The sequence below is a fragment of the Carassius carassius genome, chromosome 44, assembly GCF_963082965.1.
Source record: "Carassius carassius chromosome 44, fCarCar2.1, whole genome shotgun sequence".
Taxonomy (NCBI): Eukaryota; Metazoa; Chordata; class Actinopteri; order Cypriniformes; family Cyprinidae; genus Carassius; species Carassius carassius.
In genome coordinates, this window is record NC_081798.1 from 10,953,177 (window position 1) to 11,196,969 (window position 243,793).

A 243,793-nucleotide genomic window follows, 5' to 3' on the forward strand; every position below is an offset into this window, starting at 1 on the left:
AGGAAGATGATCAGTGCTCTCATTTTTCAGCCTCAGATGGACAGTCTCAAAACAGTGTGTGTCAGAATTCAGATGTACATCAGGTCAAGCTATATAAAGTGTGATTATTATGTTAATATGTTACTAAGTAAGCTATTAAGACCTGGTGGTCGAATACAGCCTGTCGTTTACATCTTGACCTCCTCTTTCATAAAACAAAAGTGGATGTACGTGTTTTCTCTATATGAACCATATACAAGCCTGTCAGTAAGTCACAAACTTTACCAGTTATTCTCATAAATCCATCTGTTATGAGCACATACAGGGCATGGATGTCAGCTGGCTGGCTTGCAAACTGGGATTTAGGAACAAGGCCATCTTAATACTAACTATTGTAACAAATAGCCAAATTTGGTGTTATTGAATTTTTATTTGCAATCAGAGCAGTGTTTATCAGGCACAAAAACAATGATCTTATTTAGGGTAATGACTAAAAAACATATGAACAGATCAATTTACAGTAAATCCCACTAAAACCTAAAAAAAAAATTGTATACTTTTTACTATTTGTATAACAGTGATTAACAGCATAATTGACAATATTATAGAGCTTTTGATTAATATTAGAATTCTTAATAAATATTCATGTTAAAGTTACTGTAATAATAATATATAGAAAATAAGAACCTGTGTATAAAATGCAGAAGAGTAGAAAGGAAAAGGGAATAATGTCTGAATTCAGAACCACATGATACAGCATTATAAAATGGCAGTGCTCAGGTAAAAAACAAAACAAAAAACAGAACACATTTTTGCTTTGAAAACCATGATATGAGGTCAGTGTAATGGGGGGAAAATGCAAGGCCCTGAGATGCATTTTTCATTTTTTTTAACTTAAAACGTTAAACTTACTTTACCTTCACGCTGTGTTTTTATAATGCACAAGACACTACAAAGTTGTGAGCTCAACTTGGCAAACATGTCCATCTAGCACATTTATGTGCTGTGTACTCAACCGCGTAGTGTATTCATTTTACAAGGTTATTTTGTGACTCATTATCAGAATAATTAAAGTTGCAACAGTTGAGTGAATGACGTGTCCAACATTTGTGTTTTGTTTTTTGCATCCAGGCATTTAAAGTGCACTTTTTCTTTTAGTAAATTCCCAGTGTGAACACACTACTCTCACTATTTATACAAAACGGCATAAAATAGTACATAAGACTTTCAAAACATTGAAAAATTAGAGTTTTGTGTGAACAGCCTCCATTGCTGCATTCTTTGGTAAGTCATTACCTAATATTAATATCCAAAGGAACACTGTAGCCTTTATAAGTCTTCTGCACATCTTCTGAGTATCTAGTTTACTGAACATATAACCGAACTGTCAGTCAGTTGCATGCTTTGCATATATTTAAACATGACAATAAAGACTTGTTTTTGAAACAAAATGTATTTATTTTAATCATAATATGTTTGTAGACATATGCAGAAATTTTTGTTTGAGAAGTGAGCTTGTGTGATCTAATAATGCATGGTGATAAATTACAATGGATAAGAGTAGTCCTGATAAACTTGGCCTGTGACACAACAGGATACTGTAGTTGCGTCAATCCACTGAGCTATTGCAGCTGTGCAATAAAACACTGAACACAAAGAGACTGGGAAAAATTGCATCAATTCATATTGCTAAATTTTAACTTCGTAGACAGTATGTCATTTGATGTGTGACAGCTGTTGCTCCAGACACAATACAACCATTTTTACATCTAGTAGCCCATTTAATATTTAAATGAGCAGTAAAGTAGTTTCCTGAAGACATATATCAGTAAATACAGCCGTCACACTTAATGCTACTGTCACTCAACATCAATAAACCTTTTATGAGCAAAACCCCATCAAACCTCATCAAGAACTCATGGCAAATGTTGTATTCAAACTGACTGAATATAAACATAAGTAGTGTGCTTCACTTCAGTCGGTCAACAAGTATGGCATTAAATAGTTTGCACTCGGACATCCCAAGTTCTGCATCCATAAAAAATTAACTATAAGACCAAATCACTTTTCACATTCTTTCTCCAATAAAAATGATACACGATGCGCAGAGAACAGATTTTCAATGCACTTTAATGAGGCATTTTCACACACAAAGCAGTATAAAACCCAGCAAAACTGAGAAATAGAAAAATAAAAAAGACACTTCTTTCTTAAATAAATGAAATATGTGCTGTAACAAAACAAAACGTGGGAAAGCAAAGAGGGGAAGGAAGTTTATAAGTAACAGTTCATACACAGTATGCTGCCATTTTGAGTTTTGCCATTCAGACAACATTCGCAATGTGAGAACTTATGGCAGTAAATGAAAATATGCTGATTTTATTAAGTGGAGGATGTGAGGATGATCAAGCAAGGGGATGATGGGAGGAGTTAGCAACCGGTACAAGCTGCAAAAGCACATATTTCACAGATGTCCACAGGCACAGATGCTGAAAAAGACAAAACGGTTTCTCAGGTTAGGTTGGGATTTATCAAGCAATACAATATAATCTATTGACACCACACTGTGTACAATAATTGCACACGACTATTACCTAGCCTAGCGAAGGACATTGTTGCTCCTCTCTGCATGCACAGAGGCGTAAACTCCTGTGGGAGAGTTGGATTGGAGCACACAGAAAAGTAGCTCGTCTTGGCCAACCGAGGGTTTTGTGTTCGTGGTTGGTCGATTAATTGTTGGAGAACTTTCACCGAGTCCAACGAAAAGGAAAAATCACCTTCCTACAGGATAAAAAATTGTAGAAATAAATGGATAAGTTCATTTCTCAAGGCCAAGACCGAACAATGCGTCAGCACTGACCTCTAGAGTTAAACTTAATAGCATTTGGATGAATGATTCTTTATAAATAACTCAAATGACTCATGCCTTTATTGAATACACCTTCATGCCATATACACAACAATATACACGTTTCAGAATCAGGTCAGATGCAAAACTGATGCAGTTCTTAGGAGATTACATCCATAAATCATGGAATAGAGTATTCATTATTTTCATTTAAAGTAGTAAGATGTTTTTAATTACAAAGAAGTAATGACAGCAATTAAAGCTTGAGCTTACCTGGACTTGCACAGCCTCACAGACCAGGCAAAGAGCTACAACGAGGAAAGCGACAGACAAAACGGTCTTCATGCTTGCTGATTCTTCTCAAGAACGGATTAGCTGTAGTATGTTTTTCAGTTGTGGTCACTGCAATCTCTGCCTTTCTCCTCTTTCTGTCTCCTCTTATATAGGAACTGATCCTCCAGACGAGCAACCTATCAGAACCTCTCATCGTTTCTTTGCTGTTAATGAATAAAGAGGATAAATTTTACGATGTCGTAAATCCTACGTGACCTCATCTGTAGTTGTGACATACACTTTTATGGATCTTTAGTTGGGTTTGTCTAGAGTCCTTTTCTTTATATTTTCTAGTTAGGGTTAATTAATAACCACACAATGAGCACACAATAGTGTCTTTGTGTTGGGAGCAGGCTAAAACTTTACTTTAAGTTATTAAAGTCTTATTTTTCTTATCACAGGCTATGACTAAATGTTTAGTCATTGTTTGTAGTACACTTTTTGCAAATATTAAACTAATGATCATGAGCAACAGTTTCTATGTGAAATAAATGCTATACTTTTAAAGTGTCTATTTATCAAAGAAACCTGAAAAATGTATCAATTTCCACAAAAATATAACCTGTTTTTAACATTAATACAAGAAAGTGATCACATTAGAATATTTTCTGAAGGATCATGTGACACTAAAATTCAGCTGCTGAAAATTCAGATTTGCAATAAAAGAAATTAATTCAATTAAATTAAAATACATTTTAACTGTAATAATAATTCACAATACTGCTATTTTTGCTGTATGTTTGCTGTAACTTCATCGTGCTATATAAAGGAACACCAAAACCATTATCAATAATTCTTATAATGAATTTACTTATTTTATTTAGATATATACAGGTGTAAAGATACTTTGTTCAGTTAACCATGCTGATAAAATGAACATTAAGTCTGATGTCTGTCTGGTGCTGATAAGCCCTTTAATAATTAATCAACAGTGTTGGGGAGTAACTAGTTACATGTAACGGCGTTACGTAATTTAATTACAAAATTATTGTAACTGTAATTAGTTACAGTTACTAAGAAAAAATGAGTAATTAAATTACAGTTACTTATGAAATTTTTGACGATTACAAAGGGGATTACATTTGAATATTTACACATATCCACATACAGATTTAACTGATTTCTTTCCCAAATTGCACTGACTATTCTGAGACATACCGCCCTAATAATTTCCGGGATGCGGAAATACAGTCTGGTTCGTAGAATCCAGTCATAAAAACGGAATGCCTAACACGGACGGAATATGCCACATTTTGGATGACTATATCAAAAGTAGGTCAGTACACTTGAATCAAAACATGACATGACTAGTGTCTGTGAATATAAAGCCCCAAAGATGCAATATATGACTTGCACATTCTGCGTGTCTGTGGAAATCAGGCGCGGACTGGACACCGGGAGAACCGGGACAATTCCCGGTGGCCTGGCAGCCGATTTTGCCCCACTATTTAATATCATTATTGTATAATTGCCTGCCGAATGTACTAAAGCGATCATTTGCGAATCCGCCATTTGATAATTAAATCTCTAATAAGTCATGAATTGTTAGTCATGACTCGCGCGCTCTCCGCGCCTCCGCCAAACGATTTGGATCAGACTCAGAGTAATCAATGCGAGAGAGAGAGAGAGAGAGAGAGAGGGAGAGCGAGAGAGGGGGAGAGAGAGAGAGGGGGGGGGGGGGGGGGGGCTGCTGGAGCAGAGGAAGCAGAACTCCTGTTCAGGGTTTCAGGTCAGTTTCATCTGTAAAGATGCTTTTTTGTCTTTGTTTTTTTATTTATTTAATCAAGCAGCAGCACGTTGCTCATCAGTCATCACTCAAAATACTATATAAAGGACATCATTATTATCTGTTGTAATGTTACAGTAGTAATTTAGCTGAAAAAAAAAATTCAGATTATTTTTTTATAGGTTTAGGGGGAGCTACGACAGACAACAACACAACCCTTACGAAAATTAACATTTTAATATTTAACTATAAATCTAGAGAAAATGGTTACTATTGTTTAACTGTGATAACCAAAAATGTAAAATTATTTTACAAATGTATTTATTTAAAAATAAATACAAATCCATTTGCAAAAAAACAAGGTTATTTTACTTTTATATAGACTAATAAAAGCAAGGTTAATTTTTGTAAGGGAAAAACATGACTCGTGTACAGTATTAGGATTTTTCTATAAAGATATTGTAGTATTGTAGAGTATTGTATTGTAAAGTATAGTTTTGTTAAATCTTGAGTATTAAAGTCATGAGAGAGATGGATAACAGGGCAAAATAAAGAGACTGAAGTGAAAAATGGAAGCGAAGGTGCAGTTCAGGAGAGAACTTTTAATTATTTTGCATGTCCCCAAATTAAAGGTTTAAACCTTTGTTTAAGTCAGGTCCATACAAAAAATAGTTTTGTCCATGAATTTGTTTGTATAAGTTAGAATTTTCCAGTCTGAATTTTTTTCCCAGTCCGCTCCTCCTGTAAATTAATGGCAAAGACATGGTTTCATTTACTACACATAGGCCTACTGAAGCTCGCAGTGTTTTCAACCTCTGCCGTCTCAATATAGGAGTACACGAGCACATAAACATAATTTCTAGAACTGCTCTGTGTCACTTCATGTGCATTTTACTTATTTTGAGAAAACTATCATCATATACAGAGACAGCAGTTTCAAAAAAACACCAATGTTTCAGGAGTTTACTACACAGAATACGTCACATGCTTATTAGATAACAGTATTTAAGTTGATGTATATGCTTTTATTTATTATTCTTTAATTTTCACAAATTTAGAAAAGTAATCAAAAAGTACTCAAAAGTAATTAGTTACATTACTTTAATAAAGTAATTGAAAAAGTTACACTACTATTACATTTTAAACAGGGTAACTTGTAATCTGTAACCTATTACATTTCCAAAGTAACCTTCCCAACACTGTTAATCAAGAACATTTTTTTTTCAGTTTCATTTCGCATAATGATCTGTTCATTCCTGGTATCCCTTATAAACAAGAACCTTCACTTAAACTAGACAATGTTCAGACAAACATTATGGCTATCAATACCTGCAAAATCTTTTTCAATACAATAGGTGTATCATTTTAAAAATCACCAAATCTGATACTGTGATGGTGCCCACACCTGATGATATAATTTATCGGCCAAGCCTCTTCCTTCCATGGTCAATATAAGTGATTATTTACACTGCGGCTCTAACACAACACATGTATCTCACGCTTATCAGGCACATGGACATCAGGTATGAAGAGGCTCTACCCAGTGCTCATTTTTGTACATAGAAGACTTCCCATGCTTCAATTTGCTTATCAGGGCACAAAGACAGTGATTACTATGTATTGTGTTTACTTAATATTGTCAATATTCTCCTCCCTGTGAAGGCACCTTTATGATTTAATGGCCCTAATTACATTGTAACTGCTTTGAACTTTGCATCAGATGCTCTGAGAAAGAAATCAGGACAGTGGAAAATGTAAATGTTGTCTAAAATACATACGTGTCTTTGCACAAACATAAAAAAGACTGATTAATACAGAAACAGTTCATTGTATTTTATAAAGCCTGTGCTCCTGCTCCTAACCCTAACCCTAAGCATCATCCATTGCAATTTCTCGAACGTTTTGACGCAGACTAATGTTAAAAAAGCTGCCGATGGTTCATATTTATATGAGATGATGCATGAAAGGAAACAGCATGTCAGATGAGAGGATATTCACAAGATTTTCCAGAGAAGTTAATGTTTGATCTTATTTTATAAAACAAATGTAATGCCACTCGGGGGACGGAAGTCCAAATAAGGATCAAAAAACCTGTTCCCTATAAATCCATATGGCTTAACCTGCCTTACCTTTCTTTATGATGACAGGCCAGTCATATCGAGCAGATACTTCGCCAAATGTGCTGAAAGGCCTTTGTGTGTGGGACGTGAATGAAAGCTCACTTGAACATCAAGTAAATGAACAGCTTGGGAACAAATTCCACCCCTGAAAACAACAACACAAACACAGAACTGGATAGAATATCTTTATTAGTTGATGAGGATGAATTTTTATGATTTGTTAGTTTACCACATATAATTTTATAGTAAAATTTTGATAATTATAAGACATTGATAAAAATGAAATATGTAAAAAAATGCAAATCATTCAAATAGCTACTGTTGAAGTACTTGTAGTAAGTAGAAGTTATAATAAATGTCAGCTACTTTGTCACACACACACACACCCACTCACACACACACCCACAAAAGAAAAGAAATGACATTGTATCTATTGAGTCACAGATATAAATGTAACCTACACTGAAAAAATAGCTTTCCAGATATGAATTGATTTTGATATACTTTTTTTGGGGATTTGCTGAGAGAACTCAAAAAATTAAAATGAATAATTGTGCCTTTTTACCTTTTATCATCAATTTCTTTCTTTTCTTGACCGATAATCAGGGGTGCGTTTCTCAAAACCATGGTTTCTAACTAAGTTAGCAACTTTGTTGGTTGCAATGCAATATCCCATTGCCAACCAACTAAGTTGCTAACAGGTTAGCAACTATGGTTTTGGGAAACGCACCCCAGATCAACATAGTTACAGAGCTTATGAAATCTTTTAACTTTCAGTGACATGGACCATGGATGGTGACTCACATCATGGTCTATTAACTGAGATCTTGCCTTCTTGATCTTTGTACCTGAAAAAGAAAAACAGAAATTAAATTATTACATGGGTCTGATTGATAAGGAAGTCAGTGTTGCCTGGAAAACAAAGTGGAACATGTAAGAAAACAAAGGAAGATGTATAGTTTTATATTTACATTTCACTTTAGCTTTCTATTTGTTTTAACACTTGCACTGGGATTCATTTAATATAAATAAGTAGAAACATACCAAACTCTCATGCTACCATAGTAATTTTAAATGTGAGAATATATACATGGTTTATCTTCAACATTATACAGTATTAATGTGTAACACTGTTCTGGCACCTAAACTTGTTGACTTGTTTTTCAACATTCACCTTTTTTCCTGGTTTAAATAGCTGCTGTGTTATCAGCAATAATCAAAATAAGCAATTTTGTACCATTTTATGGCTGAGGCAAAAATGTATTAACATAGTAATTTGAAACGTGAGAGATAATATATCAGTTAAATCAATGTCAGCTGACTATGCAATTGCACTGATTTATTTTAGATTGAGAAGGAAACACCAATGTTATATCCTAATTATGCAGCTGTATTCATATATTAAGGCATTTTTCATGATTTTCATTCTGAAGCAGATTTTCTGGACTAACATTGCAGCCACATCTCTGCCCATGTTGGCTGTGATTGCAAAGCTAATTCATTTTGTAGAGATAAGGTCTACCATAAACCTGTCCAAAATAGGTGTTTTTATTTTTTTTATTGGATAAATGTCAAGATTTAAGATACTTGATGCATCTATAAAGTAATTTAAGCAAAAAGACTGATACTACTGTATAACAAAGGATGTCAATCATAACTGACTGGTGTGAAATGTTTTTCTCTCATGGCATGTCTGTGGAAAAACAGTTTTACAAGCATAGATGTACGTCATGAGATGTAAAAGTAATCTAAATGATGTTAGATACTAGTATGTTGCAGGATCTTTGAAAACTGTCAAGTTGATGAATTGCTAATTCTATAAATAATAATGAGTAAGGAAACACTCACCTGTGGGATACAGTACTGTAGATCACACATGAATCATATACATATTCCAAATTATTATTAATAATGGGAACCCCGACACAGATTAGTATCTGTAAACCTCTTGCAACAAACACTGAAGTGTTTGTGTTTTATTCTATGACCTATTTATTGGAAATGTACCCTATATTTTCAATTTTCTCAAATCTCAGGAGTCTACACACAAACTGCTTGGGTTTATATGGCCTTCCCTTTGGTCTTTTATAAACCTGCATAATCTTTATCTGTGAGGCATGAACTCCTTTGGGCCAGAGGTTTATAATAGTTTACCATTTCTGTGACAATACTTTCATTATCTCTCACTATTTTGAGTGCCTCATGAAGCGGAGTCATTTATTTTGCAATGTAAATGGTTTGATTTGTCTTTGTCTAACAGAAAATCTCCCCTATATACAGGAGTCCATGAGTCTAAGACCATTAGTGAAAATGCTATTATGTATTTATGTATCTATTAATATGAATTGTTTTAATTTTTATTTCATTATAAATTATATACTTTTCATAGTTATGGTGAAAGGTTGACTTGAAAAAATGAAGAATTTCTCACTTTATCGCCCTTTTTACTTTGAAGGCATAGTTTACCAAAAAATGTAAATCTGCTGAAAATGTACTCACCCTCAGATCATCCAAGATGTAGATGACTTTGTTTCTTCATTGGATCAGATTTCGAGAAATGTAGCACAACATCGCTTGCTTACCAATGAATCCACTACAGTGAATGGGTGCCGGCTCTTAGTTAAAAACATCTGTATAGATGTTTCTTACAAAAACACACTTTTCACTTTACAAGACATTGTTTGATGGACTGGAGGTGTGTGGATGATTTATGGATTATTGTCATTGTGGATTATTTTATCAGCTGTATGGACTCTAATTCCGACGTCACCCATTCACTGCAGAGTATCTATTGGTGAATAAATTATGTAATACAAAATGTTTCCAAATCTGTTCTGATGAACAAACTCATCTACATCTTGAATAGCCTGAGGGTGAGTAAACGCTTAGTCTTTTTTGGGTGAACAATAATCACCTAATGTTCATGATACCTACGTTTCATTAGCGACCATATAACAATTTTTTAATTTCAATTGTGTAAACTTATTGTCTTTTTCCCAGGTTTAAATCTTTCACTGTGGTCTCAGACTTTTGGACCCCTGCCTTGCACCATCATTAAATCCTTCTGTAGTCCCACTGATAGATTCATTAGAAACTTAATGAACAAGGGATTCATTTTAACTGGCTCATTGAACAATGTGCCTCGAAACAGAAAACCGGACTGAGTCATAAATGATTTAACATGTTTGCAAACGTTTTACAAACATGTTACAAACACTGACTCAAGGTTTTGGATTTGGGACTGATCTCTGCTATGGCAACAGTGTGAGAGTCAAAATAAAAGAACACAGATTTTATTCATGGATAACTTTGTTCCAATGACTGAAGCGTTTAACGACAGGCCATGGTAGACTTGTTCTCACAAAGGCCAAATGTGACCAGGCAATTTTCAATTTTTCATTCTCAGTAAAGGAGTGCTGTTGTTGTACTATATAACTTTTGATCCTAGCAGTTAAAAATAAAACTGCACGCGTCTTGTGGAAGAACATTGTTTTGGTTGTGCTTGGTTTTCTCTTCTGCATGGATGAATGTGGTTTGAGCACCATAGTTCCACATGGAAATCTAAAAACATGTCATTTTAGCTGGTGCCATATCTTATGCTGTCGTTTTAACTTATTTGGAAATACCAAGCTTTATAAGTAAATGACCTAACAAGATTGCATTAGTTTACATTAGATGTTAACATTAGACATAATAATTACTAGTCTGACAAAGTTATATAATGCTACGGTGAACTTATACTATTGTTATCCATACCATATCTTACCTGTTAAGTTATTAAAATCCATTTCTGGGATCTCGGTTTTATATCTGGGAGATAAGAAGCAGGAAAATAAAGAAAGAAAAACAAACAAACACCATTGGGCCAGGGGTAATTTACAATAAATTTGAAAAAGAAAAAGGAAAATCAATGAGTTCACTCTCAGTTTTTTTCCCATCTTTCCCTATTTGCCATTTTCCCTTTAATATACAACACTCAATCAAGTATACATTATAAAGAAGCATGTATAAGATTTTATGGCCTTGGCATTACTGGAGATATAGTACCCAAGTAACATTTTTTAGTCTTTACAACAAATAATAAATAGGGGTTTCACAGGCAAAAACTTGCAAACCAAATAAAACATCCTTAAACACAAAATAAAAACTGAGAGAAGTACATACATACAAACAAACAAACAAACAAACAAACAAACAGAATTTTAATGTACAGTCGTGGCCAAAAGTTTTGAGAATTACATAAATATTGGAAATTGGAAAAGTTGCTGCTTAAGTTTTTATAATAGCAATTTGCATATACTCCAGAATGTTATGAAGAGTGATCAGATGAATTGCATAGTCCTTCTTTGCCATGAAAATTAACTTAATCCCAAAAAAACCTTTCCACTGCATTTCATTGCTGTCATTAAAGGACCTGCTGAGATCATTTCAGTAATCGTCTTGTTAACTCAGGTGAGAATGTTGACGAGCACAAGGCTGGAGATCATTATGTCAGGCTGATTGGGTTAGAATGGCAGACTTGACATGTTAAAAGGAGGGTGATGCTTGAAATCATTGTTCTTCCATTGTTAACCATGGTGACCTGCAAAGAATCACGTGCAGCCATCATTGCGTTGCATAAAAATGGCTTCACAGGCAAGGATATTGTGGCTACTAAGATTGCACCTAAATCAACAATTTATAGCATCATCAAGAACTTCAAGGAAAGAGGTTCAATTCTTGTAAAGAAGGCTTCAGGGCGTCCAAGAAAGTCCAGCAAGCGCCAGGATCGTCTCCTAAAGAGGATTCAGCTGCGGGATCGGAGTGCCACCAGTGCAAAGCTTGCTCAGGAATGGCAGCAGGCAGGTGTGAGCGCATCTGCACGCACAGTGAGGCCAAGACTTTTGGAAGATGGCCTGGTGTCAAGAAGGGCAGCAAAGAAGCCACTTCTCTCAAAAAAAAAACATCAGGGACAGATTGATCTTCTGCAGAAAGTATAGTGAATGGACTGCTGAGGACTGGGGCAAAGTCATATTCTCTGATGAAGCCCCTTTCCGATTGTTTGGGGCATCTGGAAAAAGGCTTGTCCGGAGAAGAAAAGGTGAGCGCTACCATCAGTCCTGTGTCATGCCAACAGTAAAGCATCCTGACACCATTCATGTGTGGGGTTGCTTCTCATCCAAGGGAGTGGGCTCACTCACAATTCTGCCCAAAAACACAGCCATGAATAAAGAATGGTACCAAAACACCCTCCAACAGCAACTTCTTCCAACAATCCAACAACAGTTTGGTAAAGAACAATGCATTTTCCAGCACGATGGAGCACTGTGCCATAAGGCAAAAGTGATAACTAAGTGGCTCGGGGGCCAGAATGTTGAAATTTTGTGTCCATGGCCTGGAAACTCCCCAGATCTTAATCCCATTGACAACTTGTGGTCAATCCTCAAGAGACGGGTGGACAAACAAAAACCCACTAATTCTGACAAACTCTAAGAAGTGATTATGAAAGAATGGGTTGCTATCAGTCAGGATTTGGCCCAGAAGTTGATTGAGAGCATGCCCAATCGAATTGCAGAGGTCCTGAAAAAGAAGGGCCAACACTGCAAATACTGACTCTTTGCATAAATGTCATGTAATTGTCGATAAAAGCCTTTGAAACGTATGAAGTGCTTGTAATTATATTTCAGTACATCACAGAAACAACTGAAACACAGATCTAAAAGCAGTTTAGCAGCAAACTTTTTGAAAACTAATATTTATGTAATTCTCAAAACTTTTGGCCACGACTGTACATGGGCACAATCTCAACAAACAAACAAACAAACAAAACAACAACAACGAAAAAACAGACTCATTATACACTCCACAAATTCTCAGGAAAAAATTTTAATAAAAAAATTGACAGGGTAAAATCGATGTAGATACCTGCTTACCTTTCACAATTTTATGGGCAGTTTAGTGATATTATAATTGCATACCAACTGAAAAGGGAGACCACAAAACCAATCTTAAGTCACTGGGGTATATTTTTAGCAATAGCCAAAAAACATATGGGTCAAAATCTTAGATTTTTCTTTTTTGCCAAAAATCATTAGGATATTGAGTAAAAATCATGTTCCATGAAGAAATTTTGAAATTTCCTACCATAAATATATAAAAACGTATTATTATTTTTTTATTAGTTGTATGCATTGCTAAGAATTCATTCGGACAACTTTAATTAAAGGCGATTTTCTTAGCATTTCGATTTTTTGGCAACCTCAGATTCCAGATTTTCAAATAGTTGTATCTCGGCCAAATATTGTAAAAAATTGAAACCAGACTGGTTTTGTGGTCCATCATCACAGTTGGGAATTGTGTTCCATATGCATAAAAAAAAATGGCCTCAAACAATTTATGTTGAACATATTGTTTAAAGAGGAAAAATCAAGAAAATTCACAGTTGCAACAAAACCACTGCAGTACAATTATATGGACCCTCTTGCTCAATAATTAATAATACAAAAATTCAACTTTACACTTTGGTAAGTTACAACATAGTCATTTTTAAAGGGATGTGGCCAATTATACACAAAAGCCTATTAATCCTAAACAAAAACTCAAAACTTCATGAAACTTGATGAGCATATGCGATAGATCATTCTAAACAAACATGGACATTTTTTGGGGGGAAATTCCACCTTAGGTGGCGCTATACCATTCATTACTCTTAAAGGAACACTCCGACTTTTTGGGACTTTAGCTTATTCACAGTATCCCCCAGAGTTAGATAAGTCCATACATACCTTTTTTATTTCTGTGCGTTCTGTAAGTGTTATTTGACGCACCCACCGCTAGCCTAGCTTAGCACAAAGACTGGATGTAAATGGATACTGGTAGCATAGTAATCCCAATAAGTGACAAAATAATGCAAACATTTTCCTATTTACATGTTGTGATCTGTATAGTCACAGCGTGTACAAATAACAAGGCTATATGAGACAGAGACCATTTTTAATCGTATAAATATGGGGAACTATATTCTCACTAGGCGTAAGAGCACAGCTAACGTTACTTGGGTGGAGTGGCTACTTGGGCGGAGTGATTAGCGCAGCACCCGAGACGCGCCGTGGTGAGGAGAAGAGAGTTCGCTCAGAGTTGGAGTAATAGAGTCAGCAATTACTAGATAGTAGATTTATAGTGTACAATCATGGGTGTTCGCTGTATTGTAAAGAACTGCGACAATAAACAGGGGAGACCAGGTAATACTATGATGTTTCATAGAATTCCAACCACAAACGCTGACCTGATGAATCGATGGCTACTTGCTCTGGAAATAGATCCAAACACACCTGTAAACACCATCACGAAGTATTTCGTTTGCTCTGAACATTTTACTGTAGACGACTATTTTGAAAAACTGCAAGTTGCCACACGGACCATGAAACGTGTGCTAAAGGAAACAGCCATCCCATCGATAATAAAGACAGGACAAATTGGATCACCTGTTGCTGTGGTAAGTGTTCCGTTATGTTTTGAGATGACTAACATTAGCCATACTGTAACAGTGCCATGCTAATGTAATATAACCTTAGTAGTGACACTATTACGTGAATAGGGGGTCCGTGTATCCGTGTATCCCCTTTATTGTTATTATTGTGACACACTGTATGCAATGGCTATACTACAATTTCATTGAACTATGAATGATCATTATAACAAAATCACTTACTTGGTGGACAGCTGACCATTAGGTTCATTCGGCATGGGGCGTTTCTTCCAGTTGATCTTGTCAATGGGGAAAAAAAGACAACTGCCGGGTGTATTAGGGCAGAGAAATCTTCCGTGGTAGTTACGCAAATATTTTGATTGTCATCAAGCCTTGACATTGATGGCAATACCTGGTCCCATTCATTACAACAAAGGCACTCGGTTTCTGTCGGCATAGGTTGGCATGTTCCACATTTCCAAAGTTTGTAACTCCTCGTCTGTGTATTCTTGCTCAAAACTATATGGTTCTGGATCTTGGTTTGATACACAGTAAAATTAAAAGTCTGACAATTCCTCAAAGTCAGCCATGATCACGAGTCACGTCTAGCTAGTAAGTCACGTTTGTTTTGTTTACGGTCTCGGGTGCTGCGCTAATCACTCCGCCCAAGTAGCCACTCCGCCCAAGTAACTTTAGCTGTGCTCCTACGCCTAGTGAGAATATAGTTCCCAGTATTTATACGATTAAAAATGCTATCTGTCTCATATAGCCTTGTTATTTGTACACGCTGTGACTATACAGATCACAACATGTAAATAGGAAAATGTTTGCATTATTTTGTCACTTATTGGGATTACTATGCTACCAGTATCCATTTACATTCAGTCTTTGTGCTGAGCTAGGCTAGCGGTGGGTGCGTCAAATAACACTTACAGAATGCACAGAAATGAAAAAGGTATGTATGGACTTATCTAACTCTGGGGGATACTGTGAATAAGCTAAAGTCCCAAAAAGTCGGAGTGTTCCTTTAAAGGTCCCATTTTTTGCACTTTTTTGAAGCTTTGATTGTGTTTACAGTGTGCAAAATAACATGTGTTCATGTTTCGTGTATAAAAAACACAATTTTTCACACAATTCACCTATCTGTATACCGCTGTTTTCACTGTCATAAAAACGGTCTGATGACTTCCCTGTTCTATAAAGTCCCTCCTTCAGAAATACGTAACAAGTTCTGATTGTTGTGATTCAACACCAGTTGAGCGCAGGCTGCCCTCCTGGAAACGCGATTGGACTAGTTTTGAGAAGCAAGTGGGGAGGAGCATGTGCTGGAGATGTACTTATAATCACAGGAACGTTTTTACTGACGAGCTGCAAATTAACATCTAGTTAACAAAGTTAAACAGCGTTGCCCTTTGTGTAGTAAGTTACAGAAACTGTTAAACACACCACCTTAAATAATAAAATACACTTATGCGGTTGTGATCCATAAACAACGCCTTCTCCAGACAAAGAGGGAACTGCTCCATCTTTCAGGAATAATCTTTGGGCGAATCCGGCATTAAACTGATTGAGATTGAGCAAGTTGTCCTCAGCAAGCTGTCCTCAGCAAAATGTGCTGCACATAGTTTTACATGTGGATTATAATTTTCAGAAACCGAGTTAAACACAAATTGTTACCATTAATCTCCAAGTACAGCATCCCTGGGAAGGCCAAACAAAGATGATTGGTCTCCGAGATGAAAATAACAGCATTTGACGACATGGCGACAAACACAAACGCAGCTCTTCCTCTTCTCTGTCGGAGCGCAACAAAGCCACGCCCCCTTTTTGTGTATTCATGTGGGCGGAGGTTAGTCAAAAAACTGTTTTAGTGACGTCATTACTGCAGGAACTAGAGGGATATAGTCCAAACAGGTCGTTTTTTGTAGGCAAATTCTGTTAAATAAAATATCTTGCTTGGCATTGAACTTTGAGCTTTAGAATTTTTCAGGTATTATTTAAACTCTAACAACAACATTACACACTAACTAAAGTTTAAAACATGGAATCACGAAGAACGGGGCCTTTAAAAGCATCATATTTCTTTGGTAAATTACCTGCATCTGCCAAAAATGCTATTTTAAATAATTGATTTAGATGGTTACATCCATGTTAACACAATGTCTTTTTCATTATGTGCTTAAATGCCTTGAGTGCTTGAACCCCATTGCTTCATGCAGCTATATATTTTTTTATTGTTTGTTGTTTTAAAGTGTGGTGTCATCAGCTAATTGGCATATGATATAAGAATACATTTGTCAGCTGTATTAATTATATATAATAACTATATTAAATTTTAATTAATTCCTTGTAACTGATGTATGCTATTTCCAGCTAAATCTATTCTGAAGGTGACTTTTTTTGTACTCTATCTCATTAATAACATTTTGACATCAAAACAGTTACATAGAATAGCTTGACGAAAGTGCAATAAAAACAACAAACCATTCATACCTGATTATGATTGGGTCACTTTCAGTGTTGGCACTTTGGTTTTAATTAATATATTAATGTAATATTTTTCCAGTGTAATTGTTTTGCATGTTGTAATTGACTTTTGCTAGACATGATACTAGCAAATTTGACAAAATAATCAGTTTATCACAGCACTGTCAGACCACTCATCCATGCAGTATAGATTCTGCAAAGTCATACAGCTTTCTGAATGGTTCTCATTTATGATTTTGTTGTGTACTGTGTGTTACTTAGGTTGTCCTAGAAATGTTCACAATAGAGAATTCTGCCCCTTATAACCAGGTATTGCTATTGTGACATAAAATTCAATAACCCTTTTGGACAAGACTATCTGGCAGACAATAACTCTGTCTTTAAGATGCTGGTCAAAGAAGATTGCGTGCCTTTCAAGTGAGTGTTATTAAATGTATTGGTGGGCACTGAAATGGCTGTAAATCTGTATCAATGTACCATGCTTATAAAGTGTTATCTTATCTAATCTTATCTTCTGTAACCTTATGTTCTGTAAAGGTTTAAGCTTTAAGTCTTTTCTGAAGCTGTGAATAGAAAATTAAAATTAAAATAAAATAAAAAAACTCACTTTTTTTGGTATTCACTTTTCATTATAAAATTTGAATTTAGCAGTGATGATCCAATATTGGCGCTCAGGTTGCTCCATTAATCTATCGAATAAATTCAACTTGACAGATGGATGTTGTGTGCATAGAAAAGCATTGATAAAGACGTTAACATGCCTATGGACAATCTCCTCTCAGCACTCATTGCATTTCATTCTTTGCTTAGGCATATATTTTGTCCTCTTTTGGTAGATTCTATACCTACTCAAAACTGATATTTGAATTACTGTGTCTTAATGGTATTTAACAGACCTCAAGAATTTTTAGTGTTGGTCATATTGCTGCATATTATTGTTGAAGTTCCATGTATATTTTAGTGTCTTGAACTATTAACGCATTCCCTCTTTGAATATATCCAATCTCCATGGTTTTCTTCTTTGTCAGTATAAAAATAAAGAATTTTCAATTTAAAGTACTCAAAAAGAACATGTCTGCATGAAAGCAGCTGAAGTGAATTCAAGCAAAGAAGGTTCTGAATAAGTCTGAACCAAAGGTGTAAATATAGATGACTGCATGCATACATACAGCATAGCCCATGTATGGAGCCTGGAAGCAAATCAAAGAGAAAAGGGTGGCCTGTATAGCTGTTAGATTTTGAATAGGGATGCACCAATATTTCATTCAGTAATCGACTGATAAATACATTTTATCGGCCATTGGCCAATTGTTTAAATACAGCCGATGATCAGGGCAGATTAATGTGGATAAAAAGCCTGTCAAAAAGCAACTTGTGTGAAAAAAGGTCTCTCTTGTATTGAATATAGGTTATTTAAGTTTGCAAAATAGTGCGTTAACTTGGGTTCTATTTGACCCTATGAACCATTCGTAGTTTAAGCCAGGGTTGCCAGGTCTGCAGATTCCACTTCACAAAACATTATTTGTAATGCGCCTCCAATCCAATGATCACAAAGAGCACTTACACATTTAAAAACAAAATTCAAACACTAAATGCCATTTTAACCCTTTCACGCATAGTGGTCACTACAGTGGACAGCTATTAAAAAAGCATTTTCTTGAATTTGCACGGGTTTTTGTGGCAAAGTTGCACATCAATCTCTTCATTGGACCCTGGTGCATCATCCTATAAATTGCAACCAAGTGGCAAGCCTTTGTGTTTCGATTTTTTCCCCCTCCAAACCGAGATGGCCAAGGGTCAGTCAGACATGCCAAGTTGCTCCAGAATATCCACCCATTCCTTCTATCCTAGGAGAATCTTGTAGGTAAAAAAATATTGCAGCATAAAGCAATATCTAATGAGTCATATCACAGTAAAATTTTCCAAGTTTTGATTTTAGATTGAGAGAAAACTCTGATTAATCACATGTCCACTGTAGTGGACGTCATGCATGCAATGGCTATATTTCAGCTACAATTCATAATTATAATGTGAATATTGTTTTTGAAATTTAAAACTTAAAAACTTAATATGCATTGACTTTTTCTACTGTAAATAAATGTATTTGTATTATTAGAATGTAATTTTCATTGACATCGAAAAAAGTCATGTGATTACATAATGTATGACACTTGTAATGGATTACTTTACTTGTTAGATCAAAAAGTAATCTGATTTTATAATGCATGTTATTGTAATGCGTTTTTTTACTAATAACATCAAAAAGTAATCTGATTACGTAATGCATGTTACTTGTAATGCGTTTCCTTTCTCATAGCATCAAAAAGTAATCTGATTATGTAATGTGCATTATTGTAATGCGTTTTTTTACTCATAACATCAAAAAGTAATCTGATTACGTAATGCATGTTACTTGTAATGCGTTTCTTTACTCGTTACATCAAAAAGTAATCTGATTAGGTAATGCACATTACTTGTAGTTAATTACTTGTTAGATCAAAAAGTAATCTGATTAGGTAATGCATGTTACTTGTAACACATTACTTTACTTGTAACATCAAAAAAGTAATCTGAATGGGTTATGCATGTTACTTGTAATGCGTTACCCCCAACACTGATCATTTCAGATGAGATTGAAAAAACGTATCGCTAGGTTTTTCATATTTTGCATTTATATTTTTTGCATATATTTTATAGTTCATAATACATTATTTGATATAATTGCATTGATTAGTTTGTTAAATTCACATACTTTATCTGTTTGACTATTGTCTTATATTTAATACAGTATATCTTCAGTTTAAACCAACCGCATGCTGTCCACTCAAGTGGACATCTGAAGATCTCTTTGAAAAATTTGTAAAAAAATAAAATAAAAATAAATTCTTGTTTTTCATGCGCTAAGAGCAATAAAAACACATAGGAAAAAAATCCTGACTGAGGTTATCATAATTCATGCATGAAAGGGTTAATGCTCTTAAATGACAGACCGCTGTAACAGCTTCAGTTGAAGTGGCAGCGTGGAGCGCAAGTCTCTTCCAGTTTAGTAAAAGTAAACTACGATAAACAACTTATACTATGGGCTGTTGAATGCCTGAATCTGATTGGCTGACGAATGTTCTTAAGTGGGTGTGCAATTATTATTAGGGAAACGGAAAGCAAAAGTAGTTCCAGGGAGGTCTTGACATATATAAATCACTTCGCTAAACTATTTCTATTTTTTTCAAAAGGTCCTTATAGTTTACAACAGCAAAAGATCCAAAACTTACAACAACACTGACCAAGCAAAGAAATATAGTGAACAATATGATAATAAAATAAATAACAATAACTTTGACTTCGGGGGACTTAAATATGCCACAGAGTGATATATAACATTTCTAAAATAGATATGTAAAAATACAGATCACAATGCAAATGGGAGAAGTGAGTGTTTTAGGTTTGTATGTTAACATGGACTCACTAACTTTAATGTTAGCTAGCTTTAGCCAGAGATACAAGATGACATTAACATTCTGCTTCAGCAGATGAAAATTATAACTAAATGAGAGTATGATAACCAGAAAATGAATGTTTTCATCTTCATTGGGATTGGGTTTGAATAGTAAGGGACATTTTGCTCTGTTTTGATTGGGTTTAAGAAATGAAATAAAATAAATTCCATTGCCCATCTTCTAAGGATACCTGGAATCAGTGTTTTAAGTACCCCTGGCACAGCTTTTTCCATTTTAGTAGCATAAACACCATCAAACCGTTGAAAGCTCTGGATCTTCCGAAGTTTCTCTATGATGCTGAAACCTAAAGATGTCCAAGTTCTGGTCCCCATGCAACCGATACTCAACTGCCACTGACTCATCTGCGTTCAAGGCGAGGGGCTTACTGATAGTCACAGTTTGTGAATTATCTAAACAGGAAGGAGCATATTTACTTTTATAAAACTTGGTCATGAAGACCTTATGCAGATTGCGTTAGACATGTTTTTAATTCAGTGTAATCTGAAAATAAATACAGGGGAATTTTTACATTATGGGAGGCCCTAAGCAAATCTCTGGGAGGAGGCCCTGTGATCACATTTCAGGGATGTGTGGGATGGGGTAAATCAGATATCATTCTGTATAATCGATGCAATTCTATTTATGAAAAATACTTTTGAGCAAAAGAGAACGCTTAAAACATCATGGCAAATCATTTATTTTATTTATTTATTTATTTATTTTACAGCCTAAAATTTGGAGTGGATTTTCCATTAGAAAAAATTTGAACATGTCCTGAAGGTAACAGCAGAATAATAAAGTAGACTGGAGAGTGTTATACACACACACACACACACACACACACACACACTACATGTGTATTTGGAATGTAGGAATACGTATGGAATATTTTTGAAAGAAATCTCTTATGCTCACCAAGGCTACATTTAGTTGATCAAAACAGTAAAACAGTAATAGTTTCTAAATCTATAAGTAATCTAAAATTACGTTTTCTATATTACTATATTTTCAGTAATTTATTCCTGTGATGGCAAAGCTGATTTTTCAGCAGTTATTATTCCAGTCTTACAGGGGTCATATGATGCTGCTAAAAATAAAATTATTTGGTGTAATGAAATTTGTTTAAGGTACACATTATTAAAAACACAGGCCTAGAGTGCGGCAACCTCATGTGATGACCCCGGGCTGGATCCTGCTTTGTCCATGGTGAAAGCTGATCCGGCAATCAACAGTGCAAAGTTGATATATTTCCTCAGCGACCAGCACAGATCAGCTCCAGGCATAACAAAGCGGATATCGTCCTCTTTTGGAAGGCCAAACAAAGTTGTTTCGCTTTCACAGTGAAACACACAGCGTCTATACAACATGGTGGCAGCGGCAACAACAATACTACAACGAGAATAACAGGTACACCTTCTTTTTTTGCATGAACATCTGGGCGGCGTTATGCAAATCTTCCCACATAGTGACTTACAGATGTGGGGTGTGTTAGAACGAGCTTTGCAACTTTACAGATCTTCTTTATGCACCAAGAGCTTGTAACAATGAAATCGCATCATATGATCCCTTTAAGAGTCACATTTGTCTTTAGAAATCATTCTACTATTCTGTCATGCTGAAATATCATTATTATAGTTGGTGCTCATTTATTTCATATGTCTTTTATCATAACATGTTATCACTTATATAGCATTATTACATTAGTATTTGTACTTGACATTAATTAATTAATTAAATATAACTTGAGAACGATTTTAATTTGAAGAATACGAATATATCAACATTACATAAGAAAACAATAGAGACGTTTACAACACTCTCCTACTGAAGTCAGTCAGCGTTCGAAATATTGACTTGACTGGAGACGCACAGGGGCGCACGCACACCTATCCATCATCAATTACCTCCTAACATCCCGGTCCATTGAATCCACTTTAAAATGAGAGATGCATAAACAAAGGCAAAATCTGTTTGATTTTCAGATGAAATCCTGAGAAACGAACACTGAGAAAGATGAAAGCCAGGCAGCCTGTCATCTCATTGGATATTTAGGTGCGTCCCCAACACAAAGATCCCTCATCCGAGCACCTTAGCCAAGGCACAGGCATTGTAATGTCTGTGAATGACACCTGATATGGCTGCTCGGGCTTACAGCTTTTCAAACAGTGATTGCTTACCGCGAATGTTTTAAAATCAAGTCTGGACGCGGTGCGCGTGCACTGAAGACGCCGCAAAGGTGCGTTTCTTTCTGCTTTTCTTAACTTTACAACAGGCTTAAATTATGTATTTGTTGAAGTAACATTTTTATGAAGAACATTTTTACTCTCAAATTCACACAGCTGTGTAGTACCGATGAAACACGCATTCATAAATAAAATAAACATATAGTATTTTCTTTTTCTTTTTTTTACAAATCTTCTTTAATTTCATGTAAACTGCTCAGTAATGTAGCCTAATTCTAATTATTAATGACATCTGAGACATACCTCAAATAAACGAACAAAGGGGTAAAACAATGTATGCACTGCTCCATGGGTATCCATATACTAATATGCGTTTCCATGGATTTACATTTAGAGTGAGTTCAGAAAAAATTGGACATCAGGTAACAGCTTTCATGATTATTGCCGTTTGAATACAAGCAGGTTAGATAAAGAGGGACAGTGGCGTTGAGTTAATGTGGGGTAATTTTTTAAAACTGTTCTTTTCTGACTGTTCTTTGATTATTATATTACTGCAGGTTCATCTGAGCAATGCCATACAAGGATAGAGTTATGGCAGGCTATGTGTTATGCTCCTGATGGGAGATGGTGTTAAATTGTTTTTCTAGCTGGACCAAGCTGGTTATTTATGATCAGTAGCTAGTCCAAGGTGTTCCAGCAGATCTAGAAGATGCGTATGACTATGTGTATGATCTGTCTTGAATTGGTGGACTGGTAATGAAATAGCTGTCATCACATTTCACAAACCAGTTCAATCAAGCTGAGATGAGATGGCACTGATTTTTTAGTTGGGGGTGGGGGGGGGGTTCTCTATATAAAATGCTGATGCATACTGATTCATGCATAGGCTAATATATATATATATATATATATATATATATATATATATATATATATATATATATATATATATATATATATATATATATATATATATATATATTATAAATATGTCATAACCTTTTAGCTGCTTCTATGCAGTAGGCAGGCTGTTTAATTGTTAAACATACTGCTTGCTAAACTACATCAGCCTTTATTTTGTCTAGACTGCACTTAGATTGTGCAAATCTTTTTGACACAGGTCTCTATCATGCTGAAGGTGCATTCTGAGAGGTAGCAGTTCAAACGCTTACTTCAAGACAGGCTCATTTAATAATTTCATCCTTCAATTCCCATGATGGCTCTGACCTGCCTTTGTGAGTCTTTGAATGGATCAGATCAGGATTATGAGCTCTGCAACAGCACTACATTCAACTTTACCGGCAATGAGAGTGGACGCTGTCACCTTCAGACCATGGATGAAGTTCTGTTTAGGCTTCTGGGCCCTAGGCGATCTTCTTTCTTCTTCCCTGTAACCATTACGTACACCCTCATCTTCACCACAGGAGTCTTGGGAAACCTCCTCACTTGCACTGTGATCACTAAAGACAGGAAGATGCAGACACCCACCAACCTATATCTATTTAGCCTGGCTATCTCAGACCTGCTGGTGCTGATCTTCGGGATGCCACTGGAAATCTACGAGCTCTGGCAGAACTATCCCTTCCCCTTTGGCGAAAGCATTTGCTGCTTCAAGATCTTCCTATTTGAGACAGTTTGCTTTGCTTCTGTGCTTAACGTTACAGTTCTGAGCGTAGAACGCTACATCGCTGTGATTCACCCACTCAAAACCCGCTACGCAATTACCAACAAGCACGCTCAAAGGGTCATCGCTAGTGTTTGGGTTCTGTCCCTGATCTGCGCCATCCCAAACACTTCACTTCATGGCCTGCAGTACCAGAACCTGCCAGAGAGGGTTCTGGAATCAGCTACCTGCAACCTGCTCAAGCCCAAATGGATGTATAACTTGGTGATCCAGGTCACAACTCTTCTCTTTTACTTCGTCCCCATGATGATGATCAGTGTGCTCTATCTGATGATTGGTCTGACACTGGGCAGGGGACAGAAGCAGAGGGATGAAAATCTGGACAAGAACCAAGACAGCTGGAAAATCCACCTGGACAGCAGACGGAAGAGGCAGGTCACCAAGATGCATTGTGAGTGATGGCCATATCCCTTATATACACCACTTTTGTTTATATGATCAATGATTTTTTGCATATATTTTTACTGTTACTACTGTTAATTTATTTATCCATACACTTAAAAAATAAGGAAGGTCAAAAAATGCTCCAGGCAGTGCTTCTCGTGCATTTCACTCTATTTATTTCCAGTAAAATGAACACCAAATTAACAGGTTGAAATCTATGAGTAATATACTGTATAGTAAAACTAAGGCAGTGAGTTATGCAAGATATGGTTCAGAGAAGAAACAAAAGCCTTTTTATTTTCAACAGGTTTTTACTTTTATAAAATGTTTTAAAACAAAACAATTCCTTCTTATTTCCTTTTGTTTAATCTTGGACATTATTATGGCAAATCAAATGGCATAGCAAATACAAATCTCACTGTAAAAGCTTGCTGAGGATCACTTAGATGTCTGAAAACATCCATCTGGGTGCCTTTCCCTAATGGCGATGATGCTATTCCTAGAGCATCTTTCAATTTTAGCAGGTGTTATGATCATATCATGGCTCTCTGCTCTGGTAAGACTCACAAAGTAAAGTGAACCAACATGGCGAATGGAACCTAGAAGCAAGACACTTTCATCTGCTTTTAGTCCATGTGTCTATACAGTTACAAACTGTCTGGGCACAAATTATTGATTATTAAAGCTATTCAAATATAGACTCATCTATAAGCTCATCATGTTGATATTTTAGGGTATGTTTATATAGCCAGTGTTTGAGAGAAGATTTAGCAGTTATTTTTATGCTGAAAAGTAAAGTGCCTCATTTTTCAGAAATTGCATTTTGATTTGACTTAAAAATAATTTTATAAAATGAAAAACCTTTTTTAATAATAAAATTAAAAAATGTCATTCTCTGTATCATGCCTCGCAAGACTCACCACTTCAGTTTTACTGTATACCTAAAAATTCATTCTGTTTCAATGTCAGTGAAAATAAATAATAAACATTTTATGGTTGGATAGGTTACAGTCTTTTTTATAATTAATTGATTTAGTTAATGATTTATATTTTAATTGAATCATTTGATTTAAATTTTTCTTCTTCACCCTAGCAAAACACCAGAAAAATTCATTCAGAAAAATTTAAACCACTCCTAAACAACATAATTGTCACTGGGGTGTAAGCAGATCGTACAAAAATGAACATTTGAGAGATCATACAAATTTATATAAATTAGCCTCCAATTCACCAAGACATAAAATATTTACGAATTGCCATGAGACTGTGTTGGATTTTCAATAAAGTCGATAACTACACAATGGTGACATTATGGTTTGTATAAACCAAGAGAAAGTGATACAACATGTGTGAAAGTAATGTCAGTTTCAGTCAGATTGGTTGCCATGGTTGCTAGTGAATATTAAACCAGAAATATATTTAACGCAATTATGTAAACTTTTGTACTGCATGCATGTACTTGCATTTGGTATTGTATTGCATGTCTTCATATTCTGCAATACAAGAGAATCTTGCATCACTAGCTAATATTGCATACTAGCACTTGCATAATGTATGTGACCTAAATACAGCTGACCAATCAGAATCAGGTATTCCAGTGAGGGACTGAGATGCCAGGGGAGCTCTGGGAATGATGCCTGAAGTGAAGTCGGTAGCACTTTATTTTACAGTCCTCTTCCTCATGTACATACTATGTACTTATTATAGTAATTACAATAACTATGTAATAACTAGGTACTAACCCTGAACCTACCCCTAAACCTAACTCTACCCCATGTAGTTACCTTGTATTACCAGAACTTTCTTAGATAAATACACTATAAGTACATGTTAGTACACGTACTGTAAAATAAAGTGCAACCGTGAAGTCTGTGGATCTGAAGGCTTGCTTTCAGGGTTGATTGTGAAATTGATTTACTTGATTTCTTCTCTCTCTCTTCCTATAGTTGTGGTGGTATTGGTGTTTGCCATCTGCTGGGCTCCATTCCACATCGACCGACTCTTGTGGAGCTTCATCACGAGTTGGACTGACCACATGCATAGCGTATTTGAATATGTGCACATAATCTCAGGAGTGCTCTTTTACCTCAGCACCGCCGTTAATCCCATCATCTACAACCTTCTCTCCAGTCGTTTCCGGGAGCGATTTCAAGCTCTGGTGTGCAGTTGTCTGCCATCGAGCTCTTCTCGTAATGACTCAACGCCTTTACATCATCCCCAAAGACCCCCCACCGATCTCCAACGTCCAGGCTAAGAGCAGAAACGTGGGCGGCTCACTTCCTTTTGTCATTAGCAGCAGCAGGTGGGAACCAGAGAATGAATGCTTTCATGTGAGACAACATGATCTGTGATCTCACATCTGAAGCCTAGGTTACATCTCACTAAGCACAGAAAAAGAATAAGATGTGTCAAATACAATACTGTGTAAATAATAGGCTGTTCCTTAAAACTACATGTGAACAGACACATATTGGGTTTGGATTCATACGGTCTGTCTGGCTTTTTGAAGTTACCTTAAGCTAATAATAACCAGTGTAGTTATATTGGCCAAATATATATATATTTTATTTTTGAATTTTTGAATGAAAATAAAACACTACACAGTTCTGCAGAAAGGCCATGGCATTCATGGTCAGTATTACAGTTCCTGTGGATATTAGTAAAATAACAGGAGACAACAAGGTCATTGATTAATAAATAACAAAATTGCTGCTATGTGTCTGTTTAAAAATGAAACTGGACAACTGTATAATAAATTGCTGCTATGTGTCTGTTTAAAAATGAAACTGGACAACTGTACAATACATATGAAGTCTGTATCAACTGTTGAGTATAATTCAGGGTTACACTTAATTTACTTTAGACATTCTACTAACTATAAATAACTATGAAACTACATGACAACTAGCTCTCATTAATTTTCAACAACATGTTAAAGGGATAGTTCACCCAAAAATCAAAATTACCCCATAATTTATTTACCCTGAAGCCATCCTAGGTGTGTATGACTTTCTTTTTTAAAACAAATCCAATTGGAGTTATATTTAAAAGCGTTGTGGCTTTTGCAAGCTTTATAATGGAAGTTAATGGGTGTTTTTTTTTTAAAAGTCCAAAAGAAGTTCGATAAAGCTCATCCATCCATAATAAAAGTGCCTCACACAGCTATGGGGGGTGAATAAAGGCCTCCTGTAGCGATTCGATGCGTTATTGTGAGAAAAATGTCCATATTTAACATTTTATAAACAGTAATCTCTCGCTTTCATTAACTGTCATACATGCGTTCACAATAGAACGCTGTTTTGTTGGATAACGTAGGGCGCCGGCATAGCGTAAGTTAGGAAGCAAACTTTCCTTACTTTAGCAAAGAAAAACCAGTGTCCTCTTGGCTTACAACATATAAATCCTCCGACATTTTTCTTTATAAAATTCCAAAGTTTTGTACTTATAATTCATGATCAGTGTTTTGTTTTGCTCTCTCCTCTGCACTTCCATGTTCTTTTTCATTGGAGCATACTCTACGCTGACGTCCTGCGTCATCCTTCTGCAATGGCATTCTTTTGTGAACGTGCAGCCCACTATCTGCCACTTATCCTAATGAGCAAAACCCAACACATTGGTAGGTCTACAATATTAGCCTAATATCAATTCACACTCAGACCTATCGCCCTGTTAGTTGTAGTGGGTGACTTACCAACAAGCTACGGTATTAAACAAGCTAAGCTAGGTAAACTTATAGTTGCTCATAGAAAAATACATTGGATATCATAATATTTTGTCATGACAAATTTATTAATGTTGCAGCATCATCTGTATTAAAGAGAAAAAAAATCACTTAATTTGATGTTTAAAGTGAATAAATTAGCATTGACAGCCTACTTACACATAACTTCTGAAAAACTTTGTTCTGTTCACTGGACTTGTGTGCAGGGTTGCCAGGTTTTCACAACAAACCCACCCAATTGCTACTCAAAATTAGTCCAACATTCTGGTAAAATACTAGTATCTATTACTCATATAGTCAGTAGAATGTCTGTTGGGGGAACATCAAAATAAAGTGTTAGCAGGTATTAAGTAGACAGTCTATTAATACTGACTAATACTGACTGCTAGTTGACATGTAGTTGCAGTTACTTATAGTTAGTAGATTGTCTAAAGTGGACTCAAAATTAAGTGTTACCTAATTCAGCTTGTCATATTGTATGTCATGTGTAGGCATAACGGTAGAACTTTATTTTACAGTCCTGTTCCTTGTGTACATACTATGTTCTTATTATAGTAATTACAATAACTATGTAATAACTAGGTACTAACCCTGAACCTGCCCCTAAACCTAACTCTACCCCATGTAGTTACATTGTATTACCAGAACTTTCTTAGATAAATACACTGTAAGTACACTATAAGTACATGTACGTACACGTACTGTAAAATAAAGTGCGGCCATAGAAACTATACTTGTTTCTTTACTCAAAAGTTTGTCATTCAAATTAGGATGTATGTATTTAATTATCTATCTATCTATCTATCTATCTATCTATCTATCTATCTATCTATCTATCTATCTATCTATCTGCATGTGGATGAATGTCCTGCACATCTAAATCAAAACTATAATATGGACAATATTAATTTCAAACGAGCGCCGTCAGGCTTGTTGGGAATGAGTTGTACTTTTTGTCATTTGTAACATGAAAAGAAGGAAAAAAGCATATCGTTCCCTGGATCTATTTTCCTCCAGCACTAGAGAGGAGAGGAAGTAATACTTGTGCCAGATGGGAGTCATTGGAAAAATTCATCATGAAAATAGAACAATAAGAACTGCATGGCTCATTAATCTTTAAAGTTTCAATTAACTACAGGGGCTTGTCAGGTAAGAATGATGTCTGCAGAGTTAAATGTTGCAATTATGAAGTTTTATTGTTGATTTAAAAATGTTTGTGCCAAAAGTGCTTCACTAGAATTCATTATCATGAGAATTAGAATATTTCTTGTAACTGTGGATTGTAACTACTAAATACATTGGAGAACTGTGGCTTTACTTTTCAAATAGTGCTCATTATATGTTTCTTTCCCATGTTAGTGACCTTGTTTGTTGACAGTTTAATCTAGCAGCTGTGACAAAAATGTGAGACGAATGGGTCGCTGTCTCAGGGGGAGATTTTGATATCTGGAATTTATAGATCATGAGAGTGAGAAGAAAAACACTGAGTTTAACACCAAGTTCATATAAAATACAAAAATCACTTGCAAGTATAGATACATGCATAAACCAATTAAGTATGTAAAGGGTTTTGAATACGTTTTCAGTTTTAGCAGGTAAGTCTTTCCAAATCCCTTGTTTTTGCCCATAGAAATAGGTTCCCATTGTAGATACCTACATGTAGGGTTTATTTTGGTATGTTTGGTATAATTTTATAAATAAATTGTATTAATACTACCATACAAACTAGACCGAAGCAAATAATTGAGAGACAAATCTAATTTGCATGATCATAAATAATTTCATTGTTATTCTTCTAAATAAATAAATAATTACATTGTTATTCTTATAAATAAATAAATAATAAACCCACAGGAGATTGAAAACGCAAGTACAAATCTCTAAAAGCTAGAGAATGCGTAATGACCTTATTTATGCATGTTGAAAATTTACAATCAAAATTACTGTCATTCTCAAATCTTTTTCAGAAAAGTCCAAAACACAGTTTCATTGAACTTTTAAATAATCAAAATTAAATTTAAATTAAATTAAATTAAATTAAATTAAATTAAATTAAATTTAATTTAGTTTAATTTAATTTAAAAAATCATCACATTAAGATTCCTACAGGACTTGAAACATGACTTATTTCGCATTAAATACTTTGAAAGCACTGGAAACTGGATTTATTTCTGCATATTCAGTTGCAGTATCATTTTAGATTTATTATGATTTAGTGAGACTAATAAACTCAGTGAGATAAACTCTATAAGAGCTCATTATTCAAATAATTTTATTTTGTTTGGGAAAACAAAAACAAAAACACATGGATCTTTCATAATAAGGAAATAGCTTTAATAATTTATGTATGATGCTAACTGTACAAATAGGTATTTATAAACAATAGCAAATGTATATATATATATATATATAAGTAAGGATATGAAAATATAAGGACATATATACACACACACACACACACACACACAGACAAACAAGGATTTGAAACGCACGTGCAAAAATAGGTTATGCTGAAATTTCACAGGGTAAACAAGCTATTACAGGAAAAACAATGACAGTGGTAACCATCCACTGTTATGATTTGATTCAGTCGCTTGTGTATAAACCCCCAGTGTCTCAGAGCACAGCCTTCAGTAACCATTTCATCCTCAGTTAGAGAATGTGGGTCTGCGGGATATTCTAATCACATTATATGTGTTGAGCCCTGGAGCATCGAATCCAGGAGATACGCCTTTCTTGTCAAAGATATAAAAGTTAAACAGCTGCCCATCTTGAGCTTCGAGGGACACGGATGCAGTGTTGACACGCAGCACACAAGGATACTCTTTCTCAAACACAACTCTAAAGACTCGGTCCACTAGGTAATTCAATTTTATGGTCCGGTACCGCTCAGGGATGAGATCTTCAATTTGAGGTCCAAACTGCTGCATGATCAAGACACCGTCTGGCCCTGCTTTAATCTCATAAAACGTGATGTTGCCGTAAGTGTAAAATCCGACATAGGGTGCAGGACTCGGGGGAGGAATAAGAAACCGCCTGGCCTCCCTGAAGGCCTTCTCCATGGCGGGAATGATATATGAGTAGGCCTTTGAAACCATATCCTGGTTCTGTGGCCGTGTGCCTGCCATTAGCACCACCAATCCTAGCTTAAGCCGAGGCACCAGAGAGAATGTAGCGGAGTAGCCATCTAGATCACCATCTTTGCGAAGCACTTCATATCCCATCTGTTCGTTCACTTCCCATGGTGTTCCGGTGCGGTTGGCGAAGTAGTCTTTGTCGCAGCGGAACAGAGGGGTTAGCATAATTTTTAAAGTGTCAGGCTCCAATAGCTTGCGGTGATAGGCTCCCAGTAACATCATTGATAATTTAGCCATGTCAGCAGCTGTTGAATACATCTGGCCCGAGGGGCGGTACCAACCCAAATCATAGAGAGGTGCTGTTTGGCCACTGGCGTACACACCTACAGCCATTTGACTTTGGATACCAGGGTTGATGTCAAACCCTGTGTCCTCCATTCCCAGCCTGCCCAGAATGTTATCCGTGATCCATCGCTGATAATTGATGCCCACAACTCTCTCAGATAGGACATGGGCGAGCAAAGAGAACGCCAAATTGCTGTAGTGACATCTAACAGGGAAAATTGAAGAGAACAATATGTTAAATCTTCAACCTCAAAGGCGTGTTATTAGGAGACTACAGAAAAGTTATTATCATTATCGTCATGGTCCTTAACCTTTCCAAAGAGAAACAGCAATTCAGATGACACAAAATGAGTTCATTTAAAGTAGCTGATAGGAACAAATATAGTTACATTAATCAGCTAAATTAAGGCGGCGGAGACTTACTTGGTCCCTGGATCAGCAACGAGCACATCATCTTGCAGGAGGTTGATTGCAGCCTTTGTCTTCCCTTTCCACAGTAAGTTAGTTCCACGGAGTCTTCTGGGTAGACCTTAAAAAAATACAATACAAATACAATATGGTGAATAATGCATAATTGTGACTCTTTCAAAAGCAATTTGCTTCAAGCGGCTTAGGAAAAATAATGTTCTCTTAAAGGGGTCCAAAATCTATATACTATGAACAAAATGTTCAGAACACCAAACTTTCTTCAAGGAAAAGCTTGTATTAAAACTAAGGACAAAATAGTTTGTCCTGTCCATTCACAACAATAATCTGATTAAGTAATAATTTAAAATTCAGAATAAATCATTTAACTTTCTACATTTCGAACATGGCCTGCCAAGTTACAGTAAGAAAATGTGGATGAAGTAGGATAAATATAGTGCGGGCTCTGCAAAGAGGTTATTATTGAAGGATTTTAGAGTTACAACCTACAAAAAAATGACAGCAGTTTGTGAGTAACTGGACATTTACACTCGTGTTTTAAGACAGAGTAACAAAAACTCTTCTTAGTTCTAAAGCTATGTGTACGCTAAGGTATGCATACAGTGTGTGACCAAAATTTCATCATCAGCATAGTAAAGCATGTACTGCATGTGCACAACCAGATTTTTCGAACCAAACATACTTTGTATGATCAGTTTGGATGTAAGCTTTACATTTTTCTGCATAAATTAAGTTTGTCCATTGCTTTGCATTTTGAAAAAAAAAAAGAATTGATGAGATGAGATGGAACAACAGCAAACTACTGAAGAAAGCAACAGCAATACACTTTAACGCTGATGAGAGCTTTGACTGTTTAGTTTCTGCACCGAAAGTGTTACTGCACCGAATTAAAATTTCTATTAACTTTTCATTTGAACTAGCTGGTATAGCAGCCAATATCAGTAATCACACACCTCAGTTAAAGGCGTATTACACCGGTCACTACAGGTACATTACTTTCATTACTGTGAAATTGCAATAGATGTGTTTTTTGTTTTTAATTCTGAGCTCTCAAGTTTGTTCCACTAAACTGTCCATGTTCGCTTCAAGCAATTGGGGTCATACAGCTGGCACACCGCTGAGTTCAAAGAAACATTCATTTTGACGTACTGCTATGGTTATTACATGCTGTGTTGTTATTCCAACATTCGTTGATTGTGCAATCATGGAATTGCTTCTTGACACAAGACTGGAAGCTGGAAACTTACCAGAAAGCTGGCTGGCCATTCTTCTTAATGTTACAGAGGACGATCGGATCTGAACCTCACCGCTGTCAAGGAAGATCAGGCCATCAGTGACGTATTTCAGCTCAGAGTCTCTGCTTTTGCCCAAGGGGTTTTTAATGGTGAAGTTGTCCACATACTTCTCCAGTGGGTCATCCAGAGAGCCTACTTTGCCATCTTCCCACAGCCGATACAGCATCAGGGTGGGAAAGATCTTGGATACACTGGCAATTCTACATAAGGGCAACCATACAGAATATATGTATATATATTCTAATGTGCTCAAAACAAGATTTTTATTATTTATGAAAATAATCTGGCTATGATAAAATGAAAACAGCTTTCACACTGGTGCTGTGAGATCTGCAATGAAAATGAATTATTAATCATTAAAATGCAATCGTATTGCTAGACATCAGTTCAAGTATAATGCTACTTTAAGTATGGAAGGAAAAAATCTCTGAACAGTTTTTCCAGCCAACACACAAGTAAAGGAATGGTTAACCTGTTGCATCACTGGAGTTTTTATTTTTTGTGTATTTCAATAAAACTGTCATATTTCAAAATTATTTCACTGTTCACGTTCATGAAGAGGCTTTTAACAATTCCTTACTTGTTCAGTTGTTTGCATTGTGTGACATTGATTGACTAGCCAACCCATGCGTCAGAATTTGACACTGAGACTGGCCTTGAGTGGTTTATGAGTTCAATCTTAGCCTTTTTAACTATGACGATATCTCTTAACAGTGTACCCTCATAAATCCTATAGACTTCTCAACCATGTGAGTCAAAACACCTCACTACTCAAAGATGGATTATATTTGTGAACACCTTTGACTCTGAAAATGTCATAAAACCATTCCACAATGCGTTACAATGGTTTGAGCCATGCATAGCTGGGTTGTGTACAAGTTGATCTTTACAGCTATAGAACTAGAGAAAAGCAGCTCAGTAGCATTAACAGGATTTAGAAAAGATTACTTCTCAGAAGGCAGAGAAAGTGTCTATATATTCTCAAGATCTGATAAAAAACCACCAGCTTCATCATATGTATTCAAGACCTCATAAGCTGCCATCCCTCAGGACCTTCAGAAATAATCTTTGGCCTTTAAACAGAGCACAGCAATACAATCCATTGAGAGGTTTTATAAACTAATAGGGAAATGTGTGTGTGATGTAAATGCAAATTATTCAATATTTGTACAAACCCTTTCCCTTTGTAAATATAAAATCTATAAATTCTTTTGAATATATAAAGCACAAAACAACATGTTATTAATTGATTGATGTTATTGATAGTCATGTCAATTCTTCTTCTTCTTCTTCTTCTTCCACCCATTTTTTTTTCTCCAAAAAACAAAAGACAAAACAAAAAAACAATAACAACATTGAGTCCATGGCTTTAAATAGAGAGAACAGTCTTGCTTTTGTCCACTTTGAAAATGCAACTATGTTAAGCTGTGCTGTTTGAAATGGCTCCGCTCTATAATGTAAAATGAGCAAATTAGGAGTGGATTTGGACTGATTAAATCAGTCTTGACAGATAATTGCGCTCTAACTGTGGAGCTGTGTGCTTCTTTACTCAAAAGAGCAGCATAGCACTTAGGTGATGATGCTTAAATGATTACAGCTATGGGTCCAAATCAAGGACCACTGAGAAGATGGGGGAAGGGGGGAAAAGGCACACAGACACCTAATTGCCAGTTATGATAACGTTCAATCTCATTGCCAGACTTTATTATATGAGGGTGATTTGTGTGCTATAGAGAGGCAAGTTTATAATTTCTCCAATCATGAGCAAAGTATTTTGAATGTAACTTTCAATTCAAACAAGGAGGTTTGCAACACCAACATGAGTAAATTTTTCAGCACATTGTTTTCTGCACTGCACGTGTTGGTTTAGTTTTCAATTCACTTGCACCTGAAACAACTTGAAGATTCATTTAAAATACATACATAGATTTTTATTAACATAACACATAACTGTACATGTCTTACCTGTAAATGGTGTATTCATTTGGTGGTGCAGAGTTAGGATCAGTTCCATTTTTCTTGCCGAAGTTCCCTGTCCACAGTACTGTGTCATTGTAAGTAACAATAGCTGACAATGAGGGCAGACTGACGGGGTTGATGTTATTGCGCAGAAGTGCATCAACCTAGATAAATGACAAGACAATATTACATTAGTTAATATGGCAACAACATTTACATAGAATGTATTTATAGTCAAATGTGATTTGCATTTGAACGTCTATACAGTACTTCCAGTACAAAGAAGTGTAAGTAAACAAGACATGAAATATTACAGTGGCAATAAAAAGAATTGCTCTGTTTAGCATGCCGACCAGCAGAATCAGCTCAATCTGTTTTTGCATTGGAACATTCTGTTGGATCAACTAATGACTGATGGGCAGAGTGTTTGAAAAGTATGTATTTTTGCAATTCCATTTGATGATGATAGTGGCACACAAATAACACATTTTAGTGTAATAATAAAGTCCTTCAATACTGAGAGTGTTTTATATTTAAAGTACTTAGTCTATGAGCAAACACTCTTGTGTTGCCAAATGAATTATATTTTCTAATCATGTTTTTGTCTAAATATTGCCTAAAACTACTCAAGGATAATTGTGTGGCTCTCTTGTATTTATAATAATAATTATCACATCTAACATTGTAATTTTATTTCATGCAACACATTTTTAAAGTGCTGTCAGGAATGCCTCCATCAGCAGTAAATTATTTTTACCGCTGCTTTCAAGAGCAATGAAGGCGTTTTATGCTATTAATGGTCACAGGTAAAAAAGGAGGAAAAGTATTTATAAGCTGGTACACTTGCAGCCAAGGGTTTTGCTCTAATGGCATCGAAAGTGCAAGAGAACATTTTGAAATCATAATATAGACTTGAGTTTCGAAAAAAGGAGGAAGCAAATTATTAGATTCAACAAAATCATTGCACAAAAAGCACATAAATACTGATTAAATCTGATTTTTGGATAGTGAAGAGATTCGTTTTCAATCTTTACATGCTTACCTTCTCAAGTGCCTCCTTCAAAGAGGGAATGGGGTGTTCAAGAGGTGAGGGCTCTGGGAAGCGAGGGCACATTCTCACAGATTTGGATCTTTCCCCAGTACTTTCTTCTTAAGAATGGGCACACAGCCATATGCATATATATATATCAAAGAGAGTGAACGACCAAAGATTAAACAGTGGAGTGTTTAGACATTTCTGCATTAACATTGACATTTACTGAAAATGGCTGGTACTGATAACCAGAAATGTTTAATATTGTCCAGACTGATAATCGGTCAACCTCCAACATATACATGTACAAATAATAAGCCCCACTTTAATTTTCATAACAAAATGAACATCAATAGAGGCAAATGTTAGCTTGAATACATTTTGTTATTATTCTGGTTAAATACATACATTTTAATGGTTTAAAAGTTTTTATTTTGTTTTTGTTTTTTAAAAGAAGACTGTATCATGCATGATTTAAATAAATGCAACTGACCATTTTAAAGAAGTTAAAAATTGGAAACAGCATTTGAGAATAACATAAGCCAACATGTGGGTTGAAAAAAAATCTTTATAATCTTTATAAAGGGAGTGAACTGATTAGAGTTGAATTCACTTTGAATGAACTGCACAGGCACCAAATGAGCAAAGAAATTATGCAAATTAGGCAATGGACAAAACTGATGCTTAATATAAATAGCATGCTGCAATTATCCATCTTGCAGGCCAGTTCTGTCGAGGATGTGGCACACTTGAATGAGAACTGCCTTACTATAGATTGTGTTTGCACTTGAACAGAATGACAATGACCAGTGTTACTTTATTATTTATACACTCTTATAGTTTTCATGAATATTTTGATTTTCAGTTTATTTTAATTTTAGTTTAATTTTGTTTGGAAATTTTGTTTATTATTATTATTTAAATATTATTTAGGTTTAATTTATTTTTATTTCAGTTTTAGCTTTAACTTACAAATTAGTAATTTAAACTTTCATATTTAAGAATCGAATTTCCATTTAGCTTACTTTTTTTTTTTACAAAAATGTTTTAATAGTTTTAGGAATGACAATAACAATACACGCTGGACTAGTGATTAACTGCATTTACATAATGCCTGGTTAAACTTGATTGTGGTTTAGTGAATTCTCTTCATTACATAATGGCCTGCGGTCTATAGATTAAGCAGCACAAAACTGTTTTGTATTAAGTAGCTCCACTGCATGTTCACCTAGAAAAGAAGTCAGTCTTCCATCTTTAGCATTCTAAGTCAATCCCCACCCCAGATAATAGGATCTACTCATCACACATCGTGTAACCTCTCAGACGTCTGACACCAAAATGTTTGTTACAGTTATAAATATTTAGTAGGAAGTAATGTGAAATTTCTATAAAATATCTTCTTTAAAAGTTTAAAAGTGTGACTTAAGGCTTTGACAAGGAATGAGTCATGGAGCTTTTAAAGGTGCATTAACACATGACCTGTGGACAACTCACTCACCTAGCACTAATTTGGGCAGCTGGTACTGCCAAATGAAGCAAGAAGTCATGATGATGGACAGCAGTAAGAAAAACACCAGGCCCAGTTGGGTCCATTTCACCTTCATCTTGCTGGTTTTGGTTAACCCGTCTATGGCAAGTGCTGGCGTCGGCTATCAAAAAGCATAACAACAAAAATAGATTCATGGTAGGAAAACTTTTTTGGGAGGGTATTTTAGTTCACTATATATACACACTACCATTCAAAAGTTTGGGGTTGGTAAGATTGTTTAAATGTTTTTGAAAGATATCTCTTGCACTCACCAAGGCTGAATTTATTTAATAAAAAATAATGTAAAAACAATAACATTGTGAAATATTATTGCTATTTTAATATTATTATTTCTATTTTAATATATATATATATATATGTAGATATATACGGTGTACATACAGTACAGACCAAAAGTTTGGACACACCTTCTCATTCAAAGAGTTTTCTTTATTTTCATGACTATGAAAATTGTAGATTCGCACTGAAGGCATCAAAACTATGAATTAACACATGTGGAATTATATATGGAATTATATACATAACAAAAAAGTGTGAAACAACTGAAAATATGTCATATTCTAGGTTCTTCAAAGTAGCCACCTTTTGCTTTGATTACTGCTTTGCACACTCTTGGCATTCTCTTGATGAGCTTCAAGAGGTAGTCACCTGAAATGGTCTTCCAACAGTCTTGAAGGAGTTCCCCGAGATACTTAGCACTTGTTGGCCCTTTTGCTTTCTGTCTGCGGTCCAGCTCACCCCTAAACCATCTCGATTGGGTTCAGGTCCGGTGACTGTGGAGGCCAGGTCATCTGGCGCAGCACCCCATCACTCTCCTTCTTGGTCAAATAGCCCTTGATGCCTTCAGTGTGACTCTACAATTTTCATAGTCATGAAAATAAAGAAAACTCTTTGAATGAGAAGGTGTGTCCAAACTTTTGGTCTGTACTGTATATATATATATATATGCAATATAATCCTATGATGCAAAGCTGAATTTTCAGCAGCCATTATTCCAGTGTTCAGTATCTCATGATCCTTGAGATTATTTTAAGTATTCTTTGATGAATAGAAAGTTCAAAAGAGCAGCATATAATCAAACCATACATAAAAACAAAAATAAATGAGAAAATGAAGCATATTGTTTTTCTGGGACTACTCCATTCTTCATGATGTGAGTCACTCAAAATATAATTAATGACTGCAAGAAAAAAGCCAAACAAAACTGTTAAAGTTAGTCTAGGAGAACAGATTATGATGTAAAACCTGCGTGTAGTCTCTGACCGAATCTCTTTACAACAAGAATACATTATATATAAGGACACTCACCAGATCATTTGTAAGATTGTGCATACATATGGCTTACATATGGTGTTTCAACTAGCTGTCCCAATCCAAAGTGTGCAGATTCCTTGGAATTCCTCCTCTTATAAAGTGGAAAATCCAATTCCATGGTAGTCACACCCTAGGAACCACTGGGTAGACACAGAACTGACTCTTGCCATCGCCACAATGACTGTGGCATAATCCTGGCTGCTAGATTCCCTTCGACAATTCAATTTCCTCTCCCACCACAGCGCCTGACCTGACATCATAATCCCAAGATTTACCCCTCTAAAGCCCATCAGACCAGGGCAGTTCTTTAGCTTAATCTCTGCAAATCGATTCACTTGGCTGCTGTTTCCCGCTCTTAGCGCATGTGCATAATTCCCTGCTTCAAACTACCAGACTTCAAACATAGAGAGAATCAAACTTAAAATTTCATGAGAATTTTTGTGTGTCTCAAGACATGGCGGACTACATCTTGCAAGAGCATTTCAAATGAATGTCAACAAGGGGGCATAACTGAGGGAACTACAGGAAAGTGCTGCACTCCACTCATCAAAGAGACCCTGACATGTGACTCTTATAACAGGCTGTGATTGGACCAACTGACCTGGAGGCAGTAACGTGCGGTGAAATCTTGTCATGGGTAGGCTGTGACCTATCAATGTGTGGAATATATGTTCATATATTCATTCAGTTAATTTAGCAACCCAAGTTCATTTTAGGCATCATCAGATCGCTGCCTGCATTCAGCAAAGTCAGTCATGTGAGGCTAATGCACAATCAAATATAATAATCAAATTAATGGACACATCTATCTCATGACTTATACAACAAACAAATGTTTTGTGCGGGACACAGAGAAGGAGGCGGCGCGGCAGCCTAGTCACTCCATCAAAATGCGCAAACACGCACAGACAGCCACGGCACACACACACACACACACACACACACACACACACACACACACACACACACTTTTGGTCTGGTGACGGCGCACCAGGCTACAATCAGAAAACATTGCGTCAGCAGTACAGCTTTAAAGTACAAAAACAGCTTATTCGCTCCTACAAACTGCTAGGCGCACACTCCGACACGCAAGTATACTAGATGCTAGTATTCGGGAAGCGCGCGGATTGAGTGAGAGCGAGTAGATCACGTGACATGAAGCAAGCTCGGTCTCTGCCTCAATGTTGATAATTCAAGACAGCATGAGAACTGACTGCGCATGCGCAAATCTACATAAACTACGTTCTATGGACCAAAGAGGCACCGCTCACCTCTGCCTCAATGGCCATGGCTTTTGAATTTCCTGCATGAAACAACGGTTTTTAGGAGCAAACAATGGCAAAATGAGTATATTATGTGTATTCCTGAAAATTTTTGTTACAAAAAATAATATTTGGAATAAAATTAATGCAATTAATCATGTGGTGAATTAATAAAGCTCTTGGAATTTATAAATGTAATGTCAACATTTCCTTTGGTGAGGCACTGCCTACCCTGCCTACCCTGACCGCACGTCCCTGCCTGGAGGCAAATTGGGATTAACAGAAGCAGCAGGGTTTGGCAGCAGGATGAAAGAAACCACCATCACTTATAAATACTCAACTGCGAGATTACTGGAGTGTGAATTTAGCAATGACATCCTCTTTAATATTCCTATAATAAATATCTCTTAAACTAAAAATTCTGCAATTAATTACTCAAACTAATGTCGTTCCAAATCTGTAAGACCTTTATTCATCTTCGAAACACAAATTAAGATATTTTGGACAAAATCTGAGACCTTTCTGACACTGCATAGACAGCAATGCAACTGAAATATTCCCAGGCCCAGAAAGATAGTAAGGAAATCGTAAAAATAGTCCATGTGACATCAGTGGTTAAATCGTAATTTTATGAAGCTAAGAGAATACTTTTTTGTATACAGAGGAAGCAAAAATAACACTACGAGCACTACACACATGCGTTGATTACATGCAGAGGTACTCTATAGATAATGGCTGAAAGTGTGATTTAGAATTGTTGAATAAAGTCACACAAAAAGTATTCTCAAAGCTTTGGAAGATATTTTCCACATGTCTAAGGCACGAAGACATCGTCGCGTGACCTTGATAATTCGAAGTGGATTCCCCCTCGGGGAAAAACCCTTGGACTTGAGCCACCACTGCAGGGGTCTCATGTACAGCAGGCCAAAAGGTATCACGTTGGACGCAGCTGCCATCAGACCTAACAATCTCTGAAATTGTTTGACAGTGAGTGACTGGCCTTCTTTGACTCTCTCAACTGATGTGAGGATCGACTCGATCCGAGCAGGAGACAGACGTGCCTGCATCGTGGTCAAATTCCACACTACGCCTAGATAGGTGGTTCTCTGAACTGGAGAAAGTACACTCTTCTTGGCGTTTAGTCTCAAACCCAGCTCCCCCATATGTGCGAGAACGTCCTCTCGATGTCGAACCGCCATCTGCTCTGATTGAGCTAAAATCAACCAATCGTCAATATAATTTAGAATGCGGATGCCCTGCATACGGAGGGGTCCCAGAGCCGCATCTACACATTTCCTGATCTCTGGTGTAAGAGGCCCCCGAAAGGGCGGCGAGCATCCCAGCTCCGCTACGCTCGCAGGCGGAAATAACTGGGACCTGAGGCGGGCACCGTATAATGAGGTGGACCGCGCTACCCTCTAAATCCCTACTCCACTGGCGTCAGGATTTCTTTGTCGAGGACTTCCAGGCCTCGATAACTGTTCTTAAATCAGGCTTAGACTTGGAAGTCCCCGACTCAGAGCGTTGCTGAGGCCCTCGGTCCCGACGTAGGGGAACACGAGCGGCGACACTCTGCTTTTGTGCTTCCCGATATGAGGAGCCGGCATGTGGCGTGGGCATCTCCCGCCCAGATGCACCACGAGAGCGACGAGGGAGGAAATTCTGGAACGCCGCTGCCTGCTTTCGTGCCTCCTGGAACCTGTTGACGACAGTATTGACTGTGTCGCCAAACAGGCCAGAAGGCTGAAGCGGGGCGTCCAGGAGGCAGACCCTGTCTCTCTCATTAATTTCTGACAGGGTCAGCCATAAATGCCTCTCCGCGGCCACTAAGGCTGCAATAGACCGCCCAATAGTGCGAGCGGTCTCTTTAGTGGTGCGGAGGGAGAGATCAGCGGTCCTTCTAAGCTCTTCAATATCATCAGACTTGATCCCCTCCCCCTCATCAATATTTCCCAGCAGGTCGGCCTGATATGCTTGCAGGACTGCCATGGTGTGAAGGCAAGCCCCAGCCTGACCTGCTGCCACATAAACTTTGCCCACCATCGAAGATGTAACTCTAAGACTTGCGATTTTTAATTTATCAACCAAGCGAGTAACCACCTCCAAAAGCTCCTCATATTGGGGCGACAGGGGTGGCGAATCCCCAGTAACAGTCTCCACATCGACCTCCTCGGAGGAAGAGAGGTGAAGAGCTGATCCCTCACCCTGGGGGGAAGAAACCGACGAGCGTGCTTCCGAACCCAGGGTTTGGGCGCCGGATCTGGCAGATGAGGAAGGAGATAAGAACGGGCCCATCTCCATTCCCTCTGACAGATTCACCTGCGAACCCCACGAGTGCAGCAGCCGTTCTGCCTCGGCAGAAGCGGGGCCAGCACAGAGGGGAACGCTGGTGAAGACTCCCTCCTCGAAGAGAGCCCTCCCGGATCGAAGCGTCCGCATTGGCAATCGTTCACAATGCGGACAGTTGGCCCCCTCGAGAGGCGACTCAGCGTGCTTCAATCCCAGGCAAGCCACACAAAGACTGTGTGTATCCCCACCCGTGATGTAGCGAGGGCAGGGAGGAACACACAATCTATAACGTGGCTTGGAATCGCCCCTTACATGTTTGGTCTTTGCTTTCACTTTTGGCATATTGAGCTGTTCTCAATTTTTTATGCTTTTAGAGACAGACAACAATAAATAGGACGTATCTTATTAATGTAAATAAATAAAAATGTATACAAAAATGTGATGATGTCCGACTCGTTTTATGAAGAAGAAAGCCGTACAAAGCATTAGACATATGATATATGACCCACTAATCTGCTTCATATCATCATATAAGTACCATGTTGAAAATATGACATGGCCATGAAGTGGTTTAATGTACCTAAACAATGATTACCAAATTTCTCTTTCATGTTGCTTTGTTATAACCACTGAAAACGGGGAAAAAAATCTAACCCAAAATCGGGCCTCGCTCTACATTATCCCGCTTATTACATGGCTACCCACCAAATAAATCAATAATTTGACACAAAATATTGATTTAAAAAAGAGTTTATTGATTTAAACACGATTGTATTGCTTCCGCTAAAGAAAATAGTTCCGTCTCTACGATTAGAATCCTGCCGCGTCCATAGCAACGTTCTGTTTTTCATGGCAACGGTGTTATTATCAAGAAATAACAGACTTCATTCTACAGTGGAATTCAACCAAGCCATGTAATAATTTGATTTAATTCCCAGTACAATTTACCATATCTACACACAACACAACTTAAGCACTACAAATTTTATCAAGATTGAAAAAGCAAAAATACGTGTAGCACATGAACACTATTGACTATCACACCATGATCTGACTGCTCTCAATTCACAACAACATGCATCCATCCAATCTACATCAGGCATTTTGACTAAAACTTGATCCATTCCTCATCATCATCATCATCATCATCACAACTATTTCAGAATTCAGCAATAGATTCAAGCAATAATTAAACAAGATACTGACTACTCAACAATCATCTCCCCCAACACTTGCTGTATGAACGCAAACCGTAACTAGCTAATTAAGTTGGTGGCTAAGGAAGTCTAACGTAACATTAATTGCAAGAGAAGAATTAAAACAGCCGATCCCTTGTGTGCAAATGCACAAGACCTAGCCATAATACCAACAAATCTTAATAAACATAAGTTATCGCGTCTTACCTTTGTGTCAATGGTCTGCAAACCCATGCTGTGTGTACAACAACATCCATTTGTTCTACAAGTTATCACTTTGATATGTTATAGTCCATGGCACTAGGATGCAACCTTGTGATATTGTATGAAGGCTAAATGACTTGCTCGTCTATGATACATTCGCCAGAAATTCTGGCCAATCCCAGCAAAGACTAGGTAGCCTCGTTCCCGCTAGTTCACTGTCCATTCCAAACTGTCAACTCATTTGAAAAACATTCTTTAAAAAAAAGAAGCGCGATAGTCATATAGACGGTTTCATCGGGCGCACGCGCCTGGACCTAAGTTAACTTCCGGTCTGTGTTGTGTATATCGGTCTGGCTGCAGTGCCTTCTACAAACGCGGTTAAAGTCAAGGCGATGAGTAGACTGAGGGCTCAGGTGGTTGTGCTGCTTGATGTGTTTCCCATACATTTATTTATTTTTGGAAACTCACCACAATTTTAAAACTGATCGATTTTCAAAAAGGCTTCGCTGAATAAACATGAGTAACGTTATGTACTGCACGTTTAATAATAATAATCCCTTACATATATATGTTTAAATATCAAAACGAGGCACAGGTGTTTTTTATATCGCTGTATTTCTGAAGGAAGACTTGCATGTTATATGCCTGATAAAGCAGCGTGTGTGAGCGTACTTTGTTTACAGCTGTTACTGGGGAAACCTCCATTTCTCGCGCTTTATGTCTATGCTTTAAAACATCTCCTATTGGCAAAGAATGGATTTGCATTCTCATTAAGTCCGCCTGATCCATGCAGCAAACATATTTTGTTTGTTATCAAAAAATATCTACTCTAGAGGGACTTGGATGTTGTTATTGATTCTATTTGGAAGTCTACCGGAAGTTAAGTTAGGTCCGCAAAAGCGCGCATGCGCAGTAACGTTTGTTTATGTTGTTGCCGTTGAAACCGTCTATAGAGAAAATAATAACAGTGACACGATGACTCCCCCTCCCCCAACCTAGAACGTATCCCAATGTTACAGTTGTTGCAGTTTTAATGAACAGAAAAGCGTGTAGCCAGCGCAGCAGCAGAACTCGAGGTTTAAAAAAAAAAAAAAGTGGTGGGTACAAAATGACTCATGACGAAATCTGGGGGGGACGCGCCCCCCCCGTCCCCCCCGAAATCGACGCCTATGCACCCCGCCTGTGACGTCACGCCCTTCGGTTGGACAGATTGCACACGATATTCAGAGTCGGTCTCGTCAGGGACGTTCCCCAAAGCGCTCGACGCAGCTCGAGTTCCTGAAAAGGAACTACATTTGTTGTATGAAAAATGTCTCTTAGAAATAAATACATTCTTTCATCCAAAGGTATATCCAATAAAATACTAAATTTCTCCTATGAGAAATTTATTTTCAAAAAAATAAAATAAAAGAAAAAATTAAGTCAGAAAACAGGAAAACAAAAAATAAATAAATAAATAAACAGCACCTTTAAATGTGATAAAGTAAACAGATGTTGGTCCCATGGGGTTTACCTTGCAAATCACTTAGTGTAAATCACTCGATAATTCAGTTAAAGCTAAAAAAAAAAAAAAAAAAAAGAAAGAAGCTCACTGTCATGGAATAATGTAAAGCATGAAAATACATTTTCTAAGAAATAATGTGAGAGATTGTGCAACTTAATCCTACTTGTGTAACCTGAACAGAATCACAGCTATTGGGTTTGAGTAAATCAAAAGGGATTGCTAATGGGATAGCAGTGAAACAGTGAAACTGTGAGCCTCACATGCATACTCACTTGAAAATATAAGCACAGATGGTCATGAACTAAACAACGGTGCATCAAAGGATTAGTACACTTCTTTTGACTCAACAAGAGAAGCCATAATCTATTTGTTTAGACTTCACTGTTTACTTGTAATAGAAGGATTTGTGTTTGATTTGGCCATGCACAGTTTCTCTGCAGAGTAAAGTTTGTTTGGGCTATGAAGCTGAAGTGTGCATGGAAATTACCTGGGGCTGGACTCCATCAACAGATGTCTCCCTCAAGACCACCTTGCTCCCCGTCTCTCCCATGTTTTCTCTGCCAAAGTGGAAAATACAAGACAATTCACTAGTTATGTTAAATAACATGGAAACAGAGGCAAGATCCCTTTTGTTTAAGAATAGGCAAATGAGTTTACAATAATTTGTGTCCTACCCATTAATTTATATATAAAAAAATAAAAAATAAATAAATAGATAAATAATAAAACAAAAATAACAGTTAAACCAATGTCTTCCATACAATGACTTGAACTAACTTTTAAAGTGTTTTGTTAATTTCTGAATTAAAATTCAGATTTTGGGGTCAAAATCTGTTCATTCCAAGATTATATTTGGAAAAATTTTTTTTTCCAACCAATATGCAAAAAATATGCAGGCATAAAATAAAATTCAAGAAAAAAAAAATTGCCACTCGCAAAACAAAAAAACATTGGAAACACTTTACATGAAGCCTGTATGTACAGTGCATTATAAAGGGTTTTTAAAGGGTATAATGAATTAAAATGATTCAAAATATGTGTTGTAATAGATTATATGTCATCATTAAGAATTCAAACTGAATTTAAAATGCATAGTGTAACACAGTGTAAGTGAACCTCCCACCCTCCCTGCAAATCACCGTCCAAAGACTCTCCTCTTGAACGCATGAATGCAATCAAATCAGACGACCAGAGACAACATTACTACATACATCATATGTAATTTACTGGTGAGAAACTTTATAGTACAGTAAATAATAGTACTACAATAGAGTGGTGGAACTATGATGTCACTTTGTAGGCAAAACCCGGAAGCGAGTTAGCATTTTAACACTTCCGGTTCCATCGTCCCAGAGCCAATGGGTTTTTTGAACGAGAGTTTGGTTAAATCCCCTAAAATAAGGTCCGTGGTTCACACAAGCTCATGATACTTTCATGTTTTATTATACGACATAAAACACACCACTTACACCCCACTCGTGATTTTATGTTTTACATCAAATGAGACTACAGGTCCTTTTGGAGACATTAAATGCCATTACGCCGAACAGTTTGTCAATTTACAGTATATTCCTATTGTAGTATAATTTATCCCACTGCGCAATGTGCCATCTGAGTGACGTCTTTTTCATGTAATTTTTGGAAGTCCAAATTCGGTCCAAATGACGTCCAAAAAATTACCCAGTTCAAATATCAAATGTCAAGATGACGTCCAAGTTGGGTCAAGGTTGAACTTCCAAATAGTGGACCTAGTTTGGACATCAAATAGATGTTTAGAAATGTTCATGGACTGACGGACCTAATAGACATGATCTGCACGTCTATCCGACGTCCAGTGTTTAGTGGAATAGTACAACTAATTTTAGAATAACCAATTAATAGTGTCCCACATTTCATATTGTTGTTTGACAATGTTTTTTTTTTTTGCTTTGCCCCCAAATGCAACACAAGTCTTCATTTGGGAGATATTCATTTTATTGCTTACTGATACTGAGGCTCTGGTTTCGTACCATAAGGTAAACTCATATTACGCTTATTCCATGTAAACATTTACCGGCTTAGTCAAAGTGAAAGTAAAATTTATTCTCAGAGTAAATCCTTTTCACTGAACATGTTAAAAATAAGTTTTCGAAAATTGTTGGGAACAGTTTGTGGTGGTGACGTTGAAGGCGATGACAGCACCCAAAATACTATCAAACACTCCAACGCAGCTCCATTCTTCGCAAAAGAAGGATAAAAAGGCATTGGAAACAAAAACCTCGAAAAATTATCTACGACATGCCAATTCCAGGCCATATCACAGAGATGTCGATTCAAATGGGACTAATATTATCACAGGACCTCGGTGTTCAACGAAATGTGGTAGGTCTTTTGCGGGGGAATTTTTACTTTACAAATTACAGACATGGCCGATTCGCATGGAATTAAAATCACAGACAAAAAATTACTGGAGGTCACCAAGTAATACAATACTGATCCCGTTCGAATAGGGCTTAAGTTTAGCTTTTAAGTTCTAGCGCTTTTATTTAGGCTTCAAAATTCATAAAAGTTATATTATTTTGTGAAGATTATCTTGATGGACAAAACGTGTAAGTTTCATGAACTATGGTTTAACACAGATCTTATTTTTTTGCAATAATCCAAAAGCCTATGGAAAAATCCAATTGACTCTTTATCGAGGGAACCAGTGTGATGCTAACAGCCGGTCTGCCTACAAAGTGATATCATAGTTCCCCCACTCTATACTAGGAAGGAAGATCAGGTTGTTGATGTTTGCCTGCCATTCTCGCTCTGTCTGCACAGCGTACGTGAATGCGCTAACCGGAGGTATGCAAATACATATGTTGACAGGCAGGTAGAAAAGTCAATAAAAACAGATGGAACAAGTGTTTTGATTCGAAGTACATTTCTTGTTCCTACGACTTCCATAAAATATATAAATACAAAAGATCACTTAACTTAATGATTGCTATCGGGATGTGAAGAGACTTTCACCCAGCATAACAAAAAATGTTTCTGAAGACAATCACCTATTGCACCTTTAGCTGTGGTTAGAATTATTAATGAGATTGTACAATGTGTTATAAGGTGCATTACAAGGTATAACTAATGCATTATACATAATAGCTTTAAGTAAAGTGTTACCAATTTTTTTAAAATAACAATTAAATTGTTAACTCTGTTAATCTGTTAACAGTTTAGAGAACCCACATTTACTTTCAGCACTTTACTATCCTGTAAATAAAACAATTGCTCCTCACACCAGACTATGTTTTATTCAACCGAAGGCTTGTCATTTTTCACCATTCTTTCAATTATCTGCAGCTACCACCCATGAATAAATTCTTCTCTTTTGGGTCTTTTACTGCATTCACCTCTGTTATCTCAGCATAAGAAAGAATTTCAGTACATCTTGTATGTGATTTAAAACGTTTTAAACCCAGGCAGTCAAACAGTACTATAAGCCCTCTTCTGCAATGGCACATTACTATTGAGCCCCATTCACACCAAGTAGATAACTATAAAGAAAACTATAAAGATAATGATATTAGCATCCACACCAGCGAAAGATGTCATCTGTAAACACATGCTCCTCTTCTGTTTTAAATTCTTGAGCTCATTATAGCAGGATGGATTCTGATTGGCTGTAAATGTTTTTTATCAGCTGGAAAATATCCGTTTGAAAGTGATTCCAACAATATAATTCCCCTTAGCCTTTATAGTTATAGTTGTATGTGGACTCTGCTATTCTTTAATATTGAAAATGTTTTTTAGAACTATATCTTTATCGTTTTCTTTATAGTTATCATCCTTGGTGTGAACAGGGCATTTACAGGTTCTGACCGTCTACTTAATCTATTGAGCTCAGGGAACATTAGTACATATCTGATGAGCCTTCACATCCTGTGAGTTATATGTGAATGTGAGCTAAAACTCAGAAAATGTGTCACACGCCAAGTCCTGAGGGCTCAACATGCCCACCAAAGACCCGATCTTTTCTCACATTCATTTAAATGCAGAGTAAAATCTGAACAAAATATGTTGTGCTGATGAATCATTTTCCTGTGAGGGTAGCATTTGGTCTAGCAAATAAGAAAGTAGCTGATATTTTTCAGTGAAGCACTGCTGTTCACAAGCTGAATCATGCAACTAAACATGCACTGAAGTATTACTCTACATTTAATGGTAAAGTTTCTGTTTTTCAAAAGAACACAGGATGAACTTAATCAGTATATTTTCAGTTGAAATTCACCCTTTCCCAATTGAAACTCAATGCTGGTGGCATGAGAATTACACAATTTCATGAATGAATACTGCATATTAAATTAACTCCCTTGTTGTCCCTATAAGAGTCCTAATTATTTTGCTGTAAATCTCACAAAATGCTTTGCCACTGATGGATGGAAATTTGTATTCAATGATAACGATGAATTCAATATGACACGAAGCTCAACAAAGGACTTTAATACTATAATATGGTCACAACAGGAGAGGGCATTAAGACTGCACTGGGTAATGGGAATGCATTATACCATTTTAGCTAAACTACTGTAAATAAAAATTAGAAATGTTAAAGCTGAAATTAAATAGGTTTTATTTATATTTCCAGTTAACATTTATTTAAAAACGTTTTTTTATAGTTTAAGTTTTAGTTAACTATGATAACCCTGGGGTCAACAAAGTAGCATACTACTATGATTTAAAACATTAAGGATGGAATAGTGCCTTTTGTTCCACTTATTAATTATAAAATATGATATATTACTACTATTTGTCACAGTGTCTGGGTTGTATTCCCTGGGTTTCCACTAGGTGTCCTCAGTTCCCACGGTGTTTATCATATTATCACTTCCTGTCTCCTTATTTGGTCACCTTCCTCCTTGTTTAGTTAATTGATTGTTCCCCACCTGTCTCCTGTTTCCCCATTATCCTTTTGTGTATTTATACCTGGTCTGTCTGAGTCTTTGTCACGGAGTCCTTGTCTTATGTGAGATACAGTTCATAGTCTGCTCTTTCTGTGTGTTCTTGTTTTGTGTTAATGTTATTGGATTTCCTGGTTTTGACCCTGCCTGGACTGTTTACACCTTCGGATTTGCCCTTCAATAAAAACTCATACTTGCACTTGGATCTCTCCTCGTTCCTTGTATCAACATACGTGACAGAAGGACTCCGTCACCTTGAGCTCCAGCGGTATGTCGATTAACGCTTCTTCCCCAGCCACCGAGCGGGAGAGGAGCAATCGGTTTGAGGGAACCCGCCTGGTCGTGTTTCGCGGGACCAGGGGAGGTCGCTGAGGAGAAGGTGGGCAAGAGGAAGCTCAGCATCGCTCTCCACCATGGCCCCCCTTCGACTCTGGGCTCACGTGGGAGGGACCAGAGCCGCCGTTTCTCCAGGCCAGAAGAAAAAAGCCAGCGACACTGCCCATGATGGCCGCAGGTCCAGCACTACAGCACAAGATGGCCGCCAACCCAGCGCCGCTGCGGTGCATGGCCACCAACCCCGCACCAAAAGGCAAGATGGAAGCCAGCCTCACCCCACAGTGCAAGATGGCTGCAAGCTCAGCACCAAAGCCCAGGATGGCCGCTGACACCCTTCTCGATTACTTCGAGATGCTATCAAGGATCCTAGATGTTCCCAAGCGGTTCACGTCATGGCTGCTCAGCTAGAGCCACAGCACAAGATGGCCGCCAGCCCAGTTCCACAGCACAAAATGGCCGCCAGCCCAGCGCCACAGCACAAGATGGCTGCCAGCTTAGAGCCACAGCACAAGATGGCCGACTCAACGCCTGAGTCTCCAGACAAGGTGCCACCGACTCGCCATCATAGAGGACGGAGGAGGAGGAGGAGGAGACAGGCGCCTACCGTTCCTCAAAGCCCGGAGGACGTTCCCGAGCGGACCTTTGCCGTCCAGATGGAGGTTCCCGAGCGGGCCGCTGCCGTCCAGGTGGAGGTTCCCGAGCGGGCCGCTGCCATCCAGGAGGACGTTCCCGAGCGGGCCGCTGCCGTCCAGGAGGAAGTTCCCGAGCAGGCCATCGCCCTCCCCGAGGCGGTGACCGATGCCGTTCCGGAGGCCGAGGCGGTGCTCGATGCCGAGGCAGTGTCCGTTGCCGTTCCGGAGGCCGAGGCGGAGCTCGATGCCGAGGCAGTGTCCGTTGCCGTTCTGGAGGCCGAGGCGGTGCCTGAGGCCGTTCCTGATGCGACGCCCGAGGCCGCTCCCGATGCGACGCCCGAGACCGCTCCCGAGGTCATTACCGAGGCAGTGCCCGAGGCCGAGGCATCTCACGTCTCCACAGGCAGTCCAAAGTCGAGTCAGGTGTTCATGGACCCTCCTGAGTCAGGGTTAGTTACCGTTGACACTCTAGAGTTAGGGCTAGCTCCTGTTGATCATCCAGAGTCGAGTCATGTTCCAGTCGTTCCTCTTGAATCAAGTCATGTTCCTGTTGACCCTCCAGAGTCGAGTCAAGTTCCTTTTGACCTTCCAGAGTCGAGTCAAGTTCCTTTTGACCTTCCAAAGTCGAGTCAGGTTCCAATGGACCCTCCAGAGTTGAGTCAGGTTCCAATGGACCCTCCAGAGTCGAGTCAGGTGTTTGTGGGCCCTCCAGAGTCAGGGCCAGTCACCAATGACCCTCCAGAGTCAGGGCCGGTCACCGATGGCCTTCCAGAGTCAGGGTGGGTCACCGGGGACCTTCCAGAGACAGGGCGGGTCACCATTGAACTTTCAGAGTCAAGTCAAGTCACTGGGTGGTCTGCTGCTCCACCCTGTTGGACTCCGGCATCGAGTCAGGGTTAGTCACCGTTGACCCTCCAGAGTCGAGTCAGGTTCCAATGGACCCTCCAGAGTCGAGTCAGGTTCCAATGGACCCTCCAGAGTCGAGTCAGGTTCCAATGGACCCTCCAGAGTCGAGTCAGGTTCCAATGGACCCTCCAGAGTCGAGTCAGGTGTTTGTGGGCCCTCCAGAGTCAGGGCAAGTCACCAATGACCCTCCAGAGTCAGGGCGGGTCACCGATGGCCTTCCAGAGTCAGGGCGGGTCACCGGGGACCTTCCAGAGACAGGGCGGGTCACCATTGAACTTTCAGAGTCCAGTCAAGTCACTGGGTGGTCTGCTGCTCCACCCTGTTGGACTCTGGCGTCGACCACGAGGACGTGGTGGTCTTCTGCTCTGCCCTGGGGGGCTTCCGCTCTGACCACACGGACGTGGTGGTCTTCTGCTCCGCCCTGGGGGGCTTCCGCTCTGACCACATGGACATGGTGGTCTTCTGCTCCGCCCTGGGGGGCGCTCGCCCTGACTACACGGTTGTGGTGGTCTTCCGCTCCGCCCTGGAGGACTCTGGCGTTGACCACAAGGGTGTGGTGGTCTACTGCTCCGCACTGGGGAGCTTCTTGTTGTTTTTTTCCTTTTGTTTTTGTGTTCATTTCTGTCCCTGTTCCTTTCTGTTAGTCTGGCCCTCCGTCCCTCCCCCTGTACCTCCTCCGGTCCTCCTCCCTCCTGGTCTCTTTTTTGTGTCTGTCTTGGAGCGTCTGGGAGCCGCTCCGTAGAGGGGGGGTGGGGGGGGTGGGGGGTAGAGGGGGGTACTGTCACAGTGTCTGGGTTGTGTTCCCTGGGTTTCCACTAGGTGTCCTCAGTTCCGGTGTTTATTGTATATTATCACTTCCTGTCTCCTTATTTGGTCACCTTCCTCCTTGTTTAGTTAATTGATTGTTACCCACCTGTCTCCTGTTTCCCCATTATCCTTTTGTGTATTTATACCTGGTCTGTCTGAGTCTTTGTCACTGAGTCCTTGTCTTATGTGAGATACAGTTCATAGTCTGCTCTTTCTGTGTGTTCTTGTTTTGTGTTCTTGTTATTGGATTTCCTGGTTTTGACCCTGCCTGGACTGTTTACCCCTTCGGATTTGCCCTTCAATAAAAACTCATACCTGCACTTGGATCTCTCCTCGTTCCTTGTATCAACATACGTGACACTATTACCTTCCTTGCTATAGTCCAAGTCAAATTATGCATTTGTATGCAAGTCTCTTTGCAGAGTTGAGTTTTGGTGATGATGTGATTTGCATTTACTGTTGTTTCTTTCCAGATAGATGAAGCAGATGATCAAAAAACCTCAGTTTGACTGATCATTTGACCACAAGGAAAAGTCTGTGCACGTGATATATGATTACACACTTGCCTTTTCACATCATGTTTTTATGAACACCCATCATTTTAATGCTGGCCCTGCAGGCTGACTCACAATATTGTATGAACTCATTCACAGAGCAACCAGATTAATATATACAGCAGTGGCTCATATAAGAGGCCATCTGCAAGCTTCTCAGTCCAGACAAACTCCCTAATGGCCCACAAACAGAATTTGACAATTCTGGGATTCACATACATAAAACATATAATATTTTTATAAGCCAAAAAAAAAAAAAAAAAAAAAAAAAAACTTGACCCACCTTTACAGAAAAGATGAAGTTATGCAAAATATTAAATGCAAAAACGCAGTTTTTTTTAATGACAAGTACAATTTTAATGCAAAATTCAACCAGTTAGCAAGCAGTCCTGAACCCTGAGTATTAGTGAGATTATGTGATTTGCTGTTTAATACAGGCTTCAATAATGTCGGTCCTATTTTCTATCAGTATCATGTTTTGTCCTGTTACATAAAAATTTGAAACTGAGAAACAGTTAAAATGTTTGCAAAAATAGCTTAGAACAGTTAGAACAAATAAAAACTACATATACACATTAAAATAAACATGATATGCCCTTATTTTATAAAGAAAAGCATTTCAGTCACACTCAACATCAACATAAATTTCCGTCATGTTTTCTACTTTGGAAAGGAACTGCTATTGACAATGGCAGTTATGTACACAGCATTAGCATAATCATTTAATGCACGACTGACATCTGCACATTTTCTTCTTTTGTAACCGCTTAAACCAAATTGCAATAAACACATCTATTTTCATATGAACTTACCTTTACTTGAGGTTCAGGAACACTTTTCTTCTTTGATGATGAAGGAGTATTCACACTCAGCACTCTCTCGTGTTCAGCTAGCTTACTGTGAAGTCACGACAGATGTTGGTATCATGGCCATGGATAAATCCAGCTTGCATCAGACCCAAGATTCTGGATTATCTGCCATCTGCAACATCTGCCAACAGTGGAGAATGGGCAGCGCAATGATTGAGCTGTAGTGTTAGACAGCAGACAATATTACTATATGGCCTGGCATGCAATGCTGCTTTTATTTGGTCACTTAGGCCCCAATTAAAAGTGTAGCCTTTAAATGCATTGCATCAGAGGATAAACTAGCAAACCAAAATGTGAGGTACAATGACACTATAATACAATATTAAAGTTTTTTTTTATCAGGTATAGTTCATTCACTTGACTTTGCTTTTCATTAAATAGATTTCAGTTGAAATATAAGTGGATTTAATAATTGTTAGACAGAGTTGTTGGATAACTGGGTGGATTTAAAAAGAAATACAATTTACATGTAATACTGTACACTAAAAAACAATTCTATCATGATTTACTCACCATTAACCATCGTACACCTTTGCAGAACAAAAAAAAAGAAAACGAAAAAAAGATTATATATATTTGTGCAGTATGTGATAAAGGCAAGCAAAATACTAAAATGTGGGAAAAATACTTATTTGCTAAAATATACTTATTTTACAACTATTATATATTCCTCCTGTGAATCTAACTCAGGACCAGAGAAAATTAAAAGGAACTGACAACTATTCAGCAGTGATTGTTTCAGAACCCTATGGGTGGCAATTACTGAGACAAAACAAGATCTAGTGTATGTGCAGAAGTCCAGCTGAAGTTTCGATTAATTTACCTGTTTGCGGTCCAAGTGAGTCATGCTGATTACAGCCCACAACGGCTATATACTGACATCTGGAGATGAACTAATATTACTCAGACCCAAGAGTGCAATACGACTGGTTAAGAATGAAGCTGAAAGCAAGTGACTGCACAAAACTCCAATTCATTCTGAAATCACTTTTCCGTTTTACTGCCTTTGGTAGGAGTGCAGTTATAAATCTTTAACAATTTAAAATAAGCTTTCTGTTTCTAGAAATATGAAACCCTGTAATTATACAAAAGCAAACAACTTAAAAGTAAAGCAAATGGAAAAATAAGACCAAAATGTGTGAGTATTGTGAGGGTTATATATGCAAAATATATTTATTTAGACCAATTATGTTGTGTTCCACTGACTGAATGTCCAATGTTGTTCTTCTCAGTTTTTGTTGCTGTGCATGACATGAATGCTTTAGTAAGAACATAGTAAAGACACAAGACATAATTACTTCCGAGAAACTGTGTAGGTACATTCAAGCCTGCTAAGATTGTTTTTTTTATATATATTTCACCTCTTTCGTTCAAAACATTTCCAGAGCCAAGAAGCCAATCTCTTCAACAAGCTGTTATAGACAGAAAGATCATCTACAATTTCCACATTGTGGTATTACAAATTGTGAAAATTGATGTGTAATTATTAACTATGTGCTGTATCCACGGGGTGTCACATAGTTCTCCCTTATCCCACTTGTCATGACTGTTCAATTCAATCATGATTTTTATCCCCAAGTCACATGGATGGTTTTACGCATTCCCATGATTGTCCTCATTGACTTAATCATCTAGCCAGGAATGCACTGCTAAAAAAAAACAAAAGAGAGTCCTGGTGATTGATTTGATTGCCTGCTGTTTGCTCTGGGGTTTATTTTCCACTCCTGGCTCATTTTTACAGGTGGATGAAGATGAAAACCGAACATATAATGATTTCTGCATGTTTGTGTAGTGTGATAATGGCCATCAATCATTACAACAATGGTCGGCTGGGCTCTTCATTCTAAATGGTTGATAAAAATAGAATCTATGGTGTGTAAAAATATAATTCGAAGCTAACTATTAACAAAGATAAAAGATGGACACATCCATGTGTGGTTGTTGTGGCATAAGTTAGTATTTTTGCATGCCTATTCATGACAGAAGTAAGTTTCAAAGCAAATAATGAAGTTTCCACTTTTGCATATAATTGGGAGATGTAATTAAAATGCAGACACGAGTTCATAGGCTTCTAAATTTGTGAAAAGTCAAAAGATTGGTGAAAAGCCTTTATACTGCAGCATAAAGTAAAGAACATACACTGTAAACCCTAATGTTGTCTTGACTTAAAAAATCAAGTAATGTTGACTAAACATTACTTAAAATTTTTTGTTTTGGCCCTGTCACTTAAAAATATGAGTTAATTTAACTAATTTACCTTCAAAATGCATAAACTTAAGATTTCAAGTGTTGTGAGCTCAAAATCATGAGTAATCCTTTGGAAAAACTCAACGTCACTCTGTTCTTCCTTTAATGTGATTGGTCATGGGAGGAATTCTGCCTAGCAACAAGAGAACAAAAGCACTGATTGGTGGATTACACAATTCGTCCTTTTGGTCTGTTTGGTTGCTGAACTACATTTCGAAGTTTTTCTTTGTGTATTATGTTCGCTGAGTAAAATTATGTAGATATAAAGTTGTTTTGCATGATTTCTACTAGTGAAATATGTTATCCTTGTGGTATGTGATTTTGATATGGTATGATTATTGAAACGACAACTTATAGTATTTGATGAAGTGGCCCAATGTTTTCCTTTGAGAGAAAGAACATGGCAGCTTACGTTACTGCTTTACTCGTTAGACCCATACACTGAAAACCCTAATAAGTTGAATGAACTAAATTGATTGAGTAAACTCGTTGCCTCAGTTTAATTGAGTAATGGAGTTTCCCAAAACTTACATATTTAAGTTTATTTAACTTGACGGTTTTGTAGATTGTACTTAAATCACTCAGTTCACCAAACTTGGTGCTTATTTAATGTACTTAAATGATTATGTTCACTTAACTTGGTATTAATTTAAAGTGTACTTATATATTTAAGTTAACTCAACATGTAAATTTAACAAAAAAATTATGTTCTTATTTTTGACCGTACACTTTTTGCACACTGAAGTAAAACAAATAACAGCATATTTAAACTTTGACCTTTTGACAAAATGTCACAATATTTATGAAAATACAGTAAACCCTATACTGCACTGTAAAAAAAAAAAAAGTTGTGTCAACTTAAAAAAATAAGGCAACTTATCGCAAGCGCTTTTTTGAGTAAACTTAACAAAAAATTACTATGTTTGCGTATTTTAACATCAACCTAATCCATTGGGCAAAGTTACGTACAGTTGACATCTTTTTATGTCTTTGCAGACGTTGAAAAGACGTCCACTGAGGAGACAGAATGTTTTTATGACGTCTTTTTTAAAATGTTTTTTATGTCTTCTGTACGTCCGATATAGACGTTCACAGATCCTCCTTACAAGGTTCTGTGACTTTATTTCTGTCAGACATCTAGAGAAGCTCTTATTGAGAATTAACAGAGGTTTAAATGTTGATACTTGATTCACTTGAAGTCACCATTGTGGTGGAAAGTGTTTGGTTTAGTTGGGATCTTGGTCCAGTTACTTCTTGTGTTAACTTGTCTTTTGCTGTTATAACAGTGTATTTTAAAACACTGTTTTTGTGGTGAAAAAAAGACAAACTTAAAAGAGTTCAGGTGTTATCAGCTCTTTGCTGGTGTTAGATTGTCTCTTGTTGCTGTAACTTGTGTGTTGTAAAACACTGTTATTGTGGCAATGAGAGGTGAGATCAAACATGCGCATCTTGCTTGTAATGGTGACAAGTTAAAATAAAATGTATTGCTGCAACTGTGGATTCACTTTCATGGATAGAAACCTAGTAGATAAAATAATGTACTTTTTGAAAACAGATCACGTCGTCACAAACAGACATCAAGGTTTTGGATATGCATCACATCAATGGTGACAATCAGAACAAAAAAGGCTGTAAAATAAGGATGAGTTTGTGCTATAGAGCTCTTTTGTTTGTCACCGTTGTTGTGATGCATATGCTAAATCTAGAAGTCTGTGTGTGTCAGTACTTGGTTCTTTTACTCAAATTATTTCAAATGCATTCATTTTGTCCATATTCAAAATAAGTATTTTGCTCTTGGTGCCTGTTATAAATATCAAACAAAACTTATTTTATGATCTCAAATACGTATTATGTGATGACTTTCTCATCAACAAAAAACATCTGATAACACCTGAGCTCATTTAAATCTGTCTTTTTCACCACAAAAACAGCATTTTAAAATTCACCAACCCAGCAGCAACTGGACCAAGATCCCAACTAAACCAAACACTTTCCACCAAAATGGTGACTTCAAATGAATCAAGTATCAACATTTAAACCTCTGAGTGATTTAGGTAGAGTCTACAAAACCGTCAAGTTAAATAAACTTAAATATGTATGTTTTGGGAGACTCCATTACTCAATTAAATTGAGGCAACAAGTTTACTCAATCAATTTAGTTCAGTCAACTTATTAGAGTTTTCAGTGTAATTGTTACCGACTGAAATTAAAGAGGAAACTGGGGGGCTTAGAGCTGCAATGAATGAAAAAGAAAAGGAAACAAATAAAAGCTCCTTCATTCTGTAAATGAGAACAACAATGCAATTGAGTTGACAGATTGTTTCTGAAACAGGCATCAAAAATCTTTGCCAGGAGGTATTTACTTACTTATTCATTTGTTGATTTGATTTGTCATAAATGTCAGACAACTCTGCATATTGCAGATGAAATAAACTTTATTTTAACTTTTGTCCAGTTGAGCAGGTGCAGTGTTTCAAGATGGCAACCCTTGAAGTACCTGGATCATGGCCTACTTACGACAATGTGCATTATATGATACTCAAGAGCTTTGTTTCAGGTACGTACTAGGTGAAAATATGTATTTATTTAATTTAAATGTTTTGACGGAGACAAATTGTAGTTACAAAGTATGTATTCAGGCCGGTTCTGGGTTTGCGTGACTGGGTAGCATTTCGAAAACTTGGTGGGGTAGCATTATCCCTTACGAAAGGAAAATATATTTACCAATATATTTCTTAAAATATATTGTGATATATTGTAATATATTATTTTCCCTTTTTATTTTCTTGAATAAATTTAATAATATATCAATGATACATATACTATATAATATATTGCAAAATATACAAATGATTGCCACTTTCAATATATTGCAATATATTGGAAAAAATAAATATATATAAGAATATATGCCTAATATATTACATGATATTTTCCAATATACTGCAATATATTTTTGTTTCATAAGGGATTTTACAGTGGTTGGTCAGAATTGACTTACTTCATGAATCACAGGTGTTTGGCTGAATTCAAATGCATTAGTTTTGGCATATTCATAATGATTCACTTCGACTGTACATTAAATTTGATTAAAATAATTAAATATAATTAAATATAAATTTAAATAATATTTTAATGCTTTCTCAATAATGTGCCTGCCAAGAAAATTATTAGAGATTGTGTATTGCACGAAAATAAATTTCAAGGGAACATTAAATGTATGTACAGTTGAAGTCACCATTGCAGGATCTGCAAAATGTTAATGATAAAAATAAAAAAAATCTTTATTTAATGCATATATTTTAAAATAAACAATTTCACATGAGTATGTTTACAGACAGATCACAAGGAAAAATAAAACAATCATAAAAATACATACCTTTGTGCACTTTTTGTGCAACACTGTTTTTACCTAACTTACTGCACGTTTCGCAGCAGTTTCAAAGAAAAATGTCCACTGAGTGGCGCTAAAACACTGGTTCAATTTGTGAACGCTGGCATGTTTTTTTTTAAATATCCGGCGACTGTTGCTAAAAGTTCTAATAAAGTGCTCTATTATGTTGGAAATATGCCCTACACCAAACCCAACCCTAAACCTACCTGATAGTGTTAACAAATGCAAAACTGATATAAAATGCATTTGTTGATGCAACCGTGTCATTTGAACTTCCTTTTATGCAGATTTGAACTGCTTTGATGAACCGTGGTCACACGAGATTCTAACAGGAGCTCCTCACCTCTCAAGTACTTCTCCGTACTCTGTGTGCTACTGAACAAACCTACCGATCTTAGACTTACGTCACCTGATCCGCTCAGTCATGCCACTGAAGTTCAAAATGCTCACTGTCAAGCAGGTTGTAGCTCAAATCAGATCCGAGGACTGGTTTGTCACTATAGATCTCAAAGACGCATACTTCCACATATCCATCCTTCCACAACACAGGAAGTTTCTGAGGTTCGCTTTCGGGGGCAAAGCTTAGGGGGCAGACCTAATTGTTAGGTCTGATGGCAGCTGCGTCCAACGTGATACCTTTTGGCCTGCTGTACATGAGACCCCTGCAGTGGTGGCTCAAGTCCAAGGGCTTTTCCCCGAGAGGGAATCCACTTCGAGTTATCAAGGTCATGCGGAGATGCCTTTGTGCCTTAGACATGTGGAGGAAACCTTGGTTCTTGAATCAGGGCCCGGTGCTGGGAGCTCTTTGTCGCCGTGTAACACTAGCGACAAATGCGTCCCTCACCGGTTGAGTGGCCACCCTGCCCGCGGTCTGTGGAGTGGTCGCCATCTGACATGGCACATCAATTGCCTAGAGATGCTAGCAGTCTATCGAACATTGAAACATTTCCTCCCAGACCTGAGAGGTCACCATGTGTTGGTGCGCACCGACAAGACATCAGTGGTCTCTTATATCAATCACCAGGGGGGTCTGGGTTCACGCCCCTTGTACAAACTGGCACACCAGATCCTTCTGTGGTCCCAGGGCAAACTCCTCTCGCTCAGAGCAGTGTATATTCCTGGGAGATTGAATGCGGGAGCAGACATACTGTCGAGGCAGGGGCCGAGGCCTGGGGAATGGAATTTTCACCCCGAGGTGGTGAAGCAGATATGGAGAGTGTTTGGCATAGCCCAGGTGGACCTCTTTGCGACTCAGGAGAAAATGTCCCACGCAATGTCCCCTCTGGTTCTCTCTAGTTCATCCAGCTCCTCTGGGACTGGACGCCATGGTACAGACCTGGCCGAGGCTTCGTCTGTACGCTTTTCCCCCTATCGCTCTGCTCCCGGGAGTTCTGGCGAGAGTACGCCGGGATGGGGTCCATCTGTTATTAGTAGCCCCGTTCTGGCCGGGCCGAGTATGGTGCGCAGATCTAGTCTCGCTCCTCGACGGCTCTCTGTTGGAGATACCGATCAGGACAGACCTACTCTCACAGGCGCAGGGCACGATAATTCACCCTTGCCCGGAGCTGTGGAAACTGTGGGTGTGGCCCCTGAGGGGGCACAGCTCATAGAATCCGGTCTCTCAACTGAGACCCTCCTCCAGTCCAAAGCTCCCTCTACGGGGAAACTGTACGCCCTGAGGTGGAAACTCTTCACCTCATGGTGCAGAGACCACCAGCTTGACCCTGTTAACTGCCCAGTTGGTACAGTTCTGGAGTTTCTACAAGCTAGGCTCTCTGCAGGGTTAACCCACTCCTCCTTAAAGGTGTACGTGGCGGCCATAGCTGCTTACCATGTCCCTTTCAATGATCAGTCAGTGGGTAGACACCCCCTAGTCACACGTTTCCTCCGCGGTGCGCTGAGGCTGAGACCTCCAGTATGATCCCGTGTTCCCCCCTGGGATTTGGTTGTGGTTTTAGAGGCTCTTTGTAAAGCTCCATTCAAGCCAATAAAAGACATCTCAGATAGATATCTGACGCTTAATACTGCCTGTTACTGGCAATCACCTCGCTAAAGAGAGTTGGAGATCTTCAGGCCCTTTCGTTGGCCCCTACTTACCTAGACTTTGCCCCTGGTATGGCCAAAGCATTTTTATACCCTCGAGCGGGTTATGTTCCGAAGGTTCCCTCTGTTACACCACAACCTATCGTACTGCAGGCCTTCTGCCCTCCTCCCTTTCGGGAGCCAAACCAGGAAAAGCTAAATTGTATGTGTCCAGTGCGAGCACTGGACGCATACGTCTACAGAGCTGCCCTGTGGAGAAAATCCGACCAATTGCTTGTTTGCCACGGTCCTCCTGAAAAGGGGTCTCCTGCCTCCAAGTAGACCCTAAGTCGTTGAATGGTCGAGGCTATCAACATCTACTATGAGTCCTCTGAATTTCCCCTTCCTTTGGGAGCCAAGGCTCACTCCACTTGGGGTATGGCGGCCTCTAAGGCCTTCTCAGCAGGCGTGTCCCTCTTGTACATCTGCAACGCTGTGGGGTGGTCCACGCCCTCTACATTTATCAGATTTTATGACCTTGACATGCGAGCCACTCCGGGCTCTTCTGTTCTCTCGCCTTAGCTGTGCTCTTCGGATACACACTAGGCAGGGATTTGGAAGTCTGGCAGCGTGGGCACATCGTTCCCCAAAGCGCTCGACGCAGCTCGAGTTCCTGAAAAGGAACGTCTCAAGGTTACAAATGTAACCCTGGTTACTTGAAGGAACGAGACGCTGCGTCGCAAAGTCATACTCCCGGCACCCCTGTCGGCGCTTGCTTCCCTACTCGAAGGTGAAGCCAGCTGCACGGCACGTGCTTTTATAGCTTCCTGGTTGCTATGTCACCCCGCCCGTGACGTCACGCCCATATATATATATATATATATATATATATATATATATATATATATATATATTACAAATGTATATAATGATAGATGTTTTAAAAGAGCATCTTAATGCCACACTGTTTTACATACAGGATACAGTATTTTTTTAGTGCCAAAATTGACCAGAAATTTATTTTCCTTTTCTAGCCTAAAATATGTAGCCTAGTGTATGTACAATGCTTATTTATTTTGAAGGTGACGAAGGAAGCAACAGTAGCACTAGTGCTGCTAGTGCTCCTGCTGTTGAACAAGAGGGGTGGACAGTTCAGCTTTTGAGTCAGAGCAGGAACCTTCAGGTAAAGTTTAAGCTATTAGCAAAGCTAAACATGCTGGCTATACTCTTAGAACAATATGTGCTTTTATGATTTATAAGGTCATCAGTAGTAGGACTGTGATCATTGGAACATACAATTGATGGCTGCATAATTAATATAGATTATTGAAAGTGCTTATTTGCATAGAAACTCAAGGTGCAGAGTGAGAGAGAGGGGGATTAAGGAAAGATTATAGAGACAGTGTATGCCTTGATACTTTGATTTATTTTTTAATAAAGTCCTTAGCCATCTTCAGGAATCTTTATTTGACCTTCTAACTCTTGCACTCTCTATTCTAATTCTATTCTTAAAAAAATAAAAAATAAATTGCACTCTATTTATTTACTAACAGCTCAAAAAAAGAAGAAAAAAGAAGCTTTCACTAACTTCTCTAATCTTTTTGTATTCTGTTTTCTTTTTTATTTATTATACAATTAACAAAAGCAAAAATGGCCTCTAACATTAGCGTAGTCTATGATTTTCCTATTCCATCTTTTTATTTACATTTATTTTATTTATTATATGATTTTAAAAAAATCTACAGCTACAGTATGTGTACTGCATTAAGCTGACTGAAACTTGATATGCACTTGTATATCATTGCTCTTTTGTTGATATTGATTGATTCCATTGTCCTCATCTGTAAGTCGCTTTGGATAAAAAGCATCTGCGAAATGACCAAATGTAAATGTAATATAAATATGTGGAGCCGGAGAGTATGTCATGAATGAAGTGAAAATAAAATGAAAAGTGTCTATTGTGGCATTAAATTTAGATCTGTACATGGTGCATCATATTTCTTTTCAGAAGTTTTTACAGCGTTTCACATTATAACCAGTCACACACGATTCTGTTGACTTTATGAACGCAACGCACAATCCTGATTTTGCGGAGTTAGACGTGTTCCTGGGTCAACATATTTTGTTGACCCTGGAACAACATTTTAGTCCAAAAATTTAGTCTTGCTCTACATCTAACCTTAAACTAACCATACCCATGAGTAATCCCTAAAATCAGAGGAAATGAAGATGAATGACACTTATGTTCAAGCACAAAACAATGATTGTAAGACTAAAGTTCACACAAACTATAAACTGGTTCTTCAAATCTGATTGGTTAATCACAATATTGTCCCAGGGTCAAGCATTAGGCTGCTGAGTAACTGTCAATCATATTAAACCCACCCAGCAGAATACTCAAGTGGAGTACAGGGCATAAACAAGACTGACCATTTAACTGAGATCAGCACAAAAAAAAAAAAAAAGTTCCAGGACTGAAAAACACTGGTTTAGGTCATGAAAACGAACAAGTAGCAGTATGAGGCTCTTTGCAAAAAAAGTTGATAAAATGTATCACCAGCAGATGGCGTACGGAACAAAGATATTGTAATAAAAAAGTGGGCTCTGAATGGAAACCCTGATTATGTGCTGCTCTCTAGAGGGAGCATTCTGCATCATCCCAAATTAGGACACCTCTCATTTAAACCCTTCTCTTTCAGTTTTCACAAAATTGCTTTACTTTATTGGACAGTGTGCAATTGAAGTTTTACAAGAAAAAAATACACCTGTGTTTGGGAGTATCCTTATTAATGTGTGCAATTCTAAAAGAAATATAATAATATAAAGAATAATATAAGAAAACCAATGCTGTTGAAAGAAAAGTCAAAGCTCTTGAAAAATATGGGTCAGGGCAAAGGTAATTAGACAGCTCAAAGTGAATGTGAGAATATGAAACGAGTGCTAAAATGGGCTTTTCTCCAAAACAGGGTTAAGGAAACATACAAAGCCAACACAAGCCAATGGGAACACTAAAGCAACTGCAGTCCACAGAGGTGGGAAGAAATGGACAGGATATGATGGAATTTTGCATGTTTCATGAATCTATTTTTTTAAGGTGTCAGCAAAGCAGAGAGGATTGTCTCGTGATTTCAGATGCAAAGTCATATTGTTTTCTTAATTGAATTGCTTTTTTTTCTATCCATATACAACTGTTATCCACAGGCACCAAAAAACTTGGTAGTGTCTGGATTGTAATTCAATTCTCACCTTCTTTTGCACATTTCTATTGCATATACACTACCGTTCAAATGTTTTGTGCTCAATAATTTCTATTTTCTTTTAAGAAGAATTTAATTCAGTACTTTAATTCAGCAAATATGCATTCAATTGATCAAAAGTAACAGTAAGTACATATTCTGAAATATTGAAATGCTTTTCTTTTGAACTTTCTATTCATCTAAATAATTATGTATCATGGTTTCCGTAAAAATATTAAGCTGTTTTCAATAATAATAGTTAAATAATAATAATAAAATAAATAAAATCGTAAGCACAAAAATCTGTATATGCGACAATGAAAACAGTTGTATGTTGAATCTGTGTGGTGGACAAGAATGAAGCACGTTTCTCTGTTTCTGAAACTATTTCTAGATATTGAAAATTGCGCTTTAATCCACAGTATAAAGCAGATGTCATGAGATCTTTATTAGAATACATAATTAACGAATAGTACTCTTGTAAGCAGTCAGACAAAGCCAAGGGTCAGAGTCTGAAAAGGACAGTTCATGCCCTGAAGTGCAGTGGCGGTTCTACACGGAGGCCTAGGGAGGCCCGTGCCTCTGTAGACATGTCCCTGGCCACCCCTGTGGCCACCCCCGTGCTGAAAAAAAAAAAAGTAATATAATTTTACACGCGAGCGCCAATAGCGGAACTAATGTGACGCAACGTTCTACACTTGTAAATTAGTGCAGCGCACCCAAACACTTAGGAACTTAATCATAGTCAGGGATGCAAACATCGCGCTTTTCGGCGCCTCCCGTTTTTTTCACATCAGTTTGTGTGACTTGGGTCTGATTGTAATTTCTCAAAGTCATCTGAAGCAATTCCATAGCTTAATGTTATGGACAGAAGACTATTTACATCATTAAATTAAAGTTTAAGGAAACCTTGTTTTCCCTCCTCTGCGGCTGTCAATCATTCTCCATTCATTATTCAAATAGCGCGCACCTCGTCCATTTACAGCAGGATGCATGGTAAAACTCTCTCCAATATTATATACTCATATTATAATGCTTGATCTGTAGATAAAAAGGCTGTGGATTTGCATAAAATTACTTTATTTTGTGTATTTGTATTTTATGTTTGTTGCTGTTTTTAAAAGACTCGCTTGTGCCTGTTAGATCACACACATGTTTTAAAAGCCGTAAACTTTTAAAATCACTTTGTGAGCTCAATTTTGAAGCGTTTCATATTATCATGGTTTTGCGCACTGAAAGATTATCAAAAGCTTATTATATTTTTAGCCTGCACAATTCATTTAAAATAAGCATAATTTAATTGTATATTATTTATGTGTAGTGTAGTGTAAGCATTATAAATATATACACTTCTGAATTCTTGACATTCATATATAAATATTAAATTGTGAAATGTATGATTGCCTGATTGAATTTTATAAGACTACTAATAGTAATTTGTTTTTATTAAAATGTTTAGATTGTGTAAAATTACTGTGTAGATTTTTTCAAGAATTACTTTTTGTATTTATTTGCATTACATTTAAATACAATATGTTACCATTTTTAAATTGCCCCTCTGGTTAAACACTGGCCCCTCCTTGGCCCCCCTAGTAAAATTTGTCTAGAGCCGCCACTGCTGAAGTGACCAGGCATGTCTAGACGGTAATCCAGCATAGCATGTTTGATTTAAGAAATCGCCCAAAACCGTTTTGTTGCAGTAAATACAAAATAATCCATGACTCACTGATGCCATATTATTATTACAAAAGCTATGAATTTTTTTTCAAGATATCATATGAATATAGGATTTAACAGAATATATAGTACAGTAGCAGTATATGTATGAAATTAACACAATTTTTTCATGCATTGTATGCAGGGCACCTAATCTCAATGAGTTAGATACAAATAAATGTATTTTATTGTTTTAAATAATAAACATTCAAACTCACATCTGATACAGATTTACAGTTATTCAGGTTTTCACAGAATGTCTCAAAGTATTTATTTTTGAGCATTTTTTGGAGAGTGGTCTGGGTTGATGTGTCGTCTGAACATCCCTGAGGGTGACCTATCCAGCAGAAAATGCATGCACAGTCAGCCTCTTCTCAAATGAGCGCTGTGTGGTTTTCACCAATGTCACTGCTCCAGTCAACAAAATGCATGCCTGACATTTTCCCCTTTGGTCCAGAAGTACTTGGCGTTCAGATGAAAACAGAGCTGGCTGCTTTGCAGTGCCTTACAGCCATGTTCCAAATCTTTTATTTGGTATTTATGTGCCAAGACGTGGCCACAGTTGTCATCTGCTTGTCATGCAGACAAATTTCTCCATCACTGATCAAATATTCACAACCAAGATGAATCCTTAGGACGAGGATGAACAAACTAAATATTGACATTATGTGATACTCTTATTAAAACCATCATTAATATAATCTATTTATTATATATATTTTTTTAAATGTAGTTATTGTTATTGCATTTCTTGAACTAGCTATTCCATCACATCAGAATTCTTTAAAGGAATATTTGCTGAAAATCTCATTCAAGGTATAGATGAGTTTGCTTGTGCATCGGGACCAGTTTTAAGAAATTTGGCATTACTTCATTTGTTCACCAATGACTCCATTGCAGTGAATGGGTGCCGTCAAAATGAGAGTCCCAAAGTTGATAAAAACATCAGAATAGTCCACAAGTAATCCACACAACTCCAATCCACCGATGTCTTGTGAAACAAAAAGCTGTGTGTTTATAAGAAACAAATCCATTGTTAAGGCATTTTAACGTCAAACCATAACTTCTGTCCAAAATATTAGTTCATATTAACACTTCCACTTGTGAAAAAGTTGCCCTCTATTATCAAAAACCAGAGACATGTTTTTAGAACTGTTTGCATTTTTCTGTCCTAATTCAGACAAGATTACTTAAATTGGAGAAAGCAATATTATGTATAGAGGACTAATAATCCATGCAGATTATTGTGATGTTTTTTTTTAGTTGTTTGGACTCTCATTCTGGCGGCACCCATTCACTGCAAATGATCCATTAGTGAGCAAGTGATGTAATGCTGCATTCCTCTAAATCTGTTCCAGTGAAGTAACAAACTCATCTACATCTTGGATGGCCTGAAAGTGAGTGAAGTTTCAGCAAGTTTTCATTTTTGGGTGAATTGTTCCTTTAATCATTCGCACCTGTTGTAGATTTTTGTGAGTGTTTGTGCGAGAATGCCTAAATATTCAGTGTAATCCTTTTTAGAACTACTGAAGCAGAAGAAAATACTCAAAACACCATTGCCACTTGTCTCTCAATAGTACAGAATGTTATCGCCCATGTTGGCCCCCCGCCTCATGCCTCAGTAGGTTGCTGTGAATGCCGGGTTTGTCACCCGCAGTGTCTGCTGTCTGCTGCCACAGACTCTGAAATAATGAGAGGGCCTCTGCCTCTCGCTTCTCCTTTTTGGGGCAAACAGAACAGACCCCCTTTGCTTTTGAGTGCTCCTCATGCTGATTGCCTGCACCTCCTGTTTTCATCCGGTCACCTTGACCTTCAACCTGTTTTCAGCCCTCTGTCAGGAGTGTGGCATTTTGACACAACGTGCCCCGTAGGAACCCACAAAGCAGCATGACGCGATATGTCTAGGTCAGATGACGGCCACCAAGTCTGCCCTGAATATGTGTGTGAGTGTGTGTGTGTGTGTGTGTGTGTGTGTGTGTGTGTTTGTGAGCGAGAGAGAAGCAGCAGAGAACAGGGCCTGTGCGTGTGTTTTTGTGTAACTTCCATCCTACGATTTGTATGCCATACAATGGAGTGGAAATTCCATCTGTTGTGAGTGCCTCTTCAGGCTTCATGCCTATTTCACTGCTAACGGTTGTGCAGATCCATTTACTGATTTTATCCAGAGTGTCCTCTAGCCCTTTCATACAAAATGTGTAGCACACTGAAGCAAAGCAGTAAAACTGCAGAAAACTTACCTACTGTATACTGACATTTAACACTTTGAGAATTTCATGCACATTGTTGTCATTTACAATAATGTGAGAATGAATATGATGGTGGTTAGGTAGAGATATTTTTCTGTTATTAATATTTCTTTTATTATTATTGTAAAATTTAAGAAAGTAAAAAAAAAAGACTACTGGCATTTACATTGTCATTAATTAATATTTATTTTTAATTACATTTTTTTTATTAGCTAATGCCTGAGACATGTTAATGGTGGTAATTTAACAACAGCAAATTATTATTATTATTGTTACAGAAATATATACACATACAAATTTATAATATATCTAGTACATACTGAGTCAGACGATGTCTTGCCCCTTTTGAACGTTATCACTCAGGACTAAGATCTTTAGCGTTCCATTAACCTGCTGCACAGCAGTTACAGACAAATCCCGGCTGGGAGGACCTCATACTAATTACGGAGAACTCCCACAACAAAAAGAGTGCAACAGTTTATGGGTGGCAAAGATGACATGATTCATTACACCATTTTTCTATAATTGGTTCTTATGTGGAATTTAGCTAACTTCCCCTGTGACTGGCAAAAACAAGTGTTTTTTTTATTTATTTATTTATTTTTTTTTTTACTTCAGCTCATTACCCAAGTCATGGGTTTTTATAACTATTTTTATATTCAGACAGATGTCTAGCCGTCTTGTCCATATGCATCCATTAGAATATATTTCACATTCTTATTATCAGACAAATGTGTGCAATTTTAGGATATTAGTTTGAAACACCCTGGTTAGAGAAATTAAAGAGACACCTAAATATTTTTTTATAATTTTTTTTTGTTTTTATAAGTTAATGCTTATCTTCAGAGGTCTTGGCAAAAATACTTTAGTAGTAAAATCAATTAGAATTGTTTGTAATGTTTTATTGTATACATTTAGACATATTTAGAATTACTGTATTGTAGGAATATCTTGAATACATAAAACCTCCTGACTTTAAAAAAAAAAAAAAAAAACACACATACCAACCTGAGGAATTAATAGTACTTTTGACAAATGTGTTTAAAATGACACTTACATGAAATGAAAAGTCAGTGGCACGGAAAAGCTGTTTTATTCTACGTAATGCAGGCTGCTCCAACAGAATGGCAGCCCTCTTCACTTGATCTTTTCAGACAGTGTAACCGGGCAGAGAAGCTAGAGGCAGTAAGAGAATCGACAGGGGCAACTAATATCCCATAGTTCAAAAGGTCAGCTCTCACCAGTCAGTGACCCCTGAATCGCACCCGTTATCCAGTCCAGGCATTGGACCAGCGGGAGGGCATCTTCAAAACGGCCTCCTCTTTTGCAGAGAACAATGCCTACAGCAAATATTACAGTTACATACGTGCACTCACATACAGGCATGCAAGCATTCACATTGTAGTGGAAGCTATTCTCTAATGCATACGTGCACTCTTGCACTCACGTTTTTTTCTGAGAACATTTGCATTAATATACACGGTCATGTAAGCATGTACATATTTATATGCACACACTTTGATTACACACATATGTCTCAGCCTTTTTTCATTAAGGGTCAGCATGTCTAATCGCAGCGGATGGAATATTATACACATTAAGAATTTCAATACAGATTCAAAGGGAATTAAAGCAGACTCTGCTGAGAGCTTTTCAAAGCTAAGCGAATGTGAATCAAAACATGGTCGGGTGAAGTGGTTCATCTCTGTTTCAAATTTATAAAACTCTTTGAAATGCCAGCTCTCACTATCATAGGGATTCTCAAACTTTTTTTGAACGAAGGACCCCTGCCATAACCCCCATAAAGCATTTTTGAATATTTTGTAATGTGCTGGAGCTTTATTTTTGTAATCAATAGTTTCATGATGTTTCATTGTCCATTAGATTAAGACATACCTTGGGTTAAATATTAAATTAGAACATGCACTCGTAATTTTTGTTGTGGAGTGTGTATGTATACAGTATGTGTGTGTGTGTGTGTGTGTGTGTGTGTATATATATATATATATATATATATATATATATATATATATATATATTAGGGCTGTCAGTCAATTAAACTATGTTATCTAATTAATTACATGATGTGTTGATTATTTAATCTAACTGTGAAAATACCCACAAAAGATTATTTAAAGCTATTTTGTGTTAAATGAGAAAGTATCAAGTAGACATTACAAACTGTAGCTTTAGAAAAAAATATTTTATTTGATTCAACATAAAATTAATTAAACATAAACATTTAAAGGCTACAACATCTTAGCATAAACTTTGAAACATAAAATAAGATAATTTGAGAAACATTTCAGTATTTTTTGTTCATACAATGAAAGTCACTTATTTTATGTTACACAATAGAAAGGTTTGAAACGATGTGAAGGTGAGTAAATGATGACAGAATTTTAAGTGTTTTGGGTGAACTATCCTTTTTAATGTTTTGTTAATTTTTTTAATAATTAATTTTATATTTGTTGCAATTATTTTATTTTATGAAATGATACTCTGAATAAGAAACTAAATCTGCCAGCAGGTGGCGGTAAATGTCTTAATGAGTCTTTCAATCCATTCGTTCAAACAGCTGATTCATTCAGGAATTCAGTAAACGGCTCTCTTTATGAATGGGACTTTGAATGATTTGATTCACACGATTCGTTTAAAGCCCTGCTGTGTTGCTGCTAGGAGATTAACAACAATTCTGCAATGGCAACATGATTTCTGCAAAATTGAGACACAAAAGCAAATAATATTGCGTTTAAAATATAACACAATATCAACTTCTGATTTACTGAACTGTTGTACAAAATCAGATTTAAACAGAAAACAAATAATTAAATGTAAAATAGCACTGGATAGTCTTCACTGTAAAAATTAAATTAACAGTCAAACCAAAATGTATTCAGACACCTTCAACTTTTATTACATTATCACAGTTTATTTGCTTTAGTTTATAAAATGGTAATAAAATATGACAAGAATTCAGTTAAACTGTCAGAACAAATTCATCTTGATAATGTCAGATAACTTTGATAGAAAGATATGTAATGGATTACAATCAACCAAAACTTCAGACAACTGTTAGTATGACAATATTTACACAACTATCAATACTTTGTTGAAAAATTACCAAGCAATGCTTAATTTTGTTCAGTCTGTGGTTTGAAAAGGTTGCATTAGCAATTCAGGCAAAAAAAAAACACGTACTGTAGGCTAAGCAAAACATGGTGAGATCAAAGTGTCTGAATAATTTTTGGTTCCATTTTTTTCTATCAATTTCACTAGTTGTCCAATGTATGAAGATTTTTTGGGTATAATATGTCACAGCTCGCTTTATTTGGCTATACTCTCTTCTTACCTAAATTAATTATAGTGTCCTGCACCTACTATTAACACTTAAAAAAAAAATGTCTTTCTTTCATTTTCTTGGATTAACATTACAGCAGCTAGTAGCTAAATTAGGCGCGGTCACTTTAAGAGACGATGATACATCCAATATAATACTCATCCGATATTTTTCTCAACTGTTTACTTTCACTTAAGACATAACCGACAGTTTTTTCAAACATACTTTCCAAGATGGGTATTTTGACATATTTTGTATGTTTTTGTCGGTACAAGAGCAAAAAGAGGCAAATTATGTGTTAAAAAAGTGTTTTGAGACGTCTCTCTCTGCGTGAGCCCTGAACACCAGAACACTGTGGTGCTGAAATGGGCTTTTTCACATCCTTTTCTGTTTGTTTACACTGCGATTTGTGTTTGTTCATTCAAGTGCAGAAGGAAGTTCGAGGAGAGCTTCGCAAAGGAGAGCTGGGTTCAGTGTCGCTGTCTGTCAGACGCGGCTCTGAGACTGTGAGATGCGTGCGCATTTAAATTGAATGATTTAAACTCTTTTGAATGTTTAAATTGGAACGTGGTCAGGCTTAAAAACACATGAAAATGATAAGCTTTCGTGACGACACGCAGCAGTGGCCTCTCAACTGTCCTGATCGTCTTGAGACGGTTGAGATCGCCGGAGGCCCCTCCTCGGCCGTGGGCCCCTATAATCGTCACCACCTTTCACCCCTCTTGCACGGCAAGTAACTGAACACAATACAGCTGTCCTGGAAATCGTTAATGCAAGCTCAGCAAATGTCTAATACATTAATATAATGTGTTTATTTTTATTTTTTACAAACTGTTTTATGTGTTTGGATTTTTGCTAGATTTATTGAAAAATGCTGTCAAAATACATAAAGTTAGGTTTTTTAAATAGTTTTTTTTTTTTGGACAAGAGTATTTTTCATATATTTCAGGTTGAGGCAGGTTGTCATGTGTTTTATGTATCGTGTGAAGTTTTTAATTTAATTATATATTTGTGTGTGTGTGTGTGTGTGTGTGTGTGTGTGTGTGTGTGATTCCGATTTATAGGAACCATTATAAGAATGTTCATATGTATATTTAAATTTATTGACTTCCATTAATATATTTTCATAACACCCAAAAGAGGCTCAAACATTAAGATCTGTTACATGCAAAAAACATAACTTACACCTATATACTACTAATTTTCTTGCTGTGCTGCTTTGTGCCTTATAGTAGTAAATTTTGCTTAATACATGCTCTGTGTTATAACAAGCATTAACATCATTTCACTCACTGTGCTGCTGGCAGTGGGATTTCTTAAACATTAACGAGCTTCCGACAGATTCTGCATGTCAGAGTTGCCATTACATGAGCTAGCTTTACCTAGATGGATTAAAAAAAATGAAAAAAGAGAGGAAAAAAGGTTTGTGTGAATGAATAATTCACTTATTTAACACCATCACAAGGGATATTTGCCTGTTAGAGAACTCTTGGCTCCAATTAGGGTCATTAGACAGGGATAACGATAAATAATGCCATCGTCAAAGTCATGTATTTACTGGTTGCACTGAGAATAATTACAGATAATGTAGTGATGTGTAGCCATGCTTTGAATTTCGATCACTTCTGCGGTTGACCTTCAGCAACTGTTATTAATTTGCATGTTGTCCTTGGCTTCCTCCTAATGATATACTGGTGCATTACTCTTGGGGAAACTGTTCTTGTGTCACATAATGTTCCCTGGTTCGTGATGATGTGGATCAGTGTATCTTGAACATGAATTTGGACATTAGAAATGGCCTTGAGACATTACTGTACAATGTAAAAAGTGGTTCTTACTCAAATATTACTGTAGAAAGTAATTTCTACCTGATTTAATGTCTATTATTTAGTTTTGTTTGTTATGAGATACTTTTAAGCTCAAGATACATACACTATCGTTAAAAAATTTGTGGTCGGTAAGTTGTTGTTGTTGTTTAATAAGTCTCTTATGCTCACCAAGGCTGCATTTATTTGATCATCTTTTAAAATGTAATCTACTGTATCTGTTGTGATGGCAAAGCTGAATTTTCAGCATCATCAGTCTTCATTGTCATTTGATCCTTCAGAAATCTGATTTGAAAATAAGATTTTTTCTTGAGCATCAATGACAAAAACCATTGTACTGCTTAGAACACACACACACACACACACACACACACACGCGTCAAGTCTTAAATGAAATAAGATTCTTAAATAAAGAACCATGTTTATTCAAGATATCATTTTTGGGGTACAATTTACACAACTTTTTTTAAAGTTAGGCGTCAGTAATTTTTTATTTTTTTTAAGAAATTAATATATTCAGCAAGTATGCTCTAAATGGATAAAAAGGGATAGTGGAGACTTATATTGTTAGAAAAGATTTATATTTTGAATAAATTCTGTTCTTTTTAACTTTCTATTCATCAAAGGAAAAAAGTATCACAGGTTCCATTATACAAATATTAAGCAGCACAACAGTTTCAACACTGATAATAAATCAGCATATTTGAATGATTTCTGAAGGATCACGTGTCATTGAAGACTGCAGTAATGGCTGATGAAAATCCAGTGCATTGCCTCAGAAATGAATGATATTTTAAAGTATATTAAAACAGGATACCAATATTACAAATTACAATAATATTTCACAATATAACAGGTTTTTCTTTTTTTCTGTAGTTTTGATAAAATAAATACAGCCTTGTAGAGACTCCATTAACAAACATTAAAATTCTTACTGATCCCAAACGACTTACTGATCCCAAATGTGTGTGTTTTATAGAAACATAATATATAAATGTTTATATATATATAAAACAAACAGAAAAAGTTCAAAAGTTCGATGAACAACATTAAAAGTGGTCAAAAGTATAATTTTCTTTTAAAATCATATGAATGAACTGAAAATAAATTTTGTTCCTTTGTTTGTTTTAATTATATTTTGTCAATGCCATTATTTTATTTACTTCTTTTTTTAACAAATACAAATTACAGCATTGTTTCCCTTTAATCCATTTTAGGGATGCATAAAGAGCTAATTAGAAAGAAAGTCCCTATTAAAGACTAAAAACAAGGCTCCATTTTCATACATTTATACTTGCATTTTTCTAACATGAACATTGTTGGTGCACAAATGATTTCATCTATGGGACAGTCCTGCAATATGGTCTCGCTAGGGAGTGCATTTACTACTGAACTAGGGAGCCGATTAAAACACACCCTGTTGCAGTTGTGGAGCTGCTTGTTGTTGCAGTGACCCAACTTAAACAAAAATACCCTTAGAAAATGTCTTGCTGTCTCTCGTTTACCCATGGACGACAGCGTGCAACGTTTACCCTGCAATTCCTTCAATTCAGCCGTACAATCAAGGTAGAGCAGACACGACTCCACAAATACAAAAAACAAAACACTAGAGCCACAGTTTTATTTTAATGGCTGCTCATTACAAATCATCGGTCACTGAGGTTACTGAGGGAGGACCCCGCCGGATGACAAGGCAAACTCCCGCTGATAGGTTGCGTGCGTCTGCCGTTGGCCCCACCGTACGCAGGCATGCCGTTCAAGATGCATTAGGCCAAGACAGATTGAGTCCAAGCAATGACCCAGAGCATAGTATAGCGGGTGTTCTCAGCCCTTAACTGGCCCTTAGAAACATACACACACAGTTCTTGCCCCCTCCTCCCTATGCCAGTCTCCATCGTCTTCCTCCCCTGCCTGACTCTCTCTCCCAGATCGCTGGCTGTCTGTGTCCTCTCGCAACCCATGATATGAGGGAAGCGTTCATGTTCCAGATATTAAATTACTCATGAAATATTTGCTTGTGCTCCAAGCTTCACTGCTGCCTGTTCAGAAGACTCCACTTAGCCTCGTTCCGACTTCTCGGAGTGCTGGCGTGTGGCACCTCTCTTAGGAAAGTCAATTTTTTCCATTTGGAGCAGCGGAATTAGAGGAGCGTTTCGGCTCACATTAGCATCAAACTTAAAAAACTTGCCACCTCGTCCTCAATAGCCAGATTTTTTATTTTTTTATTTCTTCCTGCTCTCAACTTCTAATCACCGCCACTTTCACACTTCGGGTAAGATGCTTCTCTAAAAACAAAACACTGGGGAGGTGACCTCCGCGTGATTCTGAAATGAAATCCTTCATGCTCCCGTGCACATGACAGCACCAGAGAGCTGCAGCTCTGCTCGGTGAACCTGAACAATTCTTTAAAGACCCAGCGCTTGAGAGCTGTGAGGGGGAACACATTCGGTTTCTAGCGCCTTAATTTCATTAGTGCCCTCAAACCCAAACTCTTGCATTTGTCACATCATGTTTACCTGGGTGGTGAATGAAGAGCCGAGTGGTGCAATAAGCAGTCAGACATTTTGCTGAGCAATTTGTGGGATGGCAAATGAATTGAAACTTTTATGATTTACATGAATGTTTTTTTGGCTGTGATATTTCATACCGTCATGATACAGAATGACACTTCTTTTGGAAGTTTGTTTAATTCCCAAGGAGGTTTTATCATGTTGAAATGAACACTGTCAAAAACATTTAGTCAGATATGTGCTTCATAAGTGATTTTATTAAAGTAACAACATAACTGAATCAACCTCTTAGGTTACACCGACACATTTTTTAATTTATTGATTGGCTAAACATACTACCATGTGTCACAGCTCGGAGATAATGAATAATGCAAATAGTCTTTAATATTCCACAAAAGGGCGATCAAAGGTCGGACAGGCAGGATCACACATAGAGACATTGTAGACCGGATGAAAAAAAGAGAACAGACCACAACTAATATAGTGGAGCAAATGAGGATAATTAACCAGATACACAACTAAATGACACAATCAAACATGAGGGAAAACTGGGTCACAGAACATATGAGGAAAAAAAAAAAAAAAAAAGTCCAAAGGGTTTTTTTTCCAATGAAAGTTATTAAAAATATACAGTCAAAACAAACAGACAATAATATTGTCAAATGTTTCAGTTTAAAATAACTCTTTTTATATTTTATGAGATGCAATTTTTTTGTTGTGATGCAAAGCTGATTTTTTTTTCAGTTTTCAGCATCACATGATCCTTCAGAGATCATTCTCATATGCTGATGTGATGCTCAAGAAACATTTCCTATTATCAGTGTTGAAATCATAAAATGCTGCTTAATATACATATTCTTTTGGATATTATAATAAATAAATAAAAAAATTCAATTTTTTTAATATAAAGTTCTGAAGAACTGTTGTAAATATGTAAATGCCTTTACTAAGAAAGTGTTAATTTCTTAAAAAATGGCATATTAACCCTAAACTTTTGAACTGTAATATATTATCAGCTGATGTGGTGATATTGTGCAGTCTCGTTTTTCTTTTAGATTACCTTTGCCTTGCTGCCATTTATCAGTTATTAATCTTTAAAAGTGCTAATAATTTAGATACAAATAATTTTGAGGAAATTTCAAAACGGGTAATCAAATTCTATACTGTACATTGGTGTTGTGATGCCTAATTTAACTTGTAGCATTTATTATGACTGATTTTAGTTTCATATTTAATATTTTTCATCAGCTATAAATGTAATAAGTAACATTACATACTAGATGTGAAGTTTTAATGCATAAGCAATCAAAGCGAATCTTGCATAACATTAATGTGTTTTGCCTTTCATTTTAGTTGTTATTAGTACTGAAAACATGTCTGGACTCTTTCAGTAATGAAAGTGCTTCTGTATTTTGACTTGACATGATGCTTATGACACCAGGGTTCTGGGTTCATTTCCCAAGGAAAACATCCTTATTAAAATATACTTTGAATGCAGCATGAGTTACTTTGGCAGACATTTTTCCAGATGCATAAATGACATGTAATTAGATCCTAACACAGTCAGATGTGAAGAAAACTGTGTCATAGTGTTACTTGTGGAATGAATACAGGATGTAAACCAAAAAATTATACTCTATTGCTCTAACAAAAATTACAAAATTGTAGGAAAATACACTGTAACAATGACCTTGGCCAGAACATTTAAAATGGCCCCTAAGTGTAGTATAAACAGCTGTTTAACAGATTTCAAGACATACTTAGAGGGAAAAAAACCTAATTTGTTCAGATGGAATGTCAAATGTTAAATATTTCTGAATGACATTTCTCTAAATCTAGCCAAACAACACGACTTGATCGATGGTCTCCAGAGGCGGCTACTTTGATCCTGTGTGAAAAATCAAATTACTGCTAATGACAAAATCATATTAGTTTAGCTCTGCAGCTGCAGGCTTTTACTTCCCATCTGAAAAATATGAGTTATCCCACGTCTGGTTTTGGAATATTGTTTCTGATTGCTTCCTCCCTGTCAGCACAGCAGAGAGGCTAAATGAGGTCTCGGTGTTCAGCGTTCTCCGCAGACTTCGTCCGCTCGTGCTTGCCAACCGCCGAGTCTCGTCGAGAAGTTCACATCTGTCCATTAAAAAACGCTGTGTGGCTGCCCTCGCTCTCTGTTTCTATATTTCCGTTTGGCAATCGTTCACTGGAAAAGGTGACAGTCCATTCACCCGTGATTATTACCAGTTCATTCATGAAATCTCCATCAAGACGGCAGAGATAAGAGGCACAGGTGAACTTTTCTTTGAGCTGGCATTTTAAACTCAGTCTGCGCTCTTCATTTGAACTTCGAGTGCAAGGCGAGTGGACTTAACAGATGTATGTTTTATTGCTCTGAAATGGAACGCTCCTAATCGTTGACCTTTGCAGCTTATATGTGTGGCATTTTAATTTGCTTTGAATTTTTAACATCTGCTCATTTCTAAGAGCTTTATTTGTTCTCTGCCTTTTTTTTTTTTTTTTTTTTTTTTGTAGTGATTGCTTTTGGATTAGTTCATGCGTCTTTACATAACCATTTAAGTAGATGTGTTTAGTGTGTATGTGCATTGTGTGGTGACAACTAAATGTTTCCACAAGTGTGTTTGACCCACTTTTACACACACACACACACACACACACACATATATACAAATCACAGACATTCTCAGATGCAGACAGTAGGCCATAAACCAATAGCTAATGTTTCAGCCTTTATAAAAAACCGAGTACATTAAACTTTGTCTTAAATTTCTCTACCATCTCCAAATAAAAGCAGACCCTCTGTTGGTTGTATCTTCTCTGTTTTCCTGTTCCAAAGATATGACAAATAAATCATACTTATCTGTTTCCCTGCTGATCGCCCTCTGTGACTTGCAGTCGACCAGTAACCAGAAAAACTAAGAAGCCTTTAATAAAAACAAATTATGGTATAGGAAAACTATACAGGGTCTGGATAAAGGCACATTATAAGGACTCAAGTATGCAGAGTATCTATAATCCACATGAACTCTGGACATTTACTTAGTAAAAATAAAAAAAACCTGAGTGAGGTTTTAAAATTTTTGGAGGGGTAAAATTTTTTTTTTACATTTAAGTATTGCACAAATGCTACTCGAGTACATTTATCTAGATGTATAATTTTCTTTTAGTATTTATTTTGTTTGTTAATGGAATGCAGAACTATTTTTTTAACATAATATTACTATTACTTACTAATATTACTAATATTACTGCAGTTTAAATTAACTATTTTAATATATTTTGAAATGTAGTTTATTCCTGTGATGGCAAAGCTGAATTCTGAGCAGCGATTATTCCAGATCCTTCAGAAAACATTCTAATATGCTGATTTGCTGCTTAAGAAACATTTATTATCAGTGTTGAAAACAGTTATGCTGCTTTATATCTTTGTCTAAACCATGATACACTTTTTTTTTCAAGAATAGAAAGTAAAAAATAACAGCATTTATTAAAAATGTGAATCTTTTGTAGATTTATAAATGTCTTTACTGTAAATTGTATCCATCTTTTATGAAAAACAGCAGACGTCCCACCCAAAAAAAACAAAACAAAACAAACAAACAAACAGCCACAACAACAACAAAAGATTTTACTGACCTCAAGCAGTTGAACTGTGTGATGGTGTATGATGAGGCAAACAAAGGTTTTATTCTCTATTATAAAAAATGAGAGCCTGGCAAATGCTATGAAGCACAGAATATGGCTGCCCATCTGTTAGCAATCTTGCTTTGTGCCAGTTTCTTGCACTCTGAATATCTTATTTTACTCTAGACATGAAGCTCTTGTTCAGCAGTTCATAATCACTGCTGCAGAATATTATAAATAATGCACAAGACTACAAGCATGTCAGAACCAGAGGGCTTCAGATGGGCCAAACGGACAAATTAGAGTCTAAAAGATTCCTTTTACGTCTGCATGTGCTTAAAGTACCAGTCACTGACAGAGCCTTGGGTTAACAAATTTATACACACACACAAAAGAAAGATTAACATCCCTCTTTGTGGTTCCACAGTTGGGATGCAGGCAAAATTTGATTGAATGATTGATTGATTGAGCCTTATGTTCAGATTTTTTTTGGTGACCACAGCATTTAGCTTTGGTCATTCATCTGATGTTAGTGGAAAAAATTATGTAATTGATTTATTGTTTTTGAATATGTGTCTTTTATCCTTGGAAAATCTTTTTGTGGTTCTGTACTGTTCTCTTCCAAAGAACATTTTCATCAGAAATAGGCAAACAGAAAAGCATCATGCTAACAATTGTTTACTCCAACACTAGATTCTTTTGTGCATATTGTTTTCATAAACTCACATTAAGGTGGCCCTGACCTGTCCACGAGATAAGCCTGGGCAGAAGCCAGCTTTGCAGTGTAATTTATGACCCTGAGTCAAGCCAGATTAGTCTTGATTGGATCGTCTGTGCCATATGTGACCTACAATCTGTACTCTGCTTGTATTGGCAGGCTGAAGGGGTCAGCAAACTCCCTGGGCAAAGGTTGTCATGGGAACAACCCCTGGATCCTTCAGTCTGCTATTTCGCTGCCCCCGCTCATTTTGAGGCAGAATGATCCAGATTCTTGTATGTCACTCTTATATTCTTCTGCTCTATTTCCCAACTCTGCTGCTCCGCACAAAGTAATATACACAAAGTGCTTATATACACACACTTACACAAACCATATTTGTAATGTTTATGTCCTGTAGGCTATATACAGCATTCAAGAAAAAATATAATAATAATTGTTATAGTTAACTGGCTAATAATTAAGTTCTGTTTCTGTGAAGCTCTTATAGCTTGACAAACATAGCTAATTTTTCAATCTGTAAAGGATGCTGATCCAATATTTGTATTAGGGTAAAAATGTTTATTTGATTTTTTTCATTTTTTTTTTTAATAGTACAGAGCAAAAAATGCGGTACAGGCACAGTGTTTGTTTTTAATATAATTTAAATTTAAAAGTACTCTATAGCCACAATTTACAATACTGGCAAAGCATCAGCACATCAAATGACTGGTAAAAAATATATAATCTATATCTAATTTTATGCATTAAAAAAGGGTTACACTTTACTTAAAGCCTTTATTTATAGTGCATTAAAATTTGTCATAATGTGCATTGTAATACATTATATCTTGCTTTAAATAATTATAACAACATTTAAAATACAGTACATAGTGTAACAATTAATTAATATGTATTATAATGTATTAACTATGGTTACAATAATTCATGAGATTGAACAATGCAATGATTTAACTTTTTAGTTCATTACAAGGCATAATTAATGCATTAAAACTACTTTTATAATGCATTATATGTAAAGTGTTGCCTAAAATTATTATTATTTTATAACTGCAATTTTATTTCAGTACAAAAAACGAGTATTGCAGTGAGTATTCTTTTTGGAAATGACATTTTTTTATTCCTAAAGTTACACATTTACACAAATATATTGTAAAAAATATTAAATCATGTTATTAATTTAAAAAAATTTAAAACAATGATAATATAAGTTATAGTTATTTCTGTTCATTAGTAATTGCTTCTTCATACAAAAGGATCATTATTGTCGATTATAATAATAATAGCACAAATTAAAGTCACTCGTCTACACTCATTTACCCCCCCAAATAATCATGAAATCATGAAAGAAAATCATGTTATGAATTCAATCAGTGATAATATATGTTAAGTTAAATTTCTGTTCATTTAAAATAGTTTCTTTACCCAGAAGAATCACATATGTTTTCCATTATTTAAATACAAATTACATGTTAAGAGCTTTGAAAGAAATCATTCAATTTTTTTTTTTCTAAAAAGTTCTCAAAACTATTATAAATAAGCATCCCGAACAGTAGAAAATCTGGAGAGTAATTCATGTTTAGGCACCGTCTAAACACCTTAAAATTATTCTGAAAAAGCTATTGCTGAGGTTTTAAAGGATCAGATCTCTGCCTTGGCCATAACACTGCCATCCCCATCCATTAATAAAACATCCCTAGCACAACGCTGTATTTCTTTACAGTCAATGTGGTACTGAGGAGCCCAGTAAGAAATGGGTGCTCCCAGCCGCCCTTAGACCACGAAACAGTGATTAAAAGTGAGTGTTCCACAGGCCTGGTGGTAAAGCGGGAAAATATCTTCCAGATGTACACGGTAATAATCTCCTGAAGAAAAACAACACAGAATGAATAGTTACAGAATTAGCAGAAAATACCTTAAAGTAGGAATTAGTTTGAAAGAGGTGAGCTCTTGCATTAGCGAATTACACTAACAAGACTTCCAGAGTACTGATCAGCCAAAATGTGAGTCTGCTAAATGTAATCGTTAAGGATTAAACACGTTTTCATGAAACACTTTCTATAGGCAGATGTTAAGGGTTCCACATCTTGGGCCGTTAGTGTCGGTCATGGTATGTTTATGGAAATGTACTGGAAGTGAATGGTTTGACTGACACATGGAGAGTTTAATCTGCTGTGCTTGCCGTGAACAGTGTCTTATGTGAGGAATGGTAAATGCTGTTTCGTGCATTTGTCATCTTGATAGAGACCCACAACTAAGTAAAAACATTGCAGTTGTTTAATAACATTACAAAAATAGTAATAATAATACAAAATAAAAATACTTTTTTCTTTATCTTGCTTTTTTAAACTTTATTTAGCTATCCAACTTGATAAAGACCCAGAAGTAAAAACAGTGCAACTGTTTAATAACCATATTAGTAATAATAGTCCTTTCTTTCTTTCTTTCTTTCTTTCTTTCTTTCTTTCTTTCTTTCTTTCTTTCTTTCTTTTTCACTTTATTTAGCTAACTAGTTACATAATGATTGTTATGGTAATAGTAATAATAAACCAATCCTTTATTTATTTATCGTTTTACTTTTTTATTTATATATATATATATATATATATATATATATATATATATATATATATATATATATATATATATATATTTTTTTTTTTTTTTAAAGAGAATATAAATCAAAATTTTCTGCAATTTGTCCTTCATCTGTATCCAAATTTGATTAGATGTGCCCACTTTTTCCAAAACATCTCAGACAGAAAAACATTCTTGTATTTTCAACAAGGATATTAAAACTGCAAATTAACCGATTTTAAATTCTGTAACATTTTGATGCTTTTAAAGACCAATATTATCACTTAATCTTTTTGTCAGATCGTGAGTGAATGAAGGTTAATGGGAATTATCTATGCAATTTTTCCAATCTCTTTCTGGTTTTAACAAAACAATCTGTTTTGAAAATGAAAATATAGGGAGCTTGAAGCATCTTTCACAAAAATCAACATATGCTTTGGCTTTTCAGAAACAAACGCACATGTTTTGTCTAGAGTTACATCTGGCACTTGACATGCACACACAGGTGCACATGAGAAAATCCCCTTCTTGGGATTATATATTTCAGCTACAAGAAATCTGTCAGGATGCACAGGAGCTTTGCAAGAGAACTCTGGCAAATCTGCATTTGGAAAGTGAACAAAGCTATTGACAGGGAGCTTGTGTTTCATGTCGCTAATGAAAGCCACTCTTCTTTAAGGCTGCATGCGTCCACCTGAGGAACATTACAGTAGGTCTGGCTCTAAAGTAAGTCACCCTAACCACTACCCCTCTAAAGTACTTCAGTGTGGCTGCTGGAGCAATCATCACTTTATATGAAGAGAGCTGTATCAATTAAAATAAGGTCTATGATTGATGACAAACGTTGAAACATGCCTTTTTTCCTTTCTATGACCGTCATTTGAGTCATTTTTGCAGAGACTATGTTTTTCTGTAATAGACGTAGATTTATTTTGCTGATAAAACCCATGTCCTGAATTACAGTCTCTGATTTGCGAGGTTTTTGTCTCCAGCATTCTTTAACACAGGCCTTTCTCCCTCATAAATGGATAAAGATGCAATGCTACACAGTGACACACACTGACTGAGCGCTTCAACAAAGCATTCTTGTAACGAAACCATCCAAAAGTGAGGTAATGCGGTATGAGAAATGGCTAAAACTACTTTATACGAATGACTTTCCTCCAATTTAGCTCTGATCTACGAATACGAATAGCTTTACTGCATTTTTTCCTTCGTCTGTTATAGGAACTCAGATCACATAAGTTGCACTTCGCATGGTAATAATCCTCCATAAGTTAATTAAAAAGGCACAGGACTTTTGGCCTCATGATTAAATCTGCACAGCCTAATTGAGGCTAAATTCACGTTTTGGCAGCGAGTCACTGAAACACTAATAGAATGACTTAGCAGTAACTAAACCTGACCACAGGGGAAGTACAGAGAGCTGTGTTGTATATCAATGGGTTTGATTATTGCACTCACTCTAAAGAATAGAATTCATTAACTTCCAAATTCGCTCATTATATTCAGCCCTTATCGCCGGAAGGCTCATTTATCACCTTAAATAGGCAAAAAGAAGATGTAACAGCAAAAGAAACCCCAAGTGAAATACACTTCAAGTCAAGCCCAAGTTTAATTTTAAGGCTTGAATGTGAAGTGCCGGTATAAAAGCCTTATCTTTTCTCTCTGACCTGTGAGGCAGTGTCCCTCGAGGGTTAATCCACATCTGAAGAGTCTTCTCAGATTATAGAGCAGCCAGGATCTGACACAAAGGTCAAAGATCAAGCACACATAATTAACAGATAGCAGAGCACTTTAAAGCCTACCTTCATTAAGTTCTGCACGCAGCCATGCCAGTAACTAAATACAGATAAGGGTGGCTTAAACGTCTAAAAGGTTTTTTAATGGCTCTGCTTTGAAACGGATACAAGGTGAACATTGATTTTCATCTTAAAATATGGGAGTTTGTGTATGTGCTGTATGTAACGAATGAAAATAATTGATTTACAGGTGATTTGTGAGGCATTAATACTTGAGATAAAGTGTTGGCATTTTAGATTTTAAATCCATATTAAATAAGTACTAATGTTATGTACTATTACCCAAAGTTGAATTATTTGTTAAAGATATATATATTTTTAGGAAAACAACTAAACTAGAAACTCAATAGTGAGAATAAGACAAAGGTGTATCTCCTTTCCACTAGGTGGCACTGTTGAAGCAATTTGCTCCTATATTTTTCAAGTGGCTTCAAAGTTACACACATCACATTGGATCAGATAACCTTTATCTGTGTGATGTGTTGAATTTTTGGGCACAAACTTTTGCATATCTTTTGATCTGTATTAGTCAAAATACACACCAAAAAACTCACATTGTGCAAAACTCTGATTGAATTTGGATGGAAAATCTCAGGAAGCTTTGCGTGGATTTTAATTAAACCTATATATTGTTGTTTACATTAAGCTTCTGTATTATATTTGTTTTAAAGAAAATGCATAAGATATACTTATTGATCAAGTTTCTAATTTTGCAAACCAAAACAAAACTTATATTTGAATACTGCTGACATGCTGAAGTTTTGGTATTATTATTCTTTTTTATTATGTATTTATTATTTTTTAATATATGGTCTTGCATAAAAATATGCAGAACCCACACAAAACCCTGTTTGGTGCTATTAACATGCAGTTAAACAAGTTTATGCATGAGACAGTCCAAAACAACTTAAACTATATACATAAATTAGACCATTTATTTTTCTTAATGTGAAATGTAATCCTTGGTTTGGATTTTAATGTTATAATGCGATTTTAATGTTATAATGTGAAGGTTTATGTTTAAAAAAATGAGCTGGCTAAATGACTCCTCCAGAAACGGTTCACACACACAGTAGTTTTCTCTTTGATGTACTGTGATATTAGAGAATGGTATCAATTCACAATACATTATTTTCCATACGGGAAATGATTAAAATAATTTAAAACATTTCTTACTTGATATTCCAGCAGACATAAGTCAAAGTATTATAGTCCAGTCTCCCATGGTTAGTCTAGTTTTATATCCTTTGATATTTCTCCTCAGACTGACTGGTATTTTCAAGTAAAATACTGCCAGTTCTTTATATTACAATAACAGCTTTGTTCCATGAGAGCATAGACTAACAAAACGCAGATTCCAAATTCAATAACAGGGAATAGAATAACTTAATCCCGCCATTGCCCGCAAGTCTCAGGTTATTTAGAAAGACACCTTATAGGTCTATATCTGCGTTCTGATATACTGTGATCCTCTAAAACAGCCGTGATTTACTTGGTCAAATTCTGTGACCTCGCAAGGAATGGTAAAAGTGGTCTCAGCTGCCATTAATCTGAGATCCGTGCCCCATACCCTGCTACTGTCGCTTATAACAACTCATTTCATACCATCTGTGTAGAAAATCAGCTTGTGGGCTTCTCCAAAATGTACCTTCTGCCTGTGTCCACCTTCGCCGTGGGCTAGTGCCTCAGTTTTTGATTATTATGCTTAACATTATTTGGATTACACTACCAGCTGTTGAGACAGGAAATCAGTTGTACTGTATATTGCTTAAAGGAATATTTCAAAATTTAATTTGAGGATTGGCACACAATGGCATATAAATTTAACTGTCGCTTCTTACAAACTACAACTGACAGGTCAAAAGCTTATCTATTAATAATCTGTTTCAGGGATTTTTTTAGCCCAATTTTTAGCAATTATCATTTCTTAACTTACCATTTGCTTTAAAGTGAGTGGAGGTGATTAATCAAAGTTTGTTTTCAGACCACATTCTCACTTTAAGGTAAATCCACTCATGAAATTGATTTAACAACAAAGCAAAAATGCGATTTGTGCACAGTTTTTTTGTTGTTGTTGAAAATATCCATTTACTGAAACACCGGCAAGCAACGGATTTTACTGTTGTTCTTCTAACCCACAGAGATACAACATTTAAATTATTCATCTGAAAACTAATAATTGTGGAAAATAGAACATATTGTTAAGAAAATGAAAAAAGTAATAATGTAATGCAGTTCTAGTACATCACTATACACTTCATAAATTAAATAATAATTTTTTTCATCATTTTTCATTTAACCAAAATCACCGGTGCTTGTCAATAGTTTAAAATCAATACAACCTGCATTGTATAGTGACTACCCTTTTTACATTTTCTTTCTTTCTTTTTATTTTTTTTATTTTCTATATATATATATATACACATATGTACACACACACACACACACACACACACACACACACACACACACACACACACACACACACACTAACAAACACAAAGACTTTTAGATTTTACACTTGGAGATGTGTAACAGCACACAGCTGTGTAGTACAACCAGCTGAGATCAGGTAACTCTATGTCCAGACTTCTGAGAGATTTTCAAGAGTCAACTGAGCTGTAGGGAAGAATAAAAAAGCCCTACATACCAGAGAGCACAGGATTTTTTCTTTTTCTTTCTTTTTCTTTCTTTCTTTCTTTCTTTCTACACAAAGCCTGCTACTTTATTTTATTTTATTACATTTCTAATGAGTTTATTTTTTATAAGTGAGGTAGCGAGCAGAAAAGTATGAACAGGTGTCTAACTTATACACCATTATTATTCACATAACAAATATAACCTCCATCACTTGCCGAGACACTGTTTTCAGTGGAATAAGTGGAATAACATGATACATCCATTACAAGGTTTCAAGGTTCATAATCTATTTATTTATTTTTAATCACGCGGGTGCTGAAAGGAAACAGAGTGAAGTGTGGTGACAATTTAAATTCAACCTCAAGATGTCTTGTTTGAACAAAGACACAAAGCTGCTACAATGCTTGAAAATCTGTTTATTTTCATCTAAGGGACAAATTAATTTGCTTTATTATATTGTACTTACATAACTTACAAAATATTAATAAAAAATGTATATAGCTAGTATTTGAAAATTTCGCTTTCCTGTTGTACTTTTATCAGCTTCTTTTGACTGATCTTTTTACACTGCACTTTAGTTGTTCTAGGGACATACACAAACGCATTGAAATATTGTTGGACACACACATTGTTAAAACTGCAAATGAGGCCTAGTGAGTTGGTCACAGCTGCCACACACATTGTATCTCATTCTGCTCTCATTGATTTAGCTTCAGTGTGTACATATAAAACATCTGTCTCTTTTTAACTAAGTTTCGAATGCCCATAATGCCAGACATTTTGTATATTGTTTGTACATTGAACGATGCTTTTTTACTTGTTCGATTTTTTTTAAGCACAATATTAACGTAAATACTTTAGAAACAATTATAGGCTACAATAATCATATGTTTCCTTTACACGGTTTCCGGTATTTTTTATACCAATCGTTTCACAGTAATTTTAAAAGCCATCTTACCTTTTTACTTTTTTTTAATGAAGAGTGTGGTAAACAGAAAAAAACGAAGGCGACAGAGTATTCCGATATCATTACAACAATTACAACGAACATAATTTTCGACTCATCTTTATAAATCATCTAAGAGTCTGTCTATATTCACACCACTCTGTATTCCCAATTGCCACAATTTTTCTACCGCATCCGCTGATAAGGCTGAATAGTTACGCTCTTGCATTGATTGACAGGTGGAACTGAATAAAATTGGGCTTTCGGGTTAGCTGGCTTGACGCTTTTATAGTCTGCCCGACCGAAATCGATTCGGGTTGATTCTTATCGTTGAAATAATATGTAAAATACCCTTTACTTATTTATAAAGCGACGTTTCCTTTCCACATTTATCCTCCAGCCGATCACACGCGGAGCTACCAAGCACCTTCCCCCCTCGTCTGACTCATTTGGTCTCGTCCATACTCGCTTAGGATTTTAGTTGTGTGTTTATGGCATCGTATTCATTCAACGGAAGGTGAAAGTCTGCCGGTCTGCGCTAGCGTCTGATATCAATGGCTTTCAGGGCTCATTTTATTTGAATGTCTGGACTTTATATAATTTCTCCCCTAAGAAACCAATGATGGATATCCTATGGATTTTATGGACATTACCCTCAGTCCTGGCTATTGAAGGTAAGACGTTTCTCCCCGTGTTTTGCGAGTCCAGCATCTTGCCGACAAACAGAGTTTACGGTCACGGCACGTTAGTTTTGAATGCCATCCAAGAAATAAGATACGAAACCGTTTTTCGCTAATTAACAACTGTGGAATGAGAGTCGGAAAAAATGAATTTTTTAAGGGTTACATTCTCCCTGACAGGAACGAAGCTATTCCTTTGATAGGGCTTGTTCTGTCAGGCAAACTATATCCTAGTAAAATCATCAAGGGTGGCTCATAAACACATTTATTTGGCAAGCATCAGATAAATGACTTTGAGTTGGAAAAATAACATATTTATCATATTTTAATATGCAGTAGGAGCATTAAAACGGCTATTTCACGTGTAGGATACGTGTGTGTGCGCGAGCCATGCACGAGATTCGCGTCCCTTATTTGTTATCATTTCTAAGGTGAAATATAAACTCAACCACTTCTATAGGCATGCTAATCTTATTTTTCTCTGTTAATATTTCTTTAACACATTCACGTGTTGTTTTGAGCTTCCGTGCAGCGGGTATTCAGAGCTGAAATGGTGATGCTGGACTCAGCAAGTTGGACAATGAAACAGGTTTCAGTGAGCATACAATTACAAAACAACCAGATACAGTCCTTTATTCACACTTACTGACCACACTTTCAGTCCCCGGCAGTTTGAAGTGTCTGTGTCCACTGAATTATGCTCAATGAATTTTAAGTAGGCATTGCTGGTATTACAGGAACCTCTTGTGGCTGTAGTTCTCAAGTTTAATGATACTTGAGTTTATTGTCATGTAATGGATGAATATATGCATACACAAATCTGGACATTTAGGCTGGACATTTTAAAACTAAGTCATTTTATTTATGTTTTTTTAAGTTATGTTATTTATGCTCAACACACAGTATGACCAACAACAGTGTAGATAATAACAATAATAAACATATCATAATACAATTAACAAATTTGGATACTCAGGCACAACTGTTTTAATTAAATAAGAGCTCAGTCACCAGCACTGCAGGACTGCTTTTTCTGTTGCTAATAAATCTTTCTTAAAAAAAAAAAATGGAGCAGTATAAACCATAACTACTTAAACATTATTATAAGTTTTTACATTTATGTTGTACTTGACTTTTCAATTTCAGATAGTTTTGAATATTAATTTTACTAATCATGTCACTTGAATAAAAAGGTTAAAATGTTGAAATATTTTCAGTGCTAAACTTAATTTGAATTGAAATGTGGCAGGCTTTTAATAATGAGTAATATGAACAGTAATTCTAATATTAATAATAAAAAAATAGAAGCCTGGGCCTTTAATGAAGGAATTAAAATAATAATAATAATACTAAAAACATTTTTTTTTCTGATTGAGCACTTATGGTCCTAAAAGGATTTTTGACCTTTTCTTTTTTGTAATGTAAATTTTGCGTTTGTCACTGTCTTCATTCTACGTAAAAGAATAAATGATGATTTTGTTCATTGTTTTCTACAGGTTCAATATTTTGTAATGAGTAGATTTTGACAACTATATACAGTATATTTCACACTCACCAGAATTAACGATGGAGTGTGTATGTACAGTATGTGTGTGTTTGTGTGTGTATATATATATATATATATATATATATATATGTGTGTGTGTGTGTGTGTGTGTGTGTGTGTGTAAATTTATGTAATATTAGTCATTATGTCTTAATGCTTTTTTCCCCCTCTAATCAAGATTTTGTTATTTTTCCTTATGGGTCGCTTAATCACAAACCCAGGAGTGATTGATCGATACACATTCTTCCTCTGACTGTCACCCTAGTTTTTCAGCCAATGGTGTTAAAGCGTTGCACTTACACATGAAAAATTAGAGAGCTGAAAAAGAGGTCAACGCTGCCTCGACCTTAAAAACAAATTGATGGCAGGCAGTAGTGGAGATGGGTCTGTGAGATTTGACGTCATCTTAAAGCCTTATACAACAGTGTTTATTCTCCTTGCTAAGTGTGTAAATTCTGTTGTGATTTTAGATGTTTTATTTCAGTTGTGATGTGGTAACTCAAATACGTTTTGCTGCCCGTTCTCTTGTGTTTAATTTATATGTACTCGTCTGTGTGAAATATATAAAGCATATCGTAGTGAAACTCAAGATATAAGATTCTGTTTCTCTGAGTCTGAGACTTCTTTAATATTAGAATAAAGTGCATCAAGTGCTTTATTTCAAGCCCAAGCGGTAATTACATTAGTGAATTTAGACAGATTTTTTTATAATAGGTGACCATAAAATATTGATCCGCTCTTCATTGTGTTCAGATGATGCTGCCAGTCTTAGGGACTTTGAAGTTTCCCTCATTTTTTTATTTACATTTTTTTAATGTCAGCTTGCATTATGCAGATGTTTGAAGTTACAGTGTAATTTAGTATTAGTTCTTGTGCCTGTGGCACAAGAAATGTATTTTGTGTCGTTTCTCTATTTCAAAGTTGTCTGATTTTGCTTTCCACCCCTTTTTTTCTGTTCTGCTTTGCTTCTCAGTTGCTTCAGTGTAATTACACAATGCTATGTGTAGGATTTTAAACAAATACATTTAAAAAAATATTTTTTACTGTATCCGCTGGATTTGCATTATGTGATTTACATATCACAATTAAATGCTTGATGGTTTTAAAATGCTATTAAGCAGGTTATCTATAGAGCCGTGGTCAAGCTGCATTTTGTTTACGACATCACAGTTGGCGTCTATTGTAAGTAGGACACCAGTCGTACAAAAGATTCCTCGCTATTTCAATATTCCCAGCATGCATTCCATTTTGCTGTCATAATGTCATGATACAACGTGACTTCTCTCTCATCTTGAGACATCCCATATGCAGCTGCGTCTGTTCCCATACTGTATACAAATATCTGAATGCTGATTATATATTAACGTGCTCTCCAACATGACGAAAATGTTTAGACATTTGTCTTTAGTAAGTTTGCGCATAATATCTACAACCTTGTTTTGTTCAAGAGTAAAAATAGCTTCTACAGCTGGGTTTAATTAGGGCCTTGATGATAATGTAGTATCACAATACTATTTTTATGACTTGTGTATATGAATATTTTCTTTTTAGTTTCTGTTTTTTGTAGTTTATCGGTCAGTTCGTCATTGTAAAGCTATCAAAATATTTCATTTGAATTTCATTTGATTCTGAAGTTACACCAATAATGCTGTTTCTCAGATTTATTTATTTTTTTTTGCTCAGCATTTTGTGCTAGTGCAAAGTTTGTTTCATCTAAGCTTTTCACAATCTATTTCAATAACACTAAACAACAGAGAGAGGGATAATTAAAGCTATTGTTTGTTAACATAGCCATTTTAGCCCTCATATCAACACTTCCACTTTGAAATGCCTGCCAAGTTTGAATAATCTACTTTCAAATGTAAATGCGTCCCGTCCGTTTCTAGCTAAACGCCGATTGTGGGCCACTGCAGCATAAGCCGACACGTAGCATTACAGTTTTTCATGCTAGTAACAAAAGGCAGAGCGTGGGGTGGAGAGGTGGTGATGGAGGTTCAGAAACAGGATTAGATAGAAGGTAAAGCGAGCGGCTGCTCTCAATCCTGTGTTTTCTCAGTCTGCTCAATGAGCAGATGCAGGGAGCTCGTCTGTACGCCAGCCTTCACAGTGGCGTTCACAAAGAATATGCCTCCATTCAGTGTCTAATCCATGCTGCCCAGGGCCCAGCTATTGTCACTTTGCATGCAAAATTTCAATTAGTGCTGGTACCAGTTGTTTCTCAAGTGAGATGGGTGTCATGTTTCGAGGGAACGGCCGAGGGCTACCTTGACCAAGCAGAAAGTCTGGAATAGCAGAAAGGCTCATGGGAAATGGGCTTTTTTTTTTTTTTTTGCAGAAATCCAGCAGCTTTTGACACAGCATGCTATCTTTGACAGTGTTGGACTTGGAGGTTTTTGTTTCACGATTGTGTCACTTCTGCACTTGCTGTGTATCTTAAGCAGGTTCTTGTGTTTGGCAACTGCCTATGCACTCAGCAATTTAAGAAATATACTATCTGTTGACAGTCACAAAAGCCGAGTCAGTCTATTTAATAAAACATGTTGGGTGGGGTTAAACTTGTCTGTCTATGTAATTATGACTGGCAATTTAGCAGAAATTTAAATCTCATTTTAGTAATGACTGCCGAACTGCACTGAATCTCACACTATCTGTAATTATTTGCATGTAATATACAGTAGGGTTACTTTGGTCTGTCCAGGCACTTTTCTGCAAGTGTGTTGAGAGTGACTCTGATGCTTACTGGAAACTCCCTTTATACTCCCTCCCTATAGAGGTGGATCAGAGGTGCTCTTTAACACATTCCTCCCTTCTGGATGAGTCCGAAAAGTTATGTCACTCCATCCAAAGAAAGGGTCACACACTCCCAGTGGAGTAGAAATCTATATCCCTTCAAACCTCAGACTAGGTTTTGAATCATAGTCTGCATTTAAAATGAAATGTTAATTATCCCAAATTTTGATATACAACCAAATTTTCTCCCAATCATTTTAATGTTCCACTTCCACCAATTATACACTAGGCTGATTCGTAGTTATTGAATATTGCTAAATACCTTTTTGGTAAGACTTTACAATAAGGTTCCATTTGTTAACTATAGTTAATGAATGAACTAACTTTGACAATGAGCAATACTTTTGTTATAGTCTTTATTAATCTTTGTGAAAGTTACAGCTGTTCATTGATAGTCCATGTTACCTCCATAATGTTAGGTCTAATAACTAACATAAATGGATACAACTTTTCATTTTAAATGTTGCAATCAATGCTTAGCAGGGTTTTTCCTGGCTCAAAATGAGGCGGAGGTGGTATCATCACCTGATCCTGATCATGTAGACATTCTTTATTGTTAAGAAAACACTCCATATCTCATTAAAATAACAAACCATATACTATTGTATTGTATATTGTTCTCAAATTCCATTCAATTTTTTTCTAGAATCTATTGTAATGGTTAAATTAGATTTTATTAGTCAAAAGGCATGTCTAATTAATTTAAATCACGGAACTTATACAATGTCACATCAGTTTATTAAAAGAAAAAAATACATGTTTAGGGCCCTATGAAATCTTTTATTTTCTGTGTTGTAGCATGTCTAATTTTATTTGAATGCATAAAAACAACTTGATTTATTCACAATTATTCTAAAAATAGCCTTATGAAATGTTTTCTTTTCCTCAGAAATTCTGTGTTGTGTATTTGTTTATCAGATGAGGGCATAAAACATTAATTTAATTTATCTTTCAATTATTGAAAATGAAACTTTATTTTTTGCAAACAAAGGGGATTTACTATTAAAGGGGTCATATGATACAGTTTGAAGTTTTCCTTTCTCTTTGGAGTATTACAAGCTGTTTGTGAATAGATACGATCCCTAAAGTCGCAAAGACTAAAGTCTAATACCCAAAGAGATATTCTTTATAAAAGTTAAGATTCATCCACGCCCTCCTAAAACAGGCCCCCACATGTCTACGTCACTCGGCCAATCACAACGCACTGGATCAGCGCACACCTCACTTTTCAGAACGATGAGATTTGTAAATATCAACACGTTCAGAGGGCGGGGCATAGAGGAGAAACAATAATGTTCAGTATGTGGAAAATAATGTGTTTTTGAACTGCAAAAACACATTTCATTACACCAAATAATGTTATTTTTTAGCAATGTTATTAACATATTATATATGTTATTTTTCCAAATATGAACTAAAAGCTCTAGTGACCCTTGCACGTGACTGCCTGCCTGAGTTTTGTCGACAACCAGAGGCGGCACAAAATTTGGCAGCCACCTCATAATTCTCTATGCAGGAAAATCCTACTTAGTATTTTTGTTATTGTTAGTTTATGCTGTTAACTGTTATTAATTAATGTAAACAAATGTAAACAAATGGTACTTTTTTTTTGTAGTGTTACCTCCATTTGTCCTATTTTTACTGAAAATTACATTATTTTTCCTAGCATTCTAGTTTGTTCTTTGACATTAAATTGATAACTTCATCTTGGTTCCTCTGACTACCCACCCTGATTGACAAAAAGTAATTACAATTTATTCTCTTACTATATATGATTATTGAAATGTAAGGTAATGGCCAGGTATCATATATTTTGCACTTTGCACTTTGCACATTTGAAAGTTGCCCAAATTAGTTTTTTCCCCCCACACATGTACAATAACCTATCGGTTGCAGATATCAAAGGGAGAAAAATGAATCGATTGAAATTGCATTTCTTCTTTTAATGCTCATTTAAAAATGTCTAGCTTGTCTGCTAATCTGAACAATGTCTGAAACTTTGTATTTCAAACACTTCCTGTGTTTATTTTTCCTCTTCATGATAAATTGCTTGTTGTCTCAATGTTGCTTTGGATAAAAAATATACTTAGCTATTTCTATGCTTGTTTACACATTATCTGAAAGCTGGAGAACCGTATCCTTTACTCATAACAATAACATGGCAGTTTTACCATTACCTGAGCTTGGCTGACTTTAATGTTTGTGTAGAGAGAGGACAAATGAGGGTCTGCTACAAAATACGAAGGTCATGTGGGATTTTCTAAGACAGCTAAATGATAGCTGTGTTTTTCTACCTTGAGGTGATAATTGTTTCAATCTGCAGTACAAGACGAGGCTCAGGCAGTGGTTCAGTACAGAGCTAGAGAGACTTTACATATGCATATTTTAATCACGGCATACTTAGATCATTTAATCTATGTTCGTGCATAGATTAATGCATCCTAATCAATCTGTTTATATACATCTAAGTGCTTACTGGTGGATAAGAATGGCTCTTTCTCATTCCCATTGGCCTAGTTTGCGAGAACGTTTATCTTTACTGTAACCAAATGCAGAGCAAACTGTCTCCTGCAATTTACTAAGCATTCTGCAAAACACATTCAAAATGAAATATGCAGGCAGTCCTTTACTCCTTTGAGCTGTGAGCAATGCAATTACTCATGCATATGAGAGCTTCCATTGTTCGTTCTATGTTTGTGTAGCTATAATAATACGCCCAGTTAAAAGGTGGTCTTGGGGGATGAACATCCGTCACACACGTCATACTGCAAGTGATCCTAGACCTCAAGCATGTTGTAACATCACAAGGAGTATGTTGGATGTCACATTTATGATGTTGGAGTATTTTTTTTTTTTTTTTTATATAGATTTTTGTTCAGTTCATATAGACCCCTGAATGTGATTTTTACTGTACATTAGGCTTGTGGCACTGGGAGTAATTTAGCTAATTAAGTTTCAGTTGGCTGGTTGTCTTAAGGGTCTAATTAAAGGAGCATAATTGCATAAAACCAGACCTCGTCTTGTGCAAGCAAGACCACTTTAACCACTGTTACATGACCATTGGTATTTTTGGGAATCGAAAAAAGTTTAACAAATTAGTATACACATCAATCACTTTTTAATAGCATTTTTGATAGCTGCAATCCTATGCACTTGATACTGGAATATTGGATCATTGTCACATTCACTCAAGTAGCCAATTATAAAATAAGGGCAAAGGAACAAACAAACAAGCAGATGAATCATCCTGCCTGCACCTGTGATGTAATGCAAATGATTCTTAGATGATGTCGTTAACACTAACTTTTCTATTGATGTTATAATTATAATATATATATATATATATATATATATATATATATATATATATATATATATATATATATATATATATATAATATAGGCATAATTTACTATTAAATATTAAAGTTCAACATTTACCCACCCTCATGTCATGTCGTTAAACCTGTATGATTTTCTTTCCAAACAGTAAACGTCAATAGTGTTTAGTTTTATTTTTACTGAATTCTGTTTTCCATTAATTTTCTGGATTCCATTTTAATTGTTTAATTAAATATTAATAATCCCACGCATCTCTAATTAATTAATTTTATAAAAAAATTAAGAATTTTTATTTTAATTGTCATTTCTTGCCCAGAAATACTTTTGTGTTGTGTATTTTTATTTTTCTGCTAAATAAAATCAGCTAAATTATTATTATTATTATTTGTAAATATTCCTAATTATAATTTTTTTGCGATGGGTTGTTGTGAAGACCTTTAGGTTTGTAGATGATAGTTTTTCTCAAAAGTAACTAAAAGTAAAATGCTGAAAACAACGGGAGCAAGGTATGTGTATAGTAAACGAAACCGTGCATCTGCACCATTTATTCATGCAGAACATGCAGGATTCATATTTAAATGGTATTTTTACGACTTAGTATTAACTGACACCAGTCCATTTCACGTTTTGATTTAAGTGTACTGACCTACTTTTGATGTATTCATCCAAAGTTTAGCAGATTCTGTGATATTCAATGTTATACAGTAAATTAATTCTTTTATGATTGGACTCCGTGATTCTGCATCGCAGAAATCATAGGGCCCTAGAAAAAGGTTTGGAATGAGACGAGGGTGTGTAAAATGACTCTTTTCATTTTTGGGTGAATTGTTCATTTAAGAACAATCTTCATGAGCTAAATTAGTGAAAATTGTGTGTTCTTGCAGTAGGTCAGACCTTGTTCGCACACACTATTAAACATCTGCCTTCCATCAAGGCGTTCAACAAACACAATTCCTCTGAACTGGTGCAGCGCTGCTCTGTGTCTCCCAGAGTACAGTCTGTCTTCAGAGATAAAGACAGGCTGATTGCATCCTCATCTGCATCACAAAGAGAAGCTGCATTCACCTGAACTGCTGCACACACTTGACGTCTCCTGGCATTTCCGCAGCCGCAACGTGTCTGCCAGGTTTTGACTGCACACATCCTCTCTCTCAGTCTGGGGGGCTGACGGCTTGACTTTTACAGGCTCCTTGGGGATGTGACCCATGGTCCTGTTATAACTCAGCCTGATGTTATTGCTTTCATCCTTGTCAATGGCAAACACAGCAACGGTCTCTGACCACTGTGACGCTGACTCTTCCATTGCACAGGGCTGGGTCACAACATGCACTCACAAGCGGAAAGCTTCCTCATCCTAGAAGTGAGTGCAAGGGTCTCTGTTAGCCACAGGATGCCTTTCTGTTTTTTCACTGCGTCCAGACTCCTGAATGCTTTGATGGATGCCTTGCAGTCTTTGTCCCTCAGAGGACTGTACTTGTTGAGAGGCGAATTCCTGCTATTTTCATAATTAAACAAACTGTGAATTCTCTGCATTCCGGTCAATCGAACTGTAAGCAGGGGAATAAGCAGCCAAGTTAGGTTAATTTGCTTAAGTATAAACATTCATTGATTGCTACCGCAGTATTTTGCCTTGATGCCTATTCCTTCCACACTAGTGCTGAATTACACTCCTCACTTGGTTGTTTTCCGCAAGAATCAGACTAGTTTGGCAGTGCAATGTGAGCTGGAACAAACGCAGTTTTGGGCTATGTGTCAGCCTCCTCCTTACAGGATTAACACCCGTACTCCATTCCCAAGCCACCTGTGATTTTTTCATGGCTAATCTAAGTTTGCATGCTACGGCCCCTGTGGTGACAGAATTATGTTGAAATAATATGTAGGGGGTCCAATTGCCACTTTCCTGTTTCGCTTAATAAAGTACAATTTGAAATTAAATACAGCCATTTGACTTCCCTTTGCTTGAGTTTAGAAATTCTGCATTAGTGGATGCCCAGGCTGTTTTTGACAGGCCGAGCTAATCAAAATTACCTGTAGCTGAAAAGCTAAGTGCACCACAGAGAAAAAAGTGTTACCATGGAGCTATTTGTTTGCATATAATTGCATTAGCTTGGCACCGAGGGAATTAGCAGAGATAATAGAGCGATTTGGCCCATAGCTGTGACTTGACTGCACTCGGAAAGGGCGGGCGGGTAAACCTCTGTTGTATTCCTATTAATTCATAAGTAATATGAACCCATCAGAAAGTCTGTGATCCTTTGTTGTTCTGACTTGAAGTCGAGATCACAGCATCATAATAGATGGCATGATTAAATGTTTATGAATTGCTGAATGTTTAATAATTGTATGTTTCCTTACAGCATCTACATTGGTAAGCCTCACATCGGCCACTAGAAAAGAATAGAATACAATAATTCCAAGCTGGAATTGAAGGTGAGGGGATCAAGAAGTTTTAAGCCAAGGCCAGGGGTCACAGTAACAGAAGAGTAATGTTATGTTGTATTATGTGTCGAGCAGCTGCAGTCCAAATTAGTTGAGACTGACCCATGGTGGACTGCTTTAACTATTCTTTGAATTATCTCTGTTAAGCACTGTGGTTGGGTTAAGCTTAGCAAGGGGCAGCAGGTGGGTGTGATGGTCAATACAATTAGTGAGCTTCTTTTTTTTTCTTAATAAATGTGTCTAGACATTGAACCTCTCTTTTGGAACCCTCCCAAATATTGTCCTATGTACAGTCATAAGGATACCTGCAGTCAGGGTCCAAATCTAACATTTACCAAGCGCCAAATGCAAATAAAAATGGTAAACCTGCCAGTTGGCTACTGACAATATTAAAAACTTCATACTTTTTATAATATGAAATAATATGCCTAATGTTCATTGCTTTAAACCAAGCTATAAAATGAAAACAATCACATGCCTTCATGTTTTTGTGTGACAAATGCAGTTTTATGTATGACAGAGAGTGGCTGATCTTGTTTATAGTTCTGTAAGTGATGTCTCGCTCTGTGTTTTTGCCAAATGATGGTAAATACAGTTTCATGGCCTACTTAAAAAAATATTTATGGCCATGCATTTTCTCAGTTTTACCCATTTACTGGCTGGGGTGGCAAAAAGTTAATTTTGGATCCTCATCAGCATTCATTTATTCAAAGACATTCATTTGACGTTCCAAGAAAATATGGATAAAAGATGTCTTTCGAACGACAAACAACTCATTATCTGAGCTTCAACACATCAATTAGAGTGCAGCAGCAACAATCAGTGGAAAATATAAGGCCTCAACAATGAAAGGTCATTTTGTTTCTATTTTCAAATGCAGACACATTTAATCGTAAAATAGCTTTTGGAATCAACTCTTCAGAACTAAAATGAAAAGGACAAAGAAAACACATTGCCAATTTTTTTATATTATTATTATTTGGAGTGTGTCCGATATAGATTTTTCTTTTTAGTCAAGTTACTGAGATATGTGTCCACTGGGATTGGTTAAACAATGTCTGGAAAAGTTGTATCCATGAAGTAACACTGCTTGCAGAAACAGGAGCGCAATATGTGGTATAGCAAAGAGTGATTACTATTTTCCATACCTTCAACCAGCTCTACCTTTCAGATAATAATCATCATGGATCATCCAGGCAGGCAGCTGGAAAATCTATACAGCCTCCCAAGGGAATAAATGTGAAGAGGAGGATGTGACTGAGGCGGTTTTATGAAAATGAATAAGTCATGTGATGGCGTTAATGTGCAGAATGTTATTTTTCACACTGCATATGTTGAATGCCGTTTTTATCTGACACTAACACAAGATGTCATGTGCATGGATTTAGCTAGGCTGTCAGTTCTAATCATTACCCACAATCCATCAGCATCAAGCTCAGCAACAGTGACTGTGCAAATACACTGCAGGGCAATGACTTTTACGCTCAGGTCATATAGAATAATCTATAAATGAGATCGATTCAGTGTGGATTTTATCAGTGTTTTCATTGTAGACATCTCTGCCACCTGCGCTGTTCATCACGAGTCAAGTGTGCCTAATCAGTCTAGGAAAATAAACAATACCACCCAGCCAATTTCCCCTGTTTATGATACCCCATCCCCATAGGAGTGGCCCAGCATATCAATTACAACATTGAGCGACCTGATTTCTCCTTTGTTAAAAACCCTTCAGAGTCAAAATTGAGAAAACACAGCTCTGTGTTTGATGAATGAGACTTACGCTGGCTTGACTGTCATACGTTTAGATCTTTTAAGACTTGGCTCTGTTAAGATTGTATTAAGGTTATTATCACCCTTTAAAACTCCTTCCTTTGATTTCTCGCCATGTGCCGTTTTACTAGTCCAAGTAAGTAATTTATATGAAACAGAGCTTTTCTTTGTGCTCCCTTTTGGCAAGGTGGCTATGCATTATATTAATCAGTCTAGGGGTATTTTTTTAATTATTAGCTAATTTAAACAGTAGCCGTTGATTAAGCGAGAACATAAATCTGCATCTGATGTTTCTGGTGGGCTTAGAGTGAATTATCAAGAGCCGCCCCCAAAACTCAACATACATTGTAGAGTTGATGACATGAAGGCGTCTTCCCACTGCAGGCCTGCCTCTTGATACATCTGCACTCTCTCTGCGGCCTGTGGTGATGTGTGGCAGACACGTTGCATGTATGCAGTAACCGTACGAGTCCGTCGATGGCCTTTTTTCTCATCAGAGGGGCCCGCCTCATAGAGTGATTGGAAAAACGTGTTCTTGATTACACAGTTTGAGTACAGAACATGTCAGGGTTTTTACCTAAATGTCCCTCTCCTCTATGTGCTGCTAGGGTTTTGAGTGATAGGGCTGGAAGGGCCACTTATTCCAAAAACCCCTTTTGTCGGGGATGAAGAATGGGCCCATGCTTTTTCTGAAACATACCGCTCTTTGTGGGGACCATATGGCTCGGGCTGTTGCGTGGTGATATATGGCTGCCGGAGCACCTGCAGGATCACACTGGGAGTTGGATTAGGGCATGAGGTGTGAACACCAGGTCAGGGGCACAGCTAGCCTTTGAACTACATGGCCACACCTCAACTGTATCTGACATATAGTCAGGTGACTCAAATTATCATACCGATTATTGCTCATTATGGTTCCCTGTATAAGTCAAGTTAAATGACTGATGTGCTTTCTCTTTAATTGCTAAAAAATTGTTGGATAGCTAACACCGAACATTTATTGACATTCACATAATATTGACATTTACATTTTGATATTGTTTGACACCTTTAAACTTTTTTGGATTTGTATCCTCAGCCCTTTGCCAAGATGGCTGGCACACTGATGGCCTCCATACTTTTCAAAAGCTTTTAAAATGGTAGCAAACAGATTGTGCATCTGTCGTTTTCTACCGTGGTCTGCCAATTTGTTACTGCCTCATACAGACTGCTCATTTCATACAGTGGTATAAACCTATTGCTTTACAAATCAATCTGAAAGCCTCAGCTCAGAAATTGTTCAATGAAGTAAAAAGCCTGTAATTGAAAGGGAAATAACAAAAAAAGGAGGCTTTCTTTTAGGTTGCAGATATGGTTTATTTTTAGTGTGTAGCCGCAGATTTATCTTGCAGTATTAACTTCATACTTAGGAATAAACAAACCATTAATGATGTCTAAAGCATAACTTCTGTCTTTTAGAGCCTGCAGATAAGTTAATACTACCCCAACAAATGCCACTTAAATAAAAAACCTTTATCACATTTGTCTCCATTGGACCATGTGTCATTGTTCACTTTAAAGAAGATGACTGAAGTTTATGTAGTTTGATAGACCTAGGAAAATTGAATTTTTTGACAATATAAGTGTGAATTTTCTTACTTTTCAATTATAGTCAGTTGTCCAAAGTGCTGATTCAGCATAAAATAAAGATTTGAATATAAAGCTCATACTGTTGGAACTTGTTCAGTCAGTGAAAACAAATGGCAAAAAATGTAAACACTGAAAATATTTATTGTGCAGTTCAAAATGGCTTTAAAATTGCATCTTCAGACTTTTCCCTTGAGAAAACTCTGCTTTTTTAGGCCACAATTGCTTATTTATTGGTCATTGTTGAAGCAATGCTGAAAATGAAAAAGCCATGCAACACATACTAAAGTATAGGTCTGCAAAAAAAAAAAAAAAAAAAATTATAATAGTGGTGTTCATCTACATCTAAGCTTTTGTTGGCCACAGACAGCCATTATGATACCCCCATTAGCTGAATCTATAAATTTACTGACAATGATGTGCTGACATGCATGCAACAGTTGGCATATGGTAGCTGTCCATCATTTTTAATTAAGCAGTTAAATATAACTCTTCATGTAGTATTTGCAGCCCTCTAGACACATGTCCCATTAGTCAGATATATTGGTCAGATACTATTTTTCATGTGTTTAACATATGTAGTGTACAGCATCAGACACTGCTGCCTAAAGTCATTAGAAGCCAATGAGCCTTTCTCATACGCATTTTAAAAGCAAACATGTGCTTCACTGCACAAATGTACTCTGTTTGTGTATTCAAGACTGTTTCCACGATGCAGTGCTCTATGAAAAAAACCTTTTTAGAAGGAAAGTCACTTATTGGGTCATTTTTGATTTTTATCAGCCACTTGTTACTTGCCAACAGTAAATTGCATTCAGGTTCTTCCATCCAAGTCATCAGTCAAGACTATTAAATAAAGACCTTTTCAGACCAGACAAACATTTGTTCACAATACTCTCTGTAGAGTTCAAAACGATTGATTTCACATTGTTGATTGGTTCAGTTTTACAAACTTGTATCATTTCTATAAAGTTCCAGTATTTGCTATTTAACGGTTCTATTAGAAAATTAGCCACACATTCCAGAATAATCTGATCATTATAGAAACATAAGGGGCTGAAGTAGAAAGTCAAATAGAGTTACCCTAGCCTAAAATTTTGCATTTTAAGAAATAAACAATGTTATTTAGCCTTTTTATAAACTGTTTTTCCTTTAAGGACATTAGATGGACATAAGTTTGTTTTTCCAATACAGTTCCTGGAGGCATTTGTCAGGAATATTGTTTTTAAAGCATAGCTAGTTCAGAAATGCTGGCATGTACATGCATACACAAAATACAAATTGATTTTCTTTAAACTCATGCAGCATCAAGTGGTTCAGATCACTCTTAATGAGCTTGATGATAAGCACATGTCGTTGGCATAGATCTGCTGCACATCATAAATAATGCCTGCTTTTAGAAGGCCATGTTTTTTGAATAATGGATGGAGACCTTGGTTGGCAGCACTCCTGCTTCTCCTAATGGATCCATGTTTAACCTTTTTATCCTTTGGCAAGTTCAAAACACTCTAACAGAACATTCCGATGGGAAGCTGGCAGCCCAGGGAAGCTAGGGTAAGGTTGGTCTTTTCTAAATTCAGGGAGCCTATTGTTTAATGGTCTGGTTTACACTCCACTCGAGAGGTGAAAACTGCTTCAGGTGTGAACACAAAGAATCTACTCATTCGATTTTTTTTCTTGCACTGTTTTGGTTTGCTGCTGGCACCCTCTAGATGGCATCTTCAAATCCTTAAAACCAAGAAGAGAGAAGAGTCTTAAGCTGCCTCACTTGAGTTGTGTAGCTGGAGGGCAATGCTCAGTGACCTCTTAGAAAACACAATCCACTACACTCCAAGATGGGCACTCAGCTGCCACCTCAATCTCCATTGTTGGGTCTCTATCCACTCTCTGTTCTTTGGAAATCGAGCTCTTTTCCGCCCTCTCTTTCTTTCACATTCAGTCTTCTAGGGAGGAGAAACAGGAGACGCGATCTAAGTGAAACTGCTTCATTGCTTCTGTTTTTTTGTTCTCATTCTGCTTATGTAAAGAGTGAAATATTAACAGGACTAGGCCGATGTGGCTGGATCAATGCGAAGGAAACATTACTTGTCATTCTGCTTTGTATTAAGACCTCATCAGTGCCAAAAGATTTAAGAGCTTTGGCTCAAGATGTCGGTTTAGGAACGATTTCGCCCAGGGCCATCGAGGAACATGTGTTCGCTTTGAGGGACTGGAGCCAGATGTGGGAGTCTTTAGTGCTTCAGGTTTCCTCTCACCTTCCATGTGTTAAAGCTGCCAGACAGGCAAATGAACCAGAAAGGCAATTGCACAAAACAAAGGAGAGAAAGCAAGAAGGGAAAAAGAGGAGGAGACCAAAGAAAGAAAGAAAGGAAAAAGGCAGGCTCTGTCCGTCCTATGGGGTTGACACATTCCCAGTCGTGGCTGTAGAGAATTGTGTTTGCGCATGTGTCGGGAAGGATTACAGGTGGAGAATGACAATCATCCAGGCTCCACGGCAAACCTGCCTGCTCTTTCTTGTGTGTGTGTGTGTGTGTGTCAGGCAAAACAGCGGAGGGCCTTCCTCCCGAGAAAGGTTTAGACACAGGGTTGAAATCCTCCTCTAGGGAAGGGTGGTAAGAACACGCACTGTTCGATCAAAGCACCCTGTGAATTAATTAACTCACCATGCATTATTCAACACATTTTCAACCGCTATAGTCATAATAGTGTTTCTCCACTCCTCTGGGGAACAAAAGAACCCACATTATGTCAGATAATGCAGAGGCATCCGTGGTCTCCAGAGGAAACTGCCCAAAGATTTTTTCTGCCTGTAATGTGCAGTCCTCCTGTTTATGAAGAGTTGGGGGGTTCTAGCACTTTATCACCGAATTACATATTTTCATTTTATTATTATATATATATTTTTTTTGTTCAGATGTTTTCATTAAGTTATGCTATGGGAAAGATGAAAATTCACAATTAGCTCAAAAAACAAAGTGATTAGTCTGGGCAGGCAGGGCTATTTGTCTTTCTGTGTGTTATATCTGTTTGAATTAAAATTCTGATTTTGAATTGTTTTCAGTGATTTTTACATGCATAGTTATTAATCATTCTTCTTCTTCAGCTTATTTATATTAGTAGTCCAACCCCAAAGAATAGTGTATGATATTCTCACATTTTACACACACACACACACACACACACACACACACACACACACACACACACACACACACACACACACACACACACACACACACACACACACACACACACACACACACAATGATTAAATATCCTATGATAGGTCTACATTTTTATAAATGGAATATATTTACCTTTCACAGCCATGCTGATTTTATCATGGTAGATTCACAGAATGCAGTCTAGTTTTTGTCAGTCTTTCTTTGATGGGCAAACAGGTAGCGTCTGGTTTCTGTTTCAGGTTCGCTGCCTTTGACACGAAGAAGGAAGAGAACATAAAACAAAATCAACAGGTTCCTCTCTCATCCTGGAATCTCTTTTGCCCTGTCTTCCATTGAAAATGAGACTCAGACATCACCCTGTCCATGTCCAGATAGCAATAGATTTATCAGCCAAGGAAATATTTTGTAGAGGATATGAATTCTGGATGAGAGCTCTTGACTTATTCATACAGCTCAGCAAAGAAAGGATATTGGCATCTCGATTCATTTCTGAGAACATAATGCTCACAGCTTTTTGGTTCTTGTCCAGAAAAAACACCTCCCTTTGTAAAGAGTAATTGAGAGTCTTCTTCATGTGTGGTAGTGGTTTTCATTTGCTAGGCCTATGCTAAAAGCTTTTCAGTATTTTTCAGTGAGAAAATAAGCATTTTAAAACTCACAACTAATGAGTTTTGGCAACAGAATAAAGTTTGCCCAATTGTTTCACCCTTTGAGGGGTTAAACCTCTTCCTTGTTACTCATCATCCACTTCATTTTGAAGCCTCTGAAAATATTTACAAATTAATTCCTCTCATGTTTAATTTAAGACCTTGACGACAGCATTTTATTAATGTCACAAGTTTCAGTATGCTGTGTATGTTGCAAAAAAGTTGCGTTTGCTCAGGCAGCTTTAGTAATTGTTCAGGTGTGTGTGCTAATATGGTGTGGTATGTCCTCATGTTTCTCATAATTATAAGACAAAACTATGTGTTTTGCACTCTTTTTTGCGCATTGCACAATTTTGACACTTGCACAAAATGAACCCTAATGCCAGGCGTGTGCCAGGTTATAATCAGTAGGTTACATTCGTCCTCAACTGTTTTTAACTGCACCTGTGGGTTCTTTACAATGTACAATGAGTATAAGCCAAGATTTGTTTAAATTTTTTTTTTTACTTAATCTTTCTTACAGCATAACCTCATGTGTATTATTTAGTGATGAATTGGCTTAGACGAGTTGATACGTACCTCTCCCGTCTCAGTGTGTGCACATTGGAGTTTTCCTTTAATCAGAATAATAAATTCTTAAAGTGATTACACTAATCTCCTTCAATAGCTATGACTTTACAATGAAATACAGGCTCAAGCTACCTTATGCATTTTAAATAAAATATATAGAGCAAAGTAGTAAGGCTTGTGTCAGAGTTGATCAATGTAATATTGACAGGTCTTTTTTTCACACTGTTGTGCTGTGCAGAAAAACAGAACTCCTCAAACGTATTATACAAGAGACTTTTCAGGCTCTCAGTCTCTCAGTCCATGACGAGTTCACCTCGACCTCTGCCTTTCTCATTTTGTGGGCTCAGAGACGGCTGTTCGAATCGAGATAGATTGTATATGCAGGGCTCAGGTCTGGGAAATCGGGGACTCTCTGCAAACAATAATCAAATATTTTTGTTGGAAAGCAATGAGTTCTACACAAGCATACAAAACTGCTTTCTCTGTCAGCAGTGCATTTAATATGCTCATTACTCAGGTCCGTCTTGGCATACCAGAGCAGGGCAATGCATTACACTTATCAAATGTGTTCAGAGCATTAGCTGTGTGCAGAGAAATCATTTCTAGTTTTCTAATTAAGACTGGAGTTGGAATGCATCTTATACTCTCTGAACCTCTCCCCACGGTGCCTGATGATGGATGGCAAAAGAAGTGATGGACTCTTCATAGATGTGGCCAACCTTATATTACCTCTGCATTAGGTAAGCTAAGACAACTGGAACCAGATGTGTTGTCCTTTTAATTTACAAAAGGACCATCCTATGAGTTAATAAGTTCTCACTCGAAGATGCAGGGCGCTTGTGCACACTTTCCAATCATTCACCTTCATCTTATCCTGTCCTAGATGAGTTTTAATCTTTAAAATTGGTAGAAATGAATATGATGGCTATTGTTTTTTTCTTTTACCTTTGGCAACTCCAGCTGGCACTCAACACCTCAGCTGGCACAAAAATTGCTATAGAGAAAAAGTGGAATGGATACCAAAAAGTAAGTTCAGTCAGGACTGAAAGTTGTACTTACTTGACTCTTCGCCTAGGGCGCTGGTAATGTTTCTGCTGGATCTAATCCAGCACTAGCGCTCTATGGCATACTAGCCTACAAGGATTATTTGTGTCAGCCTTGTTGTTGCAATGATCTGTTTTCCCATTGATTGAGAGGAGAGAGCGCTAGAGCTTAGGGTGCTATTCATAGTAAGTGTTTGAAGTATCGGCAGAAACAGATGTAAAACCCAAGGCAGGGATTCTTCTTTTGTGTGTCCTGCCAGGTTATTTGCTTAGAGTGCTTTTTGAAGTCACGATTAAGGTGAACAATGGCCTTATTTTCGAGAATGGTGAGGCTCACACGTCAACGTCCTAAACTGATTGGCTGGGGAGCTGCTGGATCATTTCAGCCCCATTTTGCATACAAACATGAATTCATGCGGTAAGACACTCTGGAAAGAAATTGAGATTTTTAATCTGCTCTTTTCAAGTCATTATAGACGTTTTGGACACTGACGGCTTCATGCGCTAAATAGATTAGATGTTGTTGGGCAGTGTAAGTCAGGCTACAGCTGGATTTCTGCCTGCTTTGGAGATTGGACTCTCTGCTTGACTAGCTCCCTCTCTGATGTCTTGCCGTGGCTCATCTGCACCCTGACAGTGTGGTCCATCTGCCCTGGACTGGCCTCAGAGGCTGTCAGTGCTGTCAGGCTGCTTGGAGCTGTAGATGATTGTCTGGAACATGCAACTCACTCTCACCATCCCCAGATTGTCCTCAGTATGGTATATGATGCACGGCAGTGATTAATGAAGACGCAACATCATGTCTGAGCCTTGGCATGAGCGGTTAACACACATGCTCCAGACACGTCGAAGTGCTCAGTTGGATGAGACGGGTTCAAATTTATCATGTTCAAAATAAATATAGAAATATAAATAATTATAGGATAAAATGTCCTGTAGACTATATAGAGGCAATTTAGGTACCATGATTGTTTGATCTTTTTAAAATTATATCTCCAATTTTTTTTTCACTCTTAGATGTCAGGTTGATTCTAGCTATTTCCTTGGAAGTATATTTGATTATTTTTTTTCACTTCAAAGAAACAGAGCTGTGAGGTACAAGAAGTCCAAAGCCACTTTTAAATTCAGCACACCTCAAATAATCTTGATTTACCCTGTCCCCATCATTCGCTCCCAGTGATTGTACCTTCATTCGCAAAATCACACCAGGAATGGCCTGTGTTTTCACAGAAAGCTAGACTTGAATTTTGTCAAGGACTTTTGGTGATAAGTGAAACCTTATGTTCACATCAAACAAATGCCTAATCATCAGTGATTTGGAGACAGATACATAATACTCGCACTCAGTCAAACCCAATTACATATTCTGTCCCAACAGAATTACATTCAAAGCTGTGACATAAACACCCACCGATGAGGAATGGGAGGGGAAGTGACACCTTGACCTCACTTTAGTGCTGATTGGCACAGCTCGCCTAAAGAATGCCTCCTGCTTTAAGTTTTGATAGAAAAGCAACAAGTTTTCCAGTGTAGCTGGAAAGATTTCAGACTTTGCCGCATTAGTTTCCTATATAAAGATATTGCTTGGTCTTTTTTCATGCTGATTATAAGCAGATCTTGCATGTCTTGGGCAGATTGTGCAAATTAATTAATAAAAAGCGGGTTGTTATGGTAAGAAATGAATAGGCAGAATGTAGTCTTTTTTGTGCTATTGGATCATCATTTGGGGAGTAGCTAAAAATGGTGATGCTATTAACTTAACTGTGTTTTTCAATGAGACTTATTGTTTTTGAAAAGATAAATACTGTTCTCATTAACAACAAAAATAAAAACAATAATAATAATGACAATCATAATAATAAATTTTAATACATTATTAGTAATTAAATCATTTCGTATTAATTAATAATTAAATCATTTTAGAACCCCCCCCCCCCCCATTAGCTTCTTTTTGTTTGTGACTTTCTGATTCCTGATTACTGTAAGTCATGCAGACTGCTGGAAAAATGTTGACCAATAGCCAAATAGCTATTCAGATACTGTTTTAGCAAAATCATTAGCAACATTGTGCCGTCTAACACTCACTTTTCCTGCTTCAATTAATTCTAGATGAATACAATTTTAAGTCTACATTTTTCTCACTGAATGTCCGGTTTCCCCAAGAAATATCAAATTATGTAAATATAATGGGTTGCAAACTGTCATTTATATAGACTTTAACAATGCTTTTTATAACTTAGCAAGGATGGATGTCTGTTTTATGAGACAAAACCCTGGTCACAATAGAACATAATCTATATGTGATTCACTCAAATGAAGTGAACAGCAGCTGCAGGAGGATTATTCTGTAATCACTGGCACTGGGCTGCATTCTAAAGCGAGGCAAGCCAACACTCATCGATTTTTGGTCAGTACCAATGCTAAATGTGTTATCTAAGAGAAGTGACCTACAGTAATTTGTGTGCCACAGAAAGACACAGCTGGACTTATTGACAGAGAGTGACTTTATTCAGTCTGAGGAGAAAATATCCTCCAATAAGCTGAACCATTCTCCTTTCTGATCTTTACGTCTTTCAAAGTGATCTGAGAAGGCTTTAAAAGGTATCAAAGATATCTTGATCTCTACATATGGCTAAAATAAGTCTATGGAAACATTTTGACCATTTTATTATTCACCAGGTGAAAATCATATGTGTTAGATGACTTAGAAAATTGGAAGCACACTTCTCTTGAACAAGCCACATGATTTATCATTTATGACGAGTTAAATGTTGAAACCTTATATTTAGGTTTGGGCTGCTCTAAAATCTCTGACTCTAAGAAAGTGCGATAACATAAGTGATTCTTGCCTTAAAAACAGCGTTAATTAACTGCAAAGGTCAGTCATAATATTTCATAGGTTATCGTGGTGGTGGTACTAATGCCAACACGAGTGAAATGTGTCATTCTTTGGGACTCATTTCTCTGGCAGTAATTGTACTGTCAGGGGGATTCACTAGGTCGAGCCCTATGTTGGCTCTAAAGCCATCTTTCACACCACTAGAGAAGTGGCAGGGCTGCCATACAATAACTGTAGTCTAAAAATAGGCATTATGGTCAAAGCAAGAGAGGGCTTTGTGCTAGGTGCCAATGGAAGCACAGCAGGATTGCAGTATGCTCTTCTTTTGCAGCAATACAGTGTCACTACTTGTTACAGGTGTTTATTTTGAAAAGATGCAAAAAAGATGTAAAGTGTAAGTGCAATTTCATTTAAATTTTTGCATTTAGCAGATGCTTTTTTCCAAGGTGACTTACAGTGCATTATATATATCAGTATAATTTGAAACAATTCTGCCATTTTATATCTCTTCTCTTATCTATCTCCTAAAGCTGTTCTTTAAAGATCAGCAGACTCAAAGACACAAAATGGATCTTCTTCATGAAATAAGAGCTAATATTGTACATAAAATTATTCTTAGATAAATGGTCGCATTTAATGAGAGAATATAAAGATATATTATTAAAAAAAATAATAATAAAAAAAACCTGGGAAAACATAAATAAATAAATAATATATATAAATATATATATATTATTTTTTTTCATGTCATTACATTTTTATCATAAAAACACACACATATACATACATAAATAAATAAATATATATATATATATATATATATATATATATATATATATATATATATATATTTTTTTTTTTTAAACCACCAATATATTTGTCACAGTATGGTGAGCTAGAGATAAGGCAGGATGATGAAGACAAAGAATACAATACTTTAATAAATCCACAAAAGGTAAAGCCCAAATAGGATAGGAACACATGCACAGGGAAACATTCACAATAACCAACAAACTAGAACACAAGAGACAGGAACTAATATAAGGCAGATAATGAAGGGCAGACAGGTGAGCACAATGAAGGTGATTAGCTAATAATGAGAACAGGAACATAACCAAATATGGACACAGCCGGAGGAACCACAATCAACAGTCCCCAGGGGTGTGACAGTTTTTAGTTTTCAGGATTTATTTTTACCAAACTTTGTATAAAGATAATTCTATCTATGTTATAACAGAATGATCGATATACCATTTTCTTTATGCAAAATGTGTGTAAATGGCCATAAACAGGTTTTCTTAATATATATAATGTATCTATAAACTAAATCTAATTTGCTTTTTAATGTGTTTTTGGGGCAACATGTATTGAAAAAAGAAGTGTATTAATGCCAGTAATAATTGACAAGATTTTCATAATAATATAGAAAGATGAAGAAAGTCATGACATTGGCCAAGTATGGTAACCCATACTTAGAATTGGTGCTCTGCATTTAACCCATCCAAGTGCACACACACAGCAGTGAGAAGTGAACACCCCCCCAGAGCAGTGAGCAGCTATATATCCAGCGCTGTTCATTCACTCCCTCCCACCTACAACTTCTGCCAGCACCGAGACTCAAACCGGCGACCTTCTGGTAACTAGTCCAGCTCGCTAACCATTAGGCCACAGCTGCCCCCAATATTCCGATTGAATATATAATATTCAATATAATACAATATAATATTCATTCGGAATATTGAAAATAATTTATTCCTCTATTCATAATAAACAGTTTAAAAGTCAGATTTAAATGACAATTACAAAATATTATCATATTTCCATGAGACTGTCACTGTAAAGCCTTGTGCTCTGTACAGGATATCCAGACTTAAAACTGTGGCATGTATTGTATTGTTAGAAATTCACTAAAATAGAATGTCCTCATGTGAGGATGCAGGGTCTCAAGAGAAGAGAGTTTTGCTTTGTTACCGAAATTGGTACAGAGAACCGTGGATTTTCACTGGTATTGGTACCGAATGCTGAAATGTTGGTACTGTGACAACACTACTCAGGAGGATAACTTTAAAACGGATTCAGGAAAATCATTTTGCTCTCATTATATTAATAAGGCCCAATAACTCAAGGCAGAGAGGAGTTAAAAAATACTAAAAATAAATAAATAAAAATATGCATCAGTGTTTGACCACAACCATTAAGAAACACAACTATTTTCAGTATTTATAAGAATTTCTAATTTTCATCGTAAAATATTAAAATACAATAGAAAAAATGTAATTGTTTATATTTTAAAATATTATTGTTTTTTAATGGCTTAAATGTTGCATTTTTAATCATAAGAGACATAAAAAATTACAATCCCAAAATGTTTGACCAGTAATGTCTTATTAATGATTTAATAATAATAATAATAATAATAATAATAAAAACCCAGAACGGGTTTTAAAAAGTCAGAACTGTGGACTATCATTTAGCATAAGTTTTAACTGTGCTCATAAGGGTATCGGCCAGTCTTTTTTCTGGGCAATGTGAAATGTAGTGGCCCTCAGTGACGTCCACAAACCTGTGCGATGACTAAACTGTGTGCCATAGTGTTTTCCACTCCATTGCATGTCATCTAGGCTTGATACATCGCCCCTGAGGCAATTATGTACTGGACAAAATACTGACACAGTATATTATATCCCCCTTTTTTTGCAAGTTCACAGCATAATGTGCCACGTCCACAACCAGACACACAAAATAGAAGAATTTCATGTGCCAACAGTTGAATTTATTCATGCTAGAGGACGCAAAGGTGTCTTTGCTCTCTGTCTCCTTGTTTTATGTGAGTGGTGCGTTGGCACCATTCCAACCTGGATTCAGGCGAAAATGGTGTTCAGCTGAGTGTGATTAATAGGGTTCACCCTGTCGGTTACACTGCTTCAGCTCACACCGCTTTCCTCACCCTCCCTTCCTCCTAGCACTGATTTCTGCCAGATTAAGTCCAACTTCTATGTTCACCTGGAAAAGCGTGCTTTTCAGTCTTACACAATGTAATCTGACATGCAGTCTATGCACAGCAGGCCAGACAAGTCCCGGCTGATTTACTCCTCAGTTTGCATAAATGCATCTATCACCTCAGCGGGGAACATATCACCACACTCTCTCATCTCTCATTCACATATTTCTCTCTCTCCTGCTCTTTTCCTCTCTCCTTCCCTCTTAATGCACATCCTTCACGCTAAAGAGCAGCATTGCCTCTCAACCATCAGGTCCGGCATTTGTGGAAGTTTGCTGAGAGCTTTCAACTGATTAATCCACGTACAACTGAACACTGAAGAGAAGGACGTCTCGTCATGCTGTGCCTATTGTCACCTTCTCAATGGTTGTGCATGTGTTTTAAGAGGATACCAGACTATTGAGAGTAGCAGAGAAGAGGGTGAGATTTGCGTTCTTCACGCCAAATATGGCAGCTTGTGTCTGAGAGGCACTGAGATACTTGACATTTTACTCTGGGTAAAATATAATGTTTCTGAAATCCAGTCTCTCATCACAATGATCTTAGATGTCATAGGCGTCACTACTGTTGACTGTCAGTATTATTGCAAAACTGAATTTATTATTATTCATCTCTAGGTGTCTATGGCCCTTTTGATGGATTAGAACCAGGATCCTTTGGTGATTTGGACATCTCCATCACTTCTGTAGAATTTAGGTGTGAAGGATTGATTTATTTTTTTGATGAACCAATTTTTAAATTCAAGTAAGCCTCTAAGAGTGCTACTTTACAACTGCATAAACCTCTTATGCAAACAGAAATGTATATGATGTGGTGAACTACTTTAGAAATGTGCTGTTCCATCATTATAAGGAATATTGGCATCGTTTCATTCTTTTATTCACCATTAGAAAATAAGTATGTCATTACTGTAAAAATATTGTAGCTATCTTGTTGTGTTCTAACTGGTCGTGTGACTTAATTTCCAGTTAATTTCTCAGAAGAAAGACTTCAAAGAGTTCAAATCATATGGGGCAGTCTTATAACCCTTTTTATGGTGCTTTGTGTCCTTTCGGGACCTGGTCACTACTTTTATTTTATGGAAAAGAGTGCCATGAACACCTGTCAAAATCTCTCCATTTGTGTTCTGCAGGTTTAAAAACACATGAATTTTTTCAGTCAACTATCCCTTTTTACTGAATGTTCTTTTGTATAATCAGTGATCACTGTCACACACCAAGGGCAAGTGACGTTATCTGAACCCACTATGCCATAAGCATATTGTGTTCATTACAGTGAAAGGCTCCAGCTCTTCTGTGCTCGCTTGTCAAGGTTTTCCTGCCTCATCCCTCTACTGCTCACTGCAGCCCTGATCGCAGCCTGAGGCACCGTGACACAGACATGCACACACGCTGCTGCTTACTGACCTATGACCTTGTCAGCTGAGAACCAATCTAGAAATAAGAAAAAGAGAGAGAAAGAGTGGAGAGAGGAGACAAAAAGTGATACTTGCTAGTTGGACAGGATTTGAAGAGGCTTTTTTTTTTTTTTTTAGATGTCATTCTTGTGATATCTTTCTGATCTGAAGCACAGTAACACCAGTTTTGTTTATGTTGCAATATATGTTGTGAATCAAAGCATATCACTAAGTGTTTTCTCTCTGCCTTTCTCGCAGAAATGTACTGTATCTAAGTGTACTGTATCTATATATATATATATATACAGTACAGACCAAAAGTTTGGAAACATTACTATTTTTAATGTTTTTGATTTTGAATGTATCATTTATTTCTGTGATGCAAAGCTGAATTTTTAGGATCATTATCACATGATCCTTTAGAAATTATTCTAATAAGATGATTCATTATCAAAGTTGGAAACAGTTCTGCTGCTTAATATTTTTTCAGAACATGTGATTCTTTTTTAGGATACTTTGATGAATAAAAAGTAAAAAAAAAAAAAAAAAAAAGAAGCTATGTTTTTAAAATATAAATATTTTGTAATAACAATATACACTACTGGTCAGTAATTTGGGGTCAGTAATTTTTTCTTTCTTTCTTTTTTTTAAAATAAAATCAAAACTTTTATTCAGCAAGGATGTGTTAAATTGATAAAAAGTGATAGTAAAGAAAATATATTATTAGAATATATATTATTATAAAAAAAAATTATTTTGAATAAATGCAGTTCTTTTTAACCTTTTATTCATCAAATATATTAGACAGCAGAATTGTTTCCAACACTCATAATAAATCAGAATATTAGAATAATTTCTAAATGATCATGTGATAGACTGGATGTTACATGTGACACTGAAGGCTGGAGTAATGATGCTGAAAATTCAGCTTTGCATCACAGGAATAATTTTTTTTTTTTTTTTAAGTATATTCAAATAGAAAACTATTATTTTAAGTTGTAATAATATTTCACAATATTACTGTTTTTTCTGTATTTTTGATCAAATAAATGCAGGCTTGATGAACAGAAGAAACTTCTTTCAAAAACATTAAAAATAGTAATGTTTCCAAACTTTTGGTCTGTACTGTATCTATATATATATATATATATATATATATATATATATATATATACATAAATAATAATAAAAAAAATTGAAATGTTGATGATGACATCCTGTACTATGCAAGTTTTTGTCCAGTCAAATGCTCTCTAGAATGTGAATGTCCCCCCCCTCAGACAAAAAAATAATAATACCGTATTTTCCGGACTATAAGTCGCACTTTTTTTCATAGTTTGGCTGGTCCTGCGACTTATAATCAGGTGCGACTTATTTATCAAAATTTATTTGACATGAACCGAGAGAAATCCATATATATATATGGAAATATATAAACACTGGAAAGAAAGTAGCACACATCCAGTGATTTCCATTTGCACTTTTATTTAGGTGGAAAGCTATAAATTCGGGATTTTCTAAATTTGTGTGTGATTAAGAGTGTGTTGTAGAGTGCTAGGTTGTTTTCATTATTCATTATTGCTGCCACAGCCACTATTCTCGTAAGCTATAATGGTCTCTGCGTCAGGCGGAAAGAGAACCTTGGATTTTGTGACTCGGGTGGACAAACAGGAGAGTAGTTATTATTCACTCTTTCCCATTTTATGTTGTTTAGACTTTTTGAAAAGAGTTAGCAATTTGAGGGGAGTCTATAGAGTGTGTTGAGCAGCTCATTTGCCTAATCTTGGGAACTAGAGTGGAAGCTGGCAGTATAATGAGGAGCAAGGCTCGTCTAGGGGTGGGGGCCTGAAGCTCAGGCTAAAGTGGGCAATGGGGGAAGGGGACATTCTGAAAGACATGAAGGTATTAATCAGACAAAAGGGGCAAGTCTGAACAGAAGGAGAACGCTAGTGGAATGGTCAAGCATTTCGCATTTTCGTAGCTTTTGTCCAGATGGATAGAGAGCGAGTTTGATGGAGAAGGCGAGTGAGTGAGAGAGTGAGTTGCTGAAGAAAGAGGTGTCATTCTCTGCAGGCTTAGCGGCTCGTCACACAGCAAACATTTGTCCACTTTTTGGAGTGCCGGGGACAGGGCTGGAATGTGCGCCATGCGCCACATTTCATTTGGAGTGAATTGCCCAGAGCGTGGTTCTGCATCGTTGAGCGTTAAAGGGCAAACAATTGAACCTCCAATAATGGAACACCAACCCAGGGTTTTAGATGCTCTTAAAGTTCATCAGGGACCCTACACTCCACGAAAAAAGTGAACCACCGCATTTGTGCGCATAAACTGCGAGATGGCTTACTCGCAGGTAGATCAGTGCTTTTGAAACCAGATAGGCTTTTTGGCCAGCCGCAAATTATGTGGACTGCATCAGAACAAATGAGACAGGAAAACAGGCTGAAGTACGTCTGCTCTTTGGTGGCACATGCCAGGCTATGGATTAAGGAGCTGTTATTGTATTTGATTGGATTTTCATGTTCCGTTTCACAGTAGACCACCTGCCCATGTATTAACATCTGATTGTTTAATTAACCCCCATTTCCCCTTCACTCACAGTCCCTAGGGCCAAAACAAGCCATTCACACGCACGCACACATACACACCTCCTCACCGAACCCATGAAAACACTAAACACCAAGGCATCTGCATCTCAAACCTCAAATGGCAGTAATGTCGTAATGACATGGGCATTATCTGGCATAATCTAGCAGCAAATTCATCATAATTAATTAGGAAAAACAATTCTACATTTCCTTCATCCTTCTCCCTCAAGAGCTGAGCATGGCGTTGTTGGCTGCTTACTCTAGTCTACAGCACTGAGCCCAGAGCTTTGGCAGGACCGCAGACATAGATACCCTCTCTTCCATTCATTTTGCATGTAAATGAGTTTCTGTAAATGTCATGCAGTTCTTTTCACAATCTTTAAAGACACGTTAGTGGTGCTTGCAAATGCAAAAGTCATCAACATGATTCCAAGGTGGTTACCAGTGTGTTTCCTTGCAGTTGCTAAGCTGTTCGGAGTGATTTGCTAGGGAGTTCCGAGTAGTAAAGGGAGTAGTTCTAATGCACTTTATGTGGTTTTTGTTTGTTCTGGGTGGCACTAATATGGGGGTTACTAACATGTTATGAGTGTTTTTTTAGTACATTTTATGCAACTGCAAGGTAGTTCAGGTGTTCTGTGTGGTTACCCAGAACATTGCTATGTGGTTGCTAAAGGGGTCTGAATAGTTTTAGTTAAATTCTTTGTGGTAAAAATAGAGGAGGACAGCCTAATATCGAATAAATTATGTTCATCTTCATTTGCCAGTATTTTAGTTTCAAACCAGGTGTAAATTGTGAACCAGAAGATCCAACAGAGGCTATCTGCAGGCTTTGCAAGAAAAAAAATAAAGGTGAAAGATGCACAGATCTCTAATCTTTGCAGCCAAATCCAAATACATCTTCCAGCAGTAGCAGCCACCTTTGAGCCCCACTCCTCAGCTGCATCAAAAAGCGTGGAAAAATGTAAACAAACACTGATTACTGCTGCATTTACTGTTGCAAAGAAGTAGGAAAAATCTAGCTTAAAATGGACACAGTGCACTCTTTCAGTGAAGCGTTTTGTGGTTAAAGAGATGATGCCTCTTAGTCTCATGGACAAGGGAGAATTCCCGGCCATTCTGCAAACCTTTGACTGTCAATATGAGGTGCCCAATCAAACAGCTATTCCAGAGAACTTTGTGTGTCACCACAGACAACACCGCTAAAATCGTTGCAGCCACAGGGCTTGCAAAATTTCAAAATCCCTGGTAGCCCTTTGGGCAGGCATTCTTCAGGTTTTGATAGCCCAAAATGAATTTGACTAGCCCGAATAAAAAAAGACATCGGCTGAACTTTACTGTGGACAAATCAGCATGATCAGCAAAAACTAGTAGCATTTAGGGATGTGATGATTCACTAAAGTTAGGATGCGATAAAATTCACGATACATATTACAATTTTCTCACAATTTATTTATATATAATTTATTTTTACAAAATGAGATTTAAGAAAAATTATAAATAAATAAATGTCCTTTTAGTATTTTTCAGACAAAATGATGCATTTTGTTTATTGAAATGTTAAATAATAAAACTAACTTGAAATTTTAAAACAAATTGCAAATCAAATAAAAAGTATACAACTAAAAGACATTTCTTTCTTATATAAACAAAGGCTTTGCTGGAGTGGCCGGCGCAGCGGACGGTGATGGCTGCTTAATATTGACGCTCTACCTCAGTTGTCTTTTTTCTGTATTATCTATCCCTACTAAGTTTTTGGCCGAATTTTAAGTAAATTCCTTGTTTTAGTGGCACTATAGATGGCATCTAAACGAGATTTAATCCACTCCATAAAACTAAGCATGTCGACGATCGTTCGCAAAGAAATCTTGATGATTACAGCACGATTGGACTCGCTGGAAAAGGATGTTAAATTGTTCGGCAATAGATGTGACGACATCCAGGCTACGGTGCGGGATGTTAAAAGGGACTCGATTGCTAACAAGTCTTGCCTAGAGGAGCTTCAGGAGAAACTATTTCTTTATGAAGATAAATCCAGACAAAATAACCTAAGGTTGGTGGGCCTACGGTAAGGAGCTGAAGGAGGGATGGCAATTCAGTTCTTGCATACCCATATTCCCAAGTGGATTCCTGCTCTGCAAGGGAAGACGATCGAGATTGAATGGGTGCACCGTCTCTACGCGAACGAGGATTCCTCCAGGAATAGAGCGCGCACTCTGATTTTCAAACTTTTCAAATTCGTTACAATGATCGACAGGCGATTTTACAAAGAGTCAGAAGTATCACCTCTGAGTTATGAAGGGGGTAATTTACGGTTCTTTCCTGACTTCAGCCAGGGAACGTCCAAAAAAAGGAAAGCTATGGCCGAAGGGAGGAAACGTCTCCAACTACAGTACTAGGCATCGAGTCATTCCTGCTTTACCCTGCATCGGTCAAAGTACGTAATGGTCAGGAGCATTTGCTTTTCAAAACCCCCCGGAGACCTGGAGCGATTCATCGCGTCTCTGAACGTCACTACGGAAATGGACTGCACTGCGCCCACAGGGAAGTCTGATGAGTAAATTCGGCCTTCGGCTTCGTATTATAGCACTTTGAGTAGGGATATAGGTTTAATCTCAGCTGTGATGGACACTCAGGTGAGAGATGCTGATGTTTGAGTAACTGCTGCCACTTATAGTCTGAGTGCATGGCCTCGAATATATTTTCTTTCCAGGCAGATAAGAGAGTGTGTTCCTCCTCTCTGCAAGCTGCCGATAGTATTTAGTTTTTTGGATTTTTTATTGTTTTTAACCATTACAATGTTAGAACTACCAGGGTTTGCTGTTTTTGTTGTATTATTTATGTTTCATGGGGTGAAATACTTATTGATGTGTGCGGTTGCTATGGCTACCTTTGTCTCATGTATAATTATATTGTGACAGAATGAGGGACTTTAATGTGATATCGTGGAATGTTAACGTTCTAAATTCTCCCATAAAAAGATCCAAATGCCTAGATTATCTGCATCGCAAACGAGCTGACATTGCCCTAATACAAGAATCCCATCTCAAGGCTTCTGATGTTACCCGCTTTCAGAATAGACATTTTAAAGTGATAGCTTTCTCGTCGTATAATAGTGCCTCAAGAGGAGTTATTATTCTTCAGAACAGAAAATTCCCGTTTCTCCCGACAGCGGGAGGGGATGAAAACGGGCGATTTACATATGCATCAGGTTCATGGAATAACTTGAAAATGGTTCTCTTCTCAGTATATTCCCCTAATAATTATGATGTAGATTTTTTTCCATCTCTTACCAAATCCCTCCTTAATTTTGTCAACTACAACTTGGTCGTAGGAATAGATGCTAATGCAGTTTGTAACCCCTTAATCGATAGATCCCTTGTCTCTGTTAATGGCGATCAGGCTTCGCAGTCGTTAAACGAACTCATTGCTGATAACGACTTATGTGATATCTGGAGAGTGAAGAATATGAGAGCTGCAGAGATTATACTTTTTATTCAGCACGCCACAAATCATTTTCGAGGCTAGATTACATTCTGATTTCCAAATCTCTTATTCAAGGTGTAAACCATATTGATATTTTACCCATACTGATTTGAGATCACTCTGCTGTGATTTGTAATCTGTCTCCTCCGATTACTCCTCTAAGCTCCAAAAGGTGGCGTATGAATACAACTCTTTTGCAAAATGAAGATTTTGTAAAACAGTTACGTTCTAAACTATCTCTGTTTCTCAAAGAAAATTCGAGCTCAGCTACTAATCCACAAATCCTATGGGAAACAACCAAGTGTTTTTTGAGAGGAAACTGTATTTCTTTTGCCTCTTATGTAAATAAATCCAGAGTAAAACAATTAACCTATTTGGAGGCTCAGATTAAATGTGTAGAGAAGGATCTTAAAAAAACTTTTACGGAGCAGAAAAGCAGAATCCTGGGGAATTTAAAAACTGACTACAAAGCGATCTTACTAAAAATGGTAGAATTTTTGATGCACTGTACCAAACAAAACTACTATTTTAATGGAGAGCGGCCAAGCAAACTAATGGCGTTAAGGTTGAAACGCAACAAGGCCTTTAAATCAATAACTGCCATTAAGGACAATGCAGATGTTCTTCACACAGCTTCGGGTGATGTAAATAGGATATTTAAGGAATTTTATGAGCATCTATACAGATCTGAGGTGGAAGTGAATGAACAACCTGTCACTGACTTTTTGTTAAATTTATATCTACCTCAATTAAGTGAGCAGCAATGTGCTTTTCTTGATTCTCAAATAGAATTAAAAGAATTGAAGGAGGCTTTAGAGGTTATGAATAAGGGTAGGGCCCCTGGTCTAGATGGTTTACCCCCGGAGCTGTATCTGGCGATATGGGATTTGATTGGACCACTTCTCCTTGACTCCATAAATTTTGCTATTGATTCGGGTTGCTTCCATAGAGATCAGAACACCACTCTTATTTCTCTGCTACTGAAAAAAGGGAAAGAACCCTTATGCTGCTCTAGCTACAGGCCGATTTCACTAATTGGTACGGATGTCAAGTTATATGCTAAGGTTCTAGCCCATCGTCTGGGATCAGTCGCCAGCTTCCTAATTGCCTACGACCAGACAGGATTTCTTAAGGAACGTTTTGCTTCGGATAACGTGCGACGCCTTTTAAACATCATCGACTCACCCGACCCGGTTATCGAACAACGTGCTATTCTCTCGCTAGATGCTGAGAAAGCCTTTGACCGGGTCGAGTGGACATATTTATGGTCTGCTTTAACCCGTTTTGGTTTTGCCCCTTGTTTTATTCATATGATTCAGGCCCTCTATGCTAACTCTTCTGCACGGGTTTCAACGGGGTTGTGTTGTTCGGATGCAATCCCATTGAATAGAGGCACTAGACAGGGTTGCTCTTTATCGCCCTTGTTATTTGCAATTTCATTAGAGCCCCTAGCGCAGGCAATTCGGCAGGACCATATTATTTCCCCGATTACTGTTGGTGACTCCAAGCATTCTATCTCTCTTTTCGCGGATGATATCCTTCTCTACATGTCCATTGTTGAGACTGCTCAAGCTCAGCTGTGGAAAGCTCCCCATCACCACGATATGGGAAAAGGAACTGGCTCCTTGCAAACTAAATTGGGACTGGATATGGGACACTATTCCAACAATGTCAAAAAATCTTGCCCATCAGTTAATACACTACAAACTGCTTCATAGGGCTTACGCCACTCCAAATATCTTGCACAAAATGAAGCGCTTGCCTACCCCCTTCTGTTCACTCTGTAATTCAAATATTGTGGGTACTTATATGCACGTTTTATGAATGCCAATTTATTGGTAACTTTTGGGATGAGGTATTTCAAGTTGTGATATAACTATGTGATAAGGTAATCCTTAAGCACCCCAGTCTTTGTTTGTTGAATGATGATGCGGATCTTGATCTGACTGTTCGCCAGCGTAGGATTCTTCACACTGCTCTAACTGCAGCCAAAAAGATAATCTTTAAGATTTGGCATGAGCCTACAATTCCAGCAGGTAAATTGTGTTTTTTTTTTTTTTTTTTTTTTTTTTTTTTTTTTTTGTACAAGCAAACCCTGGTCTTGTACATAGTTATTTGTGGTCGCAATTGTGGACCATGTTCAACCTTGGAAAATAAATAAATAATCATAAAAAAACTAAAACAAAGGCTTTGCTTGTGCTCTATTTAAAATCAGAGGCAACCACTGCATTTGAATTACTGTGAAAAAAAAGAAGATCCTAAATACATGTTCTTTGGATTGTATAATTAAAAAATTTGAAGCAAAAACAGAATGTTCTGATTTTAGCTTTGTGAATGAGACGCAAATGTCACTCTCTGACAACAGGTGGCATTAACGGAACAGCTGGAATTTATAGGCTGCTGCCCCTTTAAGACCGAATGCATGGAAACAATATGATGATGCACAGGAGATTTATTTCTCCACTGTATTGTATGTTCACTAGACATAACCGACTGTTTACAAGAACACTTGCAGAGACAATTATTTTGAGATAATTTTCTGTGTATGTGAAGCCAGAAGCAAGGATACGCGAAAGAGGAATCAGTTCTACTGTATGTACACACGTTATCTGAAATCTCTCTGTGCGCGCTTTGAATGAGTGCTTGCAGAAACCAGCGTGCTAACTCTGAATGCGAATGTTTTAAAAAGCTTGAATGTTTAATTTGGCAAGAAACAAGTGCAAACTATCAGCTACGATCCATTTCACCCCTACAAGCATGTTAACAACATATTTCAAGTTAGGAACTTTATATCACTATTCAAGATAGCCCATGTTAGCCCGACTCGAAATCACGATAGCCTTGGGACGTCAGGCTAGGAATTTTGCGAGCCCTGAACCATATGCATTTAAAATGGCAATGGCTTAACTGCTTTGGACATAATTTGAATGTTGTTATTACCAATTCCCTACAAAAGGAAAAGGCCAACACAGACCAAGCATTTGGCGTTTGCCGGGCAATTAACAGGGCTTTTTCGAAGAGCTGGCACAGAAATAAACTCATGAGCGCGCAAGAGGAGCTTAACATTCCTCATAATTCTCTTGTAACGGTAAGCTATATCCAATTTTAAATATTTTTAAAGTTTGTTCCAACACCCATAAATCTTTAATATACAGGCCTGAGGTAACATTTTTACATACATTTACAACCACACTAACAATAGCTACAGATCAGAATGACAGTTGTAAGGCCTATCTTAATAGAAATGATAAATATAAAACATAAAACAATTATAAAACATTTCGGATGACAAAAGCCAGTGTCCACTACCAAACTTAACCTGCCAAGATATTTCAGTCCTGGAGGCTGTGAGCAGCAGATTAAAGCCTGTAGCAGACTTGACCGACATTTTGTCAGGAGAGTCTTGCATTACTGTTTCGTCTGTCACCCCAGTGCTAGAACACAGACGCTGCACTTTAACGGAAACTGATTATGACACACAAATAAGCTGAAAAATGTAGACTGGCATTTTAGAGGAATTAGACCCCAATTATGACAATGCCGCAACCCAAAAACCTCTCAGACTCAGCAGTATACTTGATCCTAGTGGTTAGAGTTTGACTCGTAGCCCTTAGGTTGTGGGTTCGAGTCTCAGGCCGGCAATACCATGACTGAGGTGCCCTTGAGCAAGGCACCAAACCCCCAACTGCTCCCCAGGTGCCGCAACATAAACGGCTGCCCACTGCTCCTGGTGTGTGTGTGCAATTTGGATGGGTTAAATGCAGAGCACAAATTCTGAGTATGGGTCACCATACTTGGCTGTATGTCACGTTAACTTTTTTGAATATATATATATATATATATATATATATATATATATATATATATAATTTAGGGCTGCACGATATTGGGAAAAAATTACATTGCGATATTTTATTTTTCTGCGATATATATTGCGATATTTTCTTCTTACAAACAAAAATGGGGTGAGCACACTTACATTCTCATTTTAAATGATTTAAACATTGACACCATCGTGTCAATTGATTAATATGCGCGAAGGAGAGAGAGCAAGACAGCGCTCTGTTGTTTGAAAACGGCTCGCTCTCTCTCGGTCTCTCTCTCTCTCTCTCTCTCTCTCTCTCAATTCAATTCATATTGCTTTATTGGCATGACATACAAAGGTACATATTGCCAAAGCATTGTACTTAGCAGAATAGAAACAAACAAAACAAAAATACATATATATTCATAAGAAAAAAAAATTACATGCAAAATAAATCCATATACATTTCTATAAACATTGATGGTACTTCTAATGTACTCTCTGTCTGTCTCTCTCGCGCGCGCTCTCTCTCTCTCTCTCTCTCTCACGCGCGCGCTCTCTCTCTCTGTCTCTCACACGTGCGCTCTCTCTCTGTCTGTCTCTCTCGCGCGCGCTCTCTTTCTGTCTCTCTCGCGCGCGCTCTCTCTGTCTCTCTCGCGCTCTTTCTTTCTCTCTCTGTCTCTCTCGCGCGCTCTCTCTGTCTCTCTTGCGCTCCCTCTCTCTCTGCCCTGTTAAACTTGCATGTGGTTTTCAGTCCTGTCAATTATAAACTTTCACTCTATGATGGTTAAGCTGTGCAATTAATCAATTCAATGCCCAGGGAACAGATACCGGTATAAAAAAAAAAATTATGCACTGTAAGTCTCTTTGGATAAAAAATTTAAATGTACATGCACAATGAAAATAGATACAGTCAGCGTAATATCTTTAATGTTTTGCTTTAAGGTGTATGCATGCATTAAAATCACATAAAAGGTAAGTGTATGTTATGTTTTTTGTGGGGCGACTTCCTATTTTTAGCCTAACATTTGTCATTTTCTGATATTGTCTATTATTGTATGGTACTGACAGTTGAGATCAACATTGTGATTCTTAGGAGACATCTTCGATATATGATAATATCACCCGGGCCTAATGCCCACAATGGATGTCTGTCTATAAACTTCTGAAAAATGTATTTAACAAGTCTATGAAACCTCCTCCTATAAAACTGTACAACATTTTAAAAATAAAGCGCAGTGGATAAAACACATGCCTCTGGTATGAGAGACCCGGATTCGAATCCACTGTGAAACACCAATGTGTCCCTGAGCAAGACACTTAACCCCTAGTTGCTCCAGAGGCATGTGACCTCCGACATATATAAGCAATTGTAAGTCGCTTTGGATAAACGTGTCAGATAAATGTAAATGCATTTAGCCTCCATAAAACAAGACATGTGAAATCACTGTCAAATAAACATAAGACTCATTCATCTTTAACATTTAACTATAACATAGTAGAGCTCAGTTTGAAACACATTTCACGATTCGATTCAATTACTGATTTGATTTGATTCAGTATTGATTATTTTGGATATATATCAGGTACAGTACATGCCAAATTTTCTCAAGGAAAAATATCTCTCAACTAATGCTGTAAAATATACAAGAGAGTCACTTGGTACAACATTACTATAATATTGAAGGTAAAATTTGACTGATTTCTTAAAATGACACTTAGTTACAATTACATAATAATATTTATATTTCAGTTCGTTTATATATATATATATATATACTGTATGTATATATATAAACAAAATGTTGTATGTCATAAATTAACACTGAAGAAAATTTATAATGAATATGTTATATGCCACATATATTTAGCAAAATGCCCCTCTCTACAGTTTTTTTTATTTTTTATTATCTGACTAATAAATTTATGGTCACTGAATATGTTTTTCTGAGGTCAATGTGATGTTATGGGACATTGTTTACAAGACATTATATTGACTTCCATCCATTAACTGAAGAAAGGCTAGACTAATTGAATCGAAAAAGTGCTCAGATTTGCTGCAAAAAACAAAAAAAAAGCTTGAGCAACAAGAAAAACACATGTTGCAATAGGGCAAATTCGTTCTCTGCCAGCAGGAGGTGTTTTTGGAGCAGCATTGTATGTTGAAATATTGGAAACGTTTAAAAATCATATCACAGCTTTTTGAAAAATATATATTGTATATTGTGATGCATATTGATATTGAATTATTGTCCAGCCCTAATTATAGGTAACATTTATTCACCAGAACAAGGGCAAGTTTTAATATTTAGTGTTAGGGGTTTGGTCTCTCATCACTAAACCTTTGGATGTGTAAGAGTAATAACAATGGTTGCTTTAGAAAGCACCAGTAAATATTTTGTAACATGAATTCTTATTTGACTATGAGAAAGCCTCTGCCAGCTGTAAGCAAAACATTTCAATGTTTCAAACTGTAGAAAGCTCAGGTGAACAAGTCTCACCCAAACAGCAGGGATCATATTTCGCTGTACGTCTTGGCACAACATTTGATTAGAGTAAACTTTCAGTCACACTCGTCACAAGTGAATGATTAATTTGAAATTGATGACATGCAACTATAGTCTTGTTAAACAAACCCGCCCCACTCTGAATAGCTAATCTGGTTAACAGGTGTTAATGATAAATGCCGCCTGAAGCTCTCACATCAAGTTACAAAGATTTTAAGTTAATCTAGTGTGAGAACGAGCCACTCATGTTACTCGTCTTTTTTAAACGGAAGAGAAACTTTCGCATGTCTGGCCAAAATTCCCTCTGTATCTTCGACTAGTCCTTTCCCTCGTCCACAGCCTCTTCGATTATCAAAGTGAGAGAAATGAGGTCAGCGTCACAATGAGGGAAATCTGAGCAGATTCCTGTTTGTTTTCGCTGGTCTCCATTTCTCTAGCAAAGACCTCCTGCATTAAATGCCGCCAAGATTTTCTCCCTGTACCAAAGAAGAAAAATACTATAAAAGTATACACCAATTAATGAATAAATAAATGAGATTGGGAGTGAATGCACACAGATTTGGACACAAGGTTATAATGAGCGTGCTGGCAAATTTGCACATCTTATGCAGGCACACATCTCTCTGAAGTGAACACACTGGAAAATTGATGCACACACACTCCCAGCGATAAGCCCAGTGAATTTGTTGCCAAGGGAATACGGCCATCGTATCATAAAAGAATACAGACGCAGGCGAGTCGGTCTCAGGACAGAATTTTTTTCCATTTTGTCACCTCGACTTTTAAATTAAAGCCAGCTGCAGAACGCATAACTTATTCAGCCATGAGACACATTTGTCTTTCCTCTCTTTATATTCATTGAGGAAAGATAATGATCGGAGAGTATGGGTTCGGAAGACACATAGTTGAATTTCCACAGGTACTTTAGCTTTGAAAACTTAAACAGGTGCCTTTGGAAAAAAAAATATATGCATTTTATTTGTAGAATATTTCTCTGTCTAGCCTTTGTTTTGCTATTTCTGAAAAGACACAGAAGCTGCTAAGAGAAATGCTGACAAGACGTGGACAGGAGAAGACTAACGTGAAACATGAAACATGAAACATTTGCTCTGGAAATCGCATTGTTAGGCGCGAAGGCCTTTTTGATGAGTCTTCTGTAATCTGTGTGCCTTTGATGATTTTCACTGAAGTAAAGTTTGAGCTGCCAGAGAAAGTTCCAGTGGAAAGTTTCAATGGCTGCTGTCTCAGTCAGGTTTTGGTGAGGTTGCTGCTGGCCTTCCAGCAGAAAAGATACAGCCGTCACTACCTCTTAAACTTTCTACATTTTTCTGTCTTATACTTTTTGCATTTACTCTCACAGATCTGAGAAATATTTCCATGCTTCCTCCTGTCTACCACCTCACAGATTGTACATAAAATCTTTTGTAATTATGCCATTCTCTGTTTTTTCTTTTAAGACTTGCTTGTTTTTTTGTTTCGTTTTTTACTGTAGCTGTAGTTGGCACATCATGTGAAGCACGCACATCCAGAAATTATAGTGCAGGTGTGTGACTAAAAATACTGAGTGAATAATAAAACAGAACAAAGTCAGTGGACTCACATTCAATGCAGATTATTTATTGGTGAGCAAGTGATGTAATGCTCTTTTTTTTTTTTTTTTGGATAAACTGTTCGTTAAAGTAACTGAAATATGTATAGAAATGCACGTCTCTCTTTCCTCAGGAGATGCTCTGAGCGTAGCTTGTTTATATCTAAGGAATATGTCATACGTAATTGCATTTATTTGTGTGACCGTTGATCTTCCAGCAAATTTCTGGGTTATGAGGTGTATTGTACAAGATCTCCAGAACATTGTACATAGCTAAAGCATATGTGCATATTTTTGAAGAGCTTGTAAAGCTCTTTATAAGTAATTAAATGTGCATTTTAGCATTCTTCAATATAATCACATGGAACAGGAACACCATAAAAAGTCTCTCCTTTTAAATGACATTAACAGTATAAGAATATGTTTTGGTGAAGCCATATTTGCAGCTTCTTCCCAGAACTGCAGTTAATTACTGCGCATTGGCTGATTTGTAAAAATGAGTCTGACAGTAACCTTTCTACATTAATCACAGTAAATTACACAGAGGAAGGCACAGCACAGAGACTCAATTAACCTCTCAGCCTTCATCTCAATCCTGGGCTTGTCAGTGGTTATTCAGTGCAGACACCTTCTCTGGTCACTAGGGAGAAGGGCCCAGCACATGGTGTGATGGCAAATGCTTCATGAAACCAAACCAAGCATCCCTCTCACATGATCTGGACCTAACTAACCCCATGCTGATTTTCTAGTTCACTGGGCTTTTATGATGGGGCGTTACTTGATTGTCAAGAACCCAAAATGCTGTAGTGAAGTTAATTTTTGAAGGAGGAAGACGTGCAAGAATGCAGATTTTCTGGTTGTTTGTGTGTCGGTTTGAAACAGGGATTTTCCTGATGTTTTTTTCTTTTGTATGCAGCAGGATCAAGATTTACCATATAGAGTTTGTTCCACTGTATCATCATAACAAGAACACACACAGTGAAAATAAACAGGACAGCAGTTTTCCGTCTGAATGGTGACAGCGTCTAGCCACATATGTCATACAGGAGCCGTGGCTTGTTTCATCATAGTCTTCATTTGTTTATTTGTTTCCATACGCACACACATGTACAATATTAATCAACCAAGTAATAAACACAAGCCAAAGCCCTATTTGAACTGGACTAGCTTCCCTGACAAGGAGGGCTGTATCATATATTCACATTTATATATAGAATATTTATTTATAATTTAGATTACGTTGGCCGATTTGTTGTAATACTAGGATTTTATTGACATGATTTATTCAAATTGTTATGACTTTTATAAAAATAGTTTGTTGTATTTTTGTGCTTAAAGGGTTAGTTCACCCAGATAGCAAAATTATGTAATTAATAACTTACCCTCATGTTGTTCCAAACCCATAAGACCTCCGTTTATCTTTGGAACACAGTTTAAGATATTTTAGATTTAGTCCGAGAGCTCTCATTCCCTCCATTGAAGCTGTGTGTACGGTCTACTGTCCATGTCCAGAAAGGTAAGAAAAACATCATCAAAGTAGTCCATGTGACATCAGAGGGTCAGTTAGAATTTTTTGAAGCATCGAAAATACATTTTGGTCCAAAAATAGGTGTTCGTCTTCAGTTCTCTCTTCACAGCAGTTCAGTCAGTGTATTGTTTGAGTGCATGCATTACTCCGGGATATTGGTTTGTTTGAACTCAGAGGGAGTGTCAGCCACATTAAAAAAGTAAACAGCTTAAGTCATTTGTGGATTAATGCGTATTAGAGATGCGAACCGTTTAAAACGATTCAGTTCGATTTGGTGAACTGAATGATTCGTTCGCGAACCAGATATCCAGACTGCTTTGTTTTGAACTCTCTCACACAACATGCACAGAAGAGAAGACAATGCTGAATAAAGTCGTCGTTTTTGCTATTTTTGGACCAAAATGTATTTTTGATGCTTCAAAAAATTCTAACTAACCCTCTGATGTCACATGGACTACTTTGATGATGTTTTTCTTACCTTTCTGGACATGGACAGTATACCCTTCACACAGCTTCAATGGAGGGACTGAGAGCTCTCGGACTAAATCTAAAATATCTTAAACTGTGTTCCAAAGATAAACGGAGGTCTTACGGTTTTGAAACAACATGAGGGTAAGTTATTAATTACATAATTTTGCTATCTGGGTGAACTAACCCTTTAAATTTGTAAGGTGTCCTTGAGTGTTTTGAAAGGCACCAATAAAAAGAATAATTTATATATATATCCTTACGGTTCAGATTCTCAACTTGTTAAGTATCTTGTCCTGAAGTTGGCACCAAAATCCTCATCTTGTATTCCAGCCAGTGTGCACCCTGTCACGAAAGGAATGTTAGGGACTGGGCGACGGACCAAGGATGCTTGTTATAGGGGATATCAAATTAGTGCGTCTAAGCCTGGGAGTCCTATTTCAGATTTTATGTAGCAGTTTTGTATTGTTATTTTGGATTTACAGCATACTTTATGGACTGTGGTCTAGTTAGCAGCACAGTAGAGACTGTAAATCGTCAAGCGTTTGATTGTAAACGTAGTAAAACAACACAGAAGACCTTGATGGAGATTTTCTAAAATTGAATAAACATTTTCCTTTTCATTGTGCCTTTAATGTGGACGTGAACCTCAGATGGCCACGTTTTCTGGCTGGCCGCACAAGGATGTTGTATAGTACTTCATTATAGTCATTCTCTCACTTTTCCACATTCACCCATGGGAAAAAGGCAAGTAAATAGCAGTGCTGTAAAAAAAACAAAAAAAAACAAAGAAGAGTTTCCTGTGTGTAAGCTTTCAACCCAAAGATGGTCGCACATTCGTCTATGAGAAACAAATCACATTACCAGCAATATCACTGCTTTCTTTCAGGCTACTGAACTGAAAAATAAAAAAGTTACAAAAGATTTCAATTTCAAATAAATGCTGTTCTTTTGAACTTTGTTCATCAAAGAATCCTGAAGAAAATGTATCAACAAATGTTTTCAACATTAATAATATTAAGAAATGTTGAACATCAAATCAGTGAATTGGAATGATTTTAGATGGATCATGTGACAGTGAAGACTGGAGTACTGGAGTTTGCTGTCACAGGAATAAAATGCATTGTAAAATATATTAAAGCAATTTTTAAATCATTTTTAATAAATGACTGTTTTTACCAAATAAATGCATCCATGGTGTACTTCAAAAATGTAAAATAATAATAATAATAATCTTAATGACCACAAACTTTTGAATGATAGTACTTGCAGTTACATATGAATATTCACATCCACTCAAGCAGGATGCAACTTCCTGTGGGCCAGCCATACCCCCCCCCCCCATCTCTAGCCGGGAACATTCGCAGTCGCCCCTACCCCAGCGGTCCCAGCACACAGGCATTCCTCTCGGATCACTGCTTTTGCCCTCTTTATTCCCATTCTGTAGCTTCTCCGACACCTGTTCCACCGCTCTCCCCCAGCTCCTCATTAACAGCGTGTGATATTAATGGGAGGTGAATGCTGGTTCTTCTAAAAGTCCCGCTTAGCTCCGCGCGTCCACATGCAGGCCTGATTTGCATGCCAATCCACACATTTTTTTCCCCATAGCTTTCCCCAGGCCACTGCCTAGCCATGCCAGTGAATTAAACCCTCTGTCCCTATCTCTCCATGCTTTATCTCTTTCTTTCCTTCTTTCTCTGTCTGTCCAGCTGACCGTGTGCACCTGGGCGTGATAAGTGTGCGCTGAATCGCTCATACTGGCCGCTTTCTGCTCTGCGCCTGTTTGCTTTTTTCTTTTTCCTCTTTTGAGCTTCATTGTAGGCAGTGGAGGGGCATAAATCACTCGTCAGATTTGTTTAGAGTCATACACAGAGCTGGTACTCTGGCATATTCTTTGCATGCACGCACACACATATGTTTATACAGGCAAATAAAAACAGCCTCATGATAGTAATATTATTTGGAGATGACTAGAAACGAAGGAGAAACACAAAAGGAGATTGCCAATTTTAAATGAGAGTGATCTTTACACTCCAATGCTCTCTCTCACACACACATTAAAGTTCTTTTTTACTTGCTTGCTTCCTGTCTCTGTCTCTTTCAATGAATGTTGGCATTGAAGACTTTCTTAAGCAATGACTATGTCTTTAAAAGGCTGCAGTGCCATACCCCTGTGTTCTTTAGAAACATAGAGAATGCTCCTCCACTTGTGTGGTATTGTCTGATGCTATGTGGATATAGGAATGTGCCACAATATAGAACAATAGTCTTTTATACTAGATTTGCCTCTCAGGTGGAGCTTGACGCATCGAGTGTTCAAAAGCCTGAAGAAAAATGGCCCTTTTTTCCATTTGTTTAGCGTATACTTAAGAATTTAATATATATACAGTACAGACCACAATTTTGGACACACCTTCTCATTCAAAGAGTTTTCTTTATTTTCATGACTATGAAAATTGTAGATTCACACTGAAGGCATCAAAACTATGAATTAACACATGTGGAATTATATATGGAATTATATACATAACAAAAAAGTGTGAAACAACTGAAAATATGTCATATTCTAGGTTCTTCAAAGTAGCCACCTTTTGCTTTGATTACTGCTTTGCACACTCTTGGCATTCTCTTGATGAGCTTCAAGAGGTACAGTAGTCACCTGAAATGGTCTTCCAACAGTCTTGAAGTTCCCCGAGAGATGCTTAGCACTTGTTGGCCCTTTTGCTTTCTGTCTGCGGTCCAGCTCTATGGAAGGCATTTTCTGCCAAATTTAAATAAATAAATGAAATGATTAAAATTAAAATTAAAACCAGATTAACGATTTCATTACAGAAAACTGTACGCAAAATATGTGACAAAATTGAGAATGAAATTAAATGATTTCATTTTCACGGTGACATACCTGTAAAATTGAAAAATAAAATGCAATTGGTGATTTCACATTTCATTTTCAATACAGTCTCAAGGCAAGACTGCCAATATTAAAATGAAAAGCCAAACATGAAAAAGAAACTACACATACAGTTTTTACAAAGCTCTTTATTAACGCTCACACAATAATAGTGACACAATTCAAATTGAAATGTAAATTTTACTTGTCATTTTAATTCCTCTTTTATTTCACTGTTTTCATTTTCGTTTTCATTTTCAAAGACAACCTGCATGCAAATTATATGTTAATGAGTGGGTGTGGCTCAATTACGTTGTTACGTGGAGGAGCTATAATGGCGGTTATGGCCAGTTTAGCAGCAGAATTAAACCAGCTAGCAAACATTTCGGATGATAATGACTTCATTTTGCTACGAGTTGAATCTATCTCGGATACACTTGGACATTTTGCAGCCGTCACAAACTCAGTTGACAGCAGATTTTCCGGGGAGTCTCGTGGAGGCTCAGGCCAAGGAACTGCAGTGGGTCGAGGGTTTGACGCATGCTGGTCAGGCTGGTTGTGTCTTCCACGTTCTAATGCTGCAGCAGCTTCCCGCAAAAGCTCACTAACAGATTCGCCATGTCTCGATTACAATATATTCACATTTTAATGTCGTTTCACACATTGTTTCAACCACCATTCAACTCATGCACACGAGACTTCGACGACTGTCTATAGCGCCGTTACTAGAATAAGCAACACCCACTCATTAACATATAATTTGCATGCAGGTTGTCTTTGAAAATGAAAACGAAAATGAAAACAGTGAAATAAAAGAGGAATTAAAATGACAAGTAAAATTTACATTTCAATTTGAATTGTGTCACTATTATTGCGTGAGCGTTAATAAAGAGCTTTGTAAAAACTGTATGTGTAGTTTCTTTTTCACGTTTGGCTTTTCATTTTAATATTGGCAGTCTTAACTTGAGACTGTATTGAAAATGAAATGTGAAATCACCAATTGCATTTTATTTTTCAATTTGACAGGTATGTCACCGTGAAAATGAAATCATTTAATTTCATTCTCAATTTTGTCACATATTTTGCGTACAGTTTTCTGCAATGAAATCGTTAATCTGGTTTTAATTTTAATTTTAATCATTTCATTTATTTATTTAAATTTGGCAGAAAATGCCTTCCATACAGCTCACCCCTAAACCATCTCGACTGGGTTCAGGTCCGGTGACTGTGGAGGCCAGGTCATCTGGTGCAGCACCCCATCACTCTCCTTCTTGGTCAAATAGCCCTTGATGCCTTCAGTGTGACTCTACAATTTTCATAGTCATGAAAATAAAGAAAACTTGAATGAGAAGGTGTGTCCAAACTTTTGGTTTGTACTGTATATGTGACCCTGGACCACAAAACCTTAGGTTGCTGGGGTATATTTTTAGCAATATAGCCAAAAAAAGAAAAACAAAAAAAACAACAACAACATAGTATGGGTCAAAATTACAGATTTTTATTTTATGCCAAAAATCATTAGGATATTAAGTAAAGATCATGTTCCATGAAGATATTTTTTACATTTCCTACTGTAAATATAACAAAACTTAATTTTTGATTAGTAATATGCATTGCTAAGAATTCATCTGGACAACTTCAAAGGCGATTTTCTCAGTATTTAGATTTTTTTGCACCCTCAGATTCCAGATTTTCAATTAGTTGTATCTCAGCCAAATATTATCCGATCCTAATAATTCAATTTAAACCTTAAATTTAGAAAAATTTACACATAAGACTGGTTTTGTGGTCCAGAGTCACACACACACACACACACGCATATATATATATATAATAAAAATAAAAAAAAACTGACTGCCCTGTGTTATACTCCACATATAGCACGTTCAGAACCATAAACACGTTTTGTCACAAAAGCCGATATTGTCCACGGTCAAGGCATTGCGAGCTTTCAGCAGAAACTGACAAGCATCCTTGTTGTTTGTGAACAGAACCAGATAAGTCCTTTTTAGTAAATCAGTGCGGAGTATTCAGGTCAGCTGAAAAAGTTGTTAATCACTTTGAAAAAATGCGCTAACTGAGAGGAGTCTCATCAAAGCTGACTAATATTATTGAGGATAGTTAATTTTGCCAGACTTGAAGAACCCATGATTATAAAGATTAAACAAATGTTTTTATTTAACCATTAAACCTGAAGTGTGGAGTTATCTGCTTTTTTGCAAAAACTACTGTTGGAGATATCTGCTTTTGGCAAAAAACAATTTTTTAATGTATATAAAAAAATTACTTTCAATGATATAGATAGATAGATAGACATATAGATAGATAGATAGATAGATAGATAGATAGATAGTGATAGATGTGTGTGTGTGTGTGTGTGTTTACTTGTTTATGCTAAATTTTGGGAACCAAATGTCCTCACAAGGATAGTAAAACCTGAAATTGTACAGTATATGTGTGTGTGTACACTCTCTCTCTCTCTCTCTCTCTCTCTCTCTCTCTCTCTCTCTGTCTCTCTCACACACACAAACAATTTATTATGCACTTTCTCAGATTCTCAGTGAGATATCACAATTATTTTTTTCAATTTAATTTCAATTAAATTGAAACGCTCTTTACTCTATTCATATGTTGGCAGAAATAGCCAATTGTCATAAACAATAACTGTAAAGTAGTTTTGGCAATGAAGCGGTTACCCATATATCTACTGTACGATCACCTTGGCTTTAAAGCCGAACTTTATTCAGTATATGCCAAATTGTTTTGTGGAATGTAGTTAAACAGGTTTGAAAACGGTATCTCTTTCTTCAACTTGGCAATTGTAGCAGACTGTGTACCCAGATAGCCTCTGCTTTGTCTCTGATAAAGCACCTTATTTGATGGTGCTGCTTAGCTTTGCCAAAACAATGCTGGATGACTCTGCTAGCCATTTTTTATTGCCAGACTTTACTAACACCTTTATTATAGCCCCTCTTTCATTAGCAGAAGAGGGTGTAAAAAGAAATACACTGCCCAATAAATATGCACACTGTTTCATTGCTTAATCAATGTTTTCTGGCATGTTTTTATTATTTCCATGATAGTCTTTAAAGTTAGCACAAGATTTAATAGTTAGACATTAGAATACTTGTTGGTTTAAACACTAAATGTTAACCGTTGTAATTATGTAGCTTAAGGTCTCTTTACCAGTCAAAACACAAATCTCGTTATGCTTTTTGCTAGATAAGCAAACCAAACCTCTAAATCAACTTAAGTGACTGTAATCGACCGAGAACAAACATTGAGGAATGTGAATGAGGGGCCATTGGACATGCAAGCGTCAGAACAAAAAGAACATAGACTCCAGACTTTAAACAAGCCATCTGTCTGCGCATTACATAGATCTTAAGCAAACATTGATGTGTGTTTTAAAGTTGAAGACTTAGTCTGTCCTGTGCTAACTCTTTTATTGGATAATTTCAGGTGACAGAGTGGCTTGACGGACAAGCTTGTGCCTGTTTCTGCTCAGGGGAAACTTCTTACCCTTGCCCTTCCTGGCGATCAATTACCTCAGTATTTTGAGCCCCTGTTTTGTTTGCATGGATCTCTGTCAGCTTGCAATATTATACCTCTTTCAAGGGTGCCTAGGCTCACGTCTGCCCTCTGAATGAGCCGTTGAGCCGTACTCCTCCAGGAGAAGAGAGAGTGAGCTCCGTCCTGAAAGCCTCCGTCAACTCGATAGCTAAGAAGCACTGAAATCCAAGTGCACTTGACTGACCCCTTCATCACAGGAGCTCCAGCCCACACGGATCCTAAATTATGTCTCTGTGCAAGATCTGTTTGAGGGCTTAACTCTTGATTCATACCATTAGATAAGAAATGAGGCCCATCAGTTGTACGACTGATTAGATTCACCGATGTCTGATGGTCTTTTAACTGTCTAGGATTTGAAGATCAAGAGGCGTTCTCTTCATCTGGAAGATTTTTTCTTCATTCCCAGATTCATTACGTTGCGAGTTCAAAGTAATTAAAGAAATACAAGCATGGTTTTTGTTGGATGATGCTTCTGTGATATTGCAACATTTGTGTGAAGTTCAAATTTCACATGGCTTTCGTGCATCTCAGCTGTAAGTAATTCCATCTGAGGGAGTTTACGGACCGAGACTCATCAGTTAAGGGCTTGCAAGGAAAGTTCCTGATAAATTTGCTGCCCCGTATTGTGCTTCCCTCTCCGCAGCTGCGCTGAGGTCCATCCCAAATCTTGAACACTCGTGGGCCTCTTTCCTCACTTCTGTTCCGCAAGCATTGAATTAGGCCTAGACATATACTGTATAGGTGTCCTCAACGGGTTTAAACTATGTCATTTGGCTCAAGTATCTAAGTAAAACTAAAGCTAGTTTCTGTCCAGAGTGGCGTAACAGGTCAATCTAATGACCTGAATCACTTTTTGTCTGTCATTTTCCCGAATTGTGTTTGGGTTTGGCTTGTGATATCTGGGTGGTGCAACGGGCTAGGAGACGCATAATGGCCCAGTGCATGTGGCCTGCAGTATCCGCCCCAGAGGTTCTTGTTTATAGTTCCCAGAGGACCACAGGGAGCCATAACTCATCCTGGGATGACGAGCAAACTCATGGGCCTGGAATCTGCAACGAGACTGCAATTTTTCTTTCCATTCGTTTTCTTTTTTTTCCTTTAACGTGCAACCCCTTGGTGGGGGGATCCTGGTTAAGTGGTCACGGGTGTGAAGAGTAACACTGCTTTTTCTCCTCAGGTCAGGAAACATAATGGAGCAGCAACTGATATGGTTCACCCATAAAAAGTCCCAAAAAGATAAAAACATCAGTCTGTGGTCTGGATAACAGCTTAAAGGCACTGCATCTGTCAGATCTCAAGAATAATCGTTCCAGGCTATTGTTCTTATATGTAACACCGTTTCTATTCTCTTACAGCCCCTTTTTACAACCATTTTTCTGCCACCTCATCACGCTTGTAATGCCCATATTTTCTTTATTAATGTCCATTTATGGTTTAATAGAGACTACCACAGATAGTAAGGATAAGCTTTGTATTGATTATACATTGAAACCCCGGCCTACATGCTGACAAATATCAATGAAGTGTGTTTTCGGCAGACAGTTCTCCATCGACTGGCAGGAGATCTTCCTATCACGTCAGACCCTTTAAAACGCACTTTCAATGCCACTGTGTGTGTCCCTTCTCAAAGTACCCTTGTGTCTTTCATGGGTCTCACTCTAGGTCGAAAGAAACCAGTTCCTATTATCAACCCCGAGAATCGACATTAACTAGGAAAAGTTCATAATCGCAGTGGCAGGTATTAAAGAGAAGCTTTTTTAATGAGGCCATGGCATTATGAACATATTGAGTGTCATCAGCACACTCCGTACTGTAGCAGATTGAATAATTTGCACTCAGGAGATGGTTATGGATTACTCAGGGGGGTAATTTGAGGGTGTGATCTAGCCCAGCAGGTCACTACTTTTAATTTTTCTTTATCGGGTGTAAAATCTGTTGCTCTAAATGGCTTCTCATCACACCTTCGCTGAGCTGCAACGCTGATTAGCATGCTAGGTGTTAATGTTAACTGCGGTGTCTCCCTAAACTGAACATATGTTCACAGGAAGTTTTTCTTGATTCATATTTTTAGACTCAAGGGACCCACTTTATACTTTACACCTTAACCCACCCTTAAACTTACCCATACCTCCAACCCTCTCCCTAACCTTACCCCTATCCCACCTCAATAGCAGCAAAAGTGTTTTACAATACAATATGAACACAATAAGTACATTGTACTTATTTTTTTATGTAAGTACATAGTAGTTAAGGCCACCTAATATAAAGTGGGACCGACTCAAGCCTTATTGTTTGTTTGATGTTTGGTTTTGGTTCTTTTTACTCCAAGGTTAGTGATGATGACCCTTTTTAAATGAAAACAGACGCCACCGACTCTATCCAAGCACACACTGGATGTTCAAAATAATCAGTGCATGACTTCTTAATCAACTCTACTTTGTAGTACATTGTGTTATTTTATTTATTTTTTGGCCATGCCAATTCATTGATCTTGGTTAAACTTAATTAATATTTTAGGTTGCTTTCTATATTCTGTTTGATAGTGTAGTTTGTGGCCTTGAAAAGTTTGGTAGTATTTTGCATCCTTAATTAGCAGTGTGATTTTGTATTGTTTAAAAGTATCTTTTCAGTCAACCATCAGTGATTTTCTGCATTTAATGCAAAACACAAGTGTGTTCCATAAGTAAGTAATGCAAAATAAAATCTGACTCACATTAGTTCCATTTTGTATGTTCTTTTGGAACTATTATATTTCAAAACTCTTCGGAGCGTCATGTTCATGTTTAAAAACATTGTGTTCAATTCGCTGGTTTTATCTGAAAAGAAAGCCCGCCAGATATTGACTTAACTCCGAAATTGATTAAGCTAAGTATTTCATATAAGGTCAAATAACTTGCAATAGAGAGTGGTCTAGAATGCTCAGTGTACAACCAAGCTGATTACATTATTTGACTGTCACTAAAGGCATTAAGGTACGTGAGCCTATGTTACTTATTTGGCAATTTTTAAACATTCACAGCTCAATATTTCTCACCTTATCAGAACAGAGCTGAGACAATGTTCTTACATCCTTTAAAAGTTCTAATTGTCCTCAAATTTAAATCCTGTTCCAAATTTCCATTTTTTTATTTATTAACACTACATGTTCTTTCATTAAGGTATGAAATGTCTATTTAATATATTTTTTATGAAAAATGCAAAATGTATTTTCTATTTGATTTTTTTTTGTATAGAAACCATGGTTTAATGTGAAAGGTCTTTGCATATTTAACAGTTTTTATTTATGAAGTGCTAGTTAGCATGTGTCAGATTGTCTGTATGTACACCATCTGTATTCAGCCTCAGGGTGCTGTGACATCATTAACACTCAAACTGCAGCACCAAACCAATAATTTTTAATCTGGTACAGCATGGTGATAGCAGATCAGGCATTCTGTTCACTGGTAAAATGTATCGAATGTGCTGAGAGCCACTTTGGATAAAAGCATCTGCCAAATGCATTAATGCGTAGCAGTGTAACTCCTGTCCAGAGCTAGCAGAAAGAGATCAAACCTGTTTGATGTTAACCCTGTGAGTCTAGAAAAGCGTATGGTCCCTTATGACTAGATTTAAATATTCACAAGGATATCCAAGAGAGGAAACCTGTAGCTACACGTCTGCTTCACTCTTATGAATATTTATCTGTTTGCAGTTGGTGCTAGAACATAACAGGGTGTTGTAGAGCAGCGTCTGTTTCTGACACTTCATGAGCTGCCCATCTGTGGCTTCCACTTCAAGAAAGCTTTTTTTTGGTTTACATGGAGGACTCACAGAGGTTCCTGGGAATCCCATACCAGTGAGAAGATCCCAGCAGAGAGTTACACTGAATGTTAGCAAATTTTACTGATTGTTTTAAAGGCTCTTAAAGCTCATAAAATGGGTAGTAAATCATTGTTTTGGCAGGTTAATGACCAAGCTGAATTGACTGGTTAATGTAATCACACGTGCAAAGAGTGGGTTTATTTGGGAATTGTCTTTTGCACAACAATAAATGGGGTCATGTTTGGTTTCATTGCAGGACACTCTGAGGAATGAAGCTCTTGGATGCATTATCTTTATCTGCTCTCTGTTGGGATTTATTCAAAGTGCATCCAACTCCCAATACAAGATAAAACTGTAGAGGTAGAGATCCAACTGGAATACATTACTCTGCTGATAGGTCAACCTGAAGAAAGGTCCCCATGTGCAACTCTTTCTCCAAATGCATACAGTAGTACAGTATCTCTATTCTGCTGTCATAATGTAGATTAAGTCAGAAAACAATGCATCTCTGGTCATTAGTCACCGAGACAAGAGCATACATCCCTTTTTCAGAGCGCCTATGCTGTATAAACAGCCCAGGAGAGGCATATCCCTACCGCGCTCAGCCAGAAGAAAGGCATCAGCAAAACCTCCAAACCACACAGCTGTGACAAATTGGTGTACACATTTTTAATTGTCATTGCTTTGGTCTATGGCCTGTGGGCAAGGAGTAGTATGCATACAATTATCGGTTTCATCAACTGATGATGTTTCTAGACCTGTCAGTTTTTATACAGAGATTTTTTTTATGGTTTTTTACCATGATATTTCCCTCACAGGTATTTTTGCTTTGATGCAACACCTTCAGAAATTATTGATCTTGCAAATGAGGATGCTGTCTATTCCTGGCAATTGCAGTGCTCTGTTAGTAATAGGGCTGCAAGATTTGGAACAGAAGTGATTTGAATTTCGTTGTATCTTGTATTGCTGCTGATTAGATATTATATATATATATATATATATATATATATTGTTTAGTTGGAAAAAAGTTTTAATACACTTATCTGTCCCCAAAAATGCAAAAAAAATGTGACTGTGGAAATAAAGTAAACCACATTAAGATTTTTTTCACTCTTAATGTAAAAATCATAGCCTTTTGCGGTTTAATAGTCACAATTTCAATTTTATTTAAATTCCTTGTGCAGTCTTTTCAAATCAAAATCTTCCTGCTCACATTAGTATATTTATTTAACCAAACTGTAGAATGATTCATTCATGACACTTGATTTAAATTGCAGAGGCTGTAATGGTTTTTAAAAATGGTGTTCTTTGAAAACCAAAACACACACATTAGCCCTTAGCATCTCACAAGTTGGCGGCACACCATCTAGCCTCCTTAACGGCAAAAACATATTTTGATACATGGAAAGACCACAGCACTTAAACGGTTGGCAGGAAGAAAAGGATTTTGTAATCCAACATGATGTAAGGTCCAGCATTTGTGCTTTGGAATAGTGATCAGTTGGAAAGGTAGTTTGTCTGTCAGCTCTCTCCATCGTGTTGTCAGACACAGCCAATCATCTGAAGCTGGATCCTTACAGGCAAAAAGGGCTTGAAGAAGGGAAAGAGTGAGTGCGAGTGCAGCTTGCAATTACCATTTCTTGGTCCCCTTGTGAGGCACATTCAAAGTAAATAATTAAGCTTTTCACAGAAGAAAGATCAACCCATTTAAACAAGCTGCTAAAGAGGCGCTTGGATTGATTTGAGGGACTGGCCTTGAGACAAACACGAATTAGAGAGTAGCCAAGGACATCTCACTTGTTTAGAGTGTGTGTGTGTGTGTGTGTGTGTGTGTGTGTGTGTGTGTGTGTGTGTGTGTGTGTGTGTGTGTGTGGAGCTGTCTGTCAATGTGGGTGAGTGGGAAATAAAAAGTGTGCAGTGTTTTCCCGACTTTCTATATTGCTATAACTCTTTTTCAACCTTTAGTGTCTTGAATGATGTGCTAGTCGGCTATGTAAGGACGGAGAATTACAGTACCCCATCCAGTGTTGAACCCTGGGAATTCAGAACTACATCATTGTGTCAAGCAGTCAGGATTGCTCCGCAGACTGTGTGGTAGCATATTTCACAAGGAACCGCGTGCCGGCAAAATCAGCCACCCGCTTCCTCTTCCTCTGAAACACACTGATACTCTCTGTTGGCTGAGTCCACTTTTTATTTCTGTCTGCCCTGCCACATCACTCCACACTTTCTTACATAATCTTCATCATCATCATCTAACCCCTAAATTCAGCATTTAGTAGCCCGACGGCAATCCCAGAGCATACATAAATCTTGTTCATTAATCTATCTAAAGCGCAAAAGATTCTGGTTTCTTCCCAATCCCCTGAAGTAATGCTGGTGGGGTTTGGGTATCTGCCATCTTCCTGGATTAAAGCCTTGCTCTCATGCACGTTATGGGTGCCGTATGCTCTGGCATACGGACTCAATTACCATACAAAGCTATTCTGTAATGCGCCAGTTATATGCGCTCCACCTAATTGACCCTTGTTGTGCTGAAAGATTTCTGGATGGCTAGGGGTACCTCAGAGCTGCAGAGCGAAGCTCACTCATCATTCCAACCGCTGGGGCCTCTGCCCTTCAACGTGACATATGAACGTCATTATCACGTACACATGCCACTCGGATAAAATGGTTTCTCCGGACCACTTTGCTAAATTGCAGCTGGATTCTAGTGTTGCATCGATTCTGCTTTAATTACCTCTTCTGTGGTTTCTTGTCATGTAAAAGTATTAGCTTGGGCTGAATAGTGGCAAACAAAAATGTGGTTATCGGTCACATGACCTAACAACTTGTTTCAAATCTGATGTGTTCCTGACCCAAGGTGTGTCTTGGTGAGAACAGCGTGAGGTTACATGCCCGTGAAGAACAAATGGTTGCGTAGTGAGATGACTTCTCTAATCTTTGCTGGAACATGTACCTAGAGTTACAGGCCTGTTTCTGTGCCAGTACTGCTGTTGCTAATGAGAAACATTTTGATATCAAAGGATGTGCAAATCTTACACCATACTCCTCTTTATCAAGACAAACTTGAGAATAGAGCAGTTACTCTTAGATTTCTTAATTTAATATTGGGGTGGGAAAAATCATAATCATTAGTCTTTATTTTATCAAAATAATAAGGCATGTTGGTAATCAGTATGGTATTAGTGTCCAAAGTGCTTTGTAACACTTTACAGTAGAGTTCATTAGTTAAGACTATGGCTTAAATAAACATACAGTAAGTAGTACTAATTAATTTCTACTAGTACTAATAAAGTATTAATTATTCATTACTAATTATTAATTACTTGATTCTTTTGAATGGTGGTATGTATAATTTAACATTAACCAAGATTGGTAAATTTATTTGATCTTCTACAATGAACAAATTTAAAATTATTTGCTAGCAGCAGTGCTACCAGTGTTTCTAGGTGCTGGTTGTGAGTCACCGATGTGAATTTGACCTATTTGGAAGCCATTGCTTGTTTGAAGCATTGTCATGTGCTATCCAAGGGCGAGGGGAGGTTTGTTTGGCATTCGCTGCCAAAATATTTCAGTCAGTCTCTGCATATCCACCTCTGCAAGTTTTAGAATAACAATACCTTAGTCTTCTGTCATAACTAACCCACCCACGTAATTGAGTTAGAGTCAGCCCAGCCAGTTTCTCCGGAAGCATTCTCCGGAGAGTATATAAAATCAGACACAGATATACACATGTATTACAGATATTAGAGATTTTTAGGAAATAGAATTATCATCCAAAGGTTTGCTATTTATCATTCCATGTCGACATTTCTTGATGTAAATTTGGAAACAGGCCCAGATTCAAGGTCACTGAATGTATATCTATGACTGTGTGAAGTGGGTACAGAGTCCAGTGCCTGTGCAACAACCGTGTGTGTGTGTGTGTGTGTGGCATTTTGCGGTCTACAGCTCAAACCTTAATCACCTCCCCAAATAAACAGACCCTCCTGTTAATGATCCATGTAGCCATTTTACACGGCAGTGTTCCCCAAATAACTTTCTGTGGCCTTTTTAAAAGCAGGGATTTTAACAGGTGCCACTTTTTCTGTCTCAGGAGCATCGCTGCTGACCAATCAATTTACCCGGTGGTAATCCCTGGTCTAAAAGGATCCTGTTTCCTATCAATTAATTTAGACTAGTGTTCAGAGACTGCTTTTGTTTACAGCCTTGCGGCGAACAAATGGCCGATCTAACCTTCAAATGAATGCCATGGTGCCCTAAAACCCAGGGTTTGGGTTATCAATACATAATGCATGATTTGACTGGATTCTGATTCAGAAACTCTTTGTTTGATTTAGGGTTGGGTATGTATATTCCAAAATCCAAAAAAATAAAAAAAATAAAAAAATAAAAAATTAATCTTCTTGACTGAACATATTTAATACTTTTAATTAATTAATCTATTTTTTATATATGAAAAGAAATCTATGCAGTTTTTAAACCTTTAATTACAGTAATTACTGTAACTGGAATTTGGTTCAGTTGTATTTATGTATTTATGCTATTGTTAATTGATTTGATTGTTTTATTACAAACTGTTTACTTGTCTTTAACACTTTAATATTTAAAATTTAGATTAGTTTAGTTGTTTTTTTGTGGTGTTTTTGTTAAAACCATAGATAAAAGTTCCTCTTGTAGGCCTAAGTATTCTTTAGGCTGCTAATTTTTGCTCATGTTATTCAGCTGCAACAGAATGCTTTGTAAAAAAGACACAGAATAAATGTTTGACAATGAAGTGTTTGTCTTCATTTGTATATATATATATATATATATTTTTTTTTTTTTTTTTGGTATCAAAACTAGGAATCGATTAGAATCGGAATCGATATGCAGAATCTAAATCGGAATTGATAAAATGCAAACGATACCCAACCCTAGGATTTGTATATGATTCATTTGGATTTAATTTAGATATATCTTTTTTTACAGATATAATAAAAAATGTGAAACAATATGCCCCTTATGTGCCTTTTAAAATAAATAAACAGTGTGCCTTTTAAAATAAGCAGCTATACTAGTTGCACTGTATGTGTTTATTTCACTTACAAGGTTCATGAAAGTCATTTGTTTTTCAGTTCCATTGCAGTACACGTCGTTGTTGTTTTTTTATTAATGCATAAAATTTGGACCACAAACTGGTAAAACATCACTAAAATGAGCAAAAAGTATGAGCAAAAGGTATTGAACTCCATCATAATATGAGAAGATCTCTCACTACTCTGTCAGAAAGCTCCTCCCACCATCACTTATTCACATTGGGGAAATGCACAGTTCCAAAAAAATCACTCCTGTTGAAAAGCTTAAACTCACGTGTCCTCCTGGGTCTTACAATGGCTGAGATATCACTGTACAATGACTCAAGCTTATTGATAGGCCCGGGTTGGAATGTGTTGTCACCTCCAGACATGGTGTGAGTGTAAACACATTCAGTCCTCATGGTGCCACATCCACTACTCTCTTCAAAATGTCCACAAGAGAATCCCAGGGAGCCGACTGACACCTCTGGTTTGCCTCGTCACAGAAGATGAAGAGCTGGAAGCAAGACGTAACAGTGAAGTACGGCCGTAACTGCAGGGAGTCATAAATCTCCAGTTTGGCTCTGCATAAGCAGAGGCCTCTGGTTGAGAGGGTTATCCATCGCACGGTAAAGGACAGACAGTGCATCACTCTTCCAGACTGCAAAAAGCAGGAGCTTATAAAGCAAAGGAGCTTATGAAAGGGAAAAACGTTTACCTCACTGCTTATCAATGCACTTACGATGCTTTATAAAGAACCACATGCCCACAAGTACGGCACAAGGTTAGGAAATTCACTTAGCCACTTTTTTTCAATTCTTTTGTTTAAGACCTATGAATGCATTTTTATTTCTTCTATGTACCTCTGTGTACCAACTGACCACATTTTTGGTTGTTATGAATGGACATGCAGACTAAGTTTAATGAGACTGTGTGTAAATTCTAGGTTTAGTGGTAATCAAATGTAATTTAGCTTCGAGATGGAATATGTCCTTTTAAAATAAATTGGACCCACCTGTAGTTATTTCATTAAATGCTTTGGTTTTTCCTGGAATATGATTCAGACTCACAGGGAATCTGAAGTATAGAGACATGCCCAAAAAGCTGCATTCCTCCGCACAGCCTCAAACGGTACGCTTACTGTTTTCCTTCGAAATTGCTGTCGTTTTCAAGGCCTTGTCTTAATTGCAACCAGCATTCAAAAACACATTTAAAACGGTCAAATAGCCTAATGCAAGATTAATGAAAATTCTGTAAATGAATAAGTATTTCCAATAGCTAAGACTAGTAATTATGTTGGCTTCAAGCTGAGCCTCTGAAAGACGTTTTGTTTTGTACGCTGATGCTTGTAAAAGGAAGTCGGAACAGCTGCGTTAGACTGTGATAAAACCCAAACTTCCTCCGTTTCTATCAAGCTCCTTTATCTAATTCCCTCCAAAAGTTCAACAACTTAGTCTTACTCTAATTACTAGAGGAAATTAATTAAGCCATCAATGTGATAACATGAATTATTCACATGGGATGACTGACGGCCAATCTGAACTGAGAGCTATCATCCCTGTGCCTCTAAGGACCCCAGACAGCAAAATGTGTTCTCTTTGACCCCAATTACTTGATGTTCTTTAACACCAACTAATCAGCAGAAGTAGAGTAACTGGCCTCCAGTAACTATATTTTATCCCCAACCTAGAAGTCTTAGCACAGAAATAGTGGGTGAAAGCCTAGCTAATCTTGTTGGTTGAAGGTCTGACCTGACAATGAGCAGCTCGAGTAACTGAAGGAATCATTATTGGGCTGATTTCTGTTGAAGCAAATGGTCATCTTTCATCTGATTATAATCATTCCCTTTTCAGTGCCTCTTAAATCTGCTCTTCATAAAATGCATGTCCCTATATTTCTACAAACTGTAGAATATTAATGTTTTATCTAGGTGAGAAGAGTGTATGAATTTTTTATGTGCATAGAGGGCTATTTAAGGAGCTCTGTGAGTGAGAACTGATTTAAAAGCCATTATATCCATGCTGAATATTGATAAGAGGCAGCGCTGCGCCTGTTTGGCGAGTTCATAACTGCTTTTTTCACATTATTCGATTTATGCATAAAAATGTGTGGATTTAGCAGCAGCGACAAGCACACTATATAAAATTTTTCCCCATCTAAAAAATATTGGGCGGCATCAGAGTTATACTTTAGTCACAATAATCGAAACCCAACTACAATATGTTTTAAACCAGCTTTCGAATTTGGATGCAATACGAGCACACCAAATTCCCTTCGGCATGAAAATACTGACTTTTTAAAGGGCTTTCAAATTCTGTACGCCCATAAATGGTGTCTCAAATTGTGTACTGTGATAAGAGAAGTCAGTCTGAACACAAATGTCGCTTCTCTCATGGCTGGAACGATGCAATATGCATATTTTTGGATATCCATGCACATTCCCCTGCAGTAGCATACGAAAGTCTGTGAAAGATTAGTTATTTCCAGTATCAATATGCAGCCATATCATTATTGAAAGTGTCTCTAGTGGTTTTCTCATTGCTGTCCAACTGCTAACCTACATTCTGTACCCCCATATAACCTCTGCAGCGGTGAAGCCAGATAGTGGGCTGTTGTCTCTAAAATATCTTGGCTGAATCACACAGCAGGGAAGCAGAACCCACTATTTCCTGCTCCCTTTTTGATTTTTTACAGCATTTTTCATCCTTACTACTGGAGACGGCTATAATATTGAAACCGATTTAAGGCTGATTTGTGTCCAATGTGTTGATAGTATTTTATGGAGCAGTTGGTTAAGTGGTATCACAAGCCTCTATAAATGTCTGGATAAAGAATGATGTTAATGCATAAAAATGTATGAAATATTCATAGCTTATTATACTTCCCCAGCATTTCCTTAGGCAAAGACTGAGGATAAAAGCCGATCTGAGTTTATTTGTAATTTAGGAACCTTTTGGAAATGCTGGAGACACCTGTAGCAAGTTCCCCAGCTCCGTTTATTGAAGATAAATGATAGATTGCTAGAGTTTTTTGGCTGAAATCTGTGCATGAACTCAAATACGACCCGGACATATCCTGTTTAACCTTTATATGTTTCCTCCTGTTTCCACAGAAATGTTGATGGACTCCACCACAGCGACCGCAGAGCTTGGCTGGACAGTATATCCAGTGTCCTCAACAGGTGACAGCAGTGTAAGCGTAAGTTTTCTTTATATTAAAAGATTTCTGAGTTTGCATGAAACGATCCATTAATGCTTCTTCTCTAGCAATTGTGACAGAAACTGGATGTGAATCCTTACCATATAGTACCATAAAGACAACGTTTCATTCATCTAGGCTCACGCCTGCTCAGCACCCACTAGTCAGGGAGTAATTAATCGCCTTCTCCCCCACACCAGGATCTATGTTCTTTCGAATGGATCAGTGGAAGATAAATATGTTCCTGAGTAATTTGATGGTGTATTTCTGAAAAACCACCCCCTGTTTTATTCAATTATTTATGCTTCTGTGTCTGTTTTGGGGGGATGGCTTAAATTATACCATTCCATGTGTCTGGAAGCAGTAAAATAAAAATGGAAGACTGCGAGAGAGAGACTAAAAACGTGGAGCAAGAAAAGAGGAAAGAAGGCTGACAGTGTGGTTGAGCAACTTCAAAGTTCTTCAGATATAATTTTGCTCACCATCTTCTCTTCGAACCTTAGGGCATGCAGCCTTTTTTTTCTGTGCTGATTGGAGCAATCAATATAAAAGAACAAAGAGGTCCGGTGTCTCAGGGTCTGAGGCTCTGGATTCAATAAGATTCACCACTCCTTTTCCCCTATAACAAAAGAATTCACCATATCTTTTTCATCTTTACAACTGCAAAGGTTTAACAAAACAACTTCAAAAACCAAATTGTTTCAATGCCACAGCTAATAGCTAGATGGAATGACTCAATGTAAAGTGTGAAATGAGATATGGTTCAGATGCAAAACATATTGCCTGTTTTGACACATTCAGAAACGTACGGTAGATGTCTAAAATGGCCTCAGCATCTCAGAGGAAATGGATTCTTCAGTGAGGAATGCTGCTGAGCTGTCCAACTTTCCCTCGGATTCATTTTTTTTTTCAGTTATTCTGCTGTCTGACACCACACATTTACAAAGAGCATATACATTTTATATGATAGGTAAAAATTGATAGCCTGAATGCACTGTAAGTCGCTTTGGATAAAAGCGTCTGCTAAATGCATAAATTTAATTTTAAATTAAATTTTAAATTTACATTTTCTTAAATGAAATGAGATATAGAGAACAGTCATAGGAAGACACAGCACACTTTAACTAGTCGGTGAATGGCAGTACCTCACAGAAAGCACTAAACAGGTGGGATTCTGTAAACCTTATAAAGAGAAAGGCCTTAAGTTATTGTCTTACACCCCTGCAGAGACTTGTGGGCTTAACTAAAGTATCAGTGTCAGTCAAAATATAGAGCGCTCCATCAACAGTTGACTTTCATGCCACCAAATAGCTTTGCAAAACAAACCCCTGTTGCTGAACTGTCTAGGAGAAAAAATCCAGATGTTGTTCGTTCACTCATTCATCCTTTCATCCACACACATTTGTGACCTGAATTTATACTAAACCCTATGATGTTTAACGCAGGTGGAACATAGAGCAGTGTAATTATGGTAGTTAACAACTACATTAAAGAAATATTTATTGCAACCCTTTATCACAGCCAGGTGTGAGGAGTGCTTACTTCATGTGCTTTCTGCTGTTATTATGTTTGACTGTACTTAGTACTCCACTACATAGAGGCTTGTTTGGACCTGCACATCATTTCAGCTTTTCAAAATCTGTTATTTCAGATATTGTTTTATAATCTGAAGACCCATTTAAATCAGATTTGGAATTTAACCACTTTTAATTTGGCCAGATTTTTGGCCATTTGCACAACTTGTAAAGAGTCATTCAGCAATTGATTTAAGCAGCCTAATAGAATCAGACACATTCTTCATGTTTACTTTAAAAACAACAAGAAAGTAAGTGGTAGAGAAAAGGTTAAGTTTGAGAGCAATTCAATCGGCGTTATGTGAACCTCTTTATTCATTCTTTTAACCTCACAGTTTAAATCAACAACAAGCTTAAAGTATTTTCATTTTCCTCAAGGGCACTTCATAAATGGTTATTTCATCACGTTAAAAGATATATAAACACAATTTTCAGTTGTTTTACAGCACTGGGAGCATTTTATGTAAAGACTGGTAGGACATAAACATTTTATTTGAGATGACATATTGTTGATTTGTAACTGCTATGGTGTGTGCACATCCTCACGAGGCTGAAAATTAAGTAATTACCGGCTTAGTCAGAGAACAGCATTGCAGGAAAAAATTACAAATGTGTTTAAATGTCACCATGTTCCAACTATGTTTTGGTCATGGATCTAGACTTGCTGCTTACTGATGCAGAGCATGAAAATAAGCCAGTACATTTGTGTAACGAATCACTGTGATAGTGTGGCCTTCACTAGACTGCCTCCAGGTCCAGATCAGAACTCTCTCATTAATCATCTGTGACTGTATTTGCATGCTTATAATCTGCTACTGTCTACTGGGGGGGGGGGGTGGGGGGGTGGGGGGGGGGTTGCATGCTTACAAATGCCCTCTGTTAAAGGGTTAGTTCACCCAAAACTATAAATGGTTGTCATTTACTCATCCTTGTGCCTGTTCAATCCTGTATTATTGTCTTGGAAAATTCTGAAGAGTGCCTCTTTTAAACGCCCTCTACCCCCTTCCCCCCACCCCCACAGTAAATGTCAATGGGCTCCAAAACTACATTTTTCAAAATATCCCAGGGTGGATAGTTCATTAGGGTGGGTAAACAAACCATATAACTTGCCATAAAAAAATGTTGCGCTCTTATATAAAATCATGTAGTTTGAATATTTTTGATTGGCATTACATTAGATGTTTCAACTGATGCAAACCGCAAATCAGAAAAGCCTTAGAAAATCATTTGGTTCAAAAAATGTCCTGAAATCAGTTCAAACCACTGTGGATTGATCTATAAACCAACATTTTATCATTCTTTTTCAGGCTTCCCTCATCAGGGTATTAAATCTTTGTGTGGTCACATGCCAAAATTGCATAAGCAGTCCTTTGGCAGCATGACACTTTTGTCATGTCCTTGATTTCTATGAGATATGTAAACATGATCCACATGCATATAGATAGACGCAAGGGTTAAAGGAGCAATAGGAAGCTTGTTTGTCTTTCTTCACATGTTGTGCATTAACAGTGAATAGAGGTAATTGAAGCTGACTGCCAAAGATGGCTCAGTTTGTAGGTCGCCTCTCTTTTTTTGTCTCTCTCAATCACTTTCTCTCCCTCTGTCAGTCTTTCTAATAGTGGGGAGCTCAGTATCTCGCTTAGGGTTGTAATCCCACTGCACTTTAGCTGAAATATCCGGATGTCATTTGTCCCGCACGTCCCCTCAGGACAAATGTCTCAATGCGACTCTGTCAGATTTCCCACAACTGCAAATTGGGAAACTTTCCCTCAGGAGCTGTCATACATGCTCCCTTTCGCCCCTCTGTGTGAATTATTTATTTATTCAGATTTACTATATTTCTTTGAGTCCAAGGAGTGCTTTGCCACGAGATGTGGAGTCAGCATATTTCACTGAAGGACTCATCAGCACCGCTCGACTAGTTATAAATGCTCGAATACAAATGACAGCCCTGGGAGAGCTTTAATTGCTGGCTTCATGTAAACTTCATAAGGTCCTGACAGTTTATTTGTAAAAGATGCTGAAGTCCAAATAAAAGTTCAGAGTCTTGTCATAGTGGCAGAATTAATATAACACAAAAGCTTGATCGTGGCCAACTTCTGCTTCCCCTGGAGCGATCCTTTTTCATAATTCAGCACAAGCTCGTGCCTTCGTTCTATACGGGAAAGCCTCTGTCTAGGAGACTTATAGATCACAGTTCGGTTGTGAACTTTCTTTCGTCTTGGGTGGCGGGGGAGTTATCATTTCTAAACTTCTGTCTGCAAGAACACTGTGTCATTTATCACATGGCTCTTTTTCCCAGTGCAAGTTACAAGTTTAATTCACTTCACTTGCTTTTGGACTTTTTTTTATCATGATTTATTGAAATGAGTAACTTCGCCATGTTGAAGACACTGTTTACATGAGATTATTCATGTAGCTAAAACATTCTGTTTGCCAAAAGTGTTATCATCATCATTGAGGATTCCTTAAAGGACGTTCAGAGAGGACACAGCCTTACATTCAGAAACAGCAAGATGGAGGGGCAGAACGTTTGCAGGAACTGTTTTTATCTTGATAAATACCTATGTTGTAGATTCTTACCAGGATGTTTCGTTCTGATTTTGTCCCCTAGGTAGACCACACATAGTTTGAGAGGATTTATGTGCCACACTTTATTGTTTAGCAGGGTTGTGCACCATTCAGTATTGAATTCACATTTCAGTGTAATGAAGTGGCATTAAAATGAATGAAATTCATACAAAATTTTAAGGTTGTATGACATGCTTTTTTGAACCAGGGATTGTTCAGACTTAAACTATGAACTATAATAATAGTCAAGAATATCTAGTTGCCTGCAACATCTAGTTGAACTATCACAGGACAGTAGAGTAATAGAAGAACACCGACTCCAATTAGTCTGTCTTGTCATTACTGAAAAACTGCAGATCAGGACCATGTGGGGCACACAGGTGTGTTCTCATCCAGTGGACTGAGGTTTAGGTTTCTGCACTAGCAGTCTCAGTGGGTTCTCCTTATTTGCTTGTGACCCTCAAAGCATAGCTTGAGCCTTTAGACTTAATGGCACCATCATTTTGTTGGTGATTTTTGTATCTGAGTTCCAATTAATAGTGACACGAGTGGTGCACCACTGCGGAAGGCTCTGACCTCATAACATAGGCTTTTCCTTTTCTTTTGGGTCTTAACATGCTTTTGGATAAATGGCTTTACACATTTGTTAGAGCAGTACACATTATCTACAGTTTCAGAATGAAGTGTACCAATGGTGTTTCATTAAGCGCCTCTCTAAATCCATAAGCATTTTAAATTGTCTCATTTATATTTTGCCTGTCAAAATACTAAAGTCTGTTCCCATTTAATAAATAAAATGATTGATTTTAATTACTGAATAACTGTGCTGAAAAAAAAAAAAAAGATCACTACTTTTATATTTTTATTGTTTTAAAAATATATTCAAAAATATTCATTTTGTACCACCATTTATTTATTTAACTAATTGGAGATGAGTAAGAAACTTTTTTTCCCCTTTATTTTTTTTTATGTTTAGATGAAATGTAATCCAGAGTTTAAAAAAAGACAATGAAGTGCTGACCTTCCATATAACAAAATATTGTCTGAGCTGAATCCCTCATTTACATCTTAAAACACATGGTCACCCTTGAGACACACACCCACTGAAAGTTCAGGTGAAAACCTTTGGAAATGGAGATGTTTCTTTTAATTTCACACTCAGTGCTTGATTGCTTGGCTCTTATTATGTCTCATTTGGTTCTCCTCTTTGCCTCTGATGAAAGAATGGCAGAGAAGCAGAGACAGCACAAAGGGAGGCCTTCCATTTAAAGGCTGTTTGTTTGTAGCGTCTTTAACCAAATCCTTTCCATTCCACACTCGCTTACTCAGTTTCTCATTAGGGACATTGCTTATTTATTAATTATTTTTAATTGGATTAGTCAAAGTGACAGACCACAAACAAGAAGATGCTGCTCTTCGTCTTCTCTTGTTCAGCTACACTTCATTCTCACTCCACTTTCTGGTTCGTGGAAGAATGTGTCATCCTTAAGAAAGGTGGCAGGTTCATTGGCTGCCAGTGACCCAAGAAACATCTGGCTGCTTGAAAGGACTGAACCGAAGTGATGGAAAAAGTTCATTTTATACACAAAACACAGTGCAAGTGTTAATGACCACAATCCTATCCAGAATCATTTCAGTTCATCTCATCCAAATAATAGGGGCATGGGAATAAAGAACAAAAGCTGCGAGGAAAGAAAGCTGCTTTAATTAGTCCAAGATCATTTGATAAAATGGAGGTCCTGGACGGGCCTGACTTTCTCCCCCAGCCTGTCAAAACTCTGTTAAAATCCTTGTTAAGCAGCAACTAATTTGGGAAATTATGTCAGCTGTTAAGTGAAGAGTAAGACACTCGAGGGGAGGGTGATTTGGGGAGGGTTGGGGTGATCATACACTTGCTGGGCTTCGAGGCCGTGTTGTGGAAAATTATTTTAAGGTGAAGAAAAGGGCTTTCCCTGTTGGACAAGGTCAAGACTTCTGCGACTGCTGTTTGAGTTGTTTAGCGCTGAAAGCCTGTGGCCTGAAATTCTTTTCTCTTTTCTTTGCGTGTACAATGGAATTCAATGGTTGCTAAAGCTGTTTGGTTATCCAAAATTCTTCTGGTTTAAAATTAATGATAGTGAGAATTTTTGGATGAACTACCCCTTTAATGCATTTCTTCTTTTATTATTATTATTATTTGCCCTTTTTCTAGTTAACTGTTGAATCAGCAAGTTTGTTTAACTATGCTCTGTCTTTTTCTTGTTGCAAAGGAATAATTTAATTATGCTAATACTGGATTAATTTTTAAGATGCCTGAAGACAAAAAAGAGGCAGCACAGTAAAAAAATAAATGACTGTGTAAATATCAAATATGTAATCTTTATCTCTGTGTAAGCTATATTAATAGTACATAGTTTTTATACAACGCAAGAACGTGACTAAGAGAGATAAAAATAAATACAAACCAGAATCACTCGGCACTGTCACATGGGGGTCTATTGAAAACCCAAGCCAAAGACAGCCCTCTGTATGACAGTGCCAGGGCCTGTTGGCAGACTAGCAGGAGAATTTTGCTCTCTTTCCCACCTCATTCCTCCTGTGCTCAGTAATTTGGACTGTGCATATGGGGAAAGCGGCTGAAAATGGCTCAGGTGCTCGTAAAGCCCTCCAGAGATCTAATGCAGAGATACAAACGTGTCTATAACATGATATTTTCTGCTGTCAGGTTATTTTACAATCTAGCTAAATGTAAGAAGGGATTGACTATTTGTAAACCAAAAGCACGTCTATATATATTTAAGAATTTATACAAATAGATTAGTTAGGCTAAAGATTAACCATGATAAAAAATAAAGCATTTTCCCCATAATGGAAGCTGCATATTAATTTGTGTTTTTTTAATATGAAATGAAAATAGTTTTAACCATAATTAAATTTATTTTGGTCTAATGGCCAAAATAAGTAAAACGTTGCATGTAAAATCCCTCTTTAAACCTTTGCTTTCTTTTTTTCTCTCTTTATAGTGGGAAGAAGTGAGTGGCTATGATGAGAACATGAACACCATTCGTACCTATCAGGTGTGTAATGTCTTCCACGCCAACCAAAATAACTGGGTGCGCACCAAGTATATCCGAAGAAGAGGGGCTCAGCGTATTCACGTGGAGATGAAGTTCTCAGTGCGAGACTGCAGCAGCATCCCAGGAGTCCCTGGTTCCTGCAAGGAAACTTTCAACCTCTACTACTATGAATCAGACTATGACACGGCCACTAAAGTCCATCCTCCATGGATGGAAAACCCTTGGATCAAGGTGGATACCATCGCAGCAGATGAGAGTTTCTCGCAAGTAGACCTGGGCGGACGTGTGATGAAGATTAACACAGAGGTTCGCAGTTTTGGTCCCGTCTCCCGTAACGGTTTCTATCTAGCCTTCCAGGACTACGGTGGGTGCATGTCATTAATCGCTGTGCGGGTGTTCTACCGGAAGTGTCCTCGCACTATTCGGAACGGAGCAGCATTTCAGGAGACGCATTCGGGAGCAGAGAGCACCTCACTGGTGTCGGCGAGGGGAGAGTGCATCCCTAATGCAGAGGAGGTCGACGTTCCCATTAAACTGTACTGTAATGGAGATGGAGAGTGGATGGTCCCTATTGGCCGCTGTATGTGTAAAGCGGGTCACGAGGCAGTGGAGAATGGAACTGTTTGCAGAGGTAAGCACACTCTTCTGCTAATGTGTAGTGGTCTTGTCATGTTGCACGAAGCTCTTTTCATTTTAAGGTCAAAGCTGCTCCTGACCCTGAGTACTGAGGAGCGGAAAAGTCTTTGTTTGCTTTTTGATATCGGTCTTATTTTCAGTGCTCATATTACCATGTTCTCATATTTTTAGTAAGTATTTTAGTAAAAACATGCTAGTGCTGTCAAAATTAGCGCATTAATGCAGTTTTATTTTCAATTTAATGGCTTTTAATTATTTAACACAATTAACGCAGGGGCGGAGCTAGGGTTGGGCACTCCATTCACAACTGCTGCTTCGGTCTCTTTTTTCTTGACAAGAATTGTATTTATATATACGCAGAATGTCTTTTCTACCACATCAAACTAGAGACTTTTTAGACATCCATGTCCATGTCCATCCATTTTTAGATCCATGTCACATTCAGCAGCGGCAGTTCTTAAAGTAATAGCAATCAATAACTTTTGTAGCCTCTGGCTTGCTTATGTAACCGGCCTAAATCTGCCCACTGTTATGATCTGCGTTGTGTTGGTTTATTCAGAGAAGACACCGGACACTGGAACTGCTGCTCATGGAGAATTTATTTTCATCGAGGAAGTAGATGGTACTCTCCTCAGCATGCTCAAAGGAGTCTGGATGGATTAAACAAAATACAGCAACAATGTGTTCACTCTGTGATTCAATCACCTCTCCTCAGCGCGCTCAAAGCAGACTGAGCACACATCACAATGATAATGACATCAAAAATACTGTGTGTGAAACATGTTACATACAATGGCAAAATTAATTGTCACAAGCATTTACACCAAACATACATTACATTCTCCTGCAGCTATTTTTTAAGTCGATCACAAACTAGTAAAGAAACAAACTAAACAAAATACAGCAACAATGTGTTCACTCTGTGATTCAATCACCTGCACAAATCAAATACCAGTAAATGAATCAGTAAAATTCACCGCGTTCTATTGACGCACACACATACTCAAATTGCTGTTCTCAGTAATAAAACTATCAAATCCTATCCATCCATTCATAAAACACTTCCTACAACACTTATAACAGTCTTAACAATAATATTACAGCATATTATAAACTTAATCACATTTAGGATAACTTTTATACTTTTATATAAGAAGAGCACCTCTAATTGCTTACCTCTCCTCAGCGTGCTCAAAGCAGACTGAGGACGCAGCACGAGGTGAGCGGCAATGACGTCACGACGTCAACAAAAAAAGATCGCAAAACTCTTTAACCAAACGAATACTAATGATGTCAAAACCCAAATTATAGCCTTTTCTTGGACACAGTAATATAAAGTAAATAAACTAAAATTGACAGGAAGGATTATTGGTGAAATACATGTATTCTCAGTGGATATTCACTCATGAATATTAACATCCGTCACACTTAGTTGGGGTCACTTCATGTACAGCGATATCGTTGACTTGATTGCAAATAAATACACAGACACTATTTAACTGAACAGAGATGACATAACTGAATTCAATGATGAACTGCCTTTAACTATCATTTTGCATTATTGACACACTGTTTTCCTAATGAATGTTGTTCAGTTGCTTTGACGCAATGTATTTTGTTTAAAGCGCTATATAAATTAAGGTGACTTGACTTAAAACATTCATAGTGATTGATAACTTTATTAAATTTCCTACTTGCTGAAGGGCACAGGTGATATGCCATTTATTATAATGGGTTATGTAAAGATTGTTTTAAGTTTACTTAGTTTACTTAAATTTGCTTAAATTTACTTAAATTAACAAAGCGGCTTGGTTGTTTCTGCATTAATTTGAAGATTGAGTCTGAAATTATTGCAATATAAAAGTATATTGTAAAAAATAAAAGAGGATATTTCCTATCAAGTTGGGGTGATGAAGCCTGCTGTTGATGTTGTGGTTTCACTGTGATATCCCATGCAACTCAAACATGTTGATGTGGATAGTAGGGTTGTAACCCCCGCCCCCCATCCCCCTTACAGTATCCCTGTGCAGCATCAATGTAATCTGGCCCTTTCACAGTGTGTGAGCGTATTGATCGTTTCTTATCCAAACCCCAGTGCTCCTCTCCTTCAGCCTACCTCACCTGTAATTCAACTCGCTCTACAGCAGGAGCTCTCTATTCGCCCGACGGCGGGTCCCGTTCCCACGGCAACGACAGCCTGCAGACAGGCTCCACGCTGACACAGACGACACAATAAAACGCCCACCTGTGTTTCAGACTCCCCCCGCCTCTACACCAACTCACACAGACAGACGCGCACACACTCGTTCAGCCTCTTCGTAAGCCTGGTTGTAATTACCACACCGGCTCCCCGTCTAGGCTGGGATGAGCTGTGATAATAGCCGCTCATTGCGAGCACTAGCAGGGCGGCGCACTGCCGATATGCATTCAATGCCAGTTAATGAGTACGGTCACAATCCTTCCTCTGGAGCACCTGCCGATAAATCATTGAGCGGTCTACTCTAAATTAAAGAACCTATATAATTATACACATTTGGTTGTTTTTGACGTATGAGTAATTTACTGAATGCTATGGGTGTTAATATCCCAATGGTCTGCTCGGACTTGAGGTATCTCTGTAAACACCTTGGTTTATGAATGTAATTGTGAGCGACTAACGGAGAGGCTTCTAGTCAAATCAAACAAGCTGTAAAAAGCCTTGCACGTCACACTGTCACTGTTTTGCTAAAAGACTGTTAGTCCTAGCAGAGAGAATAATGATCCTAATCACTGAGCATTTAGCTCATATTCATAAAGCCTTAGTGAATATTAATGTATTGAGGAATTTTTCATAATATTTTATGACAGCACGACCTGATAGCGAATCTGGGTGATAGAGTACAGCTATAATATCTTTTCTCCATCTTGTATCGCAATTTATGGTCCCATGAGCCAAATAATGTTAAAGAGGCACCAGTGCTAACAAAGTCCTTTTAGGCAAGTCGTGCCACTCGGCAGCCATCTTGGTAATGCCTCTAGGCAGCTATTTCAGACTAACAAGACCAGGCTCCTATCTAAATGAATGGGCAAAGAGTCAGAACTGCACTTTCACTGGTCACCGGGACATAAAAACTGCATGTATAGAAACAGCAGTAAAATATGATAATGGCAGACGATTGGCTTTCCAGCGGGAGGGGCGGGACATGTGCATACAACCGCCATCTTTGCCGTTACGGGTTTTCCTTATATAGTTGTATGGAGGATTGAGGAAGTGGCATGTCTCTTAGAAATTGTTTTATAAACCTTGGATCAACACTCTTAGGACTAGAGAAAACTATGACAAAGCGTTTGATTAGCTCTGCCTTGATGTGTTTTGAGGATGTGGAAATGCTGGATATGTTTGAAAATAAGCAGAAATACACTATATTATTTCCTGAAAGCTCAAACGCCTTAACTTCAGGTTGCTTGGATGGATGGATGGATGGACGGATGTATAGATAGATAGATGTCATGAATCAACAAATGAACAACATTTTATAGCGTTTGTTAGGGGAATTTTAATTTGTAAATATACAGTACAAATGATTAATATATACAGTACTATGCAAAAGTCTTAGACCACCAGTATTTTCACTAGTTAAAAATGGTTTAAAATCAGTTATTTCTATCCCTTGCTGTAGTGTGTCAGTAGAAAATATCAGTTTACATTTCCAAACAATGATTTTACCATTAATTGTAATAATGCAGTGAGATTTTTGTTTGCACAAGGAGTCTGACAGAAGCAAGTGGTCCACACATCGGAAAAACCTGGTCACAAGTGCACCTACTGTAGGACAAAAGCTGCTTTAAAAATGCAAAGGATGGTCACGCCAAATGTTGATTTAATTTAGTTAATAGATGTTAATTGATAAAGAAAATCTATTTATGACAAGTGCCTAGCTCTGTAGCTTTGTAGGTAGGTCTTTTGAAGCATCTTGGAGGCATTGCCACAGTTCTTCTGGATTTAGTCTGTCTCAATTTGTTTCTTTATGTCATTCCAGACAGACTGGCTGTTGTCAGACTCTTTGTGCAAACAAAAATCTCACTGGATTATCACGATAGATTGTTTGCAATCACGCGATTCTCTCAACGTGCGAAATTCAGATGGAGGGCAGGAAGTAAAAAGAAGAATGGATGAGATATTTTAAAGAGGAGTGATTTTTCATTTTTTTTAATACATGAAAATACTAGTGGCCTAAGATTTTTGCACATTATATAAAACAGATAAATAAAATATACTTCTAAATGTATTTGTTATAATTATTTATTTTATTTATATTAAATGTATATATTTATGCATATCCTAAATTTTATACATTAATGTATAATGCATTATGCCTCTTGAAATGTTAAGCCGTATTAGTGCATATAAAATGTATCATTAACCAGGATAAATAAATTCTGCAAAAGTATTGCAAGCAAAGTTCAACAAAGTTGTAAAATGTTGTTAAACTACATAAATATAGATATACATAGATGGACATATATATGTGGCCATTTCACAATTCCAATTCACACTCATTAATTGCAAGGAAGCCAATTCTTCACTTCTGAATTTTGCTCTACCCTAGTTAGGATGCAGTCCATAATACTTAATCACTTTATAAAGACTTCAAGGGTTACTAGACTCCAAACTATATTTAGAAAAAAAAAGTTAGAAGAAAACAATATAAAATAATTTAAGATGAAAAAAGGTTACTGTTGGTGGTTTGACTTTATTATACATAAGCGGTTTTGATCGAGGTCTGCCTTCAATTCATCCAGCCATTTATCTCTCAGGCAGGGGAAAGCTGATACCGCTGCGTGAGACAATGTCAGGTCTGTGGTCAGTGGTCGGGGGATGGGTTGATGCAAGAAAGAGGGGCTTTTTAAACTGCTGAGAGTCAGGAGTAATGAATTGATTTGTGAAAGATGTTTTCGCCGGGATCCTGCAGTATCCGTTTACATTCTGGGTTGCAGGAGGTCATAAGATCTGCAGATGAAAGATCTGTCTCACAGCTACTTTCACAACTCCATTAACACTTTTTGCAGACACCTCGCTACGAACGAGCGCGTAATTACGCGTGTTTCAATTAAGTCTTCTGCAGCACTTTCAACAGATAACAATTTTTCAATGTAACGTCTGTCAAAATATTGACAACATACCCATTTATTTATGCTTGTGATGGCATTGGCTTCTTGTTAGAGAATTGAGATAGTTTTACTAACAATATTAAATGTCTTCCCAGGGAGGCGCTGTAAGTAAACGAAGCAAGCCAGGTTCTTTTAACAGAAATGCCCTTTATAAAGGCAGATCTGATTTCGTTTAGAGCTGCATGAGACGGGGACCCTCTGGAGACACACAGGGTCTTGTTCGCAGAACTTGTTCATTTGAAATGGTAGCAGAATACTCAGTAAGACATAATAGGAGGCATGTTCATGGCTAGGGGCTCCAACTCTTCAAACAATACTCGTTTTTCCCATATTGTAATCTGACCACACAATCTATAGAATACAGTTAGAAGTGTGAACTATATGAATACATCTGTAACTATAGCCGACATATTGAATATACACACCAAAAACATGACTTGTTTTCTTTTCAAATAATCTACAAATGACTTAAAAACATAATAAATTCATTTGAGAAGCAGCACTGCATCTTAATACTGATATTAAAAGTTGTTTTCAGGGAATATGTTTTTAATATTTTGAACATGTTTTTGTCTTTCTCCGCTGACAGATTTCTTTTCTTCCAGTAGCTTAAAAATGTACCTGGAAAGAAAGACAAATATATGACGCATACCCATAAGCAGAAACATCAAATGAACACAAACAATTGCAACGGCACTGGGGACTTTTCTTGGTGAAAGTATTTTAAGCTACATAGCATTGTCGATGAAAGATTAAGTGCAGACCCTCCACCTGTTGAGACGTTCTCATGAACTTGAGTCTGATGAAAGAGAGCGAGCAGGTTTTACAGTGGTAAACATTACTCATACGCTCCTCAGGAATGTGGCTGTGCGATCCAGATCCACAACAGTTTATTTATGGCTCTGCAACGATACAGCACAGTTTCCCTTCAAGTGAAATATGTGTCTTTCTGCATGAGCATATCATGGTATCCAAATTTTAGACATTATAAACGGAAAACCCTCAAAGCTGTTGATTCTAAAATGCTACAGCAGATGACACTTGAGGAGGACAAAACGTAAATAATAATGCTATGAATAATTTGCAGCCTGACTTTTGCTTCCAACCACAGCTTTGGGTTTGAATTATTTGGATACAGTGAAGTGATGGCACATTCATAGGCAGAAGACTTAGCCTGGGGTTTGATGTAATCTCAATACAAAATTCTGACTACAAAAAAGACAGCCATGTTCGGATGATATAAAGGTTGAGGAAAGGAGTAAAGGACAGTGGATTCTCTTTTGAATTCCAGGTCCTGACTACATTACACATAGACAAGGCTTCAGCAAAGAAATCATCACAATGCACAGACACCACTGTGGCTTTTATTATTTCCCATGGCACATCTGCTTTTAATGATAGCTCTAATTGGCTAACAGCAAACGTGGGGTACTGTTATGCTTACGGTCAGCTTGAAATAAAGCAAAACAAACTGTTGTCCCATCATAGTCTTTCAGCCCTCTGTGTTTAAATGAAGGGCTTTGCAGATACCCTTTTCAAACAACTAAACATGTATAGAAATGTTTAACAAGATTTTTTCGCCATGATAATTTTGTTGTTAACTATATATCAATGTTGGTAACATGATAATTAAATATAATGAGAGGTCATATACCTACATTTTTAAAGCATTTATTATGTTTTTTTAAAGGGGTCATCAGTGGCCCATTTTCCACAAGTTGATATGATTCTTTAGGGTCTTACTGAAAAGTCTGTAACATAGTTTGGTAATTGTAAAACAACACCATTTTTACCCTGTCAAAAACAGCTCTGTCTTCAGCATGCTGTTTTATTGCATTCCGCTTTAAATGCAAATGAGCTCTGCTCACCCCACCCCTCTCTTCTGAGCCACTCTCTGAGAGACCAGAAAGCCACATTCATCATAAAGCCACATTCATCATAAAACTCACTAATTAGCACATTATTGGGAAAGGCGATTTGCAAAGATTCATTAAAAAAGCTTACTCTCACATTTCTGGAGGTGAAGCTGCATAACAAATGATTCACGTGAACATGGACACATTCAGGTAGATAGAGGTGTACATTCCCTCAGAAACAAAGGTAGTCCACTGCGTCTTCAGCGGTTCACATGTCGGGAGTAAATGAAGACTACTGTGTTCATTATTACAACAGAACACCTCGATTGCTTAGGAGTCATTCTACAGCTGCTCTGGTGGGAAAACAATGGTGGATTGATGACAGCTCACTCAGGGTGGGTTTAAGGTAAAATGCCAGTCCAGTCTGTGCTGAAATGCTACTGTCAATCAAACAATCGAGGGAGGGCCTGTTTATGTGATGTCACACAGACAGGCATCTGAGATCGGCTCAATTTGAGATGGGGGAATGATTTAATGAGATAAGTACAAATGTCTCAGGTGTAAAGGACTTTGAATATTTGCATTTATATATATATATATATATATATCAACGTTAATATCGATGTTATGATGCAATTGTTTTTTTTTGAGCCAATGGGTTTTTGAAATAACTTTTCTAGCTCTTTTTGAAATTATACTTGAAATCTAAACCAAATTACAGTTAATGTGCTGAAGGTTTGTACAATAGATGAAAAACAATGAGTGTGTTTACATGCACCCTCTTAATGTGATTATAATGAGATTTTGGCAATATTGTGATTAAACTTATAAATGCAATACTTCAATTTAAATAATGCGATTAACTCAATGCGATTAACTCAGTATTGCCGCTTTGACCAAAGTTCAAATGTGCTTGTGACAAACATGAATGATGTGACGCGCACCTGTAATGATAAGCAGATTAGAAACGATAGCGAGGAAGAAAGCATCGCATTTCTGGGGAAAACACAACTAGCTACCAGTCTGTTCCTTACCTTCATCCAGAAATGGCAAGTGGAACGTGATAGCAGTGCACGCAAACATATAGCCATCACATTTCTATGGCACCAAAAAAGCATATATGGAATACAACCATAAAAATGTGTTTTGCTTTGGATGTAAATAAATTAAAACAGAGGCCAGTAACACACTTGCTCTTTCTGAGTCCATCATTTGTGCTGTGCAGGGGGGTATGCGAATAATGGTAGTAAAAAAAATAACCACAATTCTTAGCGAATAATAAGAATAATGGAAATTTCATGTAAAGAGCTTTGCTCCTGACATGTAAATATCATGATGCAATTAAGTCCTTACTCTAATTATTGGAAATAATCAAATTTATCGTGCACATGTAAACATAATGTAAGACCCAGCTCTAGTGCTCAATCTGTCCCAATAAAGTTTTCAGTCACGAGCATTCATGTAATCTCATGTCCATGGACTGTAGTGCTGTTCCACTGAAGTGGCCTCTTACAGTACGACAGCTCCCCTTCAACACTTGTTCAAGCAATTTTCTGCATTATCTCATGCTGACGGACACATACACACATTTCAGAATAGCATGGCTGCAATGTAATACAAACCTCTCGACTTTCTTTTTGCGCACAATATGGCCTTTTTAGCAGTCATTTTCAGACAGCTTCAATCCACATGTGACCCATGGCACACTTTTATGGCTGAGATCCTAACTACTCTGCTCTTGCCAACCCGCCAGTCTGGGCTCTAATTGGGAAAGTAAAGAACATTAAGCAGTGAAATTAAACCCTCTTCTACTGAATTGTTCACTCTAGAGCCCGACACCGGGAGTGGGAGTGTGACAAAGAGCTCAAAGTGCTCTTGGTGACAGCAGACACACGGTAAAGCCAACAAGTCGAGTCCTCAGACTTGATGCTCACAGCCCTGTGGCCAGAAAATAAAGATTCCTCTGCGCTAGCCAAGGATTAGGATCACAAGTACCATAGGAGCTGTCTACCCACCTACTGAGACCCAGGGGAGTAGTGATACACTTTTATTTCATGTTGCCTAGCCGTAATGGAGATTTCAGCTTGTCCAGGTGTTTTTTTCCCAGCTCTTTTTTTTTTTTTGCATCGCTTCTTGAAGCAGAATAGATGTCATTTCTGAAGACTAAAGATATCCTCCCACTCACTCACCCACACTTGCTCTATTGAGAAGCACTCGTCATTTTTCTCTCAGCACATTCATCACTCCCTTGAAAGTGATAACGCCAGACTGAAACGACTGGGAACGGCCCAGAACTCAGCGAGCATTATGTGTTAACTTGTTCCACATGCATCTCCGAGCAGCCTGTCATTAGCTCACATCTCCACTGGGATTCTCATTGTTGGAGTCCCATGATCCTCAGAGGCTGTAATCACTATTCTGTGGCATCACTGATCATTTGAGGGATTTCTTTCATGGACACCTTACAAGTTTTTTAGAGTCGAAAATCAAAGGGTTAAGAGGTGTGGCTGATGGAACGGTTTCTTCAAGCACAACTAGGCTGAGGTGGAAAAGAGGTTAGGGGCTCGGTCTCCTGTAGAAGCCAGAATGCTGATGTTTTTTGTTTTTTTCTCTCGCAAACACACCAAAGATCTCTTTCATCTGTTTTGATTCATGCTCTGACCACTGAAAGTCCTAGACAGGATGCAGTATCAGTTCGTCACGGGTCGAAAGAAAAGAAACAGGGCATGTGTCTTCTGAAGATCTACAAGTCTGCGCTAACCGCTGGCAAATAACGAACAAGGGGTTACAGAAAGCGGGGCATGTTTTGTCACAAATACCATTTGATTCTGGGGAAGAAATCAGGATCAAATAGCAGTACAGCTGTTGCGCTGCTACGACAGCAACTGGTGATGGATGAATTAAATTGACATGCAAGCCAATATAAATTGCAATTTTTTAACCTTGAGTGACATTTGAGGTTAGTGCTGGGTTAGGAATTTGTTACACTTCAAGCCTTTTTGGTAGATTTTGATAAATGGCTCTCATGCCAATGCGAGGTTAGGTCTGCTATCTGTGTCAGGCTATCTGTGTCTTTGCTGCAGGATTCCTGTTGTTCGCACTTTGTTGACCCCCAGCTATCCAATGAAGGGTATAGTCTACAAAGTGTGTCATTTGCCAATCCGTCATGTGACCTCACAAAGATCACTTAGACGATCTTGTTACACTGTATGTTAAGGTTTTACTTCAGAGTGATGGACTCCACATGTGGCTCAAGAATACTTCTGAAAGGGGGAAAATAGCTGGGTGTAATATCTTGTATAAGACATTTAGTTACTAATGATAACTTTGAAAGTGACGTTTGACTTTTGACATTGTTTTTCTCAGGTGAAATATGACTGATTTATCTGTGAGATTTATTATTGGGTGACAATAGTGCGTATGAAGCCTGCTTTCTTGGAATGTATCTAACCTTCATGGGGATAGATTTGCAGAGTAGTAATGGATTCTAAAATAAGAAACCGTTGCTGACAAAAGATCTCCATACATGTTGTATCCAGTCCCCTCTCATGGTGATTAAAGATTAAACAAGAAAGTGGATGAAGGGTAGAAGATAAGAGCATGTGTTCACCCCTTGACTGGATCATCGGTAATGGACGCTTCACAGTTGGGGTGACGTACTTTGCTAATATCAGCTGTCAGCTCGTCAGACAATGCAGGTCTTTCCTCTTGTAGAGTGCTCTCCAAAGAGCTATTTTCCTGAACGTACAATATTTTGTTGCTTAAAGTGCAGTGTAAAAGCTTTGGGAGCAAGGGACCAAAAGATAAAAGGCCAAAAATTGAAAAATAAACACAAGCTATGAACAGTTAGTTGACTTTTCAGAGTTGAATAGAGCTCAACTGTTTTACTCAGTTACTGCTGCCAAACAACATGAATGATACTAGAGAAACAAATGTTTGCCATTAGTAGGATTTATTGGTGGGATTGTTTGTTTGATGGGCCAACACATCTACAGAGCTTTGTTTGATAACACTACATAATTCATCCAAGCAATCAAAACGTTGACAGTCTAGTATTTGGGATTTGTCTGTGACAAATTTCTGGGTTTATTACAACTTTTCAGTTTTAAAATTGAGCAGATTCATCTAAAATCCTTCTCAGAAAAGTTTAATGTCATACATATAATCAAACCTGTTGGGATTACTGTCAGATTATTCCCTGATCAGTAGCATGTATGTTACAATATCACTCTCCTCTGAAATGAACCACAGGTAGAGTGGACTCTTTTTTTTTAGACTTAAATCTTCCCATCAAACATGTGAAGATTTAAGTATCAAGTATCAAATATCAAGACTCTTACTACAATCAGAAATGTTTTATAGCCTAAATTTATATAAAATGATTTATCTAAAACATTCTTTTTCAACATCAGTTATGAAAATTTTATTTAGATAAGCCACTTTTACCACTTTTGATATCTATGGTATCTTAGGTGCCGCAAGCACAATAGTCAGTTAAGAATCGGAGACTGAAATAGATTACAAATAATTAAACCGTCAATGGCTGGTCAAATTCCAGCCAAATTCTTCAGTTACGTAAGCTTAAGAATGTAAAATGTTCGTTGCCCCAAGCACTGCAATGCAAATTACACAATCTAATAAGCTATTCTTAGACTCGGTGCACATCTAGAGCCCCGTGCTGTGAGATGGATATCTTCTCACCACCTCTGTGCTAAACTTTAGTTTAGGAAAAGGAGTTCATCTAGAGGATACCATCACATTCTCACCTGCTGTTTGCTTGAAGATGTATAAATATAAATATGAAGCGAGTCTCCTTTAGACTCCATTTTAGAAGGGCTAAAGTAAATATACAGCAACTAATACAGGCCATGGTCTGAGCAAATTCATGCCAAGTCCAACATTCTGCGGATACTAAATTCATCCCGTCCTGAGCAATGATTTGTTTCTCACTTGTCTGTGGTTTTATTTGGCACACTCCAACAGTGTCCTCTCAAAGAGCATTTGTTTATTCACAGAAACTGTCCGTTGCCTTCGTAGACGTCGAGCTTTGCCTCATGCTGTGTTGTTTCTGCTGTTTTGCAATTATGAAGGCCTTGTGGTGTACTGTAGTTTAAAAAATTGTTTAGTCATATACTTTCAGACGGATTTGCTTAAAACTATAATAGGCTAATGTATGAGCCAAAAAGACTAAGAAATAATGAGTACATATGTGGGCAAAATGAAATACAGTGCTGTGTGGTCCATGCAGCACGTCTCTGGAGTGCATTCTTCTGCAGCAGCACACATAATGAATAGCCTTGTGTACCTAGTAAACTAGCATTAAATAGGTAATCCCTCTTTCAGTTGTCTTACAGAGTAATGCTCAACAAACACTCTGTGCATAAATAAATGCAGCAAATCATTTTTTTCTCTCTCTCTCTCTTTCTTTATGTTTGGATTTTCAATCTCAATGGGCACATACAGAATTGAATTGAATTTCTTGGCTTTCTTGCAGACTCACTGCAGTTGGCAATACAAAGCATACGTGCCGGATATTATGGAGAATACAGATGACTCAATGATTCGCTGGCTTTCTTCAGCATTAAAATCGTTAATATTTCGACCAGACTAAAGCCAGTCAGTCCAAGCCCTGTTTGAATACACGATATCTCTCCTTGCATGTGGGACAGAGGATGGTTAACTCTGTTCTCATGAAAAGGAACATTCCAAGACTAATACGATAATACCCGGTTTCTAATGATGGAATAGAATGTGGGGTGGTAAGTGAGGCCTGGATGATCTCCAATTATGAATAGTGGCCTTGTGGATTGTGAGGTGCTTAGAGAGCTGCAGAATATGGAACGGGAATCCCGTAAGGAGGCCACATGGTGGAGATGCTAGCTTGAAAACGTTCAACAGGTACCACTGCGAAAGAAAGTAATTGTGTTGATGCAAAATAACACATATTGTAAACAAATTTGGATTTATTCAAGAGAAAATGCATTCATGTCCCTCAGTCAATTTATTTACCATCTCATTCATGGATTTTTTTTTTTTTTATTATTCATTCTTTAATAAAACCACCAGAACTCACTCACTCCAAAAAAAAAAAAAAAAGATACGGTCATTTCCGACGGTCACTACAGGCAGTGATCTATTAAGCAATGATGCTACTATATATCCATGCATGTGTGAGACTGTATATGTATGCATATTCTTTTTTAGTCCAGTGTTGTCGACTCAAGGCTACTGGCACTGTAGTGGTATGTGGGGAGGTTTGGGCAGGGCGAGGAGGCGCCTGTACGTGCTAGTTGTCAAGGCGGCTTACTTTTCTCAAGCTAGTGCCAGCAGACTGTGTGGTGGCACCACAGTGGCTCACCAAACTGGCAGCCTGCTTCAGACAAGCAGGACGGCTTTAGAATGGGAGGAGCGGCAGGAATGGATTAGAGCCTGTTATTAATGACTCTCTTTGTCCCTCTGGCATTTTGCAGGCTAAGTATGAAAATAATGCTGCTGTAAAGGCTTTTTGGTGAAACCAAAGGGAAAGCATAAAAAAGGAAACTCATAGCTTTGGCCGAGACGAACCCAACAATGATAAATATGCCTCTAAGACCACATTGCTTTTTTTACAGTTCTGAGTAGTAGGCCTTGCTGCACGCTAACACTTTCTCAGACTGCCATTGACAGCATTTCTTCCTTGATTTCCTGTATCTATCTGTCCATCTGTTGGGGTGGCCAAGACGTGGAAAGAAGTCTCATATGCTCACCAAGGCTGCGTTTATTTAATCATAAATGGAGTAAAGCGGTAATGTTGTGAAGTAATATTATAATTTGAAATAACTTTCTATTTTAATACTTTTTTAAATGTTATGCATTTCTGTGATGGCAAAGCTGAATTATCAGCAGCTATTATTCCAGTCTACAGTGTCACATGATCCTTCAGAAATTATTCCAATATGCTGATTCGTGCCCAAGAAACATTTCTTATTATTGATGTTAAAACAGTGCTGATTAAAGAGATAGTTCACCCAAAAATGAAAATTCTGTCAAAAATTACTCACCAATTTTTTTTTTCAGGATTGGATTCTTTGATGAATAAAAATGCATTTATTTGAAAAATAAATCTTTTGTAATCTTTGATTAAGTGAGTGTGAATATGTTTTAATTTTATTTTTAGATTTAATGTCCTTTGTTTATTTTTACATTTTCTATTTCTATGCTTTACTGGAAGAGCCCTATAGCTGGGGTGAAATGTGCTTTGTATTGCTGTCCAGTCTAATAGGGCCATTTGATGAATGGCTTCACTGGGTCCAGAACAACACATTAGCATTATTGACCAGCTCCTGGTGATCAAAGAGCCATGCTGTGTGCCCTCCATTCAGGTCGTGTTTTAACTGGCTTGTGCGTAGTAGTCTTTTTTAATATTTTGATTAAGCTTGCGGTGAGGAAGTGTATATAATACTTTTCAGATTTTTTCTCTCTCAATCCACCAAGACTATCAATAGCGAAGAATTAGATGTGATTAGTAAATGACAGTGAGCATAATAAATCATGGGCTTGAAAGGCAAGGGACATGGTTGACTTTGACACTCTGAGTGGAATTTGGCACGATCAAAAGCGACAGGAGATTTTCGCTCTCAGTGGAAAGAAGTCTTGAGACTTTTGGAAGTCATATGCAACTAAAATAAGTGCCAACTGACTCTGAAACTCGTAAGGCCCTGATGATGTCACTCGCTCCCAATGCAGCTATGGCAGCTCCTCCTTGTGACCCTTTTACCATAAATAGAACGTCATGTATTGATTTGGGGACAGGGTTCCTTCATGACATGTTTTCACACATTGACCTATTTTACAGACAGATCGCGTTGGCTCAGTCACAAAGCCCACCAAAAAGTGATGTTCTCCAGCGTGGCAGTTGATTTATGGCTGTACCTTTTGCATGTATTAATGGTTGATTATGCACAACTGATCCCACAAATGAGTACGTTACGTGTCGTTTGACAACACCATTCCCAGGTCCTGCCACTCCATTTTGTTGTGAAAGTTCAACTTTTGGATGGTCTCCACTCACAGCAGCATATCAGATGACATACAAGCAGCTAAAGAGAATCATTTGCTTGAATGTGTGCTCTAGATGTGTGTAAAGAATGCTTATTATATGTTCAGATACATTTGGAGAGATCTATATATCTATTGAATTAGGTATAAATACACTTCCTCAAACAATGACTGCAAACAGGCAGTGTTAAAAGAATTGGTGACAAAGAAATGAAATTCTGTCTGCATTTACTGACGCTCTTATAGTAGTAAATCTGTATGGCTTTTTTTCTGCGAAACACAAAAGAAGATGTTTTGAAGAATGTTAAGGTTTTTATTGATTTATTTTATTATTATTATTATTATTATTATTATTATATTTTTTTCCTATTCGGTGGAGGTCACTGAGCTCCAAGTTTCATTTTATGGGCAAAAACAGTTGAAACATTCATGATACATTTAAATTCCTGTATAAAATCTGTGAATATTTAGTCTTATTGTGCACTTTTCTTCTTCTGAAATTTCATTTTTGTAGAATAGAATTAAATGTTCAAATTAACATAATTCAAATTAAGGTTAGAATTGACTAAATAAATGCATATGACACGATTAAGTATTGACTAAATTTAAAGATATTTTTTCTTCAAAAAGAGGTTGTTTAGTTTAATTTTGTATTATGCAGTTTTATTTTCAACAAAAAAATTTTTTCCCTGTATGTCAGAATACATATATTGGATATTATAACTGAAATATAACCAAATTAATCAGAATAGAATCAATTGAAATTAAAATCAAATTAAGTGAGTCACATGAGTTTGTTCCATACTCCAGGAGGAAAAATCCTCCATTTATGTTCACATACAGGCTGAGCTATGTTTTGGTCTCTCAGATCATCTGCACTACATTCTCTTCACTCAGTGGAATGGTTCATTTGCCAGAAACAGCAAAGATTGCTGATGCTTCACTGTGTGAGTCATTTGCATAAGGTAAACATTGGACCCACTGACTAGTTCAAATGAGTAGTCATGCAAGCATGTCTGAGGCCTTTCAACAAGACCTCAAACATACTTGCCGACATTATGTTTTGTTTTAGTCAGAGAAATGAAGGGAAATGAAACAAGTCATCTAAAATGCATCAAACCACAAGACTAGACGCTTCAGTTTGGACTGTAAACTTTTTTTTTTTGATACAGCAAACAGAAATGCTGGCACATGAATGTCCTAGTTATGAGGCAGTATGATAGCCAAAGACTACAGAAATACAAAGACAGTTCACTCCAGTGCTTATGAATGGGAGAAATGGCAATGCACAATATGGTGCAATAGTCTGGCCTTCTAAATGAAAGAGCCATTCGCTGATTGGTTAAGTCATTGCGTTACTGCTGCGTCCATTAGAAGCTCCGGTTCCCATAGAAAACCCTGAGACTAGACCAGCCAATGCAGATGTGCAGTCATAAGCGCGTTATATTTGTGCATATGCATTGGCTGGTCTAGACTGAAAAATAAGCTTTTTAACACTATTGGAGCATACGAAACAGTATTAATGGGGCAGTTCATTTCAGATTTTATTGCTGATTTGAAATATGTAAGTTCATAGGGCAGTTTTTGAGATTTCGGGACATTTCTTGCCATTATTTCACATTACACATAACCTTCTATCTTATGTTCAGTTAAGGATTGAAATTAATGAAATTATTATTATTATTATTATTATTATTACTCATTATAATCCAATATTGTGTTGGTTGCATAGTTTGACATGTGATGCATGTGTTTGAAGATGGTACAATATCAGCAACCAGTGTGTAATGTTCAGGAAACTCAAACTACTATCCATCTTTCATCCAATATCCCACTTTAGCCTTTCAGCACAGGCCACAATCAGGCTATTGTAGGGTTCTGCTTGTCAGTTGATGCCCTGGTTCTGTTGATATGAAGCGTGTGTGCTGAAAGCAGCGGCCGCCCCTTACAAAGCTGAAGTGCTGGTTAATTGAGCTTGTCTGAGCATGACCTGTAAGTTGTGCTGATAAGCAGGTATTTGACCCTTTGGGAGGCCCAGGTTGCTTCAAGCTCTTTGGAAATAGACTCAATTAGCATGTTCAGCTCCAAACACCATGTGCCTCCAGCAGCAGGCGCCTTCTTAATTGTTGCGGTTCAGCTCGGTGTCACTGGACCTTAAATGGCAGGTCCAGTCCATAAAGAGCGTAGATGTCGTCACAGATTAGGCCTCTGTGTTTATACATAGCATATGCTAAAAGCCGAAGTTGGCTGGAGTCACACTTGGACATGGATCATTCATCCAAACCCCATAGCTGGGATATAACGATCCACCCCAAATTTAAATTCCATCACATTCACAAAGATTTGCTGATGCAATCTACTGAAAGCCATTAAGTGTTGTTTGAAAGTCATTATTCTAGCTTTTTCACCTGTCTTTGTTTTGCTTGTTTTGAGAGCGATTCATCCTGGCTAGCCGCATGTGCCCTCGTATCTAGCAGCATCCAACTGTCATGTCTTTCTCACACCAGGGAGAAAGATCTTTTGTTGTGAAGTGTGTCCATCCAGCCGGTCCTGTCAGACCCTGTGGGTTAATCCTGCTAGCTCCAGAAACCTTAGACTAATCCTGCTAGTTTCTCACTCACAGTTGGTCTCCAGGTTGAACCTCCGGGGGTCCCATTACACTTCGTTTAGATTAAGTGACCTTTTGCGGTCACTATATGGGATTTTAAACTCATATCGATGCTAGCAAGTGTGCATTTGCGTCCATGTGAACATATATGTTTTACTTGGCATTTACCCAGTATTTGCTCAACTGCTCTTCCCTATGCTGAAATTCTTCAGCAAACCAATGAAGTGCAAAGAAATATATGTATTTAGTCCATATATAAACACTCTTTTCTCACACAGAGAGTATATAAGTGACCTGGCAAACAAACCACCCTGAGCTCACATTACAGTAATGAGCTGTCACGGGCCCGGTGTTGAGTTCTGCACCGGTCTGTGTGAATATGACAGCTACGTGTTTTCAAAATATTTGATTTGTGGCTCTGTGAGTTCATCATTTGTTTGATTAATTTGCAGTTTATGATGATCAACAGTTGGACCTGTCATAACGGGCCCATCCAACCTCAGTTGAATTCTTAGATTCCTTAGCCTCCATTACCATGATCATGCAAAAAATCCTAATGTTTTTGAAAGTTACTGTTTTAGGGAAGGATTTTGTTGATTTTTGGTGTCTGGCGCATTGCGTAGCTAGAAAGTTATGGTGACAATTATGTTACGTGATATGTGCACCTGTAAAGCAGCAGTGATGTACAAATGAATTTATCTGGAAACAGTTCATGTTGTGGTCTCATAGATGATGATTATTGTTTTCAGGTGGGATTTTAGGAACACAATGCAGTGTGTGTGAAATTGCTACAGCAGTCTTGTCATGAGATATGGTCTCCTGACAACAGTAAACCAAACACACATTATCTTTGTGGGAAAAAAGTCCCGTATTTCATTCCAGCGTGAACTGATTTTCAGAGGTCAGATCATGCTCTCAGTGTGTGTGGCCCCCCCAAAAAATAAAAACACACATAATTGTTCTTTTGGGAGCCATTGATTTAGCCTAGAAAAGAACTTAATCATGGTTAGATTGTTTTTTTGTTTTATTACCTGGAATGACTCATTACACTGACTCACACAATGATGGGGTTTTTAAACTGGGGTCTGCAAGGAGATGCATGGGGGTTTGTGGATATTTTTTATTATTTTTTTTATTATATTGCAAGTAGTGTTGTAGCACTTCTAAAGTTAATTTGGATATTAAACTATTTTAATAGATTATATACTATTGTTTCATTCAGCTTTTCTAAATAAATATTTAATATTAAGTATAAGACTAATTCTGATTATTAAATTGCTAATTAAGATGTAAAGCCAAAATCTGTATTTTCTTTATTTTTATATATCATCTAGCAATATGTTTAATATATATATATATATATATATATATATATATATATACTGTCTAATTAAAAGAAAAAATCTGTCATTTGCTTACCCCGATGTCAATTAACACCCTAATATATTTAGAAAAATGGCAAAATAATTTCTTTTTTTTGTTGTTGTTGTCAATATGGATTTATTTAAGTAAGAGGGTCCCTCAAGGGGTTAAACATATTTGGGGGGCCTGTGCATCAAAAAGTTAGAAAAATTGTGCCTTATGCTTGACAAAGCAATCTTTTTTAAATATATAAATCCAAACTTTAACATACTTCTACCCAGCATTTATATAATCGCTTTTCCAATGCCATGGGGATGCCATTGTTCTCAAAGGGCCAGTCAGCCAATACGAAGGAGACTACAAATAGTAGTTTGGCACCCCGTCGCTATAGCAACAGAGGAGCATTGCCCCCCCCCCCGCCCCCCCCCGCACACCTCGTGCTGGTCTGGCCCCTTCTCCACACAAGCAGAGCCGCTTAATTTCCCTGACCCCCAGGGTCTGCTTTTAACAGGCTCCATTGATTGGTACAAATGCGAGAGTACAGAACCGGCCCCAGAGTCTCTGTAACAGGGTTAAGCAGACAACGGTGAGGGGGAAGACATTTTGGGAGAGCGTACAACACCGGCAAGTTTTTTTTTTCTGTCTCACTAAAGCACATAATTTATTAGGTAAATAATTGATGCATTTATACAGTATAGGCATAAAAAGCATATGCACTTAAGGAGCGCAACCTCTCATCGCTTTGATGATTGACACTTATAATGTATTCCGCCCCTAAATGGCCACCATTAAACCCTTCAAATGAAGCTGATGAACAATACCCATCCAGAAAAATGCAGGTGTAGATGCCTTAGGGAGGCAGACAATAAATGCTGAATATTGACACGCTTTGATGTGGGTTTCTGCTTCAAGCCAAGCAACGTCTTGTTTTCGTTCTTTTGTGCTAGAATGTTTGCTTAGACCATTTATTGTTCTTTCCGGCATTTTTTATGTCATTCATTCTACTGACCGTTTTACCAACTTCTATCATTATGTGAATACAATACAAAAAATAATTTATATGCATTTGTTTAGTTAATTGTATGAATATATTTTAATAACATTTTATTCATCATCTTCAGTATAAATTTAATGGTACAATTGTTTTCTGTTGGTACCCTCTCTGCTATTTTTCTATGCAAACCTACCCACAACCATAACAAACTAAAGGAACTAAACTAATGGACTTTGACTCTAGTTGATATTGCTGTAGATGATATTGATATATAAAAACAATCGTACAGTACATATGTTATGTGTAGGGTTCTGTGTGTCTTGAGGCACTGTACAGCTGTTGTTTTTGCAGATTGAAAAGATAATAGGTCAGACTCCCCAAAGGCTCATTAAACTTTTGGTCAGAACTGATTTAATCTTACATAAATACCCTCCTGGGATTTGCAAAAGAAACAAGACGGGAATTGAATGAACACTTCTAGACTCGGTCCGTTTTCATTTGCGTGCGTGGGTATGTCTGCGCGCATCTGCGTTTATGTCTTTAGGAACGGATCGCAACACGATTGGACACCAGCTGCTCTCCCTAGATCCTCTGTCCCACAGCCGTCTCCTCCTTTTCCTCTCCTGCCGTCCGCTCTGACAGGGAACACACAGCTCCTTTATGCCTCGTGCCCATCATTTCGCACCCCACCTTGAGGCCGCCACTGTCACTGGACGCCACACAGACAGTCTCTGTCAATTAGACACTGCATCTGCCGGCCAACAATAGAGCCCTCTCGTTTCCTGTCTGTCTCAGTGCCTGCCCATCTCTCTTTGACTCTCTCAATTTCCTCAACTCTCTCTCTCTCTCGCTCATTTCTGATTCTCATCGAGTGCCGACTCCCCACTTTGCAGCTATTATTTACCCAAGGAAAAAACTACCGTCTTTTTAGCAGAAGAATTATTTGTGTTTATATTGATTTTTGTATATGTGGCTGAGTTTAAAGCATTAAGGTGAAAAGAATTGCGATGGCATAATTTCACAAACGTCTTTAATTTTTCCAGTCTTGCCATGCAGCAACGCAAACTAGGTCTATTTCCATTTGCCTGACGGATTCTCTTTGTCTGCCTTCACACCGCTTCCTTTTTTTCAGAATTAACCCTCTTCCTCCTCCAAACTCATTTTGATTCTGTTGTGAAGACACCTTGGTTTCCAGCGAGGGGAGCCCTCCCCCTTCTCCTTCCACCCCTCCTGAAAGAGGCATCTCACGCCTTTGACCAGAACATGGGATGCATGCACAACCAGGGAGGGCCCTGCATGGCAACGACCATGGTTGCCCTGGCAACTTCCCCGTCCTTGAAGAAAGGGCACGTTTGGAGTTTTGGGGCCAAGGTTCTGACAGGCGCAGTCAAAACTCATAAAGCTTCCTGACGCGTCGATCCAGCTATTATGAACATTCAGACCCAAAATAGCGTGATTCATCTGCTTGTTTATCATCCTAATAAGGGTCTTGGCCTTTGTGCCTACGGCTACAATGGGCTACTTCATCATTATGTTGAATTACTAGTTGTATTTTTAGTAGTTAGAAACAAATAAACTGTGTCTTCTTGCAGCAATGGGCGTGGCTTACCGTAACCTGTTACCAAGGTCCCACAAAGGTGAACAAAGATCTTGAAAAATTAGACCGGTTTAGTCATCATGTCTTTCAGTTTCCCTCCTGAGAGGAAAGGCAAAGACAGGCGACGACAGAACCCACTCCAGATACAAATTGTTGTAACATTGCAGACACAATAGCAGCATCCGTTGTCCAGATCAGTGTGTCAGGTGAAGCCATGTCATATCAGTAGACGATGAAAGGTTCCTTATGCATTGATTGTTTAGTTTGACCTCCTTTAAGATGGTCACAGTTTTGGGCTGTTGTATATGTGATATCCAAGTTTTTTCTTGTTAAAAGGAGTGTACTAGGGCTGTCAAAATGGCTGAAAATCTTAATTTGAATTTTGTACTTAATATCAATATTCAAATTATATTTCAATTTAAAAGGCATAATTTCAATAAGTGGAAAAAAATCTTTCGGCTTATCTCCTGAGGCCACAAGAGGGAGTATCAAGGAAAATATTACTAATGCATATTTATTTAAAGCAATAATATAACATGACTACCGGTGAAAGTGCATAAGTGTTTAAAATAATGTTTATAAACCATATATAACTAAGTTGCTAAAAAAATTAGAAACAAAACAGCAACATGTACGTATGTATAGTTTTATATAAAGGACTGAAATTTAAAAACATGAGATGCAGTGGGATGGGGGGAAAATGCCATACAGTCTCGAGACATGTTTTTTTAAAAGATGAATTTACATTAATTTTACATGGCTTTCTAAACATGCATCTCTATTGTACGAGACGCAAGTGCAATGGTGATAGATGTCCCTCTAGAAAATGCGATAAATATGTATTCTGTATAAACGGCTTGGTTTCAGTTTTGATGTAAACAACATCATCTCCGCATTGATGTTCTTATTTTTCGCAAGATTTAGAATGAACAGCGTAGCAGCGCCACATCTAGTGGGTTCAGCTAGATAGGCTAACAAAAACATAAAAATGCAGTGACACCTAAATCATTGTCTCATCTTGTGTGCCACTGATAAGTCTGCCTCCTTAACGCACACCTAAAATTCGAATGCAACTTTTTTGCAATCGAATGTGGATTTTTATTTTTAATTTTTTGAATATTGACAGCCCTAGAGTGTATTACATTTGCAGGAACTGAGAACATAATTAAATTAGCCAAGGGTCTGGTTGAAGTTGAGAACGAGTTCACCATTTTCCAGTGCTCTGCATTTGTGTGTGTGTGTGTGTGTGTGTGTTTATGTGTCTGTTGGGCTTCCTTTTATGACCCCCAACCCCTCCAAATCTGACTGCTCTGTGACTCACCAAAGATTTTCTACAGGACATCTTTACTGATCTCTATCTCACTGGACAGCTTGCTGTGATTGACAATCTGTCTTTAATGGAGATAAATGTGACTGCTGAGCTCTTCCCCTCCCCAGTCTTCTGCAACAGACTCCAGAGAAGGAGAGATACAAAACGTGTGTGGGAGTGTGGGTATTTTTTGTCTACCTTAAGTGAGACCTTTCCTGTGACCTCTGTCAGTCAATCCGCCTGCACAAAATGATCCTTGTCTGTCTGTTTCTTAGCAGCCTTTTCAGATTCCTGTAATTCAGACTGCTGAAGATGGGGAGGAAATTGTGCTACAGATATAGCTTTAGAAATCCATTTCAATGGGTTTTCCTTTTTCCAACATATGGATGTTTGTGATCTGATGATTGCCAGAATCCATCTTCCTCTCTAAAATACTAATTTGCCCATTGCCATTTTTTTAAATTATGGACAACAAACAAAGGAGCTAAGAGAGCTGGCCATTATCAGATGGCCTGTTTCTCTCTGTCATTACGGTAAAGGCCTGTAATGCAGCTGAGGCAGCATTTCTGCTGTGTCCTAATGCCCTATTTGTCCTTTTACCAAACAGACCTTTCTTTGGCCAACCTTTTACATCTTAAAAATCCAACCTTAAACATCTATATTTATAACGTCATTCTGTAAACTGGTGTCTTTTACAGTTTGAGAAAGTGATTATTAAAATACGTTTTTATATACTGTTTGTTAATAAATTGCACCATTTCGAGCTAAATTAATGAATAAAAAATATTGAGTAATTGTCAAGTAATTGAGTTTTTAAATTTTATTATTTTTTTACATTTACTTATATTATGCCTTATACATTTATGTGCATACTGTACTACAGTTTACTGTATAAATAACTATATAATTATTCTCCAACACAGAAATAGTTTGTTTGGGCATCCGTTCTGTAGAATGACTGAAAAATGTACAGTACAGTGGGTTGTCAGTTCTGATCTATTCTAATTACAACACATTTTCTCACTTCAGCCATCTTAAGATCTTGGGGGATGAATTCCTTTTGAGCTGGAATAGGTTTTTGCATTTTCTTCCCTTCCCTCTCTGGACGTATTTATTGACTGCAACATGTGGGGACCATGCATCAATCTAAAATGTGAGGCATGCATGTTTGACGAATGAATACATAGGCCCGCACACACATACATGCACTCATATGCACATTCCAGCTGTTGCAGGCGCGCCACAGAACTCTCTTCCAAGGTGCCACACACATTTCCCTGTAATCTCTCCCCACACACACTCCACCGGTGCTCTTAATTTGTGTCGGCGGCGCCTGTTGGGTGGATTTGAGCTACAGATCCTGTCTAACAACTGCAGAGGGGCTGTAATGGACACACACACTGGGATGTATCCCCTAATTTCTGATGAGAAGTTTGCACGTGTATGTCAGAATTTCACGCAAATTACAGCATTTAAACTTCTGAAAGTTTTACAAAGTTATGAGCTCCAGTTTATGAGTCCCAGGTATATATTTATATATCCAGATACATGAAGGTTTTTTTTCTCATGTAGTCTCATGAGATAGCAAAGTATCCATTAGTTGCACACTTCAGAGAACTTCATTGCAGCAATCTTTCAGTCAGAATAGATCAGCAAGGCGATTGTGTGTAAAAGAAAACCTGGTTGTGATGGATAGAAGTAGCAGTCTTTTCAACATAAGCCTTAGGTCATATCTAATATTCCACAACCCATATTTATTCATAATATTCCACATTTTGTTTTTATTCCTTGATAAATTGAAGAGACTTACTGAATGGGCTGTAACCGATTTTGTTCTTGTCAAATTAAATATTGCGTCTACTTTGTCCTTGCTGTGGTAAGACAACCTAGCATATGGCACTGCTTAACCTATGTCTAAGTCAGCCTTTTTGTGTTATGACTGATGGAGCTGACAGATTCAGAGTTGACATTGAGAGACTTTGAGAAGATCATTGATGCTCTCCTTTATTCCCAGGACCATGGTCTGGTCCCTCACTAACAGGCTGGGCAAACATGTTCATGATATGTTAATTGCATCAGACAAGAAGACCTAGAGAGGAAAATAAATTTGTAATTCATGCCCGTGTGGTGGGGTGAGCCGAATTCCAGTTGTCTAATTGCTTTCTCACAGTCTTGATTGAATTAGCTGGTCAGGCTTGAGCATTAATTGAATTCTGAGACCCACTGATGCTTTTCCAAACTGAACTCGTTCTCTAACTCTATCTCTCACTCGAGGAGATGGTGAATGCTCAACTTTTTATTACATTTTAGTGTGTAGTTCATTACTAGGCCTGTGCGGCTACATAATTACTTAAATATTAAAAGCAGAATTCAAAAGACCACTCTTGGATGTTTATATTACACATCATTTGTGGATGTTCAAATATTAAATATTTAGACCATGTTCTAAGCTACTAGTAAAATAACTGTTTGGTAATTTCTTCTAGCATCCAACTATATTAGGAGGCAAATTACTGTCTGCACTTACATTTTTTACAATAATATTTTATTGCATGATTTGTACATTTGCATTTTGTTGAATATCCACAATATCTTTAAAGAGCAATGACTAATGTTGCTGGGGATGCACGGTATAAAAAATGTGGCTTGTACGATAAGCTGAAAATTGTTTTCATGTAATGACAATAAATCAACAATACTAAAATTTTACACATTTTTGTTTTTAATTTAAGTCAATTGTTTTAACCATAGTGGAAATTTATTTCATACTAAGTAAAGTTCAAACATTTTAAAATATTTACTGACATATCACTCAAGACATACTCACTGCGTTTACATGCAGCCAATAACCCGTTCAAAACCGGGGTATTAGCAATAACCCGGTCGCGCACGGCCATGTTTTTAAAAACCGGGATATTATACCTGGGGTACCCCTTTTCTAACCCGAATATTTGGTCTTGTAAACGCGTTTCGGCATATCCCCATCAAAATGTGTGTTCTGCGCATGTTCCATTCGCAAGGAATCTTGGTCTTTTGAGTAGAGACGGCGCATAAAAAAACCCCGCGTGCAGTATAGAGGCACAGTAGTGTCAAGTGCTGCTGGTGGATCAGTACCAGCGCCAAAGCGCAAACAAAGACTATCGCTATCTGCCCCAAACTATTCATTTTATTATTCATATTATGTTGTTGTTGTTGTCTTTGGATACAGGAAGAAGAATCGGAAATGACGCATATTGCGTCTTGTTGTCCGTACGTCCAGACGCTAACCGTGCGTCGCCGTTTACATCGGGATTGGCGACTGATTACACATTCCATGCATACAGGAGTAACTCTCTCTGCTCACGCATGTAAACGGGTTATCCCGAATGTTTCAGAAACCCAAATAGTGACCTTAACCTGACCATAACCCCGAATTTTAACAGCATGTAAACGTAGTCAACGATATAAACGTTAGAATTAAACTTTATTTGGAGTATTTGTGCACATTTCTTAATATTAAGCCTAAAATGCATTTTAATATCACTATTGATGTGTAATCTTTGAATAACATCTTAACATTTAAGATATTTAAATTGTATTTTAATTGTATTTGCAATAACTCCACTATATCACAATCAAATATACTTCAGTTGGACTTCAGCACTACTTCCGCGGAATTAAAGTGCATTAGGTACTAAATTAGTTGTTCCAATATAGCAGACTTTAAGTTTACCAGTTTGGTATCATAACATTACAACTGCAGGGTATTTTTAATAAATACATAAATATGTAAATGTATTTATAGTATACTTAGAATGAAATAAATGTATTTCATACATTTTAGTGTTTTTTTTTTCATTAGGAAAATGCAAGTAGAAATATACAGTATGAAAGTTAAAACATCATAATAAACAGTATGAACATTAGATGACAGAAAAGCTAATCTAACTTATAAAAAAAAGGGAACTGAGCATTCACACTTAAATATTTGCATCATTGATACTGGATAAATTGAAAAATGTATACACTATCAAATACATATTCCTCTTAATGGCGCATTACTTTTTTTTTGGAAAATACATTGAGAGGAGAAGGTTTCTAAGCACTACTAGTTCGAAATGCATTTCAAGGTTTTATTATATATAAAGCTGTTCTAAAGCACAGTTAGATGATGTGTAACAAAAACATAACCCATCTGTTTCTCACACTGCTCCCCCTGGTCACAATAGGACATCCCCCATCCATACAGAAAACCCCTCAGACTCTGCCCCATTTCCCTGCTTTCAGCACATTTTTTGCTGTGCAAACAAAACCGAGCATCCCTTGGTTCTTCACTTTTCTGTTTTTCTTTTCCATGCATCTCTCTTCACATACACACACAGGCCCTCACACATATTCACACAAACACACACACACACACACACACACACACACACACACACACACACACACACACACACACACACACACACCCTTGTGTCCCAGGTCTCTCTCTTTAGTTTAGCTTTCATTAAATGTATTACTTTGAGCCAGCTATTGAGTGGCTGAATAGACAGGCAGCATAAAAAGGGAGGGGACTTTGTCACTCCTACAGTCACCCCAGACAAAGAGGCCTTTTTGTTCTGGTGGGGAGCGAAGGACATGTGACTCTGTGTATAGGTACACAAATGTTCATTACAAATGCACATGAGTGACCAGGTTTTGTGTTTTTTTTTATGTCTGTGACTCTCTGGATTAGACAGTGTGTTCAGGCAGCAGTTTCTAAAGAGAATCCTGCGCAACGCCCAGTCGGCCATGATGGAAACGTCCTCCCTGAGAGGCTTTGGCGTTGTTTGCACTGCTGGCTGCTGAAGTGGATGCAGCTGGAGGAGCCAGCTCCACCGGTACATGTACACACACATTCCTGCTGCTACCAAACGGCCCAGCACACATGCAGCCATCTACATGTACGCCTCTTTCTTTAGCACCTACGTAAATCAGGCTGGATGAAAACGCTCTGGCAATCTTTGAAATCACCAGCGAATTACCTGTAATAAAACATGACTAGCGTTCTGGCACCCGAGCATACATTCACGACGGGATTTCACTCACTCAGCCCACTAAGCCTGCCATTATGCCACTGCTACCTTTTCCTCGGTCTGCACGTGTTATTAGAGGCAATAAACACAAGCAAGGCGATGTTTGAAAGAGCTCCAGGTGGTTTGCGTTCCCTGCTTCTCACCGAAATGCGACAACTAAATTCTCAACGTCAGGACTTGAACCTCTTTGATGTGATCTGGATTAGATTGACAGTTTATGGCTGTTTCTTTAACTATTGGCACTTTTGAGCCTTGTGACTTGTATAAAATAAGCTTACAATGTCTAACAGAGGATATACATGCATCACAGGAGAATTGCCTTTTTTTCTGAAATTAATAAATAAATTACATTTTTAAATGAATTAAAATAGAAAAAAGTTTTATACATATTGTTTATTAATACTTCTACTATATTTTGGATTAAATAATTGCTACCCTGGTGAGCATAAGAGAATCAATTTAAAAACAGCAACACCAAAAAAATCTTATCAGTCCCATCAATCCCATCATTTTGAACATTAATTAGTGTTATTCCCTCTAGCATCTTTTTCCACCATATGTGATGTAAATAATGATGTTGATAATTAGATTAGCATATTTGGAGTAAAATAGGCAACTTATTTGTCTTGCTAAAGCTAAATTTATAGTTGTAAAAAAGCTATAAAAAATTTGGGGCAAAATTGGTTGAAGTTGTGGTAATTACATAAAAGCGCCCAATTTTGAAGAAACACCTGTATCTGGTCACTGGCATAAGTTACTACAGTGCTTGTGTCACTGTAGCTCAAGACTGTTTTAAGTCCTGTTCAAACCAAGGACTTTAACTATAAAGATAACAATAAAGATGTAGTTCAAAAAAATCATTCTTGATATTAAAGAACAGCAGAATCCACACTACAGCTATAACGACAAAGGCACAGAGAACCATTGTCGTTGGAATCATTTTCAGAACGATTTTTTTTTCCAGCTGATGAACAATAAAAACATTGACACCCAATTGGAAGCCATCCTGCTATAACGAGCTTGAGAATTTAAAGCAGCAGACGAGCTTGCACTGAGAATTAACAGATGATATCTTTCTCTGGTGTAGATGCTAATATCGTTGTCTTTATATTTATCATTTTTGGTGTGGACGGGGCTTTAGTCATCCTGCTTAAAAAAACATACTGGTCAGATAGACCAGCATGAACTGGCTGTTGTAAATTAATGCTTTAAATGAGCTGATTTTTTCAGCAAGAGATGTTTTTCGAAATGACTTCAGCTCTCGCTCATTATAGAATCAGATTAATTACTCCCGTCAAAAAGAGACCAAAGTGTCCAGCGTGTCTCGAAAGTGTCCTTATTTGTTATTTTCTATACAAACAGATTTCAATTTTGCAAAACAAAAAAAAAACAAAAAAAAAAACAAAGCAGCTGCATTTATTTCCCCATGCCGAGCTTGCAGGAGAAACATTGTGATCAAACAATGCGACAGTTTCTAATCTGGATGTGAGCTGTATCAAAGCACTGATGCTCTTTAATCAGGCTTTCTATCGTCCCTGGGGCTACAGCTGACACTGTTTTTCTCTTCATCCTCAAATTGCATTCCTCCGCACAGGCCTCTGCCAGCTGAGTTGTATGCTTCAACAGCCATGTTCAACACAGTCCCCACGTCTTCAGCACGGCTGACATTATTTCCATTGGTTGGATGGAACCATCTGGAAGCAAGTATGGAGACATGCAAGGTCATGCCCAGACGGCAAGTGGTGGAGTCATGCACAGATACCCCGTTTCTTCATCAGTGTGGCAGAAGCTAACATTCTCTAGGATACTGGCAGAGTTTGAGCAGGGAGGCTCAGGCCCTCTTAGTATTTGTTTTTGTAGGGAAGGTGCACAATTTTCCTTTCAACACTACTGAAGGTACATCAATCTACAAGATCAGGTGTTAAGGCAGTTGTTAAGGTCGATGATGATAAAAATCTTGTTTATAAGGAATGTGATAATTTCTTAAAAATGTATTCTTTGTTTACAAAAAAAGGTCTTTATCACCCGCCCCTGTTTCTGTATTTTAACAAATATTATAAATTATTAGATTTAGTCACACCACATGATATTGTGCAACCTGAACTAACCATTTTATTAAAAGGTCATATTATCTGACATTTTGAGATACTTATTGACCTTTGCACATAGTTATGACTCATAACTCTGTTGGTTGATCCACAGGATTTTTTTATTTAGCTAACTAGTGTTTTTTTTTCTTTCTAAATATTAATATGCTTTCACACAGTTTTGTTAAAAACTAGTTTTGTTTTTTGTTTTTTTAAATATGATTATGCATTTAAACTTTTTCATTTGATGGTTTAAATATTTTAATATCAGTATCATCCTGACATTTTTTACCTTATGCACCCCCAGTAATATATTAAAATAAATTAATTCAGAAAACATTAAAAACATGCTAATTATAAAAGAGATTTATTCAAGTCATTGTTATGTATGAATTGCAGTTTTATTGTATTTTGAATACATTAATAGGACAAAAGCTGGTTTATTTTAAGCACTCTTTTGCTACAGTTTTCCCTCTCTTCCTGTTTTCTCTCTCTTTGATCTCAGTCCATTTGGGTCCAGTCTGTTTTCCATTGCTGTTTTTGATTACCTTTCTCTCTGAGTTTCATCCTAAATCCTGAAGCTTTGCAGTTGTGCTTGTCTCTGTGACTCCAGTGACACTTTCTCCGAAAACACGAGCCTCATATTTCACTTTACACATGGCTAGTTTTGCCATAAATCATTTGAAAAGAAAAACATGTCAAATCTAATATTAAACCCGAGGTGCTCTTTCGTTTTCACATTGTGCATTTTTTTCCACCAGTCCATTTCTAAACGTTTATTATGCTCTTGTTCGCTTGGGATTCTGGGATATTTAGCCATGATTATACTTTATGTGTGTGTGTTGGGGAACTGGGCTGTCGGTTTCCTGCTAGAGGCTTATAGAAACCTGTCAGCTGGATTTGAGAAAGACTAAGTTTGCTTAAACTCTTAAGAGGGAGAAAAGGAGGTGGGTGTTTTTGGAATAAGAAAAAGAGTGTGGATGTGTTGAGTGCAAAGAGGGAATGTAAAAACGTGTATTTGTGTGTCCATGTATGGCAGTCTAAAGTGTTCCTGGATGCTGAGCTGGTCCTGTGGTTTGCCAGGGTGTTGAAATGGGATCAAGGGAGATGGTCCGGGGTGAACAGGTGAGAGGAAATGGGGAATAGCAGCCTTTCTGTCTGAAACATTACACTGAAATAACACACCCCAATTTAATGACCACTGGGCACTAGTTAACCTCTGCCCCCTGTAATTGAGCTGTAAGAATGGGATCTCATCGCCTCAGCGGATATACAGTCCAGCTTATTTGTACGTGTTTAAGAGCACGGCTGAACCCTGACTGAAGTTGCTTTCTCCAAATAAACCCGTCGACAGACATTTTCCTTGGCCGGTCCGCTGTGCAAATCCTTGCCGTGATTGCCAGCTTAGACTATGGAGGCCGAAGCGTCTGCGCTTTATTGCTTTTTAGCTCCCCTAAATGGTTCAGATATTGAAGGTGTGTTGAAATCGTTTGCTGTGGAAGCAAGGTCGCCCATTAGGAATGGGGTGACGGGGTTTTTCGAACTTGGCGATCTGAGACAGACTCCCCTTCCAGATGTGTGTGGATGTGGGACATCGCTGGCTGAGGACTTTTTCACTTTGCACTCAGGTTTGGGTTAGTGTAGAGGGAAATACTCCACAGAAATGTGCTGTTTATCCCGGCCAACTGCTTGTCAGTTTTCCCACTCGTTGGGAAGTGCTCTGTTTGTTTGGTATGGAGAAGTACAACATGAAAACTCGCCAGGTCTGAAAGGTCTCCAGGGAATTCTGGCATGTGCACATGAAAATAATCTCCTGCTCTATGGAGCAACTGCGATTAAAACAAAAACATAAAAATAGTCAACATGAAATCAAAAATGACCGTTTATCTTCTTAATACACATTCCTGGTCTTAAAGGGATAGTTCACCTGAAAACAAAACAAAACCCATATGACTGACTTCTGTTGAACAATTTTATGAAAATCCACTTGGGTGAATTCAATACAAAGACATAGCGAGTCACTTTAGCGCTTGGTTAACGTAATAAAGGTTAACATCAATGGCACGAAATAAGATAGATTTGAAAAGAAATGTTGCCATTACATTGAGATGCTCTCAAGGGTGAACTTGACCTCCTCAGCCCAAAAGCTTTTTCAAAGCAATCTACCTCAAACTTGCAGTCAGTTTTGGCTTAATTTTTACTTTGGAGACTGCTTTTTACAATCTAATCAATTCCCTGTGGATAAAATCAAGTTCTGCCCTACATTTTCTCTTTCACTCAAAATGCATAGTTATAAATACCATTACATTTTGATTATAAGACAGTTACCCTAACAGTTCTGGGAGAAATAGAAACACATAGTGTCTGTTAGCTGGAGGGAGCTCTCTCACACAGCTATTCTGGCCAGAACAGATTAAAAAACAGCACTCTGCAGGTGCATTGAATTCTGGGAGGGATTCCAACACCAACAGTAATGGAGGGTGTCACAGGTGAAAAGTATAAGGTTCAGTAAAAGGAAAGAAGAAAGAATGAGTCATGGTCAATAAGACACGAATCATACACTCATCTGTGTATTTGTATTTGCGTAGAATGTTTCTGGCCTAATTCTCCTCCCCTCCTCCCATCTTGTTACTGCATCCTTTACTTAGTTATGTACCTATTATTTATAAAAGCGAGAACATCCATGAGCAGATAACAGGAAGTGGAATGCTCTAAGCGTGTCACGCAAGAGCACAGAGTTTGAATTATTCAGTCATACTGAACATGCTATGTTTACCTGACTATACTGCTTCTCATTACATGTGTGAAATGCTCTTAAAATGTGTTTCAGATTGATTCCAGTGGTCCATCATTTCCTTGGAAATCATGTAATATTGGAAAGTTCACTGTCTTCTCTGTCTTTTCTCATCACTTTCTCTATCTTTGTTTCAGCATGCCCTTCAGGTTTCTTCAAGACAGCACAAGGTGACGAGAAATGCCTGCAGTGTCCAATCAACAGCCGCACAACCAACAACGGAGCCACCAACTGCGTATGCCGAAATGGATATTACCGCACAGACTCGGACCCCTTGGAGATGCCCTGTACAAGTGTGTGACTAATACATGGAAAACCTACTGTCAGACTATACTTTCCAAACTCTCAGTGTGACTCATACCTGTAATGTAATCAATAATAATCATTTAGTAATAAAAATAATAATAATTAATAATAATTTGTATGTGTTAGAAAAACAAATTTAAAAAGTAAAAACAAACAAAAAAATGTATCTTTCACACATTTTAGATAAAATTGGTGATAAAAAAGGTGATAAGTTTTTCTAGCACAATTTTTTTTAAATGAATCCCAAGTTGAATATATTCAACAATAACAATTATTCATTAATAATAAAAACACATTTTATTGTCATAAAAAGTACAATGTAATAGAAAATGATTTAAAAAGTTTTTTTATCACATTTTGCACAGATTTTTGATAAAATGTTTTATAAAAGGTGATCTTTATCTAGCACAAACAATTTTAAATGAATCACAAGTTGAATAGATTTAAATAATGTAATTATAAATACATTTACACTCAATATAAAAAAAAGAAGACAAAACTTAATTTCTATAAGTTGTAAACATGATGCATTTAATTAAATATTTACCCAAGAAAAAAATATATCTTGAATAGTATGTGCACATGAATTAACTGAAAAATCTATACAACGTGATTCCCTTAAATAGACAAAACACACCAATGCAATGAGTCAAAGTTAGGAAAATGTGATTATTGCCTGACCTCTCTGGCTCAATTTCATTGTCATTATCCCTTCAACATAGTCAACAACACACTCCTTTTTTTTCCATCGCTTGCAAACAGCAGCTTTTTCTGTTTATTCTCACTAACTTCAGATCATGCAGGGAAAAACAGACCTGTGGCACAATTATTGAAACAGATAAGACCATGAAGACGAAGAGAGTGAGGAAGGCAGCTCCTTACACTGTCACGAATGGCATGTTTTTATCTCCCCCTGAAAGCGGCAAGGTGGGGGCAGAGAAGAAGCGGAGAAAGAAAAGGAAGATTGAGACATTTTTTTTTTTTTTTTTACAAAATCCATTTGCAAAAGCTTGGCCCTGGGAGGAGAGCAGCTGTTGTGCATAAGAGGCAGCATCATGTCGCAGAGTTGAAGCTCACTGGGCCTTGGCTTGATTAAAGAGAGGAAACGGCAGCCTTTACCACCCACTAACCTGGGAATGGGATGTTTAGAAACAGTTGCGTGGGACAGAGCTGTAGTTTCAAGACAGAGGTTCGTCTTAATGGCTAACAACTATAAAAAGTAATCAATTGGAGCCTTCCATTTTTTTGGCTTTTTTAAAAAGGGCAAAAGGCAGTGAGTTGTTTCTTGATTACCTCATATTCCCCTAGAGGAGCACCCAGAGTAATTGGGAGCACATGCCGGCTGAAGATAAACACAGGGTATTGTTAGCTTTAGTTGGGCTGTCAGTCAGAAGGAGATCTTGGAGGTGCGTTTGTTTGGTGTGCTCTTACTCTCCTTCAAACGCGCTGTGCGTGTGCATGAGCAAACGCAAATGATGTTTACAAACACAGGAACGGCGTGTTCTTTTTTTCACTAGACGCAAATAAGCCTATGATTTGTGAGATGTTATCGTAATTTAAATTACCATGGTGGAAATGCACAAGAGAATACTCATGGTGATGTACACAGTACATAGTTTCCTTATATTATTCAGTCCCCTCCGAAAATGAAATTCAAAGTTGACGGTGCCGTGGCTTAGTGGTAGTTCTGATACATTTGGGCTGTGTTGGGGGTTCAGATCTGACTAACATTTCCATCCTTTTCTCACCTTCATTTATTTATCTCTCCAATATCCTCTCAGTGAAAGTGTGAATTTTATTTGCTTGTTTGTTTGTTTGTTTGTATGTTTGTTTATTTAGTAAAAACAGGATTTCAGGTTTGATTTTTTTTAGTTCATTTGAATTAAAAAAAATTAATTGCATATTCAAAATAATAATATAAACATCAAATAAATACTTTTAATTGAACAAATGTATTTATATATTAAACAAATACTGTAAAAAAAATAAAAAAAATAATAACTAGTAGTTTTTAAGTTGCAAAAAATAATTTGTACATATTGTTTGTTTGTTTTTCCAGCTGTGCCCTCAGCTCCTAAAAACGTCATCTCCAGTGTAAACGAGACGTCGCTGATGCTGGAGTGGAATCCTCCGCGGGAAACTGGTGGTCGTGATGACATTGTCTACAACATCATCTGTAAGAGCTGCGGAGGTGGCAGAGGGGGCTGCACGCGTTGTGGGGACAATGTTCAGTTCGTTCCTCGTCAGCTGGGACTCACAGACACCCGGGTCTTCATAAGTGACCTGCTGGCCCACACCCAGTACACGTTTGAAGTCCAGGCTGTCAATGGAGTATCAGACCAGAGCCCTTATTCACCTCAATATGCATCAGTCAACATCACTACTAACCAGGCTGGTAAGTCCACATCTTCAGTCATTTATTTATTTATGTTTAAATTGTAGCCAGGTGGTTGCTTTGGGACAAGATAAATTTGTCATGCTGGATGTTCATATTCCTTTAACGTTTTCAGATTCACTTGATCTTTTTTGTTCACCTGTTTGAACACATAATAGCTGATCATACATTTTATTTTAATTTGTTTTTATTTTTAAAAAGTATCTTTTTTCCCCCTCCATGTTTAGCTGTAGTTTAAGTGTGCCATGGTTTAGCTGTTTAACTTTTTTTTATTGTATTTGTTTTGCATTGCATTGCACTTTTTAAAGACAGAGAGTCAAGTTTTAAAGGTTCTAGAGTCAAGTTTTAAAGTTTTTAATTTCAAGTTTCTTCTTTCTTAAGAAACCTGTCTGATCATAGTAGGTTGAATCTGAAACCAGCCTAATTATTTAGGGCTTCTTTATCTTAGGTAAATCACTGACTAGTTATTTTAGAAAATGTCTATCCTATCCTATCCTATCCTATCCTATCCTATCCTATCCTATCCTATCCTAATGTTTTCATCGTTTATTCACACTCACATTATAAGGCAGCCATCTATTCTAAACTCACAATGTGCAATAGAGAGTTAAACAGAATACTGTGTAACTCGCTTTGTTACATCGAGATTACATCCTGATTACACTCTTTGGCTCACATCCCACCATGTCACCATGAGATTAGATATAATTCCCAAAAACTCAACGTGATGCATGTTGAATCGGACCCAAACCATAGTGGGACAGATTATCCGGAGCCTAGGATCTCTCCAGAAAATGATGACTTTTAATGAAAAACAGCTTCTTGCTACTGATTAGGCAAACCATTTTTCCCCCAGTCCTGAAGCAGTGGCCATGGCTGGGAGGCATTGTACAATCAGACGCTGCCATTGCAAAGGCAACAGAAGACTGCTTTTTTCCCCACTCGTGCCATTGTGGTTTAGATTACTGTGTTCCAATTATTTCAGAGGGGATGCAGCATTGATTTGTACTTTAAGTGTCTGTATGAAATGTGCAGTTGATCGTGCCAGATCGGTACTGGGAGCTCTTAGGGGCCCAAACAGAGACAGCCTTTATTTTATGTTCCTCATCCCTGCTGGCTACAGACAGTTCATCAAACCCATCCCCGCTTTAGCCTAGTAAAGCTCCTTGTGATAGTGTTTGACAGTTTTTTAATTGGTTGTGACACATCACTAACATCAAAATGCAGCAATTTTTCAACATTTGCATCACTAAGGGGAGGATTTATCCAATCTGTTGTGCAAAAAGCATGTGGGAAGAAATCTTTTGCATCCTGATGAGACCGTTGACCTAGCATGCTGGGTATATTGTGTTCTCATCATCACATATAACTTATATAACCAACTACATGCTCACATTACCTACTTAAACTATTTACTCCCTCCTAACTACTGTAAGTTCACTCAGATTCATTCAGTCAGCTTTGGAAATCCAATTAAGACAGAAATGTGAACATAGAGACAACTTGCTAAATGTTGTTACTGAAACGCAAGTTACATATGCAAAGCAGGTCTTAGAGGTCAAGGACGGATTCAGACTCGCTCTTATAAACTGACAGGGGGATCCTGTACAGACTTCAACTTTTTACATTCAGTCTCTTAACAGTTACACTTAGTGCACTTGAGACATTTAGGGGACTTGTGAACGTATGTGAAACTGCCATGAAAGCTGAATGCTGAGGCTTTCACTGTGTCTTTGAACAAGAAATGAGAATTGGCTGAAATCATAAGGATTGTTATATTTGCTTCAACTGAGTCAGCTGAAAAGCATTTTTGAAACGCAGGCCAACTTTTCCCCCAAGCTTTATGGGTCCAAATATTCTTGAAGAACTGCTGAGAATTTGAACCATTTTACCCAAATCTTACATTTATGTTACATTACTGCTCATAAAATCATACTGGGGCTGCAATTAAAACTTAAAAGCCTTTGGTAAATATTTCAATTTATATTTAATTCCACCCCATTAAGCTTTTCTTTTTCTCCAGAGATACATTTATAAACACTTATTGCAGTGATTTTGAGAAACATTTTCATTACGTGCAAAAGGAGTAACTTTGGTGCTTACATACTGGGTGGACTAGAACATGCTGTTTTTGCTAGTCTAAGCAAGGATAGCATACAGTTGATAGTTATTGATCTTCTGTGTTAACTAAAATCACAGCTACAGACAGAGTTATAAGAATCAATAGAAAATAAAAATATGTACAGTACAAAAATATAGTTAGAGAAACAAGTATAATAATTAAGCCGTCCCACGATAATAGTTGAGTGTCTGGTTCCTTTAGTACCTTTTACATAATGAATTACTATTGCATTTATATAATTTTTTATAGATAGGTTGCTCCCCATATGTTTTCACTCAGCTTTGCCCTGCTTTAAACTGTGCTTTCTTCATTTTGGGGTTCCTCCCTGCTGTTGGGACGTTCTACCCCCGCTCCGCCTGTCACTTTGGATTAGCAGCCCCGGACCTCCATCAGGGGGAGCTGTGAAAGTACTCACTCCAGCTCCCTGTTAGCGGACTGGGCCCCCTGGGACAGGGCACTAGGACTGAGGGGCCTGGGTCAGGCTGTCCAGGCCTTTAATTTCGTCTGGATTGGAGGGCTTTGGGGTTACATAAACATCTTGTCACCCCTCATTAGCAAAGGCGGCTTTGTGCTTCCCCCTTCTCGTTTTGTGCTCGCAGTGAGTGTTTTTGTCCGTATCCATGTGCAAGCATTAATTAGACACGTTTTTTAAGCCTGCCTGCTGAAGAGGAGAGGTGTGTTCTGCAAGAGAAACAAACAAATTAGAAAATTAGAAGTGATTACCGTAAAAATCCGTATTTGTTTTCTTATCCGAGTGGCCCCCTTTTAGATCTTAGGCTTGATGATGAGATTTGTCGTCAATTGAAATTCCTATTTTCTAATCTCTCCGCATTCTTTCTCTGTTCTCAGGCAATTGTTTTCAGGAAGTTTCTCCACAGCTGCCGCTATCATCCTCACTTAAGCCTTTTCACACTGTCCATCATGATCTCACACACAGTACAGTTTGAAACTTTACTCAAATGGCTGAAAGAACAGCAGACAAAGGGAGCAAAACTCAGAAATTTTGTACGCTGGACAGCCCTTAAAGCACGAGTTATACTTATGGGTGATACATCATGGGCTTAAACTGTCCTCGTGCACACTTATTAAGGGATGAACAATTCATAAACACTGCTATTATGGGGAGAGTGTTATGATCTTGGCCTTGGAGAGTTCTTTTCCAGATCTTGATGAATTATGACCAGACTGCCCGCTAAGTATCAGGTTGGTGGTTTTCTCTGCATTGACCCAGAATGTAGTTGTGAGTAAAGCTGCAAAAAGCTGCTATGGTTCACTTTCTTCGGCCATTTTTCAATGCTGAGGAATTGTATTTATTTATTTTTTACAACGTTTTTATTATATCTGCCAGTGGTTCTCAACTTGTGGGTCGTGACCCAAAAAGAAGATGTGATTGAGTTGTAAACATCAAAAACAATAAATTTCTAACCATAGCACGTAAGTTAAATATGCTTGTCAACTTCTAAAAAAGGATAAAAATGCCCCATATTCTTTTGCAAATACATTTGTTGGTTGTTTACATTAAGTGTAAACAATGATTCTGTAGATGCAAAGTGTAAATATAGAAAAAACATATATGAGCAATGGTGGATGATCACCAGATTACCTGTTGGATATTTGCACTCAGTATGCATAAACCATAGCAATAACAAATGTTTGTTTGTGAACACATTCATGTTAAATTCATGAAAATTCACCACATCAAGTCTAGTGCATAATGTGGGCCATGGAGCAAAACCACTGATCCTGGAATAAAAAAAGTAGACATTTTCAACTTGAGAACTTGTTGAGAACTTATTATATAAATTATTATATAACTTACATTATGGGCAGAATGAACTAGGCCATTGCAAAACTTTGTCAAGGGTCCTTTAACCTTTTAAAGACCCTCAAACTTTTTTTTTTCATCAGAGGATGGCAGAGAGAGAGAAAAAAAATCTGCCAACCTTATTTCAATGGTTTTGAGTTTAATGGATGAAATTAAATTCAGTTTGAAGTAGCCTGAATGAGTATTACTGATAAAATTGAGCCCCCCCCCCCCCCCCCCCCAAATAAAAATATGTACTTAAACCACACTTAAAATTATGGCCATGTTTAATTTCTACATTCCTTTTTTTAAACATTATCTTGTTTTATCATTTGCATATTCATTTATTGCTTTAAAGCAATGACCACTTGGTTTGATAATTTGTTGTAATGCAGTGATGTGCATACATTAAGTGGCTTAAGTGTCCTTATACAAATTAGTGTGATGATAATCAACAACAACAGCATAAGCAGCAATCTGGATCAGTGTCCCTCGGAGGTCTAAACAGAAACAGCATGCTTTGCCTTTATTAGTTTAGTGATTTGTCTTAATTATGGCACACCATAAAGCTTCACAAAGACGTACTGAAGAAAGGCACAATGTTTTATTGAGGCAATTTTACAGAGGCAAACTGGAATGAAGACCTTGAGCTCTGGGCAGCTACAATAATAGTGCACGTCTGTGTCAGGCAGCTGGAGACACAAAGACAGCTTTTACCTTTCCCTTCTGCTTGGCTTTCCTCCCTTGTCCCCTGCAGCTCTGCATCAACAGGGCAAGTAAGGTTAATCAGTCATCAAGTAAACCAAACTGACTCCAGGCCCTTCACTGTACTCCAACACACATTTGAGACCGGCATTTAACAGGGCAAGGATAGAAAACGTCCGCCTGGGTGTCCCTCTCTCTGGAAGTTTTATTAGAGCAGTGTGTGACAGATCGCCTGCAATTTGTGATTTGCCTACAGTCGGGAAGCACTTGGGAAGTGCCACTCACAGGGTCGTTTAACTTACCTCTTCCCTTGAATGGAAATAGAGCCACATGGCTCAGCCAGCCTCACATATTTCTGTTCTTCCCCATGAAGAGATGGATGAATGGAAAATCAACAGTTCTGTCAGCGATGTTCACTAAGCACTGTGCTTGAGCTTTACATCATTTGCCATGTCCTAAATTCATTGCAGCACTTTATTTTTCAAAAGGGAGACTGTTTACTGATAGTTTTACAAATCAGCCAAAATTGATATAATACTTGACAAATTAACCACTTAAAAATGGTTATTATGTTTTTAAAATAAATTCAATAAAATAAATAAAATCGGTACACTTAGCATTTATTAATCATGGTCATGGTAATTGTTATTATTTATAAATGTTAGAGAACTTCTATAAATAAAGCTTATTATGCATTAAAATGCTGTGTAATACACACAAACACACACACACACACGCACACACACACACACACACACACACACGCACACACACACGCGCACACACACACACACACACACACACACACACACACACACACATATACATATACACGTATATGCACTGCTGTTCAAAGAATCCGAATGAAGCAGCATAACTATTTCCAACATTTATTATAAATCAGCATAATAGAATGATTTTTTGAAGGATCATGTGACTGGAGTAATGATGCTGAATATTCAACTTTGCTTCACAGGAATAAATTACATTTTAAAGGATATTTATAGAAAATAAAATCTGTATTATTGATCAAATAGATATAGCCTTGATGAGCATAAGAAACTTTAAAAACATTAACAATCTTACTGATCCCAAACTTTTGAACGACACTCTATATATTTCATTTTGCTTAGCATGTTTCCAGTCCAACGCACTGTTTGAGCCTAACAGTTGTTGTCCATCATGGCAAACTTCTGGCAACATTAGCGCCCGGCCATTAGCTTTCTGTGTGAGAGTCTGGCACACCCAGATAAACGGCCGACCCATATGCCGTTTTCATCTGCCAGCTCACTCCGTACTCCGTTGCGTCATTCAGCATTATACACTCCAGATACTGTTTGTTTATCCATTTCATTAGCCCAAGGTGAGCAGTACCACATGTGTCAGGCTTTGCTTAATACCTCAGGAAATGAATTGGTTCCTTATCAGATGGGGGAACCGTTGTATGACTGAGTTACATTATGCAGAGTTGGGTCTGGTAATCTGGCTCGGGCGCTGTCGGGTGCCGGTGGAAGATTTATGACTTAATTATCTTCAGAATTGCTTTGGCGAACTCCTGTCGGGCCACCAGAGACAGTGATGCCACCGGCAGCCTCCTGAGAAAGTGGTGATACTGAGCTCGATGATTCTATTGCCACATAATTGAGTAGTGCACTTTCGTATTTTACTGTCTTGACCTTATTGCTAAGAGACGTCCATTTCGGTATTCAATATGTGCTCACCTCAATGAGGCTTTCAGATAAATGTATATTGCCACCTGTAATGCTGAAGAGCAAGGCTGCGCTTTTTTTTTTCACCTCGGACATGGATCTTTCCCCGAGAAGGCTGCCCTTTTCATACCGTACTTCACAAATATAAAGCGGGTGGCCAGTGTGGGAGCACTGCGACAGAAGGTGGCAGAGAGGGCACATATGGAAGGTGCCAGGTGGGGTCAGGGGGCAGCTGGACAGGAGACTCCACCAGACACCTGGAACACTGGCAAAGTCCAAAATCACAGCTCCCGTCCCGTCACATGCTGTTGCATACTAATCACATCAGGTGTCATTGGAGGAAAGTAAGGGCTGTTTGATTTGCATCAGCCAGGGAAAAGGCCTTCATAAGTATGCACAGGAGCTGTTGACTATGCAGTGACCAATGCATAAAATATACATTTCATTACAGAAAAAAACAATAATGCAAGTGCATATTGTTGTAAATGGGAAATCTTGCCAATTACTTAACACTTTGATGCTTGAAAACATTTTGCGTCTGCAGTAAATACAATAAAGCAATGCTTCTGTGTTTAAATCACTGTCATTTAAGGCCAGTAATGTTTACAAAGAACAGTGTATTATTCTGTAATCATCCTGGATTAACTAAATATCACAGTGACAGGTGCAAAGGCTCAATTAGACATGTTGATTTATTGCTGGAAATGGAGAAGTTAATCGTGTTGTTCTGAATTGTTAAAAAAGGCTGAGAAGCATAAACAATTGTCTAGTGTAATTTGTTTGAAACTGCAGTTTGATATGACCCTGAAATTCACTGAGGCTTTCAAAATTACAACAAACACCCTCTGCTTTGTTTTATTAATTTACTGTTTACTTCTATTCCTTGGGCATAGATTGCAAGGTCAAAACATCACACTACATCCGTTTAAGGTGATTAAAAACAAAAAAATTACAATTACACTGATGAACATTCATGCCATGACATAGTAGATAACATGCAAATGAAAATTGATTTGTTGAAAAAAAGAAAAAAAATCAATATATGTATTCTTGTATTTGATTCTGCAGTTTGATAAATAAAGTTTCCTTTTTTTACAGCAAGGTCATAAGCTAAAATCATGTACAGGTTTGGGCCCGCACGATTATCTCACCGCCCAAAGTCTTGACCCAAATAAGAAATGGCAGGATAACAAAATCGTAAGAGCTAATAGAATTTGTCCTCCTCTCTGCTAACAGAAAGAACAAGAGTTGAGCAGGTTCCTTTGTTTAGATGTGATGTGCCAACAGAGCTCTGGTTGTCTGTGAAGATCATGAGATCTGTCAGATGGCAGTCGATATACATCATACCCATTGACTAGGCATCTATGCATAAAAAAGGAATGTTAATGCACGTCATTGGACAGCTGCCATTTGCAGACTTAGCCGGGTTTTCTCTAAACACCAGAGTTCCTAGAGCAGCGAAACTGTGCAGAGGGTTTCAGATTAGACTCAAACTCTCTGTAAGTTTCTGCAATCTTCTTAAGATGCTGAAGTGCCTACTTTTGATTTAGCTTATGGTGTGTATACGAGTACATTAATGCTTCAGTCTTTCCCAGTGCAGATGGTTTAAAGCTTGATGAACTGAAAAAGGGGTGCGCTGCTTTACGGCACTGGAAACTCTGCGGAGACATAAAACCCTCAAACCAATACAGATGGGAAATAGGGATGCCTGCCAGACGCACTGTTTCTCTCTGCATTAAAAAATTTTTTTTTAGGAATCTAAAAGTTACATGCAAATGTAGCGGGTTCTTCCCCTCCTTTCTGGCTCTCTCTGGACGTGAGTCTCATAAATAGGGGATACTCATAGTGTATGCTCCTGCGCAGTAGATTAACAGCAGCTGCTGTCGAATTGTGCTGGGAAAAACTTGCCGTGGGGAAGTTTTACTGTAAAAGGGGCTGGGGAGTCAACGGGGGTGGATTAAATTTATAAGCACTGACCTGCAAGGGCTACTTCTACCAACCTTACCAAATCACTATGTCGCTCTTCCACACCACAACTCAGCTCCAAATGAGATCCACATGCCTTCCAAACCTATTATATAGACCCATAGTGAAGAGCCAATGGGATTGAGAGAACATTCCACATCAGTCAGAGCCTTTTATTTGATGATTAAGCCGAGCTTTTGGTTGCACATTCTTTGCTCACTCACTGTTCACCCCGTCCCTAATTATCATTCATTACACACCTATTATTAAGAACTCAGAACTAAGTCTCAGATGACGCTTACTTGGACTTAATATGTAGATTTTTGTGTAGGCACTATCACATACAGTGCAGTATTTTATTATGTAAGTTAATAAATACAATTATGATTAATAAATCATAATTGCACATACTCAAAAACATTAATTATGTTATTTGTGTATATTCATATTTATGCACTGCCATTCAAAAGTTTGGGTTAGTTTTTTTATTTTATTTATGTTTTTTAAATATTACAATTAAAAATAAATGTGTTCTATATTAATATATCTTAAATGAATGTTAAGTTATTGGTGAATTTTCAGCTATTACTCCAGTGTCACATGATCTTTCAAAAATCATTCTAATATGCTGATTTGCTGCTCAAGAAACATTCTTTATTATCACAGCTGAAAATGTTTGTGCTTTTCTAATATTTTTGTGGAAACCATGAGACAGGATTCTCTGATTAATAGAGAGTTAAAAAAAAAAAATGTAGCAATCACTTTTTATTATGTCCTTGCTCAATTATTCAAGTATATAATTTCTTAAAAAAAAAAAAAAAAAAAAAAAAAATTATATATATATATATATATATATATATATATATATATATATATATATATAATAATGGAATTCTAAGAAAGAATCCAGCATAACGTGGCTGGCTGTAGCTGTAATGACTGAAAGGTGCTTATTTACCAGCTTCGTTTGGATCAGAGCTCAAGAAATGTTTGTGTGCATGCAAGACCATTCATCATTAAAGACCAATAAACTTATATGAGTGGAATTTACTCTGTAAACCCAGTATATTATTTAATATAGATCTTATAGACATTGAAGTAAAGATATATTGGCATAAAGGCAGGAACTGTGCATTAGAAATAATTGCATAATTGTCATAAAGTGCGCAAAAACCCCAGTGTCTGTCATATTAGATCCAGAAGAACAGCTCATAATTTTGATGCCCAGAATTGTGATGAATAAATGACAAATGAACTGTTTGGATATGTACAATATGTATGTATAGGCTCATCATTATTCCATCCAACTTTGTAAACATGACTGTTCCATCCCATCTGATTGTTTTCCTTAATACCCATATGCAAATGTTATCTATTCCTCATGCTTATGTTTTCTACACTTCACGCACAAAGACCGCATGTGAACCATAGTGTGATCGCTCCAATGTGTCCGATCTCTCTGTCTGCCAGGAAAAAGTTAAGCACCTGGGCTTGCAGATAAATAGCCCTCATCAACTGTACCATAGAGAGTAATTGTGTGGAATCACTGGAATTCTGCAGATTCAGTTCAGTTCAGTTCAGATTGCAGAAGTAGAACGGACACTTCACTAGCTGTTATAATCATAACTGTGTTCACTAAGAAGGTTTTTAAGTTGTCACTTTCTTACCCGTCATACTAGTGTTTTCCTTCAATTTGAACTGTGTTGCCTTCTAACTTTCTGTGATAGAAGGCTGTCATTCCGCCACGAGGAAAATTACCTCCGGTAACCGGAAAACCATAACATTCTACCTTCTCAGCTCTCTCAAATTAACATATGTTCACCCCTGTGAGCTGTTGTACTTGTGCTCTGACTTTATTTGCATTATTCCAGATTGGATTACCAGAGACAGGCTGGGCGCAATGCAAATGCAGCACACAAATATCAGCCTTTAATATATATACATATATATATATATATATATATATATATATATATATATATATATATATATATATATATATATATATGCATTATATGCATTATATGCATTATATATATATATATATACTGACTGCTTGCTTTATTTTCCACATACCAACATTAAGGTTGACATGATGCTGCCGGTTGCTTGCCTTTCATTGTGCAGCTCTGGGTTGGACTGAGCATGATGGTGCATACCGACAGTGGATTCACTAGCCCTCCTGTAGTGCTCAGAGACCTGGGAAGCCATTCATTATACTCTGGCATATATTTAATAACTGGCAGGGACAGCAAGAATGCAGCTTATTCAGCATTATGGCCTGTGTTTTCGAATTAGTATGTTTTGATAAATGAACGACTGCTGTTCATAGGCCAAAGGGAGTATTAGGACTGTAGCAATTATTATGTAGTTGCCTGACCACAATTATTTGAGGTTATTGTGCACTGTAGATTACAATATTGCAGACATAAAGAAATTGAATTTATTATATATTTTTTTTATTTTAGCAATAAACTAAAAATGGCACTTCATGCCCGAAAGTTTGTCGACCCTTGATGTTTATTAAGCCTTCGCCACAAGTAACATAAACAAAACAAACAATTAAATCACTAACCACAATTGTATGGAACTGAATTAAAACCCAAAATGTTGCTGATACCCACAGGAAGAAAAACTGCTGAAATTGAACAGTGCTCTTTAAAGCACTGGACTCAAGACCTCCTCTATTACCTGTGTATTCAAGACAGATTTACAACTCATTCTAGGATTTCGAGAGCGGGAAATAAGCACACAAATAAGCCACTTAAGCTCTCCTTCAACCCCAGAGAATGTAAGCTCAATCTGATAGCAACCATGGGCTTTCCCACAGAGTAGCTTTTTCATAGAGAAGTGCATGCCAGAGGAGAGGCCTGTGTCTTGGAGACGGCAAGGGACATAAATCCTGGCCTCCCCACACCACACACCGCTCCAACTGCGTTCCTGAGCATTTCCATTGAGGTTTTTTTTTTTTTTTGACCTGGGATGCCACGCTCTAATGCTTAATAGCCATTAGGAACACCCTGGACTTTTATTTCAGTAATAAACGGGGGAACTTTCTTTTGTATGGCAGTCAGGTTGGACAAGTCCAACACAACAGTCACTAATATAGGGTTTGACACACTTTCCCCTGTAATTACCAAGCACGCTGATAAAAAATAAACTCACATATAACATTCACAAATTCAAAGACATAAAACCCCATACTTGTGGTTTTCATGAGTAGAAATTGCACCTGGTTTTATTTGTTTTCAGCACCACAAAATAAGTCTGCCTTCCTTTTGAGGAGAATATATAAAGAGATTTCAGGCTCGATTAAATGGCATTGAGGAACCATGACCAATGACAGAGACAGAGACTGAGCCTGGCCACCATGAATTTGTGGTTTAGCGCAGTGAGATTTACATCTGTTTAATCACACACCAGGATCTGTGCTTTAATGCCTCTGTCAACATGATTGAAGTGAAGTGACATTCAGCCAAGTATGGTGACCCATACTCAGAATTTGTGCTCTGCATTTAACCCATCCGAAATGCACACACACACAGAGCAGTGAACACACACACACACTGTGAGCACACACCTGGAGCAGTGGGCAGCCATTTATGCTGCGGCGCCCGGGGAGCAGTTGGGGGTTCGATGCCTTGCTCAAGGGCACCTAAGTCGTGGTATTGAAGGTGGAGAGAGAACTGTACATGCACTCCCCCCACCCACAATTCCTGCCGGCCCGGGACTCGAACTCACAACCTTTCGATTGGGAGTCCGACTCTCTAACCATTAGGCCACGACTCCCCAATGATTTGCATCATTCTTTAAATACTGTATATAATATGACTATTATTTTCTTATTTTCCAGCTCCTTCTACAGTGTCTATCATGCATCAGGTCAGTCGCACCATTGACAGCATTACTCTCTCCTGGTCCCAGCCAGATCAGCCCAATGGGGTCATACTTGACTACGAGCTGCAGTATTATGAAAAGGTATCACATAAACACACTTGAGTAATACGTAATGCATTTTACACGCTTATAATGGAATGATGCAGTGCCATTTAACATTATCATAGGCATGCAGGATTTATTCTTGGTTTTGTGAGAGTATCTTATAAATACATGAGTTAAAATTAAATTGCTGTTGTTGTTAATGTGGTAATAATAATGATAAGTATTATTAATATAGATATATATACAGTATATATATACATATATATATATATATATGTGTATATATATATATATATATATTTTTTTTTTTTATTATTATTATTATTATTATTTTATTTTTTTATTTTTTTTTACAAAAATTATATATATATCTTAAAAAGGGTGCAATAAATTGATAAAAATAAGGTGATTTTTTACTTTCTGTTTATGAAATAATCCTGAAAAAAAGTATTACAAAAATGTTTAAATAACAGTTTTAACAAAAATATTAAGCAGCAACCGTTTTCAATATTGATAATAAGAAATGTTTCTTGAGAAATGTTTTCTTCACAAATATACTGTTTTACTGTATTCTGATCAAATAAATATTTGATAAATAAAGAAACATCTTTAAAAAAAAAAAATCATCAAACCTAAACTTTTGAACAGTAGTATAAGTAATGATATATTGGGCCAAAAATGTAAATTTGAACAGATTTATATAAAAAGACTATTTTTACTAAATAGTAAAAATACAATTACTGTAAAAACAACAAACATTAAAAATAGTTACTGTATACTTCCTCCTTTAATTTATTTAGTTATATTTATAGTTATATATATTTTTTTTACTCTTTTACTTGATGTGATTTTTATTTAGTTTTTGCACTTTTTTATCATAGTATTGCTTTTATCATTATTATTAATGTTGATGTATTAAAGTTCCTTTTGAAAATGATTATTCGCTTACGGTTGCTGTTTAATTGGGGGTTTTGTCAGCTGTTTGAAATGAATAGCGAACTCCTGTTCTGTCGAGGGATATTATAAACACAGTCACTCTGCAAAAGGGTGTTGTGGTTTGATCCGGATACCAGTGGCTAAAATAATAGAGATTTCACTGCAGTAAAAACAACTATTTCACTTACAGATTCCTCTCTGTCAGCGCGGGCCGCAGAAAACACACACACGCTAACTTGTGCTTGAGAAACTCTCACGCCCACATAGCATGCCAATATTCTTTCAGTCTCCCATTTCGCTTGCTTTTGTTTCACCGGTTGACACACATAAGAAAGCCACGCCCTTAAATACAACACGCATAGTTTGACAGATACTTTCTGTCTTTTCTTTCTTTCTTTGTAATACACATACACAAGCTGACGGTCCCCAGGGCTCTGCTCCTGTTCTAACTCTTTCCTCTGTATAAATCCTTTCTCAGACAGTGCTGAGGACCGCCTGTCAAAACACTCTTCTCAGACTGCAGCAAAGCTCATATCACAGAGCTCAGAAATAGAGCTGACAGAAAAAAAGCGGAGCACTCAAGTAGTACATGTATACACACACACGCAGAGTCCTACATTCTCTGCTTCTCCTGCGCTATCACTCTTTCTCTTCTTCACTTACACAAACAGACACTCAAGCGGCGCAACGATAGCCGCAGCTTTCAGCCCAGACTAATGAATCGTGGCTGGCCTGAAAGTGTCAGCCACCGTTCCTCTGCCCAGCACCCTCAAGTCGAGCTCTCCTGATGGGGTTCGCGAGATAGATAGCCCTGTTAGAGAGCCATATGTACACCTCGGAGTCTCTTGTGATGTCCTCTAGTGTGAAAAACTGTGACCAAAATGCCATTGGATTTGTAATAATGTCTTTACCCCTTTTTTGGTTTCAGGACCAGACGGAGCATAACTCTTCCATAGTAAAGAGTCAAACCAACACCGCAGTCATCCGTGGCCTCAAACCTGGAGGCATTTATGTCTTCCAGGTCCGAGCACGTACGGTGGCAGGGTTTGGACGGTACAGTGGCAAGATGTACTTCCAGACCATGACTGAGGGTAAATATGGTTTATGTATGGTTTGTTTCATCCAAAAATCTACATCATCTCTTTAGATTTGGTTTTTATTAAAATAAATTACACGCATATGATTCAGCCCATCATTCTTACATATCCTGCTTCTTCTGAGAGCAAACCTGTGTGTAATTGACTTGCTGAGGCAGATAGTTAATCTACTAATCTAATTCTCTAATTATGATCCACATTAGCGGAGGCATCTCCAAATGGTCTGTCCTCTCTCCACTTCATTTTTCTGATTAGATCTGAGAAGAAAAATTTTATATTTTTTATTTATTATTCTCAAACTACTGTTCAAATGTGTGCGGTCAGTAACTTTTATTCAGACTTTTATTCAGCAAGGGTGCGATAAATTGAGAAAAAGTATATAAAGTAATGACAAATAATGTTTCAACAGATTAAATAAATGTGGTCACTCTGAACTTTCTATTCAGGGCAATAAATTATTGCTTTTGATACTTGATTTTCTATTTATGAAATAATCCTGAAAGAAAATGTAGTTTTCACAAACATATTAAGCAGCTTAAACTAACTTCAATATTGACAATCATAAGAAATGTTTCTTGAGAAATATTCTTTTCTTCACTTACACTGTTTTACTGTATTTTGATTAAATAAATCCAGCCTTGGTGAGGATAAGAAATGTAAAAAAACCTCTAAACTTATGAACAGTAGTATACGTACACTGTATAAATGATAACTTTGACCAAAAATTTTAATTTGAATAGATTTATATGATGCATTAATAGTTATTTTATATATATATATATATATATATATATATATATATATATATATATATATATATATATATATAAAACCAAAAGCATAGTATGGCATAATCCCTTCTGTTTGGGATTCTTAAGTCTGTTTTCTCTGTGTGTTTCAAAGCGTACATTTCATTCAGGTCGTGATCTAGTGTTTATCGTGCCTCAGAACATGCTTTATTTTCACTGTATATATTGGCTTTTTATGCTTTATTTTTTGTTTGGCTTTCTAAAACACCAGTGTCAATGTAATTTAGACTGAGACAGTATACCACAACTAAAAAGAGGGATGAGAAGTTCAGATACAAGACTTTTTTTCTGACTTAAAGTGCATTAGATAGAATAATTTATGTGAAATATATATTTATATATATATTAAGGCTGGTAATTTAACTTGTTAATTAGATTAATTAATTATGGAAAAAAATAAATTATTAACACATTTAACATTATTAACACATTTATTTTAGACACAATGTGGTCTGTTTTGCTAAATTTTGCCAACCAAAATATAAAGACAAATCAGAACTGTTCATCTCTGAGCAACCCACAGTGGCATTTCATTTCTTAATCCACGTTTTGAATGAACTGGGTGGACCATTTGACGCATTGAACCATTGGCCGTAGTCGCGTTGGATTTAAAGTGGCGCTGCACGATCGATCGGTATATGACATCAAAGTACCGCGAGAGCGATTCAAAACCACAAGGAGTCTCTGCTCTCTAAAACTCTTGTGGTTCTTTGATGTCACACACCGATCGGTCTGATGGTGATGACCCGCTTCAAGTCGAACAAGCCTAATGATTTATGGAATCAGATTTGTGCCAAATAAAACGAACGCGAACTTTTGCGAAAACGAACAAAAAATATGCATTGATAAATGAGAAAAACACTCTGAAAATAAAAACAATAAACTAAATAGCAAAAAAGTAACAGCGTCTTCAAATAAACTGCATTCTTTGTTGATTTCACCTTCAGCTTCACGTTTGCTGAAGGCAGTTTTGAATGCGCTGCCAGTGTTTTCGTTTTCGCTTTCCAAGTTTTTGTTTTCGCTTCGCAGATTTACGTTCGCCATTCTGACACAAACCTCTCGTGAGGGCGGGCTTAACAGCAGCTCGCTCTGATTGGCTCGTGAGATTTTGATTGGCGGCTCATTGAACCGGAAGTAGTGTTTTATGGGCGCGGGCGCGTGTGGGGAGATGTAATAAGAGGATATTAAAGAACATTAATGATAAAACACGGATATTTTCCACATCGGAAGAAGTAAAGGCTTATTCGAGATGACTAATCGGGAGGCTCACAGAGCGTCGTCAACATCCTCCTCGGCAGGACATTCGAGGCAGCCTGAGGTAAGTTTGTTGTAACTATTATAACGTTAATAAATAGAGAAATCGAGATATAACAAGTGTTATTCCTGTGCAGAATGCAACAGTTGGTCTTTATTTAGATTGGTAAGTGTTTGTCACGTATAGGTTTGTTATTTACATGTCTGCAGTGCACTTATGTTTTGTATTTGTATTATGTTATGAAGTTTGATTCAGTCCATTACCCTGATTGCTCTTTATAACCCAACATTTTGCCACCTTGGAATTGTAATTTTCTGATCATCTTAGAGATATTGAGCTTCAAAGATTATATATGCCATACTCCTTTGTAGATATAACCTAAAAATCACATAATGTAAATAAGTTGTCATAAAATACAAATGTGAATAAATAAATTTGGACAAAAATGTGAAAGAGAACCTTATAATTCCAAGGTGATGATACCTAATATATTCAAGGATGTCGCATGTATTTTTTAGCAAAGATCTCAGAATCAGGCTGATTATAACATCATAGAGCTGCTTAACCCTTCACTGGCCAAACCAGCACGAGTCAGGGGCAGCGCTCACGACAGTGTCCACCTGTGGAACAAGTTTTTTTTACATGATTAAAATAGAAAACTTATTTGAAATTTAAATGTGACAATATATGTTTTTACTGTAAATGTACCCTTGGTGATCATAAGTGACTGATTTCCAAAAAATTTAATGTTTCCAACCTTTGACAGGTACTTTAATGTACAGGAAATGGAGAGAGGAAAAAGGTAGACACGGCTTTGTTAATACCGTTTGTTCTAATGTTAACCTTATCTGTAAACTTCTGTAAACCAGCAGTTAGTTATAAACTAATTGTACGTTTTCAAATGTCTTGAATGATTATTGTACTATACGATGTCATTAAATGTCTTAAATAAATATTGTATATTTTACTGCCCTAGATGACGATACTCGGGATGAGGAGGCACTCTCTGTCCAATGGGTGATGCAGTGGCTGACTCGTCAAGCACATAGGCACCTGCTTCTGTCAGAGACAAGCTTTTAAATAACTGTTGAATTTGATCACACATGCACCCAAACCATTACATTTCCCACTGCACATCTGTCAGATTTTAATGAATTTTAAGAAATCATGAAAACAGCAGTGCAACATGGTGCTTGCTTTTAGTGTGGATTTCAAAACGAACTTGAATGTCTAGACCATGTTCTTCCCAAAAGTTTTAATTTCTTTTTTTAAATTCATAGATACTGTTCAACAACACTTGTTAATGATGTTACATGCTTTTGAATGGTTTACAAAGTCTTAAATACTTTTGTTACAGTATTTCACAAAAAAACATTATTGTTCAAAATAAATGAAAGGCAATTTAAAGTGATTTTCTAGTGAATTATTATACACCAGAAATTAAAAGACGGTAAAATGTCTTGGTCATGTGACTCCTTGGCAAAAGATGTTTAAACACCAACAGATAGATAGATAGTGGTTTCTAATCTAAATCATTCATGTGCCGTTTACATGCGCAACATCTTGCATTGCACTTGTCCATAACATTAAGTTACGTTGACTCTTCAGATAGGCAAAGCACAGGCTGACAGACACAGTGAGAAGGCACAAGATACCAAGATAAATTGGCAGCATAACGTTATGAAGTGTTGGCCTGAACAACCCCGTAGATGCATCTGAACACAATGAGAGGGGAAGCCCAGCAGTCAGAGCTGCCTCCATTGTGATTTCAGGTGGGAGATTGTTTCAAAGAAAGAATTCAGCTGTGAACCAACTTCTGCCTTCTTTTTAACCTATATGACATTCACAAGTCAAATGTTAAATAGAGCACAATCTTTGGATGACATCAAGTGTCTGTAGATATAGAGCCCGGTCATTGATGCCAAAGGATTCATCATTCCTTGCAGGACAATAAGTTTTTGGTCTGATAAAGGACAGTAGATCTCTGGCACCACCACACCATCATCCTCTGGGTCATTGTCAATAGTTTCCTCTTGAAAAAGTTGCTCCACCATCTGAAAAAGAAACAATTAGGTAGTTTTACAATACTAACTGCGCTGATCTCACAAAAGATAAGCCTGAACTATGTTTAGTTTGATAAATTGCTAAAGGATCTTACATAATCCCAAAGTAACTATATTCAAGTACATGAATAGGTCAAGAATGAAAATCCTGAACTTTACTTCACATCGTTCCAATCTCATGTAACATAGGCCCTATTTACACATAGCATTGAAATGAGTCTGAGATCACTTTTACTTTAAGGGAAAGGGGACATCATATACCCTTGCTATGACAAGGAGTAGCTTCATGACGATAGTGCAAAAAGTGGAAAAGAAAGAATTATATATTAAAGTGTTTATTTATTAATAGTTCAGAACCATGCCAGCTACCCAGTATATAATCATGAATAAAAATAAAAGATGAAAAATTATATGCACATTTGTTGGTATTTTATATACACAGAACAACATGAATTGGTAGAGTGCCTACCTGGAGAAGTGACATCTTCGGTCCTGATAAGTAATATATATATATATATATATAATACATATATATATTAGGGGTGTAACGGTTCACAAAATTCATGGTTCGGTTCGATACAATACACTGGTGTCACGGTTCGGTTCGGTACGGTTCGGTACGTTTTAGATACAGCAAAAAGAAAAATTAGCAGATAAATTTCCTTGATTTTTATAAAAATGTTTTATTTATTAAAACTAACAAAGTATGGTTTTTTTTTTTTTACATTAACCAATGATGGAGCTATTCTTTACCCATCTTCTATGGTGTTTTCTTAGCAGCATACAGTATAAAACAAAAACAGCTCCTTATAAAAAAAAAATGAAAATGTTATATTAGTTATGAACAAATACAAAGATGTAACTTTTTATATGGAACTCTATAACTCTTTATATTGAGTGTTTTTTACTCAATTGGTTCTCTATAGGGCTTATGTTTTTTGGAACAAAGCAGGAATTACGGTCTGTCTGAAATGAGCTCGTGAAGGAATATTGTAACAGGCTCAATTACATTAAGCATGTTCTTAAAACCTACGTTTTCCACTACAGCACAGTTACTCATTGCGCGGCTCGCGAGCCGCATGCGGCTCGTCAAGCTATAACTTGCGGCTCGCATAGTAGCTTACAGTATCACACTGCCACTTGCCTTCAGAGCATGTGAGGCGGGAGCGAGCGGGGAGCGCGAGCGGGCGGATCTTGGACAGAGCGCAGAGCGGCAATTTCAAAAGGACGGTGGACGGAGCGTCGCATTTCCCGCTCCAATTTCGCTCTGCTCACACCACGAGTCTGAAGCACGCTCATTCAAGCCTGACCCTGAATCCATTAGTCATCAACAGTAGACTATTTTCAAGCAAAACTCGGCTCAATAATGGAGTTCAAAAAGTAAAATGAGAATTCATACAGGTGTAGCCTATCAATATAAGTCGCTCCGGAGTAGCCTATAAGGCGCATCAGTCAAAAAATGCGCCATGAAGAAGAAAAAACATATAGGCCTAGCCTCGCACTGGACTATAAGTCGCATTTATTTAGAAATGTATAAAAAAAAAATAATAAAAAAAAAATCTTATGGACGGGACAGTTCTCCGTTACGGACTTGAGCGCTCTGACAGCGGCACTAAGACTGCTTTAAAACTTTCACTGAGACCTCAAACAGAAAGCACAAAGCCTGTCTTTAAATTTTATTTCGTTTTGTATTCATTGTATCTTAATTTTAATCAAGGTTTCATCAACCAATTGTCTGGATTTAATAAGAAGTAAATAGAAAATAGATAACCACGATACGAAGGAGCCGGTGTGAACCTGGAGTTTGTCTCATGAATGAACCGAAACTCAGCGTATAGCCTACTTGCCTCACAGACCCGACAAATAGGCTATATATAAGGATTGAAATGTCTACTTTTAAACAAAACAATTCAAAACGAAGGAAAACAGACTGTTCTCCCTCCCGTATGAAATGTGCATTTCTCTCAGGCGCGTTCACTACTGCGAAGATCACGAGTCAGCATCTTTCTAGCCGACAGACATAAAAAAAAATTAAATGTCTTCTGCTAAATTTTACATATTCATAATCATTAATTTTGCCGGTTCGTTGTGACAGCTTTTAGGTGCCCTTAAATGTTACATGAATGCATCAGCACTGAAAACATAGAGATTTTTTTTTTCTTTTGGGGGCATTTTGTTTGACATGCATGCCAGCTTTCGCTCATCCATTAAAGTAAATCTGTTCTTAAACGAAAATGTATTGGCCGTGTTATTTCTTTTTTGTGGGATGTCCAATTTATATGTAGAAATGTACATTTGCAAAGGTGACTTAGTATGTTGTCGTAAAAGTGGCTCGCCTTTTGATTTTGCTCTGCCAATGTGGCTCTTGTGAAAAAAATAGTGAGGATCACTGCACTACAGAGTAAGGCGCTCGCTCACTCAGTACACGCTGAAGGCTCGTTGCAAAATGGCTTATGCGTTTAACAGACCAGAAATAGAAGATCCTCCAATAACCAACAGGTCTGGTGTTTGGGTGCACTTTGGATTCCCTGTAAGCTATAATGGTGTGTGTATGTTTCTCCTTTTTTCCGTCTTTTCCCAGATACTGACACACTAATGTGATGTCGGCTTAAATGAGTTGACATGTTTCAAGTATTCCCGCTGGTGTTTTTTTTTTTTTTGTACCCTAGATGCGACATATCGTTGTTTTTTTTATCCACCACTCTCTTGCCATCACCATTATAGCTTACAGGGGAATCCAAAGTGCACCCAAACACCAGACCTGTTGGTTATTGGAGGATCTTCTATTTCTGGTCTGTTAAATGCATTGGTCATTCTGCAACGAGCCTTCAGCGCGTACTGAGTGGGCTAGCGCCTGACCGAGTAGCCTAACATAAACATATAAGTTGGTGTTTTTTTCTTCTTCGGGGTGTCAGGGGCGTTGCCTGTTACGTCGTTTGGGTTATTGGGCTACCTTGTTGAACGCATATCATTATATTTCACAATTTTTTTTATTTTCCAAATATAATTAATTAGTCCAACGAACCGTTCGGTCCATAATGCGTACCGCGTACCGAACCGAAAGCCTCGTACCGAACGGTTCAATACGAATACGCGTATCGTTACACCCCTAATATATATATATATATATATATATATATATATATATATATATAAAGAGTATTAGATATTTGTTTTTGTATGAATAAAAGATATAATTGTTTTCTTAACCAGATTAATGACATGGCGTTATCATTAAGGTAAATACAAAATAAGACAATTTCCAATTAAAGAAAGATCATTAAGAAACGTTGTGTTTCACATATCCATTTTTAAACCTAAGAAATAAGCCCAAGTAACATTATAACAACTTACTTTGGCATCCATGGTTTCTAACATAACAATCTTAGCTCACGATGCTTTTAAGAAACACAGTTAAGTTCATATAAGTAACGAACAATGTAAATAAAGAACAACTGTTGCATTCTGCACAGGAATAACACTTGTTATATCTCGATTTTTCTCTAGTTATTAACGTTATATTAGTTACAACAAACTTACCTCATGCTGCCTCGAATGTCCTGACGGATGTCCTGAGGATATTGACGACACTCTGTGAGCCTCCCGATTACTCATCTCGAATAAGCCTATACTTCTTCCGATGTGGAAAATATTCGTGTTTTATCATTAATGTTCTTTAATATCCTCTTATTACATCTCCCCACACGCGCCCGCACCACTAAAACACTACTTCCGGTTCAATGAGCCGCCGATCAAAATCTCACGAGCCAATCAGAGCGAGCTGCTGTTAAGCCCGCCCTCACGAGAGGTTTGTGTCAGAATGGCGAACGTAAATCTGCGAAGCGAAAACAAAAACACTGGCAGCGCATTCAAAACTGCCTTCAGCAAACGTGAAGCTGAAGGTGAAATCAACAAAGAATGCAGTTTATTTGAAGACGCTGTTACTTTTTTGCTATTTAGTTTATCATTTTTATTTTCAGAGTGTTTTTCTCATTTATCAATGCATATTTTTGTTCGTTTTCGCAAAAGTTGCGTTCGTTTTATTTGGCACAAATCTGATTCCATAATGATTCAATGAACCATTCATAAAGAACCATATACTTCACTCCTGAATGAATCAGCCATTTGAACGAATCAAACGAATAAATAAATGACTCGATGACTTAATCATTAATACATTTACCACCACCTACTGGCAGTTTTAGTTTATTATTTAGAGCAGCATTTCATTAAATAAATAATTTAATATTTTCATATTAATAATAATACATTTAAAAAAATAAATAATTTAAGTTATAGTTCACCCAACCAAAAATGACAATTCTGTCATCTTTTACTCACATGGTCCAAAAGAGTATATGTAATAAATTTTATCAAACAAAATATTTCTTGCTGAACCTACTTTTTGTACTCTTTGTTTGATGCTTTGCACAAAAATTACTTTAAATGATCTTTTCAGAGTAATTTCTCCAAATTTGATGTGCGATTAGATTAATAAATCACCACATCATGTAATTATATATATATATATATATATTAGTGCTGTCAACGTTAACGCGTTAATGCATGCGATTAATTTTTGTCTGGTTTAACGTGTCAAAATATTTAACGCAATTAACGCAGCATCCGTATTTTCTGCCATCCGTTGGCTAGCTTTACATGATCACGCTCTTATTCATTTAAATGCTTTTAAACATTTCAAGCGCGGCAAGACAAAAGAGAATGCGCTGTCTGTGAATGCCCTTATGTGACACATACACACGTACACACACACACACACACACACAATGCATAGACAGGGCGCCAGAATCCAGTTCTCTTAAGCGCTTGAACTAACAATAAACATCCCAAAGTGCCAGTTTTGTCGATTATCCTCATAAGAGCAATCTTAAATGATTTATATAAAGTCTAAAATGAACAAAAAGAGTTGTGAGAGAATGAGGCGAGATCCATAGACAGTATATAAACGGTGAGATCCGCGTGTCTGTCTGCTCTTAAAGGGACAGCAGCCAATAAAGCTTCCTGTCAGTAAAGTTAAAGAACAAAGGGAACAGAGAAAATGACTCGCTGCTCTTGACTAAATAACTTTTGTAGCTTTAATAAGGATTAACTATTTAATTTATAGTTTATGCAGTGCAGACTGCATATAACTTTGATAACTTTATTAAATTTCTGTATATTTCCTAACTGTTAAGACAGGAAGGGCAGGAGTAAACATGACATTTATTATGGGTTTATGTTAGCATTGTTTTAAGTTTACTTAAATTAAAAACTGTTATATTTTTGAAGCCTAATAATAAATGTAAAAAATTTTTTTTTTTAAAAATCAGTAGCTGTATTAATATCAGTAATACTGGCCTTCATTCATAAAAAGATGTCATTTAAACAAGTATTTAAATTTAACTGTGAAATTATTACATTAAAAAATATATTAAAAACGTACAAAAACATTTCTTTTTTTATTGCGATTAATTGCGATTAATCACAGAAAAAAATGTGTGATTAATCTAGTTAAAGTTTTTAATCGATTGACAGCACTAATATATATATATATATATATATATATATATATATATATATATATTGTTTCGCTTATTTAGTAGTTAGGGCTAGTTTTTTTGGGATTCTGTCCCACTTCCAGAACACTGAAGAGGAAGAATGGTAGCTTAAACACGTCGTTGGATGAACGCCCATCATTTTGCCTTTCCCAGATCACCTCATTCAGACGCAGCTGCCTCACTCATGCCTGCTCACTCGCTAAGCTGCTTATTATGAGCAGAGAGTCAGAATTAGTCTGATCTGTCCTCCCAAGCTCTCTGCTGACATGATGAGAGACAGCAACTCAGCCAGGTGATCCAAACATGAATGTGTCATGCCAGCGGGCTGCCAAGAGGTTTAAAACTTATTAAACAGGAAGTTACAGGGCAGTTGAATTCACATGAGACCCGATGAAGTTCAGGTTTTTGTTTACTCACCACCTCAGCTTTTGGGAGCTTGAAGCAAATGTTTAAATGTGGTCAAATATGGAAGCACGCTAGCACATACTTAGCCTCTAGGGTTGCTAAGTAAGCCCAGGGGTTTGTCTGGATTGTGAACGAATAGTCTGTAATTATAAACTAATAGGGAAGAACGAGAAAGCTAGGCAGGAGAGGAAGGGAAAAGAAAGTTCCCCAGGCCTTCCAACATCCCAATCCGTCTGTCTTGCACCAGTACACACCACCCAACACATTTCTTCCATCGCCTGCCCATATGCTGCTGGAGCTAAGCAGTCCAAGTGTACAGCCTCATCTGCCTGAAGGTATCTCACACATGGCTTCCTGTCCCAGATTCCCCACTGTGAAAGTGGGGAAGTGAGGGTCTCTCACCTGTGTAGACATACAATGCAGGACTCCTGTGCCTCAAGGCTGCATCAGATATAGAGACACTCTACTGGGGTTTGTCAGGAAGTGCTAACTTTTAGATATGTGTGTGTTCCTACAGAGGAGTACAACACTAGCATTCAAGAGAAGCTGCCTCTCATCATTGGCTCGGCGGCTGCTGGTCTGGTTTTCCTCATTGCGGTGGTGGTCATCATCATCGTTTGCAACCGGTAAGTTCCACTTGTGGTGATCTAAACATGTAAACCTTTAGCATAGCTTCCCCCCAATTATACCAGCAACTTGTCAAAATCCCATGCTTTTGTCCTGATTTGCTTCATTAGCGGACATTTACAGAGCAGCAGAGCTTGTAAAAACTCGCTTAATGACGAGGTTGTGTAAACAAGATGATGGTGGGCAGTAGTGAGTGTTGTTTTCATGGCTTTAGCACCTTTTTAAACAGTACAAGTAGAGCTATTTGCCTTTGTTCGCCTGCAGACGTGGATTCGAGAGAGCAGATTCAGAATACACAGACAAGCTGCCGCACTACACCAGTGGCCACAGTGAGTACTTGGGTCTTGACTACTAAACACACACTATGTATACATTTAAAATGTACACTATCAGTCATGTTTTTGAACAGTAACATTTTAGATGTTTTTAAAGCAGTTCTCTTCTGCTCACCAAGCCTGCATTTATTTGATCCAAAGTACAGCAAAAATAGAAAATGTAAAATAACTGTTGGATATTTTGTAAAATGTAATTTATTCCTGTGATTTCAAAGCTACATTTTTAGCATCATAACTACAGTCACATGATCCTTTGGAAATCATTCTGAAATCATATTCTTATTTGTTGCTAATAAACATTTATTATTATTAATATGTTGAAAAGAACTGAGAAGATTTTTTTTTCAGGTTACTTTGATGAAAGGAAAGTATCCTTTATCATCAATCATAATCATTTTAAAGCATCTTTTCAAATATATATATATATATTAGTGCTGTCAATCGATTAAAAACTTTAACTAGATTAATCACACATTTTTTCTGTGATTAATCGCAATTAATCGCAATAAAAAAAGAAATGTTTTTGTACGTTTTTAATATATTTTTTAATGTAATAATTTCACAGTTAAATTTAAATACTTGTTTAAATGACATCTTTTTATGAATGAAGGCCAGTATTACTGATATTAATACAGCTACTGATTTTTTTTTGTTTTTTTTTTACATTTATTATTAGGCTTCAAAAATATAACAGTTTTTAATTTAAGTAAACTTAAAACAATGCTAACATAAACCCATAATAAATGTCATGTTTACTCCTGCCCTTCCTGTCTTAACAGTTAGGAAATATACAGAAATTTAATAAAGTTATCAAAGTTATATGCAGTCTGCACTGCATAAACTATAAATTAAATAGTTAATCCTTATTAAAGCTACAAAAGTTATTTAATCAAGAGCAGCGAGTCATTTTCTCTGTTCCCTTTGTTCTTTAACTTTACTGACAGGAAGCTTTATTGGCTGCTGTCCCTTTAAGAGCAGACAGACACGCGGATCTCACCGTTTATATACTGTCTATGGATCTCGCCTCATTCTCTCACAACTCTTTTTGTTCATTTTAGACTTTATATAAATCATTTAAGATTGCTCTTATGAGGATAATCGACAAAACTGGCACTTTGGGATGTTTATTGTTAGTTTAAGCGCTTAAGAGAACTGGATTCTGGCGCCCTGTCTATGCATTGTGTGTGTGTGTGTGTGTGTGTGTGTGTGTGTATGTACGTGTGTATGTGTCACATAAGGGCATTCACAGACAGCGCATTCTCTTTTGTCTTGCCGCGCTTGAAATGTTTAAAAGCATTTAAATGAATAAGAGCGTGATCATATAATAATAATATATATATATATACACTGACTTCAAGCTTTTGAATGGGAATAGTGTATAATGTTACAAAAGCTTTTTATATTAGATGAATTCTGATCTTTGTATCTTTTTTTTCATCGAAGAATGCTGAAAAAATTTACTCAACTGTTTTAAACAATAATAATAAAATAATTTGTATATATAATAAATATAATTTGTATATATAATTTGTATACATAATAAAATAAAATGATTTCTGAAGGATCATGTGACACTGAAGACTGAACATTTTGCTTTGATCACAGGAATAATTTATGTTTTAAAATATATAAAAATAGAAAGCAGTTATTTTAAATATTTCTGCTTTTGCTGTATTTTGGATCAAATAAATGCAGGCTTGGTGAGCAGAAGAGAATTCTTTAGAAACATTAAAAATCTTACTGTTCAAAAACTTTTGACGGGTAGTGTGCATTATGGTTTATTATTTTGTATTATATGGTTTTTTGATGGAAGTCTTATGCTCACCAAGTCAGCATTTATTTGATAAAAAATTCTATAATACAGTACTGTCCTCAAGACAGTAAACAATCAGCATTTTACATACTAATGCCTCCATTTCTCCCACCTCACACACATCTATTTAGATACAGAATCTCCTTCACCATCAAACATACCTTTTTCTCAAAGTTGGACCTCAGTTTCTCAGGATTAATCTGTGAAATATCAATCCCACAGTTTCCCGTGAAATCCCAACAGAGAATGCATAAGATACTTCCCCTAGAAGCGATTCTGTGGTTCATCTTTGTTCTCTTGCTCAGTTCATTTTCCATCACTTGTTTATTTTTCCATCAAAGCAGTACACAAAGCTAATGCAAAAAAAATCTCAGTGCCAGGTGTTTCAAAGTTAGCAAGATCCATCAAAGATTAGTCATAAAATGAGCAATACTTCAGTAAATACCATCTTACCCTCAGAGTGCTGTTCCATTTATAGAAATAAATCTTTAAGATTCTCTCGAGGCAATCATTTAAAGTTAAGCTTGCTCACTTGCTTTGCCTCTGAGGGCTTATAGTTTATCTCTCTTTTGCTCACTCTGCTGAATAAAAATGGTCTGGCACTTTTTCTCAAGTTTTATTTTTCTTTGCCCTTCCTTATCAATTGAAACAGTTTTTATGCTATGTAATCAGTGGTAAAGGGCTGCTGTAAATGCTGTATCTATTGAAATAATTTCTGGAAGAGCATGGGACCAGTAAAACTTGGAAAACCAAAGTCTGAATTCATCCATTAGTACTCAAGAGTTTCTCACTCTTCTTACTTGTGTCTTGTTCATTATTTTCCCTCTCTTTGTCTTAGACATTTTCTTATTCTTAAAAGCACAGTTTACTAAAAAAGAAAATTGTCACCATTCGCTCACCGGTATCACTGTCCTATTCTGTGAAAAAAGGATGTTAGGCAAAATGTTCATGCTGCTTTTTTCCATATCATGAAAGCAAAGAGAATTTTTCACATTCATTATCTGGAAAATAGCAGGATGAACATCCTGCTAAACGCTTCCTTCTGTGCTCCACAGAGGACAGAAAGTAACATGGGTTTGGAACAACGTGAGGGTGAGTAAATGATGACAGATTTTCATTTTTGGGTGAACTATCCTGTAAAAAAGTGAGCTCTGCTCAGAAGAACGTTCTCCAGAGTAGCACATACACTACAACCTCATGAATTTGTCATAGTTTGACATTCACAGATCCTTTGATGGGGGATGCCATTCGCTTCTCCCACTCTATTTATCTTCTTCTTATTAAAAGAGCACATTTATCAATTCCGAAAACTTCCATGCAGCCAGATCACCAATAGAAAGTTTCTCTAGCTGCTTGAAGATACAATGTCTATTAAAATGCCTTCAGATAGATTTGAAGCTAAAAGACTGCATAATTGCATTTAAAGCAAGAAATGACTAGTCCTAGCATACTTAAGTATACCTTAAGCCAATTTACCTGAAACCAAAAGCCATTTGATTGGCAGCAGTGGAAATTGCTGATATATGGTCTCCACCAGGGACTATGACACCCCAGAGATGATACATACATTAAAGCGCCTTATCTTTCTCTTGGCAAATGCTGTTACACTCCACTGACTGTAGTCATGACCTGTTCCAATGTCATGCTTAGAATCCAAATCTACTGGAAAGCCAGCCATTCCCAGAGTTCCCACTGATTATTATGATATAACGGTGCAGCGTTTAAAAAAAGGTTTTGAGTATTATAGCGTTTTTTTTTATTTTTTCAAGTGTCACCAGGAATGAAGATCTACATTGATCCATTTACGTACGAAGACCCCAATGAAGCTGTGAGGGAGTTTGCTAAGGAGATTGACATCTCGTGTGTGAAAATCGAGCAAGTCATTGGAGCAGGTAATCAAACTTCCAAATGTCCAACAGTGTTCTACCATGAAGTTTTTCTTGTGCCTTGACCTAAAGAATAGTGCACTTGCCTCTGTCCATAGGAGAGTTTGGAGAGGTGTGCAGTGGAAACCTAAAGCTCCCAGGAAAGAGGGAGATGTTCGTGGCCATTAAAACACTGAAGTCGGGTTACACAGAAAAGCAGAGGCGGGACTTCCTGAGTGAAGCAAGCATCATGGGGCAGTTTGATCACCCCAATGTCATCCATTTGGAGGGAGTGGTGACCAAGAGCAGCCCTGTCATGATCATCACAGAGTTTATGGAGAACGGCTCATTGGACTCTTTCCTCAGGGTGAGCATTTTTGCGCCGTGTCTTGGTGTAATAACTGTGATGCAGTCTATACAACCTAATTAAAATGTAAATTGAAAAGATTATCTGTATTGGTTAGGAATTATTAATGAATTTAAACCCAAATAATGTAGAGCAATGTGTATGTTCATCTCTGGGCAATGACAAATCAGTCAATAATCTTTTATTATTATTTTTTTACTAGTTCCTTGAAACTAGTATAATAAAATGGATTTCCCCACGCTAACACAAGCTCAGTAATGTAAACATGACTCAAATTCCAGTTCAATCTCTCATCAGCAGGTGTGTATGCACATCAGCATGATGAACATCAAACAAATGCTCCCTTCTAATTTCTCATGCTGTCCATCAGGTAATTCTCCACAGGGTCTCTCTTTAATACCCAGCTTCCCCCCCTGTAGCAAACATCTAATCTCAGTATTGATTCCAGCTGTAAGACTATTGTAATAAGCTCAATTCTCTTCCATTAATCTCTACGGGTTGCCACACTAACATTTGCTTTAAAGCGGTCTCTTTAAAGAAATAGTTGAATCGTTGCTCTGTGGTTAGTCATGCCCTCATTTTTCATCGGTCACGCTCTCTTGGCCACGTGCTCTGCATTACAAGCGTCAGATGAGCGGTGTTCCTCACAAACTCACAGAATACACATAACGATCAGAAAATTGTACATGGTACATGGTTTTAATCTGAAAACTCTTAGCCTGAGGAAACGACTTTGTATCACTCTCCAGTTTCTAGTAACAGCATCCATCCTGCAGATGCATTTAGATGATTATTTGAATGCAAGAATTTGCCAAAATCCTTGCTTACAGAACAAACACGTCAATTTGGATTCAGTGCAGAGCTGATGTGGATAAAATAGGTGTCTGGATGCCTTGATCGCTACTAATTGGGCTCTCTGTGTGTTGCGCTGAAAAAAAATACCTTTGATTTATGTAAATATGTAATCTTTGGGGAAGGAATGATTTATTTTGCTCATTAGCAAGGCCTTTGGCTCTGATCTATCATGAGAGAAATCTTATTTTATCCTTGACACCTAGCTTTTCGGGGTGTTAGGCTCAGGAAGTGTAATTATATGGAACAAGAAACCTTCATAATTGTGGCGCTTAAACGAAGGCGAGTAAACAGGAACCAAATGCACAGCCATTTGTTAGACATTTGAACTAAATTTATTTCTTCTCACCACAATCAGATCCAGCTCTCTGTAACCTCTGTAATTGTGAGGTTCTGATGTTATTTTAACTGTTTGGCCAGCCAGTTTTTTTCACTCATGTTTATACTTGCACAGCCCACCCCATTACACATGCCCTACCGTGCCATCGCGTGAAGAAATGACTGATGTCTGGTAATGTAAGTAGAGTAAAAAAATTGAAAAAAAGTAGTGTAAAAAATGGAAATGAACACCTCATACATAAAGTTTACTCTGAGTTCAAATCACGATGCTATATTAAAACACTTGAAAAAGACTAGCTAATGTTGTTGTTTTTTTTGCTCTCATAATGTCAGTTTGGTGGTGTGCGAGAGCTTTGAAACTCCTCAGATCTTTATGTAGCTGCACAATTGTGTTGTTTCTTCAAGACTGTCATCCATTTCTGACAGTACGTTGAATTCTTTGAAAACAACACGCCTCTGTTGTGGCACCTCACTATGACAGCGGATGACAACATTGTGTGTTAGTGCTGAAGCGCTAGAATATGAGTCTGATGGGGCTCTTGTAAGACAGGACTGAGAGAAAAGGAGACTCAACGCTAACCTGTCGTTCTTGCACTGATCCAACTTCCAATTTTGTTTTGTGGCGGATTAAGAAGCGAGAGAGAGCAAAAGGGAAAGAAATTCAAAAAGGTATGTTGTCGAAACTTTGAGAAAGAAGCATCAAAATGAAAAGTTAAGCACAGCAAAGAAGTGTCTAAGAAGAAACAGCATGAATAGAATAATTCACATATAATCGAAAAATAAAGAATGTTTGCTTCACTCAGACTGCAGATCCAAATAACTTTGAGGCGAAGAATCCCTCCAATTAAACTATAGGCAAACACTGTGAGCAGATTAGAGTGCCAGGCTGTATTTGTGAGGGATTTCAGTTTTATGAATAATGGATGCTGTTTAATTGCTGTGGAGGGTTGAGGAGAAGTTCAATCAAGTCGGTTTAATAGGGGGGAAGGGTTTGAGTGTGACACATGCTGCTCAGAGGAGGAAGGGTTTGTATGCAACACAGAATGAAAACATCTTGTGGCTATTTCATCCAGAATCTAGTGATTTCCGTCTCTCTTCACTTAACGCGTGCGTGTCTGTCCACACTGCGCCTGCTGGGCTTGTCTCGTCTGATCAGAAGCTGAATGCTGTTTGCCTCATGGCTGTCTGCGGAGGGTCTGCAGATGGAGGCAGCTGCAAGCACAGCTGGGTCAGAAACTGCTGGACCTCCTCATGAGCAAAGGGCTTTCTGACCACCATGGTCAACAGCTGCAAGATTTGCCACGGCCCGCATTGATCATTGAATGTCTGATCTAGCATTGCGTAGCATAAACTCTACCAATCCTCACCAGAGCCTTTGCACAGCCAACCCAAGCCAGGCTTGACTCAATGCATTGTGTTCAGTCTCTACTCTTATCCGACTGGGCATACTAGACATTAACCGTGATCTCCACAGCTTTATTCTTGTCTTTTTGCTGTTGTTTGGGATTTATATTTTAGCCAGAAGAGATAACTGTAGCACTGTTACTTATGAGTTGATGTGCAAAATACAGTTTTTTTTTTTTTTTTTTTTTGTGCACATACTTTACCAAAAGCCCTTTTATAAGGAGTAGGGCTGTAAATACATTTTAAGACAAGATTTTAATAGTTAATCATGTTTTTTATGATTAATAGACAAACTTGTGATCATGAATAGATATTATCATATATATTCAGATAAATGTATTAACAGCATAAAATATGAATATTTTAAATAATAAATGGCAGGTTTTTAATATCAAGGCCAGAACCTATATCAGTACTGAAACCTCTTATTTTTATGTCTCTTTCTGTGAATAAAACTATAGAAAAGTAAACAATAAAGTAGTATTTTAACATTTAGTAGGCCTAAACTATCACTATTTTGTTGTCATTTATAAAATGTGTTCTTGTGGCTCAGTGGTAGAGCATTGCGTTAGCAGTGCCAAAGGATGTGGGTTCAATTCCCAGGGAACACATGTTAGATAAAAAAAAAAAAAACATTAGCCTAAATGCACTGTAAGTCGCTTTGGATAAAAGCATCGGATAAATGTAAACTGATAATTTTATATCAACTTAAATCTTATTAGATTACTTTATAACAGTTATTTAGCTTTGATTTTATTCAGTGTGAAATAACTCTAGATGATGTTTTTTTGTCATTGAAAAATGTGAGTGTTTTCTGTGTAAATTTTCATGCTAAACAATAAAATCACCGCTTATACACTTATTTTTATGTACTGACCCATTTCTGTTCTGTACTTGTTTACAGCAAAATGATGGGCAGTTCACTGTAATTCAGCTGGTGGGCATGTTACGAGGGATTGGCTCTGGGATGAAGTACCTTGCAGACATGAATTACGTACACCGGGACCTGGCCGCCCGCAACATCTTAGTTAACAGTAACCTAGTTTGCAAGGTGTCCGATTTCGGACTCTCACGCTTTTTGGAGGATGACACATCGGATCCCACCTATACCAGTGCCCTGGTGAGATGTTTTTTAATATTTGCTTTGAAACATCATGCAAACTTGTGCTTTGATTTAAAATGTCTTGATGTTTATGATTTGGGTTTATACAGGGTGGGAAGATCCCTATTCGATGGACAGCCCCAGAGGCCATCCAATATAGGAAGTTCACCTCCGCCAGTGACGTATGGAGCTACGGGATTGTCATGTGGGAAGTAATGTCGTATGGAGAGCGGCCATATTGGGACATGACCAATCAGGACGTACGTAACTCACCACTTACATTGTCATTCAAAATTTTGAAAGAAGTCACCAATCTTGCAATTATTTGATCAAAAATAAAATAAAGCATGAATAATGTGAAATATCATTATGATTTAAAATGGCTGTTTTGTATTTAAATATATTCTAAATGTAATTTATTCCTGTGGTGGCAAAGTTGTTATTACTTGAATCATCAATGCCACATGATTCTTTAAAAATCATTCTAATATGCTGATATGGTGTCAATGTAAAAAAAAAACGCATAATATATGGATTTTGATGAAAAAGATTTCATGATTAAAGAATTAAATTTCCTATTTTTTTATACAGTTACAAAACTCTTTTTACTATTGGTATTTATTCAGTTCTTCCAATTTTCACTCCAACCTCATAATGTTTTCCTTTAACCTTCATCTTTACTAAGTAAAACCACCAATTTCTTATAAAACAGTTTTCCAATAGAAGCACTGTGAAATGATCATGCCAGAGGTTGTTGGTTGGTTGCCGTATGTTAGCGCGTGATAGATGAATGCTGTACTGCAATTTCGAATCAGAGGCTAAGGTAAACAGCAGAGAGAGCACATCGTAAATCTGTCCATGTGCTGCTCTGCTGTATGCGAGGCCAAACCTCAGACCCCAAACACTGCATGAGTGCAATCAGTCTTTGCAGAAACAGCCGCACCGATCATCACATCCCACTGGCCTCGGAATGCAAAGACGACATAAGGATTTGCGTCAAGAAATCCAAATTTTCAGGGTTTAACAAAGAGGTTTGGATTGTATTTGTGTTTGTTTTGGATAACGTATGCTTTTGGTGGCTACATCATGTGATGTTAAGAGAGTGTCTTCAAGCTATTGTCCTTGTATTGTGTCAAAGGGCATCATTTACTCTCACAAATGCTACCACAGAAATTCACCTGTACTTCATATTCATTTGCTGGTGAACAAAAAGATGATTTCACATGCAAAGCATGCACCATGTTAAACAGTCCCTGCCCTTGAAGAAATCTCCCATTTCTAGCATCCCTCTGGGTGGCTGGGAAAAGGCAAATTATGGGTCCAGATAATGAAAATAGTTTCAAATTGAAAGTGTGAACGCTAATGTGCTAAGAGGGAGCGCATATCTCACCAGTTATCTTATTAGCAGTTCCAGATAGCGTTGCAGTCCTCCCATCGGGTTGGCCGTTTGAGGCTCCTGAATGAGATTAATCAGGCCTTGAATGGAGTGCCGTAATGGCTATGATAATGAGCTGGGGAACGACGGGTCTCACTTGGGTCCTGCTCGCGCTTTCCACTTCATGGCCTTGCATCTCCTTTCTGACCACCAAGGCCGCTTGAAGCATCCTGTTTCATTCTGATGTGATGATACATCCATCGGTTCAGTTCATTTAAACTCTAAGTATCTGTTTTGCACATTTAGTAACGCTACACAGTTAATTTGCTGGAGATGTATTTAAGTTTTATTTAAGTGACGTTCTTGATTTACTGTTACAACTTGCAGCACATTTTCCAAATGTACAATTTAGTCAGCGTGTATATTACAGGCCATGTGTTAATCATGTTTAATCTGACAGATGTTGCTTGATTGGAAATGAGTAGGACGTATGGGAGCCAGACTCAGGCCGAATACTGCCAAAAAACGTACTAACACTAAGGCTGCTCTTTTTTTTTTTCACATTTGATCAGAGAGGAAACGCTTGTACTGCCAAATTCTTGTTATCAGCACCTTTATAATCAAGATCTATTTGCTGATTTAGGAGGTATTTAGATAGCAGCTGACTGTGACCGCTTATTTAAAGTCTATGTGTGTGTGTGTGTGGTTGTGTGTGTGGTTGTGTAAGTGTGATCATGTATGTGTTTGTGGCCAATGACAAATGGCTTCCTTGTGTCCCCCTAAGACCCAGATAATGATCACAGTGCATTTATGAAGACTGCAGATCAATCCTCGGTCTCCTGTAGTGTTACAACCTAACGCCCCCCCGCCCACCCCCCGGCACAAACGCTGGCTCATATCTACTGCCACCTGCCTCGCATGCCGACAGCTCCTATCAAAACAAAACTTCATGGCAATACATTACATTTATTTAAAGTACATTAATTTAAATCTAATGCATTACACATTATGTTATATTTGTATTACAATTCCAGGAATTAAACTTCTACTGATACTGATTAAACATTGGATTATCTTAAAATGTTACACATTAATGTTGCCCACAGATTAGTTACAGATGTTATGTTGTCGAATAGTTTAAATAGTGTGGCTGGCATGTGACATGGTTATACAGGAATCCTGAGTTCAAATCTGGCTTGTGTCATTTCCCAAAGCCATCCCTCCCTCTTTCCCGCTATTGTTTGTCACCTGTAACTGAAACTTTGAATATGCTTGGGATGCGTACAAGCGTATCTTTCTCCGCCCCTTTTAATAACCATCTAGAGACCCTCACAGACCTGTGTCTCCCTCTGCAGGTTATCAATGCCATTGAGCAAGACTACCGGCTGCCACCTCCCATGGACTGCCCCAGTGCCCTCCATCAGCTCATGCTGGACTGCTGGCAGAAAGACCGCAACAACCGGCCCAAGTTCAGCCAGATTGTCAACAACCTGGACAAAATGATCCGTAACCCCAACAGCCTGAAGGCCATTACTCCACTCTCATCAGGGTGAGTTGGAAAACAGAATGCAGTTTGCTTGGATGATCAGTCAGTGGATATAAAACCTAGTTGACAACATTTTATGTGAACGGTGTTGCAAAAGATGGGTAACAACTATGGCTGGAACAAATAATAGTTAATAATTGATATATCTAATCGACAACGAATTTGGTTATCGATTGATCATGTTTGCACACATCTATCAGTAACGTCACTTTACAGTAGGGAATAATGCAATTCTGTTTCTAACAGTGGAGGATGCAGAGTGAGCTACTGTGGGGAAAAGCATGACTCAAGTTGTCCTAAACACCATGAGTTATCTTTAGTGTTCCAAACTTACACATAGTTAAACTGTTCAGCCTTCTATTGTGGGAAATCTACTAACTCTCCGATCAAAGTTGATCGATTTCACATATTTACAAATGTTGGAGGGGACTTACCTGTTTTGTTTGGCATTAGCTTATTAGATTTACATTGAAATTTTATGAATTTAATGCTTAAATTTTTTGTAATCTACTGTATCTCTAAGGGTGTATTCACAGCAGGAAATTCTGCTAGTTCATTTGCTCTGGACCAAATATGATGTTGTGCTGTTCACTTTCACACTACCCTTTTTACAAGTGAACCAGAAACTGTGAACAAAACTGCACATGTGCTTAAGGTCATCCTTTCATTGGTTCATCCATTCAACTGTACCAGAGTTTATTTGGAACTGGACTGAGACCACCTCTTTAGCTGGGTCTTGGTACGGTTGTTTGGTCCGCACCAGAGTACAATTGCTGAATTCACCCACTGTCCGCTTAGAATAATTTTATTCTTGACCCGACTGTACCCACTAAATTTAGATCTCGGTTCCAGAAAAATCTAAAAATCAAATTTTTTAAAATCATTTTTTATTTTCTTTATAATTTCCGCTAATGAAAGAAAGCGAGAATAAATAAAAGTGTAGTCAGCACAAAATTGTATGTTATTTTATTTGTCTTGAATAAAATTTATTTGAATTATCTTTAGACACAAAGTTGGTTTAATATTTTATGCAAAACAGTAGGAAAAAAACGTGTCACAGAGAAAATAAAAATGTACAAAAATTTTTTATTTCTTATTTTGTCTGGTCAGGATACAATTTGTTTAACATTAACAACACAATAGGAAAAAGTGTCGAAAAGAGAAGAAAAACAAAAATGTATGTTGTACAAAAATAGCCTATTAGCTATTTTTAATCGTCTTGTCAAAATAGTAAATTCGTTTGACATTTTTCTGTTAACAGTAGGAAAGTTGGTGCAGAGAAAAATAAATAAATATGACATCTGTCACTTAAAATTATAGGCTAAGCAAAATATAAAGAAAACCGTGTTGAACGTCCTTCAAGGACAGCGCATCCACACTTTGCTTCATCCTTGTTCTGCACTGTCACTCATCGACAACCTGGCTGTTCTGTGTGAGGGCTGTATATTTACCACCGGTACAGCCTGCTCTGAGCATCATTATGCACATGTTGCACATAGACCCCGTAAATAAAACGAGTGACGCAGAGAGCATGCATGCTGCGTGTGCATAACAATCCGAGTGCAGGCTGTATCGGTGGTTAATAAGAATAAAGCATAGATATGCTGTTCTGAATGGACACCGGGAACGGGATATTGTTAGACTGCCCGCTGCAGTTCAGATTACACCAGTTACCAGAGTTTTATTTGAGAATTTGATCTTGTGGCACAAAAAAAATCTGGTCAACTCCACACCTCTAAGCTGAAGTACCTTTACAGTCTCAAATATTTTGGGGTATGATGCGACAAGCTTTCCACATCAGCATTAGCCAATTATTTGCCATTCTTCACCTCACCTATTGACCTCTCAAGCTCTGTCAGGTTGGATGGGGGCAGATATATTTGATTGGGTCAGGCTCTGGCTGGGCTACTCAAGGACATTCACAGAGTTGTCTATGAGCCATTTTTGCTGTGTGATTAGGGTCATTGTGCAGTTGGGACATGAACCTTCTGCCCAGTCTGAGGTTCTGAATGCTCTAGACTGGTTCCCCTTCAAGAACTCAAGCTGCATTGAAATTCTATGGGAATGCCTTCAGCATGACCACGCTCTGAATCAAGTTTGTGAGACGCCACGGGCAGGGAGACATAGCAACCAGGAAGCTTAAAAGCATGTGCAGTAAAGAACATAACTTGTTGAGACACAAGGCTTTGATTTTAAAGCAATTTTCAAGTGCAACATATTTGATAAAATATTTATATTATATATAATAAAGTAAATATTATACTATGTTATCTTTGCTGTAAACTTAAACTTTTACAGCTTTTATACTTTCTTTTTTGAAATTCTTTCACTTCAGCAATGACCTGCTTTGTGTCTTTAAAAAGAGACCAACCTTAGGTCTGTATTCCAAAGCGTTTAGGAATTACAACCATGTTGTAACAAGCATTGACAATCAAGTGTTCTGTTTTCAGTAATTTATAGTCGTATCCTTGAGGAAGAAAACATTAAAATCAAAAATAAAAGAAACATTTTTAAAAAAAATATCTTGAAATTGTATTATTTGAGTCCCAATAAGATGGAAAATAGCCATAAATAGTTATCTGATGTCTCTTTATGATTGCCCTTTTTAGTGTTAATTAATGGTAAAACTAAATTAAATTACATTTTTTGGAAAATTTTTACTCCTTTTGCACATAAAATTAAATTGCAAATAACCAACAGATACATACATACACTATATTTGTTTTCAATTTGTACATTGTTTGGAGGACACCACTGGGCAGGATTTACAATAAAATGTTATTATTATTATATATATATATATATATATATATATATATATATATATATATATATATATATATATATATATATATATATATTTATTATTTTGGGATATTTTTCATCTGACAAATCAAAAAATTAATCAACAGATGAAGTGATTATAAAAATAATAATTAGTTGCAGAAGCAATATTAATAATAATTAGTTGTATAAGCAATATTACGCAGCTTTCTCAGATACCTAATGTCACCAGTCTGAATGTAGATTATTATATAAATATTTCATCAAAATTACACTTGAGCTATGTTTATTAATGCTTATTAGAGCCTTGTGCCAACATCAAATTGTGTAGAGCGTTCTTAATCAGCCACTAGTGAGGTTTCAGTTCACTTAGGCTTCTACCTAGAATGCTGTAGACAGCAAGGCAGCTCGCTTGGCTTTGAAACAGGGCGTGCATTTAACACTTTGACTCATCTGACATAATTTAACTCATGCAGAGTAGTGTGCAATAGTCATTACAATAAATCACATTTATGTAGAAAGTCATGGAGATGTTTAAACAAGTTTCTACAGTATTTAGTTTATGGAGACACATTGCCTTTTTGGAAAGCTGTATAGACATATACGTGAAACTCTACACTATGGTATGCCAAGGCAGCATCAAGGGATCATAATGACGTTATGAAAGTCTAACCGTTGTACGTACATAATACTGTATTGTTTGGAGAGAAGTGCAGATCCATCCGTGATACATGATATATGTGCGGCTAAAAAAAAATTTGTATTACTTGCTTTGAAGTTTCTTTTTTAAGATATTTAGCTCTTAGATTAGTCTGACATTCTCGCCATTACACTGAAGTGTATGTCTGTGCGTCCCTTTGCGTGTGTGTTTCATATATTAGGGGGAATTTTCTGTGCCTGACCTTTCGCCAGACCCGACTCACTTGCATCCTTCAAGGCATGTTTACAAAACCAAATGGAATATGACCTTAATAGAAATGTCTTTAAACAGCCTTCTTCTAAACGATTCCTGTTATGTTTTCAATCTTTGGTCAATGTTTTGGTTTTACTTCTGATACCTGTGGTGGGGTTTCTTGATGCTATGAAGTTTGTGAGTTATTTCTTTTGGCATTGAATTGCTATGTAAATAAAATCAACTAAGTTTGGTAGATCAAATCATTATTAAAAGCTTTAGGCAGTCATAAACTTGAAACAACAGTAAATGTGGGAGTCGAAGTAACAGTGGGCAAAACTCTCATCAGTTTCTTGTGGGCAAATGTAAAGTGGCCTAGTTTCTTCTGTCATCATGCTGATGGTGAAAGGCTTGGGGTTTGCAAGCTTCTTACCAGCTCTTTTTGCCTGGAGGCTAATAGGCTACAGTAGTGTTGCTAGAAAGTACAGTCATCTGGGAACATTAATTGCAATTTTTTTTTTTTTACAGAATTAAGCAGGGCAGAGGATATTTGGCACTTAAATTCTTCCCTAACTTCAATTTTTCCCCTGCAGAGATTGAATTATATTGACCTAAGAAATATTATAGCTCAATATTCCCAAGTGTGTCACAATTGCTAAAAATATGCACAAGATTAAATTTTTTTTTTTTGCATTGACGATAATATGCCAAATAAATGTGAACCACCTGTACTTTAGGAATGTACCATGTATACTAGTGGGGGATTGTAGTGTGTATTTGGTGATTAAAATAATACATTGTGACTCATCTGTATTTCTCTATCTCTTTCTCATTACCCTTCCAGTGTGCATTTGCCCTTGCTTGACCGCAGTGTGCCCGACTTCTCTAGTTTCAACACTGTGGATGATTGGCTGGACGCTATTAAGATGGGCCAGTACAAAGACAATTTCGCCAATGGCAACTTCACCAGCTTCGACCTTGTTTCCCAGATGTCCATGGAGTAAGTGCTATACCTATGAGAGAGAACAGTTTGGAAAACAGCCACGCTTTGATCACTGAGTCAGCAGAACCTCTAGGGGATCTTTGACTCTAATAGTGCTGACTGTCAATACCAAGATTTGCTCTATATTGCCCTAAGCTTCTCTGTCTATTTATTAGGGCTGCACACTATGGTATAAAATATAAAATTTTATATTAAATTATGCTACAGTTCAAAGGCTTGGGTCAGTAGGGGCCTTTTTAATACTTTAATACTTTTATTCCACAAGGGTGGAATTAAATTGCTCAAAAAGACACAATGCTGCAAAAGATCTCAAATAAATTCTGTATTTTATTGATTTTCATAAAAAAAATTCTGAAATGTGTCATGGTTGCCACATAAAATGTCAAGCCACAGAATTGTTTTAAACATTAACAATGCATAAAGTTTATTGGGCAGTGAATTAGCATATTAGAGTGATTTCTGAATGATCATGTGACACTGAAGAAGTATTAAAATAGAAAAAGTAGAAACCCCTTTATTAATAAATACTGTTAAATGTAGCTTATACCATCTAAAACATTAAATATAGTTGGACTTGAACTTTATTGTAAAGTTTTACCATCTATTGAAAATGACAGACTTTTGAGGTATAATGGCCATATCACAATTTCAGTTTCAATGTGATTGATTATGTAGCTGTTAGGGGTGTAACGGTACGTGTATTCGTACCGGACCGTTTCGGTACAGGGCTTTTGGTACGGTGCACGTGTGTACCGAATGCAATATTTTGTGTGCGGAACATATACATTTTCGTGTTTCCAAATGAACATATTAAGTGGCGGAAGTCTCAGCATTCAGTGCAAATCCCGCCCTGCAGCTGATTCTAAGGCTGGCGACACACTAGCTGCGTAGCGTGAGCGTGGCGTTTCTGCTGCATGTCAGTTGCGTGACGGCTTTTCTGTGTCTTTACACACCAGAATCGTGCCTGACGTATATATATATATATATATGTCACCTTTTGTAGGTGACATATATAGCCCCTTTCACACTGCCATTCCGGCAAATACAAGGGTAAAGTGTTCCGGCAATTGTTCCCGGGTCGCTAGATTTTGCACTTTCAAACCCGGGTTCAATGCCGGAATCAATCCTGGGACGTGTTTGCTTTCACACAGAAGGCGACCCGGCAATGTTCCGGCAATATGCCGGGTCCGACGTGCAGTGTGAAAGGGGCTACAGAGGGAGGCCACCGACAGACCAGGATCTTGTCTTCACGACAACAATATCTATACTTCATGTTGAGCATAAATATAAAGCCTACTGATAAAGGACACCGTCAACAGTAATGAAGGCAAAATAAACTATGTTTGACATGTGCAATATGCCAGTGTGTCACCGGCCTTAGGTTTTCAAAAGGCATCACGCGAGTGTGAACATCACTACAACTAGGAAAATGATTGTAATTCAAACACAGCTCCCGTCGGCATTTAAACAGACCTTTGCTCTTAATTCTGATCGGGCCAAACCAATAACGAAATCTGAGCAGGTCTAAAAACTGAAACTGTTGATGCTGCACTTTACACTTTGGAAAAGTTATATATATTTTTTGGTAATGGTAAATTGGTAATGCTGCACTGTAATGATAGTTATTTATTTATATTTTTCATTATATTTTATTATATGATATTGGTTTGAGACTGAGAGTATTTTATTTAGTGGAGAACTTTGCAGCAGTATTTTATTTCTTATTCTTTATTTATTTTATATATATTGTATTAAAAAGTATTTAAAAAAAGTGTAAACAAATTAATAAAGAAAATGTTATAGTAATAAACAACCTGCAGTTTAATGTTTGCATTTCTTTCCGTTACTGTACCGAAAATGAACCGAACCGTGACTTTAAAACCGAGGTACGTACCGAACCGTGATTTTAGCGTACCGTTACACTCCTAGTAGCTGTACTATTTAGTAGGGCTGTCCCCGACTAAAATTTTTCTGGTCAACTGTTTGTCATTTCAAGCATTAGTCAACGAATCATGAGTTGAAGATTCTTTGCAGAATGAATTATAATAGTAATAACAATAATAGACTGTACTTGTGAGGTGTAGTCCAACATTTAGTTTCAGTTTCAGAATTGATTGATTATGTAGCTGTACTATTCAGTTGGGCTGCCCTCAACTAAATATTTTTCTGGTTGACTGTTAGAGCGTTCATTTTAAGCATTAGTTGACGAATCACACGTTTATTAATACACCATTTAAATCATTACAATGAGCCTTTAATTGCATACAAAGCCTAATAAGCACTCAAACACATGCACAAAACTTGCCACAGCACACCAACAGAAGTAATAATTATAAATGTGTAGGGAAAAACAGTAAGGAGGCTGCATTAAAATATGAATAAGTTATTAATAAATTAGTGTTTTCTTTGTTTTATGCTTAAGAGATTAAGTCGACAACACTGACACTCCGTAGTAGTGGATGTATTCATGTTTCATACGGATGACATAATCTGAGAATATTTGTTTTCCATTTGAATTGGTTCATTTGAAAGTAGACATTTCACACTCTATAGATATATTTTTCACGGCAGAAAGCGCATCCTGTTTGCTTTCATTATTTTACAAAAGCGCAATGTTTTATTGTTTTTGTGAGTGCATAAACATAGTCTTTACATATTCAAAGAATGTATTACTCTTACCTGTATGACCAAAAATGATGGAGTATTTCAAGAGCAAGTGAGTGCTCTGGCACCTCCGTCTGTCCTGCAGTGAGCTAGATACTATTCAGCTTTCACGGACTGTGTGACCTCACCACTTCCTGATGATTGTCGATTTTTTTTTTCTGCAACTAAGCGACTAATAAAATTTTGGTCAACCAAGCCTCTTCTCGGTGACCAAATGTTAATCGACTATTAGGGGGCAGACCTAGTATTCAGTCTCTTTTTTATCCTCTTTGTCTTTTTTCAAAATGAATTATAAATTGCGGTTTGAAATGATATCTCAGTGATTATACACTGTATGGATTTAAATTAAAAAATAAACATACTGTAGGTATATTTTCTCATCTTTGTTACTGACTGTCAGTCACAGTTGAAATGGGAGCCACAGACATGTATACTTAGATTCTTCTCCTCTCCTCACCTCAGCTGTTACCTGTTACAACCAAACCAGACACGGCATGAAAACAAAGGAAGTGTTGTTGTTTCAAAGCCGCTTGGATTATGCAACAAACAGAGGATGATAGGGATAAAGGAATTTACCGGTTACTCAATCTTGAACTAACATGCTCAGTTTACTTTGGCATCATGTGTTGAAGCCAGTGAATAAAAATGTATTACTACAGCTTTATGGTATCTGCTTCTGAGTGCACATGTTTGATCTTGCCTCTTTCTGTTCATGTGTATTTTACATAGGGACATTCTCAGGGTCGGAGTGACACTAGCGGGTCACCAGAAGAAGATCCTCAACAGTGTTCAGATGATGAGGGCCCAGATGAACCAGATCCAATCGGTAGAGGTTTGACGACGCGTCCCGATTAGACTGGGAGGAGGACAGGAGGAGCAGGCGAAGGGCCAACATGAAGGGATGGGGCAGCCACTACAGACCCTAAGCCTATTTTCCTTCTGGACCACCTAGGATATCCACCTGCCCCCTCCTCCAAAACACTCTCGTTCTCCATCTGTGTTATCTGAATTCCCCATTAACCCCCAGACACCCTAATGGGCTCGATTCGGGAAAGCTGCGTCTGGAAAATATGGTCACAACACCTGATCGTTTAGCTTTAGCCACCACCAATCACAGGATGACCGATCAGTCTGCCAGCAATAGGCTCCACCCCCTACTTCCCTTGAATTTTCCTTACTTTCCTTCCAATTGTTTTTTTTGTTAGTATTTTTTTAAGCGTTTTTGTAAAAAAAAAATTAAAGCTATGAAAACACAAGTAATCTATATAAAATATATAGATTGCTGTAAAATTGTAGACTGAATATGGTGGACTGAATCAAAAGGCTACCCTTTAAAAGGGCAATGAAGAAACAGGAGATAAAAAAACCACAATACATGCTTCTGAGATTTTCTTTCTAATATTTTGGGAAAATCTTGAATAGAAATACTTACTGTCTGCTCAATGGATACACAGGGGACAACCTGCGGAACCTTAATCCCTCTCCCCTCACTGACAGCCGAGGGAAAAGTATGTGAAAACCATGAAATGGGACTTCCTTTTGGCAGCCAGTACTGCCTTGAAGAAAAATATGAGATTTTTTTGCAGTTTAAACTACATCAACATAAACAGACAGACAAATGGAGAAAAAAAAGTCAAAATAGTTATCACAGTGTTGAATATGTGGTGCAGATTCTTCATTGCTAGGGAGGAAGAAAAAATTAACATTTTACAGATGTCATAAGAGCTTGCCAAATAGAGCATCATCCCTTTGTACCTTGTCCTGTACATATCAGATGCACTTGTGAGGTCGTCAGTACAAGCCTGATGTAGTCCAACATTTAGTTTCAGTTTCAGTATTAGATGGATCTATATTGACATTTGATGGATTTTCTTTCTAGTGTGTCCGTATATGACTTGAGGGGGTCATCTTTTATATTCTTCCTCCTTTTTGTCATGGGCTAAGATGATTTAGTTTGAAAGACGGCATAAGATACTCTCCCCCACAAATTGTTCAGCATGTTTTTTCCTTGAACTGTTTAGAGTGAAGGATACCGAGTGCACGTATGGTGTGGTCTTCACATCATCTACACTCTACTTTTATGTTTGGATCCCTGCTGTGTGTGTGTGTGTGTGTGTGTGTGTGTGTGTGTGTGTGTGTGTGTGTGTGTGTGTGTGTGTGTGTGTGTGTGTTTGCGTGTGTGTGTGTTTGCGTGTGCATGGAATGGAGCACATGGAGCTGCGGAGCACATGTGGTGCAAAACTATGATTTCACCGGAAGCTTGGATTTGATACACGTTGCAGACCACTGTGTTGATATGCTTATATTTTTGCCACCAAAACCATTTCTTTAAAGAAGAAAAAAAAGATGTTTTATAATAAGGTGTTTAGGGGTTTTAATATCTGAAAGTATGCAGTTAGAGGACATTTTCATAACAGGGAAGTGATTGTTCATTGTGAAGCATAGTTTTATATGAGAATATTGTTATTGTATGACATTTTTGAAATGGTTACATTCACCAATTGGAGCCAAGCTGAAATTTGGAGTTTCATAGGACATTAAAACAAAAAAAAACAAAAATCACAAAAAATATCAGCTGTTAAATAGTGTGTATAGATTGTATTTTTTACACACACAAAACAAAAAAACAAAAAAAAAAACCACCGTTCTCCATGGTATGGTAGCTACTTCCCACGATGCTTTCTGAGATCTGTCACCTCCATAGACGTAAGAACAATACAACTCTGTATAATAATATTCTAAAGCAGAAACTTCCCCCCTCAGAGAGGCTTGTCTCAAAACTGTGTTGGATTTTAGTGTACATATTATTTTTTTAATGTATTGTTGAATTGGGAGTCGCTATTGTCAATGTTTATTTTGGGCCTTTTCGTTTTGTACTAGTATTGGCTGAGAGATGAGAATCAGCCGTAGAGATGAATGGGCCGGAAGCATCTTCATCCATGCTGGAGTGTATGTGTGTGAGCGAGTGTGTTTGTGTGCTTGCATGTGCATGTATGTCCATGTACCAGCATTACGGTCACTGTGGTTAACGATATACTTCTTTGTCAGCTGACGAGAGGCTCGCTTTATTCCATAACCTCAGGGTTGACATGCATCTGTGTTAAAAACCATGCAGTGTTGTGAGGTCAGTTCAGTGTAGGTAAGGTCCATTGGCTGAATCTCAGAGTGCTAATGAAGTTCTAATCAGATGGTGTTGACCATTCTCTGTTCTTCCCATTACATAATGCTTCCATTAGAATGAAGGTTCTGTCGTTCAGTGATTGGACATGAAACAACGTTCGGCAGACAGGCCATCCCAGGTGTGAAGGCTTGAAAGACATAGCGATAAAGGCTTGAGAAATGACCGTGTCTACTTTCCTCTGTGTCCAGAAAGATGGTAGGATTTTACTTTCCTTATAACTTGACATACTAAATGGCCGTTAAGTTTTAGCTCTCAGCTTTTCAGTCATTTTTGGTAACTTTTTTTTATCACCAGCAGGAGGATACAGGGAGAAAGGAAATTAATCTTGGCTTAACACCTTGTCCTAACCAGCAACGTGTGATTTGTCTGTCACACTGAAAGCGAAAATTCAGCACAGCACAGTCACACCCAAAATGTTTAATAAGCAGTTACATTATCGTTTAAAATTTCTTTAAACGTGTCTCTCAAGCTCATCTCAAGGCTACATTAATTTGGTAAAAAATACAATGAAGAAAGCATTACTGTAAAATATTACAATATACATCCTTAATTTTAATGTATTTTAAAATGTTATTTATTCCTGTGATGGTAAAGCTGAATTTTCAGCAGCCAATACTCCATCTTCAGTTCACATTATCCTTCAGAAATTCATTCTAATACGCTGATTGTTTCTCAAAAAGGATTTTTTTTTTTTTTTTTTTTTTTTTTTTTTTTTTTACAAAAACAGCGTATTTTTGAGTAAAACATGTTAGGTTTTTCTGGATTCTTAGATGAACAGAATTAACATTTCGTCTTTAGTCACTTTTTGTCAATTTAATGTGTGCTTGCTGAATATAATAAATAATTTTCTTAAAAAATAAAAATAAATCTTGACACCAAAATTTTGAATTGTAGTGTATGTTAGTGAGGCTATCAAGCTGCTATAGAAATAAATATTAAGCAATTAACATTATGTTCTATCCCTTGAAGGGCATAAAATGGTTGCAAAGTAAAATAGTGTAAAATAAACTATAAACTGAATGCAAACTAACTAAAATAACAGATAAGCAAAATAAATACATTTCTGTTTTGCAATTGACAAAATATTCTTTATGGACAAAAACAATGAATTCATGTAAAAATCATCCATTTTCATAGTGTACTGTATATGGCATATAGTCGCTTTCAGCAGCTGGTTGGGACCTGGAGCGAGTCAGAGAGGTGAGAGACAGATTGAGAGTGAAGAATGTTCTCGCATCATAAAACTTGAGCAGTGATGGTACCTGTCTGTCCAGCACATCCTCTCAATATTTAATGGCTTCTCAGTGTCACTGCTGCACTGTGAGACTAAGGTTCTGAATCTCTCGTCTTCCTCAGAATAACACCGCTTCACCCTCCTAGGACAATCACTGTCACTCAAAGCTCCAGCACACCTTTTTCGGAATCCACACACACACTGCTGCTGTACGTCTGCAGAAGTTGAGACTCTCGTGGCAGTAGCTCAGCAATACTTAGAGGTGCTGCCCACAAGTTACAGCGTGTTTAAATCAGCCTAACAGCACAGGATTAACAGAGCTTTGAGTGAAATCCAGTGCTGAAGGGATATCCTGTGTTCCTGATCCTCATCTTCTTTTCCTTCCAATGAAATGTGTCGTTTTATAAGCAGTTTCACGGGCCTGCGCTATTTGCAAAAAGACGCTTTTCTTGCATTTTGGCGCTGATGATCACGTGAGTTTCTGGCACTTTGCAGTGAGAGAGCCGAAGGAACATTAACGACCAATGAGCCTTTCTGTTTTAAGATATTGGTATGTTGAAAGATTATGACATGCTTGACATTTGCCACGCATTTTCTTCATCGGAACTGTAATTACATAGAAATATTTCATCACGGCGGTCTTATGTAATTCTGTTTTTCCACTGCATCTTAAACCGCTTAAGTTTGTTTCTCGGTAGGGGACTAATTACTTCATACGTTTCCCTCTCTCATTTGTCGTTTCACAGAACACTATGTAGACCACAGACAAATGAGACGTGGCGTCGAGAGTGAAAGAATGTCATGCTGAGTGATTTAAGCACTTCTTATTGTTTTTTTTCACATGGATTATCACCTTAAATGCATAATTTCTACCACAACACAGCTCTTTTTTTTTCATACGAAGTGCTGGGAAAGATGGCATGTGGACATTTTTTAATACCCAGAACCCTTTTGGTTCAGATGGCTTGTGAAAATAGCCAAAAAGCTGCCGTTATGTGGACATGCGAACTGCAAATGTTCCTTCTGGCAAGCAAAGATGTGATCCCGTGCACCATTTAAAGCTTTTTGTTGAAAGCTGGTGACAGCAAGCTGTGAACAGCATATGCTCGTAGCTACCGCCGGAGCTTAATACCAATGCAAAACCGTTATTATGATGATTGTGTGCGATTGTGAACGTAAATACAAGCTGCCTCTGGTTTTCTCTCATTGGTACATATTTCTGCCTGCATCCTCAAACATGGTGGGAAGTTCTTGGATAGAAAATGGCTCCCCAAATAGAGCTGTAGTGCCTGTAGGGCCGCAGCACCCTCTGGTGTTAGGAAGGCAGTAGTGCATTCGTCCCCATGTCTCTCAGCCCTGCTTTTCATCACAGGGCGGCAGACCTCACTGCCTACCTGGACCACTGTGACAGAGATGGAAGGTCCTGTTTCACTGTATAAAATGTACATTTGACTGTAACCCTGTGAATGATGTAACAATTTCATTATTTGTAATATTGTTATTGGTTTATTTTCTAAAAATTGAAAAAAGCCCAACTTGACTC

General features: G+C 37.3%; 5 protein-coding genes across 8 annotated transcripts in view; 2 read left to right on the top strand and 3 right to left on the bottom strand.

Moving 5' to 3' along the window:
- The window catches only part of LOC132126826 (guanylate cyclase activator 2B), a 16,968-nt gene extending 16,913 nt beyond the window's left edge, over positions 1 to 55 (bottom strand). Inside the window, exon 1 of the mRNA XM_059538356.1 lies at positions 1 to 55. This exon is cut by the window's left edge and continues 49 nt beyond it. Coding sequence (XP_059394339.1) covers positions 1 to 23 — 23 coding nt within the window. The 5' untranslated portion in view covers positions 24 to 55.
- A 2,036-nt stretch (positions 56 to 2,091) lies between these two features.
- Positions 2,092 to 3,258, bottom strand: LOC132126343 (guanylin-like). Its single transcript, XM_059537548.1, has 3 exons — positions 3,101 to 3,258; positions 2,574 to 2,760; positions 2,092 to 2,468 (listed from the first exon to the last, which is right to left on the bottom strand). The coding sequence occupies exons 1-3, from the start codon at positions 3,170 to 3,172 to the stop codon at positions 2,410 to 2,412; spliced, it is 318 nt and encodes a 105-aa protein (XP_059393531.1). The 5' UTR covers positions 3,173 to 3,258; the 3' UTR covers positions 2,092 to 2,409.
- Positions 3,259 to 22,396: 19,138 nt separating this feature from the next.
- LOC132126468 (neuromedin-U receptor 2-like) lies at positions 22,397 to 27,398 on the top strand. Its single transcript, XM_059537721.1, has 3 exons — positions 22,397 to 22,670; positions 23,738 to 24,692; positions 26,632 to 27,398. Exons 2-3 carry the CDS (start codon positions 23,831 to 23,833, stop codon positions 26,937 to 26,939), a joined length of 1,170 nt encoding a protein of 389 aa, XP_059393704.1. The 5' UTR covers positions 22,397 to 22,670; positions 23,738 to 23,830; the 3' UTR covers positions 26,940 to 27,398.
- Positions 27,399 to 30,513: 3,115 nt separating this feature from the next.
- lactbl1b (lactamase, beta-like 1b) lies at positions 30,514 to 54,993 on the bottom strand. Of its 3 annotated transcripts, none has more exons than XM_059538215.1 (8): positions 54,829 to 54,993; positions 46,347 to 46,416; positions 38,040 to 38,190; positions 36,551 to 36,657; positions 35,515 to 35,672; positions 33,502 to 33,749; positions 32,252 to 32,357; positions 30,514 to 32,033 (listed from the first exon to the last, which is right to left on the bottom strand). In XM_059538215.1, the coding sequence occupies exons 2-8, from the start codon at positions 46,407 to 46,409 to the stop codon at positions 31,055 to 31,057; spliced, it is 1,812 nt and encodes a 603-aa protein (XP_059394198.1). In that variant the 5' UTR covers positions 46,410 to 46,416; positions 54,829 to 54,993; the 3' UTR covers positions 30,514 to 31,054. The 3 variants fall into 3 exon arrangements, with proteins under 3 accessions (XP_059394198.1, XP_059394200.1, XP_059394199.1); XM_059538216.1 differs by having other exon boundaries at positions 30,515 to 32,033; positions 36,551 to 36,654; positions 54,829 to 54,991; XM_059538217.1 differs by lacking the exons at positions 46,347 to 46,416; positions 54,829 to 54,993 and adding an exon at positions 39,399 to 39,614.
- A 35,242-nt stretch (positions 54,994 to 90,235) lies between these two features.
- On the top strand, positions 90,236 to 239,951 carry LOC132126263 (ephrin type-B receptor 2). 2 transcript variants are annotated; one of them, XM_059537404.1, is made up of 16 exons: positions 90,236 to 90,421; positions 151,022 to 151,107; positions 158,255 to 158,939; positions 191,934 to 192,089; positions 194,162 to 194,497; positions 206,656 to 206,780; positions 208,609 to 208,771; positions 219,385 to 219,493; positions 219,759 to 219,823; positions 223,412 to 223,534; positions 223,627 to 223,874; positions 227,374 to 227,589; positions 227,682 to 227,831; positions 230,302 to 230,495; positions 235,013 to 235,168; positions 238,565 to 239,951. In XM_059537404.1, the coding sequence occupies exons 1-16, from the start codon at positions 90,367 to 90,369 to the stop codon at positions 238,671 to 238,673; spliced, it is 2,976 nt and encodes a 991-aa protein (XP_059393387.1). In that variant the 5' UTR covers positions 90,236 to 90,366; the 3' UTR covers positions 238,674 to 239,951. The 2 variants fall into 2 exon arrangements, with proteins under 2 accessions (XP_059393387.1, XP_059393388.1); XM_059537405.1 differs by having other exon boundaries at positions 151,022 to 151,101.
- Positions 239,952 to 243,793: the final 3,842 nt, after the last annotated feature.

Coding starts and splice junctions, on each gene's coding strand:
- LOC132126343 (XM_059537548.1), bottom strand. CDS start 3,172: ATGAAGACCGTTTTGTCTGTCGCTTTCCTCGTTGTAGCTCTTTGCCTG. Junction 2,761..3,100: donor GTGAGGCTGTGCAAGTCCAG/GTAAGCTCAAGC, acceptor TTTATCCTGTAG/GAAGGTGATTTTTCCTTTTC. Junction 2,469..2,573: donor AATGTCCTTCGCTAGGCTAG/GTAATAGTCGTG, acceptor TGTCTTTTTCAG/CATCTGTGCCTGTGGACATC.
- LOC132126468 (XM_059537721.1), top strand. CDS start 23,831: ATGATGGCTCTGACCTGCCTTTGTGAGTCTTTGAATGGATCAGATCAG. Junction 24,693..26,631: donor GCAGGTCACCAAGATGCATT/GTGAGTGATGGC, acceptor CTCTTCCTATAG/TTGTGGTGGTATTGGTGTTT.
- lactbl1b (XM_059538215.1), bottom strand. CDS start 46,409: ATGGGAGAGACGGGGAGCAAGGTGGTCTTGAGGGAGACATCTGTTGAT. Junction 38,191..46,346: donor TTGATGGAGTCCAGCCCCAG/GTAATTTCCATG, acceptor GCTTTTTGATAG/CCGACGCCAGCACTTGCCAT. Junction 35,673..36,550: donor TGAAGGAGGCACTTGAGAAG/GTAAGCATGTAA, acceptor TCATTTATCTAG/GTTGATGCACTTCTGCGCAA.
- LOC132126263 (XM_059537404.1), top strand. CDS start 90,367: ATGATGGATATCCTATGGATTTTATGGACATTACCCTCAGTCCTGGCT. Junction 151,108..158,254: donor CAGGTGACAGCAGTGTAAGC/GTAAGTTTTCTT, acceptor CTCTCTTTATAG/TGGGAAGAAGTGAGTGGCTA. Junction 223,875..227,373: donor CATTGGACTCTTTCCTCAGG/GTGAGCATTTTT, acceptor ACTTGTTTACAG/CAAAATGATGGGCAGTTCAC.